The sequence below is a fragment of the Megascapheus bottae genome, chromosome 18 (genome assembly GCF_031878675.1).
Source record: "Megascapheus bottae isolate mThoBot1 chromosome 18, mThoBot2.hap1, whole genome shotgun sequence".
NCBI lineage: Eukaryota > Metazoa > Chordata > Mammalia > Rodentia > Geomyidae > Megascapheus > Megascapheus bottae.
This window is the reverse complement of record NC_143526.1, coordinates 21,654,826-21,943,183: the sequence shown is the minus strand read 5'-3', so window position 1 is coordinate 21,943,183 and position 288,358 is coordinate 21,654,826. Positions and strand designations below refer to the sequence as shown.

The 288,358-nt window shown below is 39.5% G+C and overlaps 5 protein-coding genes and 1 long non-coding RNA gene across 10 annotated transcripts; 2 read left to right on the top strand and 4 right to left on the bottom strand.

Moving 5' to 3' along the window:
- Positions 1-26,614: 26,614 nt before the first annotated feature.
- Positions 26,615-40,207, bottom strand: Mkks (MKKS centrosomal shuttling protein). Its single transcript, XM_090351989.1, has 4 exons — positions 39,153-40,207; positions 37,141-37,316; positions 35,476-35,586; positions 26,615-30,001 (listed from the first exon to the last, which is right to left on the bottom strand). The coding sequence occupies exons 1-4, from the start codon at positions 40,135-40,137 to the stop codon at positions 29,546-29,548; spliced, it is 1,728 nt and encodes a 575-aa protein (XP_090208115.1). The 5' UTR covers positions 40,138-40,207; the 3' UTR covers positions 26,615-29,545.
- Positions 40,208-40,301: 94 nt separating this feature from the next.
- LOC150050200 (uncharacterized) lies at positions 40,302-42,436 on the bottom strand. The gene is made up of 2 exons (XM_090351996.1): positions 42,251-42,436; positions 40,302-40,540 (listed from the first exon to the last, which is right to left on the bottom strand). Exon 2 carries the CDS (start codon positions 40,497-40,499, stop codon positions 40,347-40,349), a length of 153 nt encoding a protein of 50 aa, XP_090208122.1. The 5' UTR covers positions 40,500-40,540; positions 42,251-42,436; the 3' UTR covers positions 40,302-40,346.
- Positions 42,437-46,203: 3,767 nt separating this feature from the next.
- LOC150050199 (uncharacterized) lies at positions 46,204-55,278 on the bottom strand. 5 transcript variants are annotated; one of them, XM_090351992.1, is made up of 2 exons: positions 55,055-55,278; positions 46,204-46,431 (listed from the first exon to the last, which is right to left on the bottom strand). In XM_090351992.1, exons 1-2 carry the CDS (start codon positions 55,077-55,079, stop codon positions 46,223-46,225), a joined length of 234 nt encoding a protein of 77 aa, XP_090208118.1. In that variant the 5' UTR covers positions 55,080-55,278; the 3' UTR covers positions 46,204-46,222. The 5 variants fall into 5 exon arrangements, with proteins under 5 accessions (XP_090208118.1, XP_090208117.1, XP_090208121.1 ...); XM_090351991.1 differs by having other exon boundaries at positions 55,040-55,277; XM_090351995.1 differs by lacking the exon at positions 55,055-55,278 and adding an exon at positions 54,459-54,481.
- A 235-nt stretch (positions 55,279-55,513) lies between these two features.
- Positions 55,514-192,174, top strand: Slx4ip (SLX4 interacting protein). The gene is given in 15 exon segments (XM_090351990.1): positions 55,514-55,683; positions 63,298-63,355; positions 138,534-138,623; positions 143,763-143,883; positions 155,926-155,949; positions 168,480-168,557; positions 171,693-171,781; positions 188,587-188,684; positions 189,896-189,923; positions 189,926-190,018; positions 190,021-190,253; positions 190,255-190,352; positions 190,355-190,402; positions 190,405-190,453; positions 190,455-192,174. Coding segments are annotated over 14 exon segments (1,152 nt in total). The 5' UTR covers positions 55,514-55,683; positions 63,298-63,328; the 3' UTR covers positions 190,531-192,174.
- Positions 192,175-206,100: 13,926 nt separating this feature from the next.
- Positions 206,101-243,204, bottom strand: Jag1 (jagged canonical Notch ligand 1). Its single transcript, XM_090351988.1, has 26 exons — positions 242,619-243,204; positions 241,775-242,080; positions 232,800-232,851; positions 227,214-227,468; positions 225,286-225,346; positions 220,587-220,717; positions 219,682-219,801; positions 219,114-219,227; positions 217,975-218,088; positions 217,249-217,362; positions 216,710-216,756; positions 216,187-216,360; positions 215,358-215,508; positions 214,301-214,465; positions 213,695-213,808; positions 213,108-213,221; positions 212,910-213,023; positions 212,665-212,781; positions 212,179-212,206; positions 211,620-211,705; positions 209,932-210,045; positions 209,145-209,254; positions 208,804-209,037; positions 208,342-208,473; positions 208,018-208,168; positions 206,101-207,212 (listed from the first exon to the last, which is right to left on the bottom strand). Exons 1-26 carry the CDS (start codon positions 242,697-242,699, stop codon positions 206,755-206,757), a joined length of 3,657 nt encoding a protein of 1,218 aa, XP_090208114.1. The 5' UTR covers positions 242,700-243,204; the 3' UTR covers positions 206,101-206,754.
- On the top strand, positions 207,137-210,725 carry LOC150050197 (uncharacterized). Its single transcript, XR_016538588.1, has 3 exons — positions 207,137-207,219; positions 208,319-208,465; positions 209,099-210,725. It is a non-coding gene; the product is annotated as an uncharacterized LOC150050197 (long non-coding RNA).
- Positions 243,205-288,358: the final 45,154 nt, after the last annotated feature.

Here is a 288,358-nt window from a genome sequence, read left to right as displayed (position 1 = left end):
AATCAAAGTTTTATTAAGCCCATCAACTAAATAGTTTTCTGGATTCATAAATTAGTTCAAAAAAGATACAGGGAAGCTAGGCACAGTGGCTGATACCTGTAATTCTAGCTACTCAGGAGGCTGAGATCTAAGGATCACGGTTCAAAGACAGCCCAGGCACTAAATTCCATGAGACTCTTATTTCCAATTAACTGTCAGAAAACCAGAAGTGGCACTGTGGATCCAAGGGTAGAGAGGTAACCTTGAGCTGAAGAGCTCACAGATAAGGCCCAGGCCCAGAGCTCAAGCCCCACAACTGACAAAAAATGTGATACAGGGAACTCATGATTACACAGTTAATAATAGAAAAGTATATTGCAATAAATCAAAGTCAGATGCAAAACTAATATTGTCCTATTAGTAATAAAGCCATATTATTTGGATTATCTTCTCTAACCAAGAAAAATCATCTTTACCATTACCAAACAATAATTCCCACTGGACCTAGACAAAATTATTTGTAGGATATTGGTCAAAAATAATTTATCTTAAATCATATTAAGTGAAGTAAGCCAGACTCAAAGGAACATAGGCTCAATGGTTTCCCTCATTTGTTATAATCAGTAGAAACCTTGGGCTCTCCTAGCAAAGATCTACAATAGAACAAACTCTAGATACATAAGGCCATATAGTATGACACTTAATGTAAGGACCTCCAGGATATAGAAACAAAAGCCATATAATGAGTGATTGTTGTCCTTAATGTACATCTCTTTTGCTGTCCCTTGGTTATCAATATTTCACCTTGTTTTCTGATATATTTTATATATGCTTAATTGATTATTTGAAATTGGATAGGGAAGGGGGGAAATCAAGATGAGCGGGGGCGGGGGAAGAGAAGGGGAGGGAAATGGGGACCATGACATGAGAAAGGGTATCAATCTATGTGAAGTAATGCACCTTCTATCTGATGAATATAATGTAACCCTTCTATTAATTACAATAAAAAATATATGGAAAAAATAATAATTTATATTATTTCTTTCCACTAAAGAAACATTCAGTTTTTACAGAGCTGTAAGCTTTGTAAACACTTAGCTTTTACTAGCCTCTAGTCAACAGAGAATGACAAATGAAATGCATTTATATATTATGCATCCTTAGGAATGAGGTTAGTGAACTAGAATCTTGCTTAGTCTCCTGGCCAAATCTAGCATACCACCAATGTTATAAATAGGTTTTTATTTGTTTATGTATTGTAGATGATTACTTCCCTGAAATTTTAAACAATCAGGATTGTTTAAAATCAGGATTGTTTAAAATCAGAGACTAAATGGACCACGGAATCTAAAATATTTACTATCTTGATCTTTGTAGGAGAAAGAAGTAAAATCTTGTGAACTTTTGACCTAGGAACAGGTCTGACAATGAAAAGTATCCACATTTTATTCCTCTCATTGATCAACTTCCATGGTTTGTGTAGGCATATTTTTTTTTTGCTGGTCCTGGCTCTTGAACACAGGGCTTGGTCTCTGTCCCTGAGTTTCTCTGTGCTCAAGGCTAGTGCTCTACCACTTGAGCCACATTTCCAGCCTTTTGTAGGCATAGTTTTTTTTTTTTAACAATAATGTTACTTAATATATCAAAATGAAATTTTAAAAAACCTGTTTCTTCAAGGAAAATGCACATCATAAGTAGTTTAAATAGCAGGCATATGTTACTGGAAATTTTGTATTAGTATTTAGCCCACTGACATCTTTCTATTTTCTTCCAAGAGTTATATATATATATATATATATATATATATATATACATACATATATACATATATGTGTGTGTGTGTGTGTGTGTGTGTGTGTGTGTGTGTGTGTGTGTGTGTGTGTGACAGACATCAGTGGATCACATTTTCAGGAAAAAGTAGCTATGATTTTTACCTTCTGTATAAAAGCAGATTAAATACATTGACACAAATGAATGGTGTGCTTTTTTCGGGGGGAGGGGGTTGGTTCATAGGGCTTGAACTCTGGGCACTGTCCCTGAGCTCTTCAGCTCAAGGCTACCACTCTATTCCTGGGCTTGGATGTTGGCCCTGAGCTCTTCAGCTCAAGGATACCCCTCTACCCCTTGAGCTACAGCCTCTCTTCCCATTTTTCTAGTGATTAACTAGAGCTAAGAGTCTCACATTCTTTAGTGCTGGGGCTGGCTTTGAACCACGATTGAACTGCCATTATCAGATCTCAGCCTCCTGAATAGCCTGGCACTGACTGCTGTTTTGAGATGGTTTGGGAGAGGTTTAAAGTACTCATGTAAACGAATCCAACCTTGGCCTAGTTCTTCAAAGACTATGTTTTCCCAATAGATACCAGATAGAGCTAGTGTGAATTACAGACATTTAGGAGATTTTAGAGGCTCCTTAGTCCCCATCTGAAAAGAAGTAGGAAAAAATGCTATTGTTTTGCTTATTTAGTTCTATTTTGGTGCTATGGACTAAACTCAAGAGTCTCATCATAATAAGCCAGTAGTCTAGAATCCCATCCCCTTAATACCATCTTAAAACAAATTAAACTTAAAGGAGTACATTTTGACAAAGTTTTAACTGGGTTCTACTCAGAGTTGAAATTCAGTCAGTACTTACAGCTTGCCAAAATAAAAGTTTCTTTAAAATTACCAGTTGGTAACTAGCCTCAGCTCCGAGACAGTGAGATAATCCTTGTGTTATTCTGGTATCCTAGCATCTCTCTCTAAAATCCCCATAGGATTAGCTGGCACAAAGTAGGAAGCCAACATCTACTTCATCTCATTGTTAAGGGCATAGCACATGGCTCACACCATGCCATGGCTAAATAATTTACATTCACCATTGATTTTTGTATTTTCCACATTGATAAATTGTTCATTGTTCTGTGGATGTTTCAAGCCACTCAAGTAGGTAAGTCAATGAGATCCTGATCTTCACAGAAGCACACACACACACACACACACACACACACACACACACACACAAAAGTAGAGCAGTGGATTAAATGGTAGAGTGATAGCCTTAAGCAGAAAAGCTCAAAGACAGTGTTCAAACCATGAGTTCAAGTCCCAGGACCAGCACAAGAAAGAAAGAAAGAGAGAGAGAGAGAGAGAGAGAGAGAGAGAGAGAGAGAGAGAGAGAGAGAGAGAGAGAGAGAGAGAGGAGGGAGGGAGGGAGGGAGGGAGGGAGGGAGGGAGGGAGGGAGGGAGGGAGGGAGGGAGGGAGGAAGGAAGGAAGGAAGAAAGAAAGAAAGAGAGAGAGAGAAAGGAACAAAGAAAGAGAAAGAAAGGAAGAAAGAAAAAAGAGAAGAATGGAGGGAGGGACATGAAATTCAAGAGCCAATTATCTTTCTAACTTCATCTCTCCAATAACCCCCAAAAGAATATTTTATCTCCTTTTCAAGAGATTTAATATCACTCTGTTAGAAGCCACTCTGTTAAAATCTTGGAGACAACTTAGAATCAGTGGACCTGGTATATGGAAAATTATGCAATTTTTTTCTTTTTCAAATTTTATTATCAGGGTGATTATAGAGAGGTTAAAATTACATTTGTAAGGTAGTGAGTACATAACTTCTTGAACATTGTTACCCCTTCCCATGTTTTTCTCCCACTTTCCATCCCTCCACCTTCATAGTCTTTCTTTTTTTAAAAGATTTTATTAACATTAATTTTTACATCATATTTCAAATGTCATGTTTAACAAATAAGTCTTAAAGAATGAAGGACACCTGCTCAGCCATGTTTATCTCTGCACTATTCACAATAGCCAAGTGATGGAATACAAAAAATGTGATATATGTGTGTGTGTGTGTGTGTGTGTGTGTGTGTGTGTGTGTGTATACATACACATATATACAGTGGGATTCTATATAGCCAACAGACAAGATAAAATAATGGCATTCCCTGGGAAGTTGATGAAATTAGAGTAAATCATGTTGGGTGAGATAAGTCAAGATCAAAGGAACCAAAGGTGCATGGAATCCCTAACATGTGCATATTAGATCCAAACAGTACAAGAGCAAAGACTCAATATTTGGGTACCCAAGGTTATGGACATGGTCTTGGAGATATAAACATAACTACATAGACATAAAACTCTATGATGGGATGTATATATACTCTATAGACATATTGTTATAATATAGATTGATATATATCTATGACATACAAATCCTCAGCTTAATTTTAACTATGTTCTAAAATCTATGTGCCAGTGATTGCATGTAATTTTTTTTAGTATGTTCATTTGTTTGGCTGTCAATAAGTTATCATTATCAAATAATCAACAAAACTATCAAAAAAGATGAGGAAACTAGAATGCTGTTGGGGGCCGGGAGTTTGGCCTAGTTGTAGAGTACTTGCCTAGCATGCACAAAGACCCAGGTTTGATTCCTCGGTACCACATACATAGAAAAAAAAGGTCAAAGTGGTGCTGAGGCTCAAGTGGTAGAGCTCTAGCCTTGAGAAAGTCCAAGGACTTTCAGATCCAGAGCTCAAGGCCAGGACTGGCAAAAAGAAAAAAGAAATTGGAACGTTGTTCTATTTTAGCTTAGAATTGGAATACTATTCTATTTTAGTTTGAGAAATTGGGATACTGTTTTATTTTAGCAGACCCCTCTGCTTGCTTGCAGCTCAATGTCCATTGCAGCCATGGGCACAATTGCAATCTATCCAAAGAGCTAAAGACAAATCTGAAGGTCTTAAAATCCCAAATGCCTTCCTTTTATCATTCTCATTAAAAAAATAATATGTCCTATCTGGAAATCTACAACTCATATCCTCTATGGTAAGTTAATTCTTCCCCTGTTATTGTGCAATTCTTATTGCCTCAGTGAAGTCTTTGCCACATGCTGATTTTAACAGGTGGCACTAGGAGAGGAACAAAATACCATCACTAGTTCATACCCTGGCTAGAGATTATAAGAGCTTTGCTTAAAGTGACTTCTCTGACCAGAACAATTTTTAGGATATAAGTGCCAAGAATGCAGGGAACTCTCTGGATGTTTTGCTCCTGTCTCTGTCCCTAGAGTAATGCCTGTTACATAGCAGATGCTCAATAAATAGTTGTTAACTGATCTGATGATTAGAAACCTTTTTCATGTCCCATTAACTTTTTTCATGTCTTACATTTTTCTGGCTCTTTATGCACTTCATATACCTACTATCCCAAGTTATTTATTAAGAAAATACGAATGTATTCTTTCATGGCCTCTATTCTAGATGGCTAGAAGTCTCATACCAAACTTGTTGCTGTTTCCAAAGACTGTAGTTTCTGATATCTAGAAACCAAGTGTCCCTATAGCTTGCGGAAGGTTGACTCCAATCTGTACCTCCATTTTCAGGTGGCCCCTCTTCTGTGTTTGTTTCTTCTCTTATTTTTATGAGGATTAGATTTAGAATTTGTGTGGTTAATACATGATGATATACTCTTTAGATCCTTATTTAATCACCTCCACAGAGTTCCTTTAACCAAACATGATCACATATTCATTGGTATCCAGGTTGGAACTTGAACATATTTTTGTGACCACAATTCAACCCATTAACACCTTTGCTCACTAACTTTAAAATCGGTCCCTTCAACGTTCATTTGTTAAATGTGTGTTATACATAGGCACCAAATAGTGAGAATATAAATGCCAATATGGTATGGTAAGGGACCTGCCTTCACCAGAAGATAACTTATAGAAGTCCTTTGCATGGTACTATAGATTGAATTCAAAGATTTCTGCTTGTTAGGCAGGCTTTTTGGCTCTGGTATTCTTAAAATAGGGTCTGTCTTTTTTTCTCAGGCAAACTTGAACCATGATTCTCCTCTTTTATGCTTTTTATAAGTAGCTGGAATGATGGGCATTTACCATTTTGCCCTATTTTTTTTTCTGCTGAAACAGGGACAGTCTTAATGTTGAATTTTTTTTGTCCTCGAAAACCTAGAGCCTCAATCATCTCAATTCCTGACTGTTAAAGAGCTGAGATAGTGGCACCTAGCTTTCTTGTCAAAGATTCTTATACTAAAGCCCTTAGTCATAAAACAAAGTGTTTCTTAAATTCACATTAAAGGATACCTTTATTCATTCTAAACTCTGTCCATGGTAATTTTTCTCACAAATTTTGATGAGCATTCATTGTTCATGTTAATTCTCCAATTACCATATAACTTACCATTTCAAATATCACTAGTTCAAGGTCATTCCTTTAAAAAATGTCATGATGTACAACAATTTTAATTAGTTTCAACATAACTTCTTTTTCTTCTTGTTCAGAAGTGTTCAATGAAAGCCTATTTATCCCAGTGACATTTTGCCATTAAGGCAATGTCAACATTCCTGTGACTAAAGGTGAGAGTATTTTGTGGTAATCTAGTTTCCCTAGAGAGCAAAGTCTGAAAAATGTAGGCAGTTTCTTTGGAAAAGAATCTCAAAGTGAAAGAATGTGGGGTCAGAAGAAGGTGTCAGTTGAAAAGGGAAACATAAAACAAGGGTAGGTCCATAAATGAGGTAGTTCTATAAAGTACAGTTAGTTTTGTCTGAGCTCATAATATTTTCTGAAGCATTCACTGAAAAATATCTTAGGTATAAAAGAGGAACACATTTATGCACTCATTGGCCTTCTAGCTTTCACTGGTGAAAGGCTTGCTCCTACACTCTTCTGTGATGCACATATACACTTGCTGAGCAGTTCTGAGGAATGTTTCCAAATGTTTCTAATGGCTGGTCCAATAATATATGCCCCCTCAGACTTCTTCCTCAGAACTATTCATTAGAGTAGCTAGTGGAGTAAGAGGTAGAATAACACAGGTTCATAGATTAGCATAAGAGGTGTTTCATGTTTTATCTCATTTGTGCTGGTACTAGACTTGGAACTCAGAACCTAGACACTAACCTTTAGCTTTTTTGCTCAAGGCAAATGCTCTACCACTTGAATCACACCTCCATTTCTAACTTAATGCTGGCTAATTAAAGATAAGACTCTTACAGACTTTTCTGTTTAGGTTGGCTTCAAACTGAAATCCTCAGATCTCACCCTCCTAGATAGCTGGGATTACAGACGTGATTCAATAGCACTAGCACATGCTTAATTCCCCAGTGGGTCTCCACCTCAATTCATTACCAGCTGGGTTATTCTTAGCTTAGGAGAATTTGCAGATTTGTTAACATGAATTTAAATCAGATACCAAGATTTTAGAACTCAAGAAATTGGCTTCAGACCTTGGAGAAGTCACCCTCTGTATTCTTTGACTTACTGGTCTGTCTAAAACCATACTGGTAACCAGATTTTAAAACACCGAGAAGAGGTATGGAAGTATGCACCTGCAATCCCAACTAATAATTGGGGAGAAAGCACGGGGACATTGAGACAGGAGGATCCAGAGTTTAAGTCCAGCCTGAATTACATAGTAAGACACACCTAGAAATATAAGTTACATATACATACGTACATATGTACATACATATCTTCTTTTATTATTCAAAGTAAGAGTTGGAAATAGTTAAAGAGTAGCTTCCTATAATTTTCTTTGATACAACATGCAAGACATTGATATTCTACCAATGTTTAAAGTAGAAAATACAATCAAGCAATCATTCTTTGAGTGTGCCTAAATTGAAGCACTGGATGGGACTGTCTAAAAGTTCAATCAGCAGTTCTTGTTCACCAAACATTAAAATTTTCAGGCAGAGAAGGAGCAACATTAACATGATTCCAACCATAATGAAAGCTGAATAAGTGGTCAAGAGAGCTAGCAAGGCAATTTCGCTAGGCAGTTTTTGGGTAAATCGATAAATACATTCTCAAACAATAAATGCCAGTTAATAAGGGATCAGGTGTGGTGGTAAAGATAGTGTTTACAGGCAAGTTTTGGTATCAGGTTGGCAGGATTTAAGTCTTGGCTGGGAAAGCAGGAAGACACTGTAGAATCACAGTCCTTGATACTAGAAAGCCATGATACAATCCTAGGTCAATAAGTTCACCCCTGCCAATGTTTTAGGACTGAAACAAGCAACCCAAACATAAGATTACACTAAGAAATCCCTGAAACACCTGATGCGGATCCACAATCCTTGCAATATAAATAAGGCTATCTAGATCAGTAGGCTCTACACATCAGCAGATTCTTGCATCAAAAAAAGAGAAGACGGGCCGGGAGTTTGGCCTACTGGTAGAGTGCTTGCCTAGCATGCACAAAGGCCCAGGTTCAATTCCTCGGTACCACATACATACAAAAAAGCCAGAAGTGGTGCTGAGGTTCAAGTGGTAGAGCTCTAGCCTTGAGAAAAATCCAAGGACAGTGCTCAGGCCCTGAGCTCAAGCCCAGGACTGGCAAAAAATAAAATAAAATAAAATAAAAAAATAAAAAAAAGAGAAGACACAACACTAAGGTCACCAAATAAAGGGAATGGAAACCAGTGCGTTCAGGTCATCAAAACGTGTGTAGAAATAAAGCAAAAAAAAAGGAGAGAAAGTGCAAATGATTTATATTCTTGCCACCACAGAAGCGAGCTGACCCATGAACACAGTTGGAAATGTAACCCAATTGGGCAGAGAGTTGCACAGAGGCTGAATCCAAACTAACTTGGGGTTCCATGGTAGAGAACTACTTCCTCTATCTAGTAATGAAAAATCAATACAAAATAAACTGAACTGAAGTAAATAGTAGACCTAGAGCTAATAATGGTAGACACTGAGTTCTATCATGGGACCTAAGTTGCAACAAATAAGGAAACCACTTCTAAGTTACTTATAAGAGGTTAAATGCAGGGGGGGTGGGTGGGAGGGGGGAGGGTAAAGGGTACCAAGACATGTGAAAGGGTATCAATGTATGTGAATTAATGCATCTTCTATATGGCAAATATCATGTAACCCTTTTATTAATTACAATAAAAATATACAAAGAAAAAAAAGAGGTTAAATGCAACAAGTTCTTTAGAGAATGTCTGGGTTCAAGTATTGTTTCTCTCCTTGGTCTTGGTCAAATTCAGCCTAAAATCAGTGGTGGCTTTGCTTCTTAAAGGATCATACTTATTCTCATCTCTGGAAAAATATAACTTGGAGAGGTAGGTGATCCCCTAGTCCCACTCCTTGCTCTTATTCAGGAAGGTTGGGTCTGACCAAAAAGGGCAGAACAAAAGCTAATATTAAAGGCAACCATTTGATTTGACCTTTGTGAGCTCAAGAGTTAAGAACAGGCTTCTTGTTCTTATTCTACATTTGAGAAAAGTGAGTTGCAGAAACATTAAACCATTTTAGTATTGCCATCTCTTCTACACTAAAGCACTTACGTGCTCTGGGTACATGAAGCAATACTGAGAACTTTTTATGAATCAGCCATTTTCTATCTAGTTTTATATAGCTTTATAACACACTTGCTGATTCTGTTTTCTAAGATTTGAACAAAGAGGTTCAAATCATCTCTCAGAAAAGTCTACCATATATCTCTGTCCCTTCAGCAATATTTCATTTTGCTTTGTTTGATCGATAGTTCATTTCTCATTTGTAATTGAATAAAACATAACTCTTCCCAGTAATGGAAAGCCTCAATCAACAGAAACAAATTTTATGGGCAGAGATTCCATAGAGGGATCCAGACTATGAAATTGCTTTGTAAAGGATCAAATTTTGTAACATTCTGTAAACCTGTGGAGAAGTTAAAAAACATTACACAGGCTTATTACCATAAATTGTAGACATTGTCTTCTGCAGTTCAGTGTCACTTGAGGAGAGACAGCTCTGGTTCAGATGAAAGGAACAGTAACAACTTTTAATGAGAACAGTTGAACTTGAGTCTCTTCTCTGTTACTAAGTGATGATGTGATGATGGATGGGATAGTAGAACTCAGTTTTATTTTCAATAAAATAAGAATAATAAAAGCTCCTTGGGATGCTGATAAAATCATAGCAAATACAACATCACAACCTCCACTAAGTTACTATTCCCTGACTATCACCATTAAGCCCATCTCCAGTTCACAATAAGCAGCGAAGTGAACATCGAGTGGGTGGGGGCGGGGAAGGGAACAAGAAAAAGATTTATGTCTACATATAAAGACACTCATCATTCTAAATATTGAACCAACTATTTTTACAAGAGATTTCTTTTTAATTTCTTTGGATTAATTTCACAGCATGGGAATTAGCCATATGCTGAGTAAAAAGGTGCTCATTTTATTGTAAAGCAGAGCAAATGGATTTATATGACATGTATGTAAAGTATATAACCACACAAAAGAAACAAGAAGCACAAACTATAATTGATATAGTCTCCTATAATTCCACTTTTTTAAAGAAGCATATTCTTCTGACCAGTGAAATAAAGTCACAAAACCAACAAAACGGACAGAAGATTGGAAAACAAATAGCTTTGTAGAAATTATCTGTGCTGAAGCATAGGGTACTCTTAATAATTCTAAGGCCCACATAGAATGACATGACCTTGTTGCACATTACATCTAGAGTAGTATAAATGACTTAAAGTCTCAGGAGCATGGAGCCCAAGCATTTGCCATGCACTGTAATTTTTATTTATTTATTTTTGTTGGAACTGGACTTTGAACTTCTGAGTCACTTGAGGCATGCTGCCAAGGGCCTTGAGTGGCGTTTGTAGTTTAGATGTTTTGAACTGAAGCATTAAAGAGAAAGTACAGAACTCATCCAATAACTCAATAGTGGAAGAAAAGGCATTTGTCTCAGAACTCTCATAGAATGTTGGTGGAAATGGAGTCGAGTCCAACTATTACGGGACTCAGTATGGATGTGCTTCTAAAGAATAAATACACCTTTGTTTTGACCCTGCCATACCTCTACTGGGCATGTATCTGGAGAAAAGTAAATCAACAATGTAGAAAAACATAAGCACATTCAGCCATATAACAGAATTATCCAAGATGTTTAACAACAGATAAATGGATAGTAAATGGCAGCCATAAATAAAAATGAATGAATGCATGACATTTGCAGAATGCAAGTGAAGGAAATTATACTGAGCAAGTAAAACCATTTAAAAAGACCCAAAATACCATCTTACTTATATGTGTAAGCAAGACCTGAAAGACATATATATTAATGGACATATCTATTTATCAAGATATGTTGTGAGTATATGTCCATATACATAATTACATATGTGTGCATATATGTCCATATATATGATGAAATATATTTACATATGGATCAAAAGAACATGGGGGGGACCTGGAGTTTGGCCTAGTGGTAAAGTGCTTGCCTAGCATGCATGGAGGCCTGGGTTCGATTCCTCAGTACCACATACAAAGAAAAAGCCAGAAGTGGAGCTGTTGCTCAAGTGGTTGAACTCTAGCCTTGAGAAAGCCCAAGGACAGTGCTCAGGCATTGAGTTCAAGCCCAAGACTGGAAAAAAAAAAAAGAACATGGGGAAAGGGAAAAAAAAGAAAGGGTGAATAATTTTAAATGCATTTTAAACATATATATGCATAAAAAACCTCAATGAGCTGGGCGCAGTGGCTCACGCCTGTAATCGTAGCTACCCAGGAGACTGAGATATGAGGAATATGGTTCAAAGCCAGCCCCAGCAATACAAAGCTGAGAGACTTATCTCCAATTAATCACTGGAAAATGGGAAGTGGGGCTGTGGCTCAAGGTAGGGCAATAGCCTTGAGCTGAAGAGCTCAGGGACAGTGCCCAGGCCAGAGTTTAAGCCCCATGACCCCCCCCAAAACAAAACAAAACAAAACAAAAACTTCAATGAAAGCTTTTGATTAGTTGGGGGTTCAGGGCAGAGGATGAGAAACAGGCTCTGCCTGGGGGTGGATATTAGTGGGAGGGGTTGGGGTGAGAAGAATAATGACAAAGGATGAATATGGTAGTATATTGTTTGCAAGTATAAGGTAGAACAATGAAACCTGTTCATATTGCTTTGGGAAACAGGAAGCGGGAAAGGGAGAATAATAGAAGAGTGTGGCTGATTGGAATATATTATAAACATGTGTGTAAATGTACTGATGAAATACACCCGTATAACTAATATAATCTAATAAATGTACTACAATAACTCAGTTGACCTAGGCTAAAGTCCAGCCTTTTCTGCTATAGTGCAGATAGGTCTATACTTTGCTTGATGTTATTTTTCAGTCCCCTTGAAATCTCTTGCCACCATTCAATGATCTGTTCTGGTAATTATTCTCCAGAGGCAAACTAGAAAATATAAGACATGATGGTAAAACTTGTAGTTTTAGAGAGAACAGGTTGATAGTGCGCAGAGAGTGACTGAGGAGAAAGTAGGTATATGTATCCATGCAGTATGCAGAAACAATGCCTATAATCAGAATCAGAATCATTTAATATTGGCATCATGAGTCATAAGTCTAATAATAACTGCATGGAATTTTTGCAGAAATGGCAATTAATAGATCTTGGTATTTAAGCTTCTACATATGTCTTAGTCCTGATTTTAAGAAATGTAACAGGAGTTTCTACCTTGAATTTATAAAGCATATGCTTCATAGGAAAAGACCACCAAACAGCACATTTAAATCCCAGGATTTAAAAACTTGGGCCTAAAACCATTCAGCTAGTAAGGACTTCACTATTTATTTTCTATTTTCCAGTTTTATGATGTAGAAGGGACCACAACATAGATGCGATGTGAAAGAGTTTCAAAGAGTTTCGTAAATCTCTGGACTGTTTCTGTAATGGCCAAGATAAAACAAAAAGGAGAAAAAATGAAGTTTCCCCTGATGCTTCTAGAATTCTATTTTACAAACAACATGTCCCTTAAGTGTTTTCTTTTTACCCCTTGTGACAAATTGAAATTGAATATGTCTCCCATAACTCCTTAGGTATACAAAGATTAGGGTGGATCCAATGCTATCTACTTGCCTAAGATCTCAGAAAGCAGGCAAACTGGTGAAGCCACCTAGAAATCTATAAATTAATTGGAAGCATCTATTAGAGCTACCAGGTACATGCACAATGGAACACCTCTGGACTGCTCATGTGTATTCACCAAGATACACACAGGGAAAGCTTAAGCAGCACTCGACATTCCAACACAATAGAAGCAGCATAAAACCCCCAAATGATGGGTTCACAGTTACTAGGTTGGAGAGGAAATTTATCAGCATTCAGTAGGACATTTTCCTTACTCCAGAGGTTTCAAGAGGCATAGAGTTTCCTTTGTCTGGAACCCAGGAATAAGGCTAAAATTTTATAATAAAAGATACTTCACACATCTTTCTGTACAGGGCAACAGAAGCCTTTGCCAAGAATATGGGGGTAGTAACCAAAGTCATTTATCCCTTATGATATGTGTTATGCCATACATGGATAACATTTACATTACAAAAGACCTTTCGTCCCTTACTTTAAAGTGACTTAAACTTCTGATGTGCTTTGTGCTTCTGATCAGTATAGTATCTGCAAGGGAAAAATGATTTGCGTTTGAACATTTAATCTCTTTTGGATCTGTCACATTAAGGCTTTGATTCACGATTTAAAAGACAATCCCCAAGAATAGGAAGAGGGAGACCAGTTGCATAAGACTCCTAAAAGAGTCTACCATCTCCTAGTTCCCATTTTCTTTTTCAGAAAGTAACTGGTAATGAGCTTGCAACAGGCCAATTAAATAATCAGAGGAGACCCAAGGGATCTCTTCCTTTTTTCCCATGAAGAAAAACAGACAAGGGGCAGAGAAAGACCAGGATTCTGAAAGCAAAATTATAAGATCCTAGGAAAGTTCCTAAGGAAAAAAATGCTAAAGGAATAATGGGTCTCTCCTTGGGTGGGCCAAGACATCCTGAGCCACCCACCACTAATGCACTGAAGCAGATGAATTAAAAGAATGGGGGAAATAAAATAGAACCAGCTGTAAACTGTTTCAGGAATGAATCAGCTTGGCAACAATTAGTTCATGAACAAGATGCCATTTCTAGATGCTTCCAAATTATAATTTCCTTGCTTCCACCTTGTCCATAAACTCCTTCTCCCAATCCAAAATAGCTTTTTTTTTTAAAAAAATTCATTTATTTTTTTTTATTGAGGCTTCCTTAGTTGGGTCTCTGATTCTGGCCCCTAGGGGGGCCAGAAAACTTCCATCCAAATTCTACTTGCTCATGGGAAGAAACGTGGTAAATGAGCATTTTCAGCGTTACCCACTGCTGTTCTTCATTTCTTTCCTCTCAGTTTTACCCACTTGGTGCCCATTTGCCTTTAATGGTTTACATCAACTTGCATCTGCTCATTTGAATTGCAATTTCTTATCTGTACTGTTCAAATAGAAAAAGCTCCAAAAGCTAAGTTTCTTTTAAATGCAACAGCAAAACCAGAAGTCGCATGAGGCTATTTGTAATGTCTATTTATCTAACTTACTGAGAATTTTGTGTTGCACTGCACAGTTTAAGTGTTTCTATTATAGAATGTTTCTCTAGATTCCACTTGAGATCTGAAAAGATGAGCAGGGTATGACTGAATTACCTGTCTACAATCCAAAATTTTCAAATCCCAAAGCACACCTATGACTGTGGAGTTGTAATGAAAAAATTCCTCTTCAAACCTGACACCAGTCAAATACATCTGTAATCCTAGCTACTCAGGAGGCTGAGATTTGTAGAATAGAAGTGTGAAGCCAGAATAAGCAGAAAGGTCAATAGAGTTGTCTCCAAAATAGCAAATAGCAGAGCTGGAGATTTGGTTCAAATGATAAGAGTAACAGCTAAACAGAGATAAGCTCAAAACCTTGATTTCAAAACACTAGTAATCCCAACAAATTCCTCTGAATTAGTTTAGCAGCTGGTGGGATTTGGATTACATTTAAATGATTGTCTTATAACTTGAAGAATGGCTAAATAAGAATATTACCTCCCAAAATATAACAGGTATTTATATTAGTTCTTTTGCTTAAAAAAAAAAGCACTAAGTTTTCCACTTAGGCCTACAGCCTACAAATATCTAAAGAGTAACTAAAAGCAGGAGAAAGGCCTGGTATTGCTGCCTCCATTTTGAATGGATCCTTTCTTCTGACTCTTTTCCTCTTCTATAATATCCCAGCCATTTGGGGAGCCCCGAACCACCGCCCCACCCCACCCCCAAGCAATAGAGTCACCAGCACTCAGCCAACCCAGCTTAGAGTCAGTTTAATAGTAGCACAGAGGCTGATATAGAGCAGCCCATACCTCCCGTGAGGCTAAGCTTTTAAAGGTAAACACCACACACAGATGGTGACGTCACCTTATGATGTCACCACAAAAACAATTTAGCAGCTAAGTCTGCCAGGTTATCACACCTTGAGTCCTAGGAAGGATAGGACTGATGAATAACACCTTCATGATGAGGGTCTGAAACTACCCTTGATGAAAAAGCAGCAGACTTCTTCAGGACACACCACCTGGCAGATAGAAATGACTTTTTCATTTCAAGAACCCATTTGGCCAACTCTGAGACAATCAGCAACCTTACTAGCTCTGACCACACCTGTGGTGGAGACCTTTTAATAATTGCATATACCTGTTGCCTCTGCTCTGGTGTTTCCTCTATTTCAACCTAACCTCAAGACTGTACTCTAAAAATGGGCTGAGGTGATGATTACTTTGCCTATTCCTGTGCTGCACAACAAATATCCTTTCTCAGTCTTCTGTCTATCCTCTGAGGATTAGAGATGGGAACCACCACTACTCAACCTACAGAGCTATTGTTAGGGGGTGGGGGTTATTGCATGCTTTAGTTTGGTTTAGTATTTGTCAGAATTTCCAAATTCTTTGCAAAATTTCTTACCCATGTTGCTGACTTTCTTTTCCAGGTCTTGAGTTGGTTTCCTTATTTTATTCATCTATTTGTATACCTGCTTTTTAAAGCCATATATATATATATATATATATATATATATACATATATTAGTACTAGTTCTGGGACTTGAACTCTGAGCTTGGGCACTGTCCCTTATCTATTGTGCTCAAAGCTAGCCCTCTATCATTTTAGTCAAAGTTCCACTTCTAGTTTTATTGGTGCTTAATTAGAGATAAAGTCTCACAGATTTTCCTACTTAGGTTGGCTTCAAGCCATGATCCTCAGACCCCAGCCTCCTGAGTAGCTAGGATTACAGACAACAGTACCAGCTTCATAAATCATTTTTAAAAGAAAAAAATTGAACTCTTTATCACCATGGCATTTCAGTCACTTTGATATTGATGGATTCAGTTGTTGCATTCTTATGAGCTTTAACAGGAGTCATATTGTACTGTATTACTTATGTATTAACATTGTGTCAGCACATCTGTTCCAGTGGATGCTTCTTTTACTCCCACTCAGAGGACAGAAAGCAAGCCACAATAACAAAGTCAATAATTCAAATATAAACCAAATATGTAAATGTGCTATAAAGCAGCTGGAAAAGTCAATTACATTCCCAGTAAGGTTACAGAAGAAACTATGGTTCTTATGGTGGAAACTGGAATTAAAAAAAATTATGAAGTAATAAAAAGGAGGAATGGGGCTAGAAAAGAATCAGAGAGGGCCAGGAGTGTAGCCTAGTGGTAGTGTTCACCTAGCATGCCCGTAGCCCTGGGTTCTATTTCTCAGTACCACATACACAGAAAAAGCCCGAAGTGGCGCTGTGGCTCAAGTGGCATAGCACTAGCTTTAAGCAAAAGGTATCCAAGGACAGTGGCCAGGCCCTGAGTTCAAGTGGTAGGACTGGAAAAAAAAAACAAAACAACCCTCCCACAAAAAAAAAAAAACAAGGAAAGAGAAACAGGTCTATATTTCTTCTTTGCTGAGGATCTATGCATGATAAATTCTTTCACTGCCTGGCTCTCACATGCATGCCCCTGAGTGGCTGTTCAGCGTGTGTGTTATTGGTTCCTCTCTAGGTACAGGCCTGACCAGGAGTCTTTTCTAGGTACAATGAGAGCATTGTGGTCAGTTAGGGCTATGGGTAGTTGGCACAGCTTTGAGACACAAGCTGGCTGTGGATGTTACTGTAGACTCTGTAGTGGGCAAAGCTGCTGAGGAACATAGCAGCAGCTGTGTCAGGGAGGACTGCTTCGTAGGCTTGAAAGTGGCTCTTCATATTCAATTTGAATAAAGGTAGGCAGTTACTTATATAATCCATTTATATATGAACACTTATTTATAATATGAAGTGAAAATCTTTTTGTGAACTTTATATGTTAAAATTTTATGTTGAATTATTATATATTTATTACTGAAAAAAATGTCACCATAATTAATGGTGGTCAAAGTTGTTGATTCTGTATAGAGTCAATGATTAAAGCCTTTCCAATAGTTAGGGGCTGGTGGTGTAGCTCCACTTTCAAATAGTTAAATGAACAAGAAAATAAATCCCTATCCAAGAGAACTATATTACAAGAGAATGCTTTGGCCAGATCAGAGTTATTGTGTTATCATTTTGATGAAACAGTTAAAATGCAATCATATGTTTTGATAGAAGGTACCTGTGAGGGTGTTTCTAGAGAGTATTGAGAAAAAAGTGATGGCCCTCCCTGAATGTGGATAGCTATCCTATAGACTAGAGGTTCTGATAAAATAAAAGGGTAAGGTAAAGGAAGCCCACCAGTTTATGGTACAGAGCGCTCCCCCTCTCCTCTCTCTCCTCTCTCTCTCTCTCTCTCTCTCTCTCTCTCTCTCTCTCTCTCTCTCTCTCTCTCTCTCTCTCTCTCTCTCTCTCTCTCTCCTCCTTCCCTCCCTCCCTCCCTTCTTCCCTCCCTCCTTCTCCCTCTCTCTGTTGTCCTGGATATTTTGTCAAAACTATGAGGGTCTGACTAACACAATATCTATAGGGATGGTATAATGTCTTCTGACTCAACAGATGTTTCTTCAATTTTAAATAAGGTGAAAAATGTAAAAATAGGTTAAATAGTTTAAATCCTTACATAATTAGATTATGAGCATTCAGAACATTAAATAAACAATCTTTAAATACTGTATTTAATGAATTCCATCCAGACTGAGAGTTTCTAAAGAAAATAACCTTCCCAAGAAGTTCACTTAAAGTTGGTGTCATTTGACTTCATCTCAAATATTTATTTTACTAAAGGGCCAGTTGACAATCAGCCAAAATTAGCATTTTATACTCTTCTAACACTGGTCTTTTTATATTTTTGCTTTTTAATTTTATTGTCAGAGTGATGTACAGAGGGGTTCCAGTTACATACATAAGGTAAGTGAGTACATTTTTCTTGTTGGATATTGTTACCGTAATATATCAGCCATTTTGAGGGGGCCCTGAACCCCCCCAGCAATGGAGTCACCAGCACTCAGTGAACTGAGCTAGGAGTCAGTAATAGCAGTGCTACGCTCTACCTTCGGGCTGATAAGAGAGGAGCCCCCACCTTCTGTGGGGCTGAGCTTTCAAAGGTAAACACCAAACGCAGGTGGTAGTCACTGTATAATGTCACCTTATGATGATTATAGTCCATCACCACAAGGATGAAACCACAATTCAGCAGCTAAGCCTGCCAGTTACCCCTCCCATGTTTTTTCTCCCACCTTCACTCGCCCACCCCGGCCATATTGTCTTGTGTTGTATTGCTGTTTCATTGAAGAGCTGAGTCAGAGGAACTCCCAAGTTGCAGGGGTAAAAGATATCCACAGGACTTCCAGCCCCGGTTGAGTTCGTGCCTCCTTGCCCAGACCCCTTAGCCTGACACTCTCAATCCTGAGAGTCTTCGGGAAAGCTAAAATAAATAGGCAGATTTATGACATCTGTGAGCTCTTCCATCATGTGGAGTAGGTATCATGGATATAAAATTGTCTTGGATGACAACTGAGAAGGTCATAAAAATAAAACTGGGTAGCTGATGAAGGACCAAAGTGCCAGGTTGTGTGTTCTGATGTCAGTTCTGTGATATTCAGGGGGTGCTCTGTAATTCAGTCACACTAACAACCCAGAGTTGAGACCCCACAGGTTGAGAACTAATCTTCTATAAGGTTGCTTCTATCTCACACACCAGTCCAAAACAGGAAACCCAGGATACCTAAACTCCTGGATAGCCAGGTACAAAGGTAGGGGGTCCCATGTCCCCTATGATTGGTAATAATTTAGAATGATTTACAGGATCCAGAAAAGTGCTATATGCATGGATATAGTTTTGTTGTAAAGGGTACAGTCTAAGACAGCCAATGGCCTGGTGGCCCTTCTCCCAGGATTGACCTCGTCAGATAAGAAAGTCCTAGTTGTCTGGCAGTAGGAGGGGGTTGGAGGTAGATTACATTCCTGCCACAAAATGTTTACTGAAAAGTTCTTCTGTTCCTGGAATCCAAGGTGACTGCTCTCCTGATTTTGGACATCTTCTTTGTTTTGGACATTTGCAGGCCCAAGTGAGAAGAGTCAATACTTTTAGAAAAAGTAGTTTCTAAGTACCTCTTATAGACGTAGGGTGATAAATCTTCATTATCCATTTTGAGCAAGGAAGAGTAAAATTGTCAGCAATCGAACCAAGCTAAGACTTAAGCGGATAGGTTTAAAATAGTCTCACCTCATCAGGAAGCACCTTTCACTTGGAAAATGTTGTCAGCCCTCTTTCTCCTCAATGTTCTGCTTTGGAAAATTGCCTGTCACTGATGATTTTTTGCTCTATCCTTTTAAGACTGAAAATGATTTAAACCAAGCCCTGTGATTTCTAAGCTGAGGCTTTCAAATTGAGAAGGGAAATAAATCCCTGCACTTCCTTCTCTTCATGTCTCTTGGAGCTCCCCAGGACCCTCCTCTCACTGAACTGATGGTAGCTGATACTGCCCTCATATCTCATTCCTACCATTTATTCCTGTGGGTAGATTTCAAAGCAAGAGAAACTAAGAGGTAATGAAGCAAGGTAGAGTCAGGAAAGCTTTTGTTTTATTGTATGCAATGTAATTTATGTTGGTTGTTAACACTACTGTACAGGCTCTTTTTCCTTTCACTTCCCTCATAAATGGTAGTATTGTGGCTTTTGCTTAACTTTGCCTGTGTTGCCATGTGTTTCTGACTCAAACTTATATGATATTTCCATTTCTATAGCAAGATGGTTTTGTCATTTTCCCATCTAATGCAGGAAAAGAAAGGAGTGTATATTGGGAGATGGAAGACAATTCCAGAAACCATCTATCATTTTGTCTGTGAAGACTAGAATAGAGTATCAAGGGATTGTAATTGCAATGAATGCATTAAAATAAAAACATTTTAAAGTGTGTAAACATACTTTGTTTCTCCCTGTCTCCTATCAAATGCTGGTAATTAATAGGAATTCATGTGTATATAAGCATATAGACATAGATACACACATATACATGTATATGTATAGACACATGCACATATAATACACACATGATGTATATGTGGATCATACATATATGATGTATAAATGTGTATGTATGGAGTATATATGTTTATGTCATGTATATGATATATACATATAGGCATATAGGATATACATGTGCATATGTACATCCTATATCTGTATATATGATGTATTTTTATATTCATACAGATATATATTTATGATGAATTTGTGAGGCAGTGAAAAAATATAGGTTTTTACAATAAGTAATACTTGGCCAAATGGATATATATGTATTTGTGTATATATAATTTAATCCCTACATATCTTACATTAGTATCATTTCCAAATGAACTATGGTTTTTAAAAAGGTAGCAACAGTAAAGTAATTTCCTCTTAAAAGAGGAAAAAGTAAAACAATATCAAGCACTATGTCTTTAAAAACAACACAAAACCATTGACCATCTCACTATAGTGGAAAGAACTGCGTGAACTGGACTATATTAAAATTACATACTTTTCTTAATCAAAAGGCATCATAAAAGGTAGTTATGATGTAAGTATGAACTTAATACATATACCTAACAAGATGAAGAACTTCGTGCCTCAACACTAATAGAAAAGACAAGGCAATCTGGTAGCTATAGGTAAAAGATTTGAGTAGATAATACCTTGAAATGATACATTTAAAGAGAACATCTAAATGGCTAATAAATATTTGTTAAGCATGTTATGAAGCTTCTATTTTTTGGGGGGGGTGAAATGTTTCCTAATTTCTCTTCCTCTGTCATTGTTTTCTTCTCTATTTTCTTCCTTAAACTCTCCCCAGTCTTGAACCCTGTGTTGCCTCTGTGTTCATATGAAGTGCCTAGGTACTGAGAAATAATCACTCAGTGTGGTCTGTGTACTCCAGGGTCATTTTCCAGGCTGGCCCTGCTTCCCTTAGGTAAAATCAGTTCCATTCTCATTCTCTTTCTCCTGGAAGTGTAAGCACATATACACACACTACACTTTCACCAAAGCACTTATCACAAAGCACTGTATCAGATATGTAAGTGCTCACTCCCACCCCAAACCAGTGGCTTTATGAAGGTTACCATTAACTTGCTTGTTTCTTTATTTTCTGTTGAACACATCTAGTACACTATAGATGCTTAAATAGTTTCTGAATAAGCAAAATGAATGAAAGTCTTTGGTTTAGTGTTCATGTAACAGGTCTAATCAATATGACAGTAGGGGATGGTGGCAGGGACATAAACTTAAGCCCGTGTTTGAAGCAGAATGGTCTGACAATGGTAATAAACCAGATCAAATGCAAATGATGTATCACATAAGAGTGTGCATATACACTGATCAAAGAACAATAAAACTACTTTGGCAGTACATGACTGAGATTCTAAAGCTAGCTAAATGCCTGGGCATACCAGGACTTAAATTCCTTTTAAGAGGCAAATGTTTCAATTACTTCTTCAGGAAATACCTCCAGAATCACTGAAGGATCATTTGAGATAGGCTTTTCAAGGATGAACAAAGGCAGAAGCTTCTAGCTTCTCCATTTAATGACATGTTGATGTCAAAATCTGCCCCTCACCCAGAACATGCCATCATATAAAATAGCACAATGACAGCCCATCCTGTGCAAAAGAACACAAAGGCATTTCTTTCTCTCCTCCCCTATAACCCCTAATCCCATCCCCCCAGTCAAGGAGTAGCTTCTCCTCTCTCCCTTTCAATATATTCCCCTACTATCAAGTTGGAGACATAGACCCTACCTTTCTGCAAATTAGCTCCTGGCCGGTCAACCTTGCAATGAAGCCCTTTCTTTTTGCAAGAACTGGGGCTATATGCTGGCTTCTATGTATATTGGATAAAGAGCCTCTGCTTGCTTGATATTACTTCCTCCCTTGTGTATGTTTACTAGTAGTCAAGTTTCACCTCGAAGACCAGAGAAGCAGCTGGAGGACACAAGATTTATCTCAAGTTCAGTACTATCTGCCAAACTTCCACCCTTGGGGAGATGTACTTTTGTAGAGCATAATTCCTATTGGCTTGAATCAATTTTCAAAACAGATTAGTTTTCTTTTCCTTTGTGTAAATAATATATGTCCTATATAAATAATTTAAAGATACAGAACACTTGAAAGATGGAATCATCTATAATTCCATTATTCAGAAAAAAACTAGTATTTCTCACGTAGCTTTTTCTTTCTGATTGCGAGTTCAGTTGCATCAGGTTTGATCTGAAACATGCATAATCTCAAGTTTTTAGTCATCTGTATATATTTAAAATGCATGAAGTGATTATGGAATAGCTCAGCGTTACATGCCATCTCTAAAATTCTTGGTCACAAGGGAACATAACTGGGCAAAATGGAAGCGAATTTGGTCTGTAGTTTAGTACAGGACAATGAACAGTCTAAATCTAATCATTTGAAACAACGAAAGCCAACATATATTTTGGCTGAAAATATCTGAAGGTAGGTGACCATGGAAACTAATGTTTCACAGTTTAAAACGCATATTTTTCAGCAAACAAATCGTTGTTACCTACAGAGGTACACATCAAAGTCATCAATATTTTATTCATTTTGACATTAAAATGAATATACGCAATTTCGCTTAACATGATAGTATGCAGTTTGGAAACAAGTCTGACAATCTTAGGTTAACTGAATGTTTAGAGGCGTGAGGATGGGCCCTTCATGGATCAGTGTGATTGACCTTGAATTCTGAGTTACACAGAGGCCATTCGATGTACCTTTAAGCTGAGTTACTTAGTTTTACTTATAGGAGTAGAGCTTTACATGGTGCTTTTGAGCTCTTATTTGCCTTTCTCCGCTCATGGATGGAACTCTACTGCTTGAGCTAGGCCTCCAATTCTGACTTTTTGCTGGTTAATTAGCGATAAGAGCCTCACTTATTTATTTGCCTGGTTGGTTTTGAACTAAGATCTCAGCTTCCTGAGTAGTTAGGATTGTAAGTGTGAGCCACCAGCTGTGGTACTGATTTATTTTTGCAGCAATTGGAAATACAAGGTTAAGACTGAGGAAGATTTCTACTTCACTGAAAATTAAGGTAATATTTATTTTAAAAGTACTGCTCATGTTATAGTCACTTTTCTCTAATACATATTTTATTAACTGGCTGCCCCCTCTCCTTCAATTTTATTTTATTTTATTTTTTTATTTTTTTGTGATTAATAGAAGGGTTACATGATATTTGCCAGATAGATGGTGCATTAATTCTCATGGTCCCATGAAAAAAATAAATAATACCTATTACCTTTAATTTACAAACTTCCTATTGAAAAGTCAGCATTGTATATAGGTAAGAAAATTACAGTGATTGGTGTTAAAATAATCTGAAGAATAAATAATGGATCATAGTATCTAAAACCTCATTTAAAAATAGGGAAGATCTCCAAAATACTTATTTTTTTTTAATTTTCAAGGTTCCTTATGTGACATGCAATCCCACTGTGTGGGAAGAATTCAACTTGATCTCCTTTTCATTTGTCTGTTATGATTAAAAGAGGACAAACAAACTGTGATGTAGACATAGAACTAAGTTGCTTGCCATGCCCTGAATAATAAAGTTGTTTCTTGCCTCTAAAAAAAAAATAAAGAGTAGTGCTCATTAAGCTTTACTCTATTTAGATGGCACACTGCTATTAACAGGACGTAAAGTGGTATTTGTAGTATATGCTACAATGTTATCACTAAGAGCACATGAGCATTTTTGTAGCCTTTCAGACAACTAACCCTATTTAAGCTTGACTTTTGATATTTTCTAAATTTGTTTCTGATGTTTTTGGGTGTAAATTTCAAACTGGGAAAGCAAAAAGGTCTTTCCTATTCATGATTCATGAGTCCACATTATAAAATCAGTTGTCAGAGAATCCGTGAACAACGTTAATGTTCTGAAAGCTCATAGTATGAAGTAAAGCCTAGAAACAGCAGAGTCAGTATTTATGCCAATGCAGTCACTACAATGAAAGAAAACCAGAAAGGATACACATGTAAGAAGATAAATTGATCTGGATGACCAGAAACTTACGTCAGAAATTTATGGCGATGAACACATTTCTTTTCTTTTTTTTTTTTTTTGCCAGTCCTGGGCTTGAGCTCAGGGCCTAAGCACTGTCCTTGGGATTTGTCAAGGCTAGAGCTCTACCACTTGAGCCTCAGAACCACTTCCAGCTGTTTTCTATGTATATGGTACCGAGGTATCGAACCCGGTCTTCGTGCATGCTAGGCAAGCACTCTACCACTAGGCCAAACTCCCGGCCCCTGAACACATTTCTTATAATGCACAATAAAGTGCAAAAGCAAATATTCAATAAAACCTAGAATTTACTTGCTGCTGTTTTCTTCCCTCTCCCCCCCCTTAACCTGGGCCTTGTACTCAGAGCTTGGGCACTATCCCCGAACTTCTGGACTCAAGACTAATGTTCTACCACTTCTACCACTCTACCACAACTCCACTTCTGGCTTTTATGATAGTTAATTGGAAATAAGAGTCTCTCATACTTTCCCTTGTTGGTTTTGAACCACAATCCTCAGATCTCAGTCTCCTGAGTAGTTAGGATTGTGTCAGCCTGGACCACCTGTGTTTTGAAGACCTTGGTTGTAAATAAATATATATAACAGCATAACATGTTAATATTAAAATAATATTTTCCACTTTACTTTGGCATAAAGTGAATAATCGAATTTAATAAAATGTTCATGCCTGGAAGTCTATAAATAATATAAGTAAGAATAGTGATAATTTCTATTGAGAAATTGACAGGACTTTATCCTTTAATTTTTAATTATTTTCATTTTAGTAACTTGAGAATATCTCAATTGTTTATGTAATTATGGAAATAAACTTATTTCATATACATTTACTCATTTATTGTCAACTTTTTATACATAAAAGTGAAGAAGTTACAAAATGATAGTTTTGATTAAATAGGGCAGTGCTAAGAACAAATGTTAATAATTTGTTGATAAAAACTCAATCTATTCTTCTTAAATTCAGGAAATATTAAATTCCTTTGCAACATAATCACCTCCAAGTACTCAAAGACCTATCTGACATATTGACAAAAAAAGTGAATGTAGGGCCAGGAGTTTGGCATAATGGTAAGCATACTTGCCTAGCATGCACTAAGACCCAGTTTCGATTCTCCGGTACCACATACATAGAAAAAGCTGGAAGTGGTGAAGTAGCTCAAGTGGCAGAGTGCTAGCCTTGAGAAAACCACAAGGACAGTGCTCAGGCCCTGATTTCAAGCCCATGACTAGCAAAAAAAATAAGTGAATGTAACAGATCCATCTTTATTTCAAGTAGATCAAGAATGTAAAGGAAACAATAAATATGTTCACTGTGTGTAGCCCTTAATATAAACTAAGAGAATTATAGGATTAGGTCCCCTAAAAGGTATTAAATCCTACAAGAAAAGCTCAGAAGTAAGAAATGATTCAATAAATAATTTGTAACAGTTCTGTTCAACTTTTAAATACATAATTTTGTCTCATGCCAGTTTTTCGAAGTTTCTAATTTCCCTTTTGACTTTCTAAATTAATGTGGAATTGACAGCATGTTGGGAAATCCCAACATGAGACATAAGCATTTAGTACCCAATGTACACAGTATTGGGAAGGTGTTCACCAGGCCAGCAAAGAGAATCTGGATAGAGTAACAACACTATCTACTACAATCTATAACGGTATCTTACCTGACCATGAAAACAATCAGCTTTGTCTCAATGAACTTGGACATATAAGTATAGTTTTACCATTTGTGTGAACTTAATAGTGTCTCCAAAAATGGATAGATGCAAGCCTTCACTCCTGGCACCTTCAATTTCAACTTTAAATAGAAAGAGTCTTTGCAAATATAACTATGTTTAGGATTTCAGAATGACATTATTCTGGATTTATGGTACACTTAACATCCAATCATTGCAGATAGCAGAAGAGGAAGGAGCTTATTTGAAACACAAAAAGAAGGAAAAGCCACATGGAGGAGGCAAAGCTTTGTTATGCCTCTACAAGTTGAGCAAAGGCAATGACTATTGGCTATTAGAGAGACAAGGAAGGGCTCACAGCTTTTTGCTGACAGAACAGCCATGCCAACACCTTGATTTGGAGTTTTTAGCCACTATAGTTACGAAAATTTGTTACAGTAATCCTAGCAAATGAATTCAACATCCCATTTTAAGATAGAGACATGAGATATGGGCTAAGGTAGAGAATTTCCTGAACATGTCTGATGCATTGGGTTTGATCTTCGGCACTACCATAACACAGTTTAACTCCTTCCTTCCTTCCTTCCTTCCTTCCTTCCTTCCTTCCTTCCTTCCTTCCTTCCTTCCTTCCTTCCTTTTTTCCTCTCTTTCTTCCTTTTTCCTCTCTCCTTCCCTCTTTCCTCCTTTTCTCCCTCCCTGGCTTGCTTTGCCAGGCCACGGAGAAATAGGGCGATTTCTATAGTCTTTTTTTTTTTTTGCCAGTCCTTGGGCTCGAACTCAGTGCCTGAGCAATGTCCTTGAGTTTTCTCAAGGCCAGCAGTTCTACACTTGAGCCACAATACCATTTCTGGCTTTTCCTGTGTGTGCAGTACAAAGGAATCGAACCCAGAGCTTCATGCATGCTAGGCAAGCACTCTACCACCAGGCCAAACTCCTGGTCCAATTTATATTATCTTATGTGACATGCTATCATTAGTGACTGTAAAACACCCTTCTTAAACATGTGATGAAGAAAACTTTTGGTTAGGATGATGATAAAAATGCAGAGCCACGCTATCAAGAATACTTTAGGTACAGCTCCAAGAGCACAAGTCTTTTCCATCTATAAGCTAATGGAAGCCTGCAGGCACAGGATAACCACTATAGATATTCCTGTTCTGCAGGAGGGGAAGGGAGACACAGAGAAGTGACGTAAGTATAGTCTACACTCAGGGGAGGAAACTATGCAAGGGCCTGAAAATCATTAGTGGAGATCCCTAGGTATCATCTTAAAACAATTCTTGGAACTACACTTATCTTTGACTCAATAATAAAAGGAATACAACCTAGAAAACTATTTTATGGGGCTTGAGGTCTATAGGGCATTGATAATGATTTGCATTCTAATTTTTTTTGGCTCAGAATAAAACATATTTTTGATTGCTTAAAATTCAATTTCCAACAAAAGCTATATAATGAGTGATTGTTGTATTTAATGTACTATGTTATCTCTCATCTCTTTTGCGGTCCCTTGGTTATTTCATATAGTTACAATATTTTACCTTGTTATCAGATATATTGTATATATGTTTATTTGGTTATTTGAAATAGGATAGGGAAGGGGGGGAAACAAGATGAGGGGTGGGGTGGGGGGAGGGAAATGGGGACCAAGACATGAGAAAGGGTATCAATGTTTGTGAAGTAATGCATCTTCTATCTGGTGAATATAATGTAACCCTTCTATTAATTACAATAAAAATATATGAAAAAATTCAATTTCCACTGGGTACTGATGTAATTCTAGCTGTAATTCGAACTACTCAGGAGGCTGTGCTCTAAAATTACAGTTCGAAACTAGTGTAGGCAGGAAAGTCCATAAGACTCCTATCTCCAGTTAACCACCAAAAGGCCAGAAGTGGAACTTGACTAGAGAAAGCTGGATTATCTCAACTGCCTAGGCCCTGAGTTCAAGCCCTAGGACTGGTGCGTGCGTGCACACGCGCACGTGCACACACACACACACACACACACACACACACACATCAATTTCCCTTTACCATGGCTATAGATCTGATCACTTTTAGACTGTTGGTTTTCTAAAGAGTTTCATCATATTTTCCTACCATTTAATATAGTATATGAGCTTCATAATTGCTCTTCTATTCTGTATTTCTTCTCTAATTTATGCAAACATAGTTGTATTTGTATCAAATTGAAATTGTGTTCTATGGTGAAATACCAGTGTGTCTACCTGAGTATGGGAACAGTTGTAGATTTTTTTTTTCTTTTGCACTAGGACTAAGCTACCGAAGTAACTGTTCCTTTTCTCTATTTTGCTTTCAGAAGTCTTGATAGAACATTCTTTTTTTTTTCTATTAGTCTAGAACTTTGGTTCTCAAGTAAGAGTTTTCTTTCAAGAGAAAATATCTGAAAGCATTTTGTGGTATATAACTTGAGTGTACTACAGGCACCAAGTGAGTAGAGGCTTAGAGGTGCTGCTGAGTATCTTATAATACACTGGACAACTCCTACGATACACAGTAAAGAATTCTTTAGTTCTAGCTCAAATTGTCAGTACTGCTGAGTCTGAGAAACTCTGGTCTTCCAACAAATCAGTTCATCTCTCCCACTTTCAATATGATGAACTAGAGAAGTTGTTTTGTATTTATTACCTATTATACAAACTGACTTTTTCCTGATCACACATTTGATCAGAATAACAAAAATACAGAACGCAAACAGGCAAACCACATTTTATATCAATTACTGAATTGCCGAATAGTACAGACTGAGAGAAAGGGTATCTAGAAAAATAAAATTTCACTACATATGCAACCAGAATTACTTCTTTTGATTAATCAAAATCTAATTTTGGAACATAATTTTATTTTTTAAACATATATAATTGTTATTAGAAAATATCTATACCCAATATACCCAAACTAGAGCAAAAATTAGGGAACAGTTAAAATTCTTGAATATTCTTAGAATGATCTCAAAATAATAACAATAAAAATCTATAACAGCCAGTGCTAGTGGCTCATATCTATATTTCTACCAACTCAGGATTCTCCTGAGTTCCTCAGAGAGAGAGAGAGAGAGAGAGAGAGAGAGAGAGAGGAGGATCTGAGGATTGAAGTTCAAAGCGAGCCCAGGAAAGAAAGTCCATGAGATTCTCACCTCCAATTAACCACTAGAAAATCAAATGTGGCGCTGTGTCTCAAAGTGACAGAGTACTAACCTTGAGTAAAAAAGCTCAGGGATAGCACCAAGCTCTGAGTTCAAGACCCACAACTGACAAAAAACAAAATCCACAAAGATCTGAAACAACAGATAGTGGTCATGCAACTTACAATGGTCACTGTGAAATCCCTGAGACAACTACAATGTCTTTAACAACAATGCTTAAGATTTTTATTATTTTATAACTTTTCTATTGAGGAATCATTCCTTCCCATATGTGCGTATGATTTTATAAATTATCTGTCCAAATATACAGAACAAGCCTCTGAGAGTAAGCAATTCACTACGTTTCTTAAATTGGCAGCTGGCTAGCTTGCTTCACAATCTAAAGATGTCATCTTTTACATCAGTTGTTATCTTCAATGACATATGAAAGATCTAAAATCAAATTAGCTGTCTCTACAGCTACCTGTAGGCCATTAAGCTTGGCAGTCAAACAGTCCACAGTTAGACTGCTGGCTGAGCCCACAGCTGGTAAACCCACATCTGCATGTGGAAGGAAGGCTGGTGGTGCAAAAGGAGGATGTGTGCTTCTTAAGAAGGACCAACCAAGATCTTCCTGACTATCAAGTAATCCACAGCCACATCTTGAAAGCAAATCTGACCAGTTACTGACAGAGGGAGAATCCGCCTGGACTGACCAAAAGTGTCCATACTTCATGTCACTCAGCATTTCACCTCCATCATGTTCCAAAGCGCAAGCAGGAGATTCCAGAGCACTGCAAAACGCTTTTGCCATCAGTTGAAGCTCTGCTAGAGTACATCCACAGTCTTTCAGAATGCTTTCGGCTTCACTGTGCGTCTAACAAAACGTAAAAGACGAAGAGCAGTTAATATAAAAATGTTTCACAACGGTAAGATACTTGATCAAAACCTTATTCATAAGGTTACCATTCAGAGATGGAAGTGTTACCTAGTGGTAGAATGCCTGCCTAGCATGCATGAAGCTCTGGGTTCGATTTCTCAGTGCCACATATATAGAAAAAGCTGGAAGTGGTACTGTGGCTCAAGTGATAGAGGGCTAGCCTTGAGACAGCTTAAGGACAGTGGCCGGGTCCCGAGTTGTTCAAGCTTTCCAAGCCTGACCCCTCCCCCCCAAAAAAGTCACCATTCACCTTGGTTTATTTTGACTTATTCATTTTTATTTATTTTCAACCAAGTTGGTCCTTAACAAGGCTGGGTATGGTAGAAATGTATGTTTCTAGTCATGTAATCAGAATGAGTTAAAATAGCTCCATCACCTCAACAGATGAACAGCTACAGAAAAAGTGGTGGTAACTACACAATGGGTGTCATTTAACCACAAAGAACAAAATTATGTCATTTTATGGAATAGAAGACCATTACGTTAAGTGAGAAAACCCAGACTCAGAAAAACAAATACCACATGTTTTTTCTTATATGCAGAGTATATATTAAAAAAGACACAAACATATAAGGAGACTATTTGCTATTTATGGACTGATCAGAAAGAGGGTGCTTGGGGGATAAATATGATTAAAGTATACATGTATGAAAATGTCAAAATGATACTCATTATTTATATATTTAATTATTTATACAGTTAATTAAAAAAAACACTATTCAAAACCAAATGCTGTTTTCATATCAGTATGTTACAATGGAGATTTTTTTTCTTCAAATTAACAAAAATGGTAAGATGACTTTAAACTACTTCTTTGCCACAGTGCTCAAAAAAGTTTATTTTGGACCTTTCTTAAGAGAGAAAAATTAATATATTCACAAACAAATAACTTAAAAATGGCTTACAAATCTATACCTTATATAATTAATAATAGTGATAAGACTTGTTTTGTAACCATATGTGGACCAAGTGAGATAATCTATATTGCATTGTCTGCTCTTATCCTCCATGTTGTATTGCTTTGCCAAAAACTCCCCAAAAACCTTAAAGTATCTCTTTCTTCCAAAATACTTTCTCTGCTCACTCAATTTCATTTGCAGAATGATCACCCATTCAGTATCAGATGGGCATATATTTTGTTTTTTCTAATGTGAGTTTTGTTAAATGTTCACGGGGTTTGTCAACAGACGTTAGGTTGCTTGGGAAAGCAGGGAAGGGTATGTAGTATGTAATAAAAAGTTTCCTCTGAAAATTTATAGCGCTGAGTGCCTACAACAACAAGTTGGAAAAATTGCAAACCAACAAGTTAATGTCTCACCTTAAGCTCCTGGAAAAAGAGCAACAAACCAACCCTAATCCCAGTAGAAGAAAGCAAATTATTAAAATCAAAGCAGAATTAAATGATTTGGAATCCAAAAAAACTATAGAAAGAATCAACAAAACAAGGAGTTGGTTCTTTGAAAGAATTAACAAAATTGACAAGCCCTTAGCAAATCTTACCAAAAAAAGAAGAGAGCATATCGAAATAAACAAAATCGCAGATGAAAATGGTAATATCATGACAGAAATTACCAAGATCCAGAATATCATGAGGGAATACTTCTCAAACCTTTACACCAACAAATTTGAGAATCTAGATGAAATGGATGAATTCCTAACTAATATTAACATACCCACACTGAACCAAGAAGAACTAAGCCAACTCAACAGGCCTATTTCAAGCACTGAAATAGAAATGGCAATTAGAGAACTTCTACCTAAGAAAAGCCCAGGGCCAGATGGATTCACAGCTGAATTCTATAAGGTCTTCAAAGCAGAGCTCACACCAATACTCCTCAAGCTCTTCAATGAAATTGAAAATGAAGGTTCTTTACCAAACTCATTCTATGAAGCCAGTATAACCCTCATCCCCAAACCAGACAGAGATTCATCAAAGAAAGAGAACTATAGACCTATATCTTTGATGAACATCGATGCAAAACTTCTCAACAAAATACTGGCCAACCGTCTACAACAACTCATCAAAAAAATTATACACTATGATCAAACTGGATTCATCACAGGGAGGCAAAGCTGGTTCAACATACGCAAATCAATTAATATAATTCAACACATCAAAAGGAGCAAGGACAAAAATCACATGATTGTCTCAATAGATGCAGAAAAGGCATTTGACAAGATCCAACACCCCTTTATGTTAAAAGCTCTGGAGAAACTAGGAATCCATGGAACATTCCTCAATGTAATAAAGGCTGTGTATGAGAAACCCACTGCTAGTATTACACTTAATGGTGAAAATCTAAAGCCATTCCCTCTAAAATCAGGAATGAGACAAGGATGCCCACTCTCTCCACTACTCTTTAACATAGTACTAGAATTCCTAGCCAGTGCAATAAGGCAAGAAGCAAGCATAAAGGGGATCCAAGTAGGGAAAGAGGAAATAAAACTATCCCTCTTTGCAGATGACATGATTCTGTATTTAAAGAATCCTACAGACTCTACTCCCAAGTTCCTTGAGCTGATTCAAAACTTTGGAAGAGTAGCAGGCTATAAAATCAACCCTCAAAAATCAACTGCCTTCCTTTACGCCAACAGTGAGAAGAACGAGGCAATAATCAGGAAAGAAACTCCTTTCACAATAGCCTCAAAGAAAATAAAGTACCTAGGAATTAGCTTAACTAAGAATGTAAAGGACCTTTTTGACGAAAACTTTAAAACCCTAAAAAAGGAAATTAAAGCAGAACTAAGGAAATGGAAAAACCTCCCTTGCTCCTGGATTGGAAGAATCAACATTGTGAAAATGACAATCTTGCCAAGGGCTATCTACAAATTCAACGCAATACCCATCAACATCCCAATGTCATTCTTTAAAGAAATAGAAGAGGCAATTCAAAATTTCATATGGAATAATAAAAGACCCCGTATAGCAAAAACACTTCTTAGCAGAAAGAACAGTGCTGGAGGACTTTCAATTCCAAACTTTAGACTCTATTACAGAGCTATAATTCTCAAAACAGCTTGGTACTGGCACAAGAACAGGCCTGAAGACCAATGGAATAGAACTGAGGACCCAGATATTAAACCACAGACCTATAGCCACCTAATCTTTGACAAGGGAGCCAAAAAAATAGAATGAAAGAGACAGCCTCTTCAACAAGTTGTACTGGCGGAACTGGTTAAGCAGCTGCAGAAAACTAAAGTTGGATCCTTCTTTGTCACCCTGCACTAGAATTACTCCAAATGGATCAAAGACCTGGAGGTAAAAGCTGACACACTGAAAACTTTACAGGAAGGAATAGGAGATACACTAGGCCTCCTTGGCACAGGTCGAAACTTTCTTAGTAAGGACCAAGAATCACAACAAATCAGAGAAAGGCTGGATAAGTGGGACTGCATTAAACTGTGGAGCTTTTGTATGGCAAAGGACATAGCTAGTAAATTAATTAGGAAGCCTACAGAGTGGGAGAAGATCTTCACCAACCAAACAACGGACAAAGGCCTCATATCTAAAATATATCAACAACTCAAAAAATTGAATCACTCCAAAACTAATCTCCAAAGTAACAACCATCACATTAAAAAATGGGCCAAAGACTTAAAGAGAGTCTTCTCTGAAGAAGAAACAAAAATGGCCTATAGACACATGAAGAAATGCTCAACATCTCTGGTCATAAAAGAAATGCAAATCAAAACAACTCTAAGATTCCACCTCACTCCAGTTAGAATGGCCAGGATCAGGAAAATGAATAATAACAGATGCTGGAGGGGATGTGGCCAGGAGGGATCACTACTACACTGTTGGTGGGAGTGTAAATTCGTTCAACCACTATGGAAAGCAGTGTGGCAGTGCCTCAAAAGGCTAAACATAGAACTCCCCTATGACCCAGCAATTCCACTACTTGGCATTTACCCAACCATCCAGAAACAACGGCATACTAAATCCACTAGCACAACAATGTTTATTGCAGCACTATTCATCATAGCAAAGATATGGAACCAACCTAGATATCCCTCAGTTGATGAGTGGATCAACAAGTTGTGGTATTTGTACACAATGGAATTCTATGCTGCTGTCAGAAAGAATGACATCGCCCCATTTGATAGGAAATGGAAAGACTTAGAAAAAATCATATTAAGTGAAGTAAGCCAGACTCAAAGGAACTTAGGCTCAATGGTTTCCCTCATTCGTCACAATCAGTAGAAACCTTGGGCACTACTAGCAGAGATTTGCAATAGAGCAAAACCTTGATACATAAGGCCATATAGTATGAAGCTGATTGAAAGTACCTCCAGGATATTGAAACAAAAGCCATATAACGAATGATTGTTGTCCTTAATGTACTATGTTGTCTCTCATCTCCTTTGCTGTCCCTTGGTTATCTCATATTGTTACAGTATCTCACATTGTTATCTGATATATTAAATTTATTTGTATTTGGTTATTTAAAATTTGATAGGGAAGGGGGGAAAACCAAGACGGGTGGGGGGTGTGGGGGGGAGGGTAAAGGGTACCAAGACATGTGAAAGGGTATCAATGTATGTGAATTAATGCACCTTCTATCTGGCAAATATCATGTAACCCTTTTACTAATTACAATAAAAAAAAAGAAAAAAAAAGTTTCCTCTGTCTCCAGTCCCTCTACAGAGGCCCTCAGTAACTTTCTGCTCTATGCAATTTAGTGAACTGTGCATATCTGCAGAACAACTGAGTTTCAAGTAAGGATTAATCATGAATAATTAAGAAAATAATCAGAAGGATAACACTCTAAACTTATAACTTTCAAGTAGAAATTTTATAGATTAACCAGAAATTGTACTTAGTAGAATTTTATTTGGAGTCTATTAAGCAATTAACAGAATTAAATAGAATTATGGATTATAATTAAATAGAATTATAATTAAAATATCTTATGCACAGATACCAACTTAAAAAATATAATAACATATGGAATGTTCTAACAGGTTTTCTCAATGCTCTAGGAAGTACTGAAATACTTTGTAAAATCTAAGCATTCTACTGTGAGCAGCACTGACTATATTTAATAGTTGAGCCAGGAACTTATGAAAACAGAAAGCTAACTTCAGCTGCATATCATGTAGCCAATACTAACGGGGCTGTGGCTCAGGGGTAGGGTGGTAAGCCTTGAACTGATTAGCTCAGGGACAATACCCAGGCCCAGAGTTCAAGCCCATGTCCCCCCCCAAAAAAAAAAATCACTGCAAAATGCCACCTTATATTCACAAGTATTGTTTTCCTAGTTTGTTTTTATCTAAACGTAATACTTGGGTTAGATTTTGGAAAAATTATGATGAAACATCCTAAGGTATTATGATTTGGTTTATTATTGGTTTATTATTGCACAAAGCAAAAATTGCTGGCAGTTTTGGTGATCTGAAGAGCACTTGCTTACCTTGTTTCTGATATATGCAGCCAAATGAGTCTCCGTGCAGCCACCTCCCAACAAAACCCAGGGTTCCTTAATTGTTAGCTGCAAAGCATGCAGTGCTGTTTGACACGCAAGCTACAAAGGAAGCACATTAGAATCAAGAATTCACATCAGAAACAGGGAAAAAAAACTATGATCTCAAAGCAACAATTATAGTAGGCTCTTTATTGACAAAGAATAAAATGTGTTGTCCAAGTTGTAACTTAATTAATATACTTTGGAATAACAAAATAGGCTATCTTTATAGAATTATATTAATATTTTATTTCTATGTATGTGGTACTGAGGAATTGAACCCGGGTCTTCGTGCATGCTAGGCAAGCACTCTCACCACTAGGCCAGACATCAGGCTCAATATTCTATTTCATATACAATCTTTTCTTTGCATATGATTTACAAATGTGTACTTTAAAAAATACCTGGTTGAATATTGTGAATATTGTGTTATAAATATTGTGAATTTGTGAGCTGTTGCTCAAAGTAGTAAAGCACTAGCCTTGACCATAAAAGGTCAGGGACAGCACCCAAGTCCTACAACCAACAAACAATCATACAGATCTCTGACGCACCAATGATATATATTTTCACATATGTGAATCTTTAAATTTGCGATCAATGCCATAGATGATCATTTCCCTTGTCTAAATTCTGCATGTGTTCTTCTTGGCAGAGAATAATAAACTAGTTAGAGATAGATGACAGATATTAACTAGGGAACTCATCTGCTAACTGAATTATTCATAATATACATTAACATATATAATTTAATTTTTAAGAAAAGTTTATATCAAGGACCCATAGGCTTCTTTTTTCTTTCCTCTTTATGGTGGAGACAGGAGTTTCAACTCAGAGGCTCATGTTTGTTAGGCAGGCATTATACCATTTGAACCATTCATTCCCCAACCTTTATGCTTTTTTTTTTTTAAATTTAAATAAGGCCTTATATTTTTTCCTTGGGAGGCCTAGGCCTCCAGTTTAATCCTCCAGTTTAGTTATGTTCCTCATATAGCTGGGATGACATGTTGAGCAACCACACTCTGCTTTTCACAGGTTCAGAAAGGGTCTCCTAGACTTTTTGTTCATGTTGGCTTTAAACTATGATCTTCCTGATCTCTGCCTTCCCTACAGCTACTATTATACACATGAGCTGCTCTTTGCTTAGGTTTTGGTAAAAAGTGGAAATACCACTTCAAGTCTATCATAAATGTCAAAGACAAATTACTTCTGGTTCTGCTCTTCTTTTGGTGCTGAGATTGCATTCAGGCCCTTGTGAATATGGCTTAACACTTGTTCTACCACTGAACCACATCTCCATATCTCCCACTCCGACAACTTTTTTTTTTTTTTTTTTTGCCAGTCCTGGGCCTTGAGCTCAGGGCCTGAGCACTGTCCTTGGGCTTTCTCAAGGCTAGAACTCTACCACTTGAGCCACAGCACCACTCTGGCTTTTTTCTATGTATGTGGTACCAAGGAATCAAACTTGGGTCTTCGTGCATGCTAGGCAAGCACTTTATCACTAGACCAAACTCCCCGCCCCTCATTTTTGTTTTGGCTTTTTATATCGCTATGGAAATTATGGAACTTATGGTGAAAGCACTCTTAAATGTGGAACTCCAAGTTATCTCCTACCTTCAGCTCATCCCAGGAAGTGTCATTTCTATTGCACAGCAGCAAGCTGCAGACAGTTGCTTTGTTAGGAATGAGATGAAAGAAATATTTGGAGCCTAATTTTGCAGAGCGCACATCTTTCACGCTTCCATAGCTACTCAGGGATACTGCTCCTACGGAACCAATAGGCTGTGTTCCTATTTTTATAAAGAACAGAAAAAATATATAAGCAAAGGTGTAGCAAACATTCATCTAAAAAGGAATAAAAATTAATAAAAGAATACTGATTCTTAAAGCCCCACTAAAGTTTTTCATTTAAAATACGGAATGTAGGGTAAGAAATCAAATCCAGCTCATTAAACCTCTGAGATTCACATTCTGCTATTAAAATGATACACTTCGAGAGTCAAGCACAGGTTCTTGGGTTTAGACCATTTCATGGTAATGAGGATTACGTCCAGGGCCTCGTGTATGTTAGCCAGGTGCTCCAGTGTTGAGCTACACCCCCAATTCTACTTCCTTAAACATTTGTTAAAGCTATTTTTATACTCATTTCCTAGACAAATATAAAGAGGCAGACCAAAATTTCCATCAATTTTTTAGGAAATATAAAAACCTTCCTTTTAGGGATTGACTCCTTTAAAGAAGTTAAAATATCTAACATCCTGTTCTTGGTACTTAGAAGTAACTAACATGGGCTAAAGTGGAAACCCAGTCCTCATTTACAATATTGGTTCCATGGGAAAATATTCCATGCTTTAAAAACTGACTCTATAATCAGAAATACAATAAAAAGAAAAACAACGCTGATAACCAGAATTCTTAAGCTGGAAACTGCCAGATTTGTGTAATGCTAGTGGATAATCTTTCAAGGCTCTGAACCAATGAGTTCTAAAGAATAATTTCGTTTATCTTTCTTACTAATACACATTTTGATAAATTGACAGCTTTACAAAAGTAGGACAGTTACTGAAGTATATTATCTTACAGATTGGTCTTTTTAGATGATTTGTATTAGGACTAAAGTTGGAGGGTGGCATCTATTGTAGTCCTAGCTCTTTGGAGTGAAATTGTTGAGGATGGCTGGAGGCCAAGACTTCAAGACTAGGCTGGGCAACAGTGAAACTCAACCTGGGGGGGGGGGCAGGAAGGTTGCAACCCATGCAAAACTAAATGATCATCTTTTTGACAGGAGACATTGGAGTCGCCTGAATCAAGGGCTCTCCAACTTTTCTTAGGTCAAATAGGTATGAATAACCTCATATAGGCTTTAAACTCACTGAATTTGTGCAGTACAGTGCATCTCTTGCCTTCAGTAACTTTTTTATTCAATGTTATCACCGAGTAAACAATTTGAAAATCATGTTGGTTAGGCCTGCTGTAGCTAGATGGTAAGGCAAAGTATAGAGACAGATTTGCTTCTGGTTCTCAATGGGATTTCATTTTTTTTTTTTCCAGTATTGGGGCTTGTACTCAGGACTTCCTGCTTGATAGGGAAACACTCTACTACTTGATTCAATGCCCCTAGTCCTTTTGCTGTTAGTTTTTGCAGATGGGGACTTGAGCTTTCGTGGCGTCTGGATATAATCCTCTTATCTCTTGCCTGAGATGTTGGGATTATAGGCATGTACAATATCTGGACCCAGCTAGAAATACTTTTTGACATTAAAGGTATATGTACACAAGTTCACTGGTATTAAGAAAAAGGTGAAAGGAATATTTTATAAAATCATCTTTTGAATGTAACATGCTATAAAGCCTTATAAATCCCAATAGTACAAGAATCTGGTGTAAAGTATAAAACCTCTCATGCTTATGTTAATTATGCACAAAAAATTTGGGAGTTAATTCATAACAGACTGAGTATGTGGGGGCTGGAAAACACACAGGAAATGGTTATGATCACTCCACTTTTAGCAAATGACCCATAGAACATCATTTTACAAAACAACCTTTGCTGTCAAAATTGATATGCGTACTGAATGATTTATTAATGGTAAGTGACAATAAAAAAAAGTGCTTTTTTTTTTTACCTGTCACCTTGCTCAGGGATTCCATCAAAGTCATTCCAAGTCTGTCAATGGCAATAATGCGATGGGAACTGAGGAACTGTTTCAAAGATGGGTGCAGAACTTTTTGGCACAAGACGAGATCTACTTGGTCATTAACTAGCTGCCTCCCTAGATTAAGCAACTGGTCTAGGACTGCATTCTCAAGAGACACACCGGAAGGGACAACCAAAGTTCCTTCTCCAGCTTCAGAAAAATCTCCCGATAAAGAAATACAAAAGAGCGCCACTTTGAGGGGACTGGGCTTTTGGATAGGTAACAATCTCCTCAGTTGATCCTCTGATATATCAATGAGTATTCCCGGTAATACAGTAGAATCTGTAACTCTCTGATCCTTTCCAGGCACAATGATGCTCTGTCCTAAGGTGATAGGGTCATCTGTGCTTTCTGGAATTGTCAGCAAAAAGGCTCTCAGAATCAAAGTGCTGATATGCTCTACTTCCTTTCTGGTGAGCATACAGGCGGGTTTGCTTTTTAATATACTGCGTGTCAAGCTAAGTGGAATTTGAGTGCTACCAAAATCGACTGGGATTCGACAACCACAGGCTTCAGACTTGAGGTAAATAGTACAGAGATTCAGAAGATGTTTATTCAATTTAATGACAGTGGTGGCTGTCAAGCCCATTCTGTGAACATTATCAATCAGGTTGCAGCAAAGAATGGCTGTGAATAAACCACAGTCACGAAAGCACGACACGTGATTTTGCACAGAAGTGGTCAGGATCTTTAGTACGGGATGGGTGACGGGCAGGTTTCTGAGCAGGGCGGAGGACTGTGAGGTAGTGCACACATAACCTCCCAGGCCATTGTGCAGCTGCTTCAGTCTGCCTGAAGGGCCATAGCATGATGTTACAATCTCTTTCAAGACAGCTAGTGTGGACTTGACTCTCTCACTTGTTAGTGGTTCGCTTTTACACAATGATGGCTTCTTAGTTTCTAAACGAGACATCTTACTTCAGGTGTACCTTGAGAAGAGGGCTTTTATTTGGTTAAACATATTGTTCTATTTGTTATATTGTCATGTGTTCTAAGATTAAAAACATATTCGTGTGGAATGAATACCTGAAAAGAGTACCATAAATACAAAATTAAATAGTGAAACCAATCAGTTGGTAATGACTTAATGGCATACTGATAATTCCAAATATTTATTTTACTTCATTCTTCAACATTCCTTCGTCTGTCTGCAGACTGAGATTTTACAGAATGTTTTGCAATCCTCTGCATAAAATAAGTTCCAAGATGGAGACCTATGAAAGACACCCCAGCTACGAGAAGCCAGTTCTTTCTAATCCAACTGGGGTTTTTCATCTCTTCTTTGAATATCAAATTCTGATTCAAACTGCTTCTTTCTATAAAAAATCAAAATAAAACATTTTAGAAGAATAATTCCACAAATTTTTGAAGACCACACTTTAATAATTTACTTGGATGATCGGTTCCAGCTTTATAAAAAAAAAACAAAAAACAAAACAAAAAAAAACCCCACCAACCATCACAAGCCTCAAGAAATGAGAAAAGTGAACCATTTTAGATTCAACATTTCTATATTTTTAATGAATTTACCATGTAAGAGCAAGTGCTTTTATTTCAATGATTTTGGAATGTAAAACAAAGCTAAAAAGCGTATAGAACAGTTACTAGAATATAGTATGCTTCAAGAAGAGAAATGCTATGTTTTTATGTAATAAAACTAAGAATAATGGTGCAGGCCTAAAATCCTAGCTGTTTGGGAGTTAAGAGTTGTAAACACCATGGTTTGAGGGAAAAAGTGAGATTCCATCTTACAATCCAGACATGGTAGTACTTGCCTATAATCCCAGATATAGGAAGAAATAGTTAGGAGGAGGATTGGGATCTGAGGCTAGTGTATACGAAAACATGAGGCCTTATTTCAAAAATAACTAAAAAATTGCTGGAGGTGTGGCTCAGTGGTTGAGCACCTGCCAAGCAAGCCCAAGGTCCTGTGTTCAAATTTCAGTACTGACAACATAAAAAAAAAATGTAGTGCTCAATGTTACAATACGTGTCTAAGTATGTTCCAGGCGCCGAATTCTACCTTAAAACTGCACCCCCAAAGTAATCCTAAAGAATTAAAATAGTTTACCTGAGTCTTCAATTAAAAAAATATACACCCAAATGTTTTTACTCTATTACAGAAAGATTAAATGTTATGTTTATTTATACCTCTGTTTTGCTTGGAAACCAAGTTTTAACAGAAAAAGCATTTACTTCCAGTCCTACTTGTAAATTATGAAGACTACACGTGTTAGTATTCTTCCCACATATATTCACTAATGTACGATCTACATTTACATTAGCAAGTCTAGTCTGCAGGACACAATGCATTAATGTACAAACTATGTTCCTGTGCAACTAATCTTCCCCAAAATGTTGGTTAAAAATGAGATACAAGGTGGGCAATGGTGGTTAATGCCTGTAATCCTAGCTACTCAGGAGGCTGACATCTGAGGACAGAGGTTCAAAGCTAGCCTGGGCACAAAAGTCCATGGGACTTTTCTCTCCAATTAACCAGAAGACCAAAAGTGGTGCTGTGGCTCAAGTGGTAGAGTGGTAGCTTTGAGCAGAAAAGCCTAGGGACTGTACCCTGGCCCAGAATTCAAGCCCTGCAACTGACTGAAAAAAAAAAAAAAAAGATGAGATAACTCCCCCTCCCAAAATTACAATGAAATGAGATTAAAAAAAAAAAAAGAAACCAAGAAGGCCAACCTTAGCTGACAAAGAGTAGGACTTGGTTTACAACTCTACCTCCAGCAGTCTGATATTATGTTAAAAAGGTAGACTATTGCAAGCAGCTGCATACTGAGATATAAAAATCCTTGCTCTTTTATAATCACAATGTGTGAAAACATAAAAATCTCAGGTCATGGACTTCAACTGTTGAAGCCTAGCATTTTAAAGATAATGGTTATCCAATGAGCACTTAATAGCACTCATTGTTATTTTCAGGAAAATGCTATGGCAGCTTCTTGGAGAGAAATTAGCTTTTTTAAGGATAATCTAACGTACTCTCAGGTAAGGCATGGTAGAGTGGCACATACCAAAATGGAATTATGAAGCTATTTGGTTTAAAGAAGTGAGGAGAATGTCATGCAAAGTGTTCTGGTTACAGCTTCCAATGTAAAGGTTCTATAACTATGGCAACTGGCTTAAGGTAAAAGCAATTGATGTTCAGCTTTCTCCAACAATAAAACTACAGGGAACCTTATGGCAAAAGAACTGCTTCATCTTCTGCCACAAGCAGTCACAACTGAAGTATTATTTCAGTGTTTATTTCAGATTCAGCAAAATCCAAGAAACACATTGCTTTAGTGAAGTGACTTACATATGGTGATTTATACATTAAAACACATACATATATAAACAATAAAAACTATGATTGGTAAAATGATCCATTTTTCAGTTAGAAGTTTCTAGTTGTAAAATTATTTCAATTCATAATTAGTGAAATATTACTTTAAAAAAATGGAATGCCATTTTGGCAATTCTAACATCTTGCAGTTCAGTAATGGAAACCTTTTGTCTGCCAAGTTCCATTTGGTTATTTACACTATTTACACATCATTTGAGGGCCATATAAAATTATCAACACCAGTAGATGTTCAAAGAGAGATGAGAAATAAGAAGCACATCATGTATTACTACAAAAAGAGAAAGGAAAAAAAATCATAGAATTAATTAACCTCTAAATCATTTTACCATATTAAATCTTTGGTTTGAAGAGATTGCCAATCTAGTCATTGGTTTAGGACGTGGATAAACTATAAAAATAAGAAAAAGGAATGAAACCAGTTATAGAGCTGGCATATGAACTATATTTAGAAGTGGAAGTTGAGCTTTATTAAAACGTTCTTTTCCTAAGCAACATGATCCAGAATTCAGAAGTTGTCAGAGGCATGATCTTCACTATTCCTGAACTTGCAGTTCTAACAGGTTTTGTTTTGCTTTTAAACGAGTTACTTATGTAACAGTAAATTACATGATTATCTTCTAAATTAAAAGCAGCATTACAAAATGTCATTTACAGAAATGTATACAAGTAAAAGATACAACAAAGGTATCAGAGTTTTGAGAAATTGGTCTATTCTAAATCAGAGGCAAGACAAACTCACGGTGAGCTAAGAAAGTTTTCTACCCTAAATTAAGAATGTTATCAAAGACCATCGGGGTTAAGTTAAAAGGGTACAACAATGATATAGGAGTCAGTCTGAAGAGGATCTAAGGTGGGACTATTTCAGCACTAATCAAACTTGCAACTGTAGTTGGATTAGTTGAACTGTATGTAAAAATCACATATTCATATTGGCACCAAACAAAATTCCTTAAGACTGTTAAGAACATGAGCTCAATATTTTAAAAATCAACACAGAATAAAGCATTTAGTTTTCTGTACAAATGCATTTTGGAGGGGAAAGTTATGACAACTAATGAAAGGACAATTAATGAAAAGAATTTAAGCAGTACTGTTTTCTATGCAGCCGGTGAAATAATGCATTGGGCCATCACAGTGTGGGCTTTTTTTTTTTTTAATAAATTAAGCCCATGGACTATCTATAGTTTACTGTCTTTTTTTATAAATAGGTTTACCAGAATGCAACTAGTCTCATTGATTTACTTACTGTGTGTGGAAGTTGGGATACATGATTTGGTCCAAGTTTTTTCGTGTGTGTGTGTGTGTGTGTGTGTGTGTGTGTGTGTGTGTGTGTGTGTGTGTGTGTGTGCATGTACATACACACATATGAGCATGTGTATTTTGGCCAGTTCTGGGGCTTGAAGTCAGGGCCTCAGCACTCTCCCTGAGCTTTTTCTGCTCAGGGCTAGTGATATACTATTTGAGTCACAGCTCCATTTCTGCTTTTTGGTGCTTAATTGGTCTTTCCTGCCTGGGCTGGCTTCAAACTGTAATCCTCAGATCCGTACCTTCTGAACAGCTAGAATTACATGTGTGAGCCCCAAGTGCCCAGCTTCTTTTTTTGGCCTTTTACAGAAAAAGTTCCCAAATTCCTAGATTAATGATTGTCAAAAAATATTAGTAACTCATTTAGATATTAGAGAAGAACACTTTATAGAGAGAAACCTTAAGAACTCACTTATTGATGTTAGCAACATCAAAAATAGATCAGACATAATGAGATCAGAAACAATATGAGATTATCTAGGATATGAATCATGGCACCATCCATTTAGTATTGCTTTTAAAGAAAATCAAACCAAATTGAAATAAGTCTTTTGATCTAACTACCTGACTACAGAAAACAGAGAGAAATGTTAAATGACTAAAAAAAAAAAGATGCAATTAGCCAAATTCAGAATGTGAAATAAGCTGATCAGGGGAAGAGAAAAGGAATAGTCTAAAAAAAAGAAATTATCTGGTAAATGTAATATATGGACTTTGTATAGGACTGGATTCCAACAACTGGTAAATGATTATTTTCCTGCACAAATATGATGCTGGAGTTGTCACTAAGTCATGTTACCATACCAATTATTGCTGAGTTTCTCAGTGGGGCAATATGAACAAGGTCTGTACATGTTTACTATTCTGTTTAAAGATACGAATTGAGGGCCGCATAACGGAGCTTGGTACCTGCTTTAAAATATTTCAAAAACAAAGGATAGACAACCCCTCTCCCCCAAACCCAAAACAGGACCAGGAGTTTGGCCTAGAGTGCTTGCTTAGAATGCACGAAGACCGTTACCATGTACATAGAAAAAAGCTGGAAGTGGTGCTGTGGCTCAAGTGGCAGCTCTAGACTTGAAAAAGCCCCAAGGACAGTGCTCAGGCCCTGAGTTCAAGTCCCAGGACTGACAAAAAAAAAACCAAACAAAAAAACCCCCCAAACATTAGCAAAGTTCTGGTGTTAAAGCTGGGGATGGATGCTTGAGGGCTCAGTATTCTTTATTCTCCCTTTTTAAGTACATTTGCAATTTTCTATAATAAAAGTAAAAATAAAAAGTAGTAAGGGACAAATAATAGCACTTTCTTTTAATGTACTGTAGCTATTTCAAATTCATGTTTTGTCCTTTCTAAATTGTGTTTCCACTTTTACATACCCAAAAGCCAGTTTAAATATCAACTTCTATTTATGTGACTGGCAGTGGCAGCTTCTAAGACTATTCTGTTTTGTTTTTCTGAGACATAGGCCATTTACATAGCGTAGACTGGCCTCCAACACTCCATCCTCCAGCCCCAGCTTTTCTGGTGCTGAGCACATCAAGTGTGAATTCTCATGTGCCCAGCTGTAACTAGGAATCCTATTGGTTTTAACACAAAATAATCTCTTAGACTTTAGTAACAAAAAAACATCTTTAAAGTTCTCCTCTAAAAGGAACCTTAAAGTGAGCTATCTTATTCCAAAATTTTGAGCACAGTACTTACTTAGGGGTCAAAATGGTATATTACAACAGAAATTTCTCTGTAATTAAAACAGCACAATTTTTGACTTGGAATCCCTAGGACCAGATGAGTTTCATATGCCAGAATCTCTTAAGACAGTATCTAGTATATGACATCCATAATGAAAATAATTACTGACTATCCACAATCAATATAATAGAATAATATTCATAATATAACACATTTCTACAGTGAAGCTAAAGTTCCATACTGCAACCAGCTTTATGTCAGTTAAGACCAAGTTTTCCTGCCAAAAGAAATTATGACAAATGTTTCAGCTCTTAGGATACTTCAGGTTTTTGAATTATGGATAAAAGGCCTAAATTATATAACTACATCCTCTTTAATCCAGTAACTCTCAAACATAATCAATTATTTTGAAGCTGAGATGTTATTTTGAGATAAAACATTAGATGCCAAGGAATGAGTTCAACTAGTTCTGTCTTGGGGGAAATAAAAACCCACAAAAAATTATATGGGTCACAACACAAACAACAGAAGCTTATCAATTTAGGGCTTTTTTTTTTTTTTGCCAGAGTTCTGTAAAATCAAACTTCCACTTATTCACCAGAGATGACCACATTAAGTAGAACTTACCTGAAGAGTTCAATGCCTGCTATTTCTCTTGTATTTGGTCCTTCAGTGGAACTGTAAGTGGTAGACTACTTGGCTCAGGAGTGTTGTCTTTAGGTATTTGGAAAACAGGGCTGCTTTTGATTTTATACCAACCAAAATGTATGAGCCCGACTAAAGGTACCATAACAATCAGAACTTTGTAGTCTTTCAAGAACTTCTGAAAACTCATAGTCCTCAGCACCGGTACACCTAAAAAAAAGACTACAGTTAAAACCTCCCTGAACATAAATTACTCAGAATCATGCCTAAACCCCCCCCCCTAATACAAGTGGGGCATGGTGGCTCATGCCTGTAATCCTAGCTACTCAGGAGGCTGAGATCTGAGGATCAAGGTTCAAAGCCAGCCCAGGCACAAAAAGACCTGACATTCTTATCTCCAATTAACCTCTAGAAAATGGGAAATGGGGCTTGGCTGAAGGTTAGGGTGGTAGCCTAGAGTTGAAGAGCTCAGGGACAACACCCAGGCCCAGGGGTAGGGTGGTAGCCTTGAGCTGAAGAGCTCAGGGACAGGGCCCAGGCAGAGTTCAAGCCCCATGACCCACAAAAACAAAACAACCAAAGAATCCTAATACACTGTACTTAATTAAAAGTCGACCAATATTTTTTTCTTTGTACTATATCATAATGTTAACTAGTAAGAGAGGATAAAGTAAAGACATACAGACAGAAAAGAAACTCAGACTGGAAACCTATAGAACAATACTTATTTTTTTTTTGTCAACAACTCTAAAAGAATATCTGTTGAGACGATGTTCATTGCAGCAATATTTATCATAGCAAAGATATGGAACCAACCCAGATACCCCTCAGTTGAAGATTGGATCAACAAGATGTGGAATTTACACACAATGGAATTCTATGCTGCTGTCAGAAAGAACATCGCCCCATTTGTAAGGAAATGGAAAGACTTAGAAAAAATCATATTAAATGAAGTAAGTCAGACTCAAAGGAACATAGGCTCAATAGTTTCCCTCATTTGTCATAATCACTAGAAACCTTGCGCTCTCCTAGCAGAGATTTACAATAGAACAAAACCTAGATACATAAGGACATACAGTATGACACTAAATGAAAGGACCTCCAGGATAAGGAAACAAAAGCCATATAATGAGTGATTGTTGTTCTTAATATACAATATTCTCTCTCATCTCTTTTGCTTCCTTGGTTATTGCATATTGTTACTGTGTTTTATCTTGTTATCTGATATGTTGTACATATGCTTATTTGGTTATTTGAAATTGGATAGGGAAGGGGGGAAAATAAGATGAGGGGCGGGGGTGGGGGAAGGGAAATGGGGACCAAAACATGAGAAATGGTATCAATGTTTGCGAAGTAACGCATCTTCTATCTGGTAAATATAATGTAACCCTTCTATTAATTACAACAAAAAATATATGGGAAAAAATTATAAGAAAAAGATCTGTTGAGAAAGCTATCTAAACTTTTAGAGACAATTATGCATACAATAGTCTTTATGATTGTTATTAACTGTTCTCTCAGAAACACAATGAAGAGCTTTTAAATCTTTCAAATATATATATATATATATATATATTTTTTTTTTTTTTGCCAGTCCTGGGGCTTGAACTCAGGGCCTGACCACTGTCCTTGGGCTTTCCTCAAGGTTAGTGTTCTATCACTTGAGCCACAGCACCACTTCCAGCTTTTTTCTATGTACATGGTAACAAAGACTAGAACCTGGGTCTTCCTTTATGCTAGGCAAGCACTCTACCGCTAGACCAAACTCCCGGCCCTCAAGTATAACATTTACGAAAACCTTTTAATTTATTTTTGCTATGCTGATAATGGAATTCAGGACCTGATGCATGTTAATGAAACAGTTGGTACCATTAAGCTATAACTCATTATTTATCTTTGTCAGGTATGGGAGTTGAACTCAAGGAATAGGTACTGTCTATGAGCTTTTTTGTTCTCAAGCTTAGTGCTCTACCACTTGAGCTACTTCTAGTTTTTAATGGTTCATTGGAGATAAGAGTTTCAGGGAGACTTTTCTGTCTGGGCTGGATTTGAACTGTGATTATCAGCCTCCTGCACAGCTAGGATTACAGGCACTGGCCACCAGGGTCTGGCCTCAGCCTTTGCTTTCTTTTTCCTTTTTTTTTTTTTTTGTGGGTCCTGGGGCTTGAACTCAGCCTGGGTGTTGTCCCTGAGCTCTTTAGCTCAAGGCTACTACCCTACCCTTCAGCCCAGCCCTACTTCCTGTTTTCTAGAGGTTAATGGAGATAAGAGTCTCAGGTCCTTTTGTGCTCAGACTGGCTTTGAACCTTGATCCTCAGATTTCAGCCTCTTGACTAGCTAGGATTATAGGAGTGAGCCACCAGGCCCCAGCCTTACCCTTTGTTTTCTACAGTTACATTTAGTTATAATTTTCACACACACACACCCCCACATACACCCTAATGATAATCCTTTAACACATAGTAAGAATTTACGTTCCTTGCTTTGACTGCATGCTAAATGACAGTGTTTTCAAGTGACATTAGACATGCCTAACATGGATTCCAATTGTAGCAAAAGAACTTAGGTTTCGTTGGCTTGAAACAAACCAAATTAGTGTTATTTCTACATTTATGTACTAAACCACTGCATTTATAATTGTTTCCCCTAAATGATTAGTAACCTTACCTAAGAGGTTTACAATCAACATAGGGTCCATGCAGCTATCAAGGCTAGAAAACTGTCCATAGTTACAAAGGTAGTGTTGAAAACAAACTTAACTGATTTGGAAAGTATGACATAGGGCCCAGAATGCTGTTTCTTTGAGATCTGTTGGGTTTGGGAACTTGAATGTATACACCCTTTAAAGCCGACTTACGCTTTCATAATTAAGGAACATCAATTAGTTATGAGTTTGTAATGATACAAATGATACCATTTTGCAAGCACCTGAGTGAGGCCTCTTTCCTTATGAAAGTGCTCAAGTATGTAGGATACCTTTCTTCAGCTTTTACAAAGCTACCTCTTTTATTGTCATACTTATTTGTTCTATGTTTGGAGGAAATCAATTATAAACAATTCTACTATAATTAAATTTCACTGTAAACTTTGCTGTACAAAAAAACCTTTAGAACTCTCGAGTTTTTTTTTGTTTTTGTTTTTTTTTTGAGCATGTAGTAAAATAAAAGGGGGAAAAAGGGCAGGTGAATGGTTGCAACAAGAGAAGAATTGTAATAAGGTTTATTTCCAAAAGGGAAAAAGGGATTGAGGCTGTATCAAAGTTTACTTGCATGTACTGATAGGTAGCATCTGGACCACATAATACTCTAAAAACTGACAGTCTAGAGAATAATACCATAATTTGGGTGGTCCCTCCAAAGGTTCACTTTCTAATGACTTGTTTGTGGTCTGTGGCCCTACAGGAAGGTGGACTTATTAATAATTAGTTAGGTCCCTGGGGGGTGTTCCGTAAAGAGAATTATGGGTTTCTGGTCTCTCTGTTTGCTTGCTGCGATGATATGAGCAGCTTTATCTGTCATATCCTCACCAAGATGGACTGCTTCATCATCACCAGCCATAGACTGATATCTCCAGAATAGTGAACTAAATTGAACCTTTTCTCCCTATAAAGCTGACTTCTATCAGCTTTAGTGTTGATTCGGTGACAGAAAGTTTGACTGATATTCTCAACCTCTGGTTTCTAAGCCACCTTAACTTCCAGTAGATGACATCTCTGTTATTTTCTGCCTACCTCTCCATGATCATTAATGAAGCATTTGTCAGCTTTTCACAAATTACAGCTTTTAAAGAAATGGCTTAAAGAAACTAGTTGAGAATACTTACTAAAATTTGGAGCAAATTACAGTTAATTACAGCCATATATGAGAAGGTTTACATTGCTATATACTTGGAGATAATAAGGTGTAACCCAATATATGATGAACACCTTGAAAAAAAGGGAAAATGGCATCTCAGACAAGGATGTAATTAGCCTCCTATATTTAATTTGTGAGTTAAAGACAGAGATACTCTATTTCTATGTTTTTTGTGTTGAACAGACTATTATTCTCTCCATCAGGATAACTTGAGGATTTGTCTTTTATTAAGGTTGAGGTTTAAACTTGAGAATCAGTTTCTATTTTGGTTGAAAACACATTATTGCCAAATATCACTGAGACTCAGTCCAGTACTTTCTGAATAATAAATGATGTGGATTGATTACGGTTGCCTTAATGTTTACTGGACACCTACATGCTTCCATCTCCTCAAATTTTCCATCTCATACTGACTTGACTGATGAAGGTGAAAGAAATATTTTGTTAGGCTATAGGTGAACACTTAGGTATATACTTCAGATCACATTCTTTAAATTTACTTCATTTTTATCTAGGGCATCAATTCTGAACTTTCTTTGAATTACAAAAATCACTGTATCTTTAATTTCAACCATTAAGTCCACTGGCAAATTTTCTGCAGCTTGTCATATTCCAAGGTAAATGAAGGTTTCTTGGTGGTAGAACTTACAGTAAAGTGAAGGACAAAGTGGAGATTATGGTTACTGGAAAATCCCAAACAACTGGATTCCAGATAGCAGCCTATACGTTCTATGTAATAGTGTCAATAAAAGCCATCAAATTTTGCTGTTGCTCAATACAAAATGAGGACCACAATGTGGATGCTGGGAATGAATATCCATTGTACAGATGCTGGGGATATTCTACAGAATGCTCTAATTTTTTACCTACTGGGCTTGTTGGCGCCATCTGCTGGGTATTTTGGACACTGTGGAAGGAAGCTTTTGAATCCCCCTACCCCCCACCATGCCTCAAAACAGTTGCAGAATGGATTTATTTCAATGTAGTATGTCCATTTATGTGGTAGGATTGTAAAACCGGTAGAAGTGATTATGAAAGTATTTACCATACTCTGCAAAACACACTTCAGCTCTTCTTTTTAGCTCTATAGGTTCAATTTGCAAAATTCAATCACTTTCCCACCTTACTGTTCAAGGCTGGCTTGAGCTACATCCTAGTCAAGAATACATCTGCAGTATCACACTATCATGCAGTCATTATACACAATTGTGGGCATGCATCTATTTTCCTCAGGAGGTTTAAGTGACTATTTTTCACAGGAAAGTAAAATTTAATTTTTTAGTTCAGCAGAAAAAGCTTATTAGCTTTTATTTTCTGCCTGCCAGTTTTCAGGAAGTATAGTACAGTAAATTGTCTAGGTGAAAATGCTTTGCCATGAAACAATAAAAGAGATGATCTTTAGAATTCTTCTGCTAGGGCTTTAAATCTGTACCTTAGCCAGTTGCAGCTAGTTATGAATTCTTGGATGAGTCACTTAGTCTTACATTCTTCAAGCCTACCATTCAAAAAAGAATAGAAATGACTTCCCATCACTAGATTATCATGTAGCTGACACAATACCAGATACTTAATCCAGGCTCAGAGATTATTATTTTCATTATTTGAAAAAGGAAAAAAGAAATAGTGAAGTTAACATGGAGTGTACCAAGAACTGGAGAGTACTGGAATACATACCTGGACTAAAGGAAGTGCTTCTGACTTAGGGGGCAGTTTTATCAGTTAGATAGTAATGAAAATATTCACATTCTCAATTAGATGGAAATTAAGTCAGATAGGAATAAAATTGGAAAGACTATATTGGAGGTATGATTCTGTAATTGGAATTTAGGATGTCTAAGGTAAGTTAAATATGAAAGCCAGGCAAGGTAGCTATAGGAGAAAAACTTAAAAATGCACAGCAAAGCAAGAACTACAGGTAAATTACTTCATCTGTTTCTATGGTAACTGTTAATAAAGTCAGATTTGCCAAATGATTATGTACAACAGACTGACATTTTTAAAATGTTGGTTATAGAGGCTGGGAGTTTGGCCTAGTGGTAGAGTGCTTGCCTAGCATGCATGAAGACCCGGGTTCGATTCCTCGGTACCCCACATACATAGCAAAAAGCCGGAAGTGGTGCTGAGGCTCAAGTGGTAGAGTGCTAGCCCTGAGAAAGTCCAAGGACAGTGCTCAAGCCCTGAGCTCAAGCCCAGGACTGGCAAAAACAAAAAACAAAAAAATGTTGGTTATTTAAGAGTAAAGGGTTGAGTAATGATGGGAACCGATTCTAACCCTCATCATAAATTAATTACAGTTCGGGGCAGATCACTTCTTTCCTGCCATAATTTTATGATCTGTAATATTAGGTCACATTATGAGGATTATTATATATTCATATTTTAATGAAGTGACTCACGTACGGAAAGTACTCAATAAACGGCAGTTATTATTAGTGAAAGCATATTATCCTCAAATCATATATAAAACTAGGCACTTTGAGAGACTCCTGCTTGATCAGTAAAATTACATATCATTTAATATTTTGGCTAACATCTGGCTATCGCTTATAAAATTAGAATATACTATAAAGACAAATTCAACCTTGTCTAGCATTCAATTTTCACTTCAAGAATGTGTGAGATTACCATATTCAGATGTTCACCTAGTGTCCCCAAACACTGGCAGAACTGTTAGATTCAGGAAAAACTACCAAGATGAATAAAGGATGATTCTTCTCCTCTAAAAGCGCTCAAGTTTAAGGAGGGGATAGTCCTAATTAAACATGACTGAGTGCTACATAGGATAAGAAACTGCTGTATGGATTAAGAATCTGCCAACTTGACTCATTTCTCAAAACTGTACTTTTTTCCTTTACTCCATTTAGTCTCAATCAATTTTAATATTCTAGCTACAGCAGTCAACATCCACAAAAAATAATACATGACACTCGCTACTAAAGAGTGTCTTTCTGGTTTTCTACTTAATTCTAGGTGCAAAGAGAAAGTAGAGAATGGCATTTTCTTCTTTCTACATAGGGTGGCTTATTCTTGACTTCACTTGATTGGATGGATACCCTACTCAGAAACCCTTTCTCTGAACACCCAGTCTAAAGTTTCTAAACTCTTCTCTCCCCTGATATTCTTTAGGTCATTTTTCTATTTCTAAGGTAACAGGGAGCCAATAACTGATCTATACAGGAGTATAAAGGTGTGACCTCCCTTCCAACTTGGGACAACTTTGAAGGGAAACCCAAGACCAGAGATTTCCAAGTGCTGGGGGAGGGGGGAGAAGGGTCTCTCTTCTGACTGACTGCATCTCAGCCTTTTCTATCCAAAATCTTGTGTCCTTTCTCCTTTGGCAGTGATCCCCAAAATCCTCCCTAAGAAATACCCTGCCAACGAACTTCTGAGTTTGCTTCTCAGGAAATACAACCTGGGACGATCTGGATCTATGTATCCGGGTACCTGTTTCTCTTCCATCATTAGCATATATTATGCTTCCTGTGGTCAGGATCCACGTCTGTCTTTTTTAGGTTAAGGCTGTAGGGCCACACTGGCACAGACAAACAAAACCCTTGGCAATGTGCATGTGCAAACTGGCACTTTTGAGTGTCCACAATAGCAACAGAATTTTGGGCATGGCCTCCATCTAGCAGAAAGATGAACACGACCTCAAGTCTCACCCATCTCTGACGGTTTGGTATTCCATAACCTGTGCAAAGAACTCGGCCTGGGATGGCCAGGCTGGTCGGGGTGATCCTGGGATGGCCAGGCTGGTCGGGGCGACCCCGGGATGGCCAGGCTGGTCGGGGCGACCCCGGGATGGCCAGGCTGGTCGGGGCCACCCTGGGATGGCCTGGCTGGTCGGGGCCACCCCGGGATGGTCTGGCTGGTCGGGGCGACCCTGGGATGGCCAGGCTGGTCGGGGCCACCCCGGGATGGCCTGGCTGGTCGGGGCGACCCCGGGATGGCCAGGCTGGAACACCACCTCCATCATCCACGCGCGTGGTCCCGCTCCACAGCCATTTAAAGGCGGATGTCGAGACTCCGCCCCGGTCCCCGCCCCCAAATATCCTTCCGGGAGGATGCGGTCCACCCCGAGGGGTGGAAAGGCACCTCCAGCTGCAGCCTCTCTCGTCTCCTCGACCAGACCGAGCCGTGACTTTAACACCCGTGGCTGCAGTCAGCACGCTCACCTGAACACCGACCGCCGCACCGCCAAGACGGCCGCAGATCGCGGGCCCGAGAAACAGAAGGGCGGCCTGGCTAGACCCGGGCGACCTTCGCCCCCTCGCCACGGGACGACGCACGCGCAGCTCGGCAGGACCGCCTCTCCCCCCGCCCCCCCGCACCCGGTCCCGGCTCCAGCCAGATCCATTGCTCCAGGGTTTAAAAAAGCTCTACCTAGCGAAAGCGGCGTCCCACACCAGAAAGGAGCGGGATGGAGTCGATTCGGTGCCAAATCTTGGCAGGTATTTTTTTACAAAGTAAAATATCAAACCAACATTATCAAAGTCAATAACACAACAAGACACAGAATTGGCTTCTGGGGACTCAATGACCGTCTTTACGGAAGGGGAGGGTCTAGCCCGTCGCGTTTCCTGACTTGGCCAATCAGTAAGCAGTTTCTCCTGTCACTCAGCGCCCGAAGCCCCGCCTCTCTCAGGCTGCCTGGAAAACCAGGACAAGTCGACTTGCCCGTCGTAACTTCTTTCGGGAATCGGGTATGGGAACGGGCATGCGCAATGAGAGTAAGCGTTGCCCTCCAGGAAGCTTCCGCCCTCAGTCCTCAGGGGAGAGAGTGAGTAGGAGGTCAGAAGGTCTCCGGCTTGGTTGCCCTTCACCCAAGGTCGCTTTCACCTCTCCTCCGTCCTGTCATTCACTTTACCTTCCTGAACTACTCCAAAGAATTATGGAAATTATTTTTTTAACCATAACTAATCAAGGTTATTATTATTATTTTTTTCCTGCACTGAAAAAGTCACCTTGGTTTTTCCCACCGGTTTTTCCAGAATCCATCGCCATCCAGTATTGCTTAAGTTTGTGCTCGTCAGGTGCCAACCGGGAACGCCGTTGTCTCTCCAACACTACAACTGCATGATCCCGTGAAGGTGTGGGGAGGGGGGAGAGGCCGAGCCTTCGTTAGCGTTAGCTGTCAATCATCTTCACGGCAGTCCCACCCGGCATAAACAGCGTGCTTCCGCCCTCATTTCTTGTTTTGGTCCCGCCCGGGGTGTTTGTGTGTGGGGGGGGGGGGGGAGTGGGAGAATCCTGTGAATTATCGCGAGAGCGGCGGCCATTTTTCTTTTGGGCAGATCTCGCGGGATCCGCGCTGGTCTCTGTGACCGCTGTGCCGCCATCTTAAGTCCTGGCGGTGGCATCACCGGGAAGTGAAGCTCCTGAGGCTCATCTTGTGTTTGGGCGAGAGCTGCCCCGCCCCCAAGCCCGCGCGCGAGGCCTCCTGGGAAAGGGGAAGGAGGCCGGAAATACAAACCTCAGCGGCTTCTTGGAGATTGGTTCTGCCACCAGGCATCCTTTTCAAAAGCCCGAGCTGCCACCGGCGCCGACTAGTCCACGGCACTGGACCCGAGAAGGCCTGGGACCCCAGCCCTCTCCGTGGTCGTCGTAGGTAAGAGCCACCTAAGGGGGTTTGCACCCTTTGGCCTAGGCTGTGTGCCCATCTCCTCTCCCCCGGGGTGCTCTGCGGATTGGGTTTGTGTTTGCCTTACATTTTGACTTCAGTGCTTCCACCTCTCTTGTTTTCGGGGAGCTACAAAGTAGGGGAGCCCAAGAACAGGGGCCGGAGTTTTGAATGGAGGTTATATCTGAAGAGAATTTCGGATGGGATGTCAGTGCAGACTTGGCGTTTGTATGTCCTTCCCATTCATTCATTCATTCATTCCTTAGGTGAGCATTAAACTGAAGACCTCTTGAAACCTTTGTTCCATCACACTGACCAGGAGAAAAGTGGTGGTGGTGGTGGTGGTGGTGGTGGTGGTGGTGGGGAAACAGTGTGGGGTCCTGAAGAACCTAGTCCTCGCTTTCTGCTGCCTCCCCTTTATTGATTGCATGTCATGGTATTTTGTCAGTCACCTAACTGAAGGTACGACCAGTTGTATCAAATTAGGACCTAGTTCAAAAGACCCTCCCACCTACCCGAGAACCGGTTAGAAAATACATCAAGTCTCCTTTCAAATCGGTTGAGGCGGACTCTTTCTCAAGAGGCTTCCTTAAAGTTTAAGGAGCTCAGATATAGGGCATAAGGCGAAAGGTGAAGCCTTCTCTCCCCACACCCCATCTCACACCACCTGTGCTTTTTATCCAGATTTATAAGGTATTACCAGCTTATGGCATGTTTGAAAGGTAGTGGTCAAATGTGGGTGAGGGGATGCAGGGACAGAGTCCCAATTAATCTATTTTTAAAGCATGTTGAAGTGTTAAGTTTATTCTAACTAGTTATTTGGTCCTTTTGAAACAGTTTCATTATTGTTCCTAGGCTGACCTCAAACTCAAATACTGGGGTCTCAGCCTCTCAAGTGCCAGGACTACCGCTGTTCGCCCGTATTACACTACACTATGAATGGTTTCAAATTCTTATATACTATACAGCATATTGTAACTGATGGCAGAGCATTCTGGGTAAGGAAATTAACTCTGGAACCACAATTCTTAGGTTCAAATTCTGTGTCCTTCATGTACCAGCTCTGACCGCCCCCCCCTCCACACACACACACAACTCAGCCCTCTGGTGTCTGGGCTTCCTCTTCTGTGAAGTGGACTTGATGTGAAAGTTTAATAAACTAATACAGGAAGTGCCAGTCAAATAGTAATGGCTATATCAATTTCAAATACGTGTGTGTGTGTGTGTGTGTGTGTATATGTTTAAGCATTCGGGGCTGGGAATGTGGCTTACTGGTAGAGTGGTTTCCTAGCATGCATGAAGTCCTGGATTTGATTCTTTCATACCATATAAACAGAAAAAGCCAGAAGTGGCACTGTGCCTCAAGCCTGAGTAAAAGAAACTCAGGGACAGTGCCCAGGCCCTGAGTTCAAGTCCCAAAACTGCCAATTATTTTTAACTTATTATGATTTTGCCAATTTATATAAACTGTTGAGGGAAAGATATTATAATTCTTTGACAAAATTATTATGCACTAAGCTGTATCTATTTAAAATGAACAAGTTGGTGTATTACTTTAAATGCATTACATCAATGAAACAATTGCCACAAACAAAATAGTGAACATATCTATTACTCTCAAAGGATTCCTCTTCTTTGTAATTCCTCTAGTTTCTTTTGTTACATAGGCAACTACTGATAATATCACTATAGGTAAATTTTCATTTCCTAGGTTTTCACCTAAAAGTCTTCGTGTTTTTGAGTGGAATCTGGCTTCATTCATTCACTATAATTGTTTCAGACCCATCCTTGCTAGTTGTTGGCGATCAGGCTTTGTGTATGTTAGATTAAGTCTCTCACACTGATCTCCTTCCCTACTCATTCTTTTTAAATTGCTGAGTAGTATTATGTTGTGTGGATATAAGCAATTTATTTATTGGACCAGTTGATAGTCATTTGCATTGCTTTTTATTTTGACTGTGCTCATTTTCATATTGCTTGTTCTTTGCTACCTTACCTAAATTTAAAAAAAAAACAAACTTATTTGGTAACCAGACTTTCTATGTACAGTGAGGCCAAAAGATAACAGTAGTAGAATGTGTGTGTGCTAGGACTTTATACATGCCTCTGTGTAGTCAATGCATTGATTCTTTGTGAATAAAACATAATTTAAAATGCAAAATGTGGGGTTGGGTATATAGCTCAGTGGTAGAGTGCTTGTGTAGTGTGCTCTAGGTCATAGGTTTGAACTGTGAGAGTAGACCAGTGCTTGGTGATGCCTGTATTGATTTTCTGTAGATTCCTGCTTTCCTTTTAAAATTTTGTATTGGGAATCAAACACATACACACTGGATACATTGTCCTTTTTCTTTTCTGTAACAAAAAAAATTTTTTTGTTGGCCTTGGGGCTTGAGCTGTAGGCCTGGGCACTGTCCCTGAGCTCTTCAGCTCCAGGCTACAGACCTACCCCTTGAGCCACAGCACCACTTCTGGTTTTCTGGTGGTTAATTGAAGATAAGAATCTCATGGTCTTTAGTGCCCAGGCTGGCTTTGAACCTCCATCCTCAGATCTCAGCCTCCTGAGTAGCTAGGATTAAAGGCATGAGCCACTGTGCCTGGCTTAACATTTTTTTTTTTTTATTTATTTTTTAAAGAGTGTTTTTCTGAGTTGTCAAAGCTGGCCTAAACTTGCTATCATTTTGCTTCACTAGCTAGGATTACAGGTTACTGAGATCCTAAGCGTTTACTACCAGGGTTGTTATCTCTTTTCAGAGACAGTGTTCCTTTGTTGGCCTGGCTGGATACAAACTAGAGCTCTTACCTTACAGAGTTCTGTGATTACAAGCTTGAATCAGAGTCTATAAATATACTATTTATATATTACTTTTTAAAGACTAAAGACAGTAATCCATGCCCATTAGAAACCTTATTAGGCAGCAAAGTACAGATTTGCAAAGCCAAGTCAATGATAGCATGAAGCTTCCCCTCTTCTGTAAATTTTAGTGGCTGTACCTTTTTTTTTTGTTTTGTTTTTTTTCTTGTTTATGTTGGTCCTATGGCTTGAACCCAGGGCCTGAGCACCGAACTTTTTTTGCTCAAGTACTCTACCATTTGAGGCACAGCTCCATTTCCAGCCTTTTGGTGATAGGACTCTCATGAACTTTACTTTCTTGGCTGGCTTCAAACCAGGATCCTCAGATTTCATGCTCCTGAGTAGCTAGAATTACAGGCTGTGAGCCATTAAAATCTTTTTGCTTTGAGTTTAAAAAAAGGAATGCCTTGAGAAAGGGTATCAATATTTGTGAAGTAATACACCTTCTATCTGGTGAATATAATATAACTCTTCTATTAATTATAATAAAGATACATAAAAAAAGGAATGCCTCATTTAAGAAAATAGTGTTACTGTGTTTTACTCAAATCAGAGCTGTTTAGAAGTGTTAATTATAAGACAATTTGAATTTGAAGGGATGTGTTTCACTTGTGGATGTTACTTCACCATGTGTGGAGGCCTGTGTCCTTTTTGACAAGATTCAGTATTAATTCTGTGTTGCCTATAAGAAAACTGTGGACATAGGTGATGTGGAAGCCAGCTCACTTGGCCAGTGAGGGTCATCTCACTGGAATGAGACTAGAATGACAGAACACACAGAAGGACTGGACTGTGGAATTAGTCTTGGTAGAGAATTTAAATATTTGGCCTGCATTAAATGACAAGGAAAAGAAAACAGTGTCCTAATTTTGTTGCTAGCATTTCTTTTTATTGATGAGAATTCTGTTGCTTTTGTTTTTTACAAGCATATATTAGCATTGAAAATTGTTGCCTGAGACTATAGAAAATTAGTTCTTTGTCACATTGACCTTGTATTTTCAAGCTATAAGTTATCACCAGTAAGACTTTTGCTCATTTTCATTTCTTCTTGTTTTTGCTAAAGTTTGTGATTCCATTCTCTCTCTCTCTCTCTCTCTCTCTCTCTCTCTCTCTCTCTCTCTCTATATATATATATATATATATATATATATATATATAAAATTTTGGGGGGTGGGGGCGGGTAAGTCATGGGGCTTGAACTCAAGGCCTGGCTGATGTCCCTGACCTTCTTCATTCAAGGTTGGTACTCTACTATTTTTATCCACAGTGTCACTTCTGGTTTTCTGGTGGTTAATTGGAGATAAACCTTCTGGACTTTCTGTGCAGGTCAGCTTCTAGCTGTGATCCTCACTCAGATCTCAGCTTCCTACATATCTAAGACTACAAGCTTGAGCCCATTCACTGATCCTGTTCATTGATGCTTTTTTGTCTCTCTGCTTCCACTCCCTCTTTTCTCTTTCCTTCCCCCTCCCCTTTTTTCTCCTCTCTTATTTCCCTTTTCCCAGTATTAGGATTTGAACTCGGCCTCCTACTAGGCTCAGATTGCTTGCTGAGCTGGTATTCTACCATTTGAGCTATGCTTCCAATAGTCTTCCTTTTTGCCTTATTTTAGAGATACTTTAGAGATGGAGTCTTGCAGACTTTTCTGCCCAGGCTGGCTTTGAACTTATACTCAGCTCCTGAGGAGTTAGAGTTACCAGTAAAACCAGCATGACAAGTAGTGAAGTGGCTTTTTTTTTTCTTTCCAGCTTTTTGAGACAGGGTCTTCCTGTGTGGTCCATGAGGACCTCCAACTTAAAATCCTCTTTAGTGCTGGGATTGAGTCACTATACCTGGCTTGATTTTTTTTCATTCTAGAATTAACAGTTGTAACCCCAGACGTTCTGTAGTGTTGTTGTGCTTCCAATTATCAGGGTGATAATTTTCTAGATCAGTTTTGAAATTCAGATATTAGCAGTCTAAAGTTAATTTCTGATCTTTTTAACTGGGGTGGCTGCTTTCATTTGTGACACAGGCCAGCAATGCTACAAGAAAGACAAATGGGAATTTCAGAGTACTCTGGATTTTCCCACAGAATAATCTAGAAGGTCATGGACTTTCTTTATTATAGAGTTTATCTCTGCTCTGTATTTAAATGACAGGACAATTATGTGATATTGGATAATCTCCTTCCATGCCTTCCCTAAATTACTTTTCCTGAGGATCTTAGAGCTTTCTGTCCCCTCTCATGACACACATACACACATATTTTTGGTGGGTCACTCATTATCAGTGTTCTCTTGGCAAAAGAATGCCAGATAAACTGGGCTTAAGAATGTACAACACAGGACAAGCATTATTTCTGAGATTCATGATAGATTTCGGCTTCTCTTTGTGCTTATGTAAATTCATCTTTGGACATTTGATCTCTTTGCAGATTTCAAGAATTTTGTGAAACTAGGCAGCAAAATTTAAAATGTTCATTATGATGGGCTTTTTGCTGATAGCTCTGGCAATAAAAGCTTTTTGACATTTATATTTTTACCATAGGCACTTAGCTTTCTTTCTCTACAAAGCTACTCAGAGGGCCTTTAATTTGAAGGTAATTATGCTGTATGGATGCAGCTTTTATTCCCTTTATTGCTTATCCCACTATATATGCATATACAGACTCAGATTCCCCATCTTTCTAATATTGTACAGTAGCCTTCTCCCCCCCCCCCCCCCAGCTGAATACCAAACTCAGGGCTTTGTACTTGCCAGGCAAGGGCTCTTCCACTGAGCTAAATCCCCAGCCCCCTAATATTGTTTAGAGCAGTATTTGTTATAAACAGTGCTGTTTGTTAAATATTCTTAACAAATAGATTTTATATATTTTGGAAGCAGTTAATTGCCTTAAGTACTCAGTCGTTTAGCTTTTTATGTACTTGGCCCAATTCAGACTCACATTCCTTACCAGTTGTACACTTCATTTAGGGCATGCCACTCCTGGACACTAATCTGTTTGATTCTTCTCTCTTGTACCCAAAGCTTCATGCAGGGAAATCCTTTTAGGATCCTAGTTTTTCTCAGCCCTTCTCCTATCTTGGCCTTCCTATAGTTCCACATATTTTCTATTCTTCATTAATTTCCTCATTTTGGTGAAATGCATCTTTAGTAGCTTTCTGAGAAAGGATTCATAGAACATGACATTGTTAAAGACTATTTCTTTAAAAATTCCCTCATGTTTAAGTGTAGTTGGAAGTTGAGGAAAGTCTTCTTGGAACTTTGTTTTCTTCATGGCCTTTAGCTTCCAGAGTTGCTTTGGGTGATTGGGGCCCAACTGTGGCACCCAATTGATTGCCTTCTCTCTCTACCTCCTGTCCCTTGGACCCAACATTTTTTTAGTTTCTTTGTGTCTCCACTGTGAGATACAACCAAATATGGGTCTGTTTTCATCCTAATTTTTTTGTACTTGGCCTTCTGTATTGGTCTTTTAATTCCCCCTTATTTTTATTTTGCTGATGTTTCTGAGAAAGTTTTAAATTTTATCTGTGAAATTTTCATTTTCCAAAAGCTCCCTTTTATTTAAATGCTATCTTTTGCTTCATGGATACATTATCTCCAGCTTTCCTTTAGGAAAAAAAAAGTTTCCCTTTCCCTTCCCAATCTCTGTTTTAGCCAAGTAATGATTTTTTTTTTTTTTTTTGCTTTTCTTTCATAATAGAATCTTGCCTTCAGTGGTAGGTGTTCCTGGTTACTTACATGCATAGAGAGTAGAAGATAAAATTGATGATCAGAATCTTTGTGTACAGGTGTGGGGCTTTTGGCTATGGCCTTTAGAGTCATATGTGTAGGCTGTTTTCTTGGGAAACCACTGATGCCAGTGCTTTTTGAAATTCCTTTTAGGCCATTGGGAGAATTTAGTTTTCACCACCTCTGGTGGTGAAAATGTTTAGTCAGTGTCATTAAGTATGATTTTTAGCTGTAAGTCTCTCACAGATGTGTCTAGTGAGGGTAAGACTACCCTTCTACTACTGTTATGCTAGATTCTTTTAAAATCAAAAGTGTTTAAGGTTTTTATTGATTTTTTGATTTGTATTTGAAATGAGAAAGTACTTTTTTCCTTCTGAATGTGTGAAATATTGATTCATTCTCAGATGTTAAAGCACTTTTTTTATTCTCGGAATATGTTCAACTTGATTATGATGTGTAATCTTCTTTTATATGATTCTAAAGTAGGTTTGCTACCATTTTGTTGAGGGCTTTTGTGTTTTCATAAGATACATTAATACCTAGGTATTTTCTGATGTCTCTAGTGTAATCAGGATAATACTATTTTCAAAATGATTTGTTTTCTTTATGCTTATATTTTTAAAATAGACTCTGATGGATTGGTATTGATTTTTCTTTAAACAATCTTTAGATAGTTTTTGAGTTACTATTATTTTGATTGATAGCTGGGTGTGGTGGCTAATGCCTAGCTACTCAGAAAGCTGAGATCTGAGGATCGTGGTTCAAAGCCAGCCTGAGCACTAAAGACCGAGAGACTCTTATCTCCAATTAACCACTAAAAAACAGAAGTGGCCCTGTGGCTCAAGGGCTAGGATGGTAGCCTTGCGCTGAAGAGCTCAAAGACAGTGCCCAGGTCCAGAGTTGGAGCCCCATAACTGACAAAAAAAAAAGAGAATTATTAACTATTCATTTCACAAATTAAATTCTTTAGTGAACTAGTCTATAAAAAGCATATAAGAGACTTTGATATACCTAATTGTAACTTTTTTCTTTTGTAGATCCAGTAGTTTCTGTGGAAATCCCTAAGACATGACATCTAAGAAATTTGTCATTAAAGTAAGTAATCCTTAATAGCCTTTTAAAGGTTGAGCGAGTTTTGTGTTAAATAAAAATGGAAGTTCTGAGCTTTCTATTCTTTTCATTAGCTACTAAAACCTTTAAATAGACACGTTAAAATGTTTTGTTTTATGAGTAAGGTAGAGAGCTGGGTTTCAATGGCTCACATCTTTTTTTTTTTGTCTTTTTTATGTTTTTTATTGTAATTAATAAAAGGGTTACATGATATTTGCCAGATAGAAGGTGCATTAATTCACATACATTGATACCCTTTCACATGTCTTGGTCCCCATTACCCTCCCTCCCACCCCTCCATCTTGTTTTCCCCGCTTCCCTATCCAATTTTAAATAACCAAATACAATTGTATTCGATATATCAGATAACAAAGTGAGATACTGTAACAATATAAGATAACCAAGGGACAGTAAAAGAGCTGAGAGATAACATAGTACCTTAAGGACAACAATCATTCATTATATGGCTTTTGTTTCTATATCCTAGAGGTCCTTTCAATTAGCTTCATATTATATGGCCTTATATAGCAAGGTTTTGCTCTATTGCAGATCTCTGCTAGTAGAGCCCAAGGTTTCTACTGATTATGACAAATGAGAGAAACCATTGAGCCTAAGTTCCTTTGAGTCTGGCTTGCTTCACTTAATATGATTTTTTTCTAAGTCTTTCCATTTCCTAACAAATGGGGCGATGTCATTCTTTCGGACAGCAGCATAGAATTCCATTGTGTACAAATACCACATCTTGTTGATCCATTCATCAACTGAGGGACATCTAGGTTGGTTCCATGTCTTTGCTATGGTGAAAAATGCTGCAATGAACATTGTTGTGCTAGTGGATTTAGTATGTCCTTGTTTCTGGATGATTGGGTAAATGCCAAGTACAGACATCTCTTATCCTGGCTACTCAGAAAGCTCAAATCAATCCATTGAGAAGTCTGTGAGACTCCATCCCCCAAATAACTGTTTCAAAGCTGAGCTGGAGGTGAGGCTCATGTGGTAGTGTGCCAGTTGTGCAAATAAGTCAACTGAATGTAAGACCCTGAACACAACCCTCAAGCCCTCTAAAGAGATTGAGATGGGGAGAAAATAGTTCATATAGTTAATGAGAACTTCCTTGCTTAAAGTCTTATGTACAAGATGCTTTGTTTTGGTGAGGGTGCTGGTCTTGCAGCTTGAACTCAGAGCCCGAGTACTGTTCTTGAGCTCTTTTGCTCAAGGCTAGCACTGCACTTGAACTGTGGGTTCTTGATTTCAGCCTCCTGAGATATGTTACAGATATGTTCCTTAATTTAAAAAATTATCATTCAGTCTTTAACATTGTGCTTCTATGGCATGATTTCTTATAACAGCACAAATAAAATGTCAGAGTAAAAGAAACAGATTACAGTGCTATTCCTGGATGCCTGAGAGTGAGATTTCTCTTTAGCTACATTCTTTAATTTTCAGCTTATAAACAAATATTTCTTCTCTATCCCTTAACGTTTGGAGCTGATACTCAGGTATAAAAGAATGGGTGGATTGTGTATGAAAGGAGAGGAAGAATCAACCAAGGGTTAAATTCCTATAGATACATTCATATATGTTGGCTATTCTTTAGGTAATTTTCTATATGTTAGTGTTCTCTGAACACTAGTGTTAGTGTTAGTTGAAAATAGAAAAATATGAATTACAGTACTTTATTGACCAGATAAAATCTTTTAATACTGCAATTTTATCTTATTTTTAACCAAATCGATGCTTTCTTGAGTGCTTATAGATTTCATTATTAGTATTTGCTTCTTGTATCTTTGTGTTTAATATTTAAATGATGAAATTGGGTAAGTGGTTGGAACATCAGCCTTGAGGGAGAAAGATCAGGGACAAGCACGCGCACACACACACACACATACAAACAGTAGCCATTTTATTATATCTAGAGTTGCCTGGCCTCCATGGGTGATATCTCTCTCTCTCTCTCTCTCTCTCTCTCTCTCTCTCTGTCTCTCTCTCTCTCTCTCTCTCTCTCTCTCTCTCTCTGTCTCTCTCTCTCTCTGTCTCTCTCTCTCTCTCTCTCTCTTTCTCTCTCTTTTCTCTCTCTTTCTCTTTTCTCTCTCTTTCTCTTTTCTCTTTTCTCTGTTGGTTTGTGGGACTTGAACTCTGGTCTTGGGCTCTGTCCTTGAGCTCAAGGCTACTGCTTTACTACTTTGAGCCACAGTGCCTCTTCCAGTTTTCTGGTGGTTAGGTGAATGTAAGAGTCTCGCAGACTTTGGTATCCTTTGTTGGCTTTGAACCAGGATCCTCAGATCTCAGGCTCCTGAGTAGCTAGGATTGCAGGTATGAGCCACCAGTGCCCAGCTGGTTTCTCTTCTTTATATCAGGCTTCATTTAAATTTGGATGGACATCAAAGATGGCATACTCCTCTCCTGCAGTGCAGTAAATGTTACCTATGGATGATGGAGTCTCACCTGAGTCTGTATATCAATTCTTTTTCCACACAGTTACTCTGTATGGCTTGGGCTCCTCTTTAACATGTGCATGAGTTTTGAGAAGCCAGATAAAAATTGCAAAACTAAGGCAGTATGATTTGCTAGTGATAGAAAGTTATATGTGTAGTCTTAGCTGCCAATTCTCATTCTGATGGGCAGAACAGGCCAGTCCAGAGGGAAGAAAGATTAGAATTCCTTCTTTGAAAGGCACCAAATACTACAGGATGGGGGAATTGCTAGGTTGCGTCCTTGGAGACAAATCACCACACAAACCTCCTTAGTGAAATTTGTTTTTTAAAGGCTACCGTTTTTCAAAGGAACAAAGTAAAACATAAAATAAGAAAAATAAACTAACTTCTATGAAATTTATAGATTTGATTATGGACAAGGCTATCCATATAAACTAGAAAGTGTATTTGTGTATGTATGTGTACGTGTGCACGTGTACAGGTACACACACATACACAAATATACCTAACAATCCTCCCCATCCTATAGCCTTTGGACTTCTGCCCCTACTGGCTTTGATCATCAGATCTCAGGCTTCTAAGTAGGTGGGATTATAGGCATAAGCCACTTCATACCTACTTCAAACAAGAAAGTATTATATGAGGATATCTCAAAATTATGTATTCATGTTTCAAGCATAGTATTAGGCACTGAAAGTATACATGAAATTATTAATTGAAGTTTTTCATAACCTGGGACTTAAAGTGGGTTCACAAGGTTGGTTTGATATTTTTTTAATCATCTGTACTTCTAGGGCATTAGAACACCAGCTGTCCACTTTCTTAACTCTTATATCCTGGTTCTAAATATTCAGATAGACTTGAACCTTCCAAAGACATGGTTATTGATTAGTATGGCTAGAGGCACTTGCTTTTTTTTTTTTTTTGTGGGGTATAGGACTTGAACTCTGGGTGCTGTCCCTGAGCTCTTCAGCTCAAGTCTACTGCCCTACCCCTGGGCTTGGGCATTGTCCCTGAGCTCTTCAGCTCCAGGCTACCACCTTACCCTTTAGCCAAGCCTCACTTCCAGTTTTCTAGAGGTTAATTGGAGATAAGAGTCTCAGGTCCTTTTGTGCCTGGGCTGGATTTGAACCTTGATCCTCAGATTTCAGCCTCCTGAGTAGCTAGGAGTACAGGTGTGAGCAATCACTCCCTGCTTGCACTTGCTTCTTTTTTCTCATTGGTTTCCTTTATTATCTATCTCATTTCCTTCCTTACTTGGATGGATTGGTTCTTTTTTTTATAGTTTCTTAAGGGAGAACCTTAAGTGATAGCCATCAAAATCTTTCTTCTGTAGTTAGAACTATAAATTTCTCTTTAAGTATCTTCTACATTAGGTTTATTTTTCGTATTTTTATAGAGATGGAGTTGAGGTGGGGATTTTGTCATTGCTCAAGTTAAAATAATTTAGATTTGTATGGAGATTGATTTTGATCTATTTGTTATTTAAGTGTATATTGTTACTGAGGAATTTCTAGTATCACTTTAAATTGATATATGACAAAATACCTTCATTTTTCTAAGTGTTTGATCTCAGGGCCTGAGCCCTTGGGTTTTGTCAAGGCCTCGTGCTCTACCACTTGAGCCATAGTACCACTTCTGGCTTTTTCTGTGTATGTGATACCAAGCATCAGAACTGGGACTTTGTGCGTGCTAGGCAAGCACTTTTACCACTCGTTCAAACTCCTGGGACTCCAAGCTCAAGAGAGCTTTTTGTAGAAAATAAGTTCTTTTTCTCTTCTCTCTGCCCCCTCTCATATAAAACATATAAGAATACACATATATACTATATCTACACATGAGTATAGTATATATATTATATATTTTAGTATATAGGATCTGTACCATATATACATAAATGCTGCATATATAAATACATAGATAATAGTATATGCTTATGTAGATGTGTGAATGTATACAAACATAATTCCATCCTTGTTTAAGGTACTTGAATAAAGGTGATAGGCAATTTTTTTGGAAAGGAAATATGGCAGAAGAAAGTATGTGGCATAGATATGCCCTGAGAAGACAGTACTTCAGCTCATCTAATCCACCTTGCACTGTCTTAACTTCTTACAGAGATTGGCTTTGGGTTAAATAGTGAAAATTGGAGACTTTGAAGATGGCATTCTAATTGGTGGGACCTGTAAGATGTAATGCCAAAGACTTAGTGACTTCTCCTTATTCATTTATTTTATTTTATTGGCTACAGGGCTTGAACCCTGGGCCTTGGCACTGTCCCTGTGCTTTTTTGCTCAAGGCTTGTGCTCTACTTTGAACCATAGCTCCACTTCCAGTTTTCTGGTTATTAATTGGATATGAGAGTCTCATGGATTTTTATTTTTTCCTATCTGGGCTAGCTTTGAACTATGATCCTCTTCTCAGCTTCTTAAGTAGCAAGGATTACAGGCATGAGCCACCAGGGTCTGGCAAAGTTTTTTCATATTTATCTGTGGGTGAGATTTTGCTGTGAGATATTAAGAAAAAAAAAGTTAGCTCTTTATTCTTTTGTTGTTCTTGCATCCTCATCATTTTGTTGTTTCCTGCCCCATTTTATGTTATAATGGGTTTGGGTTTAGCAATTTACCCTGCCACCTACAAATTCTCTAGGCTATGATTCACTTCCTATTTTTCTGTAAACTTATATCAACAATAAATTAAAAAAATAGAGAGGAATTAAGAAAATTAAAGTTTAGAATTCTAGAAAGAAAAGTAGTATAGGAAACTAACAGCAGCAATGACAATAAAGTGTTGTAGCTTTCTTAATTCTCCAAGGGAGGAAATGATTGTGCAAAATAGGAAAGTTAGATAGTATGGTAAGTGACTCAGCATTGAACATAGGTTATGTTTCATGATATTGAAAACTTCAAGTTTTGAAAGGCGTAGTAGGACAGTGACCTTTGGGAAGGACATTGGGTGTAATCATTATCCTAACTTTCTATACATGACAACTGAAAATAAAACATATGTAATTATAAACAGTATTTATAAGTTATGATGATGAATACCTAAATTTTCAATATTGATGCCTCTAGTAGGTGATGGTGAGAACTGGATATACCTGTGTTTGATGAATTACTTTAATTTGTGTCTGTACATTAATATGTAAGAACTAAATGGGTCACCGACATTTTAATGCATTAATTTATGAAGATTCACAGTTTGACTCTGGGTTGAAAATGTATGATTTCCAAAGTAATAAGAACAGCTGATGGACACCGAAGAGTTTGCTACCACCTTCAACTAGCTTGTTTATTGTAAGTTTTCCTTTGAAATAATACTAATTTTCCATGTAAACAGTGTATTCATTTTCAAATGAAGATGATGTTCTTGAGCTTCCTGACCTAAGTGGTTTTTTATTTTTTTTTTATTTCTCTTAACTTTTATGGGATTGGCCATCAGTTCATTATCATATCTGACTCCTAGTCTAGATTTCCAGGAAATGACAGCAATGGATGACAATCTTTAAATCACAACTTTCAGATTCTCCTAACGTCTGGACCACTGCAGTTTGTGGCAGGGAGTTTTGTCCTGTACTTCTGTGACTCTTGATTTAGTTGACAGATTAGTAGTAGCAGGTATATATGCCCCTATCAGTTACCAAGGAGATTTTGATCCAAGTTTTACACTCATCCTAGTATTTTAAAGTTCCCTGACTTATTATAAGAGGAAAGTCTGGACCAGATGGGTTAGTAAATTATAGTCTACATGGCAGCTGAAAATTTTGTAAATGAAGTTTTATTGGCATACAGCTACCCCTATTTGTTTGACTAATTTTATGCTACACTGGCAGAGGTGAGTAGTTGCAGCAAAGGTCTTCCTGCCTTTGAATTTTGAAATATCTATACATAGATACATTAATTTATATGTGTATTATGCATAAAATATCATTTTTGCAATTTCTAATAGCACATTTCAAATGTTCATTAGGTATAAATAGTAACAGTTGTTACTACAGCTGTCTAATAAGACAGTATAGGTTTATTTAATTATTTTTTATGTGGTTCTTGGTGGTCCTTGGAATCCAATCTAGGTGCTATACCATTGAGCTATCTCTCCAGGGTAGCTAACAAAACAAATCTAAATGGTTGCATCCTTCTGTACTCTTGCACATTGGCAGAGAACGCACTCAAGGAAATTATATTGAGTTAAATTGTCTGTGAGGATTGGATAAATTGGCAAGGCAAAAGGAAGGACATTACTTTGCAACTAGAAGCAAGAATTAGATTGGACACTTATGCAGAGTTTTAGGGGAAAATCTGAATAAAAATTATCTGTAATGTATCTGATTATCTACAGCAAAGTTTATGGGTCCATCCCTGGCTTTAAAAAGTATACAATGTTGCCAGACTTTCCCCATGATACTTATATTTTAAAATTTAAATGTTTAACTTGGGTTCCAGAAAAGCTGTATTGTGAAAGTTTCCTACCTCATTGTCTGTCTCTGTAGATCATTTCCTGTTTCCTGCATCTGTTTTCTTGGATTAGTGAGGTATTACACTAAAGTCCAGAATTCTTTTCACTACAAAGATTGCTTTACTGTTTCCCTTCCCCCAACCCACTTTATTGTGGGTGGGAAAATTTTTGTTGAGAGGGCTTGATTAATTAGAAGGGATTCCTGGCTTTGCTAGCAATGACAGCCTGGGAAGATGACCAAACCTGGCTTAGTGACAAGCAGACCAATCTGTATTTAAGGAAAAACTTGGACTAGCCAGATTTGCTTGGAATGTGCATCTGGCTTTGTCTCCCACTGAGAATGTGTAATGACCCCATCCTACTTCTCCCACCCGTTGCAGAAAGATTTTACTTTTTCTATGGTATTGAGGGAGGGGGAATACAAATCCTGAGTTATATTTTGAAAGAGGTTTAAAGATTGATGAATGTTTAGGAGTTTATCTTGCTTTCCTTCTTTTTCTCTCTCTCTTTTTTAAAATTTCTTTTCTCTGTCTCCCTCTATTTCTCTTTTTTCCTCCTTATATCTATACTGTTTTCTTTTCTACTCCTTTAGAGAAATTACAATTCTTTGTTCTGTTCTGAAGGTAAACCTTAGATAACCTTACATATTGCATTCATTAGGATACCAGGAAAAGGGAAACATCCCAATAATTAAAAGTAATTTCTCCATTATAGTAAAAGTAAACATGAAGAGCTGTGATTTAGATTTTCAGAGAAAGAGAGAGCTGAATAGCAAGTGGTCTGTCATTGGTCTTTTGTCTTGATAGCTTGCCTCAATGAATCACTTGAATCCTGTGTCCTAGGTTTTTAGTCTACCTAACTGGGAATGTGGTGCTGACTGTGTCAGAGCACTCATTTGAAAATTGATTTGGTGAGTCACTGAAAAGAAGTGTTATGCAAATCTTTTCATATAGATTGTGGTCTAGGTATTGATTTGCTAAGTTTTAAGAAAAGATAAAATTGAAAAAAAACCTGAAGTGCCTTAATTAAATAATGTACAAACTAATTATGCTTTTGCTACAAATAAATTTGAATGTGACCTGTAACCTTGAGAATGTTTTTGTTGTTTTACAAAGACATCTATCTTTGTGAAACTTTTTAGAGAAAAGGATCATTATGATAATTAAATTTATCTTCCGTCCTCCATGTTGCTATCTATTTTTTAAAGAACTTTGTTTTAAAAACATGAAGTCAGTGATTCTGTATAGTGGCTGACCACATGATAAATCTTTTATAACTTGAGAGCTTTCCTCATTGTATATGATCATTTCTATTGTATTGTTCTTGTTGGTAAACACATTCAACAAAATGTGCTGATAACTTGATGGGAGTCCAAATAAAATTCCTAAAGGCTTGCCAGAAGTTACCCAGTTAATTCTACTTTAAACTTACAGCTTTTAGGTAGGGCATACTCACCGAGAAAAACTTTTTAAACTGGCTTTTACATTAGCAAATTCCTAGTATTACCAGTGATGTTTTGTCCTTCATTCAGTCACTTAATCATCTTCTGCAAAGTATCTCTGGTTTGCTCCCTCCTTTCTTTCCACTTCTAAACTTTGTCCTTGTTCTTTTTCTTGGTTAAAGTCTCAAAGATCTCTGCCTTTCTTGTTCTAATCAAGGAGACAAATGCCTGGGCATTGTTTTCTTTGCATTTTCATTATGCTACTTTTTTGTGTAAATGATCACAGTAATTCCTTTTGTTTAATCGGATAATACTATTAACTCTCCAGCTAGACATAAAGCATGCTGGTTGTTACTGTTCCCTTCCTCTTTACCTTTGACCCATTTTTTTCTATCCTGAAACTTGGGGAAAAGGCCCACTTATCCCTACAAAATGGATAAAATGGACGCATTTGCATTTCCAGTAATGATAGAGTCTGTAATTCTCTCCTTGTTTGTTGATTTTCTTTGGTCCATGCCCATCAGCTTTTCCAGGTATCTTGTTTTGTTCTTTAGTTCATGATCCAAATGTTTTCATGCTGATTGATGTGTGTGTGTGTGTGTGTGTGTGTGTCTGTGTGTGTGTCTGTGTGTTTGTGTATGTGCCTATACTTTTGACTGCTAAGTGCTGCTTATTGTCATGTTTTATACAGCTTTTCTACTTGTTGCTGTATGTGCATGTGTTTTTATGTACAGTTATCAGATATATTTCCTGAGAAGGATCTATATGTGAGCTCCTTTGAAAATGCTTTTAACAATTCTTTTGAAAACAGTCAATCAGCATGAAAACATTTGGATCATGAACTAAAAAACAAAACAGTCTGTTAAATAACCAAAATGACAGTATGTAGAATTTGCTTCTCTCTGTTTTTCAAGATTATATATTAACTACATAGAGTTAGTTAACTACATAGAGTTAGTTATTGAGACTTTTTCTCATTCAAAGCATCTGTCTTTATGACTTATTTTATGAAATACAAAATTCTTATTAGCAAAATAGAGTTACCAACTGTATTACTTTAGTAACTAACTACCTTGAATTCTCCATGAGGGCTGTAGAGGGCATCATTGTTCTATATTTTGCAAGGTAATTTCTCTATAGACACAGATTCAAGGAAACCACAACAACCAAATGCTTTTAAAAATCACTAGCTCATTTCCAGGTTATGATTGTTGTACACACACTGGATCCACTATTTGTTGTACATGTGTATATTTAGATTGTTCCTTTCTTTCACAAGACACTGAAGTAGGAAATAGGAAATAATTAACAACCACTAAAACTGTCCAAAGTAGTCTCAAAGTAAGCATTCACATGACTATCTCCCACGTTCTCCTGTTCCAGATTCAGGGGTCTGGAAATGATGAATTTGAGAGCAAAGATTGCATTTTTTCCTTGGAAAGCTGTGTACCCTAGTCCTGTTTTAGCAGGACTGAAAGGAGTCAGTGAGGGGAACAGTAAGAAGAAATGTGGAAGGCATAGTACTATTATGATGACTGTTCTGCCCATCTTTCCTCATTATTTCTTTTTTTAATTATTAAAACTGAGTTTTTATATCATATTTCAAATGTCATGTTCTATAGTCAAGTATTCAAGAAAAAATCTCTATATGCAATCAATGGCACATAAATTTAAGAACATAATTAAAATTGAGCTATTATAGACCTATATGTCTATATAGATTTATTTATATCTCCAAATTCATGTCAGTGACCTGGAATACCCCAAAATTGAGTCATTGCTCTTGTATTGTTTAGATCTAATACCCACCTATCAGGGAGACCATGTGCATTTTGATCCTCTCTCAACATGATTTGCTCTAGTTCCATCCACTTCCCAGAAAATGCCATTATTTTATCTTGCCTGGTGGCTGTGTAGAACTCCATTGTATATATGTAGCACATTTTTTGTATCCATTCATCTGTGGTGGGGCATCTCAGTTGTTTCCATTGCTTGGCTATTGTGAATAGTGCAGCGATGAACATGGCTGTGCAAATGTCCTTTATTGTATCCTGGGTCATGTTGCTCAGCGTAGATGCCTAGGAGTGGTGTGGCTGGATTGTAGGGAAGATCTATGTTTAGATTTTTGAAGAACCTCCAAACTGCTTTCCAGAGTCCTCACTATTTCTTTAGTGTCAGTTTGAAGAACATTTGGTTGAAGAAGTGACAAGTAGAGTAGGGATTGAGTGTCTTTGAATTTCACATTCCCTGGGAATTTTAGTATACTGAAATGTCCTAAGAGTACAGTATCTGTTTACCCTAATAATGTAAAGATACATGGTGTTTACTTGTTCTCCTTTTAGGTATGTGTCTGGTGGTATGTTTTTAGAATACCCATCATTAAGTAATACAGGAAATTAGGCTTCCTATGTGTCACTTTGTCACATGACAGTAACATGTGACAATGATGTTCTGATTTTGAGAACCAGAGCACTATGTAATTAATTAATGGTTACCCTACATACTCACATATATGCATGAGCATATACATGGTATATTTTGTGTGGCATGAGGTAAGAGAAAAAAAGTATGTGTTACACAAAAGCATCATATGGATTTTGCTGAGGCGTGTATTTAGGTCTAGCATCCCACTTCTCATTGTAGTAGCATGTGTAGATTAGTATTTGTAATACTCGATTTTCTACTCAAGCTAGTTCTTTTATAGTATTTCTTGAAATTTAAGTCATCAAGTTTCGAGGAAAGAGTTCCAGCAAACAAAACTAGCATTAGCTTTATTCTGCATTCCCATATTCATCTGTGGCTTCACTTGTGAAGTGATGGAGGTGAATTGTGTTACCTTTCTCTGAGCACCTATTTCTTCAACTATAGTACAGAAATCATTTTGCACTCATGTTTCCTGCATGAGGAGCAGAAATTTTTCTCTATTTCTTCCTACTTTAATCCTGCTATACTAGAGTAAATCCTTGCTAAAACTTTAAAAAAAAAATAAGATGAGAATGACATCATTATCTACTTCACTAACGCTGTGAGCATTTGGAAAAATAAGATTTTTTTTATGCTTGTTATGGGCCTCAGTAATTATTTTACAGTGATGTTCTATATAGTATTTGAGTGATTTGGCCTTGACTTTACATTTGTTCCTGATCTCATAATTCTTTGGAGTGAGGAATAGTCTAATTCTTTTCATATGTGAGATTTCAGTAAGCAAGTCTTCTTTTAATCCTTGCTTCTCAAGGCCCTGAGTTAGGCACTAAAGACCCAGACAAGCCTGATAATTTGCCCCCATCCTCAGGGAGTTAACAATGAGAAATTAATGTGTCAAACGTTAAAAAATAGAAGGCTATTGAAACAGAGGCATCAGTGTACTGTGTATAGTGGAGTCATGTCCAAATTTGGTACATAAATTCTCTTCCTGAGTGGGATGTGTCAAAGTCATAGGTTTGTCTGTCTGTTTTTGTCAGTTTACAGTATGAGCTACAGTGGCAAGTGGACAGGATTAGAAACTGAAGATAGTATTTTAGTCCTTGGTATTAACTCCATAAAGGGAAACTCAGGCAATTTTCTTTGTTGTTGTTGTTTTGTACTAGAGTTTGAACTTAATGCCTCTCACTTTCAAGTTAGGTTTTCTACTACTTAAGTGTTCAACACTTTGTTCAGTTTATTTTTCAGAGTCTTGAGTGCTTTGCTCTGACTGGATGTGGACTATCATCCTCTCATGTATACTTTCTGTACTTTTTTTTTTTTTTTTTGGTTGAAGTTTCACAAGGTTTCTTTACTGTGCTGGCCAAGAACTATATGATTTTCCTCATCCTAGCCTCCTGGAATTATAGGTCCATACCGTTGAGCCTAGCTATTGATTGATTTGGAGGTCTTTTTGCACAGGTGAAACTAGGTGTGAATCTCAATCCTCTTGATATTTGCTTGCTGAGTAACCAGAATTCCAGGGATGATCCAGCTACACTTAGAAAGCAACTTACTTATTTTCATTTGTCTCTGTCTGTGTAACCAGGCAGCCCCAAACTTTTCACAGCACAATGAATCAAAAAGGCTGGTTGGACAGTTTTACTGTCTCCTATGACATTGCCTAGAAAAGCACTAATTCAGATGTGTCCAGTTTCTGACTTATTTATAAAGCTCCTAAAGATACTTCACTTTTATGTTTAGTTCTTTTCCATAAATCCTGTCTGCTTTCAAAAGGTATCATTTGAGCTGAGTACTGTAATCCTAGCTACTCAAGAGGCTGAGATCTAAGGATTGTGGATTGAAGCCATCCCAAGCAGGAAAGTCCAAGAAATTACCTTCACTATTAAGAAAAACCTGAAATGGCGCTCTGGCTCAAGTAGTAGAGCACAAATATTTAGCACAAAGAAGCTTAGAGACAGCACCAGAGTTCAAACCCCAAATCCTAGCCCCCCCACCAAAAAAAATGTTGTTATTCAGTAGTTTAGCTAGAGAGTCTCTTTTAGGGTGGCATTGGTTTGTCCAATTAATTTGACCTTATTTTTTTGGTCAGCAAATTACAAGGTCAAGAGGAAAGAAATAGTCTCCTTTTATTGATGAGAACTATGTGTACAGCTGTAAGAGCAATTGAATTATTGGTGGCCATATTTTTGAGATTATTTCTCATAGTTTTATTATATTTTAATGAGGTATTGCATTAAGGAGTTTCTGTGGGTCTAGCATATCACCCTAGATTTCCAAGATACAAAAAAATCTTACTTTGAGAAATTATTTTGTATGTTTTATAGTAGTAGGAATTGATATTTTGGAGTTAGCTGGAAACAGGGTTTTAATACTAAGCTTTATCTTGGAAAGTAACTGAAGTCTTTTCTGAACTTTTGTACTCATCTGTTAAGTATTAGGTTAAAGGCATTGAGGCTAATATTAATTTACTTCTAGAATAATCTTTCATCTGAAGCCAGAGTTGTCACTTAGAATGTGTTAACACTGGCCTTTTTCCTTTATTTCCAGGTATAAGCTTTAATAAAACCAATGAGACTTGAAAGAATTAATTGAAATTTCTTTTGTTGTTGTTAACACAAAAATGTTTCAGTATTCAGGAGCTAGAATATTTTTCTAAGACCAGAAGTTCAAACAAGACAGTTTTGGTGTTACAAATTATTTTTTAGAATGGTTTTAGTATTGTGAAAACTAGCTTAAAGATAATTAAGTTTGTAAAAAGCTAAATTATTTGGTGTTTCTGTAACTTTTATTGAGAAAAAAATGCTGAATTCAGTGACTAACATTCAGTCTAGTGTTATTGCTCAATTTGTGGACTAGACTTGAAATGTGAAGTTGAAAGCAGAATTTTAGGCTTTAGGTCCAAATTCCTGGGCTTCTACCTTCATGCTTGTCACCATGCATCCAGTAATAGTGGAGGACAGACAGACATTTTACATGGCATGGACAGCCATGGGAAGATAGCACTTTAGCCCAACTTAGCCACTTTGAGGGTATAGTCGTGTCCCTTAAATAGACACAAGGACATAGGGAAAGAGGAATGCAAAATTACTTAAGCATCCTGGTCATAGTATGGCCTGGTTAATCATTATCTCAGTTCTTGTTTTGATTGGTTTCTGAAGGAGTTATCACTGGTTCTGGGGACACTGATGCCCCCTTCTTTGGGGGGGGGTTCCTCTGCCCCCTCTTAATAAACATCTTATCGACTGGTAAGTTTTTTCTGGATTCTAGTGTGATTCCTAAGTGACTGCAGGGAGACTGTCATTGACCAAAATGGAGGAAGAGATCCCTAGCTTTTTTTCCTGCTTTTAGTTAATTTGTGAGCCCAAGCAAGAAGTCCATGCTTTAAAACAGCAGGAGTGGGGGGAAGCATCTTTTAAGTACCCATTACAAAGACTAGGGCTATGTGCTTCTGCTCTCCTACCTGCAGGTTGGAACCATCAGAGCCAGAAAACATGGCAGCAAAGGGAGTAGGAGAGAACAAAGAACCTGATGAGCTCTGGTTTTCAGAGTGTGCTCCATGGACCAAGGAAGGACCAGCACCACTAGAACCTACAAGATTAACTGCACAGTTTATTTAACATCAGTTATCTTTTGGGTAAATGGTATGATGCATATATGATGTTTAGCATAGTACCAGATTACCATGTTAAGAAATATTAAGCATTTATTAGGATACTAACCATATTAATCACCATGATTAATATTTTTCTGCCAAGGTAGTTCTGTGGGATAGCTTATTTTGCAATTCTTGTCAAGGCTATTAGCCCTCCGATTAGTTCTTTTTGAAATCTGGCTGTTGTTCTTGACTTTATAACAAGTTATTAAAGGAAGACTTGTTTAGGCAAAATCTGAAGGTGGTTCTTACTAAGTGAAGATGTTTCTTTCCTTGAGTGTAAGGAATCATTTCAACCTTCAATTTGAAATGTTAGTAAAACACAGTCATACAGATACATGTAAAGCCTGAATGTTCCTGGGAGTCATTAATGATATCTAACGAGTCCCTAGGCAGTATTTGAACTCAGAGTTTGTTCTGAAGAATGGTTTTCTCTTTAGATCCCTGTTTTGGTCTTCATTTAGGATATTTATGCCTTTTTGTTTAAGCCTCCATTGGAATTACTTCCTTTATCTCCCCCCCCCCCCAAAATCTGGTTAGCCCCAAAAGATAGGCCATTGATATGTGTCCCTCTTCCTCCATGCAGCAGTGCCTAGGCCTGCCAGTTTCCTCCTCTGCCACCTGCCTTGTTCACATCCTCTTTAAGCCCAACTCTCAAAGCAAGAAGCAGTTCATTCTATTTGGCGGTCTTGTTGGCTCAGTGGCCAAGGGATAATCTCTGGTAACACACTGTGTGGGTTACTAAGCCATCTCCTATAATTTACCTTGACCTCTTGGCTACTAGTGCCTTCCTCCAGAACTGGAAGCTTTTGATTTCCTTTGGGGAAGCGTGAGTTCAGGCCTAGTCTTCCATACTGGCCTTAGTGTTCTGGGGACCTGATTAATGGCCCTTATGAGGTAAGGTGTATCTTTTTAGATGAACTTAGAGTGGATTAAGTGAAGTTGTTCTTCATGTAGGGTTAGTGTGCCCAGGCAGAGCCATCTTTTGGTGGGGTGGGGTGGGGTGGGGTGGAATGGGGAGGTCAATAGTGTTCCTTGGAGGACCAGTCCTATATCTGTTCAGCCTGAATGATCAGATGCCGTTCACTTGGTAATTTGAGGTCCTTCACAGAATTTAACTCAGGAAAAAAATGTGTATCATACTGAAAAGCCCGTATGTAATTCACCTACTTTGGGGATTCAGAGCAGGTAAGGATCTCAAAAGTTGCCTGAGACTTTATTAGTATCTTACTTGGAGGCATAAGAACTAGATTGGGCTGGTGAATTGGCTAGTTGAGGCTTTTTAGAAGGAAGTAGCAAATCCACATGGACCCTTGGAACTGTAGAAGGGTATTTTATGTTATGGTAGTTAGTACAAGTGACTCAGGGCACTGACATAAGTCTTCATAAAGACTTGGGGACATAAAGACTTGGGCCTGAGAGCCTCTCAGTGGAGTTCTGATCTTTTCATCTTCCTTGCTATTCCCCTTCTGTCTTCTGTTTCTTTGTGCATATTGTAGGACATAGTGGCTCCTTATCTTTAGTTCTCATGGTCTGTAAGAGGGCTGTGCTTTCTGATCCAAGAAAATCTGCAAGTGTTTACCTTTGTTGTTGCCTATAGCACAGGGACAGTGTCACTTTGTACAGGAATGGCTGCCTCTGCCCACCCTGGGGGCATAGATTCTTCCAGAAGTTATTGCAATAGTATTTTCTAGTTTAGAAACTGTACTATGCAAGTTTCTTCTTGGTAGTCCCACAGATAGGCCTTCTTACGGAACATAATGAGTGCTTAAAGTTTGTAGAGAAGCCTCAGGGGCATCCAAGAGGTAGCTGCAATAATCTGACCCTTGAGAAGGTTCTCTTGGTTACTGGGGAGGAAGACAATCATAATTACTGCTTTACATACAGTTTGCAGCTCATTTTATTATTGGAATGAATGTTGAGGCATTTTAAGCTTGTTCACATCCTTCAGTGTGCATATATTACTGTAATTAAACCAAAATATTGCAGAAATACAGAAATGTATCAGATGCCAATCTAGCAAAATTTCTGAATATCTATTCAGTAAGTGACATGTTACAGAAGACCCAACCTTCAGTAACATGAATCTGGTCTCAAATTTTGAAGTACTGAATGCATTCCCCAGTCCCCTAGTCAGCTGTGAGTCTGTATATTTGCTCTTGACTCAGCATTCCTTGTGTACTTCCTTCAGTGTGTAAGACAATAGAAAATGTACTATGGGTTTAGCATTTTTAATTGTCACCACCTAGTGCTGTTGGTTACCAGCTGTGCAACATCTCCCAGCAGCTGATGAAATGCTTACTTTTGAAAAGGTCATCCCATGGAATCGCATGCCCATGTATCAGCTCCTGTGCCATTGGTCTCTGTTTCACTTCCCACAATGACTGATTCTCCATCTGCCATGACACTGCATTCTGAGCCTCTGCCCCCTTCTCTGAATTGGTGACTGCAATGTTTATTTTAAGGAAATGTTAAAATTATCCAGGGAAGCATTCCTTTTGAAGAAGTTAACACAAATCTGCCTTGTACAGCAGGGATTAGGGGTCATGAGAAGAGAGAGAAGGGGAGAAGGGTTAGGGGGGATATGAATATAGTTAAGTGTTAAAGGTAAAGAATGTAATGAACATTGTACCCACCATTTTCTTTGACATTATGGACAGTTTAAAATTAATTACTATTCTATCCTTATTCAAGTCAAATGCTTGGTTGTTGTTGGTTTTTTAAATGGTTTGTTTGTTTTTGCCAGTCCTGGATTATGAACTCAGGGCCTGGGCATTGTCCTTGAACGCTTTTTGCTCAAGGCTAGCTGTCTGCCACTTGAGCCACAGCTCCACTTCCAGCTTTTTCTGAGTATGTGGTACTGAGGAATCAAACCCAGGGCTTCATGTGTGCTAGGGGAGCACTCTACTGCTAGGCTACACCCCTGGCCCCAAATGCTTGTTTTTGTTTGTTTGTTTGTTTTTTAAAAAGCATTCAACACTCATTTATTTAAACTTCATTTTCCAGATCTCAACACTGTTAATTATTCTTCTTTACAAATTCTTAAGATCTTATTTCCCTCCTTCAGTGACTATTCACTTTAAATGATAAGAAATATCATTAGAAGTATAATAAATCTTAACCCAGCACCAGTGGTTATGCCTGTAGTCCTAACTACTTAGGAGGCTGAGATTTAAGAATTGTGGTTTGAAACTAGTCAAGGTAAGGAAAGTCTGTGAGTTTCTTATCTACAATTAACCACCAAAGCTAGAAGTGGAGCTGTGGCTCAAGAGGTAGAGTGCTAGCCTTGAGGAAAAATGCTCAGGGACAATAGTCTCTGAGCCCTAAGTTCAAGCCCCAGGTCTATCAAATGCATGTGCGTGCGTGTGTGCGCGCGTGCGCGCACACACACACACACACACACACAGAGAGAGAGAGAGAGAGAGAGAAATAGATCTTACTAAGCCATTAATGTGAGTTTTTTGTGACAAGAATAAAAACTAAAGCAAAAAATTGAGTATTTTAGGTTCAAAGGTACCAGTGTTCATGAATTTCTGATTTTGTTTTGAAGAGAATTCTAATTTGAGATATTCTGCAGTTGTCAGGTTCTTACCTGTGGGATTTTGACTCTTTGTTGTCTACCATGGCAAATCAATGTCATGTGAATGTCCTCTGTAGTATCTGGCAATTAGTACTTACTAAGTAAGCCATAGGTATTAATATTCAAATTAAAGATACCAGCTAGGAAACAGACTAAATTTAAGGTTATTTAGGTTCCATTTCATCTTGAAGGCTCTCATTTCAGTTGCTTAAGGTGTGATGTTCTAGAATGTTGTAGGCCTTTTTTTTTTTTATGACAGGCTCTCTTTTAAAAGGTTTTGTGACAGCAACAGAAGGCAACTACCACTCATTTGATCACCTATCGAACTAGATATTTTCCATATATCATCCTGTTTAATTCTCACAACATTGTAAATATACCTTACTCTTGACCAATCACAGGCATGAGAGTAATGTTGAATAATTTGTTCAGGTAAGAGGTAGAGAATGTGAACTCAAGTCAGTCTCTCATATGAAGCATTGTACTATGATCAAGTTTGAAACTGCTATCTATATTTTTCTTGTAAACATATTGATTTAGAACCATCTTTATCTAGAAATAACACTTTCAGTATGGCAGTTTATAATTTTGAACTATTCATTAACTATAACAATCATATTAAAGCACATTATCAGAGAAATATGTGGCCAGGTATGTTAAAGAGGAGACCCTGGGGTCTCTGGATGCTGTTCTTCATTGTCTGTATACCTCAAAATAAATGTCCTAGGCTAGATGTGTTGATTCATTCCCGTAAACTTTTTACTCTAGAGCCTAAAGCCAGGAGGGTATGGGAATAAGGGGGGAAGAACACAAAAGAAAAGTCCATTGGGGAAATAGATGCAGGGAGGACAGTGCTGGTCAAAGGTTTGGGCCCAGACTCTTTGTAGCATCTGCTACTCTTATTTCTCACATTATTCCTTTTAGTTTGGGCATGTGCCATTTGTGCATTTGCTTTATCCTTTTTGTATCATGATACAATGAAAGGCATGTTATAAATGTCAATCTTGATTTTATTTTATGTGATCCTTTTATATAATATAGTGTGAATATCAATATAGTGTTACTGATTTTTTTTTCCCAGTCCTGGGCCTTGAACTCGGGGCCTGGGCACTGTCCTTGGACTGTCTCAAGGGTAGAGCTCTACCACTTGAGCCACAGCATTACTTCTGGCTTTTTTTTTTTTTTTGTATGTATGTATGTGGTACCAAGGAATTGAACCTGGTCTTCATGAAAGCTAGGCAAGCACTCTATCACTAGGCTAAACTCACGGCCCAACTTCTTCCTTTTTTTTTTTTTTAAATACTATTTCCCCTGCACCTGAGGCCAGTATGATTTCCCGTGAAGCTATTGTGTCAAGACTGGACAGTTTTTGGCTACTCATTTCTGCAGCTGTGCTGCAAAGGATAGTCTCTGTCGAGAGAGCACTCAGTTGAGATGGAGTGGTATTCCACATAATACCTGGATCATATATACTCTTCTGAGGTTCTGGTAGAGTTCCTGTATCAGAGTTGCTGCTCATTTGAGATAGGTAGGGATGTGCTAAATCCTAATGTCGTCTTCCTTGTTAACTCTGCCTCCCTCCAAAATCGTCATTTCTCATCCATTGTTCATAGAAGACAGAAAAGCACATTTGCAAGAGTGTGCAAATGGAACTACTCAAGGATGATGGGAATGATTAAAATTATAGTTGACAGTTGTATAGCTATATAAAATTACTAAAACTCACCAAAGTGGTACGTAAAATGTGGTTTTGATGTGCAATTTTACCTTAGCGCTTCTTTATTAGTGTTTATAATACTGAAGATCAAATCCAGAGCCTCATTGGGGGATGGTGCAGCTGTAATCCTGGCTCTTGAGAAGCTTTAGGAGGATTGTGCTGAGACTTGGTCTCCATAGTGAGCTCAGGCCTGGGTTACTTATGGAGTCTCTGTCTCAAAAAAATATGAAGCTGGAATAACAAAATATAGAGCCTTGTGTGTACTGAGCACATGCTCCTCCACTCTAAAGCTGTGCTTTCTTGCTATATATTTGGTTTGTTCCTATGCGTTCATTGTGTTCCTGTGTACTCTCTTCCTCTATTTTCCCCAATCTTTCTCTCCAAAATTAGATTACTAAATTCTTAGTAAGAATTTTCAGGATGATGATTACTCACCAGTCTAATCACTCGTGTATATTTATTCATTTATTGCCCTGTGTAAGTAACAGTGAGAAGATAATCTCATAGTTAGTATAGAATGATTTAATTTCTTCTCTTTAGCTTTATTAGCAAAGTGATTTTTCATATATGATATATGAAAAAAATGTCCTAAGTGTTGCAAAAATGCAAAATAGACCTTAAGAACTGGAACTTTTTTTGTTGTTGTTTTTGTTTTTGTCTGGGGCTTGAACTCAGGACCTGAGCACTGTCCTTGGACACTTTTTGCTCAAGATTAGTGCTCTGCCACTTGAGCTACAGTACCACTTCCAGCTTTTCCTTTGTATGTGGTGAGGAATCAGACTCAGGGCTTTGTGCATGCTAGGTGAGCACTGTACTACTAAGCTATACTCCCAGCTCAAAAGAAACATTTTAAAATATTTTTTTTCTCATAAGCATCTATGATGTTGATGGTGTTTAGGATATGGCATATTGACAAAAAAAAACACTAGAAACAGTCAGATGACCCTCAGCTTGCTCCACCATGAATCAGGTCATAAAATGTAGGAAAGAGTTTGAGACCTTTTCCTGAAGCAGATCAAAAGACTCTTGTACTCAGAGGAAAGCAAGGCACTTATCTTTGAAGACAAAGGATCACAGAGAAAAAATGAATAAACAGAATTTGTTGTTTCCTTTAGTTATTGCCATTACATCATATTTATCCAGTTAGACTTCTCTAAGAGTATCTACTTCTTCATCAAACCTAGCATAACACGCAGTTTGTTTGTTCAGGTCTTCTTTTCTTTAAATGTCTCCTTCTCACCCAATTCTTGTATTAAATAAATCTTCATGTTCTTCCTGCTAATCTATTCTTGTTATCAGGGCCATACCCATAAACCTAGGAGGGTGAGGAAAACAAGGAAATAACTTTGTTCATTTATTCTAATAGTAAAATAGTCTAGGAAATTTAATCTCTGGTTTCTATTTTTATTTGTGCTTTGTGTATAGTAATTCTGATATGAAGAAAAAACATACACAAGGTAGTTAAATGATTAGAAAGGCAACAATGAGGGAGTGGTGGAGTAGATCAAATAGCAGAATAGCAGAATACTTGCTTAATTAGAGTGTGAAGCCTGATACCAGTAACCCCAGTACTTCTATAACACACACACACACACACACACACACACACAAGCCTCAATAAAGCATTGCTTTCTGCTGAGAATCATGAACTGAAAGTGATATAATCAGTTACCTGTGTGCCAGATTTTCTCTCATATCACAGTAAAAGCTTTTAATCCCTATATATATAGAAGATGTATCTGGCTGGATGTGAGTATTTAAGTCATAAATTTGGATAAATTTTGTAAAGATGGAATATAAACAGTTAAGGCAATCAGTTCGTATGAAGTATTTCAGCATACATTTTCCTTAGATAAATGATTAGGCGGAGCATATAGACTGGGCAGCTTAATGACCTTGTTTATTAAAGTGTGTAATTATGTCAATTAATAATCCTTCAAATACTACCTGAAATCAAGTTATTTAAACTTCCAACCCTAGCATTTCTTAGAACATTTAAAGATTACCGTTTTAGAAAGGATTCTAGTTTCTATGACCATTTTTTTTATTGGAACAAAGAAATGTCTGAATCTCTGCATTAAAGCTTACGTTGTTTTGTATTTGTCAAAAAAGGATAGGAGTACATAATGCTTATTAATTTGCTTGATCAATTGTTTTTGATTCAATTTCATCCAAGTATTAAAATTGTCCAAAGAACCTTAGTTTCCCATTCAGTAAACAGTGGTTTATTTATATGCTTTTTTAGCTCTAAACATCTCTTGTCCTCAATAGAAAACATTTTTTGTAGGTTAAATTAATTGTAAAAAGGGGTTTTGATTGTAATATTCTATATGTGCATATGATATCAAGTTCATACCTTTATTACTCTTCCCTTATCCTCTCATTTAAAAATTAATGTTTAATGGGTTTCACTATGTGATCTTACCAAACAATTCTTTGAGGCAGCAGCACCTTAAGGGAAAGAAAACAAAAACAACAGCAAAACCAGTATCCAGTATAATCCTGCTCTGCTCTTATTGCTTTCTTTTTTTGAACTATAATGACTTGTTAGATCTTGTGCCCTAAGACATAAATCCCAATTTTCTAAGGCCAGCTGTAGATCAGTATTTTAAAGGCCTTAATGGAAAAGGGTGGGTAATGTATTTGTCAAGAGGCCACTTAGAGAATCAGTTCCATGTAATTTTTTAATACAGTTCTTTGGATAGACGTTTTATGACTCAGTATTACAGATGTCACTGATTTATAATGGAAAATAGTGAGACAATATGATAATTCTCTTCAGGCTGAAGATTATTTAAGGCAGCAGAGTGAATGATAATTGAATAGTTTGATCAGAGGAGGTTGCTGAATGCTAGTAAGGTAAAGTATTAGTACCACAGCCAAGCTATGAGCCCCAGTGCCTCTGACTGCACAGAAGGAAACTGATTCCTGTTGTAAATCTGAGGAGCTTGATGTTTCTTGTCTCTAAAGGGAACTCTATACATGTGTTTGCTTTTCTAAGCCAGGCTAAAATGCATGAGAGGGCTTCGCGTAAAATAGGGGAGGAGATTTAATTTGTTCTTCATTTACAGTCATATTCTCTTCTGTGAATACTAAACATTTTAGACATCCAGGAAAATCAATTTTAGGATTAATTCAGGCATTTTATGAGAGAGGAAATTAAAATGTATTGGTAAATATTTATGACCAATTGCAGTGATGATTTCCTTTTGCTGCTGGTTGAATTTTTCATGTTCTTTGTAAGACATGAACATATGGTTACAACTTACATGACTTTTAGAGTCTCACCTGTGAACCCCAAACTAGTCAAGGAACAGAAAAAAATGTGTAAACAAGAAAGGTCATGGACATGAGGAATGAGGTCTGGGTTCTTCTGCCCATGTCCTGAAGGTAATTCCACTCATAGTTCTCATGGGGAGGGGGAGTTGATTTGTATCCTTCAGAAAAGAAAAGTTGACATAAGAATCCACAGAATTTCAGAATGTGACTACTTTATTTGGAAATAGATTGTTTGGAAATTAAATTATTAGCGTGGGTCCTAATCTTCACATGACTGGTGTCCATATTACAAGAGGAAGTTGGAATGAAGCTATGTTCATACTGGAAAGATAATGTGACGACAAAGGGGAAATGCCATCACTAACCAAGGAATACCTGAAGCTACCAGAAGCCAGTAGAGAGAAATGACATACTGTTCCTTCTAGCCCTCAAGAGAACAACCTTGCTAACACCTTAATTTCAGATTTTTGACATCCAGAATTGACATAGTAATTTTCTTTTGGTGTATGCCACCCACCTTTGGTACTTTGTTAAGGTAACTTCATACAGTCCTGATTCACCAAAGCCACAAAACTTTGAGGAAGCATCTCAACTTTCTGGACTTATGCATCCTTATTTGGAAAATAAAGTCTTAGAGTAGATGGTGTGAGGGACTTCCCACTTGACATTTGATGATTAATACTTTTAAAAGTGCTTCCAACTTTTAGCAAAGTAATTGTTGTTAGATTTCTTAATGTAGCTAAAATATATAACGGATATGCCTTTTTCAGTTCCCAATTTTGTTATTTTCATTCAGGAATCATTGGGGATACTTCTCTAAAGCTAAACAATTGGGCAAGGCTGTTCCTTCCAAGTTGACACACTTAACAAATGACAGCATGTCTAGTCTGTATGTATATATACCATATAACTGAAAAAAAATTATCACATAAAACTATCACTTTCCTGGGGCCTGGAGTTTGGCCTTGTGGTAGAGTGCTTGCCTAGCATACACAAAGACCAGGGTTTGATTCCTTGTTACCACATACATAGAATAAAGCTGGAAGTGGTGCTTAGGCTCAAGTGGTAGAGCTCTAGCCTTGAGAAAGTCCAAGGACAGTGCTCAGGCCCTGAGTTTAAGCCTGGGACTGGCAAAAAAAAAAAAAAATCACTTTCCTGACAACTATCCCTGATTTGGAGAGAGAAGAACCCTTCTCTTTCTGCCCTCTAGACATCAGCTCAGTTCTCATCCTTTGGTCCTTCATTCCATCTAGTAGAATTAGGACCCTGACACTAGGGTCCCTGCAGGAAATACCATGTTGGGATTGAAAATGCCCTCCTCCTTCTTCCCCCACTCCCATACACGTAGAGGAGGCCTTGTTTGTTTCCCAGGAAGAACATCTTCCAGTTCAGGTAATTGGGGCTGCAAATTTGACTTTAGTTATATCTTTTTCTGTACATTTTAACAGTGCTGTGAGTTAAGCAAACATAGAACATTCCTTTCCTCCATTTTGGCCAAAACTGTAAATAAATTTCAAACAACAAAAAAAACCCAACCCTCTATTTTCCATTTATTTGGCATCCATATATATTGTCTGTTATATCATGAACTTTTCTTCCTTACATCTGTCAGATGATTTTTCAGAGACATATACATGTTTATTCTGTATTTTCCAAAGGTACCTGCCATATAGATACAGGTTACTCGGGTGTTTGCTAATTAATTGCCTCACTTAGGTAAGTAGTACCACAGGAGCAGCCTGTTTGCTGGAAAATGAGATTTACCCTAGACTTCACCTGTTTCAGGACACTGCATAGGGTCTGTCTTAATTTGTGCAGTCCTAGGGCTTGAATTCAGGGCCTTGGTGTTGTACCCGAGCTTTTTGTTAAAGGTTAGTACTATGTTGCTTGAGCCAGAGCTCTACTTACAGCTTTTTGGAGTTAATTAGAATCTCAAAGATTGTGGCGAGGCTGGCTTTGAGTTGCTATCCTCAGATCTGACTCCCGAATAGCTAGGATTATAGATGTGAGCCACCAGCACCAGGTTTGACTTCTTTCTTCTTCTTATTTTATTTATTTATACATTTTTGTTGGCTGTCCCTGAGCTCTTCAACTCAAGGCTAGCACTCTATCTCTTGAGCCACAGTGCCACTTCCTGTCTTCTTTCTTGATGATAGGTTACAGTTAGATTTGCATCACCAAGACATTACCAGAGGAAGGCAAGGAGGAATCAATACTCAGCCTTGCCCCAATCTTTCCTTACTAAATCTGTACCTAAAACCTTAAAAGATATGTTTGATATATGGGTTTTCTATTTTTCTATTTCTTTTCTCCTAGTCTCAGAATTACTGTGGATAATTTTTTTTAAATATGCCTTATACTTTTAAAGGAAAAGAAGCACTATAAAATTATATTTGTTAGAAAAGTCAGTATATATTTGTTTCAAAGTATAGAAAGGAAATCTTTAAACAAGCTATTTGATCCATTTATTTTTCTGACACTTTTTTCTATTTTCTCAGAACCTACTTCTTGTTATATTAGAATGTCTGCTCAATCTACTTGCAGAAAAAGAAAAAAAAAGAACAAGATGTCAGATTAGTCCCAGCTAGAGAATTAAGAGAAATAGGATTAGCCGTAGTGGTGGGGTACACTTTTTTTTTTTTTCACTCTGTAGAGTGGTAGAGCGCTAGCCTTGAGTGAAAAAACTCAGGGACAGTGCCCAGGCCCTGAGTTCAAGCCCCATGACCCACAAAACAAACAAAAACATCACAGCCTTGTAGAATCTTCCTATATCTCATCATTGGGGGTCCTACAGTGTGTGAGTTTATTTGGCTTTACTTTCAGTACCTTTTTCCTAGCAACCAATTTTGTTGGCATTCTCTTTCCTTCTGTGCCTTTTCCAGAGGATCCTGAGAGACTGGAAGGACTCAAACACCAACTTACTCATATTATGTTGTTAGTTATTACAAACTGAAAAAATTTGGTGGGTTTGCAGTTTGGAAATATTGACCAAATTGTGATTTAAGATTTGCTTTTTTTTTTTTTTTTTTTGCTGGTTTGTTTTAGTGTTTAGTCCTGGTTAGTGTTTAGTCCTGTTTCCTTTTCCTTGTGAACATGACTTCTGATGCTAAGAACCAGTTTATATTCATTCTTTGATTTGAATGCTTTGATTCATAGGCTCTCAAGTTGTTTTCTGCTTACAACACAGATGGCTTTCACATGCTTCACACATTCACAGGAGTACACCCAGAATATGCAAAATCCCAAGCAAACTACTTATTATTCTATCCATTTCTCCCCCATTTAGGACAGTACTGTGGAAAGCACATAAACGATATGGTCCTATTACCTTCCAATCTGTTGACTTCACTTTAAAAAGAAACAAATGTCAAAACTTCGTTTTGCTTTTAATTGACTTTTAATTTGTGGATGTAACTGATTCTTAAAAATATTTTTTCTTTTCTTTTCTTTTCCTTTATGCTGGTTACTGAAGCTTGAAAGCAAGGCCTCCCACTTTCCCTTGCATTTTTTGCTCATGGCTGACTGTACCACTCTTTTTTTTTTTAAATTGTATTTTATTGTTGGGGTAATGTATAGAGGGGTTACAGTTACACTCATCAGGTAGTGGGTACATTACTTCTCGAACCTTGATATCCCTTCTCATGTTTTTGTCCCCTTTTCCCTCCCCTACTTCATCCCCATCATCTTGTTTATCTCCTTCCATTCCCTATTTCAAATAAACAAATAAACGTATATATACTATAACAGGTAACAAATGACTTTACCACTTTACTTTCAGTTCCAATCTTTTGTTTGTGAATTGAATATAAGGGTCTCAACAGATTTGTCTGCCCAGGCTGGCTTCAAACCTCAATTCTCAGATCTAAGTCTTCTGATTTGCTAGGAATACAGGTGTGAACCATTGGCTAAAAATAATTTATTTGTGTTTGAAATATATAATACGCTGGATATGACATAAGGTGTACATTTGTATTCATCTCTCAATTTAAATGTCTCCACTTTTTACCAAGCATCACCTCTCCTGTGCCTCCCTTAACTTGGGTGCTTTTCTCATATTATCTATATTCTTGATTGTTCACCCCTATAATCATGCTCATGATATTGTTGGTAATTTTTCTTACTTAGCCCCAGGCCATTCGCCTCTGCCACTTCCTTTGCTTGCCTCTTAGTGGCTAGATACAGAATCATCCTTGGAAGGGTTTCTAGATGCTCTCTTCCTGGAGTGGAGGACTTAGGCTTTGTCTTTTTAGATTCATGTCCACGGACTTACCTGTTGTCTGTGTTCTGAGACAGTAGCTCACAAGTTTCTTTACCTCAGAGATCTTAGACTTACTCTGTTTTTGATTTCCTATATCCAGTGTAAGAAAACCTAAGGTCATCTCAGGATTTTTTTCCTTGACCTTAGGCTAAGTCTAACTTATAATAGTTTTAACACATACTAAAATATATATCATCTATTATAAGCTATGTATGGCATACGTGTATAATAAAAATTCTAGAACTCATAGCTGGTACATTAACAACATTATTGCACAAAAAAATTATAAACATATTTAAAATCCTCCTGTGTATGTCACCTCATCCTGTAACTTTTTATCCATTCCAGAAACAAGTTTTCCCAGATTTGGTATTTATTTTTTCTATATGTGTTTTCATGCTTTTTCTACAAGAAAATGTGTCCATAAACAACATTTGGTATTGATTTGCACCTTCTCATACAAATGGTCCATGCAGCATATAGTGTTGTGCAGTCTGCTTTTACCACTCATGGTTATGTTTGGGAGAAGAGTTGGATGGGCACACTGAACTCTAGTGTTGGATCTATTATGTAGTTTTCTTTATTGTAAGTATAGGCTACTTGTATTTTAAACTCACTTCTGATGAATGTTAGATTTTCCAATTCTGTGCTAACCCTAGACATTTGCAATAAATGGTTGTGTGCACATTTGTACAGGAGGGGCTCTGGATGGAAGTGCTGGCTGCTCTGGGGCATATACCAGAGAGGAGTTGCTCAGCTACAGAGGATAGCCCAGCCTCATCACACTGCACTCTGCAGACTGCTCTTTAGGAAGAGGCACTGCTTTCCCTGAGAATTGCCTTTCCTTTACATCCATGGGAATTCTTGATGTTGCAAGGATAAGTGCCTATACAAGTCTTATAGGCCTGAAATGAGATCTTATTTTGTTACTGTTACTTCTGTGGATAGCTAGTTCATATCCTTTATTTTTGTTATTGTAATTCCTCTTTAGTTCTGTGTGTGGATGTGCGCACATATGTGCCAATGCTGGGCCTTGAACTCATGGCTAGGGCCTTCTTACTTGGCTTTTTGTTCAAAACTAGCACTCCACCCCTTAAGCCATAATTCTACTTCTAGCTTTTTGCTGGTTAATTGAACATGTGGGTCTCACAGACTTTTTTTTTTCTCCCTGCACCATAACTGATCATTTTATTTTTTTAAATTTTTTATTGTAATTAATAAAAGGGTTACATGATATTTGCCAGATAGAAGGTGCATTAATTCACATACATTGATACCCTTTCACATGTCTTGGTACCCATTACCCTCCCCCCACCCCCCCAACCGTCTTGGTTTTCCCCCCTTTCCTATCAAATTTCAAATAACCAAATACAAATAAATTCAATATATCAGATAACAAAGTGAGATACTGTAACAATATGAGATACCCAAGGGACAGCAAAGGAGATGAGAGACAACATAGTACATTAAGGACAACAGTCATTCGTTATATGGCTTTTGTTTCAATATCCTAGAGGTCCTTTCAATTAGCTTCATACTATATGGCCTTATGTATGAAGATTTTGCTCTATTGCAGATCTCTGCTAGTAGAGCCCAAGGTTTCTACTGATTATGACAAATGAGGGAAACCATTGAGCCTAAGTTCCTTTGAGTCTGGCTTACTTCACTTAATATGATTTTTTCTAAGTCTTTCCATTTCCTATCAAATGGGGCGATGTCATTCTTTCTGACAGCAGCATAGAATTCCATTGTGTACAAATACCACAACTTGTTGATCCACTCATCAACTGAGGGACATCTAGGTTGGTTCCATATCTTTGCTATGGTGAATAGTGCTGCAATGAACATTGTTGTGCTAGTGGATTTAGTTTGCCCTTGTTTCTGGATGGTTGGGTAAATGCCAAGTAGTGGAATTGCTGGGTCATAGGGGAGCTCTATGTTTAGCCTTTTGAGGCACTGCCATACTGCTTTCCATAGTGGTTGAACGAGTTTGCACTCCCACCAACAGTGTAGTAGTGATCCCTCCTGGCCACATCCCCTCCAGCATCTGTTGCTATTCGTTTTCCTGATCCTGGCCATTCTAACTGGAGTGAGGTGGGATCTTAGAGTTGTTTTGATTTGCATTTCTTTTATGACCAGAGATGTTGAGCATTTCTTCATGTGTCTATAGGCCATTTTTGTTTCTTCTTCAGAGAAGACTCTCTTTAAGTCTTTGGCCCATTTTTTAATGTGATGGTTGTTACTTTGGAGATTAGTTTTGGAGTGATTCAATTTTTGGAGCTGTTGATATATTTTAGATATGAGGCCTTTGTCCGTTGTTTGGTTGGTGAAGATCTTCTCCCATTCTGTAGGCTTCCTAATTTACTAGCTATGTCCTTTGCCATACAGAAGCTCCACAGTTTAATGCAGTCCCACTTATCCAGCCTTTCTCTGATTTGTTGTGATTCTTGGTCCTTATTAAGAAAGTTTCGACCTGTGCCAAGGAGGCCTAGTGTATCTCCTATTCCTTCCTGTAAAGTTTTCAGTGTGTCAGCTTTTACCTCCAGGTCTTTGATCCATTTGGAGTTAATTCTAGTGCAGGTCTCACAGACTTTTTTACCTAAGCTAATTCTCAGATCTCAGCCACCTGAATAACTAGGGTTATAGTCATTAACCCCTGGCTCCCAGCTTAATTTTTCTAATTAGTGAGATATGTATAAAATAAATCATACATTTATCGTAAATATTGACAATGCTTTGCTTTATTACCTTTTTATTATCTTTGAGTAGATGTATGAAACGGTTTCAATTCAACACATCAATTTAGAAGACAATGCTAGTGCCATCCCTCCTATCATTCTCTGTTGTCTTTCCCAGCCATCTTTAGTATCTTAGCTATATGCGTGAACACATTTTTATTTTGTATTTATATATACACATAGACATTCATGTCCACAAATACATATGTCTTTCAGTTTTAGCTCCCATATGTAAATAAAGAGATGCAATATTTTTTCTTTTGAAAAGTACCTTTTTGCTGGTCACAGTGATACACATTCATATTTCTAGCTACTCAGGAGGCTGAGATCTGAGGATCATGGTTCAAAGCTAAACCATGCAAGAAAGTTTATGGGTCTTTTATCTCTAGTTAACCACTAAAAAGCCTGAAGTGTAGCTGTGGCTCATGGTAAAGGACCAGCCTTAAGCAGTGACAGTGCCTAGACTCCAGGACCCACATAAAAAAAAAAAAGAAAAAAAGAAAGACAAAGAAAAAGAAATAAAACCACTTTTTGTCAAAAGACCCGAAGATTATATAATTGCCCTTCTCTTTGTAGATATTGTGATCTGAGCTCTGTTTAGAGAGAGAAGACTACATTTATGATTTTATATTTCAAATTCTTCATATGTTTTTTCATGTATGGAAAAAGATGAACATTTGCAAGGACTTACCATTATATCCTCTGCCCTTCTCTGTACACCAAGTATTAATTTCAGAATTCTGTTTTATAGACAGTTTTGTTTGCTGGGTAATGTTCTTGGTGAAGAAGCTTTGAAATGTAGAATGTATGAGATTAAAGGCCATGTCTTCTATGAGACTGCCCATCAGAACACTATCTAGCCAGTCTTTTGTATATTTATTTGGCTGGAGTTCTTTGTTATTATTATTACATTTAAGTAGTTGCGCAAAAAGGTTTAAGTTCAACATGTCAACTTATGAATTTAGTGTATCTTAATTGTCACGTCTTTCATTGTTCTTCCCTTTCTCTCTCAATTTCACCCATCCCCTCAATTTACCTGGTTGTGTTTTCACCTGTGTGTGTTAAATATTATGACTGTATTCACCTACTATTCTCTCCATGCATCTTTCCCCTTCCCTTTGAGCCCCATCTCCCTCTGACAACACATATATCAGCTTCATGTCTGTTATTTTGTAAAACTTAAATTAGTTCTTCAAAGCAGTTACACCCTTGGAACCCTGTCTTGCACATACAGTAGTTGAGTCAATTTGTGTATATATGCATCATGCCCTGATTATTTTGCATATATATTTGTAGTTTAGATCTGACTTCTACATATGAGAGAACATATGTATCTTTTGTCTCTGACTTAATTCACTTAAAATAATCTTTTCCAAGTCTATCCATTTCCTTGCAAATAACAGAATATTATTCTTCCTGATGGTTGAATAAAATTTGATTATATATTATATATATATTATACGTATCTTAATCTCTACATCCATTGTAGAGCATCTTGGCTATTTCCATAATTTAGCTGTGGTGAATAATACAGCAGTAAACATGGCTGTACAATTGTCTTTATTTTATCCTGACTTGTAATCTCTTTGGTAATTGGTAATTTAATTGGACCTCTTTTTCTACTGGCCTGAAGATGTTTGATGAAATTAACTGGTAGCTTTTTTGTATGAAATGTATCTAAAAATCAATCACCAGAGTTCCTGTATAAGGTATAGATTAAACTGTGAGTACTTGCATTGATGGTGTTAAAATTAACAAAAACATTGCACTTGCTATGCAGTAGAAACACAAATGGTAATGGTGCTGATAATGATAATGGTAGCCAGAATTTGAAAGTCATTAAATTCCCTTTTATACCTATGATGTGAATTAGCATGAACATTAACACCAAAGAGGAAATAATGCTTCATTTTAAATTTGATTTTATGTGATCTCCCTTCCTTTTACAACATCTCCTTTCTAAAAGGTCCTAGTAAGTTTTAAGAGAACTAGAGCTTTGTTTGACCAATTGCTATTCCTATCATAAGCTGAATCCCCCTTCAATGAAGAGTTGTACTTGATGGTTTGCAGTTGCCAAAGCGCTGGTAGACCCCTCCGGTGCTGAGAGATGAAGGGTCCATCCACTGCAGCTGTACCCTTTCTCCACAGCCAGTGCTGCTCGTGATAAATACTTCAGTCTCCACAGAAGCCCCGTTGTTTCACCTCTTTTCCACGGCTGCTACCCTGCTTAGTTCTTGAAGCTGGTGGGCAGGGCTGCCAAAGACTTATTGTATGGTCCACAAAGAGATGGCAGTTGTGCCAGATGGCAAGTTTTACTAGTTTGAACTTTCCCAGACAAACAGACTTAAAAAGATCTGATTGTGAAATTAGACTTGATATCATCAAGAAGAACTTATGTCCTGGTAATATGAATTACTTCTCATTTTCTTATAAGACACAGATGGCTTATTACATTTTTTAATGTTATCAGTGTTTGTTATAAGACCTTTTAAAAAAGGTATTTCTGCTTCCCTAAGCAGGTTTTGAATGTCTTGTGTAACTATAATTACTACTGTAATGGGCATGATACTGACAGAACTTTGAAGGAAAAGAATGTAGACTTATTTCTCTTTAAGTAACTCACACTGGATGTAATTTTGTGTTGTTGTTGTTTTGATTTGCATATGGTTTCACTAAGCAAAGAATGGAAAAAGCTCTCATTGGGTAGAGTTCAAATGACCATTCAGTTTCTCCTTTAGGAGAGGTGCCTAGAAGGGGTTAACTATGGCCACCATACTGGAAGGACTTACAAACACTAAGTCCTATATGCTTATAGAAGTATGGAGTTACCTCTTTAAGTGAGGAGATGGTTGTGGGTTGTGTGGGAAGTAGAGCATACAGAAGATGCTTGGTAGGCAGGGGAGAGCCATATGCAGGAGTTTCCTTTATGAAAACTGTGCCCTTGCCAACCTTTAGCCTTCCCCCAAGCATAGCAGCAAAGTAAGCCTGCCATGTGTTACTAGGAACCTGTGCCTCTTTCCTGGAGTGGTGGAGTGTTGATCCTTGCAGTCTCCAGCAGAAAAGCCACATTGGAGGTTTGTTTCAGTGGTAAAGAACCAGCATGAGAGAAAAAGCAGAGGGAGAGTGCAAGGCCCCCTGAGTTCAAACTCTAGTAGCAGAAGAGGACAAAAAGGGGGTGTGGGGCATGGGCCGAGAGTTTGGCCTAGTGGTAGAGTGCTTGCCTCACATGCATGAAGACCTGGGTTTGATTCCTCAGTACCATATACATAGAAAAAAGCCAGAAGTGGTGCTGTGGCTCAAGCGGTAGAGCTCTAGCCTTGAGAAAGCCCAAGGACAGTGCTCAGGCTCTGAGTTCAAGGCCCAGCACTGGCAAAAAAGGGGCGGGGGCAAACGGCTATTACACTGTTTTGGAGTGAAAATAGTGGCAGAGCCCTGTTTTTTTCTCCCAATAACTCCTAGGGGATACTTCCTTACCTCTTACAGTTTCTATTATTTGCTGTGAGCTGCTACTTGTTGTTTTGTAGTGGTACCACTCTAATCTGGGCCCCTTTTACTGCATAGCTGGCTAGTATTGTGTCTTATCTTCTTCAGCAGGCATAAGGACACCTGTCAGGTTAGGCCAAAGATCCTCTTGATGATCTTAACTTGATTACATCTGCAAAGACTCTATTTCCAAACTGCATTACATTCACAGGTCCTACATCTTAATATATGTTGTGTCTTCTTTTGTGAAGAGAGTCATTTAAAACCACAACACTATGCAACAGAAGCAGCAACCATTTAAAAAGAAAAAGAAAAATGGAAAGAAAGGCTGAATAGTTTAAGCAGAACATACTTGATATTTCCTAACATTAACTTTTTCTTAACTGGCTTGCCCTCGGACAGGAATAGACTTTGGTCTTCAAAGTCTAGGATGTAGTTCAGTAAATTGAATCAAATGTACCTTCATTCTTCTCTGAGGTACAGGAGCATTGGAAGAATAGACAGTTTCGCCAAGAATGGAGAAATCCCTGACTATATAGAAAGAATCATCCTCTACAGTAGCTGTCGTCCTTTGTAGTTCTCAGACAACCAGTGAAGCACACTGGGCAAACTACAGGACAGTGAAAGTGATTAATACCTCTTGCATGGAAAGAACTCTTTCAGTAGTATACTGTTTTAGTCCTTCATGCTACCCTTGAAAGATAACCTAGGACTTCTTTTTTAATTAGTGCTCTGAGATTTTTGTGACAGGAATGGAGAGGGCATAACAATTGCTTGGTGGAGTTAGATAGGCTCATGTATTTTCTGTAGTTGGATGTAACCTTGAACTTACATTTCCCATTTCTATATCTGTGTGTACAGTTCCCTGCAATGGGAGGGCCTCTGTAAGGGGTTGTCCAGAATGATGGTGGCCACAATGGAGGGAGGCCATGTTAGATGGCTGCGATCCACTGCTATAGTGAAGAGTGCACAGCCTACACCCAGCAGGACTTATGTAGCCGGAAATGTGGCAGCTCTATACCCCCAAAGTGAATTTTAACATTGACTTATTTACAGTGTTCTCATAGCAACAGAAAAACTATTGTGACCTATATCATGGAAGACTGTAAAAGAAACTGTAGGAGGAAAATATAATAATGCCAGGAAAAAATTTAATGAAGTACCATTCTTTCACTTATGCAGTCAACTGAGAATAACAAGTTTGTGCATTTGGCAATCAAATGGGAAATGACATTTCATGTTGCAACATGAACCTGCTTACATTACGTGATTTATTTTTTTGTTTAGACACAATGTACTGAGAACTTTCCTTAAGTGGAGAGTTATTAAAAATGTGAGAACTAGCAGTGCTCACTAACCTGAAGCATTTAGGGACTTGGAAGGATGATAAATGTAACAAGTCTAGAATCCAGAAATTATCTTGAACATTTAAACTCCAAACTCTTGGAATGTGTGTATGTCTTCAGTTAGTAGGATGTAGATAATTTTTCTTTCTGTGAGGTCTCTTTTCACTTATATCTTGTCTGGACAGGGTGGAGCCCCTGTGTAAATTCTATTTCTAGCTTGAAGAATAAATTATAGTCTACTGAAGCCAGTGCTACTTGGAAGTTGGGAAAGACATACCAGATAGGATATGTCTTCTCCTTTAGCTTGGTCATGAACCTGGGGTTCCTACTCTGATGGATGCTACTGGAATGTTGCCCAAACCTATGTTACGCCACTGGACCATGCCAAAATAATGCCTGTCATCTCTCTTGTGTTTGTACTGACAGTCTGGTAACATTTCATAGATCTCCTCTTCCACTTGACTCTCAGCTTTTAATTAATGAAAGCTATACCCAAAATATTTCGGGGTGACTTTGCAAGAAGTCAGTAGACCAAAGACCTTGTGAGCCATTTCTGTCTTCTTTCACTCTGTATGCATTTCTGTATGATCTCTCTGTGTGTAACTCAGTTCTATTAAATTATTTTTCTTCAAAACTATATTAAAATTATATTTTAACAAGCTTCCTCTTCCATCCCCTTTCACCGGCCGGCCTATGAGTTTTTGCATAGTAACGTTTTGATTCCCATTTAGCTAACAAACTTCATAAGCTAGTTTGTTGCATGCTGCTCCACTTTGTATTCATGGTTGTGATATTGGAACTTCAGGACCACACACAGATAGCAAAGTCTATGGCCACTTAAGCGTGTAAACAGTCTGGCTTTTTATAAAGTGGAAAAATATTTCTTGTTCACTATTTTAACATGATCAGCATGTTGGAACTTGATGTGCAACTGTGTCAACATTTCTTTGGCTCTGAGAAACAAACCTGGAGAGAGGCTCTTGGTAACATATAAAATGCAAAGCTGGTTTGTTTACTCCTGCAATTTAGACTATAATTATAGTCTGAAGTTGACTTCCAAACTTAGGATACAGAATAAGTGAAATAATTATTTTTTCACATCATGATTGTGCTTGTTAAAATAATTATTTCTTTATGGATGGCTAAACTTCTCTAGGGGAATTCAAGGAAAATAGGTAATTGTATTTCCATGAGGACCCATATCATATATTTTTATTTTTTATTGTTGGGGTGATGTACAGAGGGGTTACAATTACATTCATCAGATTCATGTATTCTTTTATTTCATGTATTTACTGTATACCTCAAGTAGGTCAGATTCCTTTTTACCTGCTGGCATGTGGATTAAACAAGACAAGCTGTTTCTTTGTGTTTTCACCCTCTGACTTGAGGGGGAAAACATAACAATCAAGTAAGAAAAGCAAAGAAATATTTTTGATATTTAGGAAGTGAGGTTTTTTTCAATATCAAACATTAACTGGAGTACTTTGAGCCCTTTAAGATTTATCAATAAGCAAAACTTTTCTTTCTTGCTGGGTATCACAGTTGAATATAGAGGATAGGACTGCAAAATAAGTGCACCAAAAATCATGGAGTATATTGGTAAGTGGTAAGTATAAGAAAAAGTAGAAAAAAATAACAGTTATTAGGAATAAGTCAGGTATAGTAGACAGTCTGCAATTTTGGTTTATTGTTTTTGTATTTTTTTATTTTTGCAGCTTAAGTGAGATATAATTGACAAGTAAGACACATTTAAGATCACAACATGAAGACTTGATATACTGGAATAATCGTTATAGTTGATGCTAATATATTTATCACAGGTGTGTGTGTGTGTGTGTGTGTGTGTGTGTGTGTGTGTGTGTGTGTAACCCCTCAAATCTGTTATCTTACCAAATTTAAGTGAACTTTTGGCCTAAAGTCAAGTGAGACCAGGGTATTTGACAAGCCAGGAAGCAAACAACTGAAGACAACAAGGGGAGGAGAGCAAGATATGTGGAAGGAACAAGTATGAAAAGCCATTGAGTGGTGTGACTGAAGTTGGTGGATGCTATATATTGGAGAATGTCATTTGACATCAAACCTCTTAAGAGGTTTGGACTGAAACCCGAAGACTAGTAGAAGAGTCCACTGTTTCAGGTAGAACAATAGAAAGGATAAATGACCTGAGAGAAAAAAGAAGTGAGGCCTCTATGAATGTCCTCCAAAAGTGAATATGGGTAGGATGGTGAGGAAAGGTGGGAGAAAAGAGACAATTTCTCATGTATTATGTGGTCCAGGGATTGGGTTTCATTAATTTTCTGTGAAAACAGTTGGTGAATTTTGAGGTTGGAATGCTCTTGTCTACTTACCCTTCTCATGGAACATGAGAGAAGAGAGAAGCGGATCATACACTGGACCTAAGTACTTCAACATTTGATTCTTTTTTTTCTTGGTTTTATCTTTTTTAAAAAAAAATATTGTGATGTACAGAGGTGTTACAGTTATATTCACAATTATCAGATAGTGGGTACATTTTTTCTTGAACATTGTTACCCCTTCCCATGTTTTCTTCCCAATTTCCCTCCGCCTTCCACTCATCTTGTTTTTCCTTTGCCTTGCCTTTTTCAAATAAACAAATATACTTATATACAATAACATTTATCTTTTTTGCTTATCACTGCATTCTAGTGGTAGGCTGTGCCTGGCCAGTAGCAGATATAGTAAAGCAGTAAGTATTTGTTGGAGGTGGGACATAAAGTACTTCTCTCTTGTTTTTGTTTTTGTTTTTTTTTTTTGCTAGTCCTGGGCTTGAGCTCAGGGCCTGAGCACTGTCCTTGGACTTTCTCAAGGCTAGAGCTCTACCACTTGAGCCTCAGCACCACTTCCAGCTTTTTTGTATGTATGTGGTACCAAGGAGTCGAACCCCAGGTCTTCGTGCATGCTAGGCAAGCACTTTAGCCACTAGGCCAAACTCCTGGCCCCCTCTCTTGTTTTTTGTTTTTCAGATATTCAGAAAATACAAAGACTACAAAAATCCCTAAAATAATTTACCAACACTTTATTTCTGTAACTACTCAGAATTTTAGCAGTTAACATGTTGGCATGTTTGATTCCATCTTCTAAAATTACTATTTCTTTTTGTATATGCTTGAGAGTATACAAGAGACATATATTCTCTTTTAAACTACATGTATGCAGTATGTATATAGACATTAAAGTTCCTATTAACTGCCACTTCAGTTACTTTCCCCATGATGGAGACAACTGTGTCTTAAGTCTGCCTTTGTAGATTCTGTTTTCTGGTTTATATGTGGAGGAAGGAGAAGATAGGGAAGAGAGCCAGTAGTTTTAAGAGAAGCTACATGGCAGGCTGGGAGGCCTAGAGGAGCCTAACTGGCTGCAATCACCAGTCTGCACACAGACTGCCCTGCCTATGGAGCATCAGTCCAGCTCAGCACACACCTTCTTTGTGCTGAATACATTACTAGGCATGGGGCCAGTGTGGGCAGTGATAAAGGTACTGTAACATGATTTGCCCTGGCTTACTTTGTCCATAGCTATGTGATTTTTTTTTTTTTAGCTGATAAGGTATGTGCTCAATGTGAGAATCTTTTAAACAGTTACAGCTTATCCTCTTTTTTTGTACTCTTATTTTTGTTCATTTAAAATTCTAAGGATTGAACCCAATCCTTAAAAGTCTAAGGACTTGTACATGCTAAGCAAGCCCTCTACAGCTATATCTGCAGCCCTTAATTAGGATAGGCTCTCCCTTAGTAGTCTAGATTGGTCTCAAAGTCATGATCCTAGAGCCTTAACCACTGGAGTGCTGAGAGTACAGGTATGTATTCCATGCCAGGTTTATCTTGTATTATTTGAAACCCTTTTTGATAGCAGTTATCTCATAATATCTCTTAGATTTATACTTCCCTATTTTCTTAAATGAGCTCTTTTATCCTTTGGTTTAGATTGATCTGAATTGTTCTTTTGATCAAAATTAGCTCTGTTTATTAATGTCCCTAGGGGCTGCAGACAACTTGCTCCTAGAAAGATGGCTCAGACTGTCTGTCCTCAAAACTCTTCTGCTGACTTTCACAGTCCTCCCTCTCTATCAGACAGCAGCAATCCTTTCCTGCTGTTGCGACTAACTTTCCTTCAGCCCCTACTTCTCCTGATTTATGAGTTCTCATCTGCTATGGCCTGGGAAAGGGCATAGCTAGCTTCTGAGTAAAACTAGAGAAGAACCCCAGAGAGTAGCTCTTCACTGAGTGTTCACAATGGGCCTCAGTCCAATTCAGGGTATCTGTTAGACTTCTCAGACTAATGTCTTGATTTTTGTGGACAGACATATTTGGACTGGCTTCTTCCCCAGTAGAAAACTGTACAGAGAACAATGCTAGCAGGTGAGGCTATGGAAATATTCCACACTTCCTTCCAGGTTTGATCACTTCCCCATTCCATTCCCATTCAGGGCTTTATTTCTCTCTCCTGGAACTTATCCCACATGTCTGACTTAGTCCTCTGGGTACAGGGTCTCATAACTGTCAGAGTGGTTTTCATCATTATAAACATAAGAGAAATTTCAACTATAAAATTGTTGATACAAGTCACTGGTGGGTTTGTGAAGCTTACTCATTTTTTTCTAAAACCAATCATTCAGTGATAAAGATGATGGAGAAAATGAGGAGGATCCTATTCCAACCCATAACTTTACAGCTCTAGAAGCAAAAACCCCAAATGTAAAAGGACTTTCCTGGGATTACTGAATAGCCATTAACAGAATAGTGTTCCCACTGTGGAAACTCTCTGGTCACTTTGCTCTGGGGCTGTGTATATTAAGCACAGTAGCAGTATAAAGTAGACTATTTCTCTTTGCCTTATTTCCCAAGCTTGGTGGGTTAGCTGAATAAATTTTATACTGGTTAGAAAATGTAGTTTAGCGAGGCGCTGGTGTCTCATGCATGTAAACTTACTTATTCAGGAGGCTGAGATCTGAGGATTGTGGTTCAAAGCCATACCCAACAGAAAAGTCTGAGAGACTCTTTATCTCCACAATCACCAGAAAACCAGAAGTGGTTCTGTGGCTCAAAGTGGTAGAGCACTAGCTTTGAGCACAAATTCTCAAGACAGTTCTGAAGCTCTGAGTTCAAGCCCCATGACTGGCCAAAAAAAAAAGTTTGAATCTATTCATTGTTTGAGCAAAAGTTTTTTTCCAGAGAAATGTTTATTGTTGTATTATTTGCAGTAAAAAAAAATTGGAGACAACTGCTTCAGCACTGGAATGAAGTATAGAATTTATTTTGAATAGATGAGATTTTTGACACTCTAGTGGATATACGTGCAACTGCGGTACTAGGTTCTCTGGACTGTTTTCCTTATCCTTTTAGTGTGCTCCTTCACCATCTTTATTTCTTCCTCAGAACTTCTCATCTTACTGGTCAGTTCTCACTATGCCCTTTGCTTGTTCGCTTGTTCTTCTGTCCAGGATATGACATGTGTGCGCGCGCGCTCGCTCGCTCTCGCGCGCTCTCTCTCTCTCTCTCTCTCTCTTTCTCTCTCTCTCTCTCTCTCTCTCTCTCTCTCTCTCTCTCTCTCTCTCTCTCTCTCTCTTTTTCTCTCTTGGTTTTGCTTGCTTGCTTCCCCCGCCCCTCTGTTTCTGGGGCTTGAACACAGGGGCCTGAAGCTGCCCCTGAGCCACTTCCAATTTTGAGGTGGTTAATTGGAGATAAGAGACTCAGGGATTTTGTGCCTGGGCTAGCTTTTAACCTCAATACTCAGATCTCAGCCTTTCTCATAGCTAGAATTACAGGTGTGAGCCATTGGCACCTGGCTGGCATGCCATTTCTTAAGCAGGTGTATAGCTGCCTGAAGTGTTGCCCCACGTTTGACTTGCTTCAGTGCCTTCACACCCTTTTCCAAATGGACAAGCCTTATAGCCTTGAGGAGGAGGATTAGTGTTATTGACTGGTCCTGTTGTGATCTGGGACTTGACCCTTTCTGGCTCACTTTGCCACCATGAGGCAGGGTGTCATGAACATGGCATATGGAGAGAATGTCTAAGAAAAGGACTTTCTCCGAGTCTCCCATGTCATCATCCTGCTACCCTGAAGTTTCCAACTCCCAAAAGATTTTTTTTTCTTTTTTGAGCCTCAGTTTCATTATTAACAAAAGTGAGACTAGAACTCCTTTCCATACTTGTGCTTTATAACCTATTGCACCACACCAAGAACCAGCAGCTGTTTACGCAGTCTAATCTGAGGGTGATGACTTAAAATAGAGTGTGTTCATGATTCAATGATCTTATATAAAGTTGTTTTATATTAATTAAAAGAAAAATGATTGTGTGTTCTAGTATCACTTACATTTATGCATTTATCTACTCTTAGCCTCAGTGGCCTTTTCAGTGTTTCAGTTACAATGTCCACAGCAAGCCACTGCTTTCTTTTTCTCCCTTGGCAAGGAGTGGGAACTCTTGATTTATGTGTAGATTCTGAACTAATGACCCTGAGACTCTTAGGGCACTGAAAAATATGAGCAATGAGCAATATGTCTTCTTGCCACATATATCTTTCATCCCACAGACACAGGCCATTATGCAGTCATCTAGTTTCCTGTCTGCCACAGATCAGCATCGAGCACGAAGCCCTCCTGTCCAAGCCTGTTCAACTCCAGTAAAAGATAAGGCAGGCTGCAGTGAGAGGGAGCCTGGCCTTAGCCTCGGGCACCTGGCAAATTATTAATAGTCCACGATGAATGGACACAGCATGAAATGGGCACTATGTACCTCCAAAAGATTCTGTCAGCCAAAACCACTGAATCTCTTGTTTGTGAATGGTTCACTTCCTGGGTTTACTCATCAGAACACCATGGCATTGTGCCATATTCTTGCCCCTCCATTTACCTGTTGACAAAAAAGAACCACTTTGTTTTCTTACTCTGTTTTGAGTTTTTCCGGTTCCTTTAGAATTTAAAATGTTTTCAGTACATTGTTCTCATGACCTGCCAGTGTCTAATCTGTGGTATCTTACTTCCCTCTCATTAAGACAAGACTGATGATGTTCTTTCATCTTTTAGGCACATGTAAAACTTTCTTAATCACATTAAGAGAAAGAAACATTGGAGCATATAGTCAAATTCTGGCCCCTTCTGCAATCCCTACTTCATCCTTCCAACCACCTTTGGGAATATCTCTGAGAAGTTCTGTTCAGGTGATGTTATGGTTGCTATCTTAAATGTCTCTGAAAATTCATGTGTTTAATAAAGGCGTGGTCTTGCTGGGTGTTGGTGGCTCAGCCTATAATTGTAGCTACTCAGGAGGCTGAGATCTGGGGATCAAGGTTCAAAACCAGACCAGGCACAAAAATCTGTGAGACTCTTCTCTCCAATTAATCGCCAGAAAACCGAAAGTGGTTCTGTGGCTCAAGTGGTAAAGCGCTAGCCTTGAGCTGAAGAGCTCAAGGACATTGTCCAGTTCAAGCCATATGACCAACCGAAAAAGACAAAAAAAAGGGGGGGGGGACTGGTCTCCAGTACAGCATTGTTCAGAGGTAATCATATAGACTCTTACATAACCAGTGAATTAATCCTTTATAGATCCATAGCTTGATGGCTTTGGGGAAGGAAATGCTATAGTAAAGGAAAGCTCTTTCTTTGTCTTTGAGAAGCCAGACAGCAGTTTGCTCCATCATGTGCTCATTACTGTGATGTTCTGCCTTATCACAAGCCCAGAGTAATCTGGGCAAGCAACTATTCACTTAAACCTCAAAGTCAGAACAAACCCATCCATTAATTTGTTAAGTATTTTGTTATAGTAACAGAAAGCTGACTAATAACTCTTGATAACCAAGCAGGCAGTAAGGTGATTAGGCTCTTTATGAAGCTAAATCTGCTTCCTGGAAACCTGTGTTGAGCATTTTATCTGCAAGTTGCTTTTCAACAACAACTACAGTAGCAATGACTAATGTAAGAAGTAGCAGCAGCAGTTAGACACTTGACATTGTATCTGGGTCCCACCACTTCCCCATGATAAGAAGCTTCACTTCTGAGTCTTGGAGCAGGTGGGTAGCCTACTGTTAGGTACTAGCCTAAAGAGCCAGCACTGAATCACTGTATTAACACCAGCTCATGGTGTGCAAATACCACAGCCCTGCCTTTCCCAACTCTCCATCTTTCTTTCTTCTATATTAAAAGCTGAATTTCTTCTGACTACTCTACACAATAATGATGTTAGACAACATATAGGTGAAACAATCAGCATTGCATAGTTGTGTCCCACTAAAACTTTGTGTACCGAAACAAGTAGCAGTGGAGTTTTGACTCCTGGATCATAGATTTCACTTAGTGAAGGTGTTCTTGGAGTTGACAGTAGTACTTAGGGAAGTTGTACATGTGGACATTTATTCAGGACAGTTGTAGATGTTTTCATATAATGTTTAATAATATAATTTTATACTTTTCAGTTTCAAAAGTAACGTGGACAATGAATGATAGTGTCACTGTAATTTTATTGTACTCTAAGGTTCTTAATGAAATGGGAACAGTATGTTAACAGTCAGGAATATTTGCATCAAGTGACCTATCCATAGGTTCCTGCCCTGCCCTAGTCTAGAAAAGGGCTGGGCCCTGGAGGGAACTCAGAAAAGGAGAACAGAAGCCTCCCCAGAGACTCATCCATAGCTCACCTTTTTGGACTAGTGCCTCTATACTGGGCACTGTACAAAGGCTTTTATATGGTCTATTCCAGGAGATAATTGCCAGTCCCCTGAATTAAGTATGATTATTTTTCCTATTTTGCACACAAAGAAACTGAACTGAAACATATAGTAGGAGACTTGCCCTACATCACAGAGCTAGCGGTTAGAGTTCATTTCAGATGTGTACTCTGACTCCAGAACTGAAGTTCTGAGGCTGAGCAAATGAGAAGTCATTACATCAAATGCAAACATGGTAGAAGAGGTGGCAGATGTTACTTCCTACCATATTCACCTTAGGTATGACCATGACAGAGGCTGAGGATGGTAGATAGGACCTTGCTCCTTTGGCTTCCTGATGAAAATGAGCCTGAAGACACTTGGAAGGACCTGAAGATTGATATAGAAGGACATCTGCACATGTAAGGGATAACAGGGCTTCCAAAGGTGTTGAGGACTATTTGTATTTAATCACAACCTTTGAACTTGTTTGTTTGGCTGAAGGACAAGGGCAAGGGAGCCTCAGTTTTGCTTCGCACTGTCCATTGTCCTTCTTCAGTAAAGTTAGTGTTGAGCACAGCATCTGTCCGGACAGTAAGGTAAGCATTTTCCTAGGATACCTGTAGCTTCAACTTTAGATAATAGAGGAAGAACAGCCTACATTAGTCTCTGGACTCTTATTATAATCTAGTCCTCTATACTTCTAGCTCAGTGATTTAAAGAGAATACCAAGTTGTATTTAATTTTCAATGGGGGTTGCCTTCTTTAGATAAACCTGTGCCAAAAGGAAATCTTTAAAAATAATTTCCATTATTTGTGGGTGGTATTTTTCTGTGCAGTTTCCAAAGCAGTGACCCCAACCACAATGAGGACAGTAATTTAGAACTTCTGCAAACTCCTCAGTCAGAAAAAGTATAAAGAAGGTACACGTAGGATTGTTACAAACTCCTAGGAGTTGTAACCTAGTGAGACCTTCTGAGTCCCGTTTTTAAACCTGTATCCTTCAGGTGTCTTCTATCTGGTATGTTTTCCCAGATTTTGAATTCTGCCCCAGGACAAATGTCTAAGTCCATTTTGGCATGTGGACAAATGAGAGAATGTTTCCTGTTTGCCTGACTCTTACACAACTTCTTTCTCTGTTCTGTTAAGCTCTTGGCTAAATTCTTTCCTTTTGCATTCCACATTTTAACTAATGTTAGGGCACCAAGTGCAAAAATCTGCAAACAGTTAGCTTTCATGTTTGAGCATTCTGGTCAAAACATACCAAAGTTAAAGTTCTCATAGCATGGAAAGATTACCCTCTGTATAATGCATTAAACATTTAATAACTGTACTAATAATCCCAAACACTTCTAATGGGCCACATGAGAGCTTTAGTGTGGTTAAAAAAATGTATTTCTTCACTGTCAAGCTAACTTGTGTCAAATGGGGAGAAATTCTTCGAAGCAGCTTTGAAGGACTAGAGGATTATAAGCTAGGAAACAAGTAGCAGATTCTTACAGTAGCTTTCCTACAGAAAGTGACAATAAAAATATGGTGAGCGTTGACCTAGTGCTTTGAGCATTTCCTGGCAGTTTAATACACATTGGATGGAAGAGAAGCATCACACCCCTCTGGGGTATCTGTTGTGTGTCAGGCTAAGCAGTTAGGAGCAAGATTGGTAGCACAACCATCATCATAATACAGGTTTCTCCAGCTTCAAGAGCTTGTCTTTTGTTGTTGTTGTTTGTTTGTTTTGTTTTTGTTTTTGTTTTTTTTTGATTGGGACTATAAGCTGTTTGAATTTGGCCCTTTTTGAAGTATTCTAAAAAATAAGATGCTCCATGCTGGGGGAAAAAAAAAATCAAAGGTCAATGTGTTTTGTATTAAACCAGATTCACATTTCCAAATTCCACTTATTTCACATTTACTTGAAGCGTTTTTTAAAAGAATATTCTGACAAAAAATAGGTATGCATTTAAAATGATGTAGTTGACTCTGCAAAGATCAGAAAGTGATGATTAAAACAAGGACAATGTCTTAACAATGTAATTATTCTCTTTTGGCTAATTTCAAGTGGTATTGCTCCCTGCTCCAAATATAATACTAATAGTTACAGCAGGCATACATTACAGACTTGGAAATTGATACTTCTCAAATGTTTGGAAAGAACTGATAGGTTCCGGATTAAAATTATGACATATATATAGCTCGTCAACTCACTAGCTTGTATACTATGTATGATCTTTTTAGTTTAGAGGCTTCGTTTCATTGAAAATTCAAGAAATTTGTTGTACATATTGTCATTTCAGATTTACTTTTTTATTAGTATTAAAATATTTAGGTTTTGGGTAGTGCTTATATTTTTAAGGGAGAAAAATTTGCCTTTCCCTAGATTTTCGCCAGTCACCTGAGACTGCCTCTCTTATTTGCATCTTACCCATATTTACTTGTCAGGGTCCTTCATCCCCAGTACCTCTCAACTAGTCGGAGGGATGGGGAAAAACACACCTGACCAGTCCAAGCCTAGAGGAGAGACCTACTGTGTCTCCCCCTCTCCCCCGCTGCACTCAGCCTTCCTTCCCCAGAGCAGGAACAAAGATGCCATGCAGCTTCATCAAGGCAGGAAAATCTCTCTCTCCAATAAAACCCCCGTCCTGAGGCAGTCCCTCCAGCCAATATACCCTCACTCTAGGTCCCAGCAGAGAGTGATAAACAATAACACATCTGTAACCAATGGTAATCAAGTCTTGCAGCCCTGCCTTTTGCGCCTTGCCTTGTCTCAGCAGAAAGTTATTAGACATGGCGTTACTCGACCCCCAACATTTACTAGCTTCCTTAGCATGGTTAGGTGCACATGGTTTTTGCTGACCAGTGCGTGCGTGTGTGTGTGTGTGTCTGTGTCTGTGTGTCAGTGTGTCCCATACTGTCAGCTCTTTTGCTCATGCCTTAAGTCATACCTCCAGTCCTAAGCTTTTGTTGGTTAATTGGAGTTAAGAATCTTATGGATTTGTTTCCCTGGCTGGCCCAGAAGCTTTATCTTCAGATCTCAGCCTCCTCCTTAGTACTCAGCTGTTCCTGCTAGTTTTGTTTTTGTTTTTTTTTTCTTTGATGGGGAGTTTAGTTATCCAATTCAGAGAATAAAGCAAGCTATTTGCTATCATAGAGTATACTTCACTGTCATTCATGAACGAAGCTGAGATATGAATCTAGAGTCTAAATTTTATTTCTCTGGGAAGTTTATAAACTGATTCTGGGGTTTTTCTAAAAGAAATTAGAGTATTGGCAGAAGGGGGAAAAGAAAACATAGTGAGACTCCATCTCAGCCAACATGCTAGATAAGATGGCATGCATTTGTAATCCAGGCTATACAGGCAACATAGGTAGGAGGCTCATGGTGCGAGGCCAACCTCAGGCAGAAGTGGAAGATTCTAAACTGAAAAATAACTTCAAGAAAATAGGGAGTGCTAAGGATGTGGCTTACACATCCTTACAAGCACAAGGCCCTGAGTTCTAGTACTAGCAGAGAGGAAGAAAAGGAGAGAGAGGTCTATAAGAATTTCTCCCATCTTATTAGGACTATCCAAGAGCAACTATGAAAAGAAAAAGGCCAAAATGATTTGCTTTTGAAAGACAGGCATATATTTTGGTTAGGAGTGCTGTTTCTGGAGGTAGACAGATGGCCCATGTTGGACTCCATTCTTATTATAAGGTCTGCTGAAAGGAAAGAGCAGACCTCCTGCCCCCCAAATGGAGTTGGGCAGAGCAAGAGGGTTTATGGTGGAAAGTGAGATTATATGGAGAGGGTGTGACCACAGCAGAAGTGGATGTGATCTCAGAGGATAGGGAAATAACTCAGATTGGGGGACCTCCCACTGCCCCCAGGCATGCCAGTTGCCAGGGTTACAGGTGCTGGGCAGGGATTTCCAGGGTGCAGGGGGAGAGAGCCAGGCGGACCTAACAGCTCCTTGGCTGTGAGTTGATCACTTGCTTCTCAGTTCCTGCATTTAACATCAGTCTATTAAAGCATTCGCCAGGAAAAGTAAGGAAGAAAAGCATTTGAGGTAGTGTGTAGGAAGCCCTCAGTTATTACTGATGATGGGGGTGTAGATGCCAATAAATGATGAGCTAGTGGCTCCAACATTCAGCTTCAGTTACAGCTCTGTCAGCTCAACATCAGTGTCATCCGAAGCAAGTCTTTTCACCAGTCAGTGCTGCTATCATCTTTTCAGTCTGGGTAAAAAAAAAATCCAAGATTCTTTTATATTTTTATGGCAAAATTGTATTGCTCTGGAAGAATAAACTGATAGTAAACGACGCTTTCAATATTAAGAATTTTATTTTAGAAAAACAGGGTTTTCTACTAGGAAAACATGCTAAGAACTTTAGGAACATGTGGGTCAAATTGACATTGTTGCTTTCCTGCTGGAAATTAGTCTGTTGCTGAGATGGCCTCTATCCAAGCAGCACAGGAGGCTTTTCTAATGAGGGTTGAGGATGTCTGTGGGATTCCCATGATTAGTAATCGCTTTGAGTTCTTTACTGCTTAGTGTTCCGAAAGTAATATTTGTGTGAACTCACTATAATAAAATTATGCATTGGAGTAATTTTTAAATATACATGTACTTTGTTGAATACAATTTATATACAATTTTATATACTCATACAACTGGATTAGTTTTGACAAATGTTTATATCTGTGGAAGAACTTCTGCCTTGCAGACTTTTAAAAACAGTTTTATTGAGGTATAAAGTGTATCTCCTAAGATTCCTTCACATAAAGTATATATAATTCAATGACTTTTAGCATATTCACAAAATTATGCAACCATCACCACAATCTAATTTTATGTCATTTTTATCACTCTCCTCCAAAGAACCCCATACTATCAGCAGTCACTGTCTATTCCTTCTTGCTATCCTCATCTCACTTCCTAGCCTCAGGAAATGAATACTTTCTGTCTTTAAAATAAATTTGCCTATTTTGGCTATATCATATGAATGAACCCTTGTGGTATGACATATACTTTATAATTGTATATATATTATGTAATATATATATTTTATGTATAATTGTACATATATTATGTGATATATACATATTATATTATCTTTAAAATAAATTTGCATATTTTGGCTATATTATATGAATGAACCCTTGTGGTATGACATCTTTTTTTCATATATTTTTATTGCAATTAATAGAAGGGTTACATTATATTCACCATATAGAAGGTGCATTACTTCACAGGCATTGATACCATTTCTCATGCTTTGGTCCCCATTTCCCTCCCCCCACCCCTGCCTCTCATCTTGTTTTCTCCCCTTCCCTATCCCATTTCAAATAATCAAATAAGCAACAAAGTGATAACAAAGTGAAATACTGTAACAATATGAGATAACCAAGCTACAGCAAAAGAGATGAGAGATAACATAGTACATTAAGGACAACAAGCACTCATTATATGGCATTTGTTTCTATATCCTGGAGGTCCTTTCATTTAGTGTCATATTATATGGCCTTATGTATCTAGGTTTTCTTCTACTGTAAATCTCTGCGATGACATCTTTTGTAATTGGTTTCTTTCACTTTGAAAAATGGTTTCAATATTCACTTGTATTTATGCTGTATCACTACTTCCTTTTTATGATAGATTAATAACCCCTTACATGCATATGCTACCTTTTGTTTATTTGTTATTGAGTTATTTCCATTTTTGGACTAATGTCACTATGATCATGTTGTAAAATTTTTCAGATAAACTTACCTTTCATTCTCTTTGTTATGTACCTTAGAGCTAGAACTATCGTCATATGGTAAACTGCCAAACTAGCTTCAGAGTGGTTGAGCTATTTTACATTTTCATCATCAACAATGAATATGTGAGTGTTTTAATTTCCAGATATCCTTGCCACAGCTTATCGTCCTTGTTTATAACCATTGTAGTATTATTTGTGATGTACATGTCCTTCCTGATGGGTAATACTGAGCCTCTGAGCCTCTTCATATGCTTCTTGGCCAAGTTTATTCTTTAGAGAAAGACACTTTGAAACCCAGATGTTTTTGATTTGATGATTTGCTATTTATTCCATGTACCTTTTGCTTTTAGTATCATAGCTAAGAAATCATTGCCTAACAAAGGTGGTAGAGATTTACTCCTCTGTTTTTTTTTTTTTCTGTGAGTTTCATGGCTATAGCTCTTATAGTCCACAATACATTTTAAGTTGACGTTTGTATATGGTTTGAGGAATGGGTCTAACTTCTTTCTTTTGTATGTGGTTGTTCAGTTGAGCTAGCACCACCTGCATGAACATGTTTTCTTTCTTTTTTCCAAATTTCCCACTTTGATTCTTGGAATCACAATATAGATTTTGAAATGAAAGAACAGTAATTTCATCTTCTCCCCTTTCAGAAGTGACCATTCTAAACTTTTCTAAGCTGTTCTTTGTCACTGTTTTGCTTCTACATTTCTTTTTTCCCTCCCTTCTCCTCCCCTCCTCCCCTCCCTTCTTTCTCTCTCTCTCTCTCTCTCTCTCTCTCTCTCTCTCTCTCTCTCTCTCTCTCTCTCTCTCTCTCTCTATCTCTATCTCTATCTCTATCTCTCTTTCTTTCTTTTTCCCTTCCTCCTTCTTTCTTTGCTTGCTTGCCTGCTTGCTTGAACTCAGGGTCTGGGTATTGTCCATGAGCTTTCTTAGGACTAGCACTCTACCACTTGAGCCACAGCACCACTTCCACTTTTCCATGTATGTGGTACCAGGGAATCAAACCCAGGGCTTCAAGCATGCTAGGCAATCATTCTACCACTAGGCCACACTCCTGGCCCCACATTTCTAAATAACCTGCTTATTTGGCAATTTTTTGAATATTATGTAGAAATCAAGATAATTCATTGACACATTTTTGTGTAAAACCTTATTGTTTTCACCATTACAGCAGTATTATATTTTATTGTGAATACTGCTGAGACAAATAATGTATTCTGATTACATTTCCCTTTCCTTTGAGTTAACTCCTATCTCAGATACTCTTTTCTATTCCATTTTCCCCTTTGTCCTTCTGTCTTTTTGTTCTGTGTCACCACTCATGGATTCCTGTCATCTGCTTCTTTCTAGGTTGATTGCCCTCTATTATTGCTGCCTTCCAGACTTTCTGCTGGTCTTTATTCACAGCTTACTTCACCTTATCTCCGCTTTCACTTTTGTAGTTCCTAGCCTATGGTAAATTACTCTAATGAAATCTTTTACATAGAGTGAAAGAACCTGATGCCCAGAGTAATCAAGTCCCTTACCTGGCCATTCCTTCTCAAGGCCACTGACAGTTAGGACTACAACTGCAGAAACCAAAAATTCACCACAAAGAATACCAGAGTGGTACTATATTCCCAAATATGGCCACTGAAGTTCAAGATCTTTCCTTACTATTCCTGCATTACTCAAAAGCTGTTTCTCTTAAAACTGATTCTTGCTTATTTATTTTTGTAAGATTAATACGATGTACTATTAGTTACAAGTACTCAAAGCAAAATGGAGGGTGATTGTAAATATTTTGGCCTGCATGAGAATTGCACCATGGCAAAGAAAACAAATGAGAAGGTGATATAAAAAGATGATGCTTGTGTATAAAAAGATGATGCTTCTTGGTCCCAATGGGAGAATATGAGCACTAATAGGGACTTGAAATACATTATACCCATTGACTAATAAGACTATGATATCATTCTGTAATTTTGAACTATGCCATGTACTATAATACTCATCACACATACTTGCATACAACGTTGTCATTGATTGTAACATGCTACATGCTGAATATCATATATTTATGCATATGTACACATGCATACATTAATTTACATTTTTAATACAGATGCAAAAAGTCCCAGTAAAGTATTTGAAAACTAAGTCTACCAGTATAGGAAATGACTTATATTCCATGTATAAGTTTGGCTTTCTAGTACGCAACAGTTAGATGAAATTTTTAAAGTTTTAGAACAGAATGTACTAAAAAGGCATGCTGTGAGTAGTAAGAAGTGCCATTTAAAAGTTAACATCGAATTAGTAAAGATCGGGCTGGGAGATTGGCTTAGTGGTAGAGTGCTTGCCTAGCATGCACAAAGACCCGGGTTCAATTCCTCGGCACCACATACATAGAAAAAGCCGGAAGTGGTGCTGAGGCTCAAGTGGTAGAGCTCTAGCCTTGAGAAAGTCCAAGGACAGTGCTTAGGCCCTGAGCTCAAGCCCAGGACTGGCAAAGAAAAAAAGAATTAGTAAAGATCTAACATGTGCATATCTCACTTAATGTTATTATTAGAAGCCCTGTATGAGTTCCATTCACGTGGAGAGGTCACTTTGTCCTCCTTTTCCTCCTCATCAGCTAAGGTAAACTTTCCCTTCCCCCTCCTGTCTCCCACTCTTTCTCTCCCTCCCCCTCCTTTTCTCCCTTGCTTGCCTCTTCTAATGGAGTTTCTTGTTTCTTTCTATACTTGTCTTACTGTTGTGAGTGTAGGAGTCCAGTAAGTATCTTCTTCAGCACTAGCTTACTGATCATGATTTCCTTTATTTTATGCTTATCTAGGAACTCTTTATTTCTCTTTCAGTTGAAGAAAACTTTGCTGATACAATAGTCTAGATTGTCTAGATTGGCAAGTATTTTCTGTTGTTTTCTTTTTAAAAAAATTTTTTTTCTGTTTCAATTCTTAGTAGCTGAGAAGCTGGAAAGTGCTGTTTGCTTCTAACCCACCATCTTGATTGTCTCTGTAAATGTTTTCATAATTATTAAATTATGTTAAACACCACTCCACTCTTTTTGTGTTTGTGTGTGTGTGTGTGTATGTATGTATATCCTGGGCTTGAACTCAGTGCCTAGATACTATGCTACTATTTGAATCATAGCTCTACTTCTGAACTTTAGCTAGTTAACTGGAGATAAGAGTCTCTCAGACTTTTCTCCTGGGCTGACTTCAAACTGACCCTCAGATCTCACTCAGTCTCAGTGGCTAGGATTACAGGTGAGCCAGGTGTGCCTTGCTCCTCTCACTCCTTTAATAGACCTTTGTCTGTTGATTTTTTTTCAAATGCTTTTGGATTTATTTCTCTATAGAGAAGGATTAATGATGGAATAATTTGTTTCCTTGTGTAAAAAAAATTCCACACTAAGCTAGTTGTTTCTGAAATAAGGCAGCACTATGGGAGACAGAAACTGTGACTGCAAATTCATATCATCTTCCAACTCTTCAGCACAGTGCATGACACTAAAAACTCATAGATTATTGAGTAAATAATGTATTATGATAGATGAGGTGTACTACTAGAGGTGTATTATATGAGAAATTTGTTTTATATTTTAAGATTTACTTCTCATATAAACAAAGGTATATCAATCAGCTACTACTTAATTTTATGTGAGCTCACTAAATCTCTTTCTTAAAAGATATGAAAATGTAAGTTAAGTAACAACACAAAAAAAGTAACATGGTAGTGATGTGCGTTGGTTGTTATTTTTCCCCTTCCTCCTGATAGGTCTGGGCTGGCAGAGAATTGAGGAGTCAGTTCTAAATTCCCAGGTGTGGGAGGTGTGGGGAGACAGAGAAAAGCCTGGCAATCATAGTGAGAGGCCTGAGCTAGGCTCAGAGCTGTGCAAGGGAGGAGAGCTACCACATTCATGGGGTTTGTAAAGTGAACTGCTTGTATCTATTTGGAATATACTGTTCTCAAGGACAGCTCACAGAGGACCCTCTGTAGCATTTTCCACATCATTTCTCTTTGGGAATTATCTTGGCTCATTTCAGGCTCTTAACTGCTGTCCCTGAATGCCCAGGTTTATATGTGACAGGTCTAGCCATTCTGTAATACATTGTTAAGCACTTGCCCTGCCCTGGTTCCGTATTTGTAAGGAACATGAAATGATTGTTCCATCAACTATGGCCATTTCTTGGGTAAAGTCAGAAACATGGGGCTCTCGGGGCCCGCTCAGTAGTGATGAGAAAGTAGTCATAGGGAAGAGGTTTAATTGGAAATTCAGTTTGCTATGTACATAAAAATGTCTTTGATATTTAAAATCATTAATATTTTAGTGAGTTGCTTTCAAGTTTTTATATGATTTGTTGGGGGTGCAGAGTGGTAGTGTATGCGCAGAAGGCAGGCATCATGCTGTCTGGAAAGAGGCCTTGGGCTCCACCAATTACTCGCCATTTGATCTTATCTTTTCAGGAACCTCAGTTTACAGATCTAAGAAAATGGGAATAATGATTCATACTTGCCCACATCTGAAGCTCAATATGTCCAGAAGTCTGATCTCCTTTCTTGTTTTTTGGGTGTTTCACCTCATCATTTCTGCTGCTGTTAACTTGGTTTATACTGTGGTCTTCTGTTGCAAGGACTCTGTAGCCACCATTTTAACTAACTATTGTCACTGCCGTTAGATTCTCTCCATTGCACCCATCTTCCTCTTTGAAAGTAGAGTGGTTCTAGGTGTGTTATGTTTATCATGCATGTTACTGGAAATAAAAAAGAAAATCTTCAAAACAGTAGGACAAAGGGTTAACCAATGCAACAGTGATACTAGATCACTATGTTTGAAATGAACTATTCAACTTGGGAGTGGGAGAGCAGAGGAAAGAGGGGAGAGGGAGAAAAATGGAGAGGGTAACAATGTTCAAAAGGAGATATACTTATTACCTTACTGTAACCCCTCTGTATATCAATCACCTTTACAGTAAAATTGTTTTTAATTGTTAAAGAAAATCTTCAAAGCTCACACAGCCTTTTAATTTTTTTCTTTAAATGTGGTTTCTTTATAATATTTTAAAATCATTTTATATATTCCTGTTCTACAGTATGTAAATAACGTTGTATGGATTTTAATGGAAAGTAATGGGTTTCTGCCTCTGTTTCTTCCTATCACAGAGGACATCACCTTTTAGTATAACTTCTTAATTTCCAGATTGTGATAATATCTCTTGCCTCTATCCCCTTTATACCTCTCTTCTTACCTAAAGACACAGAAACTTTCCCTCTCCCTTTTGTATGCCTATAATTTCTATCAAAATGCCAGGTTCTCATTTGTAATAATTTGTACACATCTAAGATTCTCCTACCAGAGGATCACAATAGCTCAAAAGCTATGTACATATGGCCATATAGGATGAGGCTAAGCACAATGAACTCTAGGATTGAGAAACAAGAGATTATCTTTGTGATTGTTGTTCTTAATGTACTATGTGAAGTTACTTCTTTTCTCTCTTTTTTCCCCTATGGTTTATCTGATGTTGTTACTGTATCTGACTTTGTTCCCTGGTATATTGTATATACGTTTATTTTTTTTATTTGAAATAAGGGAAGGGGAAAAACAAGATGACTGGGAAGGGAGAAGGGGAGGGAAAGTGGGAGAAAAACATGAGGAGTATCACAGCTCGAGAAGTAATGTATCCCACTAACAAATATAATTGTAACCCCACTATATGTTACCCCGACAATAAAATACAATTTAAAAAAATGCCAGGTTCAATTTATATATTTAATGTTCATTATCATCAAATCTATCAGGCAGTTTATAATAGTCCTTTATCTATTTTGCTTTCCAGGTTTATTCTTTTGTTTGGTGGAATACACTTCTAGTAGCTTTCTGAGAAAAGAAAATGGAAAGTAGTGATAGGGACTGTGAGTGTTCAGTGAAGTTCACTTCCTGCTTCTTGCTAATCTGTGTCAAGCCTCATCTGTCCTCATCTTCCCTAACTTCAGGTTTTTATATCACCATTCACTTTCATACCTCTACGATTGTTGAGCCTTTTTCCTTAGACTGGATGTTCTACTTCAGTTTTCAACCTCTGTTTCAAAAATGAGTAGCATCAAACTAGAAGACTATTGGGTAGTACAATTATAATTGAGAAGGTTAAGTGCCTTCCATTTTGGTTTAGCAAAGTGTGTGCTGGTTTAGGAATGGTTTAAGAAACACTTTACTCTTTTGGTTTGTTTTAGGGAACTTAATTATACTCATGTTATTTTTTCTAGGGACTTCGTATAAGGCATTTTTGTACACAAGTGATGAGGATAAATTAGAAATCTGAGAATTATTCTCACTCCTAAGTGTTCTAATCCTGTGCTTTTCAAACTCAGTGCGTTTTATGTAAGTTGCTTACAATAATGGAACCTTTAGAGTTAGAATTGGGAGCTAACCAATATAGTGTGAAAATTCTAGCTGTCACTGTGGCAAATTCCCCTCCCTGGCCAAAACTCAATTGTGGAGTACTTATCTAAAGTTTCGGGAGTCCATACAGTGAACAGGATAATATTGCGTCTAGGTAATATTTAATATAATTAATGTAAGGAATCCACTTTGTAAAAACCAAAGGAAAAATAAAGTTACAAAGTTTTGCAAACAAAAATTATAGTATAAAAAGTCTTATATTTTTGTTTTCTTGTCTCCAAAGTAAGACAAAACAGTACAAGTGATATAACTTGGAGATCTGAATCTGCCAATAAATTGGTTGGAGTTTGCATGTATTAATTAGCTAGTCTTTATGTTTCTGGTATGAGTTTGTATGTTTACATATCTCAGAGAATCTGAGCCTTTTTTTTTTTCTTTAAAAAATCTGTTGACACTTTGGAAATTTCAGCAAACGTATCACTGGTGTTTTGTGGCTTTTAGCTTTTGATTTTTTTCTGAAGCTACCACCAAGCTATTGACTTTGATAAAGTTAAGAATACCAGAGGGTGAAGAAGATGATTATAGGCGGTTAATAATGTCCTGATGTTTTTGGAATATGGGAAGCATGCCCATTTCCATGAAGGAGTCTGAAGGCTCACGTGATAAGCTCCCTGGCCACATATAAATTGAAAATAAATATCAAAATTAGTTTTGATTAAAATGGAAATGTGAGCCTGCCACTAAGAAGCAGCTATCTTGCTATAAATTATTTATGACATGAGCATAAGGGCTTGCTATAGAGGCAATAAGCTTTTTTCCATCTCATTTTAAAACTGGTTTGATTATAATGAGAAAATAACTAATTTTATAGAGAAGTAAATTTTTTACAAGAGATTTTTAGTTCCCTGAATTGACATGAGATAGAAAATGAACAATTATCAATGCTTTTCAAAAGAAGCAATGCTGCCGCTACATTCCACATAAAAATGTAAATAGAAGAACCCTAATGAACACAACTTACCTTATTAGATATGAGCATATCAGTGGTTTAAGGAGTATATATTTGTGGAATTCTCAGTTTCATGTTTGTTTGTATTTTTGAGCTGAGATTTCATTGTATTTTCCAGGCTGGTCTCCATTTCTTGGTCTCACTGTAGCCTTTCTAGTGTAGCTAAGACTACAGATCTGCACTACTGGGAGTCCTCAGCTTTACACAAATACTTAGGATTATTCTGTGCTATTAAATGACATATTTCTGTGTGGACTGTACATGAGCAATGTGACTTAAAGTTGGAAAAGCCCAATAGACAGATACTAGATAACTGCTCAGCTTGTGGGGTCAGACCGCTCTATCTCTAGATGCTAAATCCTTTTACAAGATCAAGCCCTCAGTCTTACCTTATATCTGTCCTACCTTGACAAAGAAGTTGGCATTCATTTGGAAACTTGGAAGTTTGGACTGATGGGTACAAAGACGATCTCAGACATGTTTGAGAGTGATATAGTCCCTATTTTCATTGGACAGGTTTAGCATGTATCTTGCAGATTCATGTTATATATTATGTATCCTCTGCAGTCATACTTGTTTTTTCCTCCTTAGTCTCACAAGAGATAAAAGAAGTATATTCAGTCTTAAACTTCTATTCCACTTTTCTGGTAGTTTTTTTTTTAATTTTTTTTTTTTTTTTTTTTTTTTTTTTTGCCAGTCCTGGGCTTGAGCTCAGGGCCTGAGCACTGTCCTTGGACTTTCTCAAGGCTAGAGCTGTACCACTTGAGCCTCAGCACCACTTCTGGCTTTTTTCTATGTATGTGGTACCGAGGAATCGAACCCGGGTCTTCATGCATGCTAGGCAAGCACTTTAACCACTAGGCCAAACTCCCGGCCCCTGGTAGTTTTTTTTTTGACATATCTAGTCTATTAATGTTTTCCCCTTGTTTCATATGTGTCAGGGATGATTTTTAATGTGGGTACACAATTTTGAATAAGATTGAGAAGTCCTTTGTTCATGAAGGTGAGCCTAAGATGATCTGTGCACTTGAAAAGAAATAAAGTAGTTTTAGATATAGGTTAAGCATCCCCTAACTCACAAATCTGGGATTGAACATTTCAAAACTTCCAGTGTTTAATCTTATGCTCTAGTAGTTTTGACTTTTGTATTTTTGGATTATGAATTCTCAACTCATAAAGTCCGTGCAATTATTTCAAAGTCAGAAAAATTTTGAAATCTGAAACACTTCTCTAAATAAGGAATACACAGCTAAGAGCTTTATAATGTGTGGTTGTTGTTCTTAATGTACTATGTTATTTCTCATCTCTTGTTGCCTTTTATTTAATCTCATATTGTTACAGTATCTGACCTTGTTATCTAATATATTGTATATACGTTTATTTGTCTATTTGAAATAGGAAAGGGAAGAGGGGAAAACAAGATGAGGGGAGGGGGTAGGGGAGGGAATTGGTGACAAAAACATGAGAAGGGGGTATCAGTGTGTGAAAAGTAATGTACCTTGTATCTCGCGAATATAACCGTAACCCCTCTGTTAATTACAATAAAAAAGTGTGATGAAGAAAACAAAGGAAATAATTGGATAGGATAGTAACTGGAGGTGGTTTCAATAGATAGATAGATGGATAGATAGATAGATAGATAGATAGATAGATAGATAGATAGATAGACTGGTTAGATAACTCACTAAAGGAAGAATGTTGAAATTGAATTTGAATTGAAAAAGGGAGATGATACTCCATGGACCTGGAAATGTGGCTCTCCCAGAAAATAGCAGCTGAAACAAACAAACATGGTGTTTCAGAGGAGCAACCTTCTGCATGTATGTGGATGGTATTCTCGGATGTATGTATGTGGATGGTATTCTCGGATGCATGTATGTGGATGGTATTCTGGAAATGTGGCTCTCCCAGAAAATAGCAGCTGAAACAAACAAACATGGTGTTTCAGAGGAGCAACCTTCTGCATGTATGTGGATGGATTCTCGGAATAATTTTAAGTTCAGTATAGCTTTTAAAAGAACAGTGCTATTATTTAAAGAAAAGAGGGGAGGGATGTGTCTGGACTTGTAGCTTTAGGGGCAGAGCATCTATACAGCATGCACAAAACTTTGGATTCAGTAAACAAAACAGTGCAGAAACATCAACAATGACAGGAAAACCCCTAATAAAAGATAAATGTTACCATAAAGAAAATTTAACTGTGTATGGGGAATAGATTATTAACGATCTCAATTTAGTTATTCTTAGCACCTTCACTAAGTGAATACATGAAGAGCTCTCTGGGAAGGTGATTTGAGGGAGTCGAGGGTACCTTCCCCTCTTCATAGGAAGAATGTGAGTGACTTATCTGGCTCAATCTCTCCACTGGGACATGGTACAGCAGTATGGTACAGTGTATTATCCTGTGATTTAATTCATAATAACACAAGCCTATTTATGATCCCCACCTTATCTTACCCTCCTTGGTGACAGAGTGTGATAGAAATGATCCTCTTAAATAGGCTTCTAGCCTTTAAGTATCCCCCAACAGTACATTTATACATGCTAAAATTTAGACTGTGGAGTTTTAATCTAGAATGAGTAGAAGCTGACCAAAAAAATGATTTTTTTTTTTTTGGCCAATCCTGGGCTTGACCTCAGGGCCTGAGCATTGTCCTTGGGCCACAGCACCACTTTTTCTGTGTATGTGGTACAGAGGAGTCGAACCCCGGTCTTTGTTCATGGTAGGCACTCTACCACTAGGCCATGAGAGAGAAACTTCTCCTTGGGAAAGCTGCCCAAGTAAACCAGTATTTGTGCAAATAACATAGAAAGATCCCCCTTTTGAAATGAAGGGTGGTTTGAAATGTCAGTCTTGAGAAATTTTGTTACACATTTCTTCTAGATAGTGAAATAATTGTATATGAAACATTTCTTAATTTTCCTGTAATGATTTTTTTAACCTTTAATTCTATTCTCCTTGGTGTCCACGTGGCCCTCCTTTTCCTTTATCTTTGGTTTCGCTGGTGGATCTCTGCAGCCTGTTTCTGTAAGTGAGAGTCTATGGATGCAGAGTTGAAAAGTGGTAAAGATGATGGAGGAGATAGATGGCTTTTGCTTTCTGCCAGATCCCGTAACCAGTTTTGTGGCTTGGAGCATTCTGGACAACATCATGGGCATCACTAGAACCCAGGGAAGAGAGTTGCCCTGAGTTGGGGAATATGTGTTCAGTCCTGGCCTCCTTCCTTTCTTTCTGTGAGACCTTACTGAAGACTTATGGGTCAGATATTGCTAAGCATGGAGCATCAATAACAAAAATAGTTGCAGATTTCATCATCTCCAACAAAAAACTGGCTAGCAGTCCAAACACACAGCAAAAGGAAAAAAACACAGTCTTGAAACAGAGTTTCAAAAAGAGGAACATAATACTACCCACCCCAGAAAGGGAGGATTGGCCTGGTCTGGAGCTTTAAAAAGTTTTCCTGAAGAACCTTCAAGCCAAGACTGAAGGATGCTTTGGTGTGAGCACATAGGAGGTGGGGTAAAGTGCCTTGCATCAGAGCCAAGTTATGTTAAACAGAGCTGATGTCCATTCAGTAAATTACAAGTGAATGAATGAGCAGAGGCTGGCAGGGCTGGAACAGAGCAGAGAACAGGATGGTAGATTTACATGGAGTTCGAGGATTTGGCAGGCTCCAGCTTCACACAAGCTTGAAGGTAAGCAGGCTGTGAAGATAATTAGGAAAACTGAGGCCATTTTTAGGTATTTCTGAATAACTATTCCTGAATAATAGGGTATAAAGTACAGCTGACTTGGGCAAATACAAATTAATGATCAGTTTCTCACAGGCCATATCAAAAACTTTATTTGGGGGGATAATAGTGAAAGGCCCTTCAAAAGGTCTTTAGGTGGGGTGAGAAATTGGAACTGAAGAAAAGTATTAATAAATAACAAGATGGTCTGGTAACAGATTGAAGGTGGATTGATTTAAGTAACCAAAGAAGGTTATGGCAGTAGGCCAGGCAGGACTGGCTCCCCCTATTGCAGGTGGTTTGGACTGGAGTAGTGAGTGTGGGGTAGAACTCCAGGATATGGAAGCACATCTACCCCTACTACATGCCATTATCTCCTAAGGAAGGCAAGTACCACTGCCTGAGCCAAAGTAGGGAAGAACAGGTTTTGGTAGAACATGCACATGGGGGCAGGTTGAAAAGTCAAGGTATGAACTAAAGAGGTTTTATCTTTTATGAATTTCCAAATCAGAAGAGAATAATGTAATTCCCTCTAAATTACCCGTGCCTTCGTGCTCCCCTTTCTCCTTACTCACCCACTACTCACTATACCCTTTAAAAAAGTTATTGAAATATTAAAAAAATAAACCTCTTTCCTCATTTTGAGATGTATATGTTTGAAAGATAAATATTGAATAAGCCTGCATCACAAAGCAGATAAATAGCTTGTCCAGCAGGAGAAAAGGATGTTTACTTTGCCTGGAAAATGCATAAAGACCCTGAGCTGGCAATGAATACTCTCCCTGGAAAGATGAACTTGGAAACACAAACGAAAAAAGCAAAACAAAGCTGAAATAAGAGCTAGAGACTGATGGAGGAAAATTTGTAGGTAGAATGGCTTGTGTAGTAGCTACAACTTGCAAACATTTCACATAATTCTCCATCCAGAGCATCTTATTTTGGGGAATATGAAGGTATGATGTAGGCACTATGGCAGTTCAACTTTAAGATGTAGGTGGCTTGGCAATGAACAGTGCTTATGTATCATTAGTTAGAAGTATATTGGAGTTGTTTGTTCTTTTAGCCATCTGTTTATCCATAGAAGAGGAAAAACAGGCCAAGAACATACGTCTTTGCTTGAATGATGACCCTTAGAAGCCAGCACTTCCCAGTGCTATTTCCTGAGATCTGCTTCCCATGGCAGGTGTCACTTTGAAGGCTAGTTAACTCAACTTCATGAGAAATACCAGGCAGGCCACCATTGCCCTCTTCTGGTAAGGGGCTAATGCTACAGATGCACTACGTTTTACAAGGGAAAAAACTCAAGCTCATTTTTCACTTTGGTCAACTCTGTGATGCCAGCTGGCATAAATCCCTATAGTATAATGAATGTTTGGTTTAAAACGTTGTAATATATACTCAGACCATGGAACTATGTGAGAGTCTAACCTTATTTACAGTTTTGGCTTGTGTGGACTACCTTGGATTTCCATATCATTTTCAACACTTGGCCACTTTCTCTTTGGCAAGAATATTTCCTTCAGCCTTTTCCCTGCCTATGAAACCCTGTCTCACTGCTTCATTAGCTAACACATGTGTGAATTTACATCATGGATAATGGCAGCAAAGGCAAGGAATATGGTTTTAATCAAATTTTAGTATCTAATATCTCTAAAGCATTAGAGCCCTCTCTAAAGCATTAGAGCCCAGAACCTTATAAGCCTGGGATAAGTAATTCATATTCAATAGGGGCATTTTAGCATTTCTTAGTGACATATTTACACACGTTATACCTGAGAGACTTTATGTTACATGGTAAAGTTTTAAAAAATGTTGCAATAATTACCTCCGTTGGGAATGAGCAATGAGAATGTGGGGTTCCCATCGTGGTTTGACAGCTACTTCAAGGACAGACCCTGTATTCCTACCTGGTATTTGTTTAATGATCAGTCTTTCATTGGATCATCTCTTTAGTTCCTTAGCAGGGAAGGAGGTAAGCACTCAGGTGACTAATGCTATTTAAAGGAACCCATTGTGAATACTTAGAGGGAAATTGTTTTGTGAGCAATTTAGGCTCTTCTTTAATATATCCCTTTTAAAATGAAGATTTTCAGTTTACCCACAGGAAGCTGTTTTTCACTTCAAAATGGACAGCTATGGTACACAAAAGGTAGACCCCTTGCTCATTTTGATTATTAAGGACCAAAGATCATGATATTGATTTTTTTAAAGCTGATCAATTTGATGTTTACATTCACTTAATCAGTACAGTTTTATAGGAATTGATTAGCAAGAAAAATACATGTAATATTATCTCATTGCAATATTAAAGGTACATGAGAAGAATCCTTAAATATTACCCCATCCACCCTTATGCAAAGGCTTCTCTAAAAACTTTCCCAAATTAAAAAAAAAATGTTACATTATAAAGTTCCTTAGGGGAAGGGGAAGTACTATCATTTAGATTATGGTCTATTTCTAAAATGTTATAACTCTTACTTTTACAAAAATACTCCTTTCCTCTTCCCTTCCTTCCTTTCCTGTCACTGTTTTTCTTCATTGCTTGTTACAAGTGAACAGTATAAAAATGTAGAATGGAGACAGTCCTCCAGTTGATGAAGCGATGATTCACAGAGGGAAATTATTTTTTGTACCAAATGAAATTCTGTCCACACAAACAAAGCCCTCACTGACAATTTATGGCAAGGGTAAGGTTAAGAGGCTGTGTTTGTTGTGTTGGGCAGTTGACAAGGTAATCTCCTTAGCTGATTATTTTGAAGTCGCTCTTTGATTTTGGACCATTTGCAGCATATAGGAGATTCTAAATGAGTGTTTCTACTTCGTCACTAATAATGGGTTGGACCAGATGATTCTTGGTGGTAGAAGCTGTGTGCTATGCAATATAGGATATTTAATAGCATTCCTGGAATCATCTACGAGGTGCCAGTTCAGACAGCCCTAAATGTTTCCAGACATTGACTAGAGAGAGTTAAAGAGCAAAAATCTCACCCTCTGATTTAGAATTTAAAGTCAGTACTATTCATTCAGCAAGATGTTGTTCTTTGGTCTTATTATTTGGAGGTAAGCTGCCTTGTTAGTTAATACATTGCCAGTAGGTGTTGATTGACGACACATCATATCTATTTGCTTGAAGATTCTTTAACTTAGGAATTAGGTTGAAGAGCTAGTTTCTTGTTAAGGGCTAGTACCCAGGATAGTGTTAAGCAGCAGGCACATTCCAAAAATAATTCAGCTTCTTTTTTCCCACCAAAGAAAAATCCTTAGTTTGCCCCATTTGTGAAATTAGGAACAGGCACCATAGAGTTTTATTTCATTAGAATAATTCATTGTAAATTCTTCTTTTCCTATGTCAAGGCAGAGACAATAAATGAAGAATGGAATTGGAAAATGACAAATAAATAGAAGTGAGGGAAAGTAGAATTTTATCTGGAAATGAGAAGGAATTTGTGAAGCATAGAAAATAGATTGGGGGGAAAAACTATAAGACTTGGAATGTGTTACAAATTATTACCTGTTTTTTCAACTTCTTGTAGTGGGATTCTCACTTCAGATTTTATCACTTATTGCCTACCCTGTTTTGTAAATAAGCAGAATTTATTAGTTTTTATAGATCTTCACTTCTAATTAGCAAGTCCTCAGAGAATCTGATCTAAGTAGCAGTGGAGTGCAGGATGGTATTTTCTGATGAGAGAAGGCTCATTATAATTTGGTTTAGAGAGAAAGAGAGAGAGGGAAGGAGGGAGGAAGAGAAGGGAGAAAGGGAGAAAATTTAAAGGCTGATATTGGTTCAAATGACAGAGCACTTTGCTAGCAAGCATAAAGCTCTGGGTTGAAACTCTGCTCTCTCTCACAAACAATTAAAAAAAATAGCTAACAAAACTCATCACTAGCAGTTGGTATTCTCAAAGAGATGCCAGGATCTACATTTTTTAAATCTCTAATTTGTAAGGAAAACCAAAATACTTTCCTGCTTTTTCCTTTTCCTTTTTAAAAATAAATTTGAATTCCATATAATTTATTTAAAACTGGTAGTAATTATTTATTGTTCAGATACATTTGAATTGCTAGAGGCCATCTTAAAAATAGATCTTAGCCTAGCTAAAACATGGGAATCGGGTAGAATTGGGAGGGAGGTTTTCAAATATGTGGTGGTCATTAAGGTCCCTCACTTTTTTTTTGTGAGTCATGGGGCTTGAACTCTGGGTCTGGGTGCTGTCCCTGAGCTCTTCAGCTCAAGGATACTGCTCTACCACTTGAACCACAGCCCCACTTCCCCTTTTCTAGTGGTTAACTGGAGATAAGAGTCTAACAGTCTTTAGTGAGCCAGCTGACTTTGAACCTCGATCCTCAGATCTCAGCCTCCTGAGTAGCTAGGATTATAGATGTGAACCACCACTCCAGGCTTTGACAGTTACTCTTTAAAAGGTTCCCCCAAGTGATTCTTATGTGTTTTTAGGATTGCAAACCAATATTCTTCACCATTGATTTTCAATGTATGTTCTACAGACCAGTAATTTCACCATTACCTGAGATCCATGGAAAAATGCAAATTCTCAATTATGCAAGGGTAACACTGGTCAAGATGCATAAGCAAACTCAAAGCTAACATTCAACTAACAAGTATTTTGTACAAGTATTTCAAGATATATTCGAATACATTTTAAAATGCAAATTCTCATTCCATCTGAGGCCCCACTTCAGAGTGAGCTTTTCCAGTCTGTTTTTATCAAGACCTTCTGATAGATAAATCTAATCCACACAGAAGTTTGGAAATACTGTTGCCTGTAGTACTCAGAAGACAGAGCCCTAAGACTCAAGGGCATATGAGTGCATTTTATAAATACTACTCCAAAGCCAGTGCTATGGTTTGTGGAGCTCAGTTGTCTCAAGGGACTCGTCACTTACCAAAAGGAAGATGCTGGAGAGATGTAAGTTTCCACTAAGAGCCTTTATTAGGTTTAATTGCTAATATGTAGGCAGCTGATACTGGGTTGTCCCTCCCACTCTTTTCAACTAAGCTTTCAAGATCACGCTCAATATTCTTAATTAATGATCTGTAGCTTCTGAAGCCATTTCATCAAGGGTCTCCTGTTCCAGCACGTTTCTCCTTTGAGCATTCCTTGAAGAGTGTGTTATTCCCAGCAGTCAATGAGAAAAGGAAAGTAGAGGTTGCTCTCAAGTCCTGTGACCAATTAACTACCATCCTATATTCCACTTTGTAGTTCTCTAAAAATGGATCAGAAAAAGAAAACTCACCAGCAGCCCTGACTGGACTGTTCGTATAACACACTTCTGTTCCATTTAGATTTCTCTTTTCCTGCCTTAGGCATGAATTGGTTGAAATTTCCCTTTGAACTCTTGTTCCTTTTGTAGAGACTTCCTTGCAGGGATAAAAGTAGTTTGGGGATTGTTTCTTGAACTTTGAGAAGCAGAGCAGAGGAAGGAGAGAAATTTAGCCCTAGACTTGTGGGTCATTTCCAGCCAAACCAACAAATAATCATAAAATAGCTAAATTTAAAAATTATGCTTGCATTTCAGTTTCTGATTTGATAAACGAGCATCCAAGTGAATGATAAAGGAGAACTTCAACTTCTTATTCCTCTGTCTTTCAGTAACAATTTTTATTGCCTTATCTTCTGTTTATAAGGAAAACACCTGTAAATGAAACAATTTTATCAGATCAACACCTTCCTTAATAAAATTCATAGAAATTTCCCAGGTTAGTCCCTATCATTCCCTCACATGTAACATTCCCTCACATGTAGTGCTAAAGAGTGTTTTGGAATTCCCTGTGAGATGGGAATCCCCTTGCATCACCCAGCACTTCTTTTTGTGGGGTTCCCATTATTGTTTGCTCTTTGTGGTTTTAGTCTCTCACTAATATAATAGAACCTGGGGTTGGTAGTTTGGTCTCGGAGTAGATTGCCTAGCATGCACAAAGACCTGAGTTCAATTCCTTGGTACCTCATACATAGAAAAAGCTGGAAGTGATGCTGTGGCTCAAGTGGTAGAGCTCTAGCCTTGAAAAAGCCCAAGGACAGTGCTCAGGCCCTGATTTCAAGCCCCAGGACTGGCAAAAAATAAAATAATGGAACCAGGATTTCTTACCAAGGAGTAACTTTAGGAAAACTATGGTAGACTGTCCAGTGTAGTCACTAGCTCTACACAGTTCTTGAGATCAATAAGGTTTCAATTAATTAGGTTAAGACTTTGAACACAGAAAGTTATTCAATAGTGCTGGACAATTTTGTCACATTCATTGTTTGAGATACTGAAGCTGAGAATGTCATTTACTTGTTAATGCCTTCCTATAGTTAACTACTGCTTGTTAATCTCTTTCAATTCTCCTTGAATAAAAAAGCATGTGTCTGCAGGGGCAAACATGATTTCCCATTTTACACATAAGGGAATTAAGATTCAGAGGGGCTTAGAACCTTGTCCTAGATCACTGGTCCACTCCAGGCCTTTTCTGTATATGTAGTACCAAGGAATCAAACCCAGGGCTTCATGAATGCTAGGTAAGCACTCTACCACTAAGCCATACTCCCAGCCCAGGTGTCTGATTCTTGAGATCAGTAAGCTCATATCTTAGGGATACTCTCTTTAAAAACCAAGAAAAATAAAACAAAGCCTATATCCAAAAGCACTGTATGGTTGAAGGGACTGATCCATCATGGCAGCAGATCCTGTCTTATGTGTTTTTTATTACTTCTCAAAGTGAAAGACCTGTGTCTTTCTTTGTGTTGGTAAAATTTAGTCCACTGTATTAGTTGTTTTTCCCATGGTCTCCAGTGTAAATTCACTTCATATCTGTAAAGCTCCCTTCCCCCTCCCCTAGCCTGGTCTAAATAATCTTAACTAGTTGGGACTAACCCTGTCTCTTTGTAGCTGCTCTGCTTCCTTAAGAATTGAAAAAGACTGTCCATTGTAAATACTCTGGATATTTCCTTCTATTTTAACTTAGTTATTTTTCTTTCTCACCTGATTTTCCTGATACCATTTAAAGAATTGCTGCTATCTTGGTCACTCTTACTTGATGATGTGGCCACTTCTCTCAGTTTGAACACTGAAGGTAAGTGAGGACTAACTGCATAAAGCATGGCCCTTCATTCCATCACTGTTAAGGCAGCTGAGTGTAAAGTTAGCATCATTGATGGCCACAGTGTTATGCTCTACGCTTCTAGCACTTACTTTTAAACTAGTATAATTCTGTGTTTGGTATGTTCTTTTTTGAAACCAAGTAAATATTGGCATTTAAATATAGCAAAGATATGTCCTTACTATATTTCATCTAGTTAGAGTTCTATTATCACTCCTAGCCACAGACATTTGGTTTTAAGGCCTCATTCCCCCATGTCTAGTGTTTTGCTACCCTAGATATTCAATATCTCCACCTGTATATCTCTAGATATATCTTTCATAGACATGTTCACTGTATCTTCATATCAATAAAAAATTCTACCAATGCAGGAGAAGATGAAGGCCAAGGAAAGGAGTCTTCCTGTATGATATCGGACCATTAATGCCTCTGATGGTTATCTCTCTTACTGGTTAGGAATCCACCTAGTTGTTGTTTCACTCGTCCCAATTTTTCTGTTTGTATTTTGTTAGAAATCATTTGTACATTCATAGGATTCATTCTTTTAACTTTCCTTGATCTCCCACCATGCCTTTTTAGCTTGAGTTTAAAGTTTCTAAAAACCTTTAACTCTACTGAATATCTTCATCTTCTGTAGTTTATATGGTGATTTCTGTGATATGACTAGCATTTTCCATCATGGGCTATCAATATTCAATCATGCCCACAGAGGTCAGCACATCAGAAATTATGAATTTCACTATTGGGCTTGAGTGACCCATAGTCAATTGGTGAGAAAACAAGGTGCTAGACTTCACATAACTGCATAGGCATTATATGTATGGACAGATTCCAGTTAACCATAGCAAAACAAAACAGCTGTGAAATGGAAGGTTTCTTGAAGGGTATCTGATGGGTCCTCTCACTTTACATATTGATAAGGGCCAAGATATTCTCTAGTTGGCATCAGAGGGCTTCCTCTAGCCTGTATGCTGTGATGTCAAAGTCAAACTGTGTCTAATAATTAGATTATGGTGTGTTCCTTGTACCTGACCTGACAAGTATTGCCAGGTTGGCAAGACACCACACCAAACAAAACCCAGCTATGATCACCAGGGATATTCTAAAGAAGAAAGACTACTTTTAACTTTCTCTGCGTCTCTAGAACACCAGGTAGTGTCTGCCTTCCTGGTTTGTCCTGAGAATTAAATACAATAATGTATTGAAAGGGGCTTGGAACAATGCTTGGCACGTAATTAGTACCTAGTTAACTTAGTGTCTACTAATCTTAACTGTTGTTATTGTCAACTTGTTCACCATTAGTAAATATTTACAAGTGGATTAAGAATATAGTTTATTAAAAAGAATGAATACTTAAATGTTAGCTTCAAGCTTTAGTGAGTACGTTATATGAATAGGCCCAAGGAGATTACATTGACAGCATATTGTACTAAGTGTGTTGACAGTGTGTGTGTGTGTGTGTGTGTGTGTGTGTGTGTGTGTGTGTGTGTGTGTGTGTGTGTTTGTATGTGTATGTGTGTTTATATGTGTTACTGGCTTTTGAATTTAGGGCTTCAGGCTTGCTGGGTAGGCACACAACTACTTAAACCATAGTCCTAACCCTTGGCTACAGATTTTCATTGTGAGATGATCTTTTACCCAACAACTGTACTTAGCCTAGTTCCTCTATGACTTACTGTCCTCATGCTCTGCTGCACTGTTTTCCTCTTCCTGTCTTTCCTTCTTCCTAACAGTCCCTCTTTTGCACAGTCTCTCTGCAGTGGGACTTGTGCTCTTGCTACACTCCTGTTCCAGTATGGTACCCCTTAGCAAGAGCTTCCCCAATTGAAGCTCTCCATCCCTCTCTTTACACATGGAGCTCAGCTGCACTGGGGAAGTGCTGAGTGACCCCATTCAGAAACCTTGGTGCAGTCACCAGGCTTCAAGCCTTGGTGGGGTGGGGGTGGGGGATGGGGAGTCTTGTAGGGCAAATGCAATTATATTTGTTTACCACAGATGATGTAGGAAGCCAGATCCACAGTGAAGGAGGGTAGATTCCAGATTAACAGCCTTAAATTTGCTTGTACATGGAGTCTAGAAGTATGTCCTGTGTGGCTTTCCTTGGGGAGAGAGGTGATTGTCTTCAAAATGCTGTGTGACAGTAGACAGATCTGTGTTTGATTCCTCAGTCTGTCACTCTTTTGCCTGTAAAACCTCAAAGAAGTTGTTACCTTCTCAAATTCCATTCTGTCATTTGTTTGGGGGTTTGTTTGTTTTCTTTTCCACCATAAGCTGTGAGTTGTTAATCACTAAGGAAACAGAGTTAACAGAGGTGTGGAATGGTTTCCAGAGGAGCTCATATCTAACTAAGGAGGCCCCTCCCCTTCATGATCAGTCGTGTAATGCTGAAGTCCATTCTCATACGAGAAAATGTGTAGTACCAAAGAAAGGGGAAAAACCCTTGAGTAAAGATCGAGCCAGCTATGCTTCTGCTAAGCTTCTAGTGTGCATATGAGTTCACCAAACCTGACTAAAGCTATGGGCATTGTGTGCCAGGGACCTGTGCTGAATAGAACAGCAGGGGAGATAAGGGAGAGGTGGGCCTCATCTTCATCAGAGGCTCATAATGGGGTGCTCTGACCTGTAGTAGGAATACATGGGTACTAAATCTGATTTGCATGCTCTAGTTTGTCCTGGAAGCATCTTTAAGGTTCATCTGGAACAGGATGATCAACCAAGCAAAGTAAGTAAAATATACCCAAGCACTTTACAAAAAATAAAACTGGTAAGATGCAGTGGCTGATGCTGAAAGGCTAAGAAAGGGAAGCTTTTTAGGGGTGGTGACTCCAGGGTTTGGGGAGAAAACAGTCTTGGTGATATTAGAGGTGATTCCCAGGGTTTTGGTCAAGGGAAAGGAAGTAGAAGGGAAAGTAAGAGGAAGAGGACCAGACTCTGGGCTATCCAGCTCAGTGTGCAGGATGCAAAGATATGTCTCGTAGTCTTTGAACTGGTAAAGAGGTAACTTGGCCTCTGTAAAATGAGCAACTCAGGCCTGAGAAAAAAGTGATGGTTACTGTGTTGCTGCTCCTCCTTCACCTAGCCTGCCTAGAGAGCTGGAGAGTTCCTCTTCTGGGAGTAAAAGGAACCTCCTCTTAATTACTAAGGAGAAGCAAAGGTGGGTGCTGTGCTGCCTGCTGGGTCAGAAGCTTTGTGTTTTTTTTATTTTGTTTTTTGTTTTGTTTTATTTTGTTTTTTCACTTCTTTTTACCCTTGGAAGAAAAAAAAAAAAGCTTTGAGAATAGGGAACTTTAGAAAGACAAAATACCTCTGACTAGTTGAGGCATTTTAGAAAGCCTTTGCTATGGAGAACTATGGGGGAGGAGACCACATGCCTATTGGTAGCATCTTCCAGATTCCCAGACGCCCAGGCAAGTTGGATTACTAGAAGAAGATTCAGTGAGAACGAAAAAGAGTCTAGCCAGTTTGGGTTTTGTTTTTTTGGCAGTCATGGGGCTTGAACTCGGGGAGGGGTGTGGAGTGGGGTTGGGCACTGTCCTTGGACACTTTTTGCTCAACATTGGCACTCTGCCACTTGAACCACAGCACCACTTCCAACTTTTTCTGTGTATGTGGTATCAAGGAATCAAACCCAGGACTTCATGCATTCTAGGCAAGCACTCTACCACTAGGCTATGCTCCTAGCCCCTAGCCAGTTTTCTTATAAGCAGGCTTAATGCTGGTTTATTGTGACTGAAATCATAAAGTGATAAGAAAAGACATAGTAAAGACTGTAATTCTTGAGGCAGTTGCCATAACTCTTTTGAGTCCAAGTTGTTCAAGCATCGTTTTTTTTTGTAAATAGCTTTGTTTTTCATTCTAAGAATTGCTTTTGCTAATGAAGGAGTAGCAGAAAACTTGGTTTAGACACAAATCAGGGGGCATCTTCAGGAAGTCCCAATAAAATGTGGCAAGGACACAGCTTACTGCTTTGAAGGGCTTTTATTTGATAATGACTGAAACCTCACATTTGTCTGTGAGCTAAAAGAAGAGAAAAAATTACATCCTTATTATTGACTGAGTTCTAATAGATGTAGTTTTTATTATGAAAAAAAATCTTAGTACAATGGTATTAGCAAAATTTTTCACTGATAGAAGTCACAGTTTTTTATATTATAGTTGTTGCAGATGGTTGAGAGTATCATAAACACTTGGTTTATAGCTGCCACTGAACCCACCACTAGGTGATGGGAGCTAGTAGTTCTTTCATATACATATACATACAGTACAACATCAAAAAATTTTTTTAGTTTTGATAACTGAAATTAACTATATTCAGCTTTTAAAATCCTATGTATTGTATTTTATGCATTTAAAAACATTCTGACTACATTTTATCATCTTAGCAGATGCCTAAAGCAAGTGGTCTATGGCACACAGAAAGTTAATATTCCCTAAGATCGTGAAGTCATGGCATGGGACCTCCACCTGGTGCCAGCATAGTCCTGAAAGGTCAAATCTCATCGGCAATTGAAAAGAAATTTCTACCCTAACAATATAACTTCAGTATGGTTTTTCAAGATTTTTAAAAACTACAACCCACGATAAGAAGTAGGCTTTCCATTGTAAGTCAATGTACACGTACTTAAGTTACACAAAACAGTCTTCAACCTTAACATGTGACACATTCGTATTTTTTATTGCACTGTAATATTCTCTTTGATTCTCTTCATTAAAACAAACTTCCAGTTCCAACACACTGAACTGGAGCTTAGAGGTTATAGTTTATTCCTTGCCACCACAGGAAACCATAAATATACTTATGTATTTTGAGAATATAATACTTACCAACTAAATAGCTGTCAACAAATACGAATGCATTTTTCACTATTAAAAAAAACTTACTGGGCCAGGAGTTTGGCCTAGTGGTAGAGTGCTTGCCTAGCATGCACGAAGACCTGGGTTTGATTCCTCGGAACCACGTACATAGGGAAAAAAAAGCCAGAAGTAGTGGTAAGGCTCAAGCAGTAGAACTCTAGCCTTGAGAAAGTCCAAGGACTGTGTTCAAGCCCTGAGTTCAAGCCCCAGGACTGGCAAAAAAAAAAAAAGTAAAAACATTATTGACATTAATTTATATTCAGTTAATGGTACTGCTTTAAATGTATACTTAAGATATACCCTATTAGGACACAGAGTTCCTTCTTGCCAGTTCACTGGGGCATCAGTCACTGCTTTGCTTGTAACAAAAGCAGTTTCAGAATGTCATATAGATGTAATCGTACTTTATACATTGTTTTTGTTTGTGTTTTTTCTTTTAGTAGATGCTTTTGAGACAAACCCATGTTTATTATCAATAGCATAGTGATTAGAGTCTCATTCTATACATACAATAGGATAATCACCTATTGCTGGGCTTTTAGGCTAACTTCAGTTTGAGTTATTATGCCATGTGCATTTTCAAACCCATCTTTGCACAAAAATTTCATGTTTCTTAGAAATATGTGTGGAGTGTAAGTATTGATTCAATCCATAAATTATACTTTTTAGCTGTAGGAGACTGACAATTTACTGAAGTGACTGAAGTATTTCATGTTTCCATTAGTAGTTTATAAGAACCTCGATCACTGCATATCCTTAACAATCTTTGGTGTTGTGTCAGTCTTTTTCACTTCAGTCCTGCTGGTAAATGTTGTGGTTATATCTCTTCGTAGTTTCAATTTATATTTGCCTGATGACCAATGGCATTGAGTACTTTTTTCATATACTGATTAGCCACTTATTTTCCTTTCCTTTCCTTTCCTTTCCTTTCCTTTCCTTTCCTTTCCTTCCTTTCTTCCTTTCTTTTTTTTTTTTTGCCAGTCTTGAGCCTTGAATTCAGGGCCTGAGCACTGTCATTGGGCTTTCTCAAGGCTAGAGCTTTACCATTTGAGCTACAGCACCATTTCTGGCTTTTTCTATGTATATGTGGTACTGAGGAATCAAACTTGGGTCTCCATTCATGCTAGGCAAGCACTCTACCACTAGTCTAAACTTCCGGCCCAGCCACTTAATTTTCATAATTGTGTATAGTCTGTTCAAATCTGGGCTGTTATTTTTTAAATCTTATGTAGGAATGATTTACATATTTTTTAATAAAAGTCCTTTATGTCAGACATCTGCATTTATGAATACATGTCTCTAGTCCATGGCATACTTATTCATTTTACCAATGATGCTCTTGTAATGGGCAAAGGTTTTAATTTTGAGAATATCCTGCTAAAGAATTTTTCTATAATCTATCTTAAGTTGAATTTTATATATATGATAATGTACAGCCATCAAATTTCATTTTGCCTGTCATGCTTACACCACTAGTTGAAACTACTTTCTTTTCACCATTGGCTTGTGGCACACAATTAAAAATAAACTGCTTAGCCAGAGAGGTTCAGAAACAGCTTTCCCTGTGATTTATAAACTAAATCTGTATCGTAGATATTCTAAATCTGTCATCTTATTGTCCATCCTATTGCATAGTAATTTGTTCATAGTTATCTGTGATACTCAGAAATTATTCATAAAGTATGATACTACAATTTCACAGGATCTCAGCTCTGCTAGCCTGTACAGGTCCATTAGCCACTATTTAAACAAAATGTAAGTTAAATTAAAATTTAGCCTTGCCAAGCACTGGTGGGGCAAACTTGTAATCATAGCTACTCAGAAGGCTAAGATCTGAAAAATATTGTTCAAAGCCAGCCTGGGCAAGAAAATCTGTGAGACTTATCTCCAATTACCTCCAGAAAATTGAAAGTAGAACTGTGGCTCAAAGTAGTAGAACTTTATTCTTGAGCCAAAAGATCAGAGACAACACCCAGGTCCTGAGTTCAAGCCCCATGACGAACTTTAAAAAAATTAGTTTCTAAGTCACAATAGCCACATTTTCAGTGCCCAGTAACTACGTATTGCTATTGGCTATCATAATTGAACAAAACAGCATTTTTTACTTTTTGATAAATGATCGTGCAAGTACTGAATTCACAGCCTTGGCATTGTCCCTGAGCTCTTTCTGCTCAGGGTTGTGCTCTACCACTGGAGCTACACCTCTTCTTTTGGCTTTTTTGTTAATTGGAGATATACCTCCCAGACTTCTGCCCTTCCTTTCTTCAATCTGCAATCCTCAGATCTCATTTTCCTGAGTGTCTAGGATTGCAAGTGTGAGTCAGCACCTAGCCAATGTTTTTATTTTTCTGAACTCTAGCCAGTAGAATAGGAGTAGAGGCAGATCATGTAAAGTTTTTAATATATTTTAATTAAAGTTTCTTTAGCTTTGATGATCAGAATGCACATCTATTTTCTTCTTCTTGGTTTATTCTTTCTCTGGACTTACTTTCCAAGATGTATGTCCTAAAATTGCAGATTATAATTCTGGCTGTTCACAGAATTGTTCACTTCAGAAACTCGTATACTACTGACTTGTTCAGCTTCTCGCAATGTGTGATAGCTTTCCAATTAACTGAGATAACTAGGCATCCTCTTGCAACATGTGACTCCGAAATGGATGTTTGCCATATCTGTCTTGTCTAACCTTAGTATTTCTCTTTAGCATTTCCACTATAAATGTGAAACTTAAGAAGAGAAGTATGCTAGACCTGTAGCCTTGACTCAGGTTAATAAGATTTCATCTAGTAGTAAGCCTTCTTGCCAGTTCAAATGAGCTTGCTGTATATGAACTATGTGGTCACTCACTCTACCATTAATGTCTTTCAGTGCGGGAAATTCGCTGTCCTGGTGGATCTTCATATATTGCCACAAGGTCCAAGCAAAGACGCCAGCTGGTTTTCTGAACAGAAGAAAGAGGTACAACAAAACTTTTTGCTATTTAAGCACAAGTAGCTGTAACTGCTTGGACAAATGTTCCGTCTTTTCTAATACTTTCCTCAATGAAGAAAAATTAACATTGAAAAACAATTGTACAGTTGTATCCCAATGACAGACACATGTAGTTCCATGTGTTTCCCTTCAGAAACAAACACATCCATATGCTTTATATGCTGTTCTATTCGTGTGTTTCTTGTTTATTATTATTTTAGTGTGATGGTAGAAAGTCAGGGCCAACTACGTGGTAGGAAAGCACTGAGTTTATCTCTATCTTTGCCTATATTATGTAAACTAGAAACTCCTTTTATTATGGGCAAAGAATTCTCTGTGTTATAAATAGGAATAAAAGAAGGGAAGCTATTTCAGGTAAGCGGAGGTTGTGATCTGAGTGATGTGAAGGATGACTGGACTACTGGAACAGGTGTGGAGTTTGACACAAAGCTCATTATTACACCTGCCTATCTTCTATTACCCTTTAATTATCATGAATATTTGACAAATAGAGAGAGACTTCACTATGCCTTCTCATGTTGTCTAGTCACTATAGCAAATAGGTGGGCATGGATGGGTAGGTGACCTTTATAAACACCGGTTTGTGCCAGGCACTTGTAGCTCATGTTTGTAATCCTAGCTTCTTAGGAAGCTGAAATCTGAATCTTATGGTTTGAAGAAAAGTCCTTGAGACACTTATCTCTAACTAGGCACCAAGAAACCAGAAGTGGAACTACAGCTCAAATGGTAAAGTACTATCCTTGAGCACAAACGCTGAGTGTTCAAACACTATGACTAATACAAAAGAAAAAAACAACCTACTGGTTTGGATTATGTTATCTTACTATGTGAATTTTACTTGAGAGATTTTTCAACAGTTTGGGAAAAAACTCAGATGAACTTGGTAGCCTTAGAATATCAAAAAGGTTAACAGAAAAACACGAATTCATAAGATACCATGAAATATATACCAAATGAGTACAAAAAATTAAAATTTATCCAAGCTCAAAATCCAGACTATGTTGGTATTGTTTGTGGTTGATACAAATTAAACAATTATAAAAATACAATATTAAATAATAACTGCCATGATTGGTTATAATGGCTCTGTTCTGCTGTAATCATTTAATATGCTACCACTACTGTTGCAGTGAGTTCAAGCGCTATAACTACTTAAAACGAAGTATGAACATCGCTGTGTGAACTATTGATTTTTCTAATAGTGTGTCACAGAAGAAACTGGTCTCTTGTAATTCTTGAGAAATTTTCACATCCGTAATACAGATAATACAGAAACTATGTGTTAGTCAACTGTTCTGGCCTAAGACTTTCCAGTCAATAGTAAGCTATTAGTAATTGACCTTGGGAGGATTCACAAGCAACACTTAGATTTCCAGCTGTGCAGGGAGACAGTGCTCTTATGCCGATCTTTCTCAAAGTTCAACTTGAAAACCAGATGTTTAGCCTCCTAAGACATCAGCTTTGTTATCTGAAAATGAAGGAATTGGGTCATATAGCTGCTTATGTTACTTATTGATTCTACCATTCTACTTTCTATCATTTCTCCTTCTCATCTGCTGTGGTAGAGGGTTAGAAAGTACACATGCATCACGTCACATTCTTTGCTTCCTTTTCCAAAACTGTTGGTCAAAGAGAAGAGATTGTCAAGTAGTCATTTTTATATAACTCAAAATAATCTTTATACTTTGTTTCTTCCATGGTATTCATTTGTCTCATTTACCTTTTACAGCAAAAAGTAAATTTCATCAACAAGTTGATTGCATGGAGAAATAGCTAGTGATAGTGGGTGGGGCAGGAAACATTTTTGTGATCATTTTTATTTCCCAGTCAGCTTTTGGAGAGTAATAAAACTTTCCCACCCACCTCCCCAATCAGAAAAAAAAATAATTATAGGGTAATACATTTTTAGCCAATGGTACTATCAGGTCTTTGCTATCATTGTGTTACAAAGGATACTTAGTGATATAAACTGAGAGAAGACACATACAAGGTTCAATATGATGGACTTTATCCATGTACTTGTCTTTGGATTGTCCTTTCAGGACTTAATAGTCAACTCAACTTCATAAAATCTAAGCCAGTCAGTGTCATAAAGATCTAAGCTTTAGCTTATTAATACGTGTCCCTGTGATTCAAATCAGTTCCCTAAAGTGACTAATCCTTGGCATGAAGGAACCTTACCTGAAAAGTTTCTGGCTTGACCTACACAAAGAGTGTTTTCTATAATCTATCATTCCAGGACCAGAGTTTTCTCTTCCAGCTATACCACTTGGCTTCAGATCTTATTTGTTGATATTTAGCCAGTTATATCCAAGAGTCAGTTACTATGTAGTTTTCTAATGCTAAGTCGATGAACCACTTTCTAGCAAAGCATGGAGGCTAGATTGTTTTGTTTTGTTTTTTTCCCCCCAAGGTGCTACACACAACTGTGTGACTCCAACTAGTATTGAATTTAGGGTAGCAAGGCATGACCTAGCAGAGGTGAGCAGTGCACAATGGAACCTGCAGAGCTGTGCTGCAGTGGCAGCAGGTCATGTCAGCTAGCCAGACTCTTCTCAAAGCCAAGTTGATTGTCTGCTGCCTTTGCTCTAAGTTGTTTCTTTAAACTACATGTTTGCTGACATTAAACTTGTTCTAGAATAATTTTTTGTTGTGTCTAAGAAAGAAGAGCTAGGTAAGAAAGGTTATAACTTACGTTCAGTGTTTTTTTTTTAATCATTGCTTTATCTCGTGATTGGTATTTCATGGGTAACCAGTTTAATGGTATTTTAACAGCCACTTTATATAGTGAAAGTCTTAAGAATATCCAGTTCCTTTATTTTAAAAAGGAACTAATTACAAGTATTAAATATATGTTTATTTTGAGTCCACCACAAGTAGTCTTTGTACCCAAACAGTCAAGCTCAAACTGTTCCATTTATAAACTGAAAGAAGCAAACCTAAGTCTCTGTGGGTTGGAGGCACCATATGCATCTCTTGGTTATTCATTGATTCTGACGTGGTCTTTTCATCTGCTCCTCAAGTGTTACTGGAAGGTTTGTATTTTGATTCCAAAGAGAATGCATGAGTGAATGTGATGGGGTCAGTTTCTCCAGAATCTTGTCCATACTGTACAGTCCACCTTTCAGTTGTGAAAAATCTGAGTTAGAGAAAGAAAACTCATAACTATAGGGAGAAACTTTGTGTCTATTTTTGTCAGACTATTTTTAATTCTAGCCTTATAGGGACTTTATGACCAAATTTTAACAATCTTTGTTTCCATGTATGTCTTTCACATATTTTCTAGCACAGTCATAGTTGAACCCTGCATGTGAAGCAAAATTCTTTAATTGTTAAAACAACAGTACAAGGCAAGGCTGCCTTTCCATTGTTTGAACAAATCCTAAAACACTCAACTCTAAATAGATGTTGCTGTATTTCAGAAGGTGTTGCAACTTTGGTCTACAAAATGAAAAATAGGATTTTTGTATTTTATCTAGGTATTTACATTTATGAATTTAAAATCAAGAGTATAGTATATACTGTTTAAGAAATATGTATATGTATAAATAGATATGGATAGAGATTTGTATTACATATTTATAATAAAGGTAAAGTTTGGCTGTGGTGATTTATTCCTCAGAGCAGTGAGAAGCTTTGCTCATGTTGTAATTATAAAGATTCTAGGATGAACCTGAGATGATATTGCAAGAAACCAGTGAAACAGATTTGAAGTGACTTGAGCAACTCAGAGCCTGCTGCAGTTTTTGGGAATTGAACCAGGATTAGACCATTTTCCATATCTTATGCTGTTTTCCTGCATTAGATTACATTTTTCCTATAGAAACAGGAAGCTTTGCATGGAATATGTTATTAAAATGGTTATTGTACTTTTGATTTGATGGAGGGGATAAAAGAAAGGGAGGGTCAGTCCTGGAGCTGACCTCCCCCTCCCCCACTGAGAATTGTCCCTGAGCTTTTTTGCTCAAGACTATCACTATATCACTTCTGGCTTTTTTTTTTTTTAAGTAGTTTGTTGGAGATTAGAGACTTTCTTGACTATGCTGGCTTTGAACTACAATCCTCATATCTGAGCCTCCTGAGTAGCTAGGATTGCAGACATGAACCACTGGCACTTGTTCGTTATTTTAAATAAAAAATATATAAGCAATTGTATCCAAAAATTAGATAATTATATGCAGTACTGAAATTGTATTAAAGCCTATATGCCAGTAACTTCTTATAAATCTACTTTAGGACAATGACAAGGTATTTTCATTGTGAAGTGATGATGAACATAGTATAATTTTAGTGAAAACAAATGGGCATATATAGTATTGTACACAAGAGGAGAAGAAAATCAGAGCATCCACTTTCAACCCTGTTGAACTGAAACCACTGCTCAGTGCCTTTCCCTCACTAGTAGATTTGTAAACTAAGACCACAAACTAATGAATGTTGGTGTTTACACTAAAAAAGGGGGGGCACTTTAATCAGGTTTGAGAACTTTGTATATAAGTGTCACTGTTTCTGGCGCCTTTTGAGCACATTAGAAGATGCCTGTGAACGTGAAGACACTGGTAAAAGAGAGGGGGACTGCTCCTTATTGCCTAGGCTGTGCCGAGGTTTCGCCAAGTCACCAGCACCAATGACAAAAGTTCTCCTACCCCTGGGTCCTTCTCTGTCTGGCCACTGTCTCAGACCCTTTCTACCAACTAGTGCTAATTCCATTTGAGCTGTCTCAATCCTGTTGATTACAGTACAACTGACAGATTATTATATGGGGATATCATTTACCTTGCTGATTTTGTTACTCTTGTACCCTGACATTTCCACGAAAGTGAGTTTTAAAATGTTCCTTTTGGAACTGTGAAACTGAAACAGAGAGAAATTAATTTCTCAGACCACACAGTGAACTTAGAGTTCTGTATAAGCCTCAGTAGCATATTTAAATCTGTGGTGCTGTCCATTAGCACACACAGCATTCCTTTGAACATTTATAGCTAAATTAAAAAGCAAACAAAAGGAAATGTTTAACATTGACTTTTAATGTGTTCAATGTTAACTTTTTTTTTAACATTGCATTAAACTAGAACGTTATATCCCCCCCCTTTTTTTTAACTTTAGGAAGTCTGTTTGCTGTTAAAAGAAACCATTGATTCAAGAGTTAAGGAGCATTTGGAAGTTCGTAAACAGCAAAAGCCATCAAGTACAGAATTCACAAGATCCAGTCCTTTGTCCTTAAAAGGTAGGCACAGAGCACTTTGATTTTGGACAAAGAAAATAAAATTTCTGCTTTGTAGAGATGGCAATTATATTTAACTCTGACTGTCATGTTGGTAGAATGATACATTTAAAAACTATGTTGTAATGAAGATAACTTTGTTTGGGTAACAAGAATTAAGCAAAAAGTCCTGTAGGGCTTTTAATGGTAGGCAAATATACATAAAAATAGCAAATAAAACATTCCTGAGGAAACTGTAGAATTTGTAATGCTTGTTTTTGGGGGGAGGGATAACTAAACTTACAAATGGATTTATATTAATACTGACTTAAATTGATTTGAGGCTTTATAACTTGTAAATGTTTTCACATATGTCACCCCATTTCATATATTCTCAAATAGAAGCCATTTTGTCCCTAGGGAACATTTATAGCTAGACTTTAGGCCGGGAGTTTGGCCTAGTGGTAGAGTGCTTGCCTAGCATGCATGAAGACCCGGGTTCGATTCCTCGGTACCACATACATAGAAAAAAGCCGGAAGTGGTGCTGAGGCTCAAGTGGTAGAGCTCTAGCCTTGAGAAAGTCCAAAGACAGTGCTCAGGCCCTGAGCTCAAGCCCAGGACTGGCAAAAAAATAAATAAAAATAAAAATAAAAACTAATATAGGAAAGTGTTTTAAAGACCAACCTAAGCAAAAAAAAAAATTTGAGATCCCATGTCAGTCAACAATCTAGGCCCTGTAACATAACCTTTGTGGTATGTGGAAGGCATAGGTAAAGGGTCATGGTCTAAGGCTACCCAGATCCAAAATGCAAGATTCTTGACAGAAAAATAACTACGCTAAACAAAAAAGGACTGAGGGTGTAGCTACTAAAGTATCCTGAGTCGAAACACTTTATTACTAGAAAAAGGGGAAAAAATATGGAGACTTGTCAGTTCCTAGTAGTTTTTACCTTAGTGTATTCCCCAAGTCTTGACCAGTTTTGTTGTCACTCCCTTTTTTATTGTGCAAAGCCCTTAATCAGCTTTTGAATTATTGCCACAGCCTTCTTTCCTTCTAATTCATCCACACCTCTGCTGCCAAAATGGCTTTTTGAAACAAACAACAACACAAAAAAAATGGTTCCCAGCTTGAAACCCTTAGTGGTCATGAGCATTATTAGTTGCCTAATGTCTTCTGTTCTATTTCTTCTTTGCTTAAAACTAGCCAGAATAGGTGTGGATTGTCTGTACAGAAAGGTATTAGGTATTAAGGAGAGCCAGGAGTTACATTCTAAAAGTTACTCAAACAGGACAGTTTCAGCACATGTTGTCTATGTCCATTTCAGCTGAGCCTTGAAGCTCAGGAACCATCTGGAAGCATGGGCCTGGGCACCAGACGTGTCTGTTCCAGCTCACAGAAGTAGACTGCCCAGCATGTGGCCACAGCCTTGTGTGGCTCCATCTAATCTAATGTAAGACAAAATGAGGACCTAGTGTCCCAGGTGCTAGCAAGTCAGCAAATGCAAAATGTTGGCTTTTACCTTGTAAATTTGAGACTTATTAAATGCAGGAATATTACCAAAATAGGAGTGGAGTCAAAAATTTGGGGTAACTGGGCAACTGGGCACAAGCTAAGTTTCTCACTAAAATTTTTCTTTTGATTTCCTTTTTCCATGAATTTCCAAATAACAATAACTATTGTCTAACCACACAGTTTTCCCAACTATACACAACACACAAGCTCACCATGCCTCTAAGATGATCCAGGTTTCAAGTCCTAACTCCAGATCCAGGATTTCTGATTGATTTTTCTGCCCCCTCCAGTTAACGCCAAGCCTCTAAAAAGAATGAAATATCAACTAAATTGTGAAGTCAACTATTGCTGACTTTAAATAAAATAGATTAAAGCCAAGAAAGCATAGTTAAAATCCATGCATATGTATGTGATGCAGCATGCTAGAATCATTCTGCCTTTTATACCTATGAAACAAATAGTTGCTGTTGATGTCTTCCTTATTTATTTCTTATTCCCTGTAATTTTAAATCTCTCAGCAGATCGAGTCTTTATCTTCATTCCTAAGGGATTGGAGTACTCTTGATGAGGTTGCTATTATTTCACTAATGTTTATAGCACTGCACATGGTCTACCCAGTAGAACCCCTTTCATTCCTTGTGGGGATTTTTTTGTTTGTTGGTTCTTAGCAAAGATAGATTTTTGTCTGCTCTGAATGAAAGAGATTTGATTTAGTCTACTCATCACCTCTGCCCCATCCACCTGTGCTATGAGACTTGCTGAAGAGGCCTGATTAATTACTACAGACAAAATAGACACTTTTGCTAGATTTCAGTAGGTTTAGCGAGCTTAAGCTTACATTGTTTACTCCAAGCAGAGCCTTCATCTTTGTTTACTCCAAGCAGAGCCTTCATCTTTGCCACCGTGGCCATATTACTTGTGAAACCTGTCACTGGCTCTTTGGCAGCTAGGAAAGGAAGCCAGCTGGCATTCATGAGATAGGTCATCTTGTCTACCTCATTATAAAATGTCTCCTGAAGGGCCTTTTGGTGAAAATTCACTTAAAAATACAAACTTTTTCCATAACTTTTCCAAAGTGTCCTTGTCATCAGTCTGTCTGAATTCCTTCCAGTATACTTGTCTGGCTATAGGTTATAATTGATGGCAAAATTTTGACCATTTAAGTCACCGGATGAACTACCCCATCTTGAACATTTGTGGTCTTTAGGCACCATATACTGTGGTCATTAATCTTCCTAGAAGTTATGTCTTTCTCTCTGAGGATGTCTGTCCCATCAAGGTTTTCTGTTCACTTAGGAACAGCCTTGACAACAGTGGCCTGCTCAAGTTGGGCTTGCAGCATTTTCAAAAAGTTCTGGGAAACATAGGGAAATTTGGGGATCACTTGGCGTAGGATGGCATTCCTATACAGAATGTCATATGCACATACAGTATACTCTTGTTACTATACTCAGCTTTACCTGGTATAGCTCAGTGAATTTCAGTGCTCACAGCTCACATTCTGTTGGAAGAACCCAGTTCTCCCACTGACCATCCTTTTTATTGCACAAGCATGAAGATAACTTCTAAGGATAGAAATGTCACATATACTATTCTCAGCATTCCAACTGCTCAGAAGGATGCTGGGCAAACTACCTGCCTTGTACCTAGACTGGACTGTGGGACATTAGATTCAGGAAGAACCCCTCTCTATGAGGAAAGTCATTGTTGGCCTTTGCCAAACATTTTTGAAGAGCTTCTGTGGCCATAACTGGTTTGTCCCCAGAGCATGATGTTTTCTCTTAAAATGGGCCTTTGCACATTCTTCTTCCAAGCTTCTAGACAAAATTCTCACTCTATGACTGTGCTTAGATATATCTCTTATCTTAGTGACCCCTACCTGATTTTCTATAACTTTTTCTCTGGGTCTTTCCTTTCTTTTTTCAATATTTTAATTTACTTTTTAAAGCAGAGGCATTCGTTCCAGTTACTGCTCTTTATTTCTAGATGAACTTCTGTCTCATTAAGGAAAGGATATTTGTTCTGTTGAACTTTACTTGGGATCCAGATACTGAGGAGTACAATAAATGAATCAATATTGCAGGCCTCTAGGCCCTAAGTCTATTGTGTCAGTCTCTTACTTCTAGAACAAAACACAGGTAAAAGAGCATTAAAGACAGAGGTCTATAATTACAAATTACTAAGTCACTGTTTTGGTTTTCAGAAAATCAAAATCATGTCCTATCCCTGTATAAGATTTATCTGGAGATTGAAAATACCTTCCTGCCGGCCCATTCTATCCTAGCCATCCTTTAGTTGTTATTACTAGTGTCAGCTACCATGTAATAACCCTGGGTGGGTCTTCCTCATACTTGCGGCAGATCCTTGGTACAGCCTTTCAAGCCATCACTCTTGTCCCCATCACCTCTGCTGGATTTCAACTCAAGCACTAAGCTGTTCCTTCAGCCCTACTGCTACCATTCTAAGCTCTTATTGTAAAGATGAGAGTTCAGGTAACCTGTCCAGAGGTTTCATAGTTACTAATTAAGTGTCGGGGGCAGTGTGAAATGTGGTCTCCCTTCTATTGGTCTTCACTACTTTGCATTTCTAGTAAGGAGAAAGCTGTGCATTTTAAAACTAAAAATTTCCTTCAGTTATGAAAACAGCTCTCATTTAATTAACCAGAAACAGTGTTCTTGGTCTTTTATGTGACTATACTTGTTTTAGACTTGTATCCCTACTCTCTGATCATGAGGTAGAAAAAGAGAAGTAGACCCAAAGCAAATCTCATGGAGTTGCAAGCACTTGATTTGCTGCATTATCTAAACAGGGCCTACTTCGTTTGTTTGTTTTTATAGAGCAGTAATTTTTTTTGTACTGACTATTCTATTCTTTATAAAATTCTCTTGTAGTTAACATCTAAGAAACCCAGTCCCTTGGCAAATGCCCTAAAATAAATTAAATTTTCCTGGGCACTGTGGTTTCTTTCTGCAGAGGCTTTCTTCTTGGCTGTTGTTCTCATCAGATTGATCTAAATTCTCAGTTGGTGTCTTTAGCCAAAATGAGCTCTTCTTTCTGTGGCAGTCGTGCCACAGTATAGAGTAGTCATGCCAGGTAGAGTTTACAGATATATAAGGGAGAAGTACTACGGTTTCCCTTCTTGCACGCCCCCCTTGCAACACCACCCCCTTGCTAGGGAATCAGTGAGTGTTCACACAAGAAGAGAAAGAGAAAAGGACATGCATGGCCAAAATAAGCAAATGCTCCCTATTCTTCACTCTGTCTGAGTAACATTCCCCTCTTTCCCCAATGCCTGATACAATGCAAGATACCTGCCAAGAAAAGCTTTCCTCTTGCTCTTCAGACAGCCTTGCCTCCTGAGCCCTCCGCCCTGGCATCCCCATGAGTGCAAATTTGTATATGTAGTCTTTTATTATGTATTTATTTTCCCAGCCCATAGAAAACAGAGCCTTTTCCTATGTAAAATAAATTTTGAAAGTGAAGCACTTTTTCCCCTTTAAACCCAACCCTTCCTCCATACAAACCTTGAGTCCTTTTCAGAAAAGAACTGCTGAGTTGTCCCATAGCAACCACCCATGTCCTTCCTTTTAGTCAGCATTTCTCCTACACATTAACAACAGTTTAAAAATACTGTATATCCACCAACTGTTAAACCTGAGTAAACAAAGGCCCTTGACAAATATGACTGTTTTTACCTCTACTTTCGTGTGAGTCAGATGCTCCACTGGAGTCTTGGTGCCTTTTGTTCACACTGGGAACAACTGGTTCAGAGGGGAGCTGCGCCCAAGTAAAAAATGTAGGACAGAAAAGCAAGAAGTCGTCAAAGTAGGAACAAACCACAGCATATTTTCAGTTACCTGCTAATCATTTAAATGTTCTTAATTTTGCAGACATTGTTTTTTTGCCCACAGCCCTTTTACAGGCAGAAATGAATTTCCCTTGGAAAATTTGTCCTAGAGCACAGTAGAAACATATGCTTTCTTTTTACACATGTTTAAATACCTTTGGTTATTATTTACATTTCTTCCTATAATGTACTCAATCAAAACATTTTATAGGCTTTCATCCACACATGGGAAGCTTTTAAAAGGGCAATAACGAAAGCAAGGGCCTATAAGCCCTTTGGTGAATGTGCCACAATTTGAACACAGGTTACTTTTCCAGGAATAGACAATTTGTAAAACTTAAGTTTTCAGTGTTTTACTAAAAGTGCGCTAAAGCAGCAATGACAACTCAAGAACTGAGATTGTTCTTGCCATTCAGTGTAATATGGGGAGAGAAAAAAACATCTCTGAACTTTACTAGTCATGTTTTCACTTGCCATAGTCACCTATCACAGATATTGCAACCATTGTGCAATTCTTCATTCTTTGCCTACTTAACTTTACAAAAAATTAAAGTACACACACACAAAAAAAGCCTGACTGATAAGACTACAAAAAGGTGAGTATTCTTTTTCCCACATGGAGTAGGTATTGAGTTTCAGTATGAACCACTTTTGCAGGTTGTATAAACCTCTTGTTAAAATGATCCTCTTAGTATTTGAGTACACTGCTTCTTTTCTCTCTCTATTTCCCACCATCCATTTCTCCCTGAACTCACAACCTGAACATCAGAAAGATGACAATTCTTCCTTCTGAAAACACAGTTTCAAATTACAATGCCAGTCGTTTTGGTTTCTCCCTTTGGTCAAGACAAAATTGTAGATCTGTGTGTGTGTTTGTGTGTTTCTGTTACGTATTTAATGAATAGTTATGCATATACCCTACAAATACAACTTGGTGTTTTCATCATTTTCCACTTTTTCCTACCTCCTTTCTAATGCCAAGATTTTAAATTTCCTATTAATGAAGTTTCATATCACTGATTTTAATAACCATAAAAAGTAATAGACAGATAATAATCTGACAAATTAAATGTCGGTAAGAACCCTGAGTTTTAAAAGACATAAAGGACAAGTAAGGAGCCACTTATGTAGAATAATATACCGGCATAGTGTTTTGGGACCAAAGTTTGCTAACTAAATATCTTGGGAATTTTCAACACAACCCAAATGATTAAAAACCCAAATGATTAATTTTCAGATTCCCTGACATGGCATTAGTAACTATTATAATTTTTTATAATGTAGAAATTCTAAACTTATGTCTTATTTTTTAGTTACTAAATTCAGTTAACTTTCTCAGTGTACAATCAAAATGAATATATACTTACTATGAAAGCTTCTGAACACCAGGCAAAAGTATGTGTTTCCTCTGGTACTGTAGACATTTTTATCCTATCTCTAAGTGAATCTGCCAAAAATTTTTGAGTAAGATGGGTATCTGTGAAGCATTAAGAAATTAAGAACTGCCAGGTAATTCCAAGGAAGCTGAGCAAAGGCAGTTTAATAACTTTAGATACCTTAATTATATAGCATACTTATATTTGTTATTCTACCCCAGTTCTGTCATCACTTAAGAGACTATAATCCAATCAGATTCAAATTTTATTTTAATTATTTAATCATAAATTATGTTACATAATGAGAAACTTGGCCTAAATATTTTGTGAAACATCTTGAACATTATCTGTGTCTACAGTAAACAAAAATAAAACATGACTGCATGGAACCTCAAATATTTTTTAAATGCTTACAAGACATCATAAAGTTTTAGGCAAAGATCAAAGTATAATTTTAGGGTCACAGATAATGTGTATGCCTAAGTAAATGTATCTGTTTTGCATTATGTATTTAGTGAATGTATAGATATGTATATGATCATACAAATATAAATTTCTCCTAAAGAAAATAAAAGTTATGAACATTAAAGGGAATACCAAAATATGATTTCCTTATAAATATTTTCAGGAATTTGACTTAATTGCATCCAGAAGTCTGACCTGGAAGTGTAGTGTTTTGACCCCCTAGCTGTCTGGTTTCCTATTTGTGGTGTTTTGTTCTCCCCCAACTGTGAGAAACTCGATTTTACATGGTTTTAACTTTGTGTACTCTCAGAAATGCTGAAGTAAAAAATACTCCCTTGGGGGGGGGGGGAATACTCATTATTTACAAGAATGACTTGTAAAACTTTCTCTGAAATAGAAAACATTTTTTTTAAACACGTAGCAAATCTTTCTTTATGAGATACGTTTGAAAGTAAAACAGTTTCTGAGTTTTCCTGCAAGGTAATATGAACTTTGGGAAGATTTAAGCCTTTTGCATTGTGTAAGTTTATCCTTGGTTTAATAAAGTGCATTTTAATTTTAAAAGGTCTAGAGTCATTTTGTAAGGAAACTTTTTCAACTCCCTCCTCATTTTCATCTTATTAATATTTTTCTTCAAGCTGTTAATAAACCTTAGGGAGGCTACTATGCAAGACAGCAGTGAAATATAGGAAAATTGTCTTTTTCTGGAATAACCTACCCAGTTATCATTTTCCTAACTACAAAGCTGACCCTTTGGAAGGCTTTTTCTTTTTTTTTTTTTATGTGGGTCATGCAGCTTCAACTCAGCCTGGGTGCTGTCCCTGAGCTCTTCAGCTCAAGGCCACCATCCTACCCTTGAGCCAAGCCCCACTTCTCGTTTTCTAGAGATTAATTGGAGATAAGAGTGTCAAGCCCTTTTGTGCCCGGGCTGGAGCTCTCAGCCTCCTGAGTAGCTGGGCTTACAGGCCAGAACCACTGCTCCTGTCCTGCAGGCTTTTTCTAAAGTGATTGTTTTTTTTTTTGTTGTTACCTTTTGAAAAAATACATATATTGCTTAGCTTTTTTTTACTTTTTTTTTTTAAATCAAGGTGATGTACAGAGGGGTTACCATTTTATATCAGGCATTGAATGCATTTCTTTTTGAACAATGTCATCCCTTCCTTTATTCTCTCCCAGTTTTTCCATCCCATCCCTACCCATAAGTTTCCAAATAGTGTCTACTGAATAGCCCATCTTCCTAACTCAGTCTCTGGAGTATTGGATTGTAAGTGTGCACCACCACTCCTGGCTTTCTATATAGGTGCTTGTTGTTGTTGTTAGTAGGTTAGTTCATCTTTCCTGGGCCTATAGCTAGCAATTAATTTTCTAGATGATTTTCTATCTCTGTAGTTAACATATTGATGAATTTCCAAACAGCTGTAAATTTCCCAATAAGAGTGTATAGAAATGTTCTCTTCTTTTTGTCCTTTCCATCACTTGTTATGGTTTCTCTGTTTATTGTAGCTATCCTGATGGGTCTGATATGATATCTCATTGGGGGTTAGATTCCTATTTCTCTGGTGATTAATGATATTTACAATTTATTCAAGTATACAAAAGGGTTTCATTGTGATACAAAGGTGTGTGTGTGTGTGTGTGTGTGTGTTTATTTATATACTGCTCAAATTCACCCTGTGTGTATTACCCTTTTTTAACTTTTCTCTTTCCTTTCTTCCCATCTTACTAAACATACTATTTTCATATAATGTATGTGTGTATATGTATATAACGTCAATCATTCGCCTTTGTTACTTTATCCTTTCTCCCTGTTTAGAGCCTTTGCTATTTTTAACTAAATTATTTCTCTGTTCATTATTCAGTTATAGAAGTTCTGTATTTATATAGTCCTGTCAGATATATAATTTTCAAGATATTTCTTCTTGTGTGTAGATTGTCTTCTTGCTGTCTTTTAGTGTTAGCATGAACATTTCAAATTTTGATATCCACCTGATCCATTTTTGTTCTTGTACTTTTATTGTTACGTCTAAATAGCCACTACAATCTAAGATTATGAAGATGTATACTTATTTTTCCCAAAAGCTTTAAAATTTTAACTCTTAACATCTAAGTCTTCATCTGTTTTAAGTTAATTTTATATATGATGTGAGGTAAGGATTTAACTTCATTTTTTTTTCAGATGTCTCCATGACATTTTAAAAAGAGTATTCTGTCCTTCATTTAATTTTCGTGGCTCTTTTGTTAAAAGTAGTTGACAGTAAATACAAGTGCTTCTTCCTAGGTTTTTTAACCACATTTCTGTATTTTTGTCCTTTTTTGCTGTAAACTATTTTGATCACTTTAGCCTTGTGAAATAAACCTGAGATTACCCTTCTGCTCTTTCATAATTTTTTTTCTCTTTTGTAGTAGGAAATTTGCTGGATATTATTGAGTGGCTGTTTTAACTTAATTAATGCAAACATAAATTTAAATGATAAGTGATTTTTAATGCATTAACAATCAAAGTTATCCTATCCATACTTGTAAGGTCTGGCTAGGGAAGCTCATGGATATCTATATTAGTCATTTAAAATTAAATGAGTTAAAGAAGCCCAAGTTACTATCCTTATTAAAGGATAACGTATTTTAAATGCATCATCTTTAAGGCTTAGGGATATTTTATCAAAAATCCAGAAGCTGTGGCTCACACCTGCTGCTGGAGAGGCTGAGATCTGAGGTTCAAAGCCAGCCCAAGCACAAAAGGGTCTGAGACTCTTATCTCCAATTAACCTCTAGAAAACAGGAAGTGGGGCTTAGCTCAAGGCTATAGCCTTGAGCTGAATTGCTCAGGGACAATGCCAAGGCCCCTAGTTCAAGCCCCACCACCAAATCACACACATACAAAAAAAGAGAACTGTCTTGCACTTTAATTTACAAAAATGTTCATATATATATACATATATAATCATAATAATAATAAACTACTTATCTATCACTTGCATCAGTTTTTTAAAATTTTATATAATTCTAAAGGTGATTGTAAAGAGGTTACAGTTATATAAGGAAGGTATTTACAGTTCTTTTCAAATGGTGTTACCACCTCCATGGTTTTCTCTCACCTACATCAGTTTTAATGCACAGATAATTATTTATCATCTGTTTCCCCCTTTCTCTTCTTCAGATATTGTGTTGAAGTTAATAAAACTTGAAGTAATTTTTATGTGTAAAGGATTCACCATAAATAGTTCACTTGGTTTAATGAAAGTCTCAAATGCATCTTCTCCAACTTCAAATTTTGGGCAGCATCTCCATTTTGTAAAACTTAAAATTACAGAAATCAATATTCAAATAAGATTTATTCAAATTTTTATAAATGTCCTTTGCTAATTACTGTAAGCAACCAGCTCTTTTAGCCTGCAGAAACACTTTTCCCAGCATAGTTCTCCTGTGTAGTTAGTTATTTACCAGATGAAATATCCTCTGGAATTTCTCACATTTGAATTTGGCTGGCTGAATCTATATGATGGTACTAACATGTTCTTGCAGCTCCTATATTCATTGCAACTGGAAGGTAATTCACTGACTTAATGAAATATAGGTTGTTTGTTAGTGATGAGTTTCTTTCCTTGTGCAAGTATACTGTGGGGCAGGCAGCATATTGTATCTATTCTGGCAACATGTTTTCTGGTGGTTATATCCTGATATCAATAGTAATGATTATGTTACATGGAAATTGAGTTTCTTTCCTGCTTTTTTTAAATTTCTTATTGTTTAAGAATTATTTATTTGAGATAACCAAGGGATGGCAAAAGAGATGAGAGATAACATAGTACATTAAGAACAACAGTCATTCATTATATGGCTTTTGTTTCCTTTTCCTGATCTCATATTGTTACAATAGTTCACATTGTTATCTGATATATTTTATTTATATGTGCTTAATTGGTTATTTGAAATTGGATAAGGAAGGGGGAAATCAAGATAAGCGGGGGGAGGGTGGGAGGGAAATGGGACCATGTCATAAGAAAGGGTATCAATGTTTGTGAAATTATGCACCTTCTATCTGGTGAATATAATGTAACCCTTCTATTAATCACAATAAAAAAAGAAAAAATTATTTATTTGGATTGATATTGCTAGTAAACAAAACAAAATTATAAAGATACCATTTTTATTTTAAAAGTAACTTAAACAAGAATATAAAATTGTAGAAAAAAAGAATATCAAAGTTGTATTTTGGAAATAAAACTTGAATGTTAGTACACATGATTCCCCCCCGCCCTTTTTTTCCCAGTCCTGGGCTTGAGCTCAGGGCCTGAGCACTGTCCTTGGGTTTTCTCAAGGCTAGCGCTCTACCACTTGAGCCTCAGCACCACTTCTGGCTTTTTTCTAGGTAGATGGTACTGAGGAATTGAACCCCGGTCTTCGTGCATGCGAGACAAGCACTTTACCACTAGGCCAAACTCCTGGCTTTACATGATTCCCTTTTTAACTCCAAGTCTGTCTGAGCTTTGATTTAGCCTCTTAATTTGACATAAAGGTCATTTTGTGGTATCATTGTTTGATTTATGTTGCAATAATGACAAACATTTTATATGAACTCTTAAGGACTTGCAGTAAGTAAATGCAAACCATGGTGATTCATTAATTTCTGAGGAAAGATGGATCATAAACTTTAAAATGTAAACAAAGGCATGACACCTATTCTTTGAAATTCTACAGAGGTATTACTATTGAGCTAATTACCTTAATCGTTTGTGCCTTGAGTGCATTAGAAATTACCTTTGTCCCCATGCCTATTCACTGTTGCTATAATACTTTGCTGAAGGCCTCTTTGTTTGTGTAGAAGGAACTACAATAATTTATGTCTCTTTTTATTTATGTACAGAGGAGTTACAGTTACATGATTCAGGTAAGGAATACATTTCCTTTTGAACAGTGTCTTCCATTCCCTTATTATCTCCCAATTTTTCCCCTCCCAACACATCCGCCCCTCCAAAGTATAGTCCATTTCCAACATAGTATCTAGTGGATTTCACTGCTGAATTGATTCAGTCTTTGTCCTACCATTTCTGTGCTTCCCTTTCAAATCAGACAAACTTATATACAAGATAAAGGCTACAGAAATTAAAAGCAGGGACAGGGGCCAGGAGCATGGCCTACTGGTGAGTGCTTGCCTAGCATGCATGAAGCCTTACCTTTGATTTCCCAGCACCACATACACAGGGGGAAAAAAAAAAAGCCAGAAGTGGTGTTGTGGCTCAAGTAGTAGAGGGCTAGCCTTGAGAAACCCAAGGATGGTGACCAGGCCCAGAGTTCAAGCCCCAGGGCTGGCAAAAAAAAAAAAAAGGAACAGAAGAGAATTACCCAAAGGAAAAAGGAAAAAAGAAAGAAACTGAAAGCAGTATAATAATAAACTTCATATTTCCATTTCTTGGAGTTTATTTTAATAAGAGTCACTTTATATGATCGTATGCACTAAGCTATTGAGCATTGGTGATCCTTTCCTAAGAACCTCCTTTTTCTCACTGTGTGAATGGTTAGATTGCTGTTTAATTAATCATGTCCATTTGTAAGGATTTCACTTTTACTGTCCATTGGGTTTACTTGTAAGTTTATAAGCATATTCTAGGTGTTAGAGTTGAGGGAAACTATGCAGCCTTTGTTTCTTTGGGTCTGGCTTATATCATGTAGTACATTTTTTTTTCTCCAAATCTTTCCATTTCCTTTTTTGTTTCTTTGTTTGTTTTGGTGGGTCATGGGGCTTGACCTAGTGATTAACTGGAGATAAGAGTCTCACATTCTTTAGTGCCCAGGCTGGTTTTGAACCTCAGATCTCAGCCTCCAGAGTGGCTAGGATTACAGGCGTGAGCCACGGCTCCCAGAATGACAGTATCATTCTTTCTAATGTATCTCATATTCAATTACAGAACTTAAGTTTTTGTTTTTGTCTTTCAAGAACACTACTATCACTCTAACAGTACTATAACATCCCAGTAAATCCATGAAATAATACCTAGAACTAAATGCCTTTCAAATCTGACAGTGCATCAGAATTCCATGGAAAACATTAAAAAGAATACAGCTTTTTGACACTTACCCTAGTCTACATTAAAGGTTGCAGATACAGGTCTCTGCCATGGAAATTCACACTGCTAAAGTAGTTATGGTCTGTGGTCTTATGAGTGACATTGGAGAGACTGTAAACTAATAGATACTTACATGAACTTTGTATTGATTTAATAACTAAAAGAGAAAATAAAGGAAATGATAAACTTTGGGAATATCTTGTGGTTTTCATAAATGAGTTAAGCATTCAAATTGTGGAAAAGACCAGCAACTTATAAAATGGAATAGAAATTGCAAATAACTATGACCATTAGGAAATATGTTTGCTGCAGTCTTAAGTTGCATAATAAGTGTAAAATAGAAAACATGCTACCTAACCACCAGGAGGAGAAAGTAGACAGAAAGGAAATTCAGAATAGGAAATTAAAGCAGAAGTGTGTATTTCTTGAAAAATGATTTATTCTGAAGTTTCTATGTTTTGGGGTTTTTTTTCCTGCTTCCCCTAGTTTCAGAGTTTCTGGAATAATGTTTGTTGCAGTCTCTTTCTTACTTTCATTCTTCTACCCTGAAGTTGTCTCACAAATGTTTCCAGTGTTTTGTTCTCTTTCTGCTCTCACTGGTGGTCTCTGGTATTTGTTCTTTAAACTCATCTCTTCAAAACTACTCTCTCTTGGGGCCAGGAGTTTGGCCTAGTGGTAGAGTGCTTGCCTAGCATGCACCGAAAGTCCTCCCTGTTTGATTCCTTGGTACCATATACATAGAAAAAAGCAGGAAGTGGTACTGAGGCTCAAGTGGTAGAGCGTTAGCCTTGAGAAAGCCCTAGGACAGCTCAGGCCCTGAGCTCAAGCCCAGGACTGGCAAAAAAAAAACCAAAAACCAAAAAACAAAAAACGATTACTCTCTAAGGTGTCCTCCTTCCTGACTCTTAGCTTCTCTTTATCTGTTGGCCTGGAGCACTGATTCTGTTCTCCATTCGGTTTCATAAAAGCATGTTTGGACCTTTACGCCTTCCAACAGAGTTGCCCCAGTATATATTGGAATTCTTACTTTAATTTGAACTTTACACCTGGCTTACTGGTCCTTCTCTCTAAAAGTTAGTTTATGATCTTATAAACTTTCCCCAGCCTCTCTGTTTCCTTGAGAACTACCACATACATAAAATGAATACACAAAGATGAAGATACTTTTATTATAATAGATCCAATTTTGCATTTATTTAATTAATAACCCAGAGTGCCTCTCATTCTTTCTTTGGGCTGTTCCTTGTGTATGTTCCTTGCTGATGTTTCCTGTGGCTACAGGCAACTTTGCCATCTTTCACTTAGATTTGTTAAAAGAAAAACTAGAAACCAAATAATTTTAATAGAGTTAATTTAAGCAAAGAACAATTCATGGATCAGGCAGTACTCTAAACCAGAAAAGGTTCAGAGAACTCTTCCAGCAATATGAGCAAAGGCTACTGCAGAATGAACACAGGAGCACAACACAGAAATTATATCATTGGCTAGTGGTAAACAGTCTTGTTGGGTATAGTGTGATGGGATGTCTCTAATTATATAACAAATTGGCTACTTGACTATAATTGGCAAAACCTTAACTCAAAATTAATCAGTTATGAGGAATGCCTCTAATTTACATTTTAGTTGGTTTACAGAAACAACCTGAGGCTAATGGCATCCTGCTTCTTTTGCTTTTAACAGTTTGTAGTAGCTTCCATCATTTATAACTATTTGATATTCCGTTTGAATATGCTACATGTTTTGTTGGTGGTGGTGGTGGTGGTGGTGGTGTAACAAGAGAAACTGAGTTTGCTGTAGATGTTTCTGCCCCATAAATGGCTTCCAACTAATTTAAGAAATATTAAGAGACTTCTTTTTTTGAAAAATAGAAAATGAAGCAGCACAAAAGAAATGCTGAAAACAAATCCAAGGTTATTGGTGACTATGATGACATAATGTGTAATGCAAAGCTAATTTTTAGATTGCTTTCAAGTAGTTATCAAAGGGGTTAGCATTCAACATGTCAGTTTGTAATTACAATACATCTTCATTGATATCACCCCTTTCATCATTTTGCCCCATCTGTCCTTCCTCTCTATTTTCCTAGTTTCACAGGCTATGCAATGAATATTATGGCTGTATTTCCTCCCTTCCTCTCTCCATTCATGAAGCTAGATTTTCAAATATGTATATACTATTTAGAAGAGTTATTTCTAAAACATAGATCTGAGAAAACTCAAAAACACAAGGAAGAAACGAGTATTTCTAACAACTACTACTGAAAAGATTGTTGAGGCCTGTGTATGAATGTCAGATGAAATAAATGCTACAGCAAATAGCATTTTAAAGTTCAAATACCCATTAATGGTTTAAGTCACTGAACAAGTAATCATGCCAAACTTCATGATGCATATAATACAGTTTCATACAAAAACAGGTAGAACTAAAGAGAAAGTGTTAAATCTACTATGAAAGAAACTTTAATTGGTCAAGTAAATAACATGAATATAACTGAATGACATAACTAAATGCTTGAGCCAAGAGACATGTTTTGAACTGAATTTAATAGCAATAGAAAATTCCTTTTTGTTACTACATACAGAGAATAAATATAAATTAACTATACACTAAGCGGTCATCAATATATTTCAAATACACTCATGCATAGAAACAGCCTACACTCTGTACAATAAAATTAACTTAGAAATCAGTAAAAAGAGATAGTCTGTGAATCAAAAGAAAACATTATTAAAAATAGAAAATACTTAAAATTATATTCATAAACTGCTTTGTTAAATGACAACTCCTTTTTTACAAGTGTTTGAAGATTTTGGGGGGAGGGAGGAGGGACACAGTCTTGGGTCTTGAACTGTGGACCTGGACACTGTCCGACTCTTCAGCTCCAGGCTATTGCGCTACCTCTTGAGGTAGTGCAACAGTGACACTTCCCAGGTTAATTTAAAAAGAAAACAACTCTGCTTTGCAGAATTTGTAAGATATACCTCTGAGGGGAAACTAGTAGTCCTAAAAGCCTTCTATTTAAAAAGAAGGAAGGCTGAAAATGAATGGGTGAAAAATTTAAAAATGTAGATTATGTTTTTCTAATAATAAGCCCATAAAATTTCAGGAGAAAAAAAAAGAAAAGAATAAAAAGAAATCAATTAGGCTGGTATTCACCCTTGTAATACTACTCAAGAGGCTGAGATCTGGGGGTCATGATTCAAAACCAGCCAGGGCAGGATATCCATGAGACTCTTATCTCCAGTTAACCACCAACAAGCCAGGAGTAAAACTGTGATTCATATGGTAGATTATTATCCTTGAGCAAAGCAATTAAGGCACAGTGCCCTGGCTGCAGGACTGACATACTGTACTCAAAGAAGATAAGGAAAGGAAGAGAAGAAAATACATAGTAGAAAAGATATTTCAAGGTCAAATGCAGTAGCATATACCTGTAATCCAGTTAACATTTAGTTTGGGGAAGAAAATTATTATGAAGAAAATTGGTAGAGAATAATGTAAGGAAAAGTGAGGAGAAATATTAGGAATAGGAATATTACCAATAAAGACATAACTGGATAACAATGGAAGTGAAAATTATGATACTAAAAGATGAAAGTTATACACATCACTTCTTGTTAATAAATTTGAATTATTTGGTGAGATCATGCAACTTATGGAATAATGTAAATTGCAGAGATAAATTAAGAATAAATACAGAACCTGAAGAGACCCTGTTAAAGAATTAGAGCCACAACCTTTAAAAGCATCAAGTTTAGACATTTTATTGAGTTAATGCTTCCAAAAAATTAAGAACTAAATCTGGTTTTATATACTTGAATAAGAATTAACATGTTGAACTATGTTTTATGAGTCTAGTATAATGATACAGAAAAAAACAGGTCAAAGAGAAGGAAATGCAAATCAATGTTGTTCAAACATAAAAGCAGAAATTATAAGTCAAATTTTGCAATGAAGGAAATAGGATAGTGTCATTCAAAATCTTAGTGTACAGTATTTATTAAAGAATAGTATTCATTAAAGAGGAACTTGTTTTACAGGGTACAGGAAAAACATCCACTGTTCAAGGTAATTTTTTTTTAGAAAATCATAATTGGCTGCATAAAAAGCCAATAGCAAAATTGGGCAAAACGTAAAAACTATTTCTTTGAGAGAGTTATGATAGCTCTTACCTCTAATTCTAGTACTTGGGTGACTGAGGCATGATTGCAAGTTTGAGGCCAGTCTAGACTCCTTAGTGAGACCCTTTGAACAAATTCACACCCCCTCCTCCACCCTCCACCATATTCCCATTCATTCCTCTCTATCTTGTCATTATTCTGTATTCATATATATGTACATATATGGGTCCTTATTGCTCTTCAGTTTTCCTTTCTTTCCTCTCCCCTTCCCACTGATCCCTTTCTAATCCCTTTCTAATAATAGTCCCTCTATTATAATGGAAATTTTCTTATTTTTAAGGAGATTCTACACATTTAATCAGTTAATGAGTTTTATATTATATAATATTTTTATGTTCCTCACATTGTGCCAAACTGTTACATGAATATTTTTAATGTTAAAAGTTTTAAAAAGTCAGGGAAATGACAAATCATCCCCAAGCCCAGGTAATATAGTTAAGGACTTGGGTTGATTGGGCTTAGAATAAATACATATCTGCAGATGTTTGGAAGTGGGAAGCTTATCTTCAGCTCTGCACAAGACAGAACAAGTTGAATTTCCAGAGAATGACAGGAAGTTAGTGGTTGCAAAGTAACAGCACAAAGATGACACACTGACCTTCAGAAACATTTTACCTGGACTACGTAGTAGTAGATTTAGAATCTGAGATTGCACATTTAAATTTGGATTACTAGGGCTGCGAGTGTGGCCTAGTGGTAGAGTGCATGCCTAGCATACATGAACTCTTGGGTTCGATTCCGCATACACAGAAAAAAGCCAGAATTGGCTCTGTTTCTCAAGTGGCAGAGCACTAGCTTTGAGCAAAAAGTGTCCAAGGACATTACCCAGGCCCTGAGTTTAAGCGCCAGGACTGGAAAAAAATTGGATTATTGATTTTTCTGGGATGCCTGTTCCCTAGATTTTGGTGGCAGCTTGTGGCTGGAGTTGTGTCCCTCATGCATTCTATCCACTTTTCCTGTCCAAACCCAGCCCTTTTCCTGCTACCTGTCTTGCCCTGTAGTTTCAGTGTTCACAACCTCCATTGAATTGATAAGGAAGAATTGAGCTGCACATAAGTAGGTGTGGCATCTTCTCACTTTGGCATTTGGGTATTGTTTTTTAAAAATATGATCCAGGCTGATAAGCAGGAAGTAGACTAGATGCCCTGGTCAAGGTTGTTTCTTGCCCTGTGATTCTGCCATGCACAGGCATGCACAAGGTTTTACAACCTCAGATGTCAGGACTAGTTCCTCTGAAAGACAAGGAAGCTCCAGTGGACAGGCCTGTCCAACTTTCTTCCTTACCTCTGATGGGAAGATTGAAGCAATTGCTGAGGGATGTTCTTGAACAACTAGCAGTTCAAGTACCTAGCTACCTCATGTAGAAGATTATTAATCAAAAATCTGTTTTTTTTATGCAAGTTCTTTAAAGACAAGTGTGGAGTTTTGTAGAGAATGTTGTTTTATAATACCCAGTACTGTATCACTCTCATCATTATTCATGGCCTGGCAAAGTTAGAACTGTGGGAACCATTATTTTAAATATCATTACATCAGTGCCTTCCTATTATCTTAACATAGTTTTCATATTTAATGTTTGGGGTGTATTTTTATAAATAAATGTGGTAGAGGAGTTGTGGAGAAGAGATCTGAAAGTGATAAGTCTTCCTCATTGTGAAGAGTCACTGATGACTCCCTGGCTAATGAGATCAATGACACAGAAGGTCTGTGATACTTACCTGCAAAAGTAACAAGATAACACATGATTTTAAAATAAATTTGAGTGAAGCAATTTTTCCGTTAGAAAATTATGAACCTAAACAGTTTTCCCCATTTGTTTTGGCATCAAGTAGACATAGCTTTATTGTGACTCAGATTCTAGTATTATCCTCATTTAAGGACATGCAATGTTATCTCAAGGGAAATTTTTTGGAGTCTCTAAATGTCTTGAGTTTGTAAGTGAAATTTTTAGATTAGGACCAAATATTCCACTTGCAAATTTTTTCCCAGTTGTGGTTTTTGATGAGGATTATATGTGTCTTCTTAAACCTGACAGAATTCTTGACTTTTAGTTCCCATCAAATAGCCCCTTTCTCAGCCCTACCCATCATCAGCAATAGTCACATGTAGCTCTACAACATCCTTCAAGAAGACAAATAGAGGCTTTAATGAAGACTTTATCTCATACCTAGTTTCTCTCTCCCACCCCCACCCCACCTGTTCTTTATGGAGCTTGTTGTTGTTCTTGGGGCTTGAAAAAAGTCACAGCCTGGGTGCTGTCCCTAAGGTCTTTTGCTCAAGAACAGTGCTCTACCACTTTGAGCCACAGCTCCACTTCTGGTTTTTGAATGGTTAATTGGAGATACGAGTCTCAGTGGGACATTCCTGCCCAGGTGGCTTTGAACCACAATCCTCAAATCTCAGCCTCCTGAGCAGCCATCAGCACCGGATTGCTAGTTTCTCTTTGTATTTTAAGTGACAGTATCAAATCTGTGATTTTTTTGTTCCCTTTTCATCTCAGGTTTTCTAGGAAGGATGTATATAACTTTCTGAACAAGTGAGGTTTTTCAAATAACTAAGTTCAGATTAATTTCAAAATACATGTTGAATATCCCAGTCATCTGGATGACTGCCAGATTGCAGAGGTTGTTTTTTCATTTGTTTGTTTGAGTATTTGTATAGATTTCACTGGTTGAACAGCAAAATGTTACAAAGTATGAAACTTTCTGTACATGTTGATGTTCAAAACTTTTTTGTATTTGAGAGCATTTTGGATTTTCAGACTAAAGATCTTTCAACTCATAGCATATTGATGATGCATGAGGTCATTCCTTAGGAGTCATGCTCACATATTGTAGAAGTAACTCCATAAATTTTAATTTATTTTGAAATTGTTTAACATATATAGAGAATAGATAGATAGAACATATATAAATATATGTTCTAGATGATGGGTTTTAGAGTGTTTGAGTTACTGGAGTTTTGGCAGAATATTTGAAATTTTTCATTATCACAGGATCTAAGGATGAAATCATCATAGAGAAGCACTGAGGGTCACAGGAGTTCTTCCTTAGCCTGCCTCATGGCTTGCAAGAAGGCTTTTCTGAAGGAAAGACATGCAGGTAGTGAGTAAAGCCCACTATGAACCAAAAAAAACTATTGCCTATCTACCAGGCCATCCTGATGGCTCAGCAGGCCCAATGGAGGTATTTCTCCAGGCTCCCCATGCACACATGGTCTCTGTAGCCATCAGAGAGGTCCTTCCATGTTGTGCACTGTGCCACAGGCTCCCCTTGCCAGCTGTAGAGAAGCTGTGAGTGCACTAGGAACCAAGTGAGACTGGATAGTTTTACAGTAAAATCTTCATAGTGGGTATTTGCTCTCAGATACTATAAACTATAACACCCAAGTAAATGACCACTCCCATAAAATGAGCACTCCTCATCAGAGCACAGTTCTATTTAAAACTGTTCTAAAGTTGGGTGCCAGTGAATCCTAGCTATTCAAGAAGCTGAGATATGAGTATCACAGTCCAAAGCCAACCTGGGCTGAAAAGTCCCTGTGAGACTCTTATCTCCAATTAACCAACAGAAAACTGGAAGTGGTATTGCAGAGTGATAGAACTCTAGCTTTGAGCAAGAACTCAGTGACAGTACCCAGGCCCAGCATTCAAGACCTATGAACAACAACAACAAAAACTGATCTGGATGCCTTGCTAAGCCAAGGTGGAATCTTTTCAACTCACATTTGGGGGAAAGAAGATGGCAACTTTTGCTTCTCTATGCAAGGAGTCTCAAAGTTATAAAGGTATTACACAGCAGTTTGTTTTAGACTGAGTATGAAATAGCATAGTGAGAGACACTAGTTTTCCCTTTCATAAATATTAGTGAATCCTTCTCCCTTTTTTTCCCTAAACGAATTAATATTCTTTGGTGAGCAACCAAGCAAGCCAGAAGAAAGTTAATGAGGTTTTAATTTGGGGTGTTGGTGGGAATCTAGAGGTTGTCAGTAGGATACAGAAAAATGTGACAGGTCTGCACACAGTGCAGAGACCAAAGGGGAAATGGGAATGGAAGACTTTGAACCCAGAGAAGATGGACTTGATGATACTGGGTGATTGTGTGATACTAAGCAATTCTACAACATAAACTATTTCTAGAAATGCACATACCTAAAGACTTCTGGTGGAAAGCTGCTTTTGTTACAAACCAGCCCCTCTTTAATCTTGGGTTCTTCCTGGGTCTGAAGTCTCAGACTAAGGAGGATCACAGTAGTCAGCAAGAAAGTAGATACACTTCAGTATGGTTTACAAGTGCCTGACAATCTTAGAAGACAATTGTTAGACAGTTTTCATATCAAAAGATGAGCACTTGATGGTTTTCGTTGGCCTTCAGGTTTTCTGTTATTTAGAACATTGAGTTGCAAGCTGTGTGCTGGTGCCTGAGTAGGGAAAGCAAAGGGCACTCTAAATTCTTTGCCACATTGCAGCTGAGTTTCAGAAATGGAGTTCTGCTTTAGCTCTGGTTAAGTACAAAAATCCCAGTGACCTGTTGAACTTAGTTATGAACAATGATAAAGAGAAGAGATAAGAATATAGTCTTTATTACTGCCTATTATCTATTGATAAATGAAGTACATCTCCCTGAAACATTCCAGTTGAGTGTGTTTTAACAACAGTAATTTTCTGTTTATATATCAAATTTAGTTTGCCATAAGAGCTGATACAAGTACTGTTTGTGTTTAATCTCGCTTCAAGTTTCTCTTTGAATAATAAAAGTTTCATGTGACCAGTGGAATTTGTACTAAGCAGGTGCAAATCTTCTCTTAACATGTTAAGCTTGCCATTTCTATTGAGGTTCTATTAGGTTAAGTTGTCCACTGAAATCACTAATAATAAGTTGCCAGTTTATCAAAGATTACTTTTAACGTAATTATAAATTACAGAAATGTAAGGATAGGGAACCGAGTTTTAGAACTAAGTTGTTCTAGCAATTTCAGCAACAAATCATCAGGAATCTGCCTTATACTACTTTCTTTTCTATAGAACATGCCATATTGTGACTTTTATTGTTTAGCAGCCAAAATAGGATTTGGTTATCACTCAAGTGGTATCTCCTGATACCAGACTTCCTGAACTGTGCATTTATGGTCAACTTCACATTTAGCCTCTTCCTAATAATAACATTTTATTGCTGGAGATTTGGTACAGGAAGAAGGTTTGAAGTTTCAAAAGTGCCATCTGGATCTAAATCATCTAGAACTGTAGGCCAGCAAAAGCAAAATGAATTAGATATTGCATATTCATTTTTGTTCCTTTCTTTGGAAAACTCATAAATAATTACTTGAAAAAAATCACTTTTAAATTTGGCTTATTGTGCATTTACAAGAAAGGATTCCTTTCTTCTAACCTCTCTCCCCCAGCAGCAGGACAAATAAACAGATGTATAAGTGACTTCCATTCTCTTTTTTAAAGCATGCAAAGTAATACCGATGGTCTGAATATTTTGTTTAACATTTTAGCAGAAGAGAGCCATGTGACTAAAATGCAATCCATTTCTTAATGTGTGGGGAAACATACGTTTTGTCTCAGTAAATCTGGAGATTACTGTTTCGTACATGTCGCTGTTTCTTCACTATGGACGACTAAGGTAATTGTGCTGTCAGAGCCATAGCTTGTTTAGACACAGCATGATGTTTCTTTTTACTGGTGCTGGAGCTCTTTCTGCCCAGGGGTGTTAGGAGAGCACTGAACGTAACACTGCAAGCTTCTCCAATAGCTTCTTATTAGGTTGTTTCAGAACAATCCTTGTCATGGACTGTTGGAGGGAGAAGAGAACTTAGTATCCCTAGAAATGGTCTAGTGGTCCTGGATCACTCCTTCCACTGTCAAACCTTCCAATTTCATGGGTTAAATGCTGTCTTTGGAAGCTTAGCAACTTCCTTGGGGTTGAATTAGCTCTTGGAAATTTTCAGCCCTCTCCAGTGAGCCTTTTGGTTCTGATTGTTCCACCAGATACTTCACTTTGTTAACTGGGAATATTTTTTCTTGACCTTTTCAAAAAGAGGTCAACAACGGATTCATTTAGACATAGAGGGAAGTTGGGGATGACAAACGGAGAGAAGAAATTATTAGGCTGGTACTTTCAGTTAATTATCTGATGTTCTCTTACAACCGTGCTAGATCAACTGCCGTATCTCCACTTTTCACATATAATATTCACTCCTTTGGACAGATTTCTTTAACTTGATCATATGTTTATGTCATTTATTGCTAGCTGCCTGTAGTTATTTTTCGGAGCAGCATACTAGTTCACTGAGTAGTTGGCTATATCCTCATCTAGAAAGAAAATTTCTGTTGACGGCTCCAGTCTGAGAATATTGGAGAATGCTGTTAGGGACACTATATATCCATGCTTATTACATTTAGCTTTATCTTCTTTTTAATTTTTTTTTTATTTTATTGTCAGGGTAATGTATAGAAAGGTTACAGTTATCAGCTTCAGATTCTTAAGTGTTTTTTTTTAACTATACCAATTTGTACTCCCAATAGCACATTTAGAATTCCAATCTCCCTAAATTATTGCTATAAATCAATGCTCTATCTTTTTCATATAGGTCATTCTGATGAATTGAGACTAGATCTTTTGTTTTTGCTTTTGTTTTTGCTTTTGTTTTTGTTTAAGGGTACTAGGTTTTGAACTCAGGGCCTTGTTCTTGCTAGCCTGTCACCAAACCACTAAGCAATGCCTACAGCCCTATTTTTCACTGGTTACTTTATTGGCGGGGGTGGGGGGAGAGGAAGTAGGGGATGTTGGGGATTTGAACTCAAGAGTTTGGTGCTTTACCATTTATTCTTTGCTGATTATTTTGGGGATAGAGTCTCACAGACATTTCTGCCTGATCATGATCTTTTCTACCATGATCTTCTGATATCAGCTTTCCACATGGCTTTCAATAACAAACATATATCACTGCACCAGCTGTGATTTGAGAATGGATTTTACAAGCTTTTCTGCCCAGCTTGGCCTCATATTGAACCACTTTGGGGTCTAGGAGCCTGTTGTCAGCTTCCTAGGACCCTCTATTTTTGCTTTTATTCTTTAATTTGTTAAATTGTTTAACGCATATTACATATTAGGTACTGGGCTTTGGTCACAATAAATTTGTGAGGTTCAAACCCTTTGATTTTACAGGTTCCAGTTTTCAAATCACAGCCTATTTCCTAAAGAGAGGAATCCACCTTCGCTGCATTGGGACCCCACAGAATACTGGTAAGAAACTCTTTTCTTAGGTCATCAACTAGTTCACATAACTTACCCTGGAGAGGAGGATGCAAATTAAGGAATGAAGATTCATTCTTGCTTTATTGTCCTCATATGGTTATTTTGAAACATTTGTGATTTTATTCCCCAAGTAATATTATATTTACTACTCGCTGAGACCAGAGACCAAGTAATATTATATTTACTACTCGCTGAGACCAGAGAGCTGAGCCATTAGGCCTTCCTGATGAATCTTAGCACTTTCATTGAGTTTCCAGAATACTTGGCATACTCTTAAACTCTGGCTCACTTCATCAAGTGTCGATACACACCAGGGCTCTGAAATACAGAGCAAGTGTGTCCACAAGAAAGCACTGCCTCAGTACAGAGAGCTACCAGAGCTTTCCCTAGAAGTGAGGCAGGCTAATTCCCACACCTCACTTTCACAAGTCGAGATGTCTACTAAGAAAGTGACATCAAACATTTCCAGGCTACAGCAATAAAGTCAGTGATATAAACCATTCTCTAAGTAGATCTAAGTAGATTGAAGAGAGAATTAAGGTAACTTTCTTCAATGGTATGCGAGTGTGTGTGTGTGTGTGTGTGTGTGTGTGTGTGTGTGTGTGTGTGTGTGTTTGTGTGTAAAACAACTCTTAAACTTCACTGGATAGAATTTGTCTTGTAGAATCTTAATGATTATCGATACATTCTTAACTCCCAAGTGTTACTCAAATATATTACTCTCTTAATAGGATCTTCTGTTCACCTATCTTAGCAAATGAAGTCAGCTATCCTACTATTTGTTACAGTACAATCTGGATAACATTTCTGCTAGTGACTATTATTGATCAACTCTTTACTTAAATTTCAATGTGATTAGGGTGTGAGCTAAACAGAGATAAAGTGAACAGCTTTCTGGTAACATATAATGTTCACACTGGGTCCCCAGCTCATAGCTATAATCCTAGCCACTCAGGAGGCTGAAATCTGGGGATCAGCCAAAGAAGACTCTTATCTCCAATTAATCTGCAAAACTCTAGGCCAGAGGTATGGCTTTAGTGGTAGAATAGCAGCCAAGAGCAAAACTGAATTAGAATACTCAAGGTCCTGAGTTTAAACCTCAGTACTTCCAATAAACAAAGAGATAAAGTTTGAAAATCTGACATTCTTATTTTTTCATAGGAAGAATTATAAAGAAAAAGAATTATTTGATGGAGCTCATCATTTTGAATCCTAATTCTGATCTAGTAAAGAACATCTTATATTTTAATTTACTGGGTAGTTTTTAAGAGGAAAGGGAAAATAATCAACTACATAGCTTAATTTTCCTTTCCATAATCCCAAAAACACTCTACTTTCTATTCCTGTCAAAAACATCATTTCAGAACTAATGGACCAGGGTATCACATGAGTGGTCAAGTACTTGACCAGCATGCATCCTCATCCATAGTGCCTTGGATTCAAAGAAAATAAAAAAATATTGAATAAATATCAACTACTTTGATAATTCTGACTTTTCAAAGGCCTAAGCCATCTGTAATAACCATGTGGGGTAGGAGTTTTAGACATATCTACATCACCACTTGAAATTGATGTCTTTCCACAAGAAAAGAACTAGTTGAAAGTAAGACCAGAACAACAGATTAGGACTCAATTATGGAGGGTTATTAATGTCCATACATCCATGTTGACATTAGGGAGCCATGACAAACTTTTGAGCAGGAATAATGCTTAATCGTTCATTAGAATAGGGAGAGTGACTACCAAAAAGCGGTGGTCCAGTGGCTGAGAAGAGAACCATCACTTAGTCTTTTTGTATATTTTAAACCTAGCCAAGTGGTATGAGGTGTTAACTTTGTTTAAATTGTGTGTCTGCATAATTGACCCCTTTGAGCTTGGCATCTGAGAGTACCACATGTGTAGTCTATGTAAAAAGCTTCACTTGGCTGATTTATAACATCCCATGTTTTTTTTTTCCCCCAGTCTTGGGCTTGAGCTCAGGGCCTGATCACTGTCCTTGGGCTTTCTCAAGGTTAGAGCTCTACCACTTGAGCTTCAGCACCACTTCCGGCTTTTTTCTATGTATGTGGTACCAGGAAATCGAACCCGGATCTTCGTGCATGCGAAGCAAGCACTCTACCACTAGGCCACACTCCTGGCCCCTAACGCCCATCTTTTAAACAGTTGTTGAATTCTTAAGTGGGAAGTTTTGTTTCTTGGAAAAATGACCTATGTCTGTTACAAATGTGGTATGTGTATATTATTTTAAAAAATACTGAAATCAAGATAGCAAATATCAATAAAGGAAGAGAGTACCCTACCCCCTCATCCAGGATAGATACTAATATTATCAGTGTTATATCACATCAGACATTGCCCCAGGGCTTAGCAGATGGAAGGATGGGTAGCTGGATGGATGGATGGGTGGGTGGGGTGGGTGGATGGATGGATGGATGGATAAGTAAACAAAAGAATGATCCAGAGGATATTACCATTTTGTTTCATACATGGACTGTGAGAGAGTTCTGTTGCATGAGTCACTCATCATTCCCCACAGGAAGTCAGTGGCTTTTCTATGAGAAGTGGCAGTAACAGGTTACTTAGACATGGTATAGCTGTGTCATTCCTCCAGTTGTATGTTTAGCCATCCCGTAGTAGAATTCTGAAGAACAGCTGCAGTGTTCATACCCTGTTCAGCTTGGAAGATTACCCTGGTCTAGTGTATAGCGCTTCTTTTAAGATCGGCTGACAGGGAAGATGTTTTTAACAACTAGAAAAAACATGGATGAGTTACATTTTTTAAATTTGTATATCATGTTCTTTCTCTTAAAAGTCTGTATACTCACTAGACAATACTGATACTACTTCCTAAATTTGTATGCCTAACAGAAAACTGAATATGGACACAGGGAAAGCTTACAAAGGCCTTGCCTGTGGGCTTTATGTAGTATTATTGTCCAGGCAGGGTTCAGGTAGAACAATTTGCATCCTCCTCAGCTTTCCCTGCACTTCAGATGGAAACCTTGGAAAGAAGAGGGAAAAGAGACATGCATTTGATATACAAACTGGGAGCAATTTCAGTGTTCATAGTTTCTACGGGTTTTTTGATGGCTTCGTTAACTTGATTTTCTTTATTTTGTACAGATCTCCAAGTATTCCCCTACAGATTTATAGTCTGTGTCAGACAGCTTGCTCTCAGTTGTGACATCTCAGCAAATCAGAATCAAGAATTGGTACGTATGAAAAAATTATGTAAACAAATAAGTCTGCTAAAATGCTAAGTGACTGTAAAAAGAAATTTACCAAAAGAAAAAAAAATATATATATATAGTGTCCTTTGGTGTCATTCCTCTGTTGAGCACTGAATGCATGATTAAGAGACAATGTGTGGTGACATTAATGTATGTGTTGAGGGTTTTTTTTTTTTAATTTCCTTTTTCCTGTAGAACTCTTTGAGTATGTAGCTTGAACAGTATCTTTTCACTATCAATTTTAACTGAGAAAGTAACAAATATATCACAAAAGCCTTGATGTTGCTTATGATAATATTTCAGTGAAATGAAGAAAAATCTGCATGTTTTCACTGGAGGTTTTCATTGGGGTCAGTGGCTTCTGAATTTTATTCCATGGTGAATCACCAGTGTTTTCATGAGAACCAGTACTTCTCCCCAGTGTATTATTCCAGAGCTGACAGAGTTCATTCCTCCTCTCTCTTTTCTCATGCTAAGTCCTAGTTACATCAGGGCCTGTTTCTGTTTCAGTGGAGTTCTCTACTTAGACAAATAAATACTGAAAATTTAACTCACGATGTTGTCGCTTACAGCAGGGTTTTTTACGCTTACATGTGTACTGCACAATCCCCTTCGTGTGTGTGTGTGTGTGTGTGTGTGTGTGTGTTGCTGTCGTCACAACTCAACCTATTTAACTATACTCTGCTCAAACATTTTTTTTTTATTTTGGACATACAACTTAAAACTTTTAACACAGAGAAAATTTAAATCCATCAGACATTAACCCAGCACGAAGTATAGCATGATTATTATACTTTTAAAATAACATGAGAATATTAGATTATCACTGATTATTTTTAAAACCATGTGATATTTGAAGTTTGGCCTACATAGTCCAAAACTAGATTATCACATTTTAAATATATAAGAAGAACTTTTCAGGGGCTTTAAGAGAGAATAAAGGCCCAGGAAATGGAAAAGGTAAAGAATTCCTATTTACATTTATTTAAAATTCCTTTCTTTTGAGCAGGAGGTTATCTTTGGAATAGCTAGTGTGAACCCTTGTATTTCCTCTTTGCCATTCATTAAATGTACGTATGTTGAAGGAAATAAATGAAGCCAATTTGGTAAAAATTAGTGGATGTTTATTTTTTGAAATTATTCTCAGGATGTTGAATTATCTTAAATTAATAAATACTAAAGTGGTAATGCTATTGGCATATGATTTTATTATCATGTTGCTTAACTGGTTTTCAGACTAAGGAAGAAATTGATGGTTTAAGAAAACAATAATTAACTGAACCAGAAGGTATTATTGCTCTCATATGGGATACAGGGTAATTAGATCTCATATCTGATGTGTAATAATAATACTTAATATCTTAAATTATTAAGGGAGAATTAAAACATCTCAATACAAATGAAATTTTATCCCCCTTAGGGGCCCTAGTATTTATACAGATGTAAGTTTTCTGTAGCTGTTGTTATACAAATCCTTTAATTTAGGGGACTTCTTAGCTATTGAGAATTTTCATTCTGAGAAATATGAGTCTTTTGTATGAAGGAACTCAGTTTCCTTATCTTTACAATGTTCTGATTTCTAGTGATAACACAATCAGTTATTCCTGTTCGTGCATAAGAAAAATGTCATTTATGTTATGAAGCTCTCTCACTGTTTTAAGTGATTCTTTTTGGTTATGTTCAGTCTTGGTCTTCAATGACCCCTTTTGTCCATCTCTGACCTATATAAACTTTCCTCAAACCACAAGTCAAGAGAGAGAGTAAATATTCTATTCTACAGAACCATTACCAGAGACAAGCTCTGTTTACCCATCTGCTCCACCTCTTGTCCTGAGCATCTTCCTTCCTCTTGAGGCCTGGAGTCTTCCACATCTTCAGGCTTCTCACTAGAAGCTGTGAAATATCCAGGTCAAGTAAAATGAGACACCAGAATTGTCTCAGAGCTTTAAGCTCATTGATACATAAACTCTATGGAGTCCCACTGTCTCTGCTATTTAAGGATCAATAAGCAGTCCCTCCCTCCCAGCACTGCCCTCTGCCCCAGAGACTCTGAAAGTCAGTGACATCAGGTTCCCCTGAGATTCTTCAAGCCTGGTATTCTTTTATCCATTTATATTGCTATTTTCCAAAGGGCACGATCCATCCCATTTTCTGCTGGACACGATTCTCAAGGAATGTCTAAATGGGCAAGGCCTGGGAACTTGGCTCCTTGAGTAGCCATACTGGCAATAAACTTCAGTTGTTTTCTTATAATTGTTCATGCAACTCTTATAAGCCCACAGAGGTAACGGAGGAGTGAGCCTGAGCATCAATCTTGGTACCTTATGGGTGCTATAGCCCAAAGGGACACCGATTCCTTTTCATTTAACTTCTCTTCCCCCTCAGATTTGGATTATCAGTGTTATCTGAAGTGACATTTTGGGGGGAAGCAAGCTTCTAGTCAAAACTGTTCTGCCAAGTGAACCAACCTTTCAGCCTGTAGACAAGGAAAGCCAACTGTACTTAGCTCCCCAATGCTTAAAGGTGGTTGCACAAAAGAACCACTGTCCCAGATCAAATAACACAAAGGAGAAAGAAGATATCCTCCTTGAAAGACAGAGAGAGTGCAGCCTGACTCCTGTCCCCACCACACAGCGGGAGAGGTCTGTTTATCCCTCCCCCGACACCAACCTGCCCCACCATTGACTCTCTGTCCATTCAGGGACAGTGACACAGGGGATTCTTCATGTTGCAATAGTTCTTCAGAGTGTCCATGTTGTAGGGATGTGGGAACCATGGTGTGTACTTTGGGAAGAAAAGGCATTATTATGAAATGAGTCACTGTATTTTTCTTACTAGAGTTTCTCATAAGAAATCTTAAACCTCATGCTGCCTCAGTTTTTAACCTATTGCTAGTCTGGAGCTGGGGTGTCTTTTTGAGAGTTTTACCTTTAGTTACTCCCTCCCTCAATTGATACCCTTTTTTTCCTGAGAAATGTGAGGACCATAAAGTAATTTTTTATCCTACTCAGTTATATTCCATCCCATCTGTGTATACATATTTTTTCAAACTCATCTTTTTGTAGAGACTTTTTTTTTCAAAAGTAAAGCTCTGGCTGGAGTTTCCAGGAAGTTTAAAATTACTAATTTCTGTTTATTTCTTGAAGTTATGTCAATAACCATAGGGCAGTATCTATCTGGGATGTTTCAGCATCCATATATAGCTACTATTTCAGTGTGTCTGGGTTGTAGATAGACACTCATCCCAGTCTCCAGAGACCACCTCTCTCCTCTCTTCTGACTATCACAAGTTACATAATTTGCTGAGTGCTAACTCTTTGTTAGGAGCTCTTTTAGGCATTTAGGAAACAGAAGAAAATAAGAAAGTGCTTTAATTTTCAAGGAGCTTGGAGTCTGGCAGATTAAGGCTGTGTAAGGATTTCTTGATGACATAAATGTGTAGTCCAGATAGTCTCCACATGTCCTAAATGATTCCATTTTGCATCTGCATCCATGGTTCTCTCAGATCTTCCCTACTGTTCAGAAGCAAGGTCCAAAATGATAGATTTCCCTTTCTTACTTCAGAACTTAGGCTGTCCCAGGTCTGTGATCCTTTGATAAATATAATGGATAGTACATGACCACTGGCTCATGCTTGTAACAGCTACTCAAAAGACAGAGATTGGAAGACCTGGGCTGAGGCCAGCTCATACAAAAAGAAACTAGTTATCAAGATTCCCATGTTAATAAATAAGCCAGGTATGGTAGTATGTTACTGTAGTTCCAGCTGTGAAGAAGGAAATAAGTAGAGGAGGATCATGATGTGAAGTACGGGGTGAGATGCAAATTTTAAAAATAAGTAAAGCAAAGAACAGCTTACTGCCTCAAGTGGCAGAGACCCTGCTTATTGAGCAAGTAGCTCTAGGTTCAAACCCCAGTACCACCACCATCTTCCCCCTCCTCCTGCCACACACACACACACACACACACACACACACACACACACACACACACACACACACACACACATGAGAAGAGTAAAGAGTAGGGGACATGTAGTCATGTAGCACGAGTGCTGCTGAAAACAACAAACATATTAAGTTGTTCTGATTCCCTGCCTTATACTTTGTCTGAGTTATAGCTGAAGGTAAAATAGCTGTCAGGTTTCTGCAGCCAGACCCAGCCACAAAGGGCCAGGGCCTTACTGTAACAGTGTCTAAGCAGGTTTGCCTAGAGATCTTCACAAAAGACAATGTTTAACTAGTAAATCAAGCACTTCTTTTAAGTCAGGCTACTGTTGGCATTTAAAAAGAAAAACTTCTAGTTTATGTGAATATTAAGATTTAATAAAAATTAGTCTCAAGTGATTAACTACCATAGGCTGGCTTATTTCTGACTTGGCTGTTATATTCCTCAGCTGTGTACACCTCAACCTCTGTGGGCTTTAGTCCTCCTCCAACTCAAGGTAGTTATCACATTATCTCAGAATCCTTGCTCACACAGCTCCTGTCAGAAGAATCAAGTGAAAATGTAGCTGAAGAAGGACTATAAAAGAGCTTTACTGAAACATTTTAAAATTGTGTTAAAAGCTCTTATGGGAAGAGGGCAGGTGCTGGTAGCTCATGTCTGTAATCCTAGCCACTCAGGGGCCTGAGATCTGAGGATACAGGTTCAAAGCCAGCCCAGTCACAAAAGCCCAGGAGACTCATGTCCAACTGACCATCAGAAAACTAGAAGTGGCTCTCTGGCTCAAAGTGGTGGAGTACTTGCCTTGAGCTGAAGAGCTGAGAGACAATGCTCAGGTCCCAAGTTCAAACCCCATGACTGCTGAGGGGGAGCCACTTGAGGGGTACAATTATATTATTCTAGGGAAAGTAAATAGAACTTTAAGAAAATGCTTTGAGCCTTACATTTTCAGAGCAAGTAACAATTTGTGTACTAGTTTGTACTCTGAGGATAGAGTCTTCACTTTCATAAAGGAACTTAAATGCAAATATAAATTAGTACATTCAAGAAAAGAACCTGCTTTCTTATTTAAGTATTGGGTTAATTTTCTAGATTTTTTTCATAACTTTGAAAATTCTCTTTTGTGACTGTATTTCCAGAATATTGCTACTGGTGACTGAGAGCTTAAGGAAAAGTTCTTAAGTATTGAAGAAAGATTATTTTTAATATTTCACTTTTCCAGTGTTCTAAACTTAGTTCTTAATAACCAGTTTTCAAAATTATACATGTTCATTGTACAAAAAATTAATCCAAGTATACACAAAGTATAAGCTGTCCACTACCCCTTCTCCAAAGATAACCTCTGTACCTGATCTAATCTGTATCTCTATATGCGTCATACTTAATTACTGAAGTCCATGTGTGTTTATTTTGACTAAGACCCTGTTCTTTTATGGATTATGAGCTTGTGCCCATTTTTCTATTGATGATTTTGTATTTCACAAGTGCCTAGGAAAGAAATACCTTTTAGTTGTAAATCATAGTTGCATGGTAGAAAACTGTGTCCTCAAATTTGTGTTTTCCATAGTAATAAAAAGCTGTGGATGGTATTAGTGTTGCATTTCTCAAAATTAGACAAATATTTATATTTAGGTGTTTTTAATATTTATTTTTTGTCTGAGATATGTAGTCTTTTTGTTTTTCCAGTTTGGTAACCAACATCATGCTAATTAAAATTTTCAGATTTAAGAGACAGTCAAGCTCTGTACCAATGGGTCTCAGTGTGAGGGCATTAATGATAATATGAAATTTCTAGGAACTAAGCTTTCCTTTCCCTCTTAACAGGAAGACTCCATCAATGCCATCTAGACATTTGGGTTATCTTTATCTGAGTTGTGGCTAACTGGTAAAATAGTCATCAAGTTTAACAAACCCCAGTCTCACTGGGCTGAGTCCTTTCTGTAGCAGCCTCTAACTGAAGGATTGCTTTTAGGTCCTGACACAAGACAACATTTAAATCAAAAACTTGTCTCAGTAAAGTCAGAATATTGTTTATGTTAGGATCATCATCATGCCTGTCACCTGACTTCTCTTTCCTTTCCCTGGGCAACTGTGTCAAGGCCCAGAATCAGAATATGGTCAGCAGGTAGCTCAGGAACAAATTAGAACAACAGTGCTTGTGGATTGGTAGCTTTTTCTAGACATGGATAGAGACTTTAGCAGTCTATCTCCATCTGCTCTTTTATAGACTAGCCAGTAGGTGATCTTAGTTAAAATATGGTAGGAGGATGAAGGTATTATTCTTTATTATTTAGTTATTCTAGACTATGATGCACAAGACAAAAATAAATATCTCTCATGTGAGATCATTTTTTAATGATGTAGTATCCTTTGCATACATTTTACAATAGCCTAAGGTTTGGGGTTCTTTTTCCTTTTGTTTAAGCTAGTACAAAGTTTTAACTTGGGGCCTTGGTCTTGCTTGGCTGGTGTTCTGCCACCGGAGCCACATCTCCAGCCTGGCCTTTTGCGGTTATTTTGGAAATGGAATCCATGGACTTTTCTGCCCAGGTTTGCCTAGGTAGCTTAGGATTACCAGTGGCATGAGCTACTGGTGTCTGGCTTCTTCACTAAATAGTAAAAATCTCCCAGATGTTTCACCAACACTATTGTAAATGAGCTGTCCCCCAAGGGTACTTGCCTTTTGCTGAATTCAAGGAGGATAGGGTAAATAGATGAGTTAGGGTAGGATATATCTGAACCCTCTAATCCTATGTGGGATTTTTTTCCCCTCGTAATATATCCTTTTGGGTGCACTTGTAATCTCTCCTTGGAGGTCATTTATCTCATAGATTTACTTAGAAATAACATAATGAGGTGTAGAACAAGAGGAAATAGTGTTAGAATTAAGTAAGTATTAGAATTAAGACCAGGTTTTAATCATTGTCTTTTTTTCTCACTCACTGAAGCACCTCAGACATATCATTTGCTTTTGCACGTTGATCCTCTGTCTTATTAAGTAGAGGTAAATGGACCAGTCAAGACTTCCCAAGTTTTCCTAATCAAGTGAAATAATAAATATTAATTAGCTTATAAAATCCAAAACTCTGGCCAGGAATTTGGCCTAGTGGTAGAGTGCTTGCCTAGCATACATGAAGACCTGAGTTTAATTCCTTGGTACCATATACATAGAAAAAAAGCTGGAAACGGTGCTGTGGCTCAAGTGGTAGAGTTCTAGGCTTGAGAAAGCCCAAGGACAGTGCTCAGTCCGTGAGTTCAAGCCCCAGGACCAGCTAAAAAAAAAATCCCAAACTCTGAAGATTATCATCATAATTTTTCTTCTAGAAAAAAAATCAATTTAAATGCCTTTAATGGCCAGATTAGCAGACTGTGCTATGTCTCCTTCCTGCTTGATCTGAGAACATCCTATAACGTCTGTCTGTGTGTATTATTTGCCCCAGATACTCAGCACCTTCAGTTTTGTTTGTTTCTACCTGCCATCTCAGCATCTAGCAAGAAGTAAAGTGAGCCTTGTTGCTAGCCATTCAGAAGAGGAAGTGTAGAGATCATCCAGCTAAACACCTTCCAGTTCCAGTAGCTGCCAGTGGATTCACAGATAGAGATAAGACTTCGAAGGAAAAACCTGGTCATTTCTCTGAGGTAACAGAAGTTGCAGGACAGCAGCAGACTTCTCTGGCCCAAATTCCTAAAAGTGCATGCTCCTCAGAACACCCACAGCGATAACAAAGATAGAGTTCAATGTGTAAATGGATTATGTTTGGAAAATTCATTAGTAAGCAGATGACTTAGAATTCTCTACTCATTTTCCCAAGGAAACAATGTCATGTTGAAGCTGAGGTTCCCAGACAAGTCCGTAAAAGCTGTTACTATCATGAGATGTGAGACTTGCAAAAAAAGAGAAGCAGGGTGGAGGTGGGAGGGGGGGCTCTAACTGTCTATATTGAAGGAAAATAGCAAGAGCTCTTCATTCCACATCCCTGGGCAGAGGGCCAGCACTGAGCAGAATTTTTTTAAATGAGACAGTCATGTGTAATATATTCTTTCTGGCCTGGTGCCTCTTTCTCACCAATGTCCAGGGCTCCTGTAGACTCCTTTCTGGCCAGGGATATGCCTGGACTACATTGTGCTTGTCTCTTTCCCGTCTTCTCCAGAGCTACCCATTCACAATTTGAGATGAACAGAGCAGATAAAGGACTAGTCTACTACCTGGCTGTGGAGGCTGGCAGTTTTTACCCATAGGCTATTGCTGTCCAGGCAGATTCTTTTTAACAAAACAACCCCAAGTTCTACCCATTTCTTATAGCTGTTTCCTCTCTACTTTTGAACTAGGGAGTTATTGACCTATGATTTATGAATTTCTAGTAATTAAGAAAAACTGGTATTTTTAGGGTTTTTCTGGTCAAAGTGAAACAAATACCTTTCATTTGATTCCATGATCCCTCTCCTCCCACTATTAAATGTTTCAAACTTTTAGATTCTTGCAGATGTTTTTAATCACATTTGTGTGGCACCAGAGATTCAGTAGGCTGACCTTACATTAATTATTTTTAGCTCCTGAGTGTAGGTGCGTATAAACTGGAAAATCCCTATGATGTGTACGCTTCCTACAAAACAACTTCCTTGATTTGTTTCACTGATTTCATTTTTAGAGGCTTCATCTTTGAGACTACTTGGCAGTACTTCCCTAGACCTATATACAATAGTTTTCTAGGCATCAATTCAAAAAAAATTAAAACATTTAAGAAAAGTGAGGGATGGGCCGGGAGTTTGGCCTAGTGGTTAAAGTGCTTGCCTAGCATGCATGAAGACCCAGGTTCGATTCCTCAGTACCACATACATAGAAAAAAGCCGGAAGTGGTGCTGAGGCTCAAGTGGTAGAGCTCTAGCCTTGAGAAAATCCAAGGACAGTGCTCAGGCCCTGAGCTCAAGCCCAAGACTGGCAAAAAAAAAAAAAAAAAAAAAAAAAAAGAAAAGAAAAGTGAGGGAAGGGGTTGGGTGAGAATATTAAAAGGGGTTACACTGATCAAGAAGCACTGTATTCATAAACTGCTCCATTGAATTCCAACTCCTTTATATAGTTATCTAAAGAAAATAATTTTTAAAAAAATATTAGTTTTAATAGTAAATAAAAAGTAAACTGAGCAATCTAAGCAGCGGCAGGAGGAGGAGAAGGGGGAAAGAAAGGGAGAGGAAGAGAAGGAATAGGAGATCATTTTAGAGAAATAACTAAGATATCCAACTTATTCTAAATGCCAGCATCATCAACAAACGGCTTTCCTTCACTTGAGGGACGCATTCTTTCACGTGAAAGTAAAGAAAAGCACTGGGGGAAGCAAGGATGAGACAGGATAGGCAGGAGAGACATGATGGTAGAGTAAAAGACTTACACTTCACTGTGAGAACTGGGCAGGTGACACTGCCTCCTAGAGTGAGTATCCTCCCCTCTGAAATGCCCTGACTCGTGCTTTATCTGAAACGTCTGCATAACATAATCTCCTCCACCATCACTGTCTTTAAAGAAATAACACCTGTGTAGTGAAATTCATAAATTGCTGCTTTCTTGTCCATTTTATCCCTTTTTTTGCTTGAGTACTTCAATAAATGAAATTGTGAACAGACTTCTTTTTATTTTTTTAAGTCTTGTTTTGTTTTTAATGCTCATACTAGGTCTTGAACTGCCCTTGAGATTTTTTGCTCAAGACTAACTCTGCCACTTGAGCCATAGCTCCATTTCTGACAGGGTTTTTTTGTTGTTGTTGGTGGTGGTGGTGCTTAGTTGGAGATGAGAGTCTCAAGGACTTCCCTGCCTTGTGTGGCTTCAAACCATGATCCTCAAATCTCTGCCTCCTATGTTGGTAGGATTATAGGCATGAGCCAGATGCCCAGCTTTGCTCCTTCCTTTTAAGATACATGCCTCTGCATGGCCTCATGGTATTGTGGCCTAAGATTGTGCTCATCTCATATTTATTCTTTGTTTGGTTGCTTTTCAATCCCTAACTCTACCTTCTGTAGCATGTCACATTGCAGAACATTGTTCCTGAAAACCCCCAGACATTGCAGCAGCTGTTGTTCAAGAATCACTTCTTTTTTGCTGTATTATAATCAAGTCATAAAGAATTAAAGGCAGTTCCAATTTTATACTTTAATTAATTATTTTGGAACCCCTAAATAAGCTGATATTATATATTGTACTTTTACTCTGCTTTTATTGTTTACAAAAGGCTTTGTTTGCAGAGTGCAGAGAGCTGTCACATACAATAACTTATTCAGTGCAACAAACCTGAGAAGAGATTGTATCAGTCTTGAACCTTTTCACTTTGAAGGGACAGGAAGGCCAACTCAAAATGGCTTAGAAAAAAAACAAGAAAAAGGAAGGTTTTTGGCTTCTCTCCCTGAGAAGTCAGGCTGCAGGTAGAGCTGGATCAGAGGCACAAAGAAATCATTAAGGGTAACCATGCTGGCCTTTGTGTTCTACTGTGTTAGCTTTCATCTCGGGCTATATGTAGCTAGTACTAGTAGCTATAGGTCTGTGTCCAACAGGAAAAGAGAGCAGGCACTTGTACTTCTTTGAACTAATGAATTAAGCCTCAGGAGCCTATTTCTGGAGTCAGCCATGGAGACAAGATGTATGTAGAGGACATGACCTCTCAGTGTAAAATCTGAATATTGTTTCTAGGAAATTATAGATATTATATTATATTCGTGTATGTGTTAGATGCATGCACTTGTGTGTGCACCAAGCCTGAGGCTTGAACTCGGGCCTGAGCACTGTCCCTAAGCTTTCGTGCTCAGGGTACACTCTGCCATTTGAGTCATCACTTCATTGTCCGCTTTTTTGGTAGATTTCCTGCCCGGGCTAGATTTCATGATCCTCAGACCTCAGCTTCTTGAGTAGCTGGAATTATAGGTGTGAGCCCCCCCTACCCAGTTTATATATTATTATTATTAGTGTCATTTTTTTTCTATTTAAGGAAACCGGTGTCTCAGGCGGTGACCAGGGCATGCTTAGTGCTAAGGACTTCATACTCAGAATCCTATGCTTTTAGAATACTTCCGACTATGAAAGCAGAGAAGGGACAGTATTGCATACTGTAGGCCTTCCAGATCCCATTTTGCACCTAGCAAAACCTTAGGTATTTCTTACTCTTTGTGTGTTTCTTTCTTCTCCTCTCTCAAAACAGGGTAATACCTTCCCTACCCAATGCACATTGAGACTGAGATGGGGTGTTGGGAAAAGGACTTTGATGATTCTGTATATGTTTTTAGGAATATAAAGTAGCCTTTCTTTTTTGCAAACTCTATATGGTTTATGAAGACATCAGTTTTTATTTTTCAGTAACATCAAGAAAATTTGTGAGACGTTCCAGTTTGTAAAGTGTGCTTCATATATCTTGCTGCATTTAAATATTCCAAACAATGAAACATAGATGACAAATCAACTGAGGGTTGAGAAACTGGCCTTGGAACAAGCCAGCAAAGAGTGCAACACCTTGAACTTACTTTTGCACTCTGCACCACTGTGATTTGATCAACTCAAGGTAGATCATTCTCAGCCAAGGTAAACATGAAAAATTGATAAATAGAATTTTTAATGTGATCTAAGACTTAGTTATGTGTATTCTGGTGTTAGATGAATTGTCTGCTTTTAAAATATGGTTGGGTTATTAATTATCTTAATTTGTTGTTGTATAAAACAAAATCAGAAGTGCTTATACACAACCAAGAGAAAACAGATCCAACTCTCAAAATGTTAAGACTGAGAATTCCACATTATTACATTAAGTATTGTCTTGAAAATAATTTTAGAGCACTAAAGAATCTTTTCCTTATGTGATGCCTTCATATGATATATCACAAGTCTAAAAGCAAACATTGGCAAAATCGCTGCAGACATAGATTTTTACCCATGGCATCAAGGCATACCAGGGGGACCTCAGTATGGTCACAGTGACGTGGGATTGGCTGGTGAAGCCACTGAGCTGTTGAAATGATCAGCAGAATGCTTGCAGCTAACACAGCCCCACCCTTCATTCCAACCTCAACTAATATTCATGGCCGAGGGTGATGGAGAATGGGATACATAACTTTCCTGATGGAAGCCATGTTTGTCAGATAGTTACCATCATTGCCACTCTTAAATGTGGCCATGTTTAATCAGGTCCTGGTTTATAGCATTCTAACACTGAGCAGTGGTGACAGGGATAATACCTGCCTCAATAGAAGGTATATTGAGCGTGACACTGATGTGTGCCTGTGTTTGCCCAATGCTGTGGTTACTGGCAACATTTGCTTATTATTAAAATATAGTGAGTCTAAAATGATGTGGTTTAGCTGTAAAATGCAAGCTTTCACAAACAATATATAAAATAACTCATTGTTTTTACCTATGTGTTATATTTTCTGTATTTTGTTAAGTAATACCTGATGATGAAATTTAATATTCACAATCATGGGGATTGAATGCAGGGTTTTATCACTTGCAGGCAACCTAAGCTTGAGCTACACATCCAGCCCTTTTTTTGCATTGTTTTGTTTGTTTTTTGTTGACACTGCTAATTGAACCCAAGACATTGCTGGGTGAGTGCTTTGCCTCTGATCTGCATCCCAGCCCTGGTATTGGTTATTTCTGAGATAGGGTCTTGCTTTACGCTCAGGCTAGCCTGGACTGTGATCCCTCTATGTGTGCTTCCCAGTATTGCTGGAGATGATAGATGCCACCACTGAGCCTAGCCTTTGTGCTTCTCTCATCACTGGGATTGCACATGCCTGGGGAAACTAGCTTGGTTTCTGCAGTCCCCTTGATCTCTGTCTTCCAAGGATTGCAGGCTTGTAATCAGCCTTCTTTTACTTTTTCTATGGAATTACAACAAATTTCAAGAAACTTACTTAGCCCACATTTTGTGTCTACTGGAAGTTTCTGGTCTCCCTTGCAATCCTCTTAATCCTATCTCAGTAGGCTTGAGTCCCACATTTCACCCCAAGCAGCTAAATGTCAGTCACCTTCTTGTACTGTCCAGCAGCGACATTCCACATGGAACTCACTTTCTTTCTCACTTTCCTTCTTCTCTTGCCTGTGGGTCATGATGTTATCATTTTTCTCTTTCCTCACCAGAGGCTCCTTCATAGTCTCTTTGCTGAATTTTCCTTGTTTTCTCAGCTTTTTTTTTTTTAATCAAAACTCATTCCCTTTAGAGTTCATCCTGACCTGCTGATGGCTTCAGACAGCAAAGTCCACAGGGTTCCCTACTGTGTCTGCCTTTTTCCAAGAATCTGCACCTGTTGTGATTCCACTTAGCCATCTGGGAGGACTCTTAGAGTTAATGTTTGTCTTAGTCCATTTATGCTGTTACAGTAATCCTTGATGCTCAAAGCCTGAGGTCCAAAACACAGAGGTCCCAGTCCCAAATGCAGGATCTTACCTGAAAAATAAAGTAGAAAGAGTTGGGGCATTGTTCATGAAGTGGAGTACTTGGAGACCCTGTGTTCAATCTCTTAACGGGGAAGGAAAAAAAAAAAGATGAGGGATGTTTTATCATTGCACCTCTGGAAGAAAAAAAGGAATGCTGTACCCTCATATGGTAGAGAGCAGAATGGAAAGCTGGCAAAGTCTCAAGCATTTTTCGGCAAGCATTTTTCAGGGCCTCACAATTGCTAAATAGAAACTTTACCACTTGTGCTACTCCACTAGTCCTCTTCGGTTATCTTTAAGATGGGGGTCTCTCTCTATGCCTGAGTCAGCTTAGACTGTGATCCTCCTGTTCTTCCCTTTGTTGCTGGTATGACAGGAGTTAATCCTCATGCCTAGGTATTGATTGAGATTGTGTCATGAACTTTAGTGCACAAGCTGTCCTCAAACCATGACCTCCCAGGACCTAGGATTACAGGCTTGAGCCATTGTACCTAGCTCTTCAAGGTCCTTTATAACCATACCTGGCCCCATCCACAAAGGCACAGCTCTCATGACTTAATCACTTCTTAAAGGCTGTACCTCTTCATACTACATTGGCAACATCTGAATTATGTAAGGAACAGTCAAGCCCCAATAAACATAAGACTGATTTCTTGATTCTACTTTGCCAAGCCTGCTCCCTTCTCCCCCACATTTCCAACTAAGGCAGAGGGCATTTTCCTTTATGTGGTTGGCTATTTAAAATACAGACCTTGGACTCATCTTTCAGTGTTCTCTTCCCTCTATTATCACATTCTGTCAAGTCTCTCTTCATACTATATTCCATTTCTCTCTACTACTCATCCTTGTAGGAACATTATCTCTGAGTGGATCATTGCAGGATCTCACTACTGTTTTCCCTACCTCCATCCGTGTTTCTGTAACTTCCAAGATGAGCATTTTACAGTGTCATCACTCTTCTCAGAGTCTTTCATATGCATATCATCTTCCTAACTTTAGTAAAACATGTCACCCTCATAAAAAGCTATGCAAGATTTGCCCCTTTCATTGATGGATGCCCTGTCGCTTCCTCTCTTCTTGATTTGGTTTATTTTCTAATTCTTCCAACTTTCTACTGAGTATCAAAGCCTCAGTGCTCTTTTCTATGTGTTCCTGGAGCTTATTCTGCAATTAAGTATCTATATAAAGCTCACTTTGCTGTCTGAACAGCCTTCTCTAAACATGGTTAACCCACTTGTGAAGTACCTGAGTCTCCTTAGTATGTCTACTCTGAGTTTTGAGTAGACGACTGGTAGCCTCTCTGAATAGGTTGGATTCCTAGTAGAAGACGAATCCTAAAAAGTGGACTTGCAGTCTTCTCACCATGCACCATATATTTGTACCTTACAGTTTTATCTCTAGATAACCCACAGATTTCATATTTTGTGGCAGATTAAAAAGCATTGAAAAAAATCAGGATGAATCCTTATGAGATTCTCAGATGATAGCGCTTCCTTAGGAATGCCTGGGGACCAGAGGCTGTGATTTAGTGACAGGGAATGAACTGACCCTAGAAGCCTAAGAACAAGAGACTTCTAATGAGACCTGACAGTTCAAGGGCTGAAGAAGGAGGCTAATCTTTTTTTTTTTTTTCCTGCCCACCCAGTCTTCATAGAAATGTAAATATGCCTCCCGCAACAAATTGCCAAATGTGGTTTTAATTTGTAAGTACCCTGCCTTGCCTTTCTTTTCCTCCATTTTTGCCTTTTCTTTCTTCTTTTTTTTCTTCAAAACTAAGTCACAGGTTTTGCACTTTTTGAACTGGACATTTCCTCGTGTCACTCTTGTCACCTCTTCTGATGCCCCTTTTCTTCCAAAGACAGTTTCCTCCATTGTTAGAGGATTGTGAGATGAGAGTGGACTGCTCTGTTTTTGAAGTTCCCAGAAGAAATACATGTGCTCTTTAAACAAGAATTTCAAAAAGCAGACAGACAAGGATTGAATCCAATCTGAGATTTGAGGAGTGTCAGTATCGGGGTATCATACTTTATGTAGTGTTCACAGAATCCATTGTTGTTATTTATGACCCTGTCTGCCTTCCATTGTGGACTTCTTCCAGCCTTGGGGAATTTACATCATTCCTAATAGCAAAAGGCTTTCTGGTTCCCACAGAGTTGTTCAAAGCCTGACTCATGCTCCTTATGTTAATTGTTCAGCCCCGAAAATACAGCACTTACTGGGTGTGGTTGTGAAGGGAAAATCTACTGTACTTACAGGGCATGTTTAGAAGTGTTTCACACATAAATCTCCATTGCTCCCAATCTCTCCACCTTTCTTTCTCTCTCATTGAACTTTTAAAATTCGGTGTTGTTTGTTTTTTTCAGTCCACTAGTAAATTTTAGGGGCTAAATCTAGAAGAATAATAACAAATCAAAGTCCGGTATAATCTAGTGAAGCTAATAATACTCAAGTTTACTATTAAAATTGACTATGATCAGTTATGACTTTCTGTGATACTGGCCTGGGTCTAAAATGATAGCACTGCAAGAAAGCTAAAGGTTGCTGATGACTCAGTGGCATGGGCAGTAATTGGGTATAACCCATGACTTCCATGTGGGAGATACCCAGGCATAATGGTGGCTGCCAGGTTCTCAAGGGCTGTCACTGATCATCCTTTTGTAAGCCAAATAAGTAAGAACCTACTGGTGACTTACCAAAATTGTCCTGTGTGGTGGCAAAGTTTTACTGGAATTTGATGTGGAAGAATGTAAAACCCCAGTACTGGCAAACTTGTTTTCAAGATACTATAATACCAGAAGGTTTAACCTGATGTAGTCTTGAGAGTTATAAAGGACATATTTATACAGAAAAGGTTTGGAATTTTTATGATAATCAGTGTTAACGACTGTGCTACTAAGTCTTCCTATAAATATGCTGTGCCTAGCTCAGTAACTCTGCACTTGTGTATCATTCAGGCTGAAGAGATATCATTCACTGGCCCTGAGTTCCCACATGGTTTGGAATCTTTCATATGACCACTTTGTATGTTTGTATGGAATGTGTAGATTGCTAGGGAAAAATAAGTTGTAAATCTACCAGAAAATCCTAAATTGAAAAGTAATACTCCATAGTTTCATTATGTTCTCACAAAAATAAAACTATCCATCTGAACTTACAGACTGTAACTGGTTTCTCTCATATTCAACTCTCATTTCCTGTGTGTGTGTGTGTGTGTGTGTGTGTGTGTGTGTGTGTGTGTGTGTGTGTGTTTAATTTTATTGTCAAGGTAAGTAGTTATGGTTATATATGTAAGGTACTGAGTACATTTCGTTTCAAACATTGTTATCCCTCCCACATTTTTCTTCCACTCCCCTCCCCCAAGTTGTAAAGTTCATTTCCAACATATTGTCTTGTGTAGCTCTTATTTCTGGTTGAATCTTTGTTATCATTCCAGACAGAGAGAACTCTCCATGGAGTATCTGATTATTTTGCTGAATGTGCAAAGTCTCCTTCCTGTCAGGGCAAACGCAAGAGAAATACTCTGAAAGAAATGTAAGTCCAGCATGTTTTCTTTTTTAAATTTTTGACTGCCTGCATATATGCACAGATCACTTGAAGATATCAAACCTAACTAACCACAAAACCTCTCTGGCACTGCTCCTTGCCCTCACTCAGTCTCATACCTGCCCTTCCCATTATCCTATTTCTCTTGCTTTCTGGACAGTAGGAGTAGAGTCCTTGCTTCATAGGTATGTTGCAAGGAATAATTAGTTATAAGTCTTTGAAGATGAAAAACACTTGCTGATGGTGTGTTTCATGTAGCTTTCAGGTGAATTCTGACAAATTCAGAAAAATACATTCCTTTTCTAAGATGCCCATTCTCACTTTAATATAATTATGGTAATCTTTTTGTCCCTGGTAGCAATGGGAAGAAAACACTGTTTCTGCAATAAAGCTTAACCAAAATAAATGTCAGAGCTTCAGTAGCTGCCATTCATAAAGTTCTTACCATCGACTTCTTACAAAAGTTAAGCTCTTCAGTCTCCGAAATTTTCCCTTTGCGGTTTCTGTTTCTTGAAGTTTACTTTACAATTAGAGTGACAGTTATCTTTTCAGTTGATATTTATCTTTCCATCTATGTGCTCTATAGAAAAGGAGTTTGACATTTAAAAGGAGAGGAGAGGGGAGGGGAGGGGATTAGGAGGGGAAGGGAGAAAGGGAAGGAAAGGAGAGAAGAGGAGAGGAGGCAGGCAAAACAAGATAAGATATATAAATCTCTATTTGAATAGCTAGAGTTACTTCCATATGGTTGATGAACAAGCATTGACACCAGCTGAATGGTGATTATATCTGAGTAATATCTTGAAATAGCATTAGTGAAATTCCAGATTATTCTTTATTAACAAATAGAAATATATTGTTCATGTCTGCATGTTTTTAAAACCAATCTTAGGCAATACTGCTTGCTAACATATGAAATAAATTCACCTATTTGCTTCACTTAAATTGTGGACTCCATTGTAATTCCAAGGATGACCCAGTGCTCAAAAAATAAAATGCATCCTAGTAGAATAGAAGACATGGATGTGCTTAATACAATCTTTATTATTTAATCCAGTCTGCATTTTCATATATTTGCTCGGGGGAGGCAAGGAGAAAGCAGGTAGGACATGGCTGTGTAAGGAATGTGTCACAGAATTTGGAGGAAGCCATGCCATCACAGCTTCTCATGGCATGCATTTTTTTGTTATTGTTTGTTTTAGTGTGAAAAGAACTAAAACAAAAGGCAGCATTGTGTGAGCAAATCACAGACCAGAACAGACACTGTGGTAACATCTCGGGACTCAGTGACTGCAGAGGCACCACGGAGAGGGGCGGGTGGCAGCCCTCATCCAGCCCACTGTCAGAATCTGTGGGACAAACAAAGGATTACATAATGACTGCAGCGAACCACTGCACAAAACTGGAAAATGTTAATACAGCCCAACCAGAAGACACGAGCAGCCAGCAAAAACCTCATCCTGGGGCACAGTTAGAGACAGGACTTCTAAGTGGGAGCCCTGTCTGTAGCTGTGAGTCAGCATCACCGGGTCCAAAGCAAAGTCCACAAACTGCCAAAACATAACAAACTCAGGAACTTTGGCTCTGTGGAAGACTCCGACCACCACAAGAGAGTTTCTCTTGGAAGTGATCGATTAGTCCCAAGAGAAACACGAGTGGAAAAAGCACAGCTGTCAATGTTTTACCAGCTTCAGAGTTGTCAAATCCGGGTTACTTCTGAAACAAAATTTGGCCAAAAGCATGGCCAAAGAAGAGCTGTATTTTGGAAAAACTTCTCCTCCAGACATCTCACTAAAAAATAAAAAATAACCCAGGGCAAGCACAGCTAACCATCTGAGCCACAAACAACGAACGCTTTGCTACTATCCACAACCAGCCCCTGGAGAAATGAAAGTAACCGGCCGATACAGTGTCCAATCTGTGATGACCAGAGAGTTGTATATAGTTGATGATATTTAACATGAAATCAATGAGCTCTTCAAATAAAAAGTTTATATTTCGGTTATATTTCACTCTGATCCTATCCTTTTCAGGAGGCTGACTGAATGCTGAATACTTTCTTGTCATACTGTATGGCTCTCTTCAGAAATTATTTTAATGATGGGGTGCCATCATCCTTATCAAAGAGACCATTTGTGCAAGGATTGCATGGAGAAAGCAATCATCTCCCCCCCCCCCAAACACACAGACACGATTGTGCAAGACATCATGATGGGACAGGTAAATGCAGTACTTGGGGTGGAGCCGTGCAGTCCTAGGGATGCAACCAGTCCTCTGCATCTCAGCATGAGAAAACAGTGTGGCTTTCCCTGTCCAGTGCTGGATTCAACATCAGCGTCTGGAAACACGTTACAATTCACATACTAGGTCCCACGGCAGACCTGCTAGATGAGATTCTGAGATGTGTTCGCATTTGAGAACCTCAGGACTGCTTGAAAACAGTCTAATGTTTATTTCTTCCAGCCTTGGCTACTATGGCTTCCAACTCATTATCATCCAAGGCCGCCTGTGGAGATGTATACCCTGGACTCCCTGGAACTTGCAGAACACCTGGGTTCAAGGTGTGAGTCACTGTGTTCCCAGGATCTGTATAGTATCACAGCCACAGCACCTAGAGAGCTATTACTTATACTCACAGTAATTGCTGGAAGTTGACAGATCATTCATCCCAACATGAGGCAAAGGAGTGGCTTGCTCTTGCATTTCTCTTATAACCTGCCTTGGTTCCCACTTCCAAGGTCTTGGTTACCAAGATCCAAGAGGAACTTGGTGGCCAGACTTGCCAGTTTTCCATTCAGAAGGCTTCATAGCCCATTTAGATTTCCTGTTTGATTCCACTAAAGAAGACAAGAAGCCTAAGAGGCTACCCTGGGAATTTAATCTGGACTTTGCTTGTCCAGAAGAAGATGGAATATTCTGTTCTGGACATTTTGGACAGCTCACATAGGAAAAGGTTAAAGTCATTGGTAAAATCGAAAAAAATCACAGGAACATTGTTCACTATAATAATGCAATAAATTCTTCCAAAAAGGTAGTTCTCTAAAAGGTTTTTAAGATACCTTTTATGAAATAGTTTAAGAACCCATCTTCATGGTTGACTTATGGTTGCATCTAATGAGGATACATAAGAATTTTGTTATTTCCAGATGATCAAGGTGAAAGTAAACCAGAGTCTGAGGACTGGGTGAAGCTTTTGCTTGCCTTATTACAGTGTTTACACAATATTAAAGCATTCACGTAATATCATCTTAAGTTATTCAATATCTGCCTATCCAATATATCCTTTTGCCTGCTCAGCATTATGTGATTCTTTAAAGTAGCATCTACCCTAAGAAAGATGGAAAATTAAGTATATTTTCCTTAAGAGGGTTAAATTAGCAAAGTAACCCAGAAAAGGCACCAAAAAAAGAATATGGAAATAGGCATTATAATGGATAGTTTTTCCGAGCACTGCCCTTCCCATTCTCCTTTCCACACTTATTTTGTAGGTTTAAACATATAAAGAAATAATCATTGTCACAGCACCATTTTAAGCTCTGAAGTTTAGTTGCAGTCACCCTGAACGCAATTATAAACTTGATGTCTTTGGTGTTCTAAATTCTGCCTGGAAACTTGTGTTTACCTGTGATCTCAGCTTACAACAACCTCATCAGAAACTGTGCTACTTTCTGATATTCTTTTGTGTTCCCTCCTAGCTTTTCTTCAGCTCCCAGAGATTTCTAATCAGAGGGTTTTATAGGCAAGGAAGGAATTCAACACATTTGTAACCCCAGTGGAGACAACTTAGCTTGTATCTCCTGAGAACATGATAGAACTTGCTTTCTGTGGCTCATCACAGCCACCTCCTCCCCCTCTCCCACTTTGAGAGATCACTTTTGTGGGTATGCTTTTTACTGAAGATAGAACTACAGTATATCTCATTGAGTCCTCATTGAAGGTACAGATAACCCAGGTTATAAGACAAGAAATAGTTAACTGGAAAAGTCTTTTAAAAAAAGAAAGGATAATCCCACTGGAACAAAGACTACTGTCTATTCTAGAACTGAAAGAGAATCTGAACTGCAGTCATCAGAGAACATTTTTATTGAGAAGTTTCTGTTTCATTATTTAACCTAGGCTTATTGGTTAAGTGCAATACTTAGGATTTTCTTTTAAGAAAAGTCTTGGCTTTAGAGTTTGTTATATTAGGGTGAATAATGACTACTGTGATCTTGGAAGGAAAAGAGCACATTTGGGATATAGATAGATGTGATCTTTCTCTTAGCCTTTTAGTACAGTGGATTTTTAATAGGATTAACTAGGAATGGCCTGAGGCCCCCCACAGTATAGCAGGTGTTTGAGGACTTTTTCCTTTAAGCATTTTCCTTCCAAATGTCTGAAACATCCCAGGACTTCTTGGTATTCTAGTGGTTATTTGATTCTTTGGCTGTTTGGATGCCTGTAGGGTTTTATTGTCTATTGGGTGAGTTGTAAAAGGGTCTCCACTGTTGGGAGTGGCATCTCTTTTGGTATTCTTAACAATTTGCATAAACTAAAAATTGTGAGACTTAGATTTACAACCAACACTTAATATTAGAAGGAACAAATTCTTCAGCCACCTATAAATTAAATTTATATTCAAATCTCTGTGATTCAGATGCTTGGAAGGGATGCTGATCCATGTCAATTAGTATTGTGACTTTTAACTCCCACTCAATGTCTTAGATTCTAAGGCACCTCCATCTGCTTTAAAATGACATTTTTTTAAATACGTAACCTTACAAGCCAGTTTATTTGTACTCACAGGAATCAAATAGATGGGTGTTAGGTTTCATTTACTGTCTACATACAAGAAAGAGATAGGAAGAGTCTATATGATTTTTTTTTTGGCCAGTCATGGGACTTGAACTCAAGGTCTGAGCACTGCCCTTGAGCTTCCTCAAGGCTAGCATTCTATCACTTGAGCTTCAGCACCACTTCTGGCTTTTTCTGAGTATGTAGTACCAAGGAATCGAACTCAGGGCTTCACACATGCTAACCAAGCACTCTACCACTAGACCACACTCTCAGCCCCCCCACTTTTTCCCTTATACATTGCCTTTTATTTGCTACTAGAAGTTTACTGATTTCTAGATGTGTGTATAATTTGTTAAAAACCAAAGGAGCAAACATTTGGTTCAGAGGTGAGTGTGCTGCAGCTTTTTGTTCCCTTATTTTAATAGAAAAGAAGAATAGTAAGTTTGTTTCATTTTTTGAAAGCAAGACAAAACAAGAACTACTGGACTGGTGGTAGAATTGGTGCTTTCATTGTATGTATAAGACCCTGGGTCTGGTCCTAAGCAACATCAATAACCACAAAAGACTCACAAAAACACTGTATTTTGATTTATGAAGAATATAACTTATCTGAATGAAATATCTCTGAATATAAATTGGGGATCACAGTGGGATTATAGTGTAATTGTTTTCTTTTGTGTATCACGCTTGGATTTTAACACAAATTGTTGTGTATATCTGTGGCATTTGGTTTCAGAAAGAACTTGATGAGGGCAGACGCAAAAGGGAAGGAAACCTGCATGGCCAAGAGAATGGCCTGGGATTAGTGTCGCCATTCTGAGTTTCCTTGAGCTCTTTGGCAGGCACCACTATAATATTTCCACAAAACTTCAGTGAATGGAAAGCCAAAATTTCTCCCTTTAGCGTGCTGTGACTTGAATATGGAACTTGTTTTAATTTCTTCTTTTTCTTATGAGGAAATTTCCATGCTTGGTTTGTCAAGACAAGAGAGTTTGTTTCTTGGTACTGAAACAGTAATGAATTGAAACATGTTGGAGCAAGTTAAAAAAAAATTAAGCTGGTTTTTCTTAAATAGTTTAAAGCTTTCCTCAGTGCAAAATAAATTAAACATTGTAAAATGAAGTTAATTCAGGTAATTACTCAGTTTAGAAGTTCTAACCATATTTATCATTAGTATTACAACTTCAGGGTATAATTAAATGCTAGAAATCTACAGAACTTCCTCTAATTTGGTTTCTATATATATTTTAACAAGACAGGGAACAAATATATGTCAATATGCAATATAACAGAAGAGACTTGAATGGATGAGATTATTTTCAGTTATCTAGAACTAGTCAATGCTAGGTTTGACATTAAGTTTTATTTGCAGACTAATATTAACATGTTATATATCACATTGTAATTGCACTACTATTCCTTATCAAAGAATTGATTCTTAATTTGGCCCTAAGGCACTTGATCAGATGCCTACAAATATAAATTTAACAGATTCCCAGAATAGCTTTCTTCTTCCATAGAGTTAGAAAGCCTGATATTATCACAGGAAGACCATCTCCCATTGACCCTGTCTTGTTCTGTTTTGAACTATCTAGACAGTATATGTCTGGAGGATGAGACTTTATGTAGTGGATATGTACCTGTTATGAATAAATAGCGAAAATTGTTTTAAAATTTTGTCTGTCTTATTCTTTAAAAATGAAAGATGTAGGTAGAGAAAATCTAGGATATTGTAAGTCATAAGGATTAAATTGACCCATAAGATTTTGGACCTTACAATATGAATTTGTTCTCCCACTGTGCCTTAAAATGCACCTCTTTGGTGAGGTTAAGTATATGACATTGACTCTTTTTCTAGAGGATCTTCACATTCCTGAAGTAGATTTATTTTTCATGTTATAAGTGTATCTAGTCTTTGGGGCTGATAAAATTCAGGACTAACCCTTCTCTATTTTTTTTTTTCTATTTTTAAAAGGGTTTTTTTTGCCAGTCCTGAGGCTTGAACTTTGGCTCTTGAAGCTGTACCTGAACTTCTGGGCTCAAGGCTGGCTGGCACTTTACCACTTGAGCCACAGCTCTACTTCTGGCCCTTTTTTTCTTTTTTCTTTTTTCTTTTTTTTTATCCCCGTGATTTATTGGAAAGATGAGCCTCAGGGACTTTCCTGCCCAAGCTGTCTTTGAACCACAATCCTCAGATCTCAGCCTCTTGAATAGCTAGAATTAAGTAGTGAGCTGTGGGTGCCTAGGACAAATCACTGACTTTTCAGGCCTCAGTTTCTTCATCTGTCAAATTAAATTATATTTCAAGTGCCATCCATAGCATTTAGACTAACTACTGAGGTAGGTACACTATCCCATGTGTTATTCTTGCATCTGCTTAAAAATGATTAGCTCATGGTCCAGGAGCATGGCCTAGAAGTAGAGTGCTTGCCTAGCATTCAGGAAGTCCTGGATTCCACATACACAGAAAAAGCCCGAAGTAGTGCTGTGGCTCAAGTGGTGGAGTGCTAGCCTTGAGAGAGCCCAAGGACAGTGTGCAGGCTCTGAGTTCAAGTCCCAGTAGTGGGAAAAAAAAATACAGAAAAATGATTAGCTCCACTGACCACATTTTGAACTCACTTAGATAGCTTCTAGTTCAGTTGGACTCTGAGGTTGGAGAGGCATTTGTGTTTTAAATCCCTTCAAATATTTTCATGTGATGCTATAGTCAGGAATTATTTATTTGAATATGTTGTTTATATGTCTGCATGTAAGTACAGATGTGAAAAGAGGCAGGGTTGGTTAAGAAATGATTATCAATTGGAAGAGGGACTTTCAAACAAGTAAGTAGAAAAATTCTAGGGTGGGGGCAGGGAGAATAAGGTGTTAGTCATGCACTTTAGTCATACGAGGAGATACGTTTCATTTTCTCGTGAGGCCCCTCCACATTTGTTCTGTTGCTTTAGGCCTTAAACATCTGAACATAACACTCTGTCTTAGCCAACTTTGAGAAATTTGTTGCCCTCATTTTGGAAGATGAGTTTTTAAAGCACCTAAATAATTGTCTGAAACTTTTACATAAAGTTCTGGGGTTTGCCTTTGATCCATGATCATTAATATTATTAATAGGCTTTCTGAAAATGTGTATGAGTCTCAAGTTAGCATTTGGCAGAACTGTGGAGGAATGAACGCTTTTAAAATAGTTTGGCTCTGAAAGCATATCTGAAATAACCCTGTGGGAAAACCAGAAGAGTTTCTCATCCTCCAAAGGATTACCTAGGATGAGATACTGACCTTGTAGTTTAAGTTCGGTTACATTTCTTTAAACCTCATTCATTACCCAGCCTGATTTATTTGGGGGGAGAGAAGTAGGCTGTGAGAGAGACTCTGCGATGATACACAGTTTGTCTGTTTGCCTTTTACTTTCTGCACAGCTCCCAAAAGATTTTTCTCATAATGTGTGTGAAGATGGGGATGTGTGTATGTGTATGTGTGTGTGTGTGTGTGTGTGTAAAATTTTTTTTAAAAAGACAAGATTCCTATCTGGCGAATATAATGTAACCCTTCTATTAATTACAATAAAAATATATGAAAAAAAAGACAAGATTCTGCATGACATTTGCTACAGCTTTTCTCTCAAAAACTAGAGTTGAAGACTTCTTAGGCGCAAAGTGATCAAACCCCAGATGCAGAGTGTATCAGGGTGAGGGAGGACTGACCTCTGCCTAGAGAGAGGTCACTTCAGCACATCAGATTCTAAAGGGAGGGAGAAAAAGCTAGTCCTCAGCAGGGAGTTTGACTTGCTTAAGGGCTGGAGAGATTTTATAAAAGAGTTTCCAGTCTCCCACGCCCTCTTGCCTGCTCTTCCCATACTAGTTCTGTCTCTGTGCTCAACACACATGCACACACACACACACACAATTTAATTTCCACTCACACCCCTTTCTTCACCTGCCCCTAGAACTATGGACAGATTGGCAAACCCTGCTCCAGTGGAGACAGGTGATGGATTGACTGGGAATTTGTCTAGGCCCAGTGGTTCATAAGGCTTTTTACAGTTCTTCCTTAACATGCTTGACTGGTGAGAAGAACACAGAGCACTGTTTCCCAAACACACTGTGGGTGCCTGGGAGGGTTCGTACCAGCTCATCCATTCCTCTTGTCAGAGCAAGAAGGTGGAATGGTAAATCAGAGCAACCTCCAGCCAGGATGTGGGAGATTGGGCTGGGTGTTTGGGACATATTCCAGAAGGAGGAGCCTAGAAAGACCATCCTGTAAGGATGCCAGAGTTTTGTAAAACAGCAACATGGCTTTATTTGTATATTCTCCTTCAAGTGTGTGTGTGTGTGTGCGTGCGCGCGCTTGTGTATTTTTCCCAGTGTCATTTTGCTTAATGCAATGATTTCTTAAGCAGAGCCTCAGACATCTAGAAAAACTTTCTCATGTAGATTATAGTAAAAGATGTGGTGTCCACCTGAAAACATTTCTCAGAGATACCAAGGGCTGTCTGCACAGATGCAGGGATCTGTGCTGCTGTGGGGGGATTTGTTCTGATGGGGGGGGGGAAACTCCAGTTAAAAGAGCATTGTAGATCGCATCTAAAAATTGAGTTAAATCTAAAATCCTTTTCCTTCTATCTAGGAATTGTCTGCCACATACTAACAGTGCTTTCCCTTGAAGGTAGTATTTGTTACAACTGCTTTATCAGATATCATGTCATGAACCCTGGTGGTAGAAACAACTTTGGTTTTTGTTTTGCATGGTTGTCAGGTCTAATTCCAGGTCCCAATATTTTAGAAAAGCTGGCCGCACTTGAGAGAAAACTTCACTTTTCTGCCAGCAGATATGAATATCTGTCTAGGTCAGCTATCCACCATATGAGAGCAATCCTGGAAGAAAAGGAGATAAGAGAGTTGGATTTGACATTAGCTCCTACTTAATCCAGAAGAAATAACCAACCATCATGCAATTGATAGCCATGAAAGGAACTTCTGGTAAGGAAAAGCTGCCATGGGGAAGGGGATATCACAAAATGTCTTTCTCAAATGTCCAATCCACTGAAAATGAGAGTTAGCAGGGTGCTGGTAGCTCATACTTAAAACCCTAGCTACTCAGTAGGCTGAGATCTAAGGATCTCACTTTAAAACCAGCCTAAACAGGAAAGTCCTTGAGACTCCAGTTAACCACCAAAAGGCCAGAAATGTAGCTGTGGCTCAAGTGATAGAACTCTAGCCTTGAACTAAAAAAGCTAAGGGACAGAACTTAGGTCCTTATTTCATACCCTAGTATCAGCACAGAGTGAAAGAAAAAGGAGAAAGAAACAGAAGAAAGAGGAAGCAGAAAGGAGGAGATGGGAGGAGAAGGGGAGGGGAGGCTTAGAACATCATCCCATCCTTTCATAAGGATACAAAACTGGCTCTAGATTATGCTTGGAGTCTTATAAGGTCAGATACTTCAGCTTACCTCACTTGGCACTGCTTTTAAAAAACAGTGCTTGGGGGGATAGAGAGGAAAATACTGTGTTCTAATCCTCATTATTTTCAAGCCCTAGACAGTGATCTGCATTTGCAGACCACACACTTGTGTAGAATTTAATTGGGCACCATGCTTTTTCCTTTCTTTTCTTTTTTTTTTTTTTTTGCCATCCTGTAGTCCTTTCTTGTCTTGAATGAGCTTTTCTTTCTGCTACACTGGTAGAAGCCATTTGAATTGATCAAGGAAAAATGCCAACAATTTGTATAATCACAACCAAATAGAGAATCTGTGTGTGACCACAGGATTGTATAATTTATTTTGTAAGAAGCCTGTATTCGTGTTCTATCACTATGTAACAATTTTAGCGAAAGTGCACGCATTTATTATCTTACAGATTATGACACCTTTTAGCTGGGCCCAGTGGTCAGTATCTTAAGGCTGTAAAACCCCGTCAACCACACTTCATCCTCTGGAAGTTCAGCTAGCCAAAGAGCTGTTTCTGAGTTCCCTTGTGTTGAAGGAATTCTCTTCTTTGCAGCTGCATAACTAGTGCCCATGTCCTGTTGGCTGTAGGCCAGGAATTTCCTAAAAGCCTTTTCCCCAGGTCCTGGCTACATGAACCCTCCATTTCAGTAGTGGAGAAACCTCCATTGCCTTGAATCTCTTTAATACTTGAACCTTGCAGCTTCCCCTTTTGTGACCAGAGAACCCATTCTGCTTTATAAATAAGGGGAGATAAGGGCCAGGAGTTTGTCCTTAGTGATTGAGTGCTTGCCTAGCAAGCACGAAGACCTGGGTTTGATTCCTTGGTACTACATACACAGAAAAAGTCACCAGTGCTGTGATTCAAGTGGTAGAGCTCTACCCTTGAGAAAGCCCAAGAGCAGTGCTCAGGCCCTGAGTTCAGGCCCCAGGACTGGCAAAAACAAAGAGAAAAGAAAGAAGAAGGAAGGAAGGGAGGGAGGGAAAGAAAGGAAGGAAGGAAGAAAGAAAGAAAGAAAGAAAGAAAGAAAGAAAGAAAGAAAGAAAGAAAGAAAGAAAGAAAGCCTTCCTCACCTGAAGACTTAACTTATCTGGGACTTTATAACTGCAAAATTCTTTCACTGTAGTACTTGAATTTGTGGTTGATGAAGTAATAAGCGGCTAGTAATCCTTATGAGCCATCTACAATTCTGACTGCAACTAGACTCAATTTAATGGTGAAAAAAAGCCTATCATTGGAATCTAGCTAAATTTGTGTATGTACTGGTCCTGGGGCTTGAATTTATAGACCAGGTGTTGTTCCTGAGCTTTTGTGTGTGTGTGTATGTGTGCTTAAGGCCAGCGTTCTACCACTTGAGTCATATCTCTACTTCCAGCTTTTGAGTGGTTAATTGGAGCTAAGAGTCTCACAGACTTTCTTGCTTAGGCTGGCTTCAAACTGCAATACTCAAATCTCAGCATTCTCCAGAGTAGGTAGGATCACAGGTGTGAGCCACTGCCACCCAACAAACCTGAATTATTTAATCTTTTAATGGATTCTTTATATATAGCACATTGCTTACAAAAATACTAATAGTATTGTTCCTATATGCTTACTAACAATGGCACATTGTCACTTTAACAGATTAAGAAACTGAGGTGCAAAGGAATTTTGGAAATTTGCCCAAACCCACAACCCAGTAGCTATGTTGTTAGGCTACAGTGAGAGAAGAATTCTAAACCAGGAATTGGGAAGGAAGAGCTGTGATTGGAATCAAGGAAGTCTGGCTCCAAAGTGCATGCCCTTGACCAACTAGCACATAGCCTGGCTTTTGCATACCAAGAAGGTAAAAGTAACAGTAAAGTCAGACCCGTGGTGGAGGCAGCACACTCAAAGAAATGTTCAGGACCTCTTGTAACTGCATTACAGCCACCATTGTCCCACTGAGAACTCACAGGAAGCGTAGAAATGCTGGGACATGGATGTGGAAAAAGCCCCAAATTGTACTAAGATCTAACTCCTTTAGCTTTATGCAGGCCTGTGTGCTATTTCACATGTGTGTGATCTTCCTTTTGCTTTGTGCCTTGAATTCTCTGAAAGATTTCAAAACTAAAACATTTTGAACTTAGAGGGTTTGTGTTTGTCTGTGGGATGGGGCTTGACCAAGTCATTCAGCACCACTGGAGTCTTCTGCATAGTTCTCACCTACCCTGGCATGACAAGCAGGTTTAAAGACTTGTAGGATTGTAATTAATCTATCAGCCCTGGGTGGGGAAGAGAGGGAATAGCCTTGGGTGGTGGGGGTCAGAGAAAGGAAGGATTGCTGTATACAGGTGTTAAAGGGGACTCCCAAATGTGTCTGAGCTGAACACTGGACATGTTGGCTTTTAGGGGTGACTTTTACATGCTCAGGTGAGTTTTCTTGTGATAATCTGGAAGAAACATGGTCAGAGACCATGCCCAGCACTAGATAGAACCCTTGCAACTAGGTCTCAGCCCCTGAGATAGCACTGCTATGAAAGCCCGTGTGTGTGTGTGTGTGTGTGTGTGTGTGTGTGTGTAGTGTGTGTGTGTAAAACCGTGTACACAAATGCAGGGAGGAGGACGTAAGGGGGCTGTCTGAACCCCTTTCCTGTAATTCATATTCTCATTCTCTGAAGCAGAATCTAAAAAGGAAATTGGCAACTTCCCAAGAACAAAGGAACAACCTACAAAGAAATGGCTTCATCTGCCTTTGATTTCAGAAAACACCTACTGCTCTGATTTATAAACATGCCCCTTTCTAGGCAAATGTAGTTCAGACGGGTCACTCTGTCCTGCTGCAGTTCCCATAGCTTCCCTTTGAGCCTGTGGGTTGTTTTTTTGCTTAGCACTGATGTCCCAATGCTCTACCTTTGAAACCCACAACCCAAGACAGGTTCCTCACTTAAACCTGACAAATTCGCAGATGAGACCTGGAAAAGAAAAGAAAAAAAAAAAAAGACAGCAGCCCAAGAGGCAGAAGCCCTAAGTTCTAGTCCTGGCTGTTGCTAAGTATGCATGCAAACCTCCAAACTTCTGTAGCCATTTTTCCTTCTGGAAATAGTAAGGACCAGATCCTTGGATGGAATAGAGTTCTGTGATTGTATGAACTTTTGGTGAGTCTAAGATGAAGGCTTTTCATGCTTTCCCTGCAAAGTAGAGGAGACTGATGCAACTGGTGGCCTGAGCAGTCATCAGGAAGCCACCTTCAAGCTTGTGTTTCCTTCTGAAATCAACAAAGGATCTCCGCTCCCCTGGTCCTACCAGGGAATTTTCTCTTTTAAACAGGCTGTCACTGCAAAGATGGTATGTACATTTGCTGTGAATTAGTCAACTCTTGGGTGCCCTGGTTTGGATATTCTCAGGGAGTGGGCTGAAAAGGGGGATTGGGCAGACTTCCATCAGACATTCTTACTGGATTTAACAGCCTTTACTCTAGGCTAATACTGACTTGTGTATCACAGGTTAATACTGGACCCATGCATAATGATACATAATTTGAGACTTGTAAAAGCTGCCTTGGACTTGAAAGAAACATACTTTATGCCAGGAAGGTTGTGCCCAGCATGCAAGAGCAAGTAATCAGGGGAGAATGTATGTCCAAAGGAAGGGAGCCTCGCCCTTTTGACATGATCTGCAGGTGTTCAGTCTGGAGCTGCCAGGCAACCATATCTTCACAGCCCTTGAAGCCCCACCCTCTACCCCAGCTCGCTTGTCACAGCCACTGAAACACAGTTCACAAAGGACAATTCGTTACTTCTTTTAATATGCTCAGAAATATCTCATGAATTTGCCAGTGATGCAATATGATTGCTCTAATGATTTCTAAACCTTGTTTTTAAGACTTCTGGGGCCAGAACCCTAAAGAACTGCCTTGGGGCACTCTTCTACCTCAGATAACCAAGCTGTTTGTTGGCATTGTTGGAGCCTGACATAGACTGAGCTGGGATATTTAGCAGCTTGTGGGGTAGGGAAAAAAAATGTTAAGAAAAATAATTGTTGTTTTTGCAAACTATCTATTTAAAAACAGAACCTCAGGAAGCAGATTTCTGTTCCAATGCTTGGATGATTCAGAGCTTACAAGTATAAATACACATTAGCAGAAGGAGGCTTTCCCATCACCCATGTGCTGTCTTCCCAGACCAGGAACCTCTGAACTGTTTCTCATTCCCAGTAGAAGCAAGAGAGATCCACAGTCAAAACGGAAGTGGTGGAGTGTTGTCGGCCCAAGTTCAAACCCTTGGTTTATGGACAATTTTTTTTCCTTTGAAGCCAGCTAGTTTTTAGCTATATACTTGTATGCTTGGAGATATGCAAGTGTAAAACCACTTAGACATGTTAGGAACCCCACACATTGTCTCCTCTTTGCTACGAGAAATATTACTAACTTTGACTCACTGACCCCTCAGATCAGCTAATAAAGATGAAGTGCTTAGACCACAACTTGCTCAAGGGGCAGTGTAATTATTTTACTTAAAAATGCTATCAAGTGGCAATTTAGCAACATACCGGCTTCCAGATATTTCAGTTTAACAAGGAGGAAAAACATAATTAATGGAGAAATTATACTTTAGTACTTTAGCAGGGCTGTTCTCAAATTGTACTGTCTGTAAGCTGAAAAGGAAGATGTGGGTGGGGACACTTGTTGAAAGTGCTCATTCCCAGACCCAAATTGGCATTAGGCTGGGCCCGAGGATCTGTATTTAGGAAAAATCCTACTTTCAAGTCATGCTTCTGATCACTCAAGTCTCACTTAGCTTTTAGTCAAAACACATCTTCCTTTCTAATTCTGTACTGTTGAACAGTCTTGAATCCCAAGGTGGCTCCCTATACTAAACTAGCGTCCTAGTTAATATTCTAGTTTTGCGGCATACTTCAAGTCTAGTGAGCCAGATTTCTGGACTGAAAATTCTCTTCCAGGGCCTCTTTAAAGAGGGTTGAGAACAATCCTGGGAAGTGGCAAAGGCACTGAGTCCTCTCCTTTCCACTCTCCTGACCCCAGGATAACCGGGATTCAGTTGCTTCTTTTTCCCAATCTTGATCCCCAAGGAGCCCGATGTATGCTCTCCCTACTACTAAGAGTATCTGGGACCAGAGGCTCATTCAGACAACACCCATGAATCTCAAGATCACTTCCCTCCTGGAATGAAGAATTGCAGAGGCTCATTAAACATGTTTTTCTTGGCACAAAACTATTTGGCAACTGCCCAAGGAATTCTGGGGTCCTTCAGAATCCAAGTTTATAAACCACCAGAACAAGGTATTGCTTCAGAATGGTATTTGAATCAAGTGCTGTTCAACTAGAGTCTCCACACTCAGACAGGTTGTACTTCTCCCGCTCTAACCCCATCTTGCAGACACCAGTTGTCCAACAGCAAGGATTAATGACAAAGTATTGCGACACTAAGGCAGGGAGATGTCATGGGAAATTATACTCGGTGCTACCCAGGTTCTTCAAAATACCTCCTCAATGAGCTAAAACATGGTGCTGGCAGCTCTTAGGGCTGTCACAGGTCTGAATCCCTCCGTAGCTTCTGCTCATGCACAAGGAGCCAGAAGCACTTAAAGCCCATTTAAGAGCAGTTCCTCACCTAGACTTTCCCAAAGAATGCTCCAAGAATAGCACTTGGAGCTATACTATGAAATCCAGAAGTGGGTCGAGCACCAGAAGGCCGCAGTCTGCGAAGGGTAAGCTTTGGCTTCCTAAACCAGCAGCAGGGAACTCCTGGGGACTCCTTAAGGCTGTGAGAAGCTATCCGTATGCCTGTCACCACGACTCATCCCTTGCCATAGAGGTCAAGACATGCAGCACTCTATGGCTAATATCCCCATTCCATCCACTAACAATGAGGAGGCCATCCTCATTGTTAAGCCACAAAGATGTGGTCTAGAAAATGGCAGAACATCACTATTAATCCAAACCACCAAGTGGGACGGAAAACCAATCTGTCCTTATCCCCAACACCACCGTCGAAGTGCTTAAAAGCCCTTTCATCAAAAATGGGCACTTCCCACAGATGCTCCCCAACAAGTCACCTCCATACTAGGAATATGCATACTTGCTGTTGAAAAGCAAGGGATCTATGGCTCCCTCAGCTCCTGCCTCCTTGCAGCCTAAGGGTCTTTAAGAACTTTGGGTGAGTTCTGTGTTTAGGGGGAGCCTTTCTGTACCTCACCTGTGCCCATCAAGCACTATCTGCCCTCCTCGATGGATCACCTGCACAAATCATAGCCAGACCTGGAGAGCTATGTCTGCTCACAAGAGGCCACACTCTTCTGTGTTTTCATACAAAAAAAAATTTAATAAATATTACTTTTCAAAACTTATTGCCAGGAACAACACATCAAAGATGTATTTTTTATGTCAAATAACACTAAGAAAACAATACAAAGTTTTATCTTCACGGTCTCATGGGAGAACCAACAAGGTTACTCTGTTTTTATAAGCCTTTTTCATCAACTTGGTCATAGAACTTTGATTTCCTCTCTTAAGGCAGGCAGTGTACTCTGTAGCAAATCTAAACAGTGATCTTACTGGACATTGTATGGTTCAAGTATTCAACTAGCTTATTAGAATACTCCCTAAATGCAGTAGATAACAACAACAACAAAAATCTACAAGTGGTTCAGTATTACATATGAATGGTGAAAATAAATCAGAATTTACAAAATAAGATCAGTGTGCTTCCACCTCCACACAATTTTGGTATTTGGAATGATATTAAACCACTCACATCTTGGCTACTACATATAGTCATAGTTCAACTTGTTCTTTTGAACTGCTCCGTAGCGCATCACCTGCCTGTTTCAAGTCTAAAGCAGGAAAAAAAAAAAAAAAGAACCTGTTCTAGACTAATTCTCAAACTGCCTCAGTCAGTCCTTAAAACGTGTCTTAAAGTGATGCTATCTATAGAGAAGGTGTTTTAACATCTGATGTCGTACAGAAAAAAAATTCCATCAGTATTCCCATGCACAGAAGCCCATCCTGTCTTTTTAATATAAAACTAATTTCAAACACCTTAATTTTGACTTATAGGCAACACGTAATGAGAAAAGTTCAAAACAAAAAATAAAGCCATACGTTTACAATGCTATCAAAACCTTCAGTTCTAAACACATACATATAAATAAAAAGGAATGATGTTTTTAAGGCTCTTGATTATTAAGTTAATAAATCAAATATACACAGTGATTAATAAAAAAGAATTATTTACATAACTATACAAAAATTCTACTTTTTGACACATTTTTCCTCTTTAAATTCTTCATTTTACCAGCAAATGCTGACATCAAAGCCCCCCTCCCCCAACAACAACAAAAATACAATAAAAAAAATAAATAATAAACTCATTTGTGATAGTTGCTGTGGTTCTGAGCTGCAAAGGCACTTTTCAAATACAGAACTACTTGTACGTCATAAAACCAATATACAAAAACAACTCAAGAGTCAATAAATATAAATAAAACTATGCTCCTAAGACTGCATCACCATTAGGACATCTGGCAGAAGTGGAAGCTCGAGGCCTAGGGGCTGGGCAGTGTCCTGGGAGCCCAATTCTCGACGTGTCAGCTGCAGGGAACACACACCAGTGCATCAGGGCACGTTCGACTCGTTTTTTTTTTTTTTTTTTTTTTTGCATAGCTGTGAAATGCAGCTCTTGATTTCCCAGCCAACCACAGAAACTACCATTGCCAGTGTAAGCCAGCTTGTCAAAACTTAAATTAACACAGGGATTCTACGTCAACAACAGCCTCAGACTCAAATATGACAACAGTCTAAAGAAAACAAGCCCCGAGTGATCTCAAGACTGTCAGACTCTACCTAGCAGTAGCAGCACCCATTGTCTGCTATACGATATACTCCATCCGATTCAAGCTTTGGGCACTTTCCAAGTCTCTGTTGTCCTGTTTGTTTGTCCAGTTTGGGTGTTTTGTCGGCGTGCCATTGGGGGGCTTCTCCTCTCTGTCTACCAACGTGTATACTGGCTGTTTGGCAAACCGGGCTTTCTGCTGATGTTTGTCCATGTCGTCTTCCTCTACTTCAGAGTTGTGTGTCCTTATTTTAGACATTTTGGAATTTTTGTTCTCGTAATCCTTGATGGGGACCGTGTTGGCTCCATGCTTCTCAATAGGGTTTTTGATCTGGTTCAGCTGTTCTCGAACGTTGTTGGTGGTGTTGTCTTCAGAGGCCGAGTGTGTATGACTGCTTGGCTTCCGTCGCTTCCGCATGCACCAGTAGAATGCCGTCACCAAGCAACAGACCCAAGCCACCGTCAAGACAGAGCTCAGCAAAGGAACCAGGAAATCTGCAAGGTAGGCACAGAACCAATTAACGCTATTTCCCACTTCAAAAAAAAAAAAAAAAGCCACTGCCACAGGAGGAAACAAAAAACCAATGCTGGCTCTCCAGTCCTCAGTCCCTAAGTAGATACCATGAGAACAGATCCTTCTTCACAACGGCACCTTGTCAACTCCCAAGAGATGGGATCACAGCCCCTGGAGATCTCGACACTTTGGTCCCCAGAGACCAGACAGGGCAGCGGGCCTACAGTCTCACTCCACATGGGGAGAGAGCAGTTTCTGATGGAGTCTAGAGAATACTGACTACTTGGGCAGCTCATACCCAAGGCTAAATTTTCAGAAACCTGATCCAACTATGGACAGCCTGGATTCCCAGGGACAGGTGCCCTTCCTCATCCTGCCAACAATGATGCTGGAGAGCCTCAAGAGGGGTCTGGGCATCCTGATGGGTTACCACACAATCTAGTAACCCAGGGCCTCAGTCTTCAGGCCGGCCAAGCCACGGTTCCCAAAAGCGAAGGTAGGCTTTGCACACCCACCAGGTTCAGCAGCATGAGTCTAAACTTAGCACCTCCTCTGCAGAGCCGCCTGTAGGCAAGACTGCCTAGCTTGTGGGAGTGGGGGGTGATGGGAGGGAGGGTGGGGAGGGGTCAATTTGGTGACTCTCCCCAAGTTGCCAAGTGATCTTGGCCAGGAAGGCTGGCCTGAGTTTGCTCACTGGTACACCGTCAGGTAATCCACATTAGCAGATGGTGTTAGGAAATCCACTGGACAGTCATCACAGAAAAGAACTCTTCCCTCGGCACCTACCTGTTCTGCTCTTCAGAGGCCGCCTCTGAACTCTCACTTCTGCCACCGCAGCAATAAGGGAGCTGTTGCCTTCACGCTTGCTAACGAGGTCTATTATTTTGTCAGTGATTTCCTTGATAGGGTTCCCATCATCCCGTATGTCTTCAGCCGACTAGAACAAAGCAGAATTTGATTAAGGGAGTCATGCTACTGTGACCTCTCTCCAAAATTATGACAGTACCTCTGTGTGGTGCTTTGTTTTCAATGTACTTGCTCCCTCTGGATCCTTACTGATATTTATCCCCCTTACAATCCAAGTTAGATGTGAAGAGGTCTCATACTCACAATGGCTACGTGTATCTCATTGTTTGCTGAGGCAGAAGGTTCGCAAGCTATGTAGATGGAATATTCGGCAGAAACATTCTTCAAAATATTCAGATTTCTCAGCTCGCTGCAAATATGCTCCGTGGTAAGACCCTAAAACAATTTTTTAAAAAAATCCACACATCACTTAGTTGCATGTGATTCTAGTTTTCAATTTTCCCTGTACTTGTTTCTATCAAAGTATGTATTCACAAACTTTGTTTATTTGGTTTGATTTGCTTTTACCAGGAATAGACCACATAAACTTAACATATGATCAAAAAAAAAATCCACACACCTTAAGACACTGCAAGAATCAAAGGGTTGATGTTCACAAATTGCCTAAACTCAAGCCTCATTTAGCTCTAAGTCAGGAACTTAGGATGAAAAGTAAATGGTATGTTTGTGCCACTCCTTTTCAGACAAGCAGAAAATGCTACATACCGGCGCCATCATCTCTTTGTTGAAGGTGAATGTGATGTTTGCACAATTGTCCTGATAATAGGAGTCAGAGGTGCACTTGGTCTTCACTGGTTGGAGACTGGAAGACCGACACTCGCCCACTCCCGTGCACGGATGCACAAAGCACTGGTCATCCAGGATGGGGATGCAGTTCTGCCCACTGGGGCATTCACTGTGCCCTTTGTGGAGCAGGCAAGGTCGAGGGCCACACCAGACCTGAAGAGAGGAAGCTGGGGGCTTAGCAGGAATAACTAACCCTCTTCTTCCTCCCCCCCAGGACTGCAGAAGACACAGAACCACAGCTAACAGCCCTCACACACTACCTTGGAGCAGGCAATGCGTCCATTCAGGCACTGGCAGGTGTTACAGTCATCATCCCACTTGGCCCCATCAGGTATCAGACTCCCCATGGTGATGCAAGGTCTCCCTGAAACTGAGTGATGGAAATGCATGATGGAAATGCATGAATATGAGTTTCCTCTTCCATCTATGGGATTATTGATTCAACTTTGCTCCCTCCCTGTTATGAAGTCACATACCCATAGCCTTCCCTATATCATCACAGTTCCTTCCGTAACATAAGGTGAGTGTACTCCCCACCCCCACCAGCTCCTCGATTGCCTACATGACTCACTTTGGTTGATAACATTAGGGGGTGACCTGACAGACCTTCTCATCAGGCCTTTGGAGATGACCTTGATCTCCTGTGTGCCTGCCAAGTGTCATGAAAAGCACATGCCTTGGGGGACGGCTGCCTGTTGGTCCACATGAATGGGGCTCCCAGCACAATCACTCCACCCACAAGCAACAAAAACAAAGGCCGACTGCAAGCCACTGAGCTTGAAGATGGTTACAGAGCAATTGTGTTCACCAGCTGATAGGAAGATCTCTGTTTCCCACTGTGAATCCGTCCCTGAGCACAAGGCCAGCTCCTGAGTACTCAACCCAAGATTATAAGGCCTGGTGGTCCCTAAGTCAGAAGGGGCTGAATGTGGGAGCATAAGCATTTGAACAAGCAAGGCAGAGAATCAAGTTCAAGGCCAGTCTGAGCTACAGAATGTCTCAAAAAACCAAAGAGACACATAAGCAGCCAGACTCTGGCATACATACCTTCTTGGCACCTGGTACCACTGTGCCCCGGTGGGCAGACACACCGGTAGCCGTTGATTTCATCCACACAGGTTGCCCCAAAGGCACAAGGTGAAGACTGGCATTCATTGATGTCTGAAAAGAAAGAAAGAAATGAGCTTGCGTTTAGACTCCCGATGGTGGGAAGCAGAAGGACTTTATAGACGTCGCAAAACATTTTTCACATCGTGAGCACAAGCTGTTTACATGAGTGAAAATTCACCAAGACACAAATCACTCATCTCCCCAAAATACTCTTAACCAGTCACTGACCCTCTGGAAGATTACCCATATCCTAACTTTTAGCAGCTGAAAACCACTTTTGTGGGCAGCAATTTTTACTCAAGTTCCTTTGTCTCTGACAGTACCATTTAGAGAAGGGCCAGCAACCTTTTCCTGAAAAGGCAGCCAGGATAAATACTGTAGACTTGAGGGGCCGAAGATCTGTCACAACTACTGGACTCGTGCTATTATAAAAGTAGTGACACAGACAAATGACAAATGAGTGTGGCTATCTGCCAAGAGAACTCTTACTTATCAAGACAGTTAGCAGGCCAGATGTTGCTTGCCACATCCCAATCTAGAAGCATAAAGCAGGTAGAAGCTTATCCTCACCTAGCACTAAAGTCAGTCCCACAGTTGGGAATTTGGAGACAGAAATGGGAATTTGGGGACAAAAACAAGTATTCTATCACCTGTATTGTGTGTACAAAAACAGCATGCAAAAATAAAAGGAGAAACCTCACAATCAAGAATAAACCTTCAGCTTCCTGAAACACTGCTTGTCTACCTCCCACTTTTCTTTTAGTCATTTCTCTAAGGCATGACCCAATGCATCACAGACCAGTCTATGGAAGCCACAGTCCCAGGCCCTTCATTTGTGTTAGCTTGGTCCTATCCCAGTGTCCCTGTGGCGAGCATCCGCTTACCCACAATTTCATGTTAGTCATGAGGAAAAGCACACACTTTCCTTAGGGCTTCAGCATAGCTTAATCATCAAATTCTGTGGTTGGCACTGTCCCCAAGAACAAGGCAGCTGTGCTACCCTAGGAATTACTGGAAAGTACCTGGAAGGAACCAGCCAGGGGCACTTAAATCCCAGCTGGAGGCAGGCGATTACTACATTTTGACTATGGCTTTTTTTTTTTCTTTCCCCAGTACTGGGTGACTTGAACTTGGGGTCTGGACACAGTCTTTTAGCTTTTTCTTTTGCTCAAGGCTAACTCTCTCCCACTTGAGCCACACCCCCACTTCCAATGTTTTAGAGCTCATGTGGCGGTGAAAGTGTGTGAACAAATCTTCTGCCTGGGCTGATCTGGAACAGACAGAGTTACTCACCATCTGAACTTCCTGTGTAACTAAGATGATAGGCATGAGTACCCGACTTTTGTTTTGTCTTGCCAGTCCTGGGGCTTCAACTCCATGCCTGGGCACTGTCCTTGAGTTCTTTTGCTCATGGCTAGCACTCTATCCCACTTGAGTCACAGACCCACTTTTGGATTTTTCTGTGTATGTGGTGCTGAGGAATAGAACCCAGGGCTTCACGCATGCTAGGCAAGCACTCTACCACTAGCCAGGCTCCCCAGCCCTATGACCTTTGTTTTTAAACATGAAAATTCCCCAACCGAAGAATGTAACTAGGGGAACACAGCAATTGAGGCAGTCCTTACTTATTCTGCAGTCAGGCCCGGCAAAACCGGGGGCACATTCACATCGGTACCAATTGTCTCCATCCACACAGGTGCCACTGTTGTAACTAAGAAGAAAGTGAAGGTCATCACCTCAGTTACTGACCTCCTGATCCACAACTCGGGCCACCCACCCATCCCTCCACATCATGTCAGTTACCTGTCATGCAGCTTTCATCATCGGCCACATTTCACCACTGCCTGAGCCACCCCCCAAAATACCAATGCCTGGGCCTTACCCCTAGAGAATCTAATTTCTGAGGTCTTAGTTGCAAGCCCAGGCACTGGGACATTTAAGAGCTCCCCAAGTGATTTCTGTGCGCAGCCAAGGTTGAGAATTGCTGCTCTAAATGAAGACATGGCCTGGCTAATTAAAGTCTGGTCCACATAGAACCAAGATGGGCATCGCCTGGGAGCTTGTTAGAAAAGTACAACCCCACCCCAGACCTCTTGAATCAGAACCCACATTTTAAAATATAATCCCGAAAGATTCCCATACGTATTACAGCTGACAAGAACTCAAGAAGGCACCCATGCTTACCAGGGATGAGGGCTGCAGTCATTGGTATCTGCAAAGGAAAGACAAAAGTCAGGGCCCTGAAAAGAGGTGGGGGGGGGGGGTCATATGACAAAAAGTTAACATGAGCCAAATACACTTAAAACCTCTGCTAAATTGGAACCAGGCCCCGCACCACACTGTTTCATTTGCCGTGGGGCATATGTACACAGGAAGAGGCCTTGGTAGGGGACTTGGTGGAGGGAGGTGGTGAGAATAGGAGGAGGAAGGCTGCTGGTCAGACCCAGAGCTGGGAAGAGACACCATCTGTCTCCACTTAGCTCATCGGGAGATTTTTCTCATGCCCAGGTCAGGACTGCATCCCATTAAGTCATTAATACAGACCCAGGTGATACAAAAGCAGACATCAAACAGTGCTGCTGCTGGTTTGGGGTTTCTAGTCCAAGTCCCCAAGGACATCAGGATTCGCTCCAGCAGCCCTGAGAGAGTTCAAGGGGGAAAGACACTCACTCTGAGTGCAGATGGGCCCCTCCCAGCCTTCTTTGCAGACACAGGTGAAGGACTCGCCATTGACCACACAGGTTCCCCCATTATGGCAGGGATTGGGCAGGCAGCTACTGTTTCTGGCTACAAGACAAGAACAGACAAGACCACCCTTCTTGAGGATCTGGTAGACTGGAGGAGTGTGGATCGCATTCAGGGAAAAGGACCCCATGCTCAGGTGTCTACACCGCCACCCAGGTAGGGAGAGTTACCTATGTTACAAGTTGTTCCTTCCCAGCCTCCAGGACACATGCATTTAAATGCATCCCCTTCGTCATAGCAGGTGCCACCATTGTTACATGTGGCCTCATCACACTGGCTGTCACCTGCAGGAAGAACTCGTGATGAGCCTCAGCACACCCCCCTTCTCACAGGAGACAGAACCCAGGGCCCAGGCTGCTAACACTCACGTGAGTGGCAGGTCTTTCCTTTCCACCCATTTTTACAGTCACAATAAAAGTCATTAACCAGGTCGCGACATGTGCCCCCATTGTGGCAGGGGTTCTGGCTGCAGTCATTAATATCTAGGATCAAAAAAGACAGTAGCTGAAGAAGATTCCAGGATCACTCACCACACACAAATGCAAAGCTTTTTTAGGGCTATTTCTAACCCCTGCTTTCTACCAAGTGTGTCCCGATTACTGAGTGCTCCCAAGATTTCAGCACAACTACTGCTTTTCAAGGAATAAATAAGCTTCCAATTGGGTTACATGGAATACTCCAAGTTAGGCAAGTAGCATGCATGCATGACAGTTCTAATCAAGGTGGACAGACAAGTGTTTATCTTCATAAGCGGGGACATTAGCCTAACTACCAACCTCATTCTATAGCTCCTTGGGTATTCTCGTAAGTGCAAACAGGTCTTATTAGAGAGACTGCTAGGGTATCACTTCCAGAGCTTTCTATTATAAGGCTCCCACTGACCCCAGGAAAGGGGAGATTCTCTACCACTCATCACCACCCAGGGCCAGCCATCCCCAAAGACCCAGGGACTCACTGGTTTCACAGTAAGCCCCCTCCCAGCCATCACTGCAGATACACTTGTACGAGTTGACACCATCAATGCACGTGCCACCGTTTTTACAGGGGTTGCTCTCACAATCATTAATATCTAGGAAAAGAAAAAAAAAATGCGAACTGAAGAGCAAGTTAAGGCCCCCAAAAGCAAGCATCGTCTTGCAGTTTTCCTGGCTGCCTCCTGAGAAAATGCACCTAGTACCTCAATATACTAAACTTGTCAGGATGTTCTCTTGACTGGTGGCTTATCAAGCCTACATTTCCGGTCAGTGTCCCCCCCACCAATTTTATTCAATGACCCCACAGTTATTTGTTGAGCCTTGGAAAGACAACTTGTACAGAAGAGGAACCACTGAAATTAATAAGATACCCATACAGTCTTCAGGCTCAGCAGCAGCATCTAGGTGATCCAGTCAATAGAATTACACCCTCAGTCTACGATCCCAAATGTCATGATCTGGGATTGGAATCTGGTCTCTTCCTCTTTTAAGTTTTTGATTTTCTGATTAAAAAGTCCAACTCCAGTGTGCCCTGAGCTGAGCAGGGGCAGGGGGTACCATGCTCTCATCCCTGACAGGTATCTTACTTTCATGGCAGTATGTTCCTGTGAAGCCTTTGTTACAGTCACAAGTGAATTTGCCTCCCGACTGGCTCTTGCACTTGCCGTGGGGACCACAGACGTTGGAGGAGATATACCGCACCCCTTCAGGCGTGTCATTGGAGGCCATGGCTACGGTGCAGCTGTCAATCACTGGAATACAGGCTTTGAATCAGATGCCAGCCCAGACACACACACACAGTGTCAATAGGCCTGCCTCACAGGAGAAAAGACATCTTCATTAAAGGGGTAAGACATCAAGAGACATCTTGGGGACCAGAACTCCATATGACACACCAACTACGACAGGCCAACTTTAAGACTGGAGGTGGGTGATCTCATAATTTTTACTTTTAATACAGAAGTTATACAACATGTCAACTGATGAACGCAATGCATCTTGGTCACTGTTGCCGCTATCATTCTCCCCCAATCACTTTTTTTTTTTAAAAAAGCCTCCTTCATCCCTCTTAACTTTTACCTCATTAGTTAAGTGCTTGCTAGCACAGAGGGGTCTGCTTGATTTCCTTCTACCTTAATCTTAATTAAGCAAGGCTGAAGGAGAAACTTGTAGAAACTTTATTATGCTGCCCCAAATAGCAAGTATGAGCCACATGTGGATAGATTTAAATGAACTCAAAGTGAACGAATGTTTTCTGGTTGTACTTGGTGATCATCTAAATGCCCCATGACCTTGCATATGGCCTGTGGCTACTGTAACCTGATGCAGGTATTATAGAGCATTCCTGCTGTTGCTAAGTTCCACTGACAGCACACCTCTGAGAAATTGGTCTTGGTGTGGTGTTGCCACTCAGCCCACCCCAGAACCAAAATGAGAACTGGATTTCACATTCCCTGCCCTGGGCTACTTGTATACTGGCAGGCCTGAACAGATTGTTTCCACGTGTTCTGGCTTCTCTAACTGAACAGATAAGAACAGTTGCAATCTAGCAGTCTTCCTTACCTACACACCACTTCTATAAGCCTTTGGGGAGGTAGCAAATATAGGATAAGAGCTTCTAGGTCCCAGTGAGGAGGAAGGTACCTTCACAAGGGGTGGTGCGGCAATGGTCTTTCAGGTGTGAACAGTTCTTGCCCTCGTAGTCCTCTGGGCACTTGCAGAAATAATCGCTGGCTCGATTGAAGCACTGGGCACCATTCTGGCAGGGATTGGGTTCGCAATAATCGATGTCCAGCTGCAAGTATCAGGAGCAAGAAGAAGGGGCAGAAATCAAAGTAAAACAAAAGGTATTGCCATCACTTTAAGAGCAGTGACTGAGTCCGATTCCTCCACATTTGCTTCTACAAGAAGACACCCTGGACACGACACATCTTGTCCCAAGGAATCTCTAGGTAAACAAAATGCATGGCAAGTCAGGTACTTTAGACCATGCCCGTAGTCTTAGCTACCCAGAAGGCTCAGATCTAAGGATTGAGATTCGAGGCCAGCCCAGGCAAGAAAGCCCATAAAACTCATCTCCAATTAACCACCTAAAACAAGCATGAAGAGGTATGGCTCAAGAGTTAAGAGTGCTAGCCTTGAGCAAAGAAAAAAAAACCCTAGTACTAACACCCCCCCCAAAAAAAACATAGAAATGGCAGAGGAGTTGAGCTGAGAGTATAAAACCACCAAACCAAAATAGACATGCTACAGAAGCTAAGAAGAAAATTATCAGCATCTCCTTCCACCAGCATTTGTCTAGCAGAGATTTCTGTAGTTAGATGTTAACAGATGTTGTGAGACCCCAGACACAAGAGTGTGGGTGTGTGTTTGGGGTGAGGAGGGCAAAATGGGGGGGGTGAGGCAAGGACAATGGGGAGGAGGCTCTGCCTTAAAATCTTAGCCCAAATCTGAGGGTGTTGCCTCTGCTCACCTGACAGAGGTTTCCAGAGAAACCAGTGGGACACAGACACTGGAATCTGTTAATTTCATTCTGACAGTGACCCCCATTCAAACAGGGGTTGCTGGCACATTCATCGATGTCTCTCTCACAGTGATCGCCTGCATAGCCAGGTGGACAGATACAGCGATAACCATTAACCAAATCCTGGAAGAGGAGAAGGGGAGGGGGAAGAAACATGCTTTTTTTTCTATGTATTCCACACACAAAAGAGCTTCAGCCATTTAACATGACTGCTGAGGTTCTGCTGATTCACCAAAAAGAACCAAAATTCAAGCCTCTCACCAGGGGTGAGTCGTTTCTGCATGCATGCCTTTGAAGTGACTCTCTTGGGAGGCTAGAGTTAGTAACATGAGCCCAAGTGAAACTTCCAGGGACTCATTTTTCACCTGCATTTTTAAATCTCACAGGCACACAAACTCTCCCAAGCATCACATAAATCTCACTATTTGCAGTCAACTGGCAAGATTTTCACGTATGCAAACACTAAACGTACCCGACAGGTGGCGTCATTCTGACACTGGCCAAGGCAGTCATTAATATCTAAAAAACAAATAAGTCATCACATTAAAGAGGCACTTGACATTGAAACTGGGCTTCATTGAAAAGCTTTTCTCAGCTCGGTACACATAAAATTATCAAATCAGATTTCCTCTGTGCTTCCTGTGAGATAAGGTTTTACACATTACACTGGGTGGGGATCCTCCCTAATTCTTCCCAACTGAGGGACTCAGACTTCACATCATTGTTTTAATCGCTTTATCAGAATATGGCTACTGTTAGCAGCTAATGAGTCTGATAAATTACATGTTTTCCTTGCTTTGTTGACCACTCCCTCTTCAAAAACATTCCCGCTATAAGGGTTTCCCCCTACTCTGTGATGCTCATGTGTCAGGCATACACAAGGCCGCAAGTTCAATCCTCAACATCAGAAATTTGTCTCTCAGCATCTTACACATGGAGTGGGAGAACTAACAGGCAAGAGCCTTCAATACCAAAGTTTCATGGAAACAATGAGAATCAACAGTCACTCACTTATGTCACAATTCTGACCCATCCAGCCAGGAAGACAATCACAGTAGTAGCTGCCAATCAGATTCTTACAGGATTTGGCATTTACACAAGGTTTGGCCTCACATTCATTTGCATCTGAAAAGAAACAAGGATGAGCAAGGAGAAACAGCATTTGGCACCCCCCAACCCACCAAGAGGCACCAGACTAATACAGCTGGGTCTAAAATAAGGGGCATTTTAACAAGTCACTTCAATAAGAACTACTAGGCTCCTAATATTTTGAGCATCTAAACCTTCTCCCTAGCTGTTTTCCAATAAGGAATGTTAATTGATTACTTTCCAGCTGCTGGTTAACAACTGGTCCCTCAAAGAATAGCAGAAAGCCACCAGGCATTTCTGTGCGAAATCCAGTGTAGCCTAGTTGCTGGGATTTCAGCAGGGCAAGAAGAATGCAGACAGCTCATTCCTCATGAGATGATCCCTGTTTAGAACCCAGCTGAACACTCCTAGGACAGAGGGATTGACATGGTTCAAGGAATCCCGCAACTTTCCCACAGGGCCGAAAAAAGCGAATCCATTTGCATTCAAGTTATTTCTCCAGGACCCATGAGACTTAATAAATTACTTCTTAGGATGATAGAAGGCAAACTTGCACCGCTGACCACATGCTCATCTTTCTTCCCAGCTTTGAATAGCAAAGCCACCCCCTTTAGATCAGGAATTAAAGAGTCACAAGAATTTTCTTACCTAACTGGCACGTCTTGCCAGTCCACTGGGGAGGGCACACACACTTAAATCCATTTACCATGTCCTGGCAGGTGCCCCCGTGGGAACAGTTATTTGGAGAACAGTCATCAATGTCTGTTCAATGGGGGGGGAACAAATTTAATTTCAATCCATTTGGAAATCAGATAGTACAGTCACAATCGTCCTGAGGTGTCCCAGGGCAGCTATAAGCAAACTACAAGTAAAGCTACCACGGGGCAAGCGGTAGGGTAATGAGAAGGGCCGAGCCTTGATTTTAGCTTTAAATCCCCCACTGGCCCAGTTCATTTAATCTCTCCTTAAGCAGTGGGGGAGACAAAGACAGCTGGAGCATAAACTCAGTGACAACACTAGATAATCTTTACTTTCAAAGACAGTTTTCATCATGGCTCAGAGGTCACAGAGAAAAGGTGTAGAAAAGTAACTTCTTTATAGGTGGAAAACCATTTTCCATTGATCTGATTGGTGTTCCCACAATAAACACACCCCGATGTTACACCTTTGCCAAGGTGTGTCTACGCAATGAGCAAAGAAGCCTACCTGAGCCCCCAAGTAGTGGGGCTCCAAGTCCAGGCCTCTGACCCCAAAATCCATATCCTAAACCGTATTGCTCATTGCTCTTCAGGGCATCGGTAACAGCTGTTTTCCAGCCTGGCTACATTTCAGATTCCAGGATCTCATTTAAGACCACAGAACTGCCTTATTCCCGAGGGAATCTCCAGTACCCATTGCTCTGCACTGTGAAGCATCCCATGAGGTTCTCACATGGGGACTGCTCGCACAATCAAGCTAGCTCTGCAACCTGGCCTAATGAAAAACATTCAGTAGTAACCTCCCTCTGAAAAAGCCTCCCAACAGTCCCAGGAGAAGAACCACGATTGAAGGTGTCAGAGCTCCAGCAAGCATCTGCAAAAGAGGAACTGTTCCATGGATAATCGCTGCCCATCCCAGTTCCACCTCGGCAGGTTGGATGGAAGCTCTTAGATAGCACAGGATACCACCCATTCTTCTCCCACCAAGACAGACCTGTCATTAGGTCATTATGTGGAATAAGCCCAAGTGTCTCTCGCCAACCCGATCTTAACCCTCCGGAAAAGACACTGACCGGAGCAGAGACTTACTTGTAGAACACGTGGGCCCAGTCCAGCCAGGAGAACACTCGCACTCAAACCCCAGGGAGGTCTCCTTGCAGCTGCCTCCGTTGTGGCAAGGATCTGAGAGGCAAGCGTGCTCAGCTGCAAAAACCAGAACAGTCAGCTCAGGACACCCACTCCATGCCACGCCCCTCCCCCACACCCGAGTCCCACACCCTCACACATCAAGTCCAGCATGTTGCAAAAAGGAAAAGCCAAGTATGTGATGTAACCCTGGTGTGTCTAGGAAAAAAAGAAAGTTTACCTTTCTTCTTAAAGATTTCCCCAACCACATTCCAACATACCTCGGAGCCGGGGGGGGGGGGGGGGGGGGGGGGGGGGGGAGAATCACTGTCCAAATTCCTACCTTAATCATACCACCCGAAGAAGAAGAAGCCCGAAATTTCAACAAACCCATCAAAGGGCCGAATAGCAAATCTTAACTTTAGAAGCTATGTTCATCTTTTGATAATGGCTTAAAGTCTATCTTTGAAACCACATGAGGTTAAAAAAAAAAAATGAACCAAGGTTTTCTCACACAAGTTGAACCACTTACCAATTTCACAGTTGGCTCCCGAGTAACCCTCAGGACAGGAACACTGATATTTGTCAGGGCCTGTGTTGCTGCAGGTTCCCCCGTTGAGACATGGCTGATGAGTCCCACAGTAATTGAGATCTGCCAACAAGACCCCCAAAGTCACAAAGACGGGAAAATAAGGACTCATCCACCTGTTATGGCTCTGGCCTCCCCTCTCTCTTTAAAAAAAAAAAAAAAAAAGTATCAGCTGGGCACCAGTGGCTCATTCCTGTAATCCTAGCTACTCAGTAGGCTGAGATCTGAGGATCAAGGTTAAAGCCAACCCAGGCACCAAAGTCTGACAGAGTGACATTCTTATCTCCAATTAACCCCAGAAAACGGAAGTGGTACTGTGACTCAAGTGGTAGAGGGCTAGCCTCAAGTTGAAGAGCTCAGGGACAGCGCCCAGGCCCCAGAGCTCAAGCCCCACAATCAACCCCCATCCCTGCCAAAAAAAAATAAAATAAAATACCTCCATTGTATTTAAGGCCAATTCAAATAGATTCAGAATCAAAGGGCCTAGCACCGGATGTAGCTTAGTGGCAGGATCATTAGATCCCACGGTTAAGGCCCTGCCTCTCGTCACCAGTACAGCAACAGAAAAAATGAAAAGCAAATCCTTGAGCTGGCACTTATGATCCCAGTTACTCAGAAGGCGCAGATCTGAGGATTACAATTCTTAGCCAGCCCTGGGTAGAACAGTCTGGGAGACTCATCTCCAGCTAACCAGCAGAAAGCTAAAAAGTAAACTATGGCTCAAATGGAAGAGCACTGGCCTTGAGAGGAAAAAAAACTAAGACAGCATCCCAGGCCCTAAGCTCCAGCCCCCGTAAACACACACCCCACTGTCTCCCACCTCCCAGGGGTCCTGCCTAAGGGTGTACCTTTGTCGCAGAGCTGCCCACCCCAGTTGGTCTCGCAGAGGCACTGCCATGGCTCATTGCAGGTGCCATGGACACATCCCGGATGTGGAATGCACTTGTCGCAGTACAGCCCTTGCCATCCATACTGGCACCTGTAGACAGACAAGATAGCACAGCCCCGCTTAGCCTTCCCCACACGAAGTGGATGTGCACAGTGAACACACTGCAAAGGCCTGTCTGTTTTCTTCTGGGAGAGGAAAGGATGGCAGACTTTCAAGGCTTGCCCCAGGCTTCTTAGAAACACTTCCGCAGTTATGCTGAGATCCCCTCCCGGCTGATTCTTGACAACAGAAGGGCTGCCTGTGGAGAAGCCAGCAAGTCACTCTTCTCCAGCTTCCACAAATGAGCTGGAGGTGGAGGCCTGGAATAAATCAATCCTAGCACCTCACCACGACAGACCATAGAAGGAAATGACCCCTGGTGACAACAGATGTACAAATTCTCCACCAATGCTTGTAGCTCAGCTGGGCTTTGTCTCGACAGCAAGTCGTAATTCCAGTGCACAGACATTCAAGGAGACAGGAAAATGCTTCATGATGCTACTTTATGAAGGAGCTGGACATGGTAGCTCACCTCTGTAATCCTAGCTATTCAAGAGGCTGAGATCTGAGCACTGTGGTTCACAGCCAGCCCAAGAAGAAAGTCATTGAGCATCATCTCCAATTAACCAGCAAAATGTTATAAGTGGGAATTGGGGCTCATAAGTGTCTGCCTTGTGTTTAAAAAAAAAAAAAAGCCAAGCAAGAGCACAAGGCCCTGAGTTCAAGCCCTGGTACCTACACAACAATGAAAAATAAAACACAGAGGGCAGGCACAACCTCTTCACCAAAGACTAAACTGCAGAGAAAGCAGCAACATTTGAAACCAATTCCACAGATAATTTATGACCCATTACCATGGCTGTCCATGCTTATTTAGTCATTTCTCACTTTGCAGAAATGGGAGAAGTGGGAGGGAGGGAAGGAGAAGAAAGGGAGGGAAGGAGGAAGGGAGAGGAGGGAGGACACAGAGAACAGAGTTGAAAAGAAGAGAAAGAGGGAGGAGGGGAAGGGGAGAGGGAAGGAGGGGAGGGGAAGGAGGAGTAGAAAGGAGAGGAAAGGGGAGGAGAGATAGAAGGGAGGAAAGGAGAGGAGAAGGAAGGGAAGGAGAGAGAGGAGAAGAGAGGAGAAGGGAGGAGAAGGGAGGAGAAGGGAGGAGAGGGAGGAGGGGAGAGGAGGGGGGAGGAGGAGGGAGGAGGGGGAGGAAGGGAAGGAGGGGGAGGAGGGGGAGGAGGGGGAGAAGAGTGAGGGGAGGAGAGGGAGGAGAGGGAGAGGGGGGAGGAGAGGGAGGGGAAGGAGGAGGGGGGAGGAGGAGAGGGGGAGGAGGAGGGGGGAGGGGAGGAGAAGAGAGGGAGAGGGAGAGTGGAGGAGAGGAGAGGGGAGGGGAGGAGATGAGAGGGGAGAAGAGGAGGGGGAAGAGGAGAGGAGGGGGGGAAAGGAGAAGAGAGAAGAATGAGAGGGGAGAGGAGAAAGAAAAGAGGGGAGGGAGAGAGGGGTCAGCTTAGTTTATCTAGTTTTAGGGGAGTTAGGTTTCCTTTGTGAGCACCCTGTTCATCAGACTCTTTTGAAACCAAATGGTGTCTTGGATCACTAAACAAAAACACAAACAAACCTTCACCTGGCAGGGGGGAGGGCAGGGTCTCAAACCACTCTCCCCTCAGGTTTCAAACTCTCTGAAACTCTAACCGCCTTCTCAAAAGCACGCTTTTAACAAAAAGGGGTAGGAGAATCAAGGAGCACCCGCCGCCTGACGGTGGAATGAAAAGCAGAACCAATGTGGGTCATGCCACAATCTTTCCAGAATGGGACCTGGGAAGAGAGCTAGACCCCCGGTAAGCTTCTCAGCTGTAACTCTGGAAAACACCCCCCACCCCCACCCCCAACCAAGAAGGGCTTTTGGTACCAGAGAGCTAGAGGCGATTGCTGCAAGCAAATCCTTGTCATGGGAAAATTACAGGGATCTAGCAAATATCTAATCACTCAGGGCTGCAAATCAACTTAACCCCTGAGAATACCTACTAACCACTTCCGTACTTCTTAAAAAAACAAGCTGTCTCCACCCAAACACAAGAGAACCCCTAGAATGTGTGTTTTTAAATTAATCAAACAGGATTCTGGTTTAGGGAAAAGAGACACTGGGTCTAAATGACAAGTGACTGTTTAAGAACTCAGTAAGTCATCTGGTAGGAATAAGTCTTAAAAAAAAAAAAAACCAAAACCAGACACTCAAGTCAATGGCTGGCATTGACCAGGAGCCTGCTCTGTCAAGCTGGTATTTTTAGCCCAGGCAATACTTTGAGGACTGTTAGGGACACAGCCCTGGTCTTGCTGTCTCTTCCTTTACCCTTCCAAATTAAGGATGACTACACCTCTTCCATTTGCCTAATAAAAGCAAGGAAAGAAAGACAGCTGAGGACCCGACCTAACCTCTTAATAAGAGTTCAATCCCCAAGAATAAAAAAGCAATCACAAGAGGCCACGGATGACTTCAAGAGAAAACAAATAAAAATACTGACCCTAAAAAGAGGCATCCACCAAGTTCTCCCAGTTTAATAATATATGATTAAGATTCTCATGAGAAATTCAACTGACATTCCTCATAGGTTGATTCATACTTAACTTTGGTATCACTGGCAGGCTTTGCAATAAAGTGAGCAGAGACCACCTAAGTCTACGTGGTGTGCAGGAGGAAAAGAAAAAGAAAAAACAACACCCTGTGTAATACATAATCCAAAAGACAACTTACAGGTACTTGCCATTCAACTATTTCTGGAGCAGGACCCAACCTGAACTTCCTTAGCTAGAAGGTTCTGTTTTGATTTTCCTTTTGAAAGCAAGGAAAGGAACTGGGGCTGGGAGACTATGCAAATACTGTGTGGGAAAGTGGCAATTTAAGTAAATAAGAGCACCAGTGCGTGTCTGGGCAGGGAGTAGGAGGTGAGACTTCGAAAGGGAAAGGGCTCAATTCTGGAAACAAAGCCTGTTGTTCTGGCTGGGAGGGCCCTCCCCTGAGCAGAGAGTGTTTATTCTGATGACTGTAGCACAAATCTCCCTCAGCCTGGCTGATACTCATCAGAGCCAGGAACAGCTTCTGAGTCCCTAATAGCACCACAGCTTTGACTTTCTCCAGAACACCCTTCATTAGGGAGAGTTACAGAAGGTGGATTCTTGCTGTGCATATGATGGTACAGTAATGCTGTTAAATACCACAGTCAGTTGACATCCAGGGGGGGGGAGGGGAAGGGGATGGCAGGTGAATTCCCATAGTCTTCTAGAAAATCCACCTTACAGAAATTACAAAACCGTAACCTCTCTGTACATCACCTTTATAACAATAAAAATATATTAAAAAGAAAAACTAAACCCACACACACAAAAATGAAACAAGTTCAGGATAATCTGTTCTTATTTTCCAGCAGCCCTGAATTCCATTTCGGCCTCAAGTTTTCACTGTATGCACCACACACAGAGCAGGATGGATAAGCAAGGTGAATGAAGCTGATAGGTCATCTCTTTAAAAGCACCAGCCCTCAGATTTACTAACAGGTGAAATCACATGGCCAACTTTCTTTCATAAGCAGGTTCCTGGGCCAAAGCAAGGGATGGGATTGGAGTGGGGAGGAGCCAGGAGCCTGCACAGGACCCTGGCGGGTATGGCCATTCTCACGGGACGCTCCCACCAGTAACAGTGCCATCACTGGGGACCCCAACAGCTATGGAACCCAGATCTGCAATTGAATCAGAGCTCCATTCGACCATGATTGCTTGAGGTGTGCTAGTTGAGACTGGGTCATAAACGGAGGAACTTTGGGGGCAAAGGTGACAGGGCTGAAGGATCCACTTAGTGTCACATTAAATCTGTAAATTTGACAGGGTGGGAGAGGAAAGCATGAGACACTGTGGAAATGCCACAGTATTTCCTGCAATGAGCCTTTCCCAAAGTGGCATAATATACATTTCATGAAGTCTCCAAAAACCTTCATCAGGAAGCAGTCAGGGCAGGTCTCCCTTTGGCTTCTGCATTGTTCCTGGACCATAAAAGAACAGACTTCAAAGGCGGCCAGCAAAAGTCTACATTCATCAGGCTCAACTGAGCAGATTCCAGCACAGCCATTAACCTCTCAGCACAGGCCCAGCCTCCTGCCTGCAAAGGGCCAGGAGATTGTACTAATCCCATTGCAAAGAATGCTGGACTTTCGCCTACTGATGGGAAAAGTGGGGGAGGGCTGAGAGAGGAAAAGCCACAGGCGGGGCGGGAGGGTGGGGGGGAGGAAGAGGAGGAAACTTAAGGAAACAAAGCCACATCTAGTCCATTAGCACTTTAAGATTACAAAAATGCCTTATCCATTTACACAGGACAGTTAATACATGAAGTCACTGGTTAGGCCCATGCTAACTGTTCTTTTTGTTGTTCAAGAGAAAAATCACTGCATTCCACTGGACAGCTGGTATAATTTAATAAGCTTTGGATGGGCCTATCTAAAGACTTTTTTTTAAAGTTTTTTCTTGTTGTCCAAAGAAAAAAACAGCAATATATTCATAAGAAAGCCAAGTCCCTCTGTTGCATTACAGGAAAATAAAAGTTAACAAAAACACAACAAAAGACCGATTCACTTATTTACCTGCAGTCACCTGGGGCTTTGCAAGACCCATGCTTGGGACTACAGCCTTGTCGGCAAATTGCTGCAAAAGAAAAACAGAAGGGTGTGTCAGCATGATGCCCGGGTCTCTCCCTGCCAGCAGTCATGAGAATGGCCTGCTCCATTAAGCCTACAAAATCCACGATTTTAAGAGATCTCATATCATGCCCATTGTAAGGAGAGGAAGATGGGAGGGGCCCCAATAACAAATCCAGCTTTAAACTTCAAGGCCATGTTAACAGAGCCCCCAAAACATGATACTGTTTGGGGACATAATGCAGACAAACGATGGGGGGAAGGGAATCCTTCATGCAATCCTCTAGAATAGCTATCCAGCTTCCACCCTGTCACGCCCACCCTCATCTCATTCACACTGTCCTATCAGGGCATCTTCAAGCTGAGCCCCAGCCTCCTTGAAGCAAACCTCTCCTCCCTCCCCCAGCAAAATGCCTAGTTTCAACAATCCCACGGGGCCAACAGAGCCAACCAGACTTGCTTCATTTGCCCAGCTAATCCAGCAGCCCGATCTGGTGGTACTTCAGTATTCTCACCAAGAAACCCTATACTTATTTATTAGTGAGAAATGCAATGAACATTTCAAAATACTACCATCCGAGTTTAACTGCTACTGTTTTTTTGTTTGTTTTGCCAGTCCTGGGCTTGAGCTCAGGGACTGAGCATTGTCCTTGGACTTTCTCAAGGCTAGAGCTCTACCACCTGAGCCACAACCCTTCCGGCTCTCTTTTTTCTATGAATGTGGTACCAAGGAATCGAACCTGGGTCTTTGTGCACGCTAGACAAGCACTCTACCACTGGGCCAAACTCCCAGCCCAAAAGTTTTTAAAATATGACTGTAAATGGTCGGTTCCTGCCTTCATCTAGATTCTGGAAATGCTATCCATTCAAAATGTCTTGTTGATAGTGAAATAACCTCCAATTTCAAAGTTACAAAAAAACTTTTTTTTTAAGTTTCTCAAGCAAGAATTGAACCGATTGTTGTATCATGTAAGATAAGCAGAGTGCATTATTTTTTATAAGAGGATAGCATGTGGTTCACTAGGATTCCCATCAAATGGCTAGGCACAGAACAATCACTGAGCTTTAGTATAAAAGGATGAGACCAGAGGAAGCAAACTATTCTGAAGACTTACTCTTGAGTGGACTCACTCAGTCTTTCCCTCCATATCACAGTAGCTCCAAAGATGTCTAGTATAAGTTTGCAGCAAAGCCATCTAAGCTCAAAGGGTGTCACGCCCCACAGCCCTGTCTATTCAGACAGCAGCTGGGTTAACTTGGTCCATTTCTAGTGGCATTTGGCTCCTCAGAAGCCAAGGCTGAGAAAGGTGTTCGAGTACAGGGTTAAAGGGAATTAAGGGGAGGCAGATGGGGCAGGGGAAGAACTGAGCAAGGACATGGTCTCAGCTGCAGCCTGGCTTCAGCCTGATCCCAGGGGAAGCTCGAGAGTGTGAATCTTGTGCCACAGCATTAAGGCAAAAGGAGGCTGGCCTTTGTGCCCCTTCTGTCAGTCACTCAATAACTGTGAGCTGCAGGAATGGGACACGGAGTGGCTCCTGCTTGGCCAAAGACAATTCCCTGGAGAAGGAGCAGCTGTGAGCTGTTAGCAGCCAACATTCCCAGCAGCTGGGGGATGGGGACACCAGCTGGTAAAGGGCATCCAGAGGGGGCACCAACAACGTTCCCTACAGACTGCATCTTCATGCTCAGACAAAAAACAGCAACAACAAAAATCCCACCCCACCCAAGATAGCAACCAGCCACCCAACTATTAGAAGGAACTTCACACCCCAATAGGCAGTCAGGACTGGCTACCACACCTGATGTACACACACACACACACACACACAAACACACACAAACACAAACAAACACACACACACACAAACACACACCTTTGTTACACTCAGGGCCCATCCAGCCCTCCATACAAGTTTTGTTGCCATTCTGGTCACAGGCGTAGTGTCCAAAGAAGTCATCTCTGGGCCGACAGAACTTATTACAGCCAAAGCCATAATAGTAGTCATCGCAGGTGACACGGATCTGATACTCAAAGTGTGCAACCCCTGTGTTCTGCTTCAGCGTCTGCCACTGCCGGCTGGGGTTTATCATGCCCGAGTGAGACGCCTTTTCAATAATGCTGTCAGGTTCTAGAGGAAAGAAAAGAAAAGACGAATCACTTCAACATTCACAGTAGACTCACTGACCACAGCCATTTTGGCTATTGCTCTTTTTTCCAAAGAAAAACAAGGGGCACATGAAAATTCAGCCATTTAAACAGGAAGTTGATCACCTCTCCCAGAGACCACCACCATAACCACTTACTCCATCTTCCTGAGTGGGTTCACAGCATAGTTTATCATCTGAAAACACTTTTGGATGAACGTGGGTAGCCCCTGACGTGTGGGCATCCAGGTTTCAACCACTGACTGTTAAAACCACACGTGAGCATATTAAACCAATCCATCCACATATAGGTTGCCAACCTCAACATCCTGAGATCATCTATTTCCATGCAATAATTTTTTTGCGAGGCGGGCAATGAAGTCGAGGGGAGAGGGTGAAACGAATGAAGAGAGGGGGAGGGTGGGAGAATTCAGCTGTAATATCCTTATGTGAAAATGGAATCAGGAAACTGAGGAGATGAAAGGGGTTGTGAGAGCTGGTGGAGAAATAATCGAAGGGTGGCATCAAGATGCATTTTACTCATGAACTGGCATGTTAAATTTTAAAAACCCTTTGTACAATAAAATTATATTTTTTAAAAAAATTAAAGTACTCTAAAAATGGAGGTGATAGATCAGAGAATATCCACACATAATCTACAGCCTATGGACAGTCCCAAACTATCCACCAACAAAACTCTTGTCAATTGTTCTATCCAGCACCAAACATCCATTTTTTTTCATCTTTTCCCAATTAAGTCAAGAGGCATCTCTTGGAAAAACTGGTGTTTAATTAAAGTGATGGTGAACACATTCAGATGTGAAAGCCACATGGTGTTTATCCCTGTGACCCTATAATCTGTTTCTCTCCTTTCCCATGGCTGATCACACCAATTTTACAGGAAGTTGCCTCCCCCAATGGAATAACAGCTCTTGAAGAAACTTTCATATTCCAGTGAAAGTGGGCAGTCTTTTTTTCTTCTGATTTTAGAGTTAGGTCTTATGTGTCCATCTCAGCACTGTTCACTAAAAACGGAGGTTGTTTTTCTTCTTTACCAAACCTGGAGCTTGAACTCAGGGACTGGGCACTGTACTTGAGCTTTCTCAAGACTAGCATTCTACCACCTGAGGCTCAGCACCAGTTCCAGTTTTTCTGTGTATTTGGTTCCAAGGAAATCAGACCCAGGGCTTTGTGCATGCTAGGCTAGCTCTCTACCACTAGGCCACAATCCAGGCCCTAGTATTTTTTTTTTTAAACAAACTTAACCATGTCACCCTTTAAGCTGGTGTTTCAAAACAACATCACAAACATGATCAATTTGGTCTATCCAGAAAGCAGATGAGTGTCTGACTCATCAATCCTACTTTACATTAGGAGAGGGAGGTGGTAGCCTCCTTTCTTTTAAGTCTTGCTCCTTAAAAGAATGCTTACTCAGGAGGATACAGCCTAGAGTTCAAGCAGGTTGCAGAAGGAGTTAAGAGGTGGTCCTGGCCCTGAGGTCACTTGGGATTTAGAATGCCAGGAGAGACAGGTACAAAAATAGCTCCCAAGGGCTAGGTGCCAGAGCAGCAGGGGAGGGATGGGAATAGGCCATAAAGCATGAAGTCAGCCACCCAGCCTACTGTTGTGTTTGTTTTCCTAAAACTGCCAGCACTAACTCTTCATCACCTTGTCAAATTGAAGGCCCCCCTTAGAGACACCAGTTCAGGACCTACTTGCAATGTCTTTGTGATTCTTACACACCCACACAACTGTTTGTGTAGGCCTTGGGCCTGTGCTCCTTGACAAAGCTATGCAAGCCTGTAGGTGACCAAAGAAGCAAAGTCCTGGGTGGTTTTATCCACATACTCTACTTTCAACTCCGCGCCAACATTTTCCCTCTGGGGTTCTCCAATTGTCTTGTCAACAGGACAAGCCTTGAACAAGCCCACATACCTGCAGGCTTACACTCCAGTACACAAGGAACCACTTGTAGGAAACACTTTGCTTTGCTTTTAGGTTTACTTTGTTGTTGTTGTTGTTGTTTGCAAATAAACACAGACCAAGGAACAACAAGTATGTCCCTCGATTAACTACATGTTTGCTCTGCTGATTCAGTTAGGAAGTGGAGTGGACTATCACATGGCCATGAAATCTTAATAAAGGAATCATTTCAACACATTAGCCATGGCTCAAAGGAATCCAGCTTCTCCCTAGGCAGGTATCGACAACAAACAATTCAGACCAGCGTACAGAGTGATCCTAAGAGGCAAAGTGATCAGAGAAACTCAGTTCCTTGTGATTCCTACCTCCTGCCAGGAAATGCTCTGCAGGTGTGATTGCTACAGAACCTTCCTCCATAAAGCTCACTGGGCTGCACATACCCTCAGATCTTTACCTGCAGCAGCAGCTGCCAGTCTATGACATGCTCCCTAGCATCTGGTTTGAAGAGTGACTTTGCTGCTTGCTTCTTCTACCCTGTCCCCCGTCATGCTCCTCCACTTAGCTTGGGATACCAGGTGTTATATACCGAGGTAGCTCACCTGGGATAGTGCCAGCCTAGTGATTAGCAAAAGGTTTTTACCACCTTCCTATAACCTTCAACTGCCTAGAGATGCGTCATGAGGCACCTAAGATGGCCTTACATGAGGAGGGGAGGAGGGACCAGCTTGAGTAGAGCCCTAGAATAACCCAATCTGGGAAGGCTAAACTAGAAAGAAAAACCCTGTGTCAAGTATTATCTGTGTATGTTTACGCATCCATCAGCACTGCAGTCAACTGAAATCATTTGTCCTGGTAGAATAAAAAACAAAGAACTGGACCCTGAAGCACCTGAGCTTTGAGCCAGACTCTGTGCATAATTGACTGCAGAGTTCCAGAATTCAAGTATCTGCCTTGCGTGTATACCCCAGGACAGGATGTTTGTAAATTACTTGTACACCAAGAGGAAGCGAACTCCATTCAGCCTCAACAATGCATTCTATTCGGAGGAGCAGAGGGCTAAGGAGAACAAGGTGTGGAACTTCCCAAGCAGAGCTAACAGTGCATGTGAGGGTCCTGAGACAGGAGAAAGTTAATACACTGGAGGACAGAAACAGATGGGAAATGACTGGGATACAGAGATGGGTGACAAAATGGTGTGGAAGACAAAACTGGCAGAAGAGAGAAGGCTGGGCTATATGCAAAGTCTTATAAGCCATATAAATATCTGACTCAAGAGCAAAAAAGTGACTGGCTTTGAGCAGCCAAGGTGACTTGTCAAAAGACCGGGAAGGCAGAAGAATGAAGTATTAGAAGTGAACCCAGTGCCAGTATGAGAGGCTGCTGAGAGTTTAGGCATTCACAGATACATGTGGTCCAGAGATATAATGGGAGACTGCTAGCTTCCTCCAGTGAACAACTGAAGATGTTCAGAGCTTGGAGGTGGACAGATGTAGATGCTAATATGGATATTAGATGTCTAGATACTGGTGGTCACCATCCAGTTAGGGTCTTAGAAGGGAGGCTGCTCTTTCCTAGGAAAGATCCTGTGCTTGTTTTGTGACTATGTTGAATTGGACATACTTTGGAAGTGTCACAAAGAAGATGAAGAGTAAAGTGGATCAATTTTTGCCATGCAACTCGGGATTCAAAGTGAGTTTCAGTCATCTGCAATGGCAAGCCTGTGACTTTTCTTCCAACAAGTCTGAAAGCACTGACCCCTCCCCACCAGCAAGAAACAGGGCTACAAGCTCATCACTCTGAAGTTTCTTTTTACCCTTCAGTCAGATCTTTAGGTGACCTGCAAGCCATCAAATAGGGCAGCTGCTAGTAAGGGCAGGCCACCATTGACAGCTGCAGAGGGGCTGTTAGGTCTCCAGCACACAGCTCTCTGAGCTCAGGGAGAAGAGACTCCAAAGAAACTGCAGTGTTGGGGCACAGGTTCTCCCACAAATCCCTAAAGCCTCTGGTTCAGCTTCTCATCACCGGCCAGAATCAGCCTCAAGGACATTAGCTCTGTCAGCTGATTTAACAGCAAAAATAGCATGCATGCACCTGGTTATTGGAAGAGCCTATTTCTCCCCCACTGGCCAGTTCCCTGACGCTTGGTTAGCATTGTCAACAGGTCACAGTGACATAACGTCCACACTGTCCTCCAAACAAAACAGGTATCCATGACCCTGGACTGGCATCAGCCACTCCCAAGACTGGCACAAAAATCTCATGTGACACCCCACACAAAACACTTTCCACAGGGAACAAAAGCTCTCTTGGAGCTCTGGTCAGGCCCCAGACTTCCACATGCTCCCTTTCAAGAATCTGCCGAAGCAAAAGAACAACTCCAAATGAAGACCCTGTGGCACAGGAAAGCCCAGCAAGGGCTCTACGACCCCAAGAGGCCTCTCCAAGCCAGCCAGGCTGAAAGCTGCTACCAAGAGGACTTGAGTAAACCTGTAGGGGGAACACTGACTTCCCCCTAGTGTCAGTAAAAAAAAAAAAAGTATCAGAAAATGAGGCATTCCAAGAAGAGAGTTGGGGGTGGGGGGAAAAGATGAGAAGTGAGATTCTTTCTTCCTCATGCACGGACCAAGAGATTTCTGTGTGAATCAAGTTTTCCGATGACAACAACCCAGACTGGGCTGGCAAAAAAAGCGGGGGGAAGAGTTGACCTTTTCTGGGAAAACATGTTGTGATCAAAGAAGACAATGCATATGGTAGACCACTGCCATTCCCATGTGCACCTGTATGGCCAAACCCACCATATCCACCCCCTTCACAAGCCTGAAAAGCAACCTGTCCTGAAAACAGAGCCATCTTTCAGAAAGGGGACAAGGCAGGTCACGGCTATGGGGCTCTGAAATTCGGCTTCAATGGAAGGTTTGTGGTGTGCAGTGTGGGAAACTCAGAACGGCTTGAAGATCACCTGCCCACCAAGTGAAATTCAAGGTCCCTCTTTAGAGTCCAGTGCCACCTTTATGGCTTTATCTTTCTGATGAGAGATTAAATGCTCACTTAAAGTTTAAATGGACTTTTAAAAAGTCACTACTTTGATCCTTTAGCAGTCTACAAGGTTTTAAAGTTGTAAAACCATTAAGATCTCTATCCAGAGATAATCTAAGTCCCTTATTCAGGGACTGAGTTAACTGGGAGTCTGTTCTGGCTACTTAATATTCTAAAAGTTCTGGGGGAAGTTCAGGAGGAGCCTCTATGGACAGATCCACTCCCTGTGGGGTAGAACAGATGGGGGTGGGGGAGTGAAAGTTTTCCTTAGCACTGAAACAGGTCCACCTCTCAGGCCTGCCAGATACCTGCTTCCAACACACATTTACAGTAGAGTCTACTGGCATGATACTTACGAACAGTGTCATTACTGGAATCCCACGCCTCCACAAGCAAAGTATAGGACCTCTGCAAGACAGATAAGCAAAACTTTAGTGATTCAGAAAGAAGAGGGGTCAGTTGTCTAGTTGCCAGATTCTCTAGGCTTCTCTGCTTCCCTACCTCCTCCCCATCCTCATCAAACCAAATTATAAAACCTAAATGAAAACCCTATTGGCCAACACACTGAGATGTTGGGTGTCTAAATCAGATCATCTCCCCGCTCTCCTCTCCAGTATTCTCCCCTAGCTGACAAGTGACTCCTTTCCCTGGGCAGAGACCTATTAGGGTCACTGTACTTGCAGGCAATCCAAAGTTCTGGGGGGTAAAAAAAAAAAGATGCTACCACTCTAGAATGGGAACACTCTGCTTCAGTTTTCCAAAACCTTCCAGACCACCCCCCGCCCAATGTCAGTGCATGAGAAGAAAAAAAAAGAGGGAGAAATCCACACAAAGAATTTATTCTATCCTACTCGGGTATTTGTACCAAGGGGGTATTGCTAAGGTTACACTTTGAGCCCTGGTAGGACAGTCCCCAGGGAGGCCCCCTTTTCCTTTTCAGGACCTATTTTGAAAGCCCTGTCTGTGTGAGACCATCCCAGCTCCCACAAGTATCAGGTAACTCTAGGAAGCAGGAGTGGGGGTAGGTGCAAAGAGACTAAGACAAAGAAGGTGTCCTAACTTGGTGGTGGGTGGGAGCAGGACATACTGGGGAAGTAAACACGAAGACCACCGCACACCCATGGGTTGTATTTATTGATGAACTGACCTGTCAGTAAGATCCTCACATGCCAGGAATAATCAGAGACCAATGACTAAATAAATTCCCTGGATGCTGGCGAAATGCCAGCTATTATATTGAGCCACTTTTTCAATCTCCCAGGCTCATCTCAGAATTCCACACCAGCTCCCCAGCCCCAACCCATTAGCAATTCCTGCTTTTACTGTTTGCAATGTGCAAGGATGGGGAAGTCTCCCAGAGGCCAGAGTTTCAATGAAATATACCCACAACAGGTAGATAAATACAGACAACAACAAACAAGAATGCATTTCTACAGCCCAGCCCGGCCACTGTCAGCAACTCAGGCACTGGGAAGCATAGCATGGGCTGGATTAAAATAACACTGTAGTTCTACAGAAGAGAAGGAAGTAGTAAGGTAAAAGCAGGGGGAAAAAGTAGGGGGAAAATAAAAACACTTTCATTCATAAATCAAGGCAAGCTCCTTGCTCTCAGTGACACAGCAGGTCGTCTCTCACTATAAAAATATCTTATGATAGGCCCCGGACTTGGAATTCAGCCGAAATATGTTTCATACTCAAAGCAGTGCAGGATTCCATTTCGTTCACTGATAACTGTGGGAAAATGCTCACAAAAAAGCAAGCAAAACCGGGCAAGCCAGGGCACATACCCAGCCCTTTTCCTGTTAGTGGTCACAGGTCCAAATGCATTGTTGTTATTAATATTTTATTAGTGAAAGTTACACCTTATTTACAGCCTCTTTAAGCTTCCGAGGACTTCCTACAAATTACAGGACTCGTCCTAAAGGGCAACAAGAAATTGTATTTCTCTACCGATGCGGGGGGGGAGCCAAATCGAAATGAGGCCAGATGTGTGGCTGATTCTGTATAATTAAGCCCTTCATTTGCTGGCCACATTGAGGCCCACATCCTCCACTTCAACAATATTGCTGTAATTAATCCTCTGATTAAATGCATTGATACTGAGAGTTTTGACAGACTTGCACAAGCGCTAAACACATAATACCCACAAACACTTCTGTAAGGGAAGATGCCCCAGGACTGAGCTGCCATGGTTGTATGAACTCTGCTTAGGACTCAAAGTGGAAGGTATCCTTTGTTCTCACATAAGAAGTTGGAAGACCAAACAGTTTGTCAGGCTCATCCCTGACACAGAAGTTGCTGACCAACCAATATCTGAGCTTGAGAATTCAAAATGGTACCCACAGTTCTAGGGGCTTAGTGTCATGATTTTCCACCAGTACCTTTCTTCTTCTCAGAAGTTGGGGGTGGGGGGGGAGTTTGCAGTCACAGCAAGGAATTCTGGACTATGCGTCTCCCTTGTGTCGGAGATGAGGGTTCCAGGTCTCCTGAGGCATGGGTGTCCAGCCTTCAGAGAAAAGGATTCCCTTCAAGGCTCCTATTAAGAGGCATTCTTACCTCCCACTCCATCCCCACACTATAGATCAACAATCAAGATAATTTAGCAATGATTGTTAATTGCTAGGGAACTTTAATTTTTCCCAGGCCCACGCGTGACCTCTGTGCATCCTTCAATGTACATCCAGACTCCTGGGATTCCACCCCCATGCCATCAAAGCAGGTGCCAAGCCACATCAGCAATCCTGTAAGATGGAATCACACCCAACTGGCTGCTTCAAACCTGATCTAGAAACAGAAGCCGTGCCCCCTCCAACCCTCCCACCACCATCCTAGGAGGACTTAGTATTCAATCTTAAATTCATGTCAACAAACAAGAAAAAAAAAATACCTGGGTTTTACTTGCCTTCAACCCATAAAACTCAAGACTTTTAGAATCACTGGATTTCTACTTTTTCTCAGGTCTTCCCAGAACAATAGTCCTGGGCAATGCAGAAGGGATGGGTGGGTAGTTCACAGATCCTTAATCGGGATTTGCAGTGAGTCATTTCTGCCCCTGCCCAGCTCCAAGCCCAAGGACATCTGGCAACAGAGCAGCTGGTTCCTATTCTCATGAAGCATTGAAAAGGACTGGTCAGCTTTCACAATTGCTTTTAGGGAAGATTTCCATGCAATGTTACCTAAAGGAAAAGTCTTGGCATCAAAAGCCTTCAAAGGCATGCCAAGAGTCTTCAAGGGCCTACTCAAGACCTGGTCAACCAGCACCTCCTCCTGCCTGCCACGCACACACTGCTCAACTAAGATTGTTCTGTGTCCTGCCCCACTCCATGGCGGTTACCTTGGCACTGGGCAGAGCAATAAGCACTTAATTGCCACATTATGAAGGGGGGGGATGTAAGAAACAAAGGTAATTGTGTTGGCAGCTGGGAGCTTCCTTTTCCTGGCAACAGTGGCAGCCAAACCAAGCCTTGAGAAGCGGCTGCCTCCCCTCCTGCCAAGCTGATGGACACAAACAAACCACCATCCAACAGGCACGCGTGCGGCGTCCAAAACCCCAAGCTGCTGCGACAGGCAGGCCCGCCAGAGGCACACACATATCCTGGGAATGCCCCGCGTGCCAACACGCCATTGTGCACAGCCGGTCTGCCCCAGGTCTGTCAGGGGCCCTGTGCTCTGCTGACTCAACTGTTGCTTCCTGTCACTTGTCCTGTATTAGCAGTATTTTTGGAGAGGTCCCATTCTTCTCTATAATCCTCATTTCAGTCAATTCGGTCAACTCTATTGTCCTTCCACATGTCTGGGTGGCCAGAGTTATAAAATATTCCAGTCACCAAACATATTAAACAAAAAAAAAACCAAGGCTTCAGAAAAGTCCATGTGTGGGTACCCTTACACAGGCTAACACACACAATTCGCATCTCATATGGTTTTGGCAAGGTGAGAGGGGCAAAGACAACTATTCTATTGCATGCAAGCTCAGGCTCCCGTCTCCAAAAGCAATGAGTCTGCAAAGCTTGACATGTCAATAGAGTCCGATCTGGTTACAAAGGGTGATTTTCTCATCAAAGCCCACCTCAAAGGCTCACCAAGTGGCCCCAGAGCTCATATCCAGATTTGAGGCTCTCAATGAGAGGCCCCTACCCTTTTCCCATCATTACCCTTACCTGTTTGAAAGGCATCCCACTGATAATTAAATGCACCAGTTACAAAAGGGTGGCGAGGTTAATAGATAGAATACTGAGAAGCCAGCCAAGCACAACGGTCTGGGTTCACACAGAGCAAGTCCAAACAAGAAGCCTTTCTACTTATTTACCAAAAGTGCATTAAAAACTGCACTGTGCTAGTAGAGGACTCTCAATGCTTGCCTATTTACAGACCCCTCCCCTACCACCAGGAACCACTCTTGAGAATTTTCCTCCTGGTTCATGCACTCCACGAATACGAGATGTTACAGACACCATTTTTTTTTTTTTTTTTGGTCCTATGGCTTGAACTCTGGGCCTGGGTGTTGTCCCCAAGCTCTTTGGTTTTGTTTTGTATTTTTGCCAGTTGTGGTCTTGAACTCAGGGCCTGAGCACAGTCCTTGGACTTGCTCAAAGCTAGAGCTCTACCACTTGAGCCTCAGCACTACTTCTGGCTTTTTCTCTATGTCTGTGGTACCAAGGAATTGAACCTGGTCTTCATGCATGCTAGGCAAGCACTCTACCACTAGGCCAAACTCCTGGCTCCCAGACACCATTTTAAAAAAATTGTAGCTGTGGGCTTTCAGTGGTCCACACAGTATTCAGAAATTAGCCAGAAGCCACAACATGGTTCCTCAGCAAAGATCTCCATCCATTTCTACTACCCACCTAGAAACTCCACTTTTAACACCTTCCAATCTTCGCTTTCCAGCATTTATTTGGAAGTAGTTACTGTGTCCTGACATTTTTAAAAATATGTTTAAAAGCTAGAACCACATGACACTTCCTTTATGCGGGCTGGAGATTAGCTTTTTGGGACCAGGCAGTGGGAAGGGGCTTATAGAAGTATACCAAAAGAGAGTTCTCAGGAAGACTTGCCGTCACAAATTAGGAAGTTAACTATGTCCAGAGATTATGCATTCTTATGTCATCACTAATCTTAAAAACCTGACATTAGGATCAATTTTGGCCCTTCTACAATGGCACCGTTGCCTGCCAAGGCCTCTGCTTGTATTCTTTTTGGATGGGGAACATGAAGCCTCCTTATTGAACTTATTTTCATGAACAGATCTCTCCGTTCTCAACTTCCCACATGCCTTCTAATCAGGAGGTCCCTAAAGACAACTACTTGATGTAAAGATTCTAGGCAGCATTCAGATTGCTGGTGTTCTGGGAGATTACAGTCTTATTAAGTTGCTGCAGCCTCTCCTTTACCCACTCAAACCCAACGGTTTCCAGGCAAAAGCTTCACCATTTTCTACAAATGTTTTTAGTCCCTGCAGAATTATGGGTGTGGACCTGGTGGGTTGCAAACTCATACAAGTACTAGAAGTTTGAGTAAGTTGCTAAGAAACAGGACAACAAGGAAGAAGAAAACACAGAAGGTTACACCTGCAAGGAAAGAAAAAATTATTAGAACCCAAGTACCTAGAATTCTACATGGGCAGCAGCAGGCCCTTAAGAAAAGCCCTTTCAAAGGCAGTATAGCTCACTTCCCCCCAAGGTGCGTTTTCTAACAGACATGTCATTCCATCCCTATAGCATTCCATCCCTTCGCTCTATTACTTAAAGGATGTTTACTCCATACACAGAAAATACCCTTGAAAAGAACAGGAACATACATGCACTGTCCATATGCATGCTAAGGCACAAATAAGACTGCAGAAACGCCAGCTAAAAAGTGAGTGGCTCTCCTCGATCTTCCAAGGACTGGTCAATTATATTCTGTGATCAACACTATGTAGCCAATTTACTCAACCCCCTGCCAATTGGTCATTCAGACCAAAGGGGTATGGCTGGCATCCCTCTGGTATGTAAGAATCAACATTTCATTGGATTTTCCAGAAATAATTAAGTCAACCTCAGCAAGCTTTTGAACAGGGGTCAGTAGTAGTTAAATATGAAGCCAGATACTCCCAATGTTTCCCCCAAAGTTTCTGCAGATTCTTTTCATTCGAGGGCCATCAAGACATCTCAGTGGGTGCTTAAGATTTCCAAAAGAGTGGTAATTATACATTTTTAGTAAAAAGGCACTAAATTGGGAAAGGTGAAAGTTAACCATTTCAGTTATTTATAGATGGTTATTCCCAAATCATCTTGTTAAGCCCTATTACCCCTTAGAATGATTTCGTACTCTGGCTCCCATTTGGGATCATAAATCAGGCTGCTTCAAGTCAAGCCCTCCTGTATCAGAGATGGTAGAGCAATTAGAAGCCACTGGTGAAAAGCTACAGGACCAGGGCCAGAGCCATGGTCACTAAGTGGGATATAATTCCACATGATATATGACAGGCAGGCCTGCTTCTACAGAGCTTCCACATGCACACTGGAATGTGGGTTGTATTTCCTATCTGACCAAATCATTTCCTCCTCTCCTCTGCCCTTGCTTGATTGGGGTCATCATGCCAAATCAAGAGATATGAATTCCATGACATTCTCCGACTGACCTATCCCTGGCTCCTCAACCACTAGTTTTGGTATCTCAGCAACTTTAGGATGATCCATAAAAATGGTCATTCATGGCTATCAGTCCAAGGAAAGGCTCCAGTTTCTGTCCAGTCCTATACCACATTCAGCAATTACCAATCCATGGAAATCAGGTTCAGGTTTTGCTAGGGCATTGTGAATGTGAGGTCAGCATTGTGATACTCAGTTATATCCCCAGCCCCAGTCTTTAAGATTCTTATGTTAACAGCCCAAGTAAATGAACCTGTGCTACTGAACTTCAACACTTGCTCAGATGAGGGCCTTCACTGAAGTTTACATTCACCCTCAGGTCATTCATCAAAGTTACAGACTGCAATGTTTCTCTAACCACATTCAGGAAAATAAACTCAAAAACAATACACCCTAAACTCCAATTTCTCTTGGGAAATAAAGCTTATATTTCACAGGAGGCCTTTTGGGGGCAGCAGGGTGGAGACTTGTTTATAAGTGATACACACATTTGGCCCAACTTCAAAAGAACCACATTCTCAATGTGGCCCTGACAATGCCACCCCCCCCCCCAATCCTCCACCCCAGCTAGAAAAGCTGGGAGTCTATTTCATGGTTTGTGACCCATGGGGCCTGAAGGCACAGAAGAGCCCTAGCAAATCAATCTCCTCCTCTGCCCTCTCACACCATTTCCTCTTCTCCTCCAGGGAGGACTCTGCCAAATGTCAAAAGCAGACTGACACAGCTTCTAGGTCAGTTTTCCACAGCCAGCCTTTGGAGGAAGCCTCCGTTTTCACACAAACCATCCTCTGACCCTACTCTCCTAAATAAACCTCAGCCGGGCCTGCTGCTTCTCCACATCACTAATAAGATTCCTTTTATGGTCTTGTGAAAAGCAAGGGGCTCAGATGGATCCTCAAGAGGGTGGAACCACCTGTGTGCCCCTTCCTCCTCAACTCCAAACACACAGTTCAAGGGCAGCCAGTATTGGCCCATCAGATGGGCCCAGCCAGATTTAAAGGTGGCCGGCCTCTTTAGCTTCATGTTCTCTCCCTAATAGGGGATTAACAAAACGGGACAAACACTGTAAAAATGAAATACCACAACAGAAACTGCCTCTCTGGAGAAGTTTTTCACGAGAACTTCACATGCAGTTTTTAAAAGACTGTTTTAATAGCATGTCTTTGTCTAATTGTCTTAAAGCAGAGGACGATTTTTACAATGCCAACTCCTGAAGCAAAACGTGGACCCCACATCTCACACCCAGACCTCACCCCCACACACACACACACCTCACCACACACCCCTCCCCTCCTGCAGCTGGGAATCACTGAGCTGGCGGATAGGAGGCAGCAGTGTGCACCCCGACAGAGCACGTGGTGGAAAGCAAAATCTCAGGGGCTCAGGAGCTCCCCCCACTCACCACCCACCCTCCCCTCCCGGCAGCAGTCCAGTACAGACTGGGCCAAGTCCCAATCCTGGCAGTGAGTCACACCCCCTGGGCAGCGGGCACACCCCCAACATTTCCCTTTCCTCCTCTTCTGCAATCGCACCCATCTTCCTTCCACCCATTTTGGAATGTTGCAAGGCCCTGGCTTGCTACAGCCATCTGCCAGGCCGGGCCCAGACCTCGAGCTGCGCTCCCAGGGGCCTTGGAGGAGGAGAGAAAGGTCCTTGCACTTGCGTCCAAAAGCACTATCTCCCGAGGGCCCGTCCCTTCCAAACCTTGGCATCGCCTCTGAAGAGGTTTGAGGGGGGGGTGGCAAAGGAAGGGGGGGAGAGGAGGTGCCCGCCGGACGGGGAGTGTGCGAGCCCGCCCTTCCCGGGGAAGTTTGCAAACACAGCTGTTCCAGAGCTCGGGAACCGCTGGAAGTGAGGCCACAAGGGCTGCGCGGCGCGGGGGCGGAGGCGCGGCGCAGGGGCAGGCCGGGGCCGGCAGGGGGCAGGGGTGCCCGGGTCTTTAGCCTCCGGCGCGGAGACACCCCCATCCTCACCCCCGTGTCTGGGGCGGCCGTTCCCTCCCCACCTCCACCCAACCCCCGCCCCGATCCTCGGGGCCCAACCCGGAGGGCGCCCTCCGCGAGCACCAAAAATCTCCCTGGGAGCCGCGGGAAGCCGGCTCTCCGTCCCCCCCCCCTCCAGGAAGGACACACCCGCCCACCGAGCTGGCTGGATGGCAGGATGGCTGCTCCCGGGGGGAAAAAAAACGGGGGGGGGGGGAGCGTGCCAACTTGGACGGCTTTTGCAGGCCAGAACTGCGCGGAATCGCCCCACCAACGGCGCACCAGGTTTAATTAATTAATACAAGAGATCACCTACAATGACCTCTTAAACTAGGGTGGGGCTGAGGGGCCCCAAGAGATTGTTACAGATTTTTCCCAAGTTGCAAGTTTAAAGCGGCCTCTGATTCGGAGAGGAGCTGTCCCCTCACCATCCTCTCTCTGGGGACCCCACTTTTACGCATGAGAACAACAGCAGTGTGGAATGGGGACCCGCCCGGTCCGGTTTGACTCCAAGTCTAACTAGAGTTTGAGCTCCCTCATCTGCCCAGCCCTAGAACCTCCCAAGTTGGAGCCGAGTGGCCAGGCTAAAGTCCTTTAAAAAAAAAATCCTTCCAACAAGGAGGAATGGGGAGGGGGGGGCAGTCCCTGCCTGGCACGGGTGCGAGCGAGCCTCTCTCCGCCCCGGTCTTCCCTCGCGTAAGTTCGGTCACTTACCGGCCAGGCAAAACTGAAGGGCAGTACGATGCGATTGCGGTCGTTGCCTCGACTGGCCTTGAGGTTGAAGGTGTTGCCCCCGATGACAGGCGTGGACCCCGAGCCGAAGCTACAGGGTCCCCCGGCCGTGACGCGGGACTGATACTCCTTGAGGCACACTTTGAAGTACGTGTCACACTCGTCGCGGGTGCATTTGCGGTCCCCAGGGTTCCGGGAGCCACCGCAGCAGTTTCCGTTCTGCAGTTCACCGTTCACGTTCTGCATGGACAGGATCTCCAATTCGAACTGCCCCGACGCCCCGCACACCTGCCAGGCCGAGGCGGAATGGAGGGAGGGAGGGAGGGAGGGAGAGGTGGGGGGGGACGGAGAGGGTGGTAAGGTCAGTGCAGCGCGGGAGAAAGTTTGCTCCGAGGGTTTAAAAAAAAAAAAGGGACGGCTCCACGGTTCCCTCCCCCTGCGGACTCCCTCCCCGTCCGCACGAGACTTCGGCACACGGTTAAAAATTTGGCGGGGGGGGGGGGAGGAACTAAGTTCGAGGACTCGACGTGATTCGGGAGACATTAAAAAAAAAAACGCGTAAATAGGGTTGGAGAACAAACAAACAGCAAGAACGCACCCTAACCCAGCCCAGAGAAATCATTCCTTCCCCAGTCCGGATCTCCCCAAGTGGGAGCCGGTGCTCTCCAGCCCAGGTGCAGCCAGTCGGGCGCACAGGCCGGGCGTCCCAAGGGCTCCAGAGCCCGCTCCTAGGCGTCCAACCGCGCCGCGTGCAGGGCGCCGCCGAGGGAAGGAAGACGAGAGGGGCCGCCGGGGAGGGAGGCCCGCCCGGGCAAGAGGATCCTACCTTGGTTCGCAGGGCACAGAGGAGGGCGAGCAGGAGGCTCAGGGGGCGCCCGGGCCGGCCGCGCGTCCGTGGGGATCGCATCGCTGCGTCGCGCGCCGCGGGCACTCGGGACGCAGCCGCCGACGCCGCCTCCGCTGCCGCTGCTCGCGCTGGTCCTCCCGCCGGTGCTGCCGTCGCCGCTGCCCCTGCGGCCGACGCGTCCCGGCTCTGATATACTCCGCCGATTGGAGCATGCACGACTGGAAAACAACACCACTTTTCAAAAAGCCCTTTTCAAGAGCGGCTCGTTCCAGAAGGCAAAAAGCCCGGCCTCCTTTTATTATTCTGATCGCTTCTTTTGAGGCGCTCCCCCTCCTTTTTCCACCTCCCGGCTTTCTTTCCTTCTCTCGCGCTCCCCTTCTTTTATGATTACGATTATGCGCAGCCTTTTATTCCTTTTCAGATCAGCTGCATGGAAAGCGGGGGGAAGGAGGGGGAGATTTAAAAAAAAAAAAATTCGCCGGCCGGCTGCAGGTAACACAATGACGCGTGCCCGCCTGGCTCTCGGAGAGGGACCCGGAGAGCCCGTCTGAGAGCAGCGGCTGGGGCTGGCCACCTCTACCCCGCACGCGGCGCAAGGCGCATGCGCGCTTATTAATATTCATGAGGGGGCGGGGCAACCCGTTCCCCCGCCCCCTTTCTCGTTGTTGGTGGGGAGGGGAGCACGGGGAGGAACTTGGAAGAGTCTGGCGTGGGGAGGAGTGCGGGGGGGGGGGTCCTCCGGAACGCACAGGGTGGTGTGGACGTCCTGCTCGCCCTCCCCCTCCTCACACTCACACAGACTCCGGCCCCCGGGACCTGAGACTGTGCAGGAAGGGGGAGCCGCAGGGAGGCATCTGGAAGGGGTTGCAGCTCGGGGACGCCCGAGGTGCCTCGGTGGTGTCCGCCCCCTCGGGCGCCTTCGCCCCGCCAGTGCGGGGCCTTAGGTGTAGCAGGCGCCACGGCGCTGGCGGAGCGGTCGGAGCGGGACAGCGCTTCCGCCTTCCGAGCTGCCTGCGTCAGCTGCGGCTTTCGCCCCCGGAGGAGGGCCGACCTGCCCGCCGGGAGCACGGCCCGAGAACGAGCGAGCCGAGCGGGCGAGCTTGCGAGCCGCCCTGCAGCGCTGCGCTGGCGGCCGCAGAGGCGGCGTTGGCGGCGGCGAGGCTGGCGTACGCGCCGTCGCCGTCTGCTCGCCCGGCGGAGGCGACCTGGGCAGACGCTGCTGGGAACTTTGGGGGAGGAAAAAAAAAGAAAAGACAAACTTTTTCCCGGAGCCAGGCTTGCCGCAGAGTCGAGGGAAAGCCTCGGCCGCTCGCCACCTCCTCTCCCAGATTGAAGTGTGTGGCGTCTCTTCTCCCCGAGCTCCGGGTTTCCTTTCCAAAACCGCGCGCCGCCGGGCGGAGCGGGCGCCGGGCGTGCCAGGGCTCCTCCGCTCCGCGCGCGGGACAAGTTGGATGCCGGTGGGCGCAGACGCCTCCCCGGCGCCCGGGTCGCAGTGCCGGGATTGCACCTGTAGGCGGCCTCCGAGCAGCTCTCTGGGTGGTACGAGGTGTGGGCCTGGAAAGGACCTCCCCCCCACCCCACCATCGCCTGCAGCGGATCCCAGCTAGTCGGGGGTGGGAGAAGGGGGGCCTGGGAAACCCGTGCCGTTTTCCACCTTGAGGCGGGGCCCCCGAAATTAACCGCGACACTCCTGGTTATCTTGGAGGTCAAAGGAGAACGCGGCGGGCCGGCCGAAGCCTCTGCCGGCCCCCCACCCCGCCTCCCCTCCCCTCCTAGGCGGGGTAGCTGTGCTGTCCCAGGGGAATTTTTTTTTTTTTTAAGGAAAGTGGTGCCCTCGGTTATGTCCTGCAGAAAAGCTTGACTCTCCAGTGGCCACTTTTAAGAGCTCCAAGCCCTTACCACACTTTGGGGGCCTGAGGACTGCAGTAGATCAAGGAGGGGTGGGTGGGGGAGTTTCCAACCTAAGACCGCATAACGTCGCAAGTATTTGTGGTCATCTACTTATTACATTTGATGAGAGGCTTGACATGGACAATATTTTCCTAGATAGGATTCTCAATGGGGGAAATAATGAGGGCAGCTAGCTGATCTCTTCATTGGTTGAAAACTACCAAGCATAATTTTTTTAAATAATAATAATCTTGGCATTTTTAACAGCCCCCCCCCCAAAAAATAGCGCTCAAGAAAGGTGTTTGTTTGTATATGTTTTATATCTTGTTATATGCTAGTCATGTTAGTGGCTAGCTTAGGGCAGGCAGCCACCTGAATAGTTCCTAATGTGCCCAAGTCCTCCCCATGGCCCCCAGTCACTGAATACCAGGCATCCAGTTTATGAACAGTAATCCTGAGTAGATTTTGTCATCCAGGTTTCCTTAAACAACATCCTCCCCACTTCCTGTTCAATCCCTTCTCAGCAATTAACCCACCCCACCCCCACCCTCCCTATTATGACTTAGTACCTTTTTTTTTTTGCAGTACTGGGGATTGAACCCAGAGTCTTGCCTTTGTTAGGTAAAGGCTTCGGAGGCATACCTTAGCTCTTTGGTTTTGTATTTTGTTTTGGAGACTGCAGTTGCTAACATTACTTTGCCCTGGCTCTCCTGGAGTGTCTTCTGCCTCTGCCTCCGGATTGCTGAGATTACAGGTGTGGGCCACTAGAGAAGGCTTCGTAATGGTTTTTTTTTTGTTGTTGTTTTTTGTTTTTTTTTTTTTGCCAGTCCTGGGCTTGAGCTCAGGGCCTGAGCATGTCCTTGGACTTTCTCAAGGCTAGAGCTCTACCACTTGAGCCTCAGCACCACTTCCGGCTTTTTTTCTATATATGTGGTACCAAGGAATCGAACCAGGGTCTTTGTGCATGCTAGGCAAGCACTTTAACCAGTAGGCCAATGGTTTTAAAGTAGTAATGGTTTTAAAGCAAAAGGTTGGTGCTAAAACACACACACACACACACACACAATCCATAAACATTGATATGGTCTTAAATACACACTCCTTGAAGTTCCTAATGTTTACAAACAAGTTCTGTGCGGCTGGTATTCCAGCCACCTAGATGAGCCACAGAGAACCACCTGAAATTGTCAGTACCTTCAGGTAACAATTTGGGCTGCATATACACTGAAGTAGTAGGCTCTAGCACATGGGAGAATTTAGCCCATTTGATTAATAGAAAAGAATATGTCAATTTCTGAAGAGTTTAAAAACCGTCTGATGTACACTCACAAGAACATCAAGCAAAAAATGAAATTCTCAGGTCAAATAGCATAGAACTCTTCATCCTGTTTAAGCTTGGGAATCCATTTTTAAGGAAGACAGTTGTGTTCTACAGGGGATTCTTTTAAAAAGTTTCAGTAGGAGTTCTTCCAGTGAATTGGGACTCCCCAAAATGCCAGTCACATTTGGGGCAACAACACTAAATGAAAGCTATCATCTACTTCCTCAAAGCAAGTTCTCAGCCTCCCTCCCTCCCTGGAAAATGGGGAACTGCAGCTGAAATAATCCAAATATAGGCATTTCCCTCCCTTAACTATAGCCTGCCTTTCCATTGTAAATAAATGTTCCAGTAAAAAAAAAATGTGACTGTGAAAAATACCACTTAGGGCTGGGAGTTTGGCCTAGTGGTAGAGTACTTGCCTAGCATACATGAAGACCAGGGTTCAATTCCTCCATACCACATACATAGAAAAAGTCAGAAGTGGTGCTGTGGCTCAAGTGGTAGAATTCTAGCCTTGAGAAAGCCCAAGGACAGTTCTCAGGCCCTGAGTTCAAGCCCCAGGACTGGCAAGAAAAAAAATGAAAAAAGAAAAATACCACTTAGGCATTATACCTTCATCTGAGAGACAGGGTGAAGCTTGTATTGACTTACAGTTGGGCCTGTTGCAAATGGCAGCAATCACAAATGACCTTGAATCTCTTTCTCTTTTTAAATTTAAAAGATGCTGCTGCCTTCCTCCTCCGCCACCTCCTCCTCCTCCTCCTTCTCCTTCTCTTCCTCTTCCTCCTCTCTTCCTCTTCCTCCTCTTCCTCCACCTCCTCCTACTCATTTTAGCAGTCCTAGGGCTTGAACTCAGAGTCTGGATACTGTTTGTGAGTTTCTTTTGCTTAAGGCTAGCACTCTTCCACTTGAGGCACAGCGCAACTTCTGTTTTCTGTGTATGTGATGCTGAGGAATCGAATCCAGGGCTTGATGCATGCTAGGCAAGTACTCTACCACTAAGCCACCTTCCTAGCCCACCTCAATATTATTTTTCCCATAAAATGTGGCCCACCTAAATTGAGTTTTCAACAAACAGTAGCCTTAAAAATCCCCAAGAGCTTAATACCCATTCAAACTGTAATGGCTATATTTCAAAACATGTAATTGACTAAAATCCTTGGTAAATTAACACTGTCTTTTTTTTGTCTTTTTTTTTTTTTTTTACCAGTTCTGGGGCGTGAACTCAAGGCCTGAGCACTGTCCTTGGTCTTTTTCCTCAAGGCTAGCCACAGCACCACTTCTGGCTTGTCCATGTATGCAGTACTGAGGAATTGAACCTGGGTCTTCGTGCATGCTAGGCAAGCATTTTACCATTGTGCCAAACTCCTGGCCCCTGTCGTCATTGTCCTCCTTCTCCTTCTCCTTCTCCTTCTCCTTCTTCTTCTTCTGACTAGTTAATATATTTTGAGAAATAACTTCGCATGTAGCAACATGGATAACCTCAAAAATATGTGAGGGAAATAAACTGGACATCAATACTAACTGTTTGAATCCATTTATATGAAGTTCCAAAATAGGCGAAACAACTGCACGGTCAAAAGAAAATAATAGCTAATAAACAGTGGCCCAGGCCAGTGGCTCACACCTGTAATGCTAGCTACTCAAAAGGCTGAGATCTGAGGATCATGGTTCAAATCCAACCTGGGAAGGAAAGTCCATGAGACTCTAATCTCCAATTAACCATCAGAAAACCGAAGTGCCAGTGTGGCTGAAAGATCGAGTCCTGCCTTATTCCCCAGGGTCAAGCAAGACTCCAGGTGCACACAGACAAGCTTGACCATGTACCTGTGTGTAGGCAGGCTACTCCAATCTGGGCTGACACCATCCTTGGCCCCCAAAACAGGTGGCACATTCCACTGTGGGCCTGACCAACAACGTAGCCCTGGGCCCCCAAGAGGCCAGAACCCATTTGTTATTTTGCCTCTTTATTAAGCCTTATACAAGCCTACCTCAAAATCCAGTCCCTAGCACAAACTCCTATCCCACAGGAAGGTCTGGGCCCCTCACTGTTCCTCCATAAAGAGTCCTCACCTGAGACCTTCATATTCCTTTCCTATTCTGCTCCATTTTCTTTACAGTGGCTTGAAGTGGTAGAGCACTAGCCTTTTGCAAAAGAGCTCATAGAGAGTACGTGGACCCTGAGTTCAAACCCATGACTGGCAGAAAAAATAAAATAAAAAGAGCGTAGTGATTTTTTAAGGGGCCAGGAGGACTGATAAAGATGTGCTAGAGGTACTTTTGGGGGTTGTGTGGGGTAGTACTCAGTGTCTTGATAAAAGTTTGGTTGACATAATGCATGCATTTGTCAAAGCTGATTGGCAACATGTAAGACAGGTGTGTTATTCATCCCCTAGGTATTTAACTTACATGAATGCAGAAGCATGGAGGGAGATGTGAAATGAGATCTGTAACTTCAAAATGCATGAAATTGACTGAGATTCCAGAGGATGGCTAGGTGGATAAACTATGGTAAGGCAAAATATTAACTTGTATTGGTAGACTCAAGGCAGTGTACTAATGTCACTACAAAAACCTTTCAAATGTCTCTTAGGAAATGTTGATTGGTATGCCAGGTGCTGTGCAGGGGGCCAAGTATATGACAAACAGCACCCAAACACTGGACTTATCCTCTAAAGGGTATATTTGCAAGGAATGGCAAGTATGTGTGTGAAGGTTGTGAACAAAAACAACCTGGTTCTTTCAGATCTTTTCTTCTAATAAGAGATAGATAGAAAAGATACATGTAAGTAATTTTTTAAAATCTTTCATACTTTTTCTTGTTTGTGGAACAGGTCACATGATTACAAAAGCCCTATTTTATATCTTTCTGCCTTTCTCACTAGCCCAATAGACACTTAGCATTCTCATTAGACTAACAGATATTTCCATGTCTTGCAAGTTCTTCTTTACCCTAATTGGTTACCACCATGGGTACTTGGCTAAGACTCCCATAAATTCTGCATAGTCAGCTATCTAAGCAAGAAGAACATGTGAATAGACAGCCATCCCTGTCCATTTTCCTCACTTTTTTTGCATTACTAGAACTTCTGCATGGAAAATAAAAACATACCTATGGACTACAAATTAGACATCACAAATCAGGTTAAAGTTAGGGCTCCTAGAGCCATATATAACCTGGCCACATGCAGCCTTATTTTTTCAGTTTCATTTTACACATAAAACATTTGAATTCATTTTCTTTGTAGAAACCAAACTTTAAGACTATTTGCATGATCAAGTGTAATCTATAATCTCATCTTAAACATTGTTTTGGTTTTGCCTTGTGCTCAGATACTTATAATCTGTTAGTCCTGCCCCAATTTTTTCTCATAGTGAATAGTATTATATGTTCACATAAAACCAGCAAAATCTCCATACGTGGGGTCTATGGCTCAAGTGGTAAAGCTCCAGCTTTGAACAACAACAACAACAAAAAGCTAAGGGACAGCACTTAGGGCCTGAGTGTAAGTTTCAGTATTAAAAAAAAAACAAACAGCAAAGGGTAAGAAATGACTGGCAATGACTCCCTTACCTTCCTTTCTGTGATGTACACACAGGGAGTTGTCCATCCATGCATCTATGGATGGCACCTGAATAATCTGACCCATAGAATTTCTGGAATACCAGCATTATGGGAAAAAAATTCATTTGTGCAGTTGACCTATTTAAATGTAATAATTTTCTATAATTCCAAAGAGTGACTGTGCATCTTCCAAATCTTCCAAGATGCACTAGATGCAACAGACAGCATTTGGGAACTATCATAATACAGGGCACTCTGTAAGCACCTTCCCATCTGGTTTTGTACTCACCTTTTCCAAACAAGCTCAGACCCAAATCTGCTCCTAGATCGAAGAATGAAGAAAAAAATAGTTGAAACTTCAGAAAAGGAAATTTTAATATACCAAGTTATCTGAGAATATTTTGAAAGCTATGTCAATTTTAGTGTCAAAGAAAGGTGATTACAATTGCTAATAGTCGGAAAACAACAAGGGCTTCCAGTCATAGTATTTCACTGCTGAGTCAATAATTGTCAATGAATTATAGAACTGGGTCTGTATTTGACACTTCTTTTCTCAAGCCAGCGCTTTCTTTACTGATTACTTCCTCTAAATTAGAGTTATGAAGAATGTCAAAAGTAGGCGATTAGAACATGCATGCTTAATTGTTAATGTAGAAGATAAATCATTGTTTTTGGTATTGTTTTATAAAAGTGGTGGGGTCAGTTAAATAAAGAAATGCTAGCTCGAGAGCTGGGGCAGTAGGGGAGGGGAACAGTTCAGGTATTAGAGGATAGCAAACATAAGGCCCTGAGTTTAATCCCTAGTTTCTCAATAAGAAAAAGGAGGGGGAAGAAGAAGAGGAAATTAGCTTAAGCATAGGAATAATGGCATTGTATAAAATCTAGATCTTTAGATTCTAAACACAGATTGTGTGTGTGTGTGTGTGTGTGTGTGTGTGTGTGTGTAACAGTCCTGGGGCTTGAACTTAGGGCCTCGGGACTGTCCCTGAGCTTCTCTTGTTCAAGGCTAGCATTCTACCACTTGAGCCACAATTCCACTTGCAGGTTTTGATAGTTTATTGGATATAAGAGTCTCAGGACCTTTACTAATCATGCTGCCTTCAAATCATGCTCTTCAGATCTCAGGCTCCCGAGTAGCTACGATTTAGGAATGAGCCACTGGCACCCAACCAAACACATCTTAAAAAAATAAAAAGCATTTTTGAAAATACATCCCAAAGCAATAGCAAAATTCTCTTTTTATCTTCTTTTAAGAAGTGAACCTAGTGTATAGAAAACATAGAATGACCATAAAGGAGAAAATTCATCTTCTAAAAAGATGATTAATCTATGGGTTGAAGTGGTATCTTTTTTAAAATCCAGGAGGAAAAATGAAGACATGAATTATACTATTTGAGGTTAGTATGGATGATAGTGACGTAAACAGGAACTTGGGGTCCTTTGACTGGACCACGCATATAACATGCTTTAATCTTGCAATTGGCTAAAAATGTAAGGGCTTGGCAGTCAAGGGGAACTCCCATCTCCTATGTATTTTACACTGGCCCTAACACATCTGGATAGCTCTTTTCAGCTCTTGGCACTATTTTTTTCTTATTGTGGTGAAGTAAGCATACGAACATTTACCATACTTAACCATTTTTTAACTTTGGTAGAATTCAGTACATTCAATTGTTCTACAGCAATCACTAGAACTTTTCTATCTAAAAAACTGAATTCTTCCCATTAAATGATTCCATTTTCTCCTCCCACTTTGCCTGTGTACCTAGTAGCCACAATTCTTTCTGTTCCTGAATGTGTCTGCTCTCGGTAGACACATTCTGAATAAGTAGCTTCATATAGTGTTCGAATGGCTTAACGGTTCCTCAATAATGTGTCCAAATTCTTTTCCAGTGGATATAGCTTATTGATCATGTATAAGGCTCTGAATTGGATCCTAGCACTAGAAAATAAATAATACTAATACATTATAAGGCTGAATTACTTTACATATTTGATTATTCATTTCTCCTTTGACACTTGAGTTATGTATTTTCATGGTACATAAACACCTCTATGAGATCCTGCTTTTTAATTTGGGGGAGGTATAGAGTGAATACTAACTTTAAGAATGATCTTGACCAAACCAGACCACACTCAGAAAAGGATAGCATAAGCTCTAAAAGTAAAGACTTTAATTACAGCACTGCAGCAGCATCTCTAATTGGAGAAACGAAAGAAGAAAGTATAACAATCATCTACAATGTTGGAAAGACTGAGTTGGAAAAAAAAAGGAAGCTGTTTTGAATTGCTGATTGATTTTGACTCAGCAGAAGGATGAATTTTGTTTCCTCAGCATATCAGGCTCCTTTGGAGGCAGTGAGTTTTGTCACTGAGGCTCAGAGCTCTCAGAGTGAGGTTGCTCTGGACCATTGGCCACAGCAGGGCAACTGGAGATTCCCTGCCCTAGATTAGAACTTGAGCTAGGCAATCCCATAAGAATCTCATCCTTTAGAAGTCATGATGGAAGGAATAAATAGACAGGGTACATAATTTGGGTCCATCTAATCAAAGAAAGTCTAGGAGCCAGCTTTGTAGAGAAAGGTGACAACAATGGCAGGGATTTGGTATTGAAGAACCTGAATCACAAAGGCAACATCTCTTTGCACTGACCCATCTGCTTTCTGGGTTGAGTTCTCAATGACACACATATTTGCCAAACGACTACTACGAAGAAATCAACGCAAAGCAAGAGTGGATCTTAATATTACATGCTAGTTCATACATTTTGACCAGCAGTGCTAGCCTTACTTAGATGTTTGTAAAATGTTTAAACATCTTAGGCCCTTAGGACTTCTGACTCAGAATTTATAATTTCACAAGCTCCTCAGGGGATTTGTAGTCACAGTAAGGTCTGATTTAGAACATGTTGAATGCAGAGTCTAATGATAGGTAGTTGTTATCAAATGATCTTTTGGCTTGGGCCATCCCAGATGATATCTCTTATGACTGGTCAGCTTTCATCTGAGTCTACAGGGGCTCAAAGGAGCAAGACATGCCAGCCAAAATATGTAAAGTGGCCATAAGTCAAGTTTAGAGCTGCTTTGTTATGCAGCACTTTTGTGGCAATAAATAGCTAACACGGATCAGATTGTTACAACAAAACAGACAGGACCACAAACTATGACATTCAGTTGTTCATTGAGTAAACTTCATTTATACTAGTAAACTTTTGAGAGCTACATGTAGCCTAGAATAATCAAACTAAACTCAATAGCCTCAACTGGAGAAACCATGCTGAAGAGTGAATCCAAGTGGCATTATTAAGAGAGTAATCATGCATCTGTTCCAGATTATCTTAAATAAGTTATTTGCAGGCTTCCCTAAAAGAATTCTCATAAGAGTGGGGCACTGGTGGATGGCTCAAGCATATAATCCTAGCTACTTAGAAAATTAAGATTTGGAGGATCTTGGTTCAAGGACAGATTGGGCAGAGAACTTGCATGTGGTAGTACACAACTCTCATCCAGGTTATGGTGAGAACCCTAAAGTAGGCAGAATGAAGTTCAGGTTTGCAAGAACCTATGTTTTAAAAAAATGACCAGGATGTAGGCATTGACTAGCTGGTAAAGTGGCAGCCTAGGAAAAATGGGACCCAATACCACCTAAAAAGAAGAAAGAAGGAGGAGGTGGAGGAGAAGAGGAAGAGAAGGAGAAGGAAAAGGAAAAGCAACAGCTTATTACTCTTGCAACCAATCTCTATTTAACCCAACTACTGGATTAACCCATGTTCCAATCTTATCTCTATGTAGCAGAGAGAATATTTTCGAAGAAGTTGTTTGACATAAACACTGTTACCTGAATGGCAGTTGCATTTTTATAAGAAGCTATTTTTGGTAAGCTGTATCTTATTATAAAAATTTCCAAGCGCTGGTGATGTGGCTCAAGTGGTAGAACACCAACCAAGTGAGAATTGTGTTTCTGAGTTCCTGTTTCAAACAAGTGTCCTAGTTTTGGTTGGTTACTTAGACAAATTTTTAACCCCTTTCAAACTAGCCAATCATACAAGCCTCAAAGTTCAATCACAATGATATATAGTAATGTGTTAGGAATAAAACCTGATAGAGGGCATTCTCAGTTTGCTTTCTTGCTCGGCTTTCTGTCAGTAGCATGCTCTTCTGCAGAAGTAAACTTGGCCTTTCCAGTTTGATATCCTTCCTACTTGACAACTCAGTTTCCCTGAGGCATTTCCAACAATCTCAGAGATCATCTGGGATCTTTCACAATACCAAAGGGGGCCTTGGGTGCCCCTCAAGAGGAGATACGTCCTGCTTCCCTTTTGCAGCTGCCTCTAAGTGAGGCTGAACTCACTCTCCATCCAGGCTAATCACAAACCTGAAGTCAAAAATTAAAGAGATGCATGGAAAGAGCTCAAGAAAATGTAACCAGGTATCCTGGGCCAAAGAAGGAAAAATGGGGCTGTAAGTATTGCTCTGGTGGGTGGGGTCAAGTGTGTGTGTCTGAAATATGTCCTAAACAGGGAACAGGAGTAGAGTCCTCATCCAGGATCTCATTTTCCGTCTAGGACAAAAATGAAATGTTGGTGATGGAGAAAGAAATCTCAGATTGTGCAAGAAACCAAGTGTGTGTGGGTGTGGAGGGAGGGTTGAATATAAAAAGAACACACAAGAAACCTCCAGTGTGGGAAATTGTACTGGAAACCTTAGTCACAAAGGCTTGCTTAAAAGTGAGGAATAAGGAGCCGGGAGTTTGGCCTAGTGATTAAAGTGCTTGCCTAGCATGCACGAAGACCCGGGTTCAATTCCTTGGTACCACATACATAAAAAAAAAAAAAAAGCCGGAAGTGGTGCTGAGGCTCAAGTGGTACAGCTCTAGCCTTGAGAAAGTCCAAGGACAGTGCTCAGGCCCCGAGCTCAAGCCCAGGACTGGCAAAAAAAAAAAAAAAAAAAAAAAAAAAGGTGAGGAATAAGAGTTTTAGGCCTAAGGAAACAAAAAAAGCAAGCCTAGGGAGGCTCCCTTTGACAGTATCCTAATGCTGCTTTTCTGGAGAGACCTTTCCCTCAACATTGTTCCCAACCAACTTTGAGAGAATAGCCAAATTTGATTTTTGAGCTCAGTTTTTATATGTGTATGTATAAATAGTATGGATGACTTTTATCACTTTTAAAAGTCAAGGGCATGCCTGGGCTCTGAGTTCAAGCCCAAGGACTGGCCAAAACAAGAACAACAAAGACAGGACAATTTGTTGTGGCCTGTATCAGTAAGATCTCCTTTATTTCCCAAGGTCATCCAGATACAGAGACACATCAGTTTTCCTATCTGCAGTAGAAAAAAATACTTGGGGTCTGCTCCTTATTTTATGAGTAGAACTTGTGTGTAACCTTTTGTTTTCACCAATTATTTGTTCCCCTTTATCTTTAGTAAATATATCCAGGAGTGGGATTGCTGAGAAAGGTCTGTTTAACTTGCTGACAAATTGAATTTTGCTTTCCTTCTAGCAATGAAAGAGTGATAATTCCAAGTCTCAATACACCTCCCAGACACTTTCCACTTGAGAGACCTGCGTGCATAGCAGGAATCAATCACCTGAAGAAAGCTGAAGTCAGAGGTTTGGGATAGCCAGAGGCTGAGCTTATCTCTGCTAGCCCCTCCCACACTACAGGCCATCTGTTAGGGTCCTCAAGCCCCCTTCTTGGAGGTGTTTTTGAGTTGGCCTCTCTCCCCTCAGCAAGTATGTAATCCCCAAACTCTACTCTCTTATGTAGGGTTTATAGTCAGATAGCATGATTTTGAAAACAAAAAAACTCATGCCTTCTTTCTGAAAAAAGAAGGCTAAGAAATGTCCTCAGATCAATCCTTCCTTAGCCGATAGAGTCCCAAAGCTCCAACAAATCCTTTCTTCTCTCCTCAGAGCAGCTGTGGCAGCACCCTTCCCCCAGTGACAACCTGAAAGCTATTCATATCATTTAATCCTATTGAAAATCCTCTTCACTCTCTCTCACTGAGGTGTGGCCTGCCTGCAGATGTAAACCTGGGCTTAATTCCCATGTTGGAAAGGAGAAGAGAGATTTGACATGAGTCTCTTCAAGATACTCACTCTACCCTAATCTGGTAGCTGCCACTTCTAAACCCTGGAGAGTGCTTTAAATAAGGTCTTTTGGGGAAAGTAGCATTAGATTTCTTTTCCTGAGCATTCACAAAAACAAAACAAAACAAAAAAAGCCAGAGTCAAGGAGCAGAGACAAAATATTTGAATGAAGATTTGTTTTCCACTTAGGTATTATTCTGTTCAACAGTCTTGTACTTTTATTCAAAACATGGCAGAAGAGAACTGGGAACATTTTACCAATTGCCAGTTGTGTGCACCTGCTCCTATTACCAAAAGTGTGTGAGATCTTTGAGCTGGGGATTTTAAAAATTAATTTCAGGAAATTTGGACACAAGATACCCTTGTATCCAAATCTATTCTTTATATTCCAGAACTCATGGATACACATCACTAGCAATGTGGTCTTAGTCTCCTTATGCTGTATGAGGCTGGGAGAAGACACCTCGTAAGTTTCATAATTTCAGCAGAAACAAAAGGACATAGGAAATTTCATCCACACTTCAAAGAATGAATTCCTTCTGGTTTGTTTCAGGACCCAGGCAGCATTTGGAGAAATAAATGATTCCAGATGGTTAATTAAGGGTGACTTCCTTATAAGGAAAATTACAATAAGAACCCCATGAAAATCTCAATCCTCTAACAGGCAATTTTTATTCAGCTTTTACTACTGCATGCATTGGTCTAGAAGGCACACTGAAGAAACACAAATGCAAAGACAATACTACAGTGTTCATGCACACACACATGTGCACACACAATAATATTAAATTAGTAGCAAGAATATTAACCATACATTTCACATACACAAACTGAGCTGCATATTGATGTAACTTGGGGAACTTTAAAAATTATTGATGCTTGAGGCCCACCACCAGGGATTCTGATTTGATCGATCCAGTTTGCATTTTCGACACTAAGACATCGACACTTTTCACTTTGAAACCTTTCTTCAATGTGTAGTCAGGTTTGAAATCCATGGTTCTTACTGGACAGATGATATATCAAGGAAGTGAGAAATTAGCATTTCCAGGCCCTTCTCTTCCATAGAGGACACCTTCTATGTGTATTTTAATAGTACAATTGCCATGCATGTCAGGTTAGAGAACACTTTCAGACAAATATCACACCTGGATTAAAATGAAAAAGAAATTAAGACAATTTTCAAGTGGATATATGTAAGTGGAGAATGGTTTGAATAATGGAGAAATCCAATAGAAGAATGGGGTTTCTGTGGATGATGCTTAACATGTTAAAATTACTTTTCATGCCTATGTTTTTGCATATACAGAAACAAAAGATAACAGGCTAAAATTCTGGCTCTGTTATTGACTAGCTTTGTAATGTGTGTGTGTATACTGGTAATGAGCTAGAATCTCAAGGTCTTGCTTGGCTTTTTCACATGGAAGTCATAACTTTATTTCTAGCATTTTGCTGGTTAATTGGAGATAAATGTACCAATGGACTTTCTACCCAGGCTGGCTTTGAACTACAACCCTCATCCCTCATATCTTATTTTCCTGAATAACCAGAATTATATGTATGAGCCTCCAACGTCCAGCTTAGCTATGTAATCTTAGATGGTTAACCTTGTTAAGCTTCAGTCTCACCATTTGCAAAGTGGCAATAATAAAAATATTTAAGAGTGCTTTGGAAAATTGCATAATATATGTAAAGGACTTAACTTGATGCCTGACACATGGTAAGCTCTTGTCATCATGTAACAAATATGTCATTGGCATCCTGTGGGTTTTTTTGTTTGTTTTTTGTCAGTCATGGGGCTTGAACTCTGGGTTTGGACGCTGCCCAGCTCCAGGCTAATGCTCTACCACTTGAGCCAAAGTGCCACTTTCAGTGTTCTGGAGGTTAATTGGAGATAAGAGCCTCACGGACTTTTGTGCTCAGGCTGGCTTTGAACTGTGATCCTTGGGTCTTAGCCTTCTGAGTAGCTAGGGTTACAAGCATGAGCCATGGGCACCTGGCTCCTGAGGTTTTTAGTAAGGACTAGAGATCTTAAGATATGGAAGGGGGAGGAAAAGCGTATTCTGAATCAACTTCTAGGAACTAAAACCTATAAAAAAAAATCTAGAAACTAAGGCCAAAGGGCGGGGTGGGGGGGAATCCAACATATCAGTATTGGCCCATTTGAACTCTGAGAAGCTTTTGTCAGGAGGAAGTCTGTGTATTGTATATACAGATGAAGCGGGGTAAACTGTAACTATGAAAACTTGGACAGTAGATATAATTGTTCAACTGGAAACTGTTGGATTGACTTGTGAGTTAAAATAGAAGCAAGCATCTAGAATAGCAGTGACAAAGACTCTTGAGCTGAAGTTTATCTGTGCAGAGGGGATGGGTGGGGCTGAATCAGTTGCAAGGGCTGATCCTGAGAAAGAAGAGGTAGGTCTGAGAGGTGATTGGCGGGTCCTTGGTAATGCTGTTGGGTGTAAAGCTGAAGATGAAGTCAAGCTAATCTCAAAATGAGGATGCTGTTAAAAAGCCTGCTCTTATTTGAGGCTCCTCTTTATTTTCCTGCCCTTCAAACTACTCTTCCTCTGCATTGCCACAGGAAAAATGAGAAGGGTGGCAGGAAGAGTCCAGTGTTCCCCCAAAGATCAAAGGTAATATATCCTTGCTGGTTTTATGGCTTCAGAACAAGGCACAGGTGGTTGATTACCAGCCTCCCTTTTACTCTCAGGCCTTGGCCACCCACTCCCTTCTACCTGCCCTCCTACAGTGTCTTTCCTGCAATTCACCATGATCTTTTGTGAGAAAGTTACTAGATCGTCCTTTGTATCCTCTAGTTTGGGTAGTTTCAAGTGTGTGTTATATCCACTTGGAGAAGTTGGTAGGCAGAGTGATGACTTTCTCAGAGTCATACTCAGCAAGTCTGGGCTGGGGCTCAGAAAAAGGCTTTTTAATCACCTTCTTATTGGAGGTCTGAATTTTGAGGAGTTCTGTGTCTCCTCTAGTCCTAGATTCTTCAGTGGACCTTGTCTGCTGAGAAGGGATTAAACGTAAGAAAATTCTCCAGGAGTTGTTGAGCTACCCTTAAATATAGCTTCACAGTGGAAGTTTATTAGGAGGACTCAACTGTTGCTGGTTTGGGAGATCTTTTGGCAGAAAACAGTACATGATATCATTGTTTGTCCAAGAAGAGCCACAGTTTCTTACTGTGTCTCATTTAAGCACAAGTACAGTTTGAAGGTCAAGAACTGGGTGCCAGTGGCTTGTGCCAGTAATCTTGCTTAGTAGGCTGAAATCTAAGGTTTGAAGTTCAAAGCCAACCTGGGCAGGAAAGTCTAGAGACTCATGTCTAACCACTAGAAAGCTAGAAGTCAAGGTATGGCTCATGTGGTAGAGTGCCAGCCTTTCGAGAAAAAAAAAAAAAAAAAAAAGCTAAAGGAAAGGCATTAAAAACCAAAACCTTTTTTCCTTTTCTTCTCATGTTTTTTCTTTTTGTTTGTTTGTTTTCATATCTGTGGGATTTTTGCAGCAGACATCCTCCTCTTAACGATCTTTTGGACAATCTCATCCACTCTGCTGAGCTTCCTTTGAAGTTTGAGTCTCAAAACTAAAACTTGTTGCAAAGGACTCTTTGATCCCTTTATCTGCCAGGGTGGAATTCTCAATTCAGTTTGATCCAACCTTTCTTCCTAAGCTTCACAGTTTGCACTTTTTAACACATATAAGTGTCTTTACAAACGAGCAACTGTTCTGCCAAAACAAACACTATTAAATAATTGTTCTCTTCCCCCTCCCCCATTTTTTTGGCAAGTTGACTTTTGGGGTTTGATTACCAAAAGGATACAAGGTCATGTTGGTTCTTGGAGACTTAAACATTTCTCTATGGATATTCAAGCTGAGAAATTAAAGCAAGGCGAGTTTGGTGTAAGCAAATGCATCTGAGCTTCTGTTTGGGATTTGTGATTGCTTCACTAGCAGAGAGGCCATGTGCATAACTGGTTAGGTTGTATACCTAACCCATGCAGTTTTGTGAACTGGCCACTTGTCCCAGTACAGCCTAAATTAAGTGAAGCCTGGTGTCTTCACAGAAGGGGTGATTCTTAGGCAACAATTGGGAGTTTATTGTGATCCCTATCTTTTGAAGCCAGAAACTGTTCATGTGGAACTTTAAAGAAAACTGATTTTTTTTTTTCCTAGAGCAAAGCTGCAATGTGAAGGCAGATTCTATTAAAAACAGACAAATAATTCCCATTCCTTCCTGGTTCTGCCTATTGTTTTCCTAAGTTTGTTTGGATTCACGGATTGAATCCTTCTGGCTCACCCTTCGAAGACAAGGTCTGGGCCATGGCTGGCTCTCGAGGTTGACTGTCTCATAAGGTCCTTGGGGGAACACTTCCTGTTTCTCTGTCAAAGAGGCTTGTGGAGGATGTGGGTGAATGTCTTCTGTCTTCCCCAATTGAGAGAGCCTTTTATATTCCTCACCATGTTTTGTCTATAGACAGCTTCAGTCTTCCTAAGAACAGTTCCTAGGAAGAAGTGTTGGTCTAGAGCCAATATTAGTGTGTGTGTGTGTGTGTGTGTGTGTGTGTGTGTGTGTGTACATACATGTATGCGAGCACTAGTGCCAGTACCAGGGCTTGAACTTAGGGTCTTGAGTCCAGGCTTAGTATTATTGCTCAAAGCTGGTGCTCTACCTCTTGAATCACAGCTACACTTTTAGCATAATAGTCTCCCTTACTTTTCTAGCTGGACTGGCAGAGATTAGCACTCCTCAGATTAAAGGCATGAGTGACCAGGGCCTGGCTAGAACCAATAGTGTGAATATAGACAATAAGTAAAAGACAAAAGAGAGTTGATTTAAAAAAATCCTAGGACTGTAACTCCTGTACAATTACAAGTAATCTACCATATCCATCAAACATGTACATCAGAGGCAATCATCTGACACTCACAATGTACTTTCAGATGCATTCATAGGTTAATGACCGACTTTTCCCCAAGAATCTTTTTCCCAAGAATCCTTGAGGTACTCAACATTCTTCACACACCCATGGACTGTTAGATATGAGATGTAATCTAGTAGTCCTCTTCAAGTCAAGAACTGACTTTTCTTTTAAAAGGAAAATATTCTGGCCGGGAGTTTGGCCTAGTGGTAGAGTGCTTGCCTAGCATGTACAAAGACCCGGGTTCGATTCCTCAGTACCACATACATAGAAAAAATCTGGAAGTGGTGCTGAGGCTCAAGTGGTAGAGCTCTAGCCTTGAGAAAGTCCAAGGACAGCACTCAGGCCCTGAGCTCAAGCCCAGGACTGGCAAAAAAAAAAAAAAAAAAAAAAAAAAAAGAAGGAAAATATTCTGGAAATGGAGTTGTTCTCGTCTTCATGTGACATGACGTTTCCCCTCACTGCAACATTACTGAAAGCTACCAGTCCTCTCCTCGATTTCCACTCTCTGTGGAAGGTGCAGGATTTTGCCGTTAAACAGAGATATAGTTGGTTATGTACAGGAGGAAGCACATACTTGCTGAGACAATTCCTAAGTGAGCAAGGAGAGAAAACATTTTTTTTTTCCTCAGTCTGAACATAAAAGAGCTGCTGCTGATTAAATATATCTGGTCAAGAATCACTTTTCTTATGCTTTAAACTGAAACCTCTGAAACCTCTTTCCCAAATGCAAACGAGGAAGTTGTATTATTTCCAAATTGACTTCTCCTTAGGGAAAACACGTTATGTTCAAGCCTGGCGGACACTGAGCTCTGCGCATCCTGATAAAGATAGGAACTTTAGGCTAACAAAAAAAAAAAAACCCTCGAATAAACAGATTTTCAAACAAACCAGCTTTCCTTTTGGTAGCGACAAAGGAAACCCCACATTCGGGAGGAATGCAGATCAAAGTGAAGTCTACAAATGATGCAGAAACACATAAAATAACAAACAAGCCTGGTGGGAAGAGGGAACTTTTTGTAAAAGAATAGGCCTCTTCATATTACACTGAAATTGAATGCAAGATTGCTAGCAAAGATATATGAGTTGGGAATACAAAGCTATAGTTTCTTTCCTCTTTTGCGGGGTGAGCGTATACCTTTAATAGGTCACTTTGGAAGTCACTAAAAGCAACAGACAAAAGATTGGCCCTTTGTTGGAAATCTTTTACCTTTGGCAGTTGTTACCTTTGCCTTTCTCTTTCCTTGGTATAAAGTCCACACAAGAATCCATTTTGGTTGTAAAAGGGAACCTCAAATTCCCCTTGTTTCTTAGCATTTCATATCAAAAGCTGAACCTTTTCCATTCTTTATAAGAATTCAAGGTGAGATATAGACTTAAAATTGCTGATATGATGACGACTTAAGAGGTTGTCCTTTTCTCATTTAAAATTTATTTGGCCTAACCTCTCAGGTGGGACGCAGTTGGAAAGGTGTAAGATCAGTCATACAATATTTTATCTCTGGGAATTAGGGCCATTTAAGCCCTATCTGTGTTGATCGTCAGGTGCTGAGTGGTTATGAAATGCAAAGGACACTATTGGATTATATTGCTCTCTATTTATAAATCAAGCTTGCTGTCATTAAGTGTCTTAGACAGTTGAGAACCGCTGGCTGGAATGAGTACTTGGTAGTGTTAGAGTCCTCTTTAAAGACCCTGAGGTGTTAAGTGGACATTTTGTTGAGCTTTGAGCTTGAATGTTTCCTTCACTTGGTAAAGGACAGTGGACTATCTCTTCAAGTAATTTTTAGTAACTTGTCTCTCAAAGTAGCATATGCATTGCCTACAAACATTACTTACTTTCAGAATGAAAGTCTTACTTTTCAGAATGAAATTTGGAGTTATTGCACATGTATTTCTTTTAATATATTTAGTATTACTGAATTATTCTCTCCAGAGGCGATATTTACATTCCTGCCTCAGTGGAACAATTCTGTGTCTCATGGCTTCATTTTCTTCAAATGCTATCATTGTACTTAAAATCCTTTTAAACCCACCTTTAGGTGATATTGTTTTCCACTTGTACTTCCTTGTTTACTTATCAAAATCAATTGCTTTTCTAGAAATTGAAATGTTTGGATTTTCTCAGCAGTGACACACATCCTTTGACCATCTTTTCACCCCTGGAGATTGCCTTTTGCTTAAAAATTTGTAAGAGTGATTTAAACATTTAGGATACGGATTCTTTATTCCAAGCACTGAAAATATCCTCTTTTAATCTGCCATGAATTATTCAATTTTAATGCTGTTTTTTGACCTCTAGAAATGTTAAATTTTAAAATGGTTTAATCTTTGGTGGACTTGGATTTTTCCTTTATGTTGGGAAAAATCTTCCTTATCCTTAACTTATAAGTACCTCCCTCTCTATTTTCACCATTAGGCTCTTAGCCTATACCTGGAATAGATTCTTGAATTGTGACAGACAGCAAGGATAGCATCACTGGCTGTTCTGCTAGTTTCATTAATTTCTACTTTACTATTTCCTCAGTCCTTAGTCTCTCTCTTACTAATGGTTGAATTTTCTTGAATCAGTGACACTGTGCCAATGGCCTCTATTATGTTCCATTGACCCTTGTTTGTTTCTATGCCAGACCAATGTTATTATACATAGAAGTATTTAACACTTGATAGGATGAGTTTCTTTCACTTATCTTCATTTTGTTTTCAAGTTGACTATCCTTATGCCTTCTCTTTTTTTCATATGGATTATGAAATCTGTCAAGGCTCATGAAAAACCATAGTATCTATTCAGGAATTAACTTTAAACAATATTACTAGACTGATTTACTGTTTTATTACACACACACACACACACACACACACACACACACACACACACACACACACACAATTTGAGTTTTGAAGTCCTGGGGTTTGAATTTGGACTTTCCCTTGCTAGGTAGGTACTCGTCCACTTGATTTGCTCTGCCAGCCTTAGTGTTATTAAGGCCTTTTAATAAAAAATTTATCTGTAAAAGGCTGCATATCTTTTGTTAGACTCCTGGGTAACTTATCTTTGTTGCTTAGTTGTTGCAACCAAGAACTCTGACATAATGCATTTACGTCTAGTTCCCAATTTAAGATATACTAGGTATTAATGGGGTTGTATAAAGTACAGCTCTGTCATTTGTATCTTGTTCTTACTGAGGAGCAAAAATAGATGAAATAATGGGAATACAGGGCCATTCTGGGCTGGCATGCCAATCATCACCAGAGTATGTGAATGCCAGTAGAGCCAAGGCAGGTTGGAGAAGTTCTTGTAAATTAAGTGGGATTGGAAGGTTGAGTAGAGCATCTGGTCAAGAGGTTAAGTATATTACCTTGAAGAAAGCTTCTGCCCATCTACTTGCACATGTTTTAGGTGGCAGAGGATTGAGGACGGTGAGAAGGAAAATTGTGGTCAGACAAAGAATGGCCTTCAATGTCGAGGTGCTTTGCATTTCTCTATAGAAAGTTTTTGGAAGTTGACTATGTTGTGTTTTATTCGTTTTGCCATTCAACCGTGAAACAAATGGACAGAAAAAGTAGGCTTACTTTGCTGTAAATCTAGTCAGAACTGAGCATCAACTGAGACAAATACTGTTTGTTTTTTTTAAAATATAAGGTCAAATGCACTGAAGATGAATTTTAGTTAAGATTTGGAGAGGGCTTCTATTTCAACCTCAAGAAAAGCTGGAGTTCTAAGAACTGTTAAGGACAGATGACCCAAAGTTCAGCACATGATATGAGGTCACATGGTAGTTGTGAGGGCTAGACCTGATGGGGAAATATGAAGATAACTCTGATATCCATGACCCTCATGAGAAAGTCTTTATTGTTGTCATCCACTGATTGACATGGAATTTAGTCATTCATGTTTCTTTTCAATTTTATTGCAAGTTATGAACATTCTTTTCTCCACTAAGCCTCAGCCATTTTGTTTTCCTACAAGAGCCATAGGGGGAAGAGACAAAAGCTCAGTCCTGATGGCAATTGTGCCTTAACAGTGACCTGGGGAGCTGACAGGGACTGAAGCAGGTATGAATATCGTGAACCTGAGGTGTTGCTGTCAGCTGTCAGTGGAGGCCTCAAGTATGTGTGATTTTCTTTTTTTAAAGCTCAAGAGACAGCTCTTTGAAATATAATCATGGAGTGTGTTTACAGGCCCATCTCAACAACTTGAAAATCCATGTAGCTGTCACTTTTGGGGAATGACGACCCAGGGATATGGGGATAGAAAATTGGGCTGTGTATTATACTCTTGAAATTAAATAATGGCCCTCATACCCCTAGCTTTCAGTTTCTCAATCCCTGCTCACTCAGCTATCCCAGTATCTTCTTTCTCAGTTCTTCTTTTCCAGACAAGAATGAATCCCTAGCCATCTACCATGAGAAGAGTGCAATAAGAGAATATTGTGTTACCTGAATTACTTGTCCCTTTCTCCCCACAACTGGTCAACTTTCAAGATACCTATTATGTTCTGGATGTCATATATAGCTTGTCCCCAAGGAGGTACTAATTGAAGACCATAGAAGATTTCTTTGGAAATGATATCTCCAAATATCCTTGCCAATTATTAAGCTATTGTTTCCCACTCTCCCTCCTATATCCAGCTCTGGAAAATTTTAAGGTTCATCTCACTTTATCTCTGTATATGTAGCCAGACAGACTGCAAGGTTGGAAGAGGGAGAGAGGGCATCCAATTTTAGTGGGTGTCCCCATGAGAAGTATTTATCCTTAATGGATGTTCCAATTGTAGTAGCAACAGTTGTTTCCAGTGTATGGTTTATCCACCATGCCCTAAACCAGTGTTGTGTACTTTCAGAATATCAGCATCAGCTACCAATGCCCTTTCCTTCACATCCGGGGTTTGACCCACTGGGTGACTCTGTATTCTGAGAAATGCAACAGCTGAGCTTTGGGTCATTCTTGGCAGCATCTTTTTGTTTTTGCATGAAGCCTCCTTTCTAAGCATCTAAGTTTAATGCTTTCCAATATCTTTCCTTTGCTACCCCTCTTCTTACACTGAAGCTCCTCCCTCAAGTTGCTCTTTACTTTTTAAAATTCCCTTTCTAGTTAGAAAACTTTTTACTTAGCGATGAATTTTTTACTTAGCAATTTTCCTATGATTCCTGTTGCTATAGCTTCAGTTTCTGGTGTGATTTTTTTTTTTTTTTTTTTGCCTTCTGGCTACACTTGGCTAGGTCAGTGTTTGTGAAACTCTGACTTGAACCAGAATCTCCTCAAGGGTTCGTGGAAATACAGATAGGTGGCCCTAGGCCCAGAGGTTCGAATTCAGTACAGATGACCACATTGGTGGCAATGTCCCAGGTGAGGTTGATCTCAGGTGGTCTAAGAGTCACATGCTGAAAGTCATTGCATTAGAAAGATATGGTTTTCCTTCAGTGGAAGATTTGTTTTGCAACTACAATAGGGCTCCTTGTAGATAATAGCCCCATGTCAACCCAACTGACTAATGAGTTAGTAATGTTTTAAAAATAAAGTAGGGCAAAGTCCAGAGTGTTATCACTTGCCAGTATGGGAAGGAAGGAAGTGAAGTGCAGGATGATCACGATGCTGTTCCAGAACATGCCAAAGGTACTGCTGGTATTTTATGAATCATAGATTGGGCAGGGGATGATTCAAGGAGGTGCAGTTAAAAATTTGGGGGTGAGGGTAATGTTCATATCTGTTTCTGTATATTTTTTCATACCAACAAGTGAAAATTAAAAACCCCTGAGTTATGACGGAGTTTAAAAGCTCCATCATTGATTGTTCATACCATCTGCTGAAATATCTTTCTCAGCCTTTTATATTTTCTTCTATGAATGCACAGAGTTTCTCTGCAGTGATCCTACAGTATACCCAAGTCATCAGCATAGTAGACAATGTAGAATAAACAATATGACTGCTTTTTTTTTTTTTTTTTGCCAGTCCTGCAGCTTGAACTCAGGGCCTACACACTGTCCTTGGGCTTTTTCCTGAAGGCTAGCATTCTACCACTTGAGCCACAGCACCACTTCTGGCTTTTCTATGTTTGTGGTTCTGAGGAATTGAACCCCAGGGCTTCGTGCATGCTAGGCAAGCACTCTACCACTATGCCAAACTCCCAGCCTCCTGCTTCTGTTTCTCTTTCTTCCTCTCTCTCCCTCTCCCTCTCCCTCTCCCTCTCCCTCTCCCTCTCCCTCTCCCTCTCCCTCTCCCTCTCTCTCTCTCTCTCTCTCTCTCTCTCTCTCTCTCTCTCTCTCTCTCTCTCTCTCTCATTCCCTCCCTCCCTCCCTCTCCCCCTCCCCCTCCTCTCTCTCTCTTTTTCCCCAGGCCTGGGCTTGAGCTCAGGGCCTGAGCACTGTCCTGGGATTTTCTCAAGGCTAGAGCTCTTCCTCTTTGAGCCACAGCACCACTTCCAGCTTTTTTTTCTATGTATATGGTACTGAGGAATCAAACCCTGGTCTTCACGCATGCTAGGAAAGCACTCTACCACTAGGCCAAACTCTCGGCCCCTCTTTTTTTTTTTATTAAAAAAACAACAACAACAAAAAAAAAGAAACAGGTTGCCTGTTGTCTTCATGCTTAGCTTGGGTAATCATAAGATGAAACACTAGGAAGGGAAAGATAAAACATGCGATCAAAATCTAACTCAATGAGAGATGAGTAGATGGGAACACCATAGCTTATGGAGAATTACTATGCATATGAAACAAAATTACCCACTATCGAGTGGCTAAAATAGGTGGTTGTGATTGTTTTTGCACTGAGGATTGAACCCAGAGTCTCATACTTCCTAGATACACACTCTGTACTTAAGACATGTTCCCAACTCTGCATTTGTTTTGTTGGAACCAGAAAAATGGGAAAGTCCCTCGCTCTCCTGCCTAGTAGAGGATGCGGCTGTCAGTGAAAGAACTTAGCTGGGGCTGTTGGAAAGAACACTTACACATGACCTTTTATAAAACCTGAGGTTTGTCACATTATGGCCGCTGAGTTTGTGAGGAGAAATAGTGAGAGAGAGAATGAGAGAGAAAGAAAACTAGACAGTTTGCTTTTTTTTTTAATGACAACATTCTTAGTCTCACAACATGAATTTTTATTTTATCATCAAGGTGACATATAGAGGGGTTAGTTATAGTCAGAAGGTAGTGACTATATTACCTCCCAGGTTGTAAAGTTCATTTCCAACATTTTGTCTACACAGCACAACTTGTGACCTGTCAAAAGTTTCAGTCCAGATTTAAGGAAGAAACAGAGCCAAGAAAGACAAAATTCTGAATAGAAGGAACAAGATGTTACCCACTTTATATGAAATACTCCCATTTTCCCTGCATCTATGATGACCAGACTGGAGGTATATCTTTACATAGGATTTGGGCTAGTAGGATTCTGCCTAGAATTTTAACTAAATAATCAAAATGAGACATTTAAATGAATCAGGAGACTGTGATTTGTAGACTCCAGAACTATAGCAGGTACTTGTGGTTCATGTGCATAGAGAAACAAAGATCTAATGGTATATACAGAAAGAAAGGAATAAAAAGAAAGAGAGAAGCTGGCACTAGAGGCTCACATTTGTAGTCCTAGCTACTCAAGAGGTTGAGATCTGAGAATCAGGGTTCTGGATAGTAAGTCTGCGAGACTCTTATCTCCAATTAACCACCAGAAAACTGGAAGTGGTACTGTGCTAGCCTTAAGCAAAAAATGCTCTGAGTTCAAGACCTATGACTGCCCCCTCCAAAAATAATAATAATAATAATAATAATAATAATAATAATAATAATATAAAAAGGTGCACTGTATTTCTGTATTTGCTCCTGGTGATTCTCTTGCTTGAGATGCCAACTAGATTTTGTAATCTTCTCCTATCCTTTCTTTTAAAAATCTAGCTTGTGTGGCTTTTTGTAGTCTGGATATATTTGTCAGACAGGAGAGAATAGAAATTCCTTAAGGGTTTTTTTTTTTGTTTTTTGTCTGTTTGTTTGTTTTTGTGGGTCATAGAGCTTGAACTTGGCCTGGGTGCTATCCCTGAGCTCTTCAGCTCAAGTCTACAGCCCTACCCTGGAGTCAAGCCCCACTTCCCATTTTCTAGAGGTTAATTGGAGATAAGAATCTCAGGTCCTTTTGTGCCCAGGCTGGCTTTGAACCTTGATCCCCAGATCTCAGCCTCCTGAGTAGCTAGGATTACAGTCGTGAGCCATGGGCCATTTTTTTTTTTTGTCAGTCCTGGGCCTTGAGCTCAGGGCCTGAGCACTGTCCTTGGGCTTTCTCAAGGCTAGAGCTCTACCACTTGACCCACAGCACCGTTCCCAGCTTTTTCTACGTGTATGGTACCGAGGAATCGAACCCAGGTCTTCATGCATGCTAGGCAAGCACTCTACCACTAGTCCAAACTCCTAGCCCAGTAGAGCTGTTTTTCACTAGGATATTCCTGAATCTGTTTTCTATGGCTACTGCCCTTTGGTTTTATGCCCCTTATCAAAGTAGCCCCACCCTCCCCACCCTTTACTCCTCCACTGATATTGTAGACTCAAGCAAGTATCTTATGGAAAAAGGCCAGGACAAATAAATGGACATTTATTCTAAACCAGCTAGCTTTTCAAGTTTTTATTTATACAAAAAGAATAGGGGAGCTGCTTCATGGACACATTTTATAAGGCAAAGTAGGGTTGACTGTTTTGTTTACTCTTTTTTTTCTTTTATTGGTTCTATGTTTTTTTATCCTAACAACACAAACTATTACCTTTCTCAGAGGTTGCTTGAGTTGCTTTGCTTATACAACAAACAAATATCTAGAAATACTTGGGGTTTATGTCCTAGTTTGTAGCCCAAGACTTTACTGGTATAGATTTATGAAAGCTTATCTTCCTTGTCTCCGTTTGGGTCAGATCCTCCAGAGTTTTGTAGGATAAGTAACACACTGGAACTTTGACTTAATTGTCAAATTGTTTAAATTGCCACCTTGCCTGGCTCTTATTCCCTGTTGTTGTTCCTTTATTCCTTTACTAGTTTTTCTCCCTATGACTATTTCTTTAAATCATGTACACATGCAATTTTGCCTCCGATCCTGCTTCTAAAGAACCCAACTTAACATTTAGGGATAAAATATCATGATAAGAATATAGACATTAGTGTTCAAGCTTGCATTCAAATCCATTTTTATAGAATTGATTTATGGTAGAGCCATAGACCCTACTTATGTCTCCCTATCTAAAAATGATTAATGATAATTATTACTCTGTGGCTTCTTGTAACATATAGACATGTTATCTTTCTTTATAAGTTTCTAATGATAACAGAGCTCCAAAGATATAGAATAGTCCTGTGTAATGGGATTTTCTAGGAAGCAATATTCTCTACACTATTTGACCTAATCACCACTAGTCATGTAATCATTGAACACTTTAAGTGTGATTAGCATGAGCAAGGCACTGAATGCTAGAGTCACATGTAACTCATGTCTAACCTTTCGAATAATGCAACATAGATACGATTTTAAAAATTGTATTGTGGCTATATAAACCTGAGTTTGGAAATACACACGAAATGTTCATAAAATAATCACCATTCTTTTTGTCTCTATGATGGTTTTGCCAGCTGTTAAGTATAATCTCACAAACATGTATATAATCATCTTTCCGTGGCTGGCTTATTTCTCTTAGCAAAATGTCAGCAAGATTTGTTTATGTATTAGATTTTCCTGCCCTTTCCGTTGGGCAGTGTTAGGGTTTGAAATCAGTTTTGTGCTTGTCATCGAATGCTTTACCAGTTATACCATGCTTCTAGACTTTCGTTACTTTATTGTTTGAATGCAGTCTTTAGGTCCATGCTGACTCTTGACAGTGACCATACCATTTATGCTTCCTGTGATGACAGACATGCACCATCATACTCAGCTTTTTCTACTGGAATGGAATCTCATCAGTTTTTGCCATCTCATATGAGTTTTTGCTCAGGTTGGCCCAGAACAAAACATTGCTGGTAGAGTAAAATTACAGATGTGAGCTCCACTAGAATTTCCTATCTTATTTATTTATTTATTTATTGTCGGTTGTGGGGCTTGAACTCTGGTCCTGAGCACTGTCCCCAAGCTCTTCAGTTCAAGGCTACTGCCCTACCCCCAAGCCACAGCACCACTTCCGGTTTTCTGGTGTTAGATTGGAGATAAGAGTCTCACAGACTTTAGTGCCCAGGCCAGCTTTGAACTGCGATCCTTAGATCTCAGCCTCCTGAGTAACTGGGATTACAGGCATGAGCCACCATGCCTGGCTCTAGAATTTCATATCTTTTAAAAGCTGAATAACATTCTATGCGTATAACTACTACATTTTGCTTAATCATCTATCAGTGGAAAAATTGATTGTTTCATGAATTTATTATACGTAGCTTTTCCCATGCATGGTAAAACCTGTTTTAAAAAAGTTAAGAAAATTAGGCACTGGTGGCTCACACCCATAATCCTAGCTGCTTAGGGGGATGAAATCTGAGAATTGCAGTTTGAAACCAGCCAGGGAAGAAAAGTCCCTGTAAAACTTTTATCTCCAACTAAGCACTCAAAAACTGAAAGTGCACTGTGGCTCAAGTGGTAGCCCTGAGCACAGAGAAGCTCAGGGACAGTGTACAGGCCTTGAGTTCAAGCTCTACAAGAACATTAAAAAAAAAGAAAAAAATCATTAAAACAAAAGAAAAATATCATTAAAACAATCAAGAAATTTTATAACAAACTTGAAATTTCTATATGCCTATCACATAACTCATTTGATACAGAAAAGTTGCAAGTTGTTACGTCATTCATGAACTGCTATCTAGCCATGTACATGAGATTCGGGTTCAGTCTAGGTATAAGGCAGTGGGCATCGGTGAGGACAGTGTAGAAGTGGAATATGGGCCTATATCTGAAGGGAAAACCATTCCTTGGCCTCAGCCAATTAGTGTCAGGCAGAAAAACCAACAAGAGGTAAGGAGATCTAATTTTTTTAAACAATACAGCCCCCTGAATTGACATATAAAAATCTCTCAATTAAAATGAAAGTTGAGTGTGGACTATCACGCCTATAATCCTAGCTACTCAGGAGGCTGAGATCTGAGAATCGCTGTGCAAACCCAGCCCAGGCACTAAAGTCTATGAGACTCTTTTCTTTTTCTTCCTCTTTTTTTTTTTTTTGCCAGTCTTGGAGATTGAACTCAGGCCCGGGCACTGTCCTTGGACCTTCTCAAGGCTAGTGCTCTACCATTTGAGTCACAGCACCACTTCTGGCTTTTTCTGTGTATGTGAGTAGTGAGGAATTGAACCCAGGACTTTGTGTATGCTAGGCAAGCACTCTACTACTAGACCATGCTCCTGGCCCCAAGTCAATGAGACTCTTACCTCCAATAACCACCAAAGCACTGGAAGTGGTGCTGTGGCTCAAAGGGTAGGGTAGTAGCCTTGAGCTGAACAGCTCAGGGCCAACACCCAAGCCCCGAGTTTAAGTCCCATGACCAACAAAATATTTTTTTTAAATGTTATTGATGAAAGCAACAAAAGTATAAAAATGAGTTATTTGCAGATCTCTATAGTCTATTAGTTTTGCGTCTCTACATTGGAATAATACACAGCCTGGCACAGGTGATTTGGCCTGAATCACATGTGAAAAGTACCACACCATCTGTAGGTGACAATAGGCCTGGGTAGTTGGAATGAGGTTTATGAAGAGTTACTTATCCTAAGGCCAAAGAAGGCACAAGAATGGGGGAGAGGGTGAGAAGGAAGACCCTCTCCAAGATACTTTTAAAGAAACAGCTTCTACCTAGAGGAAAAGCAGGAAGGCAGAATACCATGGTTATGAAAGGAAATGTGAAGTGACTGTGAGGTTGAGGCTTCTAGCTCCTGACTTCAACGATGTGATACCTGCTGGCAGCATCCCAGAGGCTGCCAGGAGAGGAGCCAGGGAGTGGCTTTAGCCAAGAAGTGATTTCACCGTTAGTCACAGATGCCATGGGTATTTACCACTGGGAGACAGAGGCCCTGTATGTGTCTGTGTGAACACACATTTCCTTTAACCCTGTGTGGAGTTTTCAGGTTTGGGGTTTATACTAGTCACACCTCAGGTGATTAAAAGAGACTGTAAACATTGAAAATAAAAGTCTATTATTGTCTTCATCAGTTCTTAATGACCTTGAAGGCAAGTCATGGATAGGTATTTGCACTGTATATAATTTCAACAAATTCTGTCTGTCTCATGTTTTCATAGCTATTCTAAGAAGGCAATAGCATACCGTGGTGACACATTGTGGACTGTGCCAGGCACTGAGAAATGGTATATCTCTCAAAGACTATACCATTCCTATTCTTCAGGAATTTTTTTTTGTCTGGGAAATAAGGAAATTAATACATTGTCCCGGGAAAAGAAAAAAGGCAGGATAGTGGGGAGTGGGAAAGGATGATGGAAATGGAAGGAGCCAGGCCCGATGGGCCTGAGAAAGGTGGAGTAGCTTCATACAAGGAAGCCTCCCCCCTTTTCCTGTAGATATCAGTTATGCCTGAAGATACACCTACTATTGCTCTTGAAAATCATATAGAAGTTATTGAAATTCAATCTCTTAGAAAAATGAAAAGAAACAGATACTTTCAAAGGGTATTTAGGATATTATGTTGAACATGTGGCTTATTTGTCAGAGTGACTTCAGTTTGGTGGAATGTGACAGTCACAGGTAAGGTGTGGTCTGGATGATGTGGGCACCATTGCCATTCTCTAGAGGAGTCTGAAGCTTAGAAATATCCTTCCTCTGAAAAATTGTACTCAAAGAAATCAGCAAAGCCCCAGACATGTATTCTTGGAAGATTTGAGTAAAAACTCACTAAGGTTCTGTTCATGATTTATGTTAAAATAAAGAAAATATGATTTCTACCTATGATTAGAAGTATTTCAGCCTTTTTCATGGTTATAGTTCCAGGCATTTGAGACTACATTCTCCACTTGGCAGTCGAACTTGAGAAGGGAAAAACACGCTAGTACTGGACAACATACGATCATCTATTTTCGGTTATGATCCGAAGTCACAAATTGGACTGTAAAGTTGGTTCCATCCTTTTGCCAAGTTGGGCAAGGAATCTTGGAGGAAAGCTGATTTTTTTAAATGTGGGGTGTTGGATTAGATGTCAAGGCATTTGTAGTTGGGCTTTGTTGTTGCCACTGTTTGGAAAAGCAAAGACATCTTGGCTTCGCTGTTTCTTTCCATCTTACTGTAGGATGAATGGTCCTTGATTTCTCCTTACAGAAAGTGATATGGCTAAATCTGAACCTCCTTTAGACATACTTAGAATTGTTCCCCCAAGTTGGTATATTTCAAATCATTATTATTTAATCATATGAATATCATTTTTGCTCTCTTACCATGTTTTTGGCAATCATTATTATACCAGTGTCTCTGTTTATCATAAAATGGAATACAGTTCTTATTTGATCACTGATATTCTTCTAAAGAGATATAGACCTGAAAGTCTTAGAAAAATTGAATATGAAAATAATTGGTCATACTAAGGAAACTAAATATCCAGTAGTCAGGACATAACTATTCTAAGTGTGTTTAGGAAATGACTGAGAATTTTGCTTCACATTATTATGGGCATGTCTGCTGTTCACCTTGCATGGATTTAGCTACCAAAATTATGAATTACTTACATGAACCTTTTTATAGATTTAGGTGAACTTTGTATACCAAAATTTTGGTTTATATTAACACTGTAAGACCTATCTAAAGTTGAACCTTTTTATAGATTTAGGTGAACTTTGTATACCAAAATTTTGGTTTATATTAACACTGTAAGACCTATCTAAAGTTGAATGCATGCATATGATTTTGATGCTACAATTATATTTAATGTGCTTTTCTAAACTATAAGTTTTGAGCTAAGCATGAGACTTTTAAAGCCAAGGTCTTTTATGCCAACTGCTTTAAAAATCTTTGTAAAGTCACACATGATGATTGTACATTTCCACATTTCCCATTATTTTAGCACTTGTCTACTATTAGGGTGTTTTGATAGACAAGTGCATTAAAATAAAACAAAAAAAATCTAGGACAGAGACAAGTCAAGTCACTTAAGACCGTATCAGCCAAGGAGCCATGTACTGTAGGTTGCAGATAGCAAATGAGTCTGAAGTACACCATCAGAATGTGAACCAGCCAACACCACTCTTGGCTGGGAATGAGAGACCAGTTCAGTAATGTGATTATGGTAATGATTCAACAAGTCACCGTCTGCCGCCTTTGTTCCCAGTAATTAACTTTTTGGAATTGCATAGCCTGTGTCTCTGTACTCATCATCAGCTGGTCCAGCTTTTGTGTCCCGAGTCTGTCATTTCTCTCTGGGCTTGGGGGCCTCTAAGTGCATTGCTAAATGAATTCATTGCTGGAACAAAGATTTGGTGGTGGGATAGAGATGACTATCTTTTGTTGTCAGACATTCAATCCCATATAGCAATCCAATTACTTAAGCTGTTTCTATCAGTCTTATTAGGATTGGCAATTCAGGCCAGCTAGCATACAGATCGCTGTGTCTTGGAAAATGTGGTGGAACAGATTAGTGCTTTAATGAGAGTTTTCTGAAGGCCAGATCTCTTCCATTGTATATATGTGTATGTGTGTGTGTGTGCTCATACTCTAGATATAAAGTATATAATATACATATATATGTACAGTGATTTACGAATCATTTTTAGGCAAAGATCCAGAGTTACTGTTACAAAGACTGATCAAAGGATGGCTGGAAATCTGTACAATTGCTTGAAGAAATTTTATGGGTTATAAAATACTGGCTGGGTTTCTGTCTGTTAAGGGCTATCTGCTGAAAATCTCTGGTAGGCTGGGAAAAGGAAATTGCTTATTGGCATTTATTCTGTGGGATGGATATCTTTGGAGTTTGCATTTGAACTCTTTCTTCACTGTGTTACAGGTCAAATTCTGTACTAAGTACTAACATTCCAGGAATGTGGGCTGCACAAAATCAACATAAGCCTTGCTCCATATTCTGCTATACAGAAAGAAACATATTGTGAGAGAGGAGCTCAGTCAAGGGGGAACATATGATTGCTAGCAAAAGATAGCAAGAGAGGAAGAAGATTACAGTAGTTAACAGGAAGAAGCTGGAAGCATTTTTTTCTATAGCTATTGAGAAAAAAATAGTAATTGATTTGAATGTTCAAAGAACAGTACCCAGCTTCTGCCTAGCATTCTCTCACTCTGGAAATACTTGTGGAAGAGCAGATACAAAGAGGTGTATTTTAAAGGAAGCAACTTTCTCATATTAGCAACTATAGGGCCTTTAAAGATTACTTTAGAAATGTCAAATACCAAGATATCCTGCTCTCAAATTCAATAATTAATCACAGCAAATTCTCCAGCTGAATTCCTTAGCTTTTCTGGATAAATCTCTAATTTCTTTTTTTCATGTTATGACACTTGAAAAAAACTATTTAGAAAACCATAAACCTCAAAAGCATTACTCTCCTTAAAATATTAATAATTTGTTATCATCCACTAATATTAACTTACTGAAATTTCTGAGAATTGAAAAATTATAAGGATATTTGGCCTATTTGGAGGAATTTTTGGTATTAGTTATTTTAGATTAATCTTGATCACAAATCTCTTGTTCCCAGAATTCTTTTCTCAGTACCTGCTATTTAAATCTATGCCAGATTGTTTAAAAATATTAAGAATTAGAATAAGAATAAATTATAGGTTAATGAAATAAGCAAATCAAATGAATCTCCAATTTAAAATGCTTTTATGTATTTTGATTTTTTGTATTAGCCAACAAACAAAACTGGTACTTGGACTCAATTTTTTTGACCTCAGAGTATTCTTTCTCATTATCTTTTCTTTCTCCTCAGTAGGGTTTTTACCAAAAAATTCAATTAACTTGGCTTTGGAATTAGTCTAAAATTCAGATAAATGGGTTTAGATAGTGGTTTGAGCAGTAAAGGAGTAATATATGAGGAGAGGTAAAAAGTAAAGCTAACATACCTTAAGCTATTTTCATACATTCTGAGCTTGTACGGACTAAATATTGCAGCAAAATAGTACCTGAAGCAAAACCACAGGAAGGACCTAATTAAAGTCACAAGTATGGTGAAGTCACTATTGTCTCTGTGTTTACATATATCTATGCAAATGCATGTATGCTATGTGTCTCTCAATGTGAATATGTACCCGTGTGTGCTTATGTATATTCATCCATGTATACATGTATGTGGATATAATTGTATCGTAAGTGTATATATAAGAAAAGAAAACTCCCTTAAGTGATCCCCAGCTCTGCCCATTTCTTTATAGGAAAAAAACCACAAAAACTAACAAATGTTGAATTCTGCTGTTGGCTAAGAAATGCAAAGCCACTAGTGCCTGCTTTCTTTTGTTAAAAAACAAAAAACTTGGAAAGGTCATCCAAGATAGGAGTAATGAAGGCCGAGCAAATCAATGTTTAACTTGGAAATATTTTTCAGTTAATCATCTCTGACCACTCTCACTAAGAGGGCACTCTTAGAGTGTTGGCAAACTTGAGCTTGAAACCATGAAACCTCTATTAAAGTAGCCAAATGCCAGTATTTGCACAATTAGAAATCCTGATGCACAGTAGTCTTGACCTAAAATATGGTGGAAACCTTTAGCAAACATATACATCAGGTACATTTTGAATTTGTAGACTTTTCCTTCCATATACAAAACCACAGAACTTTTGTTAATTTAAAATTATCATATGCATTTGGGAAGTTACACTTGGTGGAAAAGTGTTGAAAAGTGTGAGAAATCATCTCAGAATCTCTGCGAAAGCTTTCTTTTCCCATTTTCACTTCTGCATAAATCTATGAAATACTGCATAATGTAGTTCTTTAACTAGTGGCTTTTGATTGACAGTTTTGTTTCAATTCTAGTGAATCAATTAAAAAAATTTGTTTTTCCCCAGTCCTGGGCTTGAGCTCAGGGCCTGAGCACTGTCCTTGGACTTTCTCAAGGCTAGAGCTCTACCACTTGAGCCTCAGCACCACTTCTGGCTTTTTTCTATGTACGTGGTACCGAGGAATCAAACCTGGGTCTTTATGCATGCTAGGGAAGCACTCTATCACTAGGCCAAACTCCCAGCCCCTCTAGTGAATCAATTTTTAAGAAAGTGATGTCAACCTTTGTATGTCAAGGGGGTTAATGTTTGTGTTAATGGACAAATAGACTTTAAAGATCTGTCACATGAACAAATAGACTTTTTGCATGTGTCTCGCCTTTATTTTTCTGTGTTTGTAGATGGTTATGATTTTGACAAGTGTTGTTTCTTCTACATGGGTGAAAGAGTTACCTGTCAAAAAAACTCCCTTAGCCTTACATATTTACCATACATTCTTGTGATGCTGAGCTGATAAATTCTTATGGTATTACCCTGGATGTTTTGGCCATTGTACTGTGTCCTGCAGGACATATGGTGAGTGGTTCTGAAATTTAGTATGGTGAGAATATCCTATGCTGCAGACATTGCTTTACAAGCAGACAGCAAACTCTGAACATTGTAGGAGCTCAGAGGTATATTTCTCTCATGAGAAATATAACATTGTGATTCTTGAAGAATAAGAAGAGCTTATAGTCATTCAGCATTGGAGAGATTCATTAAAGCTGTATTTAACTTGTTTAGGAAAGGCTGATTTTTGCTGCTGCTGTTGTTTTATTTGGGGGAGCTTTGAAGGATCTGATTTTGAGGGTTTTTTTTTTGCCAATTGTGGGGCTTGAACTCAGGTCTTGAACATTGTCCTTGGACATTCCTCAAGGCTAGGGCTCTACCACTAGAGCCCCGCACCACTTCCGACTTTTCTAAGTATGTGGTAATGAGGAATTGAACCCAGGTCTTCGTGCATGCTAGGCAAGCACTCTACCACTAGGCCTATATATGAATTTATATTGTTATATTGCAGAACGCTCCTAAACTATAGGGCCTAATGCTGGTTTTTGTCAGCTGGACAATTTTTCTGGTCTTGGCCAAGAGATCTTCTTATCTAGGGGGAGCTCGTTTAGATGTTTAATTGAGTGGGTAATAGGCTGGCCCGTAGTTATCTTTTTTTTTTTTTTTTTTTTTTTTTTTTTGCCTGTCCTGGTCTTGAGCTCAGGGCCTGAGCACTGTCCTTGGACTCTCAAGACTTAGAGCTCTACCACTTGAACCTCAGCACCATTTCCGGCTTTTTTCTATGTATTGGTACTGAGGAATCGAACCCTGGTCTTCGTGCATGCTAGGGAAGCACTCTATCACTAGGCCAAACTTCCGGCCCTGTAGTTATCTTGAAGGGAATAGCTAGAATTGTTTCCGTGCAGTCTCCCATCCTGCAGATTCCTCTGAATTTGTTCACATACTGGTGACAAAGATCTGAGTGTAAGAAGCATGTAAAATTTTCATGTCCATCCTTGAGCAGGTACAGTGACATTTTCACTGCAAAGTGAAAAGTCACAGGACAACTCTGATATGAAAAAGGAGGAAAATAGATCCTTTCTCTTGATGGAAAGAACTACAGTATCTTATGGTAGAGTACAGACATAGAGATCATTACATCAACCTACTGCATTAGGTGTGTGATAATGTTCTTTTATTTTCATTTTCATTTTTATTTTTGTCAGTCCTGGGGCTTGGACTCAGGGCTTGTGCACTGTCATAGGGCTTTCTCAAGGCTAGCACTCTACCACTTGAGCCACAGCACCACTTCTGGCACCACTTCTGTTTTTTTCTGTGTATGTAGGACTGAGGAATCGAACACAGGGCTTCATGCATGCTAGGCAAGCACTCTACCATTAGGCCACACTCTCAACCACAATGTTCTTCAAAAAAATTAAGAATAGCTATTGTTGAATTTCTTTTTGAGACAAAGTTTTTATGCAGGTTAGGCTGACCTTGAACTTGCTAAATAGCTCCAGGTTGTCTTCGAACTTGAAGTCTTTCCTCTTCTGCCTCCCAAGTGCTAAGATTGTTAGCTAATATCATACCTGACTCTTTGATAAATAATTACCAGCAAAGATAGGGATTTCAGACTCAGGTGAAAGCCGCCATGTTTCTCAAAGTGTGATGTATAGGTAACTTCTGTATCTGATTTGTTTGTGGCAATTGAAGCATCTCAGATACGCTGTATAAAAATCTTTGGCACTAGGTCTTTGAAATCTGCCCCTTCTCTATCTGTAATATACTTCCTAACTCTTATTTAGAAGTGAGAATATATGCATTTGATTTTTTTCCTATGTAATAAAACTATTGCAACATGTTAGATTTAAGAAAGACAGTATTTATTTATAGGTGGAAGAATGACTTAGAAATTAATTACACAAATATAAATGAACTAAGGTATGTTTAACTGGCTAAAATTCTTTCTCCTAAGTTAAATATAATATCTCAGCTACATCAAATTGTTGAATAAACGTATGAGAGAATAAGTTTATTTTTTTAATCGATCTGTATTTGTAAGTGGCTACTAAAATTGTGTGTGTGGCTTCTAAAATTATGTGTGTGGATTGTGTGTGTGTGTGTGTGTGTGTGTGTGTGTGTGTGTGTGTGTGTATGTGTATGTGTGTATGTGATGGGGATTGAACCTCAGGTCTTGGACATGCTTGTAGGCAAGCATACTACCTCTAACCATCTCTAGCTTAGGAGTCTATCATTTCATTAGAAGCTTTTTTTGAACTATTGAACAAGCTTTCTAAGTATTCCTGAGGATTTTTTTTTGAAATTAAGAAATGTTTCTATGTAGACTAGGAAATAATCCCAAAAGAAGCAAAATTAATGTAAAAATGGCAGGCATTCAAGTAAATGAGTCTCCTTGGTGCCAGCCTTTCTTGCTACCAACTGAACTTGTACAGGGGAGAATCAAGCTGCCTTCTAAAAGCAGTATTGGCTCCAATTACTCTGGTGCTTGAAAGCCCCAGTGGTATTAATTGCCTTGCCAAGACTTGGAAAGGAATCCAGTGTGAGGAAAACAGAGCTATGATTAATTATTAGGACAGTGAAATCTGCAGTTGAATGTCTTATTGAGAAGCACTCAAATTCAGATTTTTAAGTTAGACCTGGACAATAGAACTCATTTCTTGGCAGACTCAATATTTAGACTACCTATGTACTTCTGGTCTGGCTCCTGTTCAAACATTATTTGCGTATTAAGGTTCTCCATGAGTGAACATAGAAAATGGAAAAGGATTTTCACATTCATTTTTAATGTAGCGAGCTATGTGGAAAGATCATTAGATTTGGAATGTCCTGGGATTGAATTCTGATTCTGCTACTCATGATGGTAGGACTACAGCTCTCAGGAGAATAATTTTATTGTCCCTAGGCTGTGTTTTCCATACTATATGGCTTGGTTCACTTTCCTATTTCTTAGAAAAATAAAGTAATACCATTCTGAATTATACTACCAATTTGGCAGCCACTGGCTCCATGGGACAATAAACTGAGGATCTCTATTCAGTTGTATTTATTTATATTTTATTTACTTATTCACTCATGGGACTTGAACTCAGGGCTTTGGTGTTGTCCTGGAGCTCTTTGCTCAAAGCTAGCACTCTACCACTTGGAGCTAAAGTGACAGTTCCAGTTTTTTTTTTCCCCAGTTAATTGGAGATAAGAGTCCCACAGACTTTTCCGTCTAGGGTAGCTTGAACCATAATCTTAGATCTCAGCCTCCTGAGTCGCTAGAACTACAGGAGTGAGCCACTAGCACCTAGCTTTTTAATTTTTTTAACCAAAAAAATCTGCTTGGTTTATTTCCTTGGACACTAAAGAAAGTTTGACACGATTTGAATTCATCTGTTTTAAACTACAGACTTTTATATGCTTAAAGTGCATTGAAAATACACCCATGAAAATAAATCATCTAAAATGAGAGATTTAGGCATATGAAAGAAACAATCTGTATTTTGAATATTCAGCATGTAAAAAGAATGAAAAACATTAGTCATTTTTATGTTGACTCTATAATTTTTTTCCTCTTGATTATTTTGGACCTATTGGGTAAAATATTTTGCCCATCTCTTTGTACTGTGCCCTGCTGGACATGAGAATTACCCACATGACTTGTATTTCTAGTATATTTCTGTTGCGCACTGCTGATTTATTTGAAAAATTTAACATACAGTATTATTGCAACATACTTATTTATATCTATGAGGGTACGGATAGAGTCTATGTATAGTTATTCTTCAGTATCTTTGTGTGATTGTTTCTAAGATTTCCAATGGATGCCTAGATCCCAAATAGAGAGTTCTTTATGTGAAAAGGCATAGTATTTACATGTAATCTAAATACATCTTCCTGTATATTCAGTTTCTGTGTGTGTGTGTGTGTGTGTGTGTGTGTGTGTGTGTGTGTGTGTGTGTGTATGTGGATATGTGGGTATGTATATTCAGTTTCTCTTTGTGTGTGTGTGTGTATGTGGATATGTGGGTATGTGCATGCGTGTGTGCCAGTCTTGGGGCTTGAACACATGGCCTAAATGTTAATTTCTCTGAGATTTTTTGCTCAGGGCTATTACATTAACCAGTATTCCAGACGTGAGCCACCAGTGCCCAATTTGCTTTTGTTTGAGATGGCCAAATTGGGCCTCCAACTCATAATCATATCTTAGCTTCCCACTTATTTGAATTGCAGATGGGTGTCACTATGCCCTGATATTCTGATATGATTTCTCTCTAAATTACTTACAATGCCTAATACAATGCACATACTATGTAAGTAGTAGCTGTAAAATTATAGGAATAATAACAATATAAAAGTGTGTTCAAGCTGGGTGCCAGTGGCTCACACCTGTAATCCTAGCTACTCCTAGATACTCAGGAGACTGAGATCTGAGAATCGAGCTTCCAAGCCAGCCCAGACAGGAAAGTCCCATGAGACTTATCTCCAATTAAGCACTAGAAAATCAGAAGTGGTGCAGTGGCTCAAGGGCTAGAGTGGTAGCCTAGAGCTGAAGAGCTCAGGGACAGCACCAAGGTCCACAGTTCAAGACCCACAACTGGAAAAAAAAAAAACCAAACTGTGTTCATAGTTAGTTCGGACATAGCTTTTTAAATAAGTTTGATGGGCCGGGAGTTTGGCCTAGTGGTAGAGTGCTCAATGACTGGCACGAAGTAATGTTTGTGAATATTTGGACAAATATATTTATTGAATGAATTTGTATTTAAGCCATTGCATCTATAAAATGATATATCAGTTGTTTCTGGTTCTAAAATTACAGTATGATCTTTCATAATAACATCCCATAAAACAGGATGATCTTTTTTTGTTCCAGATGTAAATGGAATCTTTTTTTAATGTATGTAGGATGCTGAAATTTTGATAATACTCTACCATTTTTTCATAACATATTGCAGGATAGATAATATTTTTGATGACATACTGGATAATTTTGATATATATGAATGCAAGCAATCAGGCCAATCATCCTTAGATGACAAAATAATCTGTCTTAGATTACCAGCATTTTGATTAAAAGTAAGAGAGTTAGGACTGGTCATATAGCATTTGTATGATGTCCTCATCATTTTTTTGCTTTTATTATAAAACCCTAGTAAATAATTCTTGCAAACATTTAGAGCTTGCTTTCTTTCTTTCTTTCTTTCTTTCTTTCTTTCTTTCTTTCTTTCCTTCTTTCTTTCTCTCTCCCCCCTCCCTCTCTTCTTCCCTTCCCTCCCTCCCTCCCTCCTTTCTTTCTTCTGTTTCCTTTCCTTCATTTTTCTTAATGCATGTGGATATTCCACACCTTGCAGCGAGAATTTGCCTCTTGGGAAAGTAGTGCTTTTTTCTTAGAGAGTGAATCGTCACCTCACATTTTCCATCTGTCCTCAAGGAAGTCTGCTTATTTATTTATTTATTTATTTATTTATTTATTTATTTATTTTTACTAAACCTGATAAACCCCAGAAGGTATAACTGATAGATATTTCTAGCCAATAGGTTCCACTTTCTTTGCATGTGAAACTAATATGGTATTCTCTTGATAATTGGCAGCTTAGTTTTCTGGGATCCTTGCAATTATTCTTATAAGGAAAAATTGTATGTGTAAATTAATACAGTATATGTGTGTGTGTTTATATTTCCATGGGAATGATCACAATGTGGTTTCTTTGCCATATGTAAGACCTGACATTTTTTTTTTCAAAAGTACCTTTTATCTCCTGGAATTAAAGGCAGAAACTGTAGTGTAAATCCTAATTTCTTTGGAAATGAATGGCAACTTGTCATTTTCCTTTGCTTCTTGCTGATGGAAATTGTAAAGATTCCAATTTTCCCTCGGGAGATTATCTTCTGTTGGCTGCCATCCTAAGTTTTGAGATGTTTATTCAAGAAGCAATTTAAAGAAAAGCAGGGAGGAAATGCCCTGGACTTGAGGCTGCATGTAATCATAATGAAAAATGTTTGATAGTGAATCAAAGGAATGGAAGATGGTGTCGTGATTTTGGATTTTAACTCTCACCTCTAGGGTCAGAACTCTTGTTGAAACTAGGATAAATGAAAAACATATTGTGACAAAGCAGGCCCATTAGTTACATATGTATTTTAATCCTCCCCCCACCTTTTTATGGAATAATCACCCTGGGAATGAAGTACTCTGGGAATGAAGAACTGTGGTGATACCTGAGATAGTTGGATATTTTCTTCTCCCCTTTGTGGTGGGCAGGGAATTCAGTCTCTGCACTGTAACTCTTAAAGAGCAAGTGGACAAGGCCATCACAGTAAAAATTGATTCGGGCAAGGATCATTAATCATTGTGAAATCTAGTGGTGCAGATTCAATGAGAAACTATATAGATAGCATCTGGAGGTACCAAAAGCAAGGAAGGAAACAGTTTAGAGTACTGAAGAAATAAGATCTTAAAGTCAATAGAAAGTAACATTTCTAAGAAGAAGCAAAATGTATATTATAGTTTTGAGACAGGTTATTTTAGGAGGAACACTCTCTGGAGTATGAAATCTCAAGTATGATGCATGAATCTAATCACAAGGAAATGTCAGAGAAACCCAAAGTGAGAAATACATTAAAAATAATTCAAACAGCTCCTTAGTTAAAGGAGGCTATATAGTGAGATTATTGAAGGAAACATATAATCTTTTTTTTTTTTTCCAGTCTTGGGCTTGGGCTCAGGGCCTGAGCACTGTCCTTGGACTTTCTCAAGGCTAGAGCTCTACCACTTGAGCCTCAGCACCACTTCCGGGATTTTCTCTATGTGTGTGGTACCAAGGAATCGAACCCGGGTATTCGTGCATGCTAGGCAAGCACTCTACCACTAGGCCAAACTCCCGGCCCCAAAACATATAATCTTTAACTGAATTCCTACCTGGACAAATGTTGCAAAGGCCATTTTACGAATATATGATAAAACTTTATTTTATCAGTATTACATTTCTTGAATTTGATAATTGTACTGTGATTGTGTAAGAGGCTAGCCCTGTTTCTAGGACATGCACATTGAGATATTATAGAGGAAGAGCATGATACATACAACCAATAGACATAAATTGAGGAAGTAACTATAGTCAGTGTATATAAGATTATACACATACATATGGAAATGGGCTTATTAAAGAAAATGTGACAAATATTTTAAAAATGGCCAATTTAGGGCTGAATTGGATACATAGATAATGGATTAATATATACAGGTTCTTGGTTCTCATCTTCTGTACTACTACCAAACACAACACATCAAAACAAAGAAATCGACCTAAAAAAAGCAAAAAGATCGATTTGATTGAAGAATATTGTGATTCCTTTGTAGTGTTTTTACAACTTTTCTCTACATTTGAAATCATTTCAAAGCAAAACTATTGAAATCCAATCCTTCAACACTATGTGCTTAAGTGTTTAGGAATGGAAAGGATTTTTCTAAAAAAAAGAATTTACAATGCAAAATGTTTGACTATTGGGACTAAAAACATGAGGAATAGCCATGAAAGTACCATATCATAAATATCATGGAAGCAGTCCTCTTACATAATGACAGACTCCAGAAATTCCATGTCCATCAGAAGTAATCCCATTAAAGAAATATCAGATGGCTGCAAAGCTCCTAGAGTCCGGGGTGCAGGGTGATGAAGGCCTGGTTAGCTGGTTGATTTATTGGCTGGCTTAACCTGTGTGATACTGGGAACCTGCAGAACAGCAGTCTGGGTCAAAGCTGTGTGCCCTGAGCCATCCTTTCAGAGGGAAACCATGATGAGATTAAACCCAGGAAGGGGCACATTTTCCATCTTTTAAGTGTTGTGTTTCCAAGGCTGACAGTTGCCCATATATCTTCTCTTAGTAAGCCACAGAAGTGGCTGTCATTGAGCCTCACAATCCCTCATGAGCACATGGGAAGGAGGTTGATTCTTCATGTGAGCTTTCTCAACTAGATCGTATGGATGGGTCAGTTGTGGGATTTCAAGTGTGCATGCTGGCTCTTTCTGCATACTTGAAGAGGTCTGTGCTTCCAAACCTGCTGTGCATAGAGTATCCTAGGAAAGGAGAACTTACTAACCAGCCTGTGAGGGTGAGAGAGAATGAAGCTTTTGTTTAACCAGCCTAGAGAAAAATCTCAGTGGAATCTCTTAGCAGACATTTGTAATCTGGCAGTACACTAACAGTTAACTCTTTATACAGATCTTTGCAACTTTCTGGGAAGCACCCTGTGGAGTTACATAGGAAAGAAAATTTACCCTTTTATTAGTTAATCACATCACTCTATGTTAGAGGTTTTCATTATCTCATAAAATGCTTTCCAGGGGTAAGAGAAGGTGGTTTGGAAGAAATTTTATTGACTTTTCCTTGTTTCCACTTTTGTGAGCGTATTCCTTTATTTTATTTTATTTTTTTTAAACCATGACTTCTGTTTATGGTTGGTTCATGTTCAAGGGCATTTTGTGTTGGTTTAATATTTATACGCCTTGAAGATTTTTTTTTGCTAGTCCTTGGGCTTTCTCAAGCCTAGAGCTCGACTCCTTGAGCTACAGCACCACTTTCAGCTTTTTATATGTATGTGGTACCAAGGAATTGAACTTAGGTCTTTGTGCATGGTACATAAGCAGTCTACCTCTAGGCCAAACTCTAGTATTTGCTTGCAACTGTAATTATTTCAGTGTCAGGTCAAAACAAAACTAAGAGCCAGCTTGCAATCTAGCAACCTTTCAAATCTATTGGCTTGAGAAGAAAAATGAATTTTATAAGACCAGAACGTATAACTTTCACACACTGCTGTGCAGAGAATTTCAATCTCATGGTCTTTTATCAACTCTGAAAGAAGATATCTTTACTGTCTTTGATTATAAACAGACTTTAAAAAAAACATTTTTATTTCAATAGATGTCATTGTTTTACGTGGTATGGATTATTTTATGGAGGCAAAGTATATACTTTGAGGATTATGACCATTTTTGTTGAGTACCTCAAAAAGGAGTAAAAGAAATGAGGAAAGGATTTTTTTTGTATATATTTTTGCACAGGATTAGATAATAACACATCAGGACATTGCTAGAGGCTTTTAGACAGGCAGTTAAATTTCTAGGTACACAATTAAGTTGGCAGAGTAATATGGGCCTAAGGTTTTTTTGTTTAACGGTCTTAAAAATTACATAATCAGAACCCCAAATTTCCCGGTATGAAAATGAGATTTCTAAATCAGCATTGAGGTCAATCGATCAAAAACTGTTTAGAATCTCAACAGTTGAGGTGGACTACTGAGATCTTTTTCAGAAGGGTGGGGTGTTTCTGTCTTTTCTGCAACTGCTTACCTGGAGGGAACTGGGAGGTATTATTTTAGTGTTAACTAGGACCCCATCATCATGACTTAAGACAAGACTGTCCTCTCCTGAATTTTAACCTGGCTTGCAAAATTTTCCTGTAGGAGAAGGAAACTGCGTTGCTTAGACTCACAGCTGTCTGGGAGGGAGGGGTGTGTGTGTGACTGGAAGGTATTTTAATTGCCCTTGCTATTATTAACAGTCTGTTTCTATTGTGCCTTTGAGTGTTGCAGTAGTCTTACCCGAACAGGAGGCATTCTCCTTGTACGGTTCGACATAGGATTCAATTCTTCCCATCTCATGGTTTCATGTTCTGTCAACTGGAGAACTTTCTCTTGGGACCAACAGAATTAAGGCAGACTTTATATTTCCTCAATGAGGCAGATTGATATTGGTGACCTTTCCCTGTGTGAATGCTAGATACACTAACTTCATTTCTCAAATTTAGACTGCGTAGTTCCCTGCACAAAGGGTTCACTCTTGCTTTGTCTCTCTGTGTCCATGTTTCTGTCTCTCTCTGCCTGTCTGTCTTTGTTTCTCTTCCTATGTCTCTCTCTGTCTCCCTCCTTCCCTTCTTCCTTCCCTCTCTCTTACCTCCCTCTCTCTCCCTTCCTCCCTCTCTCTCTGTCTTCTGACTTGTATCTCTCTATCTCTTTCTCTCTTGTTCTTCACCTATTTTAATGGTACAAAGCTCTGGCTCTACTGTAAATTATGTCCAACTACTTGCCATATTAAGGAAAAAACACCTCATTCCATGAAGCGCTGACTGGTTGTAGAATGTCCTTGTAAAATGTGCTCTTGCTGCTAACCTCAGTCGTAGGAAGAAACAGTATTTGGAATTTGTCAACATTTCTGAGTACTGTGGCAGAGCAGTCCCACTGCAGTCCTGGGTTTGTTGAATACTTAAGAAAATCCCGAATCTCCAAGGATTCCAGGAAGTCTTTCTAGTGTGTTCCTGTAGCTCTGGGTGAGGCGGCCACTTGCAATGATCATGCGTATTGCTGAACTTTTCCTGTCTCATGTGTCTCCTGGGAGGGAGATTACCAGACTTCTTTTTGTAACCCAATATGATATGTATCAACTTATACATCAAGAATTCATCCTAAAAGCTAAGCTGACATCTTTCTGGACTGACTTAAAGCCAACTT

Bases quoted from the DNA above. Each gene is read 5' to 3' on its own strand.
- Mkks (XM_090351989.1), bottom strand. From the start codon at position 40,137: ATGTCTCGTTTAGAAACTAAGAAGCCATCATTGTGTAAAAGCGAACCA. The intron at 35,587-37,140 runs GTAGGAGATAAC...CTTCCTTTGTAG, and splicing joins CTTCCTGGGATGAGCTGAAG to CTTGCGTGTCAAACAGCACT. The intron at 30,002-35,475 runs GTAAGCAAGTGC...ACGTTTTGTTAG, and splicing joins CTGCATATATCAGAAACAAG to ACGCACAGTGAAGCCGAAAG.
- LOC150050200 (XM_090351996.1), bottom strand. From the start codon at position 40,499: ATGAAAAACCCCAGTTGGATTAGAAAGAACTGGCTTCTCGTAGCTGGG.
- LOC150050199 (XM_090351991.1), bottom strand. From the start codon at position 55,079: ATGGCGATGGATTCTGGAAAAACCGGTGGGAAAAACCAAG. The intron at 46,432-55,039 runs GTGACTTTTTCA...TCTTTTTTTTAG, and splicing joins AACCGGTGGGAAAAACCAAG to GTGTACCGGTGCTGAGGACT.
- Jag1 (XM_090351988.1), bottom strand. From the start codon at position 242,699: ATGCGATCCCCACGGACGCGCGGCCGGCCCGGGCGCCCCCTGAGCCTC. The intron at 242,081-242,618 runs GTAGGATCCTCT...TCGGCCTGGCAG, and splicing joins TCTGTGCCCTGCGAACCAAG to GTGTGCGGGGCGTCGGGGCA. The intron at 218,089-219,113 runs GTAAGTCTCTGC...CCCATTGAACAG, and splicing joins TGGGCCCACGTGTTCTACAA to ACATTGATGACTGTTCTCCA.